The 288,358-nt window shown below is 42.8% G+C and overlaps 2 protein-coding genes across 2 annotated transcripts; both read left to right on the top strand.

Moving 5' to 3' along the window:
* Nucleotides 1–48,796: 48,796 nt before the first annotated feature.
* Nucleotides 48,797–50,088, top strand: LOC135697289 (RNA-binding protein squid-like). Its single transcript, XM_065216913.1, has 2 exons — nucleotides 48,797–48,956; nucleotides 49,019–50,088. The coding sequence occupies exon 2, from the start codon at nucleotides 49,093–49,095 to the stop codon at nucleotides 49,966–49,968; it is 876 nt and encodes a 291-aa protein (XP_065072985.1). The 5' UTR covers nucleotides 48,797–48,956; nucleotides 49,019–49,092; the 3' UTR covers nucleotides 49,969–50,088.
* Nucleotides 50,089–120,145: 70,057 nt separating this feature from the next.
* Nucleotides 120,146–285,427, top strand: Ser (Serrate). The gene is made up of 19 exons (XM_065216970.1): nucleotides 120,146–120,190; nucleotides 120,323–120,526; nucleotides 165,919–166,036; nucleotides 166,131–166,417; nucleotides 201,359–201,413; nucleotides 201,736–201,841; nucleotides 201,940–202,088; nucleotides 202,650–202,710; nucleotides 232,736–232,869; nucleotides 247,529–247,957; nucleotides 249,210–249,323; nucleotides 249,386–249,610; nucleotides 249,868–249,995; nucleotides 270,138–270,288; nucleotides 282,270–282,419; nucleotides 282,507–282,968; nucleotides 283,037–283,389; nucleotides 283,459–283,668; nucleotides 284,100–285,427. Exons 1-19 carry the CDS (start codon nucleotides 120,146–120,148, stop codon nucleotides 284,934–284,936), a joined length of 4,218 nt encoding a protein of 1,405 aa, XP_065073042.1. The 3' UTR covers nucleotides 284,937–285,427.
* Nucleotides 285,428–288,358: the final 2,931 nt, after the last annotated feature.

The following is a 288,358-nucleotide window of genomic DNA, read 5'->3' as shown; positions in this document are numbered from 1 at the left end:
TGAGTCATCTTTATTACACAGACGTTATTAATAATTAATCTTTTATTAAAAATTATAATCATAAGGAGCAAAAATACAATATTTTCAAAATCAAGCCCTGTGCCAAAATCGAACGGGTGGTGTAATGACAAACAAGGTTGCTTCGCCTAGTTTCGCTATAAAAAAAGTTTTTCAGAATTATGCATGCACACCCAGAGTGAGCGCTCATGAATCGTAAAATCTCTCATTGTGACACTCTGAATGCCAAATTTAGGTTATAAGTGTCAAACAAATACTTTACAACCTCTTCTATTTATTTATAAGTTCAAAATAATATCATAAAATCTAAAGATGTCATAGTTCCGAGAATCAATTTGTTTATATCGAAATCAGAGGACGCAACTGTTGGGACCCATGGACATCCCTAGCGCACGCAGCACAATCCATCGACCAGCTGAGCTCACTGTTCGCAGACCACCCTGTCGATGCTAAAGGAGAGCGTAAAACGTCAACATTTTGTTAGACAATGAGAATAGAAAAGGCGTGATTATAATTCGCTGTTTAAGTTAATAAGAGTAATTTTACCTGTATTTACGTGTCACGCATTTACTCATAATACGATGCTACGGTCACCTAGTCGTGCGGCCCGTAAAAGTGATGACGATTAAATCAGTTTTTCACAGAAAAGTGCGAGTGAAAAATTCCACCCCCGCGAGGAAAAGGCTTCGAAACGTGAGTATGAGTTCGCCGCCGAGATAAGATTTTGGCCAACCTGTGGCAAACGACGCACATCCACCAGCACCAGGACCAAATCTACTACCAACGGAAGGAAATCACCAGCATCAACTACCGCCACACCCAGAAAATCCGCTCCTTCGCCCTTCGCTGTTTCACAGTGGAACACAACCTCAAATCCAGCAGCAGCAGCAACAAATGCCCATGCAAGCTGACCCGGTGATGCTACAGATCCTGCACCAGTTATAGCATCAGCAATCAGTAATCAACCAGTTGCTTCTCCAGCAGCAGGAATCAGCACAGCGGCAGCAGCAGGCATTCTTCCAACATCAGGAGCGGGTAATCCGGTCATCTATGACAGTTTTCAACCAGCCACCAACGCATTCGTAGCAAATTCTCGACTCACTCGCCAACAACATAGTCGAGTTTTGGTACACGGCGAATGAGAACGACCCAAATTTGAGTTTAGTTCACTCATAATCGCCAAAAGTGCAGGAACTCAGCGATGAGTAAAATTTGTCTCATGGTTTCCTGTGGAAAACCTAAAAAATCTGCCGGAAAATGAGGAAATTGACGAAATTTTTATTCAGTCTCGCAGTAGTACCTATAGACTGAGTGAATCCCATCTTTACTTTTCTCAAATTCGGGATTTTTTCCCTGGAAAATCCTGGAAATACCTGGGAAAACATGAGGCAAATTTATTCATCGCTGAGTTCCTGCACTTTTGGCGATTATGAGTGAACTAAACTCAAATTTGGGTCGTTCTCATTCGCCGTGTACGAACCGGATAGTGGTGTGAAGTTCGCCGCTTGTTAAACGTGGTACCACAGACAAACAGACATAACACATTGAATATTTCTCACTGTAAAACATCGTCGCTAAAACATTACCGCCATCTGTTGAGTACACTGTGGTGGGTAGTACGCTGAACAGATGGCGGTAGTGTGTAAACGTCAAACGCAAGGGAATTGACTATGCGCGCCACAGGTGGCGGTACTACCAACTACGATACTTTTAAATTGACCGTTAAATGCTTGTTCGATGAACAACTTGAAAGAGTTATGTCTGTTTGTCTGTGGTGGTACGATGGACTGTTTTCGAGGGATGCCGTTCGCCTGAACGAAGGTACGCTTATTGCTTCGGAAACTTGAACCATCGGAACATGAACGGTATGTTAGCTACAGTACGAAACAGTGAATCAGGCACCAATTGTTGTGGTCCCGAAGGCGATCGATGCTATACGAATTAGCGGTGACTGTTCTGACGCCCTTCAGCCGCATCTTTATCCGCTCCCTCTACCACAGGACAGTTTTTCGAAGTTAGCTAATTGAAAAATCTTCAGCCAAATTGACTTGTCAGACCTGCTAGCAGTCAACACACATCGGCGCCTATACCGGTACGACCAATTGCTGCCAGAAGTGAAAGCAGCACCTGGAGCCTTTCAACAACTGGTGGATACGGTGCTCATCGAGCTCAAACGTACCTCAGGTTACATCGATGACGTAATAATTGGCGGAGTGGATGAAGCAGATCACCAACGAAACTTGCAAGCAGTTCTTCAGCGCATCCCAGAATGTGGCTTCACCATTAAAGCGGACAAGTGTTCTTTGGAGAAACGGCAGATTAAGTACCTCGGACATCTCATCGACGGGCAAGGACTGCGCCCGGATCCAAGCAATCTGGTACTTGCCAGCTCCTACGGATCTCTCCGGCGTTCGTTCGTTCCTTGGGGCGATACATTATTATGGAAAATTCGTCTCAGGAATGCGAACTTTGCGATATCCTCTCGACGAACTGTTGAAGGCCGGAAAGAAGTTTGATTGATCGTCGGAATGCCAGAAGTACTTTAAAAAAAAAAAAAAAAAACAGATGTCATCCAATCTTCTGTTGACGCACTACAATCCAGACCTGCCGATCGTCTTTTCGGCTGATGCGTCTTAAGTGGGGGTTGGAGCGCGCTGAGCCAAAAGATGCCTGATGGATCCGTCAAGGTACCACCGACTGAAAAAGGGTACGGCCAACAATCAATACGAAACTAACGATTTTAAATTGGCTCACCATTTTAGTAGCCTATTGGTCCCAAGCAAACGATTAACGTACCCCATTCTAGTTGAAATTCTAGTACTACACAATGTTTGTTTCGATTTGCTATGAAAGTTTGACAGATAAAATGAGGGGTTAGTGGATTTTCCTATGTTTCGAGGGGTGAATCGATTAGCTTGGGACCGAAGATAGTACCAGAGCTGAGCCAAAAAGTTGAGCTCGTTATTTCGGGCCCTTCTAGTCTTAGAGTTACCTCTATGGTACGGCCATCCGGACCTTGAAGGTCTCGATGTTGTACGGCCGCAGCTCTCTTTTTCAAACGGATCATGCTCCTCTTCTCCGCATCTTTGGGTCAAAAGCAGGAATATCCATCTACACGGCGAGTCAATTGCAGCGGTGGGCATTGCTCTACGACTTCAAGACCGAGTACGTCAGAACAGAGAAGTTCGGAAACACGGACGTTTATCGCCCGCCATACAGGACCAGATGAAGACTTCATCATGGCCAGTGTCATCCTCAGGAAGATTTGAGGTCAGTAGCTTCTAGTACTATCAAATCCGTTCCTTTCAGTTTGAGAACAGTACAGCGAGCCACCCAGACAGATTTGGTAATTGGCAATATCTACTGGTTCGTGCAGCAAGGTTGGCCGATGTTAAGGTCGGCCATTGCCGATCGAGGAGTTCAGAAGTTCTACGACCGTCAAGACTCGTTGTCGGTTGTCCAAGGCTGTGTGATGTTTGCGAAGCATCTTGCCATACCGATGCAATTTCGGGACCGCTACATAGAGGTCACCCCGGAGTTCAACGTATGAAGCTCGTAGCTATGTCTTCAATCGACGCCGACATTGCAGCGTTTGTCAAGAATTGCCATCAGTGCACATTCGTTGCGAAAAGTTCTCCAAGAGCACCACCCCAACCGTGGCAACTCGTACACATCACCTACTCTGGACCACTCGAAGGTGAGCACGTCCTACTAGTCGTCGACTCCTTCTCGAAGTGGATCGAAATCGTAAGGACCAAAAGCATCACCTCATCAGCAACGATTGCCATCCTCCGGAGTACTTTCGCACGTTTCGGAATGCCTAGCACTCTGGTTTGCGGCAACGGCGTGCAGTTCACGTGTGCCGAGTTCGCTTGCCTCTGCCTCGACAATGCTATCGACCATGTCACCACGGCACCCTATTATCCGCAATCCAATGTGCAGACTGAACGCTTCGTCGATACGTTCAAGCGCGCAATGCGGAAAGTTAGAGAGGGGAGAAGAGACCTACAGGTAGCTCTCAATACCTTTCTGCTAACCTGTCGTACCACACTGAATCATTCAGCTCTCGATGGGAAAGTGCCATCGGAAGTCATCTCCGGATGACCAATTCGGACGAGTCTGGAACTGTTGCGTCCCCCAGATGTTCGAGTAGAAGAAAACAATGATCAAGAAGGCAAGCTGCGATCGTTAAATAAGGTGGATCAGGTGTACGCTCAAGTCCACTCAAACCATACCTGTAGATGGGCTCTTGATGTGGTGCTAGAACGGATTGGAAGCACCATGTACAACGTTTGGGTTGAGGACAGACGTCTGTAGTGATCCCATATTAACCAATTACGAAACCGATCAAGCTAAGCCAGTACCGCAAGTCTGGCGGAAAACTACTACCTCTGGACGTTCTTGTGGGAGAATGGAACCTTCAATAGTCAATCGCCATGTGTCAATCCTGCACCTGCTACACCATCACAAAGCGAGTCTACACTTGGTGAACCATCAACACAATCAACCCCACTGGTAGATCCTATCGCAGACATGAGACGACAAGAACATGTATGGGAACCACGAACATCAGCCGATAGCCAAGAGATTTCCTCAACTTCGTCGGCAACGAACACATCTGTGTAGACTAGACTAGACTAGACTAGACTTCGTCGGCAACGAACACATCTGGTTCCAAAACAATGTCGTCAGAGTTCCAGAGCGCTTCCAAACGTAGTCCAGCGGTGCAGGTACCACGTCGCTCTTCGAGAGTTCGAGCCTCAGTGGTTCGATCCCAACCATCTATACTAAAAAGGGGAGATGTTGGGACCCATGGACATCCCTAGCGCATGCAGCACAATCCATCGACCAGCTGAGCTCACTGTTGGCAGATCAGTGCTAAAGAACAGCAACCACTAAGCTACCGAGGCTCGACTTGTCTTGTCGCCTCTTTGACAGCCTTTTCCATATAATTCCAATCACTCAAATGTTCAATTTCGGTATCTTTCCCAATTTTCACCCCAACTTCCTCTACATCTCTCACCCAACCAAGAGTGCACCCTGGATCACTGAATGCGCGTTCGCGAAGAATTCAATTCAAATCACTACCCACTACTGCCCGTTACGCCATGAAAATGCAGTGCATGCAGTTGCATACCCGCGAGTGCACAGCATCCATCACATCGATCACACGGGCGACCGTACGGGCAATCAGTTTTTCGATTGGGCTCTTGATTTTGGATTGGAATTCGATTGAATTCAAATTGGAAAAGAGAATGGGCGAATGGCCAGGGTACCATTCCCTTATAGACGGAGAGTTTAGGGCACTCCCGGTGCGGTATCCGGCCAGAATTGGCCATGATTGATGGTTGATTCATGGTGCGTCCGATGTCCGTCGTCCATAAGCGGAGTTCATCTCCGAGAGAGTCGTCACTCAATTAGGTCAACTCCAACGGGCAGGCGGAAATTGAGTTGAAATGGAATATTAAAATAGTTTCGGGGGCTTAAATTGAGCTGGGTAGTATTTTTTTTCTGCGTGCGAAATTGCGGCACCTGTTGTTGTGCCTGGACAGAAGGTGTCAACGCCAACTAGGATCGTGAGAGCTCTAATCGGGTGGTATAAATTTCAGCTCATGGCACAATCGTTCGACTTGATCACAGGTGGAATGTGAGCCCTACCTGTGCTTGAGTAAGAGACTGGCAGTCTGGTTTAGTCGATCCCGTCGAATATGTGCCCCGAGCGTGCATGAGAATGTAGTAACATAATTCTTGTCGTAAACTAGCCCGAGATAAGATTGAATGAAAAATGGTTCGGAATTGGAAATTAAGCCTAACACAATCGCTCGGCCACGGTAACTACTGGTGACCGGCCGCGGCTTGCTGTGCACATGAGTCAAGCAAAGCCAACTGCGACGGGTGACAGGGGGTCTCGTTGAAAAGACTAACTAAACGATGCTTGAGATTTTATCCTTGAAATGTGAAACCGCAGCTCGGTGTGTTGTTCAGCGTGCAGATAAAAGGCAAACATTGTCTGGTGTGGTGTTGCAAAATGGTTCGGGGTGTTGACCACCCGGGAGAAGGAGTTCCTCATCCTCCATTAGGGTCGAGCTAGAAAATATTGATTAGTCAAGGTTAGGTCTCGAAGGTGGTGAAGTGTCGGAATTATGCGGGGAAGCAACACATACGGTAAAGAAGTATACCCGGTAAACATTAATGATCGAGGGGGCAATAATGATTTCATTATTCAAATTCACGCTTTTTGTTTGTGGAAGGCAAACATATTCTTCGGAACACTGCCGCTGCCGCGTCGTAGTGGTTTGCAATTTTCGATGATCTTTGGCATTCATTAACGCGTTAATTTGGGTGCGGGTCCGAAAAATCGACGGCACTTGAGCCGAGTATGTGCACATGCGGTTCATTAGAGCAGCTCAAAGTAGTGCAACTTTTAAAAACTGTAAAGCGCGCAAGTGTTAACCTTTAGCTGATGGAGCGTAATTGCAACCATGCACACACACAGACGATCGCGTAGTAGGCCATGGATCGTTTTGTTATTAACGATTTGGTGTCCAGCGGCTACAAGGAGGCTATGATCGAAAGAATTCCGACCTGTAAAGTAAAATACATTTTCCCACCGATTTGTTGGATCAGGAGGGTCGGGGGAAAAAAATCTATTAAATTACCATTAAATATCGATTTCCTGAAGTTCCAGAACGCCTAACTTCCAGACGCCCATGGACAGGGAACTTTATTGCACCTCGTAAATAAATCGGTAATTAATGCCTGGTGATGTTCTTCGTTTTCTGCTCCTTCGGAGGTGGTTTGCATTGCTATAGTTTTTTTTGGGAAGTCCTGGTTGTAATACTGTCAATCAAGTCGTTGCGTCGTGCTTGTTGTTGGGGACCCAATGAGACAACTTCTACGTTTCTCTTTTTTATTTCTCCCATTCAGAGAGTCAATGTCAGCCAATAAAGCGTCAAGTTTTATTTTCTGACTTGTCGCTTCGCAAGTGTTAATTTCGATTTGTTTTTTCGTCTGATGGAAAACCAATAGGGTATATTCCAGCTTGATTTTTTGCCCAGGGCAGGTCAGCTAAAATCCAAGCTGACGAACCACTCTATGCCACGAAATAAAGTACTTAAAAAACAAGCCCACGGAGCAGGGGCGTCGATAAAAGTGAAGACGACTTCGACGATTCGATGTTAAGCCGAAACGACAAAATAATAATACAATAAATAAGCAATAAAGTTCGACTGAACGTCATCGCGCAGTAGCCCATGGGAAACCTTGTCAACCGGAGTCCAAGTGCAATGTGTTTAGTATTCTGACGGCGTGACCCCTTGCGTTCGGGAGAACTCTCAATGAAAATTCTGGCCAACTACGATCACAACAATGTCGTCCCGGTAAGAACGACGACAGTCTGTCAAGTCGTTTTCGGGCTTAATTTGCATCGGAATTATTTCTCACTTGCACTTCTTACCTTATTCCTTACACGCTGCCGTAGAATTGACGGGCGGCTGGTTGGTGAAGGAATTTCGAACACGAGCACGGCGGCGCATCATTATCGCGACAGTTGGATCATAAATTTTTGGTCGGACGATTTCCTGTCCCGTTGCGCGAACCGAGGGGTGGGAGATTGGTCGTGTGTTCGAGTACTCTTTTTTATGGGCTCTTTGATCGTGATGGATTCGATCACGAAGTGACTGTTTTGAGGGCAATTTGTGTATTTCTGGGGACAGAATTGTCATTTTGTTATTGAATTTTCAACTTTGATAGAATGTGATATCATCGGCATCGATCATCCGCTCGGGAAGTAGAGTTCCGGGGCGGTGTTTTCAAGGAAAACATGTTCAATGAGTTACTTCTCCGCTGCCATTAAATGAAGAAACGGCCAATACGCCACGATCCTGTAGTGGAAGATTGTTGTGAACAGAATTTTTTGGGATGCGGATGGAAAAATGATAAAGTCTTGTATTCCATATAATTGAAATTTTTCTAATATCCACTTTTAGGATGCAAATTTTTCGAAATTTTAATCACAGTCCAAAAGTTCAAAACTTTTACCAAAAGTTCTTGTCCTAAGATTTTTATCAGTTTCAAGCGCCCATGGTTTTGAACATTCGAGACTATTGCATTTTTTATAAGCTTTTTCTTAAATCGTACAAGAACATTTTGAGATATTTGGGTTTTTAACAAATTTTTAAATTTTTCCTTGACATTACCAATTTTTGATCAGAATGCCGTTTCCGTGCTACAATTTATTGAAAAATTTCAAGGCACATTTACAAGATCCAACTTGGGTGAATTTTAGCAAAAATGTGAATATTTGTCCTTAACAAACAATTACAAAAATTTTCGTTCAAAGCGAAGAAAGCCGATTCAAAATTGTTTTTTCGGTTATGCCTGGAATTGCTCCATATAGAACGCTGAAGTTTCCTAAGACCTCAAAAACTTCCAGAATTAAAAACAAAACTTTAAAACTCTTGTCCGTTCATAATTTCTGCGTATACAGCCACTCTTACATCTCCGGAATCTGCTATTTCCAGACATTCTTGGAATTTCCGGAACTCTAGGAATTTGGAACGAGTGCTGGAAATGTTCAAATTATCAATTCCGTGCAATGTATTTTTTCATCACCGTCAATAGAAGAGGAACTGTATCAAAGGAAGTTCTTCTATTGGCATATAAGCAGCGCCAGTGGTGTAGTGGTAAGCGTGATTGCCTCTCACCCCAAAGGGCCTGGGTTCAATCCCAGTCGGTGCCGCCGGGATTTTCAGAGGCATAAAATATCTGATCATGGCTTCCTTCGGGAAGGGAAGTAAAGTCGTTGGTCCCCGGTTCATGAGTTGATGGGTCGATAGGTAGGGTCCAGGTGTGGAGCTGCCTCTCTGGCGTCGGTAGCAGGAATGATTGATAAGTTTAACTAATCTAAAACCTTGTGGAACAAATTCAGAAGACTTGTAGGACAAGTTCAGAACCCTATGAGAACGTATAGAAGGCTTGTGGGAACATTCAAAATACTTGTAAGACAAATCCAGAGGACTTTTCGAGCAAGTCCAGAGGACTTTTGGAGCAAGTCCAGAGGACTTTTCGAGCAAGTCCAGAGGTCTTTTGGACCAAGTCCAGAGGACTTTTGCAAGTACAGAGGACTTTTGGAGCAAGACCAGAGAATTTTTGGAGCAAGTCTAGAGGACTTTTGGAGCAAGTCCAGAGGACTTTTGGAGCAAGTCCAGAGGACTTTTGGAGCAAGTCCAGAGGACTTTTTGAAAAAAACACCAGAGAACTTTTGGAGCAGGCCCAGAAGACTTAGGGTTCTATTTCAGATGATTTGTGAGACAAGTTCAGAAGACTTATGGGACTTGAAAATTAAAAGTCCAGAATAAATATGAGATAATTTCAGATGATTCGTGGGACAAGTCCGAAAGATTTGTAGGAACGTTCAAAAAACTTGTAAGACAAACCCAAAGAACATGTGGGATGCAGAGGTCTCGCGGGACAAAACGTGAATATTTATGGAACATATTCAGAAGACATGTAGGGAAAAGTCCAGAAGCCTTTTTGGGCAAGTCCAGAGGACTTTTGGAGCAAGTCCAGAGGACTTTTGGAACAAAACCAGAGGCTTTTTGGAGCAAGTCTAGAGGGCTTTTGGAACAAAACCAGATGACTTTTGGAGTAAATCCAGAGGACTTTTGGAGCAAGTTCAGATGATTTTTGCAGCAAATCCAGAAGACTTTTGCAAATCCAGAGGACTTTTGCAAATCCAGAGGACTTTTGCACGTCCAGAGGACTTTTGCAAGTCCAGAGGACTTTTGCAAGTCCAGAGGACTTTTGCAAGTCCAGAGGACTTTTGCAAGTCCAGAGGACTTTTGCAAGTCCAGAGGACTTTTGCAAGTCCAGAGAACTTTTAGAGAAAGTCCAGAGGACTTTTGGAGCAAGTCGAGAGGAATTGTGGAGCAAGTCCAGAGAACTTTTGAAGCAAGCCCATAGGACTTAGGGTTCTATTTCGGATGAGACAAGTTCAGTAGACTTTTGGGACTTGAAAATTTAAAGTCCAAGAAATATGGGATAATTTCAGATGATTCGTGAGACAAGTTCGAAAGATTTGTGAGAACGTTCAAAAGGCTTGTAAGACAAATCCAGAGGACATGTGGGGTGCAGAAGTCTCGCGGGACAAGACGTGAATATTTATGGAACATATTCAGAAGACTTGTAGGGAAAAGTCCAGAAGCCATTTTTGGCACGTCCAGAGGACTTTTGGAGCAAGTTCAGAGGACTTTTGGAGCAAGTCCAGAGGACTTTTGGAGCAAGTCCAGAGGACTTTTGTAGCAAGTCCAGAGGACTTTTGGAGCAAGTCCAGAGAACTTTTGGAGCATGTTCAGAGGTCTTTTGGAGCAAGTCCAGAGGACTGTTGCAAGTTCAAAGGACTTTTGGAGAAAGCCCAGAGGGCTTATGGAGTATTTTTTTCCTTTGGTTTGTTTTTTCCGTCGATCTTGTCTTCCGTGCTGAGCACCAATGCTACCGACGTGCAAGGTAGCTCCCACACCTGGACCCTACCTATCGACCAATCAACTCATGAACCGGGGACCAACGGCTTTACTTCCCATCCGAAGGAAGGCGTGATCAGAGATGTTTTGCCTCAGAACATCCCGGCGGCGCCGACTGGGATTGAACCCAGGCCTGCTGGAGTGAGAGGTAATTACGCTTACCGCTACACCACCGGCGCCGTTACTTATGGAGTAGGTTAGGTTATCTTTAGAGACTTTCAGCCAGAGGCTGGTTCATCTTTTCTTATGGAGTAAATCCAGAGGACTTTTGGAGCAAGTCCAGAGGACTTTTGGAGCAGGTCCAGAGGACTTTTCGAGCAAGTCCAGAAGGCTTTTGGAGCAAGTCCAGAGGCTTTTTGGAGCAAGTATAGAGGACTTTTGGAGGAAGCCCAGAGGACTTATGGAGTAAATCCAGAGGTCTTATGGAGTAAATCCAGAGGACTTTTGGAGCAAGCCCAAAGGACTTTTCGAGCAAGCTCAGAAAACTTTTAGAGCAAGCCCAAAGGACTTTTGGAGCAAGCTCAGAGGACTTTTGGAGCAAGTCCAGAAAACTTTTGGAGCAAGTCCAGAGGACTTTTGGAACAAGTCCAGAGGCTTTGTTGGGCACTTTTAGAGAACTTTTTGAGCAAGTCGAGAGGACTATCCGAGCAGGCCCAGTAGACATTTGTAGCAAGTCCATTAGATTGTTGTAGCAAGTACAGAGGACTTTTGGAGCAAGTCCAGAGGTTTTTTGAAGCAAGTTCAAAGGACTTTTGGAGCAAGCCCAGAGGACTTAGGGATCTATTTCAGATGATTTCAGAGACAAGTTCAGAAGACTTATGGGACTTGAATTTTAAAGTCCAGAGGAAATATAAGGTAAGGTCAGATGATTCTTTGGACAAGACCGACAGGTTTGTGGGAACAAATGGAGAGGTCATCTAAGGGAAGTTTGGGAGGTTTGTGGTGCACGTTCAGAAAATTTTCTGGACAAGCTTAACTTGTAGGACAAATCCAGAGGATTCCAGGGGCAAGTCCAGATGAATCGTAGGATATTGCCGCAAAATTTGTGGGACAGGTTCAGAAGACTTGTAGGACAAGTCCACAGCACTTGTGGAACCTAGTCCAAAATACTCGTGAGACAAGGACCGAAGATTTGTAGAGCATGTTCAGAAGACTTATAAGTACAAATCCAGTTGAGGGTCAAGCATAGAGGAATTTTGGAACAAGTCCAGAGGGCTTGTAGGGCATTTTCAGTGAAATGTTGGAGCTATGGACTTAAGTTCGGAAAATTTATGAGACAAGTTCAATATACTTGGCGGATAAGTCCAAAGTAACTGTGGGGAAGATCAAAGGACTCGTGGCACATGTCCAAAATACTACCAAACAGATTCCTTGTGAGACAAGTTTGAAGAATTTGTGGGCAGGTTCAGAAAACTTGTGGGATAACTTATAGGAAAAATCCAGAGGATTTGTGGATTAAATTCAAAATACTAATGAGGGCCAGTCCAGAGGATTTGTGAGGCAGCTCTAGAGGCCATGTGGGACAAATTAAGAAGGCTTGAGGATATATCCAGATGCACGTGGGGTTAGTCCAAAATGCTCGTGGGACAAGGTCTGAAGATTTGTGGAGCATATTCAGAAGACTTACAGGAACAAATCCAGATAAGGGGTAAGCATAGAGGAATTGTGTAACAAGGCCAGATAAATTTTGGAGAAATTCCTGAGAATCTATGGTACAATTTCAGAAGATTTGTTAGATGAATTCAAACGGCTTATGGGACAAGTCCACAAAATTTATAGAAAAGGTTCTGAAGATTAATGGGAAAAGTGTAATATGTAGAACAAATCCAGAGGTATTGTATAGTAAGTCCATAAGAATTGTGGGTCAAGACCCGTTCTTTTTCTTTTTCGCATCTCAAGTTTTATACTTATCGCATATTAGCGTATTGCGTGCTCTCAACTTAGGTTCAAGATGCACTTCCAGAGTTATGAATTGAGAGCTTTTGATGCCTGTACCGTTTTTGCATTATAATAATTGTGTGGCAAGTTCAATCGTACTCTAAAATATACGCCCAGGGAAGCCGAGACATTTTCCAATCCGAAAATTCTTAGACCGGACCGGGAATTCAACTACCAGCATGGTCATGCTTTGTAGCTGCACCTTTACCGGCTGAACTAAGGGAGACCCCAAGAAGGACAAGACCAGTATATTTGTGGATTAGGTTCAGAGGACTTGTCGGAACAATACCCGAGGACTTGAGTAGCAAATCCAGAGGAACAATTTTAGAAGACTTGTGGGAAATTCCTGAGGTCTTTTGGACGCATGTAAGTCCAGAGGATTCGTGTGATAAGTCCAGATGGTTTGCAGAGCAACTTCAGAAAACTTGTGGGGACAAGCCAAGAGTCCTTGTGAGGCAAGTTCAGAAGATTTGTGGGATAAGTTTAACTGGTTGTTCAAATCCAGAGGATTTGTGGGGCAAGTCCAGAAACCATGTGGAACAAATTCTGAAATTTTTTGGGGAATATCCAAGTCTAGGGAACTTGTGGGGCAATTCCAGAGGAATCGTGGAACAAGTCCAGTTGGCTTGCAGGGCATCTCAAGAGAACTTTTAGAGCAAGTCCAGGGGATTTTGGTTACGGAAACTTGTAGAACAAATCTAGAAGACTATGGGGTAAGTCCAAATGACTCGTGGAACAAGTTTAGAAGATTTGTAGAGTTCAGACGACTTAATGGGAGAAATCCAGACGCCTTGTGGGACAAGTTCAAAGAATTTGTGGGGCACGTCCAAAAGACTTGTGAGGACATGTTCAGAATACGTATGGTCCAGAGCACTAATGGGACATGTTGAGACTGCTTGTGGGATAAGTTTAAAGATTTTATAGGATTATAGATTTGTGAGGCACAGCGACACGTCTAGAGTCCCTAAGACCTGTGGAATTAATTCCGAATACTTGTGCCTCAAATTCAGAGGCCTTTTGGGGCAAGTCCAGAAAACTTGTGGGCCTAGCCCAGAGAATTTAAGGGGCAAGCCCCAGTCCGCATCGTGCTCTCTTGCCGTGCGGATCTATTTGCTTTTTGCTGAAGGAAGTGTTACTACTACCTAAAGCTACAACAAATTTAAACAGCACTTTTCAGTGCTCAACCTGTAAAAATTTTCTACCTTGTTCAACTCTTATTCCTCTTCGATCCTTGTTTGGACCCTACCCGAGGTAATCCTTCTTGGATATCGATTTGGAAAATTCCTCTTCGATCCTTCAGATTCTTATAGTAATCTGCTTGGAAGTCGATTTGGATAAAAATTTACTGCCGCCATGGCGCCTAAACGCAAAAGAAAGGGGCAAACTCTTGACCCCCCTTCTGATGAAATTAATTTGAGTAATCAATTTGATTTGCTCACGGATGATGAGAATGATCCATCATCCAAGAAAAATTCTAGTATACTTTCCCGGCTTAATGCCAAGAAGGAAAAGATTCCCCCTATTGTGATAACCACTACCGATTTCCATGCTTTTCGCATGGAACTTTTGAATTTCGTGAAAGTTAAGTTTTCACTACAAATTGGACGTCGGGGTGAATGCCGTGTATTGGCTGAAACCTTGGACGGATTTACATGTCTTCTCAAGTATCTTACTGAGAAGAAGCACAAATTTTTTACTTCCGACACCAAAACTGAACGTGTGTTCAAGGTTGTCATGAAAGGACTGCCCAGTGGTGAATCCCTGGATCAGATCAAAGATGAACTGGCAAAATTACTTGGAGTTGTGCCACTCCAAGTAATCAAAATGAAAATGAAATCCCGTCCTGGCGATTCGCGCAACGGGATTTCTAATGATTTTTATTTAGTTCACTTCAAGTCTAGTGAACTAAACAACCTTAAGGCCTTAGAAAAAGCTAGCCTTATGCTCCATGTCCGAGTGAAGTGGGAACACTTCAGGAAGACTGGAGGAAATTTCCAAAACCTCACCCAGTGCCGTAAGTGCCAGGGATGGGGTCACGGAACTAAAAATTGCTACATGCCAGCTAAATGCATGAATTGTGGTGATTCCTCTCACGCAAAGGACGACTGTCCTGTGAAGGAAGATCCTAAGAAATTTAAATGTTCAAATTGTGGTGAAAACCACAAATCCAATTTTTGGGAATGTAAGACTCGCAAAGTGATCCTACAATCTCGTTCTAACCGTCAGGTAGGAAACGCTCCACGTTTCCGACCAGGTACAAATTCCTCTGCTGTTAACAACGGTCTGCGAGGAACAAATTCTACATTCGTACCCGTAGGTACAAATATCACCCCTGCTTCAAATGTTTCATCTGTACCTACTCCCCTCGCTGCTAACAATGTTCAGCGAGTTAATGGAGCTACCTATGCTGCTATTGCAGCGGGTAGAAATCAAAATACTAACCAACGTTCTAATGGAAATTTTGACAATTTTGACTTAGGAAGCATTACTGCCCCCAAAATGGAATTTTTACAGAATTCATTAATTGACATGATTTCTGATATGCTTAAATCTAACTCCATGTTTGATGCTATTCAAACTGGAGTAAAATTTGCAAATAATATTGTCATGACTTTAAAATTCAGTAATGGATTTTAAAGCATTAAATATTGTAAATTGGAATGCTCGATCTCTTAAAGATAATGAAGACGAGCTATTTAACTTTTTAAGAGTTCATAACGTGCATATTGCCGTTATAACTGAAACGTTCCTTAAACCTGCCCATAAGGTTAAGAAGGACGCAATTTACTTGATTTATAGAAATGATCGTCTTGATGGACCCTGTGGTGGCGTTGCCATCATTATTCATAGACGAATCAAACATAAAATTCTTTCTTCATTTGAAACCAAAGTTTTTGAAACTTTGGGGGTTTCTGTTGAAACAAAATTTGGACAACTTACGTTTATAGCTGCCTATTTGCCATTCCAATGCGTAGGCCAGCAAAAGAATTTTCTCAAGGGTGACCTCCAGAAACTTACCCGTCATAGGTCTAAATTCTTCATTATTGGTGATTTTAATGCAAAACACCGCTCATGGAATAATGCTCAAAGCAATTCCAATGGTAATATTCTGTTTGATGATTGTTCTGCAGGTTATTACACTATTCAATATCCAAACAGCCCAACATGCTTTTCTTCTGCAAGAAATCCCTCAACTATTGATTTGGTCTTAACTGATTCATGTCAACTTTGTAGCCAATTGGTTACCCATGCTGACTTCGGTTCTGATCACCTTCCAGTAACTTTTGAAATATCCCAAGAAATAATTTGTAATCCCAACAGCTCTACTTTCAATTACCATAGAGCTGATTGGGAGCAGTATCGAACATTTATGGAATATAACTTCGATCCAAACATTCCTTTGCAAACCAAAGATGAAATTAATTATGCTCTTGAATCTCTGACTACTTCTATAGTTGAAGCAAGAGCTGCCTCAGTACCAAAATGCGAGGTTAAATTCGATTCAATTATAATAGACGATGATCTTCAGCTCTTGATCCGTCTTAAAAATGTCCGTATGAGACAATATCAAAGAACACGCGATCCTGCCATGAAAGTTATCTGGCGGGATTTGCAAAAACAAATTAAAAAGCGATTCTCTGCCCTGAGGAACAAAACTTTTGAAAATAATATTTCTAAATTAGACCCGAGTTCCAAACCCTTTTGGAAACTCACAAAAATTTTGAAAAAACCTCAAAAGCCTATTCCAGCGCTTAAAGAAGGTGGTAAAATTTTGATCACAAATTTGGAAAAAGCTCAGAAACTTGCTAAGCAATTCGAGAGTTCCCATAATTTCAGTTTGGGTCTTACTAGTCCTATTGAGAATCAGGTTGCTCGGGATTTTCTGAATATTTTCTCTCGGGAAAATATTTTTGATGATTCCTGGGGGACTGATTTGGACGAAGTAAGGTCTATAACTAAAAATTTTCAAAATATGAAAGCTCCAGGTGATGATGGAATTTTCTATATCCTCATCAAAAAACTCCCAGAGAGTACCTTGTCTTTCTTGGTAAAATTATTTAACAGATGTTTCCATTTGGCATACTTTCCTGATAAATGGAAAAATGCAAAAGTTGTTTCAATTTTGAAGCCGGATAAAAATCCAGCTGAAGCTTCTAGCTACCGCCCAATAAGTTTGCTTTCTTCAATAAGTAAACTTTTTGAAAAGATAATTTTGAATAGAATGATGCTTCACATCAATACGAACTCAATTTTTGCAGATGAGCAGTTTGGATTTCGCCATGGGCATTCAACTACTCATCAACTCTTAAGAGTTAACAATTTAATTCGTTCAAACAAATCGGAAGGCCACTCAACTGGAGTTGCTCTTCTAGACATAGAAAAAGCATTCGACAGTGTTTGGCATGAAGGTTTGATTGCTAAATTGAAAAAGTTTAATTTTCCACTTTATATTATGAAATTAGTTCAAAATTATTTAACTGACAGAACTCTTCAAGTAAATTATCAAAATTCCAAATCTAATCGACTACCTGTTAGGGCAGGAGTTCCTCAGGGTAGCATTCTTGGGCCTATATTGTATAACATTTTCACTTCGGACCTCCCTGATTTGCCTCAGGGTTGCCACAAATCTTTGTTCGCTGATGACACAGGCATTTCCGCTAAAGGAAGAAGTCTTCGTGTTATTTGCAGCAGACTGCAGAAAAGTTTAGATATTTTCTCTTCTTATTTACAAAAATGGAAGATTTCTCCCAACGCTTCCAAAACTCAACTTATAATGTTTCCACACAAGCCTAGAGCTTCGTTTTTGAAACCTAGTAGTAGTCACATAGTCACTATGAACGGAGTTCCAATTTCCTGGTCAAACCAAGTGAAATATCTTGGATTAATACTTGACCAAAAATTAACTTTTAAAGATCACATTGAGGGCATTCAAGCCAAATGTAACAAATATATTAAATGTTTGTATCCTCTTATAAACAGGAAATCCAAACTTTGCCTGACGAATAAACTTCTAATATTTAAATAAGTTTTTAGACCGGCCATGCTTTACGCTGTGCCAATATGGTCTAGTTGCTGCACTACCAGGAAAAAAGCACTTCAAAGGATTCAGAGGAAGGTTCTGAAGATGATTTTGAAGTTGCCTCCCTGGTACAGTACTACCGAAGTACATAGAATTTCGAATGTTGAGACTTTAGCACAAATGTCCAACAAAATAATTAATAATTTCAGGCAAAAATCGTTGCAATCCTCAATTGCAACGATTAATTCCCTTTATACTTAGATAAGATTTAGTTTTAGTTTTTAGTTTTAAGATATCAATTGTTATACTGACATGCAGGTTAAAAACCTGTTTAAAATACTGAATTGCCAAGACATGAACAATGTAAAAACACTTAGATATATATCATAACAATTAAGGCTGGTACGTTACTGCAGTAACTGGAGCACCTAGGTTAAAATGAAATGTAATTTATTTTGAATTTAGAACAAATAAAGAGTTAAAAAAAAAAAAAAAAAAGGGGCAAGCCCAGAGGACTTTTGTTACTATACAAGAGAATCATCGTTTTCCGAGACTAGCCCATCTCGAACGTATATTTTCTTGTTTGAGATGGACTTTTCACCCAGTGCAGATGACACTGATTGCATTGGAAGCCATCAATATTATTTAAGCAACAACCAAATATTCATATCATTTGTTTCGCATCAGAAATCGTTCCGATTCGAATAATTTAAACCGTCTGCTGCCTTCAGCCGTAAAATAACCGTAATCAGGCGTCGATTTCGTGATTTTGGTTCATTTTACCGGCCATATTATCTGCATCTGCACCAACCAACCACCGAGTTCAACCATCAGTCAGTGCAGTGGAGTGGAGATGCAACTCTGCAACAACTCGCCGTATATTAACAGTTTCACACACGCATCGGGAATTAATCAAGAAATCTTCGGCGAATTATGCACCCTTCCTCTCTATCCGCAGAAAACACAGACCTTTTAAGGCGTTGCAAATCGTTCTTCCTGCTTCTTCGGACTTTGTGCATGTCGTCGTCTTTGAGGACCGCCACACCAACAAGAATGAAAGTTGGAGTTTTGACACAGCAAAAAAAAAAAAGAACGGACGTAAAATTCAAATTACACACCAATTTCCCATGTCTGAATGGGAAATCGGGAGAGGTCGAATTGGATGGTCGAAATCCATCCAAGTAGCCCGCTATCATCATCATTCGTCATCTTCGACACCACCACCGACGACGACATAGCAGGCTTTGGCTTCTTCACTCTATCCCCTCGCTTCGGATCGTAATTCGGAAAATTATAGTTTGATGGAGTCCCTCTCGGTCCGTTGGTTGGTTGGTGCTACTGTTGATGGGCACTTTTTACTTTTTTTGTGACGACTAGGGGATAACTGTTCTTCCCTCTTGCCCAACGAGCAGTCGAGTCCGGGTCGGGAAAATTTGAATGAGTAGATTGGATTTTGGGTTGATTGTTTGCGTCAACGAAAAAAAAAAACCGAAATTGAAGTGTAGCGAATTTTCCCGTAAAAGCCCCAAATAACCGCTATCACGGCATTAGCTGCAGGTGACCCCTGCAGGTAACCCGACCCGGGCAGGGGTAATGATCGATAAGCGCCGGAAGTGAAGGGTGCCATTTGCTGGTTTATTGAGCCGGGCGAAATTTGAACTGTTTATTATTTTCGGCTCTGATCCAAAAGTTTGAACTTTGCCAAACGAAAAAAAAAATGCCAGCTGAACCTCCCGGCAGAACGCAAGACAAGAAGCAATCCTTTGTCTCGCCACCCAACCAGAGATCGGACCGGATTCCGCGTGGTAAATTTTATGGTTATTAGTTTACTGCCGACGGCGTGATTTTATGTGATGTGTAGGCTGCGATAGCATCCACCCGCCTGTTTATTGATCACAACAAAAAAATCTGTCTCAAATCAAAGGCCGGTCTTTGTTTTCAGTGGCTGCTGCGATAATTGCCATACATTGTAGCCAAACTGGCTCATTTGATTTACAGCATCAATTCGCGCGCGGTGGTCATCTGTTTCTAACCTTTAACAAAAATTACGCGGGAAACTTCCTCCGCCTCGGCAGGTCACGTTTTCCAATCTGCTTCATGCTTTTTTTTTTCTGCGCGAAATCTCCACATTTCTAATCCGAACACTATAATTAACAATTATCGCGCGCTGCAACTTTGCTTTGAGCCAGGCCGGAGTGGTGTCGGAGGCTCGTTCAAAATAGCTCATAATCGCAGCCTACTGCAGCCCAGAAGACGACTGCGGCCATCGAGTGAGCGGGGTGCGGTTTCCCACAGTAGGCTGCGAACGTAGTGCATATGGGCGCATGGAAGCACTCCCTCGCCTACTGCTAACTACCGAACTACAGGACTACCGACCGCTTCAGCAACAGGAGGAGGCCAGGGATATTCGTCTAATGACCGGTTGAAGCCGGTGGTGTTTAGCGAAAATGATAAATCTTGACGGTAATTTGATTTAAACGAGGCACCGATTGCAAAACGGTGATCGCCGAGTTCATCGTGTCGAAGCGGGACTGAGAATTCCTCCCATATAATTACTTTGGCCGGTGATGGGGATGATGGGGCCGTGGCGTGGCTGAAAGAGACACACTGCAAATGACTTTCTCTCATCCGAGCGTTTAGATTTAGACATGGAACAAAAGACCTAAGCTAGACAATCAGACTCTTTGTTCGCCGAAGATGACGACGCGCATGGGTAACTATAAATTGAAATAAAATATTGGCCCATAAAGCAATAAAAGTGTTGAAATTATAATTCTGGGCGGGAGCGAGGGACTTGAATATATGTAAAGAGGATGCCGACGGCAACGATGACGATTTGGTCCACAAAAAGCGGGCAGAAGATGGCAAAGAATTTGCGCGAAAGTTGCAAACATACACCAGATCTCTATTGATTTATGCAAATGATCGTGTGAGCAAGCGAGCGAGCGAGCGAGCAGAGCAATTCCCGATCCAAGTAGACCAGGCAAAGCAAGTAGACCCATCGCTTGGCAACGCGCGCGGGATTGGCGACGTCGTTGATGTCGCGGGGAGGAATTTTAATTAGCGCATCAACCAGTTTCAACTTTTTTTTTTTTTCGGTGGAACCGATGATGCTTGTTCATCTGAGAGTGTTTCTGTTTCTGGGGGTCTGTGATTTTTCGCAGTTTAATTGGCACCAGTGGACAGTTCGGGGCGGTGTGAGTCATTCAGTTCAACAGCTTCCGCTAGGGGATTGGATCGGTGGATTTCGGTTGGGATGGAGCATTAGAGCTTGAGGATCATTTTGGCTGGATTGGCAATTTTGCGGTAAGAAGAAGCTTGAATTCTGAAAATTCCTTTTTAAAGCATTTTGTTTCGATTTGATTGGGATTCGCTTTTTGGATTCGGGTAACATATTCCAAGATTGTTTCTTACTATAATCGGCTGAATTATTTTGTAGAATAACGGTAGCGGGAATAATTGAAAGGTAAATAAATCTCTTCAATTTGATTTAAAAGTCGTTAACACTTTCATTGATCTTGATACTACTAGGTGGGGTGAAAAGTAACCTCATTGACCGCCAGAATGCGCTGCTACTGCATAAAAGGTTATGGTTCCTTGTAGTCCGTTCATATTTAGGCAGACATGCTAAATTTCAGTGCGATACTGTTAGTTTAGTTTTGACAGCTGATTGTTGTTGACGTTGACGATTTTCGTTCTCTCATAAAACATTATTTTTTGAGAGGCAAAACGGCGAAGGAAACGAAAGACAAGTTGGATGAATATTATGGTGCTAATGCTCCGTCAGATTACACCGTCATATATTGGTTTCGAGAGTTTCGTGGTGGCCGCAACTCCACTACTGATCAAGTCCACCGCGGCAGGCCCTTCGATGCGGTTACAGAGGACAATGTCAAATAAATACATAAAATTGTGTTGGCTGACCGGAAAGTGAAGGTGTGCGAGCTAGCAGATACCGCAAAGATTAGTACTGTGCGCACACGCCATATTCTGGGCGAGATTCTGCATATGAAAAAGTGCACAAGCTCACTCCTGACCAAAAACACGACCGCGAGAGCATTTCTAAAGAGTGTTTGGACTTGCTGATGCGGAATCGGGTGGTCTTTTGGCGTCGATTGGTAACTGTTGATGAAACCTGGATCCATTATTACACCCCAGAGAACAGACGAGTCTAGGGGCAAGACAGCTCCTAATCATGAGCAATTTCTGAGTTGCCTTTGATGCACCTCGAGTAACTCACATTGCTCAGTAAGACAGATCACTGTCATTTCTAGATAGAGCTGAAATTAGGGCGTAACAGCCTTTGTAAACAATGACTTCTCTCGTTGATTTCTCAGATTCAAGGCATGCCTACACAAACCATCATATCTATCGGGTAGGAGAAGTCTTCCTCTACTCCATGGTGATGTCGATTTGCCAGAGAGAGCCTTGGCTTCCGAGAAATCATCGAGAGAAGTCATTGTTTACAAAAGTCAATGTTCGTCAGTCTTTTTGAGAGTTCCAAGACCGTTAGAATGATCTTTTGAGAGAACTTTTTGAAGTCTTGCAGTTTCAGGAGTGTTTTCTATGTTTTCACACATGTGTCTCCAATCTTTCCGCTTGGATCTTCTTATTTCTCTGTTATATTCAGTTAACGCCTCTTTATATTGAGACCAGTTTGAAGTAAATTTTGCACGGTTGAATAGTTTCCTAGCTTTTTTCCGTAATTTTTCTAATCTATCATTCCACCAGGAAACATCTCTATTAGTCGAGCGCTCCTTTGTAGGACAACTGGCATTGTAAGCCTGATTAAAGTCATTAGCAACTTTTTCTAGCTTTGTAATGCTATCAATATTATTGAAAATGGGTTCATGTTGACTCTTCATAATTGTGCTATATAGTTCCCAATTTGTTTTACGAGGATCTTTATAAACCTCCTTCAGTATATCATTAGCCTTAAATTCAAACATAATTTGTTTATGATCAGATAAAGAAATTTCGTCTGATACATGCCAATTTACTATTCGATCAGAAAGTATTGAACTACAAAGAGTAAGGTCCAAAACTTCTTCCCTTATCGCATTAACAAATGTCGGGGAGTTCCCTTTGTTACATATGTCAATATTATGTTGTGAAATGAAATCAAATAGACACTCACCCCTTTTGTTGATTCCGGAGCTGCTCCATATCGTATTATGGGCGTTTGCATCACATCCGATGATAAAAGCCTTATTTTGGTTTCTGCAATGAGAGACGAACGCTGCAACTTCTGGAGGAGGTGCATCTTCAATATCGCCAGGAAAATATGCGGATGCCACGTAGAGCATCGTTTTTCCTTTTGTAGTTGGCACCTCTAGTGAAACTGCAGCAATATCTCTATTGATGAATACTGTAGTTGGTGTAATTTTGGCATTAATATTGACAAGAATTGCAGCTCTTGGCATGAGCTGAGAATTGTCATATAATAACTTACACGGTTGTGTAGGCATTCCTAAGATCCTGCTTTTATAAGTCCAAGGCTCTTAAAGTAAGGCTACATCCAGTTTTCCTTTGATAAATGTTTTGCTGAGAATAGCTGAAGCTGCCTTTGCGTGATGAAGGTTTTCTTGTATAAACTTAATGCTTGTTCCAGTCATTTTTGTGAGCTCGATATATCTTGAAGGGCATTTCTAACTGCCTTTATTCTAGTTTCGGTCGATGTCCAAGACGATCATCTTTATTCAAACTCGAATTTGATTCGGAGCATAAGGCGGGCAACGCAGAATTTCCAATATTCTTTGTTCCACTACTTTCTTGAGGACACTCATGAGCATTGTGAAAACATCTATAAGATGCTTTATTGGAGACATTAGTGGCCTGCTTAGGAGTAGACGATTGTCTAACATCTCCTCTTCTAGCTGTGTCCAGCCTTGACTGTACCGAGGACTTCGCTTGAGATGCATTTCCTTTATCAGAATCGAGAGCAACCCTTTTCGGTGGATTGGTTTCGCTCGAGTTAGACTCGCTCAGCTCCGCATTTCTACGACGCTTGTTCGGATCAGAATATGGTACTTTAAAAGGCTTCGCAGCCAGTACCCGAGCCTCATCATGGCTATGACCATGAGAATCAAACGACCCGACAACACCACACACGGTGATTGAAACTGAATTCGATCAGCCGTTGTGGGCAGTAGAGTGATGCAAAATTTGAAATTTTCGCTTCACAGTACTTAAACGATTCCAAATCGGATCCTGACTAACCTCTCAAAATTTGAATCCATTTGGTGAGAAACTAAGATGGCACAAACCATTTGAAATTTGTATGGGAATTACTATGGTAAAACCAAGATTTTTGTTCATGTCTATCTAATAATTCACGATATCGGTCTGCTTCAAAAGCTTTCAATTTTACTTGTAGGAAATTTTCCCAGCTACAACTTTGCTCAAGACCACTTTTTGATTAAATGCAAGGATCGAAAGTAATCAATGGTTCAATGCGCTGATGTCTTATGATCTTGCTCAATCAACTGCTCAGCAGGCAACATTGGTGTTTCTGGGGCGTTGAATAGGACACAAAAATCATGGCTACTATGTCACACTGCAAAATACAGTGTTGCCTACAGAGCAGCTGCTTGATCATGTCATAAGTTTACCAATCTTTTAAATAATTAATACATTTTTCCTGTCTAGTTTTACATAGAAACGATCTTCAGCAAAGTTGTAGCTGAAAATTTTTTTAAAGCTGAAAGAAAATTTTCTATAAGAATGACCATCGAACTGTTCCGCAGCTCAATATGGAAAAAGACTAGAAGGCAATGAACAAAAAGTTGAGATTTCCCATAGTAATTTACATGTAAACTTCAACAGGCTTGTGCGAAGTCTGTTTCTAGGGGGCTAGGAAAGGTTGTTGATGAGTGGGGGGGGGGGATTAGGAAAGGTTGTTGATGAGTGGGGGGGGCATAGGAGAGGTTGTTGAGGGGGGGGGGGGAGATTGTTGTGAAGGGGGAGGGGGAGAGGTTGTTGTGAAAGGGGGAGGGGGTTTACTTACATTACATTTCCTCATTGTGGTCACGCCGTGATCCACCTTTAGCCGCTGATTTGTGACCAAGTGCCACGCCGTCCGAAGCGAAAATGAGCAAAAGCATGACAGCAGCGCTGTTTTATATCTTTTCAGGTTCAGAACCTGATAGGATTTCCCGCCGTTTTTTATGAATGGGGCGGAGCAAAAAGTTTCTTTTGTGCAGAATATGTAAAAAAGGATGGACTTTGGATGTTAATATAATTGCATATATAGAGGTACCAGATATGTTTTACAGTCAGTTGTTGGTAATTCATCGAGTGTATGTCTCCTATTAAGCAATATTTGTTTTGAAAATGTTGGCTCTGCATGTAAAAAAATAATTGTTCATGCATTATTAGGGTTTGCTTAAAATTTATTTCCCGAAAAAAAATGATCGTCAAAGTCCATGTATTTTTCGGGTTATTGTTAAGGGGGAGGGGGAGGGGGTTTTACATGCACGTTTTTTCAAGTCTCATTCCTCATTGTGGTGGACACGCCGTGATCCACCTTTAGCCGCTGACCTAGTCCTGCTTGGTGCAGGACCTAGAGGCATGAGAGCAGCGCTGATTTATATCTTTTCAGGTTCAAGCAAAATGATGTGCAACCAAGTGGTATTCGTTTATGATGACTGGGTTTGGGAAAAAGGCTTATTTCATGAAATCAGTGATAAAATTATCATTTGTACATTTTCAAAAGTTTAATTACAGAAAAATTGGAAAAATATTTATTTAAGCAGGTTCGTAATGTAATATCCTATCGATTGGCGTATTTAGATTTTAATTTCATCTATAAATGACAAAGTTACAAGCGTTCAAAACCTAACACTCCTTCACCACACATATTTTTTGATTTGCACCCCAGTATAGTCGACAAAGACGTAGTGCTACGTCAAAAACGATGGACGTCGATTAAATATTGAGGTACATTGAGTTACTCGCTGCAAAAAAGCAACTCAGAGTAAACCTGTCTCACCCCTTGGCACGAATGCTCCAAAGCGGCCGAGGGAGACTCGATGGGTCGGAAAGGTTATGGCGTCGGCTTTCTGGGATTGTCATAGCATACTATTCGTGAACTAGGGGAAATGACGGCTTCGGCATGCCAGACTATTTTCGGCAACCCAAATTGAAACACTATTTTCACTGGATTTTCTTACGAAAACACTTCGCTGAATGCATGCAAACGATTCTTTATGCTTTCAGCTTCAATTTGACTATATTTTTACCACTGAGAAAAAGCAATCTACCAGGGTTTTCTTGAAATGAAACACACGCTCTACAAATTGTAGCTGATTTCGAGTTGCCGATAATAGAACAGCAGATTTACATGCAGTTCAAATGGAACGGTTGCCGAAGAAAAACTGGTTGCCGACAATACTCACTCTCACTAGAGAAGATTGGAGCTTTGTAAAAACAGTTTTTGACAATTCTTTCGACTGAAATTGTTAGAGCGGCTGGCAGCAAAAGATTGTAAACAAACCAATACTGCATATGTGTGCGTTCCATAGAGAAAAAGGCTATAGAACGAAGGTCGCTGCTTAGGTTGCCGAGAATACGTAAATTCCCCTACATCGAAAAAGGAAAAACAATCAACAGCGAGTATTACGTGAGGAAATCATCGACGCCGCGGAGGAGTGTTTTGCAAACATTCCGGAAAATTACTTTTCGGACGGGATCATGAAGTTGGAAAATCACTGGAATAAGCGTATCGAGCTAAAAGGGGACTATAATTCATTCCCAAGAAGGTTACTTTTATCCCACCTAGTATTCACTCTGAGCTCTCGCTCTCTTAACGTAATGTCCCAGGTCCCCGGTTTAGAGTAACGGAGACGAAACGGGATGGGCTATTCACCAGCCTCTTTTGCGGCGACAGCTCGAGCTCCTTCTTTATTCCAGCTAAGCAACTGCTAGGCTACTTACAATAGAGATTTTCTCGTCTGACTGTATTGGTGCAACATGTGCGAGCGTGTTAGTGAAAATCCGAAGAAAATACAAAACATCTCCGGGTATTTTCTTAACGAGCATCACTCCATTGTTGTATCGCATGTGCTCCATTTTGCTGCTCCCCTTTCACTTTGTTGACTTCATGGTACTGGAAAAGATATAGATATGTAAATTATTAGCAATGCTGTGATATATTCGCAACGAGATTGCCTTTCAAAATGGTTTATCGGACCATTTACATTTAACACGATTTAAAGCATTTCAATGCAACATTAATTTTTTTGGCTAACAATTACCAAATTTTTCAATATGATATCTTAACTAAATTCCGTCATATCGTATCTTCAAGTGACCTTCTCAAGGGCCACATTTCATTCAGTGTTTGGAACTACATGTGGTGGAATATGAAACGCATCATTTAAAGTGAATTGCACATAACAATGACCAGTGTCATCACTTATTCACAAATGAAATCTGCCTTGACAAACCTGGTAGAATGCGCCCCAGCCCTCACTGAACCAACGAATTATATTTCCTCCGGAAAACCTTGCGAAAATCGGGAAATTCTGGATTCATCAGGAAATTTTATTTTTCCTAGAAAAACTTTATCTTCCTCGTTAGTTACTCTTGCTATTTCAACCAAAAATTCTGGAGTGGATTTATCTTCCGTATCAACATAAAGTCTGTGGCTTGAATTTGGTTTTTTAAGCTTCTGGTGAAAAGATAGTTTCTATAGATTTTAACTAAGCATTGTTACTCAGTAGGGAAAACAAGAATAACGAAAAACAAATCAAAGGAAAAAAATCGGAGAAATTTTCAAAACTTGGAACGAAAATAAATAATCAAGACTACGGACCAGTTGTAACCGTTTGTTACAAAACATGTTAGATTTTTAATTTGTGCATGGTTGTTAAATGTACGTCTCTTAAAGTTATTTGGTGTTGGATTGGTAGGGTTAGTAGTCGTTGTAAAAAAATGTTAATTTGTTAGTAGGATTAATTGTTTTTAAATTTGAAAATTGTATAAAACCGTACAACAGTACAGTGGGTATGAATATTCTACCAGTGGGTACAACAACATTCGGGTGAAACCATGAATTCAAAATGGGTGGAAAATAACGTCTCACGAGAAGAGCAATGGGATGGGAAAAGCGCGAAGGAAAACCGCCATTCCTCAATCAGTATCTGGCGTTCGTGTGCTTCGGATCGTTAAAACCAAGTGTCCTTAAAGTAATAAAAGTGAGTGGTGAATCGCGGGAATACCTATCTGTTCAATCAGGACCTTTTTGTGGTACCATTCGGTACAGCGCCATTTTGTGAACCAACCGACTAAGTCGGTCAGGAAGCACACGAGTCGGATTATTGGTCCTTAGTGGCTTTTAATCCTAACAGTAAAGGACATCATTTCGATTTGGCATTGCAAGGTCAAAATCGCCGCATTCCTTGGGCCAAGGCGGCTCTAAACGCAAAAGGAGGACCCCTCTCAGCAGAGTCACTCCGGCCTTGTCTGGACTCTGGTGATTCTCGTCAAAGAGGGTAGACGCCAGGAGACCGCAGATCGCCATCGAGTTAAGTCGATCTGTTGTTCCAACATCACCACCCTGTCAGGCTTGATTCACCCGACGTCAAGCTCGTCGTACGTAGGATCATCGGCGAGCGCTCGCACATCGGTAGAGTAGTCTTCGGCGGAGCAGAATCAACGGCAGCAGTTCAGTACCGGTACGTCAAACCCCTAAAAACCCACTGTACAGTGTACATCCATAAAATTCAATAGAACTACTATTAGAAATCCAATCCACACCTGCTATAGCTTTTATTAATAAATAATTAGTATCCACCCTTTGATTACTGTGTCACTTAAACTTTCCATAACTTTTAGTCAGGTGACAGTACTGCACATTAGAATCGCGAAGCCCCTCCAGATTACCCAGTAGTAAGCCGACCTTGAGACACAGCTCGAAAGGTTTCTTGCTACTGAGCGTTTTTACCGGGATACAGACAGTAGAGTTACACAGTGATGGCATAATCATTAGCAAATTGATATTTTTTCGCTCTCATACGCTCTCAATATCACACGTGATAATGAAGCAAAATATCCTGCTTGATATTGATTTTACTAGCTCCTCTGATATTGGGAGACTATTCACAACTAAAGTTGAAGCCGAGAGTTGAATAGTTGTAAAAATGATTCCGAGGAACCTCGTTTTCGTTAGAAACAGACGGTATAATAATGCTATCCCTTTTTTCTCTTCACTGATGACAGGCACGAAGCGACTGGTGCCATCCGTTATGGAATTTTCGGTAGCGTTCGGGTGTAAAGCATTAATCATGAAACTCAATCTCACCACAGTTTGGTGAGATTTGCAGCTGGTGAGTTTTGTTAGCTTGATATCACAGCTTGCAGTACCAACGCCAATTGCTGCTGTTTGATTTTTGTCTTCGAAAATCAAGCGTGATCTCGTTCTTGAATGGACCAATTAAGGGCCTTGAAAAAAAATCAAAGGACATGAACTTTAATTAATAAATTTGATAGGAATTTACAAGGATCTGTAGGAATAATTTCAAGTGAATTTCAGAGGATGATTTTTTGAAGCAAGTTAAATTTGTGGAATCCTTCAAATTAATTCTGAGGAATCCCATGTGAAACATAAGGAGAAGGTACTTCTGAGTAGGATTGAAAGTAAATTTACAAATGAATTCTGTGGAGCATTCCATGGCAATTTAAAAGAAAATTCAAAGACAGTTCTTACTAAAACTGCAAAGTAATTTTGAGGAAAAATTTTAAGGAATTTGTAAGGAGAACCTAAACTGAATTCTAAGGATAACTCCATAGTACTTGTAAGTAGAACAACACGAGAAGAAGGAGAATCTGAAAAAAAATCAATGGAAATTCTGAGGATGATTCGAAAAGTATTCATTTAGAAACAACTAATTTGACTCGTGACGGAATCCATCTTTGACATCTGTGTTGCTGAAATATTAAAAAATCAAATCTCATTCAAGAACAAGATAACGTTTGATTTTCGTAGTCAAAAATCAACAAGCAAGCAACTGCGGGTGATATTTCAAGCTGTGATATCGAAGCTTCACATATCAATCTAACAAAACTCACCGGCTACAATTCTAACCAAACCGTGGTAATCTTGAGTTTCATGATTTTTGCTTTACATCCGAACGCGCCCGAAAAATGCCATCACTGCTGGCAGCAGTAGCATCGGTGAAGAGTAAAGATGGATAGCAAACTACACGCTATTTTGAGGCTACTCATTTTTGAGTAAAAAACGCCTCAGTCCAACCAAAAGGGAAGTTACTCAAAAATGAGTAAACATGCGTTTACTCAAATTTGATTAAACGTACCTATGGCGGAAACTGGGTAACGGTTACTTAGATTATGACATTTATCAACTAAGTAAACGGTACCCATTTTGATAGAAACGGATGAATGCTTTATATATAAATTATTTCGTCCAGGAAGATTATTAAAAAAACATTATGGAATGATAATTAAGTACTTATTGATACCAACACCAACTAGCTGCTTAAAGCTTTCGCCATCCAAGCTATTACCAACCGGTGGAAGCTAACGATTTTAAATTGGCTCACACTGAACTAGCCTATCGGTCCCAAGTACATCCATTAACGTACCACAGCTGAGCCAAAAAGTTGAGCACGTTTCTTCGGGACCTTCTGGTCTTAAAGTTACCTTTATGCTATAACGTAGTTGCTTCATTTCACTGCTTCACTTCTAAAAACTAAGTTTAGACTCACTGCGCAAAAATCGCCTGTTCACAACTTCAAAGCGCGCCATTTTGAACTTAGGAAAAATTGATATCAGAACCATTTACCCAGAATCTGTGTAGCTTCCACTCATCGGAGCAAAACCAGTTTACTCATTTTTTGACAACTCCATACAGCATGCAAAAATGAGTGCGATCTACCCAGTCACTGAGTAGCCCCAAAATAGCGTGTAGGGCATATTATGCCCCAGAAAATCCAGGCAGCGCCGACTGGGATTGAACTCAGGCCCTTTTGCGGTGAGAGGTAGCCAGGCTTACCACTAAGCCACAGACGTCGCTCAATTTATTGATGATTTTGCCAACACTGTTTGACATAATGGATGAGACGAAAACAAACATGTCATGCAAAATTAAGTGCTCTGAGACTGAAAAGTCTGTTATGAGACTTAAGAGTATTTTAAGGAAGATTTGAGAAAATTTTCAAGGAGATGGTCAACGAAGTTTTGAGGTAAATTTCAAAGGAATACTATGCAGGATTTCAAAATTGTTCCCGTAATCAGCATTAGTGAACTCAAAGAAGAGATCCTATGGAATTTTGCAGTCCATTTCAAGGAAATCACGTTTACAAAAAACTATAAGGGACAGCTCTATGGGGTTGTACTCAATAAATTAATTGTATATAATAAATCTTAGTTGTTAACTGCAGCAGGAGCTAGTGTTTTGTGTAGGAATAGGAATTTGAGCGGGGTTCTCCCTGTTTATACTCTTTTGTATGACGCGCTTGACATAGATGGCCCACAGCGACTATTAGGGGCCTCATAGCCTAGTCAGTAAAGGCACGGTATTACTAAGCCAGAGGCGGTGGGTTCGATTCCCGGTCCGGTCGAGGGAATCTTTCGGGTTGGAAATTTTCTCGACTTCCCTGGGCATAGAGTATCATTGTGCTTGCCACACAATATACAAATTCATGCACTGGTATTGGCATCGAAAGCTCTCAATTAATAACTGTGGAAGTGCATTTAGAACACTAAGTTGAGAGCACGCAATAAGCTAATATGCGCTGAGCAATAAGCTTGAAATGCGAACAAGAAGAAGAAGCGACTCACGAAGACCTACTGATTCCGAACAATAGCGGTTCGGCTTCTTCCTCCTTCTGATCATGTGGGCTGCAGTTCGCTGCTTGCACGCAACCTTTCGTTATGTACTGGAGAACAATGTTGAACGCCACGCGCCGAAAGCACTCCTGCTGCTGATGCCGACGGCCGGACAACACCACACACGGTGATTGAAACTGAATTCGATCAGCCGTTGTGGGCAGCCTTGATAGCTAGCTGCATGCGGGGAGCCTTTCGTTCGGTAGTGGAGGACACCACCACTCACCACGCGGTGTTTGAATAAACATCGTATGGTGAGACCGGATGGAATTCAACGTTGAAATCTGTGTTAGGGAAATCGCTTGTCGCAGGCAATCGGTGATATTTTTGACTATTATAGCAACAGTTGCACATTCGTGCTATTTTCAATAGTGAAATTTTGAAAAATGACGAAGTCTTAAATTGAACAGATGCATAGAAATATTTCTGATCGATTGGTGTTAAAATTATTTAAATTGGTCCAGAGACAGCTGAGTTATTGACGTTCAAAATCTTTCATAATGTTGTTACATGTTCCATTTTCGGTTTCACAGACGTAGTCCCACGTCAAAATTATCTTTATAAACCTGGACATTTTCCGTTGAAGTCCTAGAAAACCTTGGATAACTAGGGAAATCTTATTTAGCAAAATGAGTAAACACCCTGTTCCTACTATGGCGTGATTTTTGCCATTGCGTTCCCGCAGTTGATTCCAGAAACTTATGCCATTGATTCACAAAATTTGAATGGATTCATAAGAATGAACTAACTGAAAGTAAACGAAAAGGTGAAGAACAAGGTAGATCGATCATTTAAAAGACATTGGGAGCCTGTGTAAACAAATCCAAGTTGCAAACGTTTGGAAATCTCCGTCGAGATCGTCTAGAATCTCTGTCGAAAAAGTTTGGAATCATCCACGGGAACGTCTGGATCGTCCATCGGGATCATCTGGAATCTCCTATTCCTGTACGGTACGTCTGTACAGCGATGTCACAAACAGGGATGCCAGGTAAAAACACCTTTACGAAATGTCTTAACATGTCTTCACCACTTCTATTCAGGAATGTGGGCGATGTGGATAAGATAACATCATTCGATTGTAGAACCATAGAGGTAACTCTAAGACCACTGGGTCCCGAAGAAAATCATTATTATTTTTGGCTCACTCAGTACCAGAACAACGGTCCCAAGCAGTCCCAAGCTATTTCACTCACCCCTGCATGTTCTGCATGAATCCACACACCCCTGATGTTATCTGTCAAACTTTCATAGCGAATCAAAACAAACATACACACTTAGAAATTTTTACAGAAACCTGTAAAATTTTACCGAAATCTCAACAGCTGAACGTTCGGTAAACAGTTTCGCAGATTTCCTGTAATTTTTCACAAATATCTGTGAATTTTTCACAGATATCTGTAAAAAATTACAGGGAAACTGTAAAATTGTTTACCGAACGTTCAGCTGTTGAGATTTCGGTAAAATTTTACAGATTTCGGTAAAATAATCTAAGTGTGTAGTGTAGTAATAGAATTTCAACTAGAATAGGGTACGTTAATCGTTTGCTTGGGACCAATAGGCTACTAAAGTGGTGAGCCAATTTAAAATCGTTAGTTTCGTATTGATTGTTGGTAGAACTTCGTTAAAGTTCAGGGAACTTCGTTAAAGTTCAGGGAACTTCGTTAAAGTTCAGGGAACTTCGTTAAAGTTCAGGGAACTTCGTTAAAGTTCAGGGAACTTCGTTAAAGTTCAGGGAACTTCGTTAAAGTTCAGGGAACTTCGTTAAAGTTCAGGGAACTTCGTTAAAGTTCAGGGAACTTCGTTAAAGTTCAGGGAACTTCGTTAAAGTTCAGGGAACTTCGTTAAAGTTCAGGGAACTTCGTTAAAGTTCAGGGAACTTCGTTAAAGTTCAGGGAACTTCGTTAAAGTTCAGAGAACTTCGTTAAAGTTCAGGGAACTTCGTTAAAGTTCAGGGAACTTCGTTAAAGTTCAGGGAACTTCGTTAAAGTTCAGGGAACTTCGTTAAAGTTCAGGGAACTTCGTTAAAGTTCAGGGAACTTCGTTAAAGTTCAGGGAACTTTGTTAAAGTTCAGGGAACTTCGTTAAAGTTCAGGGAACTTCGTTGAAGTTCAGGGAACTTCGTTAATGTTCAGGGAACTTCGTTGAAGCTCAGGGCACGTTGTAGAACTTCAAGAAACTTCGTAGATCTTCATGAAACTTTTAGAAACTACTAAGGAGTTCAGATTAACGGCGCCGGTGGTGTAGTGGTAAGCGTGATTACCTCTCACCCCAACAGGCCTGGGTTCAATCCCAGTCGGCGCCGCCAGGATGTTCTGAGGCATAACATCTCTGATCACGCCTTCCTTCGGATGGGAAGTAAAGCCGTTGGTCCCCGGTTCATGAGTTGATGGGTCGATAGGTAGGGTCCAGGTGTGGGAGCTGCCTTCCTGGCACGTCGGTAGCATTGGTGCTCAGCACGGAAAACAAGATCGACGGAAAAAACAAACCAAAGGAAAAAAAAAAAAAACTAAGGAGTTCAGAGCGCTGCATGGAGGTTCAGGATACTTTTTAAAAGTGCAGCCAATTTTGTAGAAGTTCAGCTTACTTTGTAGAAGCTCACTGAATTTTTTTAGAATTTCAGCAAACTTCGTCTAAATTCAGTGGCACTTTATAGTAATTTAGCGAATTTCGTAGAAATTCGTGGCACTTCATTGGTGTTCAGATAATTTTCTTTAACATCAGGGAACCTCGTAAAGCTTCAGGGTCATTGTAGTTTTTCAGGATTCATCGTAAAAATACAGCATACTTCGTAGAAATTCTGAGAAGATCGTTGAGCTTCTGATAACATTGTATCGCCGAAGGCTCTACTGTTTAGAGATCGCTTAAGAACTGAATAAAAGCAGCAATCTAAGCTTAACAACTCAACCACGGTTTCAAAGTTATCTGACAACAATACTGCCACCATTAAATCTGCTTCACTGCTCCCCGTTTCGTCGACGGATCTGTTCCACATTTTAACCCATCAGCGCACTCATCACAGCATGCCATGTTCTATCAATCGTGTATTAACCAGCCTACTGATCAAATGGATGCCCACATTCCGCACATCGAAAGCGAACAACTGCGGTCTCTGTTTGCAAACAGAGCCACTCTCAGGGAGTGGGCAGGAGGGGAAAATTAGTCAAAACAACAGGAAAGTGATTAGAAATCAGGTTCTCTTTTCTCTTCGAAGACCCACACACAATCATTTGGACCTACCACACGGCAGCTACCAAAAACACACCTATTTGGAAATGCAAACGAATCGAAAGATCTAGGGGAAACGGTAAACCCGAAAGAGATCGCAACAAAAATAGAGACGTGTAAAAATTAAAAACCAATAACATTAGGCGAATAATTTAAATAAAAATCCAATTTCTCGTGGTCGACACGCGGCGGGAGGGAACCGGGCCCCTGCCGCGAGTAATATGCGAACCAATCATCATTATCATCAAACTCGATCCCGGTTCGGTTTCCGTGCAGTGCAGTTCACCACCCGCAACTTTGTACGGCAGAACTGGTTGGCAGGATCACAGACAGGATTATCGCACGAATCCCGCGCTCTGAACATGCATTAGAAACGCGTGCGATCGTTGATCCCTGATTTTGTTTCCACCATATTTGGGTAGGAATCCATGCCGAATTGATGAGCGGCTCGAATCGGGTAGACCCGGATTGGACAAGAAATTATCGACTTAGTTCTGGCCGCGCCGTCTCGAATCGAAGATCATCAGCGGCCTAATGATCTATGCTATGTGTTCTATCGGAACGGGTCCTAGCTCATAGTTCGTATATTTCTGAAATCATAGAGCCAATTAATCATTTTCATCGTTTTCGGAGGAACCGGAGTTCGATTGGTCGGTTTTGACCGTTGCATAGTTTCTACAGGGGGGGAAAACAAACATCGCTACAGTCAGCAGTCTGGCTAGTCTAATTAAAAGACCGGAACCGGCAACCGAACAGCCGTCAGATGAATCAATCACGTGTCCAGGGTGACCTCAAAATGTCACAACAGTTGAGCTTCTCTTTCTTCGAATCCGACGATCGAGCGATCACTCACTCGATCATCAACCTGTGCTGCCATGATTCGTTTGTCCGTTCGTTCATAGTTTTCCCCATCTGCGAGCGACGAGAATGAGATGAGGAGAGCTGACCACCGCCGCCGCAGCCAGAGAGTTTCGAGCTTAATTAATTTTTTCCAATGCCTTCTATGATCAATGGCTCGCGGGAAGAACATCTGAGCATCTGTGATGGGACACATCACGATCGGATCCAAGTAGGCGCTGCGGTCAGAGGAGGGGGTTCCAATTATCTTCATTACTGCGATTTTTTCAACGCTCAATCTATCATTATTTTAATTTTCGAAACAATCATCGAAACCTCTCGGATGAGCGAGTTTTTGGCGGGTGGCAGAGTGCCCCTAGTTATGGGTTCTTTGATTAATTCAATTAGCATTAATCCTGGGTGCTGGCCGACTGCTCCGGAAGGACCGTGTGAAAAATGATGGCACTGAGGTCGATTCCCTACACTGACCGACCGACCGACGATAAGTTTCCCGGGAGCGGTCAGTTCTGCCCAATTTCTCAACAAGCGCGTGCGCTTCGAGCCTCCCCGGGAAATCAGATTATGATTTATGAGGCCTCAGTCAGTCCTCGGCGGTCCCAAGTCAAGAACCTACGGGTAGACTCTGCGGGAGCGATGAATCAATCAAGCGCAAAAAGGGTAGGCAAATGTTCGTTTCAGTCCAGCCAGGGGGTGCTCCAATCATTTTACAATCAATCAAAATGGGCGCTGATTGGAATCTCCGGAACTCTCTTTCTCTCCCTCGAGAGGAGCACGTTCGTGAGCCCACTGCTGTCATTTAGCATGGTAATTGCTCTAGTTGCACCCCAAAGGCCCGAGGCGCCGCGTGAGCGACTTATTGATTTGATTAAATAATCGTTTTTTTTGGTGTTTGTTGTCTTCGCTCTACCGTCATCGGTTGCTGGGGTGAATATCATGCCGAGTTCGATAATTGCGAACAAAACGGCCTGCTGTGATCCACGGCGAGCAATGGTCGGATGCGTTTTGGAAGCGATCTACTTCCCATGCTTACGCGGTCAATATGCCACATGCTGCGATGGTTTGTGGAATTATTTTCGGGCCGAAACGTGAAAGTTGACTCGAAAGGACTAAAGGAGGGGCTCTGATAGGTAAAATCTAGCAGCTAGGGTTTGTCGCTTACTGATGTCCAACATCTGACAGATCCTAATTATTTCATCATGTTGTGGTGGCTGTGAACCGGTACACATTCCATCACCTTGGACCACGTTCGACTCCACCTGGTGGTTTCATAACCACTGAGCAGAGCAGTGGAGTCGATTGATTTTCCTGGAACATTTTCAAAGTTATCTTCAATACGTTTTGTCAAACTGACAACACTGCTCCCGACGCAGCAGGATTGCAAATAATCTTCGAGTGTTTGATTTGTTGAACCTCATTACCTTGGGCTGTGGATCAAAGCAGGCTTCCGTTGCTAGGGGTGTTCAAAACGGTCGACTGCCATCGATAGAGTCTACTTGGAAGTGCTCTCTGAAGCACCTCGGCTGGTTAGGAGAACTTGCGTGACGCACACTTGGGCAACTTGGCAAGGCGCGCTGCAGGGGGACAAAGAACATCACAGTCACAGGTTGTTCGGTGGTTGGTTACCTACCTGCTGTAGTCCGCGTACTGATAGCGACAAACATGTGCATTTTTCATTTTACATTTCGTATAATTTATTTTTTACTCCGCACTTTGACATGCTTTTCTACCTTGTGCGGGGAATGTTTTCTGCGGCAGATAATAAAAATGCGCACAGTAATATATTAAATCTCAAAAACGTCACGTTTAAGTCAGCGGCTTTTCCTCTGCTGTCCACTGACAGACGACAGCCACAACTGAACTGAAACGGTGAGGGCAGCAAAAAACAAACCCCGATGTATGAGGGATTGCAGATAGCATAAATTGAATCGATTTCACCTCGTTTCGAACAACAATCAATTAGAATTCAATTAGAAGGTTGAGCAAATTACAGCCTTTTTCGCATTAAACGATCCAATTTATTAGGCTAACAAGACCCCAGGCTCGAAAGGAGAAAACTGGGTGACACCAATCAGCAACCTGTGCGCCGGCCGAGTGACGACGGGACGGTCCAGTTCGTCGTTATAACAGCAGAGCAAGCCATGAATTAAGACGCACAGTTTTGCACCGCTCCGTTGCTATAGGTAGGTAATCAGAAGTTATGAACAATAACCTGCTGTCTCCATCTCAGCAGAGCTCTTTTTGGTTTCCACGGCGACGAACCGTCCCGTCGTCCCCAAAAAGAGAAAGGGAGGTGTGAATGATTGCGCCCAAATTAGCGGGTATTATTTCAATCAATTTACCTTTCCCTTGCCTTGTTGTGGTGCCGCCTGGCGATTCGGAGCAGCAGCGGATGGGTTGGCCTTTTTGTTCGGATCCGGATTTTTTTGACAGTTATGAACGACGCTGCTCCGGGACTGTCAAAAAGCGAAGCAAGCTGTGCGTGGTTCTGGTCGAGTTGAGTTGTCAAGCTGTTTATTTCAATCTGGAAGGTATTTTTTTTTTGTCGTGGGTTGTTGCGTTTTGTTTACTGCTATGAATGCTTGCGGGACGAAAATAAAGGTTGTTTTTGTGAAAGGATTATGCCTCGGCAAATATTGGCTTTCTGGGTTAATAAATTCACTTTTCCCGGGGTAAAATTGCTTTCGCCTCGCACACAATGTTGCATGTTTGATTGCCTTTTACCGTTGTAAAAGGGTGGCCATGACAAGTTTAGGTCTTTTCTTTTGTTTTTCGCATGGCGGTGTTAATAATTTCCACAGTATTTTTTTTTATAGGGTAAATGATGGCTTCGGCAGCCATCGACTGTTTTCGGCAACGACAATTTAAACGTTAATTTCGATGTATTTTCTCACTAAAACACTTCGCAGAATGTATTTAAACGATTCCTTAGTCTTTCAACTTCCATCCTAATACATTTTTACGACTGAGCAAACCTGTTATGACAGGTGTTTCTGCAAAAGAAACATAAGCACATCAAAATACGGCTGATTTCGAGTTGCCGATAATAGAACAGCTGGTTTACACGCAGTTTAAACGGAAAGGTTGCCGAAGTAAAAGAGGCTGCCGACAATAGTCACACTCACCTGAGAAGTTTGGAGCGCCTTAAAAACGTTTTCAAACCGTTTTGGATAGTTTTGTTGATTGGAATGGATAGAATAGCTAGCAGCAGATGAATGTAAACAAACAGACACGTCATATGTGTGCGTGAAACTGAGAAAATGCTAATAGAAGTGCGGAAGCTGCTTAGATTGACGAGAATACGTAAATTCCCCTATAATGCAGTTTGGTAGACAACAAATCCTAGCGAACTCTCGGGAGCTTCATGAATTTACTATACTCGGCGGGAGTGATGACCGATATGGTTAAAGTTCCATTAAAAACAAAAACAACAACTATACTCTAAATAATAATAATAACGACTTGAACTGCAGATCTTTCGTAACTCCAGGAACTACTCCTGCCATATCATAGCATCGCTTGGATCTTCTGAGAACTTCTGATACTTTGCAACTCGTGGAACTTCAGGAACTTCGGAAGTATCTTAAAAATTTAGTTGCTCTGCGATCTCAAAAAGTCCAAAGTCCAAAAAATGAATCCAAGTCCAAGTCAGCCTTCTAAGTGTATACTATAGTTAGTGTTGAATAAATAATGAGTGGAATCATAGAGGTAACTCTAAGACTAGTAGTAACTCTGGTACTATCTTCCGTCCCAAGCTAATCGATTCACCCTTCGAAACATAGGAAAATCCACTAACCCCTCATTTTATCTGTCAAATTTCATAGCGAATCAAAACAAACATTGTGTAGTACTAGAATTTTGACTAGAATGGGGTACGTTAATCGTTTGCTTGGGACCAATAGGCTAGTCAAGTAGTGAGCCAATTTAAAATCGTTAGTTTCGTATTGATTGTTGGTAGAATTGAGTGAGCGTGAACCGTGATAGTCCGTATGTAAACGGAATCTCATTGGTTAGAGAATTTTGATAGGTTAGCAGGTATAAATATGAGGTATCTAAGCTCGTTGGTTGTTCAACGAGCTTAGGTACCTCATATTTATACCTGCTAACCATATGCGCATCTTAACGAGCTCATCGCGGATCTAGCGACGCTGGGCGTTAAAGCCGAATACAAGTTGGGCAGAGTCGGCACCAAGGTGGTGCTCCGTACCAAAGTGGAGTATGACTTGGTCGTCACCCACCTGAGGACTTCCAAGGAGGAATTCTTCACCCACGATATTCCCGGTGAGAAACCGTTCAAGGTCGTCATCAGGGGCCTACCTAACTTCGACCCGAAGTTTATCGAAGCTGAAATCAGGGACCGGTACAAGCTGGCCCCAAGAGCCGTCTATCGGATGACAAGAAGAGACGAGAATGTGAAGGCGTACCCGGATTGCCTTTTCCTGGTACACTTCCAGAAGGGAACGGTGACGCTCAACGCACTAAAAGCCATCCGCTCCATCAATTCCATCATCGTCCGCTGGGAGCCATACCGTGGTGGCAATCGCGATGTGACTCAGTGCCAACGGTGTCTGAACTTTGGACACGGCACCCGCAACTGCAACATTAAGCCACGCTGCGGAAATTGCGCTCAAGACCCCACCACTTCCGACTGCCCTGCGGATGGAGCCGCGGCGTTAAAATGCGCCAACTGTGGTGGTGCTCACCAAGGATCCAACAAGCAGTGCGTTAAACGCGAGGATTTCAAGCGCATCCGAAATCAGGCATCCACCAACAAGCAACCAGCACGAAGGAAGGATAAGGCCCCGGCTTTCAGGGCGGAGGACTTTCCGCCTCTTCATGATCAAGCGAATCCAAGGGTGCGATCCGCCCCCCTCAAGAAACATCTGGATCTTCTGCTGGAAAAAGCTCTACATCCCCCCCTGGATTCTGGAGACAACCAATAGCTCAAACAAATAATCCCGATCTGTTCTCAGCAGATGAATTGATGGAAATTTTCGTCAACATGACCGGTGTTCTACGTAAGTGCCGCAATAAGCCCGAACAGATCCAAGTGCTCGGTAAGTACATCATCCAGTATGGTGTCTAAACCGCTAACCATCGCTACCTGGAACGCTTGCTCTGTAAAAGCAAAACAGATTGAGCTTGCCGACTTCCTCGGCAAGCACAGCATCGACGTGGGCCTACTAACCGAGACCCATCTAAAGTTCGGCGACAGCTTCTGGTTGCCTGACCACAACATTATCCGGCTTGATCGCACCAGCTCCAGGGGGGGGGGGGGTTGTGTAGCGGTCATCGTCAAAAAGGGAATCAAGTTTTACACTCTGCCCCACATCCGCACTTCTATCATCGAGGCCATTAGTGTGTAGGTGGAATCACCAACTGGAAATGTCCGGTTTATCGCTATTTACTGCCCACGCCAGTGTACCGCAAGCAACGGATTAGGAATCCAATTCAAGAAGGACCTGACCGCCATCACCCGTACTAACTCCCGATTCATCGTTAAGCTTGGCGGAACTATCAGAGGAACCGGAACGGATGTCTATTGTTCGACCACGCACAACATGAACTATACACTGTGCAATTTCCGCACGAACCAACTTTCATCTATCCGGCGGGAAATCCCTCCACCCTGGACTTTTTCCTGTCAAACATCAGCCGAAGGCGCACAACGATCTCAGCTCCGACCACCAACCGGTGGTGACTGAAGTCGGTGTCAACGTGGTTCCTGCTAGAAGCTGCCTGCTAAAATACTATCACTATGTCAACTGGGTGCAGTACGGATGAATGGTGGACAGCAACATCGATGAAAATCCACTGCTCGACACCGTATGATGACATCGACCGGGCGTTGGAAGGACTCCAACAGGCCATATCGATGGCTGACGAGACATGCGTTCGACAAGTTCCTGTGAGGGGTAAGTTTGTTGCTATTGATTCCCACACCCGCCATTGACGAGTGCACGGATGGATTTGAGTTCACTCGCTCGACAAAAAGTGACACAACAGCGGGGCCCTGTTTACTAAAAATGAACACATGAATAATACTCGCGTAACATTTGAAACGGGCCTATCAACTTTTGTACACAAAACTTGTTAAACCCTTTTCGCGCGAACCGAATACGCCCACGCAAACTAACAACACCATCGGGTAGGAGAAATTCTTCCCTTCCTGATAGTTCTCTTGGTTTACGTAAGCATACTTCGGTTCTCGTGAAAAGGACCTCCCGCATAAGCGCGAACCATAAATTGACCTTACCTAAAATGGTTAAAATTGTTTATAATCCCTGCTAAACTTCAACTGAAATGGTTATGGAACTTTACATGAACGTTTAATGATAAAGTTTTAACCTTAAGTATTATAGTTTTTTGGAAGTGGACCTTACAAATAATGGGTTGTTAAGAACCATTACCATTCAAAATTCTTGTTTTCTCCATACATTTTCGGAAAGAAAACTATACTAAAACCTTTTAACTTATGGTTTTAGAACATTAGTGGTAATGGTTATGGTAACCAGTAAGGTCCATGAATGGTTTTGTAACATCGATCAACTTTATGTGGAATATATCGCGAATTGGTTGCCTGTAAACTACTGATTACCAATTCACGATATATTTCACGTAAAGTTGAGCGATAATACAAAACCATTAATGGACCTTACTGACTATCATAACCATAACCATTAATGTTCTCAAACCATAAGTAAAAACGTTCTAATATAGTTCTCTTTCCGAAAATGTATGGAGAAAACAAGAATTTGGAATGGTAATGGTTCTTAACAACCCATTATTTGTAAGGTCCGCTTCCATAAAACCATAATACATAAGGTTAAAACTTTATCACACAAACGTTCATGTAAAGTTCCATAACCATTTCAGTTGAAGTTTAGCAGGGATTATAAACAATTTATAACCATTATCGGTAAGGTCATGTGATGGTTCGCGTTTATGCGGGCTTGCAAGTTGTTTAGAAAAATTGATAATCCATTTTCAAATGTTATGCGAGCATTATTCATGTGTTCATTTTAAGTAAACAGGGCCCCGCTGTTGTGTCACTTTTTGTCGAGTGAGTGAACTCAAATCCATCCGTGCACTACACGCTAACTTGAAAGTACCCATTAATGAGTACAAATTCATCAATTTTATAGAAAAGTGGCTTAACTCATTTAATGAGTAAAACCGGCTTTACTCATTAATGAGTATTCAAGGATTACTTCAAAAAATGGGTACTTTTGACCCTTCATTTTTATTCTATACATGAGTAGAAAGTACCCATTTTATTGAAAATTTTGCTTCATGGGGCACCCTGTCATCATAGATGTAACCAAGAAATAAATTGTGAAAAAAAAACAGATTAAAAGGGATTGAAACTCTTTATATTGTACATATATTGATCATCAACGATTACAATTCAATTTTCTTGTTGAATTTATGACTAAATGGGCGGGAGACCTCTCCAGAGTTCCATCCACGTCCTCAAGACCGTAGCTGAAAAAATTCACCTGGCGGAAGCTTCTCCCTGAAATATGCATTGAAATGTTGTGCTGGACATTCCCACAACGGCCTCCACCATCCAATCACGATTTCGATGTGTCGGTTGCAGCTCATGCAGTTTTCTCAGCATGATCAGCAACAAATGAATGTTCTTCTTCGTGATGGATACTGCTATCGAATGGGTCCGGTTCCTTATGAATGTGAAATTCTTCGAAGATCTCAGCAAACCTGAAACGAAACACATTATTAGAACAATTTGTATGAATGTCGCACATTTATATAATCCCTACCTTGTAACAACTAGCTTTGTCGCTCTTTCCATAGTTGGAAAACTCGCGATAAATCCCGACCGCGTAAAATTTCCTCCTGATATGCGAAAATGGCGTCTCTTTTTTTGCATTGAAATATGAATGAATTTTTTACCCATTTTTATTTCAAGCCAATGTTCTCAAAAATGAATAAAAAGTAAACATTTTTCATTTTGTAAAAATACCCATTTTTTGACAGCTAAGAATAAATTTAAAAAATGAGTACAAGATACTCATTTAATGGGTACTTTCAAGTTAGCGTGTGTAGTCAATTATTGATTCGGTTAAGAAATGTGTCATTATTGGGTATTTTGCGGTTACCGTGTAAGACCAGGTTCGCGCGTTCTTTCGCATCATGAAACAAACAACCGTGCCTATCACGAATTCGTCAACACGTTGACATGTTTAAACGGGAACGATTGACTAAATTGAATGCAACTATTATCGATAGCCGATTATGATGTTTGTGTTAATTAAAAGTGGCTCTTCTTCTTCTTCTTCATTTCTTTATTTAACGACGGTCTCTGTTCCGCAATCTAGTGCCAATCACCGACGGACATCGATTGCCATCCATTGACGGCAATCGAATGTGCAGGAAGGCAGCTTCCACACCTGCGTAGGATATCGCACCCATTCAAACACACATAGGCCAGGACCAACGGCTTTACTTCTCTTTCGAAGGAAGACGTGACCAGAGATTTTTATGCCTCAGAAAAATCCCACCGACCTCGGCTGGGATTAGACCCAGACCCATTGGGGTGAGAAAGAAGTCACGCATACCACTACACCACCGGCGCCGGCAAAGGTGGCTCAAGAAGACAGCTTTGTATTCCGGGAGAGTAAGACGGAGTAGGTAAAATCAGACACAAAGCTATACAAACAACATCTTACATAGTGACTAAAGAGGATAAATTTATAAACAGACTACACGTTAAAATTGGATTAATCGATTATCTGTCAAAGTCATAGGAAATGTTATTCCAATCGAGCAGAATACCTATCAAATGTATAAGATGTCACCTCTTTACCCAATTCAGCCTCTTTTAATAGAAACTATGCCAATCTAGAAAGAGCTATAAAACCGACTGAAAACAAAACGAATAGATCAGTACACGATCCTTAACCTCACTTTTTGCCCCCTATCAGTTTTGCCTCTGAGTAAAGGGATGACAATGAATGACAATGAAAACAAACCACCAACTGCCAAAATCAGGAGGCTGGCAACCCCACATCAATCCTTTGCGTTTGACAGTAGGCAACATCACGGGCCTTATTTAAATTCGGCCCGCTTAACGTTTACATGGTGGAAAGGAACGGAAAATCGTTTTATAAGCTGTAAGACAAGAGCAGATGATAGCATCGAAAACATGGCTGCCAGTCAGGCCCCTGGCCAAAATTCACGGGTGAGAGAAGAGTGCGGCAAATCTTCGTGGACTGATCAGTTCAAAATAAGAAATCATCAGAGGCATGGTGGGTATATATTTCGACAGAGAGCATGCATAAGGGCGATTACGCGATGATCGATTCTCTTCGACGATTTTCTCTTTGCATTGCTACAGCTAAGCGAAACAATTTTCTAGAATTTGATCAATGCAGAGTAGTAACAGGTTGTATTGTCTATCAAAAGCAACAGCAAACGCACCGAGAAACGTTAAATCTAGCGAGTTATTAACAAAAGAGAAAATCGACGAAGAAAATCGATCATCGCGTATAGGCCCTTATGCATGCTCACTGTTGATTTATTTATTTCGTCAACCAAAGTAGACTAGTACCTACATATGAGAATACAGTTTTGTTTTCTTAAATTTATTTATTTATTTCGTCAACTTATAATTTTTTCTTTAATAAAAATTAAGCAGTGTCAGCTTTCCTATTTTTTATGAGTTATAATGCCTTATGGAGTAAAAATATTGTTTTAGTTTATGCCGAGACATTGTAAAATCAATGGTTTCGCAGTATTGATTGTAAGAGGCCATCATGCGGTTTAATGGCCCATATTTTGCATAATTTGTGCGATGATGTTTTATGGCAAATAAATTTCGATTTCGGAGTTGCCGAGTAGGTGCATGGAAATGCAACTGATGTGCGGTTTTAGAGCCAATTGTAAACAAACTCGGTCGCTGTCCCATACAAAAATCCAACAGTGCTAAATCATGAATTTGACACATTATAACACCTATATGTAGTCACCTTGATCAGAGGGACAGACCAGGGGCCTGACTTGCGGCCATGTTTTTGATGTTATCATCTGCTCTTGTCTTCCCTAATAAAAATTGTATGGTTAATTTGCTTAACGACGTGTTCTGGGTATCATCCAAACCATTTGTGGAATAGTTCAATGATTTGGGTTATCGTTCGTTTATGGTTATTTTTTATTAGGGTTACTGGTTATAAAACGATTTTTCGTTCGCAAACGATAACCCAGATTATAGAAATATTCCACAAATACAATTCGGCACCAGGGTTCTTGTGTGTCATTTATCTTGCAACTCTTGCCAGAATGTAGTATTTCACGTGCTAGCTGCGCGTACGCTGAGTAGATAGAAAGAAGATTTATCACGATTTTGAAGATTTCCTGCAAAAAGATGATGCGCGATGCAAGTAGATGCGAGAAATGAAAGAAGATTTTTCAAAGATTTATTCGCTAGTGTGAGATTTATTGAGCATATAAAATTGAGATTTAGATGTGTCGCCCACCTCGGACTGTATTCTCTCTGCCTATTGGTACTGCTTCTAGACTGAGTAAGATTTACGTCAATTTTCCTCATTTTCCGGTAGATTTTTGAGGTTTTCCACAGTTTTCTCATAAGGCAAATTTACTCATCGCTGAATTCCTGCACTTGTGACGATTATAAGTAAACTATACTCAAATTTGGGCCGTTCTCATTTGCCGTTTACATTGAAATGAAAGTGGCGGTCCGGCTAGGGTCCGGACAGTGAGCTTGCATAAGGGCGACTCCCCTCTTTTTTCTTACCGTGTAGCATCTAATACGACAAAGGAGCTGTTCATTAACTACGCAGACAGTTTTTTTGGATTATTGCACCCCCCCCTCCCCTTCCCGCTGCGTAGACAATTGTCTACACAAAAAAATTAAATTTTTTTATGGGCCGTGGATAATACCCAATCCACCCCCCCCCCCTAAGCTGTCTACGTAGTTTATGAACAGCCCCAAACACAACAAGAAACGGTTATGTGCTCAAGTTATTAACGAAAGAGAAAGTCGACGAAGAGAATCGATCAATGTTACTTAGGACCTAATGTAATGTTCAGCTTGAAATATCAAGAAAGAAGTAATAAATTGATTTTCATTGATTTCCAGTTCATAGTACACTGTAACTGGTGAGTACCCATTAATGGGTGAAAAAGTACCCATTTTGTGGTAGTGTATGGAGCTGTCAAAAAATGCGTAAATGAAAATTTCAAATAATGGGTACTTTTTCACCCATTTCCGAAAACTGTTCAGGGATCAAAAATGAGTACATTTTTACCCTATATTGGGTGAAAAATATCTTTGTTGCTCCGTAACGTTGCTGGTATACTTGGTGTGCCTTGTCGAGTGCCTTTGTTCCGTTTTAGTAAAAAAGTGATAAATATGTGAAAATCTTCCTTGGAGGAGTCTACAGACTTCGAAGCAGAACTAGCGGCTCCGATTATTCGATGTATCTCGGTAATAAATCCATTACATTAGATTTTGCTGTTGTTAGAAAGACGTTCATTTTTTTTTTTTGCAGGATGCTGAAACACCTTTACAAGAACAATTAATGAAGTATGTTGCCTGGAATGTCGATGCTAACGTTGATGTGGCGCCCCATCTGATTTTCAACGGCAACAATTACTTCATTTACGTTGACGCTCAACTCATCCACGGTGGAATTGACTCCATCCGCGCGCTGGACACTCTATTTAAAGTGTTCACTGTTTTCAACATTCGTCCGCCAGCAGAAGTGCAGAAAATTATTGATTTCATCGAGATCATGGGCCTTATTACGGGTGTCACTACACGGTGATAAGGAAGTGATACTCATAATAAGAGCCGTGATTGCCGTGCAAATCAAATGGTAATCACTTCACCGTGACGACAAGTGACAAGTTTTCACCGTGAAGTGACATCCGTAATAAGCCCCCATATGTTATGGAATCACAACGACCAGCACCCGTCAGATAGTCAATCGTTTGGTTTCATCGTTGTTTTCATAAATTTTATCAATGATGTTCAATAAAAACCAAGTTCAGTAATCTGTAGTTTCCATTTTATTGATTGATTTTAAAATTATTGCTAATTCTCAAATTTCAGATTAAGTCCCATCAATATATTTAAAAAGGGGTACTTTTTACCCAGTTACGGAAAACAATGCATTCTGGAAATGGGTAAAAAGTACCCCATGATTTGACGTATAAGCTCTTTACCCATTAGTGGGTAAAGACGTTTTACCCATTTTATGAGTTTACCTACTTTACCGCGAAATGGGCACTTTTTCACCCATTAATGGGTACTTTCCAGTTACAGTGAGCCCTAATAAAAATTGTATGGTTAATTTGCTTAACGACGTGTTCTGTGTATCATCCAAACCATTTGTGGAATAGTTCAATGATTAGGGTTATCGTTCGTTTATGGTTATTTTTTATTAGGGAGGTATATATAGGAAAGCGAAATTTGTGGTGTATTTTCCAACACGGTAAGAAAAAGTACCCAAAAGTAAGTTCTTTTCTTTCATCTCGGCACTATACACGCTAACTCGAAAGTACCCATTAATGGTTGAAAAAGACCCATTTTGAAGAAAAGTGGCTTAACTCATTAAATGAGTAAATTTTGTACCCATTAATGAGTATCTGTTACCCATTAATGAGTAATTGTTAATCATTAATGGGTAACAGATACTCATTAATGGGTAAAATTGTTTAATCATTAATGAGTTAAGCCACTTTTCTTCAAAATGGGTATTTTTTTACTCATTAATGAGTACTTTCAAGTTAGCGTGTAGTGCAGCGGGTCAAAGCAGTTTTCATTCGCTTGTGTGCAATTCGTATGGAATTTTCCACTCGCTTTACGAATAGTAAGTTAGTTGTACCCAAAAGTAGGTAAATATGATTATACTCAACGTTGGCTTCCCACACTTTACTACCCCTGTTGGGTAGTTTTGCTTCTCCTTTTTTGACAACATTAGAAGGGGAAAAGGAGACAAACTAGTCAAAAGTAGGTAAAAGTGGGTCCTTTTTTCTTACCGTTAACGTTTCCCTAATAAAAAATAACCATAAACGAACGATAACCCAAATCATTGAACTATTCCACAAATGGTTTGGATGATACCCAGAACACGTCGTTAAGCAAATTAACGATACAATTTTTATTAGGGTTACCCGATCCAGGTTGATCAAATACAGAATTGCGATAAGAGCACCCTGAATTAATGTAGCTTGCACATGGTGACCTCGTGTGGATTTTGTTCAGTGTAGGCCTTTTTGTTATGCGACGCGGCTTGTTGTTATGCTGTCTACTGTCAGTTAGAAGGCTCCCAGGTAGGCGTGTTAAAGTGCGGTGCGAAACAATTTTTTAGATTCTACCAGAGATCCGTTTTTTTCCCGTTTCAGTTAATGGATACCATCTCAACGCCTACTTTAGTTTTGTTTCCGTTAATTTACCGCGATTTCCTAAACGTAGAAAAGTGACTACCTCCTGTCTTGGTTGAAATACAACAGGACGCGGCATCATTCTACCTATCCAGATCGTAGCGGTTAGATTAGTGGTTTTTCTATTCTACCTACAGTCATTAAATAAACGCTTTCAATCCGACAGAAATCCTAGTTTACGGAGTGTAATCAACCGAACCACAAGAGTGGCTCAGTGAGAATTTCAACTATAGTCGAAAGATGGCCGAAATGCATGATCAGGACAATCAAATGGACACCAGTGGTAACGCCGGCCGGGACGACGATAGGAAGCTGTTCGTCGGTGGTCTCAGTAAGGAAACAGCTGAGCAGGATTTGCGCAATCACTTTGGTCAGTATGGCGAAATCGATAGCGTAAACGTCAAGACCGACCCTCAAACGGGCCGTTCCAGAGGTTTTGCGTTCATCATATTCCAATCGCCCGATTCGATCGAGAAGGTCGTTGCATTCGAGGACCATACCATCAACGGCAAGAAGGTTGATCCGAAGAAGGCCAAAGCCAGACAGGGTAAGATTTTCGTCGGAGGCCTAAGTCCGGAAACTAGCGACGAAGAGATCAAAACGTTCTTCGAACAGTTTGGCACTGTAGTGGAGATAGAGACGCCCTTCGATAAGATAAAGAACCAACGGAAGGGATTCTGCTTCATTACGTACGACTCGGAGGCGGTTGTAACGGAGCTGCTGAAGACTCCCAAACAGATCCTGGGTGGTAAGGAGGTCGACGTGAAGAGAGCGACAGCGAAGCCTGATATGCAGATGGGTGGACGTGGACCAATGCGTGGATCACCGCAGCGTGGAATGCGAGGTGGCCGAGGAGGCTTCGGTGGACCGAGAACCTACGGCCAAGGCTGGGGCGGCGGACAAGGATTCGGCGGAGGATACAACCAAGGTGGATTCGGAGGAGGATTCAGCGGTGGCTACGGTGGTGGCAACGGCGGATACGGTGGCGGTGGTGGCGGCGGTGGTGGTTGGGGTTATGACAACTACGACTATACAGGATACGGCACCGATGGCTTCCAGGGCGGCAAGCAGCGAGGTGGAGGCGGTAGCAGTCGCCAATATCAGAGGCCATACTGAGTCCCCTTAGTGGAATTGTGAACAATGTTCTCTTTCAGAATAAAGAAAATCAATCAAAAAAAAAAATCGTATTATGTAATTTGTAAGGTACTAGTTTTGAATAAAATGTAAACCGAAAAATCATGGCTTTGCATTTGTCGGTGGTGACTGTTGGAATTCCAAGGCTGCTCTGAGGTCACCATGACCTGATAAAAGTTGAAGATAACTGCTTCCAAATAGCCACGAAAAGCTAAGGGACAAAACCGAACACCAAATCCGGCGTGCGATAATGGTAGGGGTCGCACTGAATCATCTAAAAGTGCAAATCAAAACGGCGCTAATCAGCCGAATCGGTTTGCGAATCGCCTATTGTACTGTCTGAGTTGTCTTACACAAAAACGATGCTCGCGAGCGGCTCCAACACCTCCTCCGAACTACGGGTCTACAGGAGGGCTCGGGCTCGCGTCGCGTGAACTAGGTTGGCAGAAAAAGGTGCCCGTGGCTGTCTCTTCTATTTGCCTTCGGGTTCATTAGTGGTCGACTTTTGACCGTTTGAACTTTTTAATTTTCATTCTCTTGCTCCCCGCGCGCGATTTGCATGTTTGGGATTTTGTTTTGTGCTGCTGATCCAAGCGAATATAAAGCAAACCAAACAATCGAGGAGGCAAGGAAAACAAAACGGAGCAACCCTTGCGCGGTGAGTGTGTGCGGGAGTGTGCCTAATTGAGTTCGGTGGGTGCTCTCTGCTCTCGTCCCGAGGTAGGCGGCTTCCTTACGTAATTGTAAACAAGATTCCCCATGCAGCACCATTGGCAAAATCGAAAGTTGCGGTCACACCAGCCAGCCGAAATCGGTTCTGCGCGGATCAATTAAAGGCGTGAGAAAGTCTCACACCGGATTGACTTCATACATCATTAAATTCTGTACCGCCACTATGGCCTTCTCGGTCTGATAAACACAACGCGAGCGAGCAGCCGGCCTTGTTTGCCTCCTCCCACGCTCGATGTTGTATCCGTGTGGTGAGCAACCAAACGAACGAACGACATCCCAGAAGGCGGTGGCGGCGTTATGCGACATAACAACCAACCGACGACCTGTTGACAACGGCGATGATCAATGTTTTCGCGAGTTGAGGAAAATTGAGGCAAGGAAAAAATATTTATTGCCATTGTCAAATGATTGTGTGTTGCTCCGAGAGCTGTCTGTTTTGTCTATTGTCTTCCTGAGCCCCCTCGCCTCGTCCGCTCGCCGAAAGCGGAAGAGAGAAGAGGAAGCGAAGAAATCCGCAATCTGGGCCTGCTCCGTTTCCCGAAGATTGAGGAGGTTTTTCAATGCAAGGCTGGCTGGGATGGAAGGGAAGGAGACCAACTTATTCATACTTTTCAGCATATCTACCGACTTAATCTGTATTTATTGCTATTATGGCATCATTGATGTTTCATTATGTATTATTTATTGCTGTTTAGGTTAGGTATTTATTTCGCTTGACATTTCGAGCATGTAAGTCGATGGGTTACTGTGTGTGTGTGTTTTTGTGGTTGGATTCTGTTTGCTAGTTTGGTCTCAATTTGTTGTTAGCTTCTTGGCGAGACTTTGACACGATTAGGGAACTTTGAGATCTTAAGTTGTGTTTAGATTGTTGTTGTTCAAATCATATTCATCGGTGTTTTTCATGAGCTCTTCGCTGAGTGCAGTTTAAAAAAAAATCTCATGCAACGGAGTAGTAGTGACTCTCTCTCTGAGTTATTCTCAGTGGCCGTGCACATATCGCACAAAAACGTACGCACTTTCCTTACACTAGAAAAAATGCTCATTTCGTATTTATGTGTCCCACATGATAGTGTTTGTTTGTGCCGAGGTTTGTGCAATGTATTAGCCCGGGCGCCAACACTTTTTTGTATGTTTGTATATACAATCCAACTTCCACTGTCCGGCGGTGTTTTTATGGAAGAAAAATGTTGGCAATATAATCTATTATTATCTTATACTGATCCGATTGCAAAAAATTTTAGCCCAGAAGTTGAAAGGTGATAGCTCTGTTGAGATTCAGTAACCCATTTCACAATGCCTGGTCACTCACGTCCATTCCGAGGTTACTTTCACTTACAACAAGCCCCGCATACACGTAGTACCGATATAAAATGTGTATGTGTACACTTCCATCATCAAAGCAATTCCTGCTTTGTAGATGGCACGTTTTTAGTAGGATGCATTTCATATTTTTATATCTAGTTTTAATCAGTTAGATCTCACCGCTTATGTATTGTATCCTTGCTGCTGAATCTTTGTCATCTCGATTCTCGTTGAGTCCTGTTGAAAAATCGAGCCCAGGCGCCAATTCTTTATTTGTTCTAAATTCAAAATAAATTACATTTCATTTTAACCTAGGTGCTCCAGCTACAACAGTAACTTACCATCCTTAATATGTTAAGACACGCTTAGTTACCTCTATGATGCTAGTATTTGCCACACCTTCGCCACATCAGTGCGCGCCTGACATTATTTTATGCTGTTCATGCGCCACTGAAGCATTGAGCAAGCCACCACATTTCGAACTTATCAGTGATGCCAGTTCTTTTTCAGGTGTCGGAGGCGAACCAGCCTAAGGCTGAAAGCCTCCTAAATAAAGCTAAATTAATTAATTAATTCTTTTTCACGTCTAGTTAGTAGATGTCAGCTCTTGAAAATGATAAGTGGTCAAGGCATCCCACTCGAGACACATACCACATCTGACGAATACAACTTTCATCTGTTTTGTTTTTATTCAACATAACTGACGCGTTGACAGAACAAGGGAAAAGCAACTAGTGAAAAAATTACATGAACGATATTTTTTGAAGGATTTTCTTCTAAGTGCTATGCCTGTTTGTCTGTGATTATATTAATCAACCTGAAGACATGAGAACATCTTGAGAAGCTTTTGGAGATCTCTGGTCACCTGAAGGGGCCTTTGGAATATTTTCTGAGTCATAGCCCTCCCTGGCAAATCGACATCACCATCGAGGAGGGGATGACTTCCCCTACTCGATGGATATGTTGGTTTGGGGAGGCGTGCATTGAATTCCTAGAAATCAACGAGAGAAGGCATTGTTTACAAAGGCTGTTACGCCTTAATCTAGATGTTTGGTTTTTAATATAAACACAGTTTTCAAGCATTAAAAGATTCAAGGCAGACCAGGGATCGATTGGTCAAAGTGTTGTCGTTGAAGATTTTATGATGTGGTGGTGGTGTTATTTCAGGACAATACATGTTGGCACTCGACCAGAGATTTGAGAAGTTTTTGCTCTGTGAACATAAATAGCTTATCTCGCACAGTATGTAAAAGATCCCTCTCATCTTGTTGAACTAATTTTAGACATGAATAAATTCAACATAAATATTGAGGTATATCGTGACAAGTACAACTAGGTTCTAAAGTATCAATAACGTCTAACTATTCGTTTGTACCGGCAAGTGCAGTAGCAAGCGAGGTAGCAAGAACCTCCTCGAGCTGGGTCTCAGGATCTCAGGGGCTTATTACTTCGTAGTTCAAGGGTTTTCGTGGGCAAGATGTGCAGTGTACGGTCACCTGACTAGAGATTATTGCGGATTATGAACTGCAAGTTGTGGATTGGCGGGGAAACTATGGTTTTTATTGTGAAAAGATTGTCTATTTTTGATTTATAGGTTAGTTTTATTGCGCAACCTACTGTTTGTTTTTGTTGGGGTTTTCTTCGGTAGCAATAGTACCATAGAGGTAACTCTAAGACCAGAAGGTCCCGAAGAAACGAGCTCAACTTTTTGGCTCAGCTCTGGAACTATCTCGGTCCCGATTCACCCTTCGAAACATAGGAAAATCCACTAACCCCTCATTTTATCTGTCAAACTTTCATAGCGAATCAAAACAAACATTGTGTTGTACTGGAATTTATACTAGAGTGGGGTCGTTAGTCGATTTGCTTGGGACCAATAGGCTAGTAAAGTAGTGAGCCAATTTAAAATCGTTAGTTTCGTATTGATTGTTGCTAGGACGATATTGGAGTGACCGTGTCAAAAGGGGAATGCTCCTTTTCGGTTAGAGGTAACCTCCCCGAGTTTCAAACTGCCTTCGTGATCAGTCGAACCAGAGGTTGGAATTGGTCCTTGACTGTTACGCGAAGTGAAGCTTGATCTAAGGTCTGATTGGGCCTGACCAGTCCAAAATGGAGGTATCTGGTGTATAACACACGAACGCCTGATACCTGTAACCGTTCTGTTACTAACCTTCAATTCGATGTTTTCTTAATTGCACCATAGACGTAACTCTAAGACCAGAAGGTCCCGAAGAAACGAGCTCAACTTTTTGGCTCAGCTCTGGTACTATCTTCGGTCCCAAGCTAATCGATGCACCCCTCGAAACATAGGAAAATCCACGAACCCCTCATTTTATCTGTCAAACTTTCATAGCGAATCAAAACAAACATTGTGTTGTACTGGAATTTATACTAGAATGGGGTTCGTTAATCGATTTGCTTGGGACCAATAGGCTAGTCAAGTAGTGAGCCAATTTAAAATCGTTAGTTTCGTATTGATTGTTGATTGCACCGTGTGATCGATCCTTCAGGTAAATTTAAACTATAGTGATGAAACCCACTGGGAAGACGACACGGCCATGCTTAACTGCCTATTGTTGAATAAGGCGTGCATGGCCACAACAAAATGGTGACCCGGAGTCACGGGGTGATGGGGTGAAGGGTCCTACGATGCTCAGCAAACAGGCATCGTTCACTTTTAAACAGGCGAGCGCGTAGACCACACAGCAAAAAAATAATTTTGATATCACGTCAAAGTGGATGCACTACAATCATGTCGAAAATATGGTGTAATATTACTTGCTAAAAAGGACAAAATTATCATTAATACAATGCATGAACTGACATTACGCTGCTTTTACTGCATTTGTTTATTTATGTCGTCATAAAAATTACATGAAATTTTCGACATGATTGTAGTGCATCCACTTTGATGTGATATCAAAATTATTTTTTTGCTGTGCAGAAGTGATTAGCTAGAGGAGTAAAATTAATACCTAGGGAATCTCATAGTTTCATGCTACAGATTCGTTGTCGGGCAGAACATTAGTTACATACAGTATGAGGCAATGGCGGCTTATCAAGGGTTTTCAGGACATCTACGCCGTTCCTCTTCTCATCAACCCACTTCATGGATTGGGAGTTTGTTGTCCCTTTTTTAGATTCTACCACCCAGGATATTGTCCTTTTTTCCAAATCAATTGTTATACACATTCTGCTTCTACCAACTGGCTTGCATACAACACCCATACAGTCGAAATTTATGTCTCTGAAAGATTGCAGATGATAGATTGTAGATTATAAGTTTTCTTTTTTAATTGATACTTATGTCATGTTCTTTAATATAAACTTCAATTTTCTAAAGTTATTATCAATTTATTCGGATCAACTTATTCTTCTCAACTCCGCATCATGGCGGTTTCTCAATCACTCTCTCTCCAATGGGGGTTGGTCAAATACAATGTAACAAAGGTCATCAATAAACTACGTAATACAACATCCTCCCCACTAAAAGTTAATTCAAACAATAATCTTGGAATTTACTTGGTAGTTTAATATTTCTGCGTGGTCGGCCGTATTCAGTTGTAGCAACAATCAATACGAAACTAACGATTTTAAATTGGCTCAGCACTTTAGTAGCCTATTGGTCCCAAGCAAACGATTAACGTACCCTATTCTAGTTGAAATTCTATTACTACACTATGTTTGTTTTGATTCGCTATGAAAGTTTGACAGATAAAATCAGGGGTGTGTGGATTCATGCAGAACATGCAGGGGTGAGTGAAATAGCTTGGGACTGCTTGGGACCGTTGTTCTGGTACTGAGTGAGCCAAAAATAATAATGATTTTCTTCGGGACCCAGTGGTCTTAGAGTTATACCACAGACAGACATACAAATTAGTACCGTTGTACTCCTTTAATCAAGTACCTCAAAACGTACAATTTGTGGTACTAGCTTAAAGCAGTACAACGGTAGTACAACAGTGAACTTTGTATGTCTGTACAAGGTATTACCTCTATGGTTGTAGCAACCGGTGTTGCTCCTTTTGCTGCATGGGCATTTCGTAGTGGTGACATTTCTCGCGCAACACGAGAAAAGGGCCTATCCTCGTTGATCGATTCTCTTCATCGACTTTCTCTTCGGTTCACCACGGCAACACAAACGAATTTCTCGCTAAGCTCGCAGCACAGTTCGACACAATATGATGTTAGCTTGCGCCTGAAACAACACACTCAATGAGAAATTCATTTGCAGCCGGGTTATTCACGAAAGAGAAAATCGATGAAGAGAATCGATCAACGAGGATAGGCCCTTTTCTCGTGTTGCGCGAGATTTCCTCGACATTTCGATCGACTTTAGGCTGCAAGGTAGACTGGGAACTCTGCTCGAAAGTGCACGAACTTTCGTGCGGCTGATCCGGTTGATTTCTCCTACCTGTCAAATTTCCTTGTTTACGTTTATCCAGTTCATCAGTATTCTCCAAAGCATCTGAAGAATTTGATGACCGAAGAATTGGAGTTGTGATCGGTTCTTTACGTGACTTTACATGTACCAAATCTCTGCGATAGTTGGCTCCTTTTGCGTTTACCAGGTAAGACCTTTCATTAAGCTTCTCGGTGATGATTCCTGGAGTCCAAACTTTGTTAGTTTCGGGATGAATCTGCACATAAACTGGTGAACCCACTTCGAGTTGAGGCAGCTGTCGTGTCTTCTTATCGTAGTAATACTTTATTTTTCTCCTGTTTTTTTCAATAGCATCCGGAACGTTTTCGACGACTCGTGGCAGAAGGTTTGTTGCTGCTGTAGGAATTCCGCATCGTGTGTTTCTAGAAAACAACCGCGCCGCCGGAGTGGTCCCAATTTTGTTCGTGATGTTACGCCAGTGTAGCAAAGAGTACCAAAAATCGTTGCCAACCTCCTGAGATTTCTGAAGAAGACGTTTGGCAATCTTGACGGCTGCTTCGGATTTGCCGTTAGCTTGCTGGTGATGTGGCGCTGATGTAGAGTGGCAAAAGTCCCACTCCTGTGCAAACAGTTTCCACTCCTGGTTGACAAAGTTCGTACCATTGTCGCTTACTACGATTTGTGGGCTTCCATGGCGTGCGAAATTCTTCTTGCATACTGCTATCGCTGATTGCGGTGTTAAATCGTTCAGCAGATCCACCTCGAAGAAATCGGAGTAGTGGTCCACCGTGACCAAAAACGATCGCTTTCTGCCTTGATAGTCTGCAAAGAAAACATCCATTGATACTAATTGGAATGGATAAACTGGTATTGGATGACTTTGCATAGGTGGTTTCTGTTGTGAGCTCCCGAATTTAGCGCATACGACGCATTCCTTCACAGTGTCTTTGATCTGAGCACTCATTCCTGGCCAAAAGATGTTGGCTCTAGCCAGCTTTAATGTCGCTTCTACTCCATTGTGACTGATGTGCGTTTTGTCGATCATCTTACGACGCAATACCTGGGGAATCAGGATTCTGTCGTTTCGAAAAATCATTCCAGTTTGAACGGTAAGTTCATTCTTGTATTTGAAAAAAATTCTCACAGAATCTGGAACGTCATCAATTGAACTAGGCCAACCTAGTTGAATATACTCGATGATTTGCTGTAGTGTAGAGTCCTTAGTGGTTTCGTCGATGATTTCATTCAGCCTATCGTCTGATACTTGTAGAAAATTTTTCAGGTGTATGTCTTCCAGGTCTTTCATAATCTTGAAAATGTTGAATTTATTATAGTTCCCTTCTTCTAGATGTGCGTCATCATAAGGAGCTCGTGAAATTGCGTCAGCAACTACGTTTTCCTTTCCAGTTACAAATTCTATCTCCAAGTTGTATCTTTGAAGGTTCAGGAGCATGTGTTGCAACCGGCGGGGAGCTGACAGTAAGGGTTTCTTGAAAATATTCACCAGTGGCTTGTGATCCGTCCTGACGGTGGTTTTTTTGTTGCCGACGATCAGCTGATCGAATCTAAGACAGGCGAACAGAATGGCAAGTAGCTCCTTCTCAATCTGCGCGTAATTTTTTTCTGTAGAAGTGAGTGTTCTTGAAGCATATCCAACAATGCCGTTTTTTTGAAAGACTGCCGCTCCAAGTCCGTAACAGCTCGCGTCGCATTCGATAATCAATGGTTGTGCCACATCGTAGTATCGCAATGTGCGGATGTCTGATACCATCGTTTTCACCCGGAGAAATTCTTCATCCTCAAGAGAAGTCCAATGCCAAGGTTCTTTTTCCGACAAAAGTCGCCTCAAATTGACGAAGTTGGTGCTCAAGTTGCTAATAAATCGGCTAAGATAATTCACCATTCCAATAAAACGGTGAAGTTCCTTACGATTTGTTGGAGTCGGATAATTTTTTATTGTGTTGATCTTTGTATCATCGGCCTTCAACCCTTCGGTGGTCAAGACATGACCAAAGAATTTTACTGAGGTTTGGCACAAATTCAACTTGGACTTGTTCAACTTCACATTATATTCTTTCAACCTTACTAGAAGGGTCTCCAATGATCGATTGTGGTTCTCCAAAGCCTCTTTGAGCGTATCACCCGTGCCAACTATCAGCAAATCGTCTGCTATTCCTTCAACACCTTCTAAATCCTGAATGATCTCTTGGAGCTTCATTTGAAAGATTTCTGGAGCAGCGCAATGCCGAAAGGCATACGAACCCACCGATATCGCCCAAAGGGGGTCCAAAATGTGGTCAATTTGCTGCTTGCGGTGTCCAGCTCAACATGCCAGAAACCTTTTTTCGTATCTACAGTAGAAAAAACTTTGGCCTTACCTAGTACCGGAAGAAGTTCGTCAACCGTATTGAACTGTAAATTTGGACGTTTCAACGCTTTATTCAACGGTATCGGGTCCAAACAAATCCGTATTGGGTCATTTTCCTTATTGCCACGACGAACCAAAACGATGTTGCTGACCCAATCCGTATGTGCAGTTTCCTTCACTATCAAACCTTCCTTCTGCAACTTTTCTAGCTCATGTTTCAGCTTCGGACGTAACGCAATCGGAACTCGGCGTGGTTGTTGCATTGAAGGTTTCACGTTTTCGTCGATCTCCAACGTCACCATTCCGGGAAATCTACCGTAACCTTCAAAAATGTCACTGTGTTTCTTCACTATGGTTTCGGCTTTCACACGATATATGTTCAAAAGGTTATGGTTATTGTCCAGACTCGACTTACGAACGTGAACTGAATGGCAGAACTTTATCAAACCGAGTGTACGCGAAGCTTTCAACGACAACAACGGACGATGATCGTTTTCCACAACTTGAAGAACCAACAAATACTTTCGTCCCTTCCTCTTCACCGGAAGCTTCACTTGTCCCAGTACGGATATCGAACTACCTCCAAAAGCGCGCAGTTTAACGTTACTTGGTTCAACGATTGGATTAACACTTCCTGTCAACTTAATTAACCAGTTGTAGCCAATTAGTGTTGCGTTAGCTCCTGTATCGATCTCACAGGTCACCTTCTTCCATTCATCACCAATCTTGATCTCAAGAGAGGCAAGGGCACTGTTTTCGACATCGGATTTTCCACTTCCACTAACTTTACCAATCTGTACTTCACGTTCACTTTCTTCGTACTCACTTCCTGATTCTTCAACTTCCGATGAACTTGAGTCGTCATTAGACATATTGTCACAGTCCTTCACTTCTTTCACACGTTTTCTTTCATTCTTTTCCATCCTTCGTCCTCCGAGTTTGCACACTTTTCCAAAATGATTTCTTCCGCCGCATCGATTGCATTTCTTCCCGAATGCCGGACATGCTCCTTTGATAAATTCGTGTCGATCCCCACAGAATTTACACTGCATACGATTCTTACTCTTCTTGTTAATCTTCTTCACCTCCGTATTTGTTTCCAGCTGGTTACAGCGTTGCTCGGTTATTTCTTCGATACGACACATATCAATGGCCTTGTCCGTCGTCAAATCCTGCATTGTGAGCATTTTTGTTCGCAAATGCACCCATTTGTTGCTCGTTACTATTTTGTATGTAACGAGGTCCGATTCTAATGCTGCAAATTTGCAATTCTTTGCCAGGCTCTTCAACCGCGTAGCAAAATCGTCGATTGACTCGGTGGATATCTGATTTGCTGAAAAGAAATCCAACCTGTCGACGAATAGATTCCTGGCACGAACCACTTTTGCCTTGATTGCCCTTAGTGCATCTTCCGGGTTGTTTTGTTGGTCTTGCGTCAGTTCGAAGTTAAAATATTTCTTCAAAGCTGCCTCGCCGATAACGGACAACAAAAAGCTCACAATTTTGCCGTTGTCCGCCGGGGGCCATTTGTCCATTCCAACTGCCTTGGAATAGTTATTCCAGTTAGCCAAAAAGAAGTTGTAATTCTCCTCCATGTCCCCTTCCAGTGCTAATGGAGGAGGAAGTGGTACAGACGGATTAATGTTGTTTTGTTGCGGGATGTGCGTTTTGTTCATCCCTTTTACGATTTCTTCCATCCATTTGTTTTGTTGGGTTATGAACTTTGCGAATTGTTCCGCATCCATTTTGTTTCACTTTTATTTTTTTTTTTTGAAAATTTTCCTCGACCAAAGAAATATGGTTGCCGCGGACCTCGTTTATATGTTCACACACGAGTGAAAGAGACCACTATAGTTCTCCACGAACGAACTTCCGCGAGATGATTCTTTAGACGGAAAACTGAAAAATAACTGTTCTCGATGTAGATGACGAGAATTCCATTAACTAGTCACGACACTTCTGACACCATGTCATGTTCTTTAATATAAACTTCAATTTTCTAAAGTAATTATCAATTTATTCGGATCAACTTATTCTTCTCAACTCCGCATCATGGCGGTTTCTCAATCACTCTCTCTCCAATGGGGGTTGGTCAAATACAATGTAACAAAGGTCATCAATAAACTACGTAATACAACAACTTACATCGAGGTTCATCATTGAAAACTGGAAAGCAAGTCAAATTACTTTGCTTGACAGCATCGGTATCAACATTGTTTTCAATATAACAATCAGGTTGCTATGTGAATGAACAACGCGGGTTACTCAGAGCTACTCCAAATTAATTCCGATTTTACTCATGATCGAAAGCTGTCTTACCCCCCAGCAAAAGATGGGCGAAGAAAACAAAATACAATTTGGCAGCAGGGATTTGTATTCTAATTATCTTGCAATCCTTGCTAAAACTTAGCATTTCACATGACTTTTACTTTTGATTCGATTTACGTGTAAATTAATAATTGATTGCATCGCAATATTTTGCTCATTTTTTGGTGCCATTAATTAACCAACTAAGATCAATTAATCAATAGAGCTAGAATATTGCTTTTGATTCCAAAAACTAGTTGAATTTGAGAAGCACACGAAACATAAAGGTGATTGAATTTCTGTTCGATTGCAAACTCTCAAATTTAATCTAGTAAGAATAAGAAATCCTCGGAAAATAATCTAATGGGAATGTTCGTTTGGCTCAGATTTTGACTCCTTCTAGTATTTCTAGTGCATTCATGAAATCAGTGCCAACATTTCAAAGGGGCGTAGTTGCTTTAGTAAACAATTACTTTAGCCGTCAATTTCTCGCGAATGAAATCTTACCTCTCCAAAATTACAATGCTAGTTGGTAGAGGAAACATTCCTCTACCTGCTGGTGTCATTATTTTTCATTAGTGAGCTTTTATTCGCGAGAAATCAACGGCTAAAGCCATTGTTTACAAATGCAATTACGCCCCAGTGAAATGTTGGCACTGAAATTCTGTGAAGATTCATGGATTTCCATGAAGTTCTATAATATACGATGAAATTCTCAGAACTACTATGATGTTCTCCAATCTTTTATGAAATACCTCTCACTTAAAAAAAATATTTAAACTAAAATGATTCTGCCTGAAACTTTTTTAAAATACAATTTCCATACAGTTTACTGTTTGCTATAAAGTTCTCCGATTTTATTGTGAAGCTCTTTATTATTTCAATGAAGTTCTCCGAACTTCTATCAAATATTCTCAAACTTCTCACAAATTCCCAAAATCTCTGTAAAATTTCCAAATTTCTATTGAATTGTCTCAACTTCTATGAAGTTCTCTGTATTCTTATGTATTATGGTTTTTTGGAAGTGGACCTGACGAATAATGGTTTGTTGAGAACCATTACCATTCCAAATTCTTGTTTTCTCCATGCATTTTCGGAAAGAGAACTATATTTGAACCTTTAGCAGGGCTTATAAACAAATTTTAGCAATTTGTGGCTTTACTGGTGTGAACCACTTGGTTCTACGTGTGATGGTGGGCAGGTAATCTCGTACCCACTGCTTCCAGAACCCGTCCGCCATAAGCTGGGCCTGTTTGTAACAGTTCCTCAGTAGCACCGGACTGTCATCGTAGGGAACCCACGACCTTACGACCGGATATGAACCAGCGTCTGGCTGAAAATCTCCTTAATAAAGACAACAAACCAACCACGACCTTACGCCATTCGCTGCTCCCAGCAGGAAGTGGTTGGGAATTAGTACGGTCAATTCATAATGACTGGAATATCTGTCAGCGGTCGTGAGTTGATGATGTTCTCGATCTCTATCAACACATTCTGCAGCATTTCATCGGTAGGTAGCCTGCTAGGTTGTAACTTCGCCAGGTTCTGTTTAACAGTCCGGATCAGTCTGTCCCACGCTCCCCCCATATGTGGCGATAGGGGTGGAATGAAAGTCCACTGGGTACGACTCGTGGAGAACTCATTCGCCAGTCGGTCTTGTTTGAGTTGCTGCACAGCCGTCTTTAGTTCCTTGCTGGTACCTTGAAAGTTGGTGTAGAGCCCAGCAGGAACACCACTTCTAGCAATGACGCTCCGGATTGCCATTAGGCACGAGTTGGTGGTCAGTGTATGTGAGCGATCTGCAAGTGGATTGCGTGTGGGGTCAGACAGGTCACGAGACTAATATTGGACCGAAATAATCCACCCCCATGTAGGTGACAGGACGGCTGAATGCATTCATGCGTGACATCGGCGGATGTGGTTTCGCTAGGTCGGTCTTGCATTGCTGGCAGTCGTTTCGGACAGCGTTGTAGGTTGCTTTCAGCCGAAGAATGCGGTGGCGTTGCAGGAGCTCGTTGACAATCGTTGCGTGGTTATGATGGTTTAGTCGCTGATGGGGGTTAGTCGAGACACTTGATGGTGCCGAGGAAGAATGATGGGTTCAGCAGAATTTTGATAGATGAATACGCAAGCCTTCGTTCGGCCTCGGAGTCGAGCAACTTCGTTTTCGTCCAGGAAAGCACTACCGAAGAGCGGGTGTTCCGTCATTGGCGACATTCCGTTGCCAGCGTGTTGATCTCGTCCAGATAACCTTCCAGCTGTGCTAGGCGGAACAAGTAGTTTTCAGCTCTAGCTGCACAAGTAACGTTTGCATTTAAAAAAAATTGACAAAAATTGTCGATTTTTCATGGGTTTACCTTCACCCGCACTGACAAAACTACCCATGCAGCATCAATTATAGTAACCCATGAGTCAGCCGGAAAAAAATGACAGCTCTATCAGTCGAACTCTAACCGTGATGGCAAAAGCAGTGAAGCAACTCCGTTCAGAAGTGTGCGCTTTCAAAGAATGGCACCCCACCGCGTCGAAAACGGACATCGTGTGGCACTTTGTGGACACCGGATACGCCCGTTCCGGCATCTACAACATCTTGAACATACATGTCAGGAAGCGAAAGTCACGTCCTCTGGTTTCGGAGCTGCAGGCAATGACGCAGCGGCAGCGGCTGAATAAGATGGTCAACTCGTTTTTCCCAGCGAATGGCGACGTGGCGGTGGTGATGGACGACGAGACCTATCTCACCCTGGATGGCAACAACTGGCAGGGCACTTCGTATTTTACTTCCCCCACGAAGGAAGTGAGCTCCGAGGTGAAGTTCATTTCACACACTGTAACCCTCGTCTAGGGTGACAATTAATAACCCACCCTTTTAACGTGTTTGCCATGAGCGTGTGCCTTGTCTGTTATGATTTGTTTTTGTTTTGGTCGCACGCTCGGCAACATACTCACCACTGCTTTATTTGTAAATATTTTAATTTGTTATTTTCATCGTAGATTTTATTCGTGTAGGCATGTTTTTAGGATTAGAACATAGTGTAAAAATTATCGTTTAAAATTGTCTCGCGTGTAGAATGAAGTTAGGTCCCGTTTCTCCTCCCGCTGCAAAATAAGGCGAAAAACATAACCAGCACAACATTCGAGCGCGGTTGCAGGAGAACGATGGCGGTTGTTGTATTGTCGGTGATTGCCAAGTAGTACATGGAAGAAAGTTACGAGCCACGGTTGGAAGTCGACGCGGTTTTTGCCCGGTCCGTTTCAGTAAAAACGAGAGTTGGAGTGCCGTTTTCGTGGCGTGTGTCAGCTGGAGGGATAATTCCCAGCATCGTCGCGTGAAAGTGTCGTCGTTTCCTGGAAAAGTGCCGTGGTTCGTGAGCTTAAGTGAAGGGTGTCGGATCGCCGCCAAGGGAAGCTAAATTTCAAGGATTTTTCCGCTTCCCGGCTAAACCCCAAGGATCCCCGAACACCCACCGTCCTCACTGCGGTGGCTCAGCCAGTAGAGCCAGTCTCGCCACCGCAGTTAAGAGCCAAGGAGGGACGAAGCAGGCAGAACCGAAGGAGCGTTCGCCTGGGTAGTGCACTGCGGTGACTACCGGGACCATCTACGGCGAGTAGTTGGTCCGGTGATTCGTCACCATCGTCGCCGAGGGGGTTCCGATAAAGGAGCCTTGCTCATCCCCCCCGCTAAACGCCAAGGACCGCTGCAAGGCAGCTAACGTGAAGAAGTACGATCTGCAACCGTCGCCGCTATCGTCGAAGGGCCCCATCGAGTGACACCGAGGACAACGAGGAGAAAAGGGAAAGGTTAGAGGATAATAGACGTCTTAAATTGTATTTTTCTTTTTCTTTTCGTATCAATCCATCCAAATCCGAACGTCTTTGGGGGAAGTACTCTGCTCGTAGCCGCCCCGCCGGGGTAAATCGGGCCAGCTATAGGCTGGCAAGTAAGCCGCAACTTACAACACCAAGTTCCCCAAGAAGGTGCTGCTGTGACTGACAATCAGCGAGAAGGGGATGTCAAAGCCGCTCTTCTTTCGCTCCGGACTGGCCGTGAACGGGGAAATTTATAGTACGAAATGCCTGCCGGAAGTTGCGTCGTTCATCAAGAAGTACCATAAGGGCGAAGGCGCGGTGTTCTGGCCGGATCTGGCGTCGGCCCACTACTCGAAGCGATCGTTGATGGAGATGGAGCGGCTGAATATCGATGTGGTACCCAAGTCGGCGAACCCGCCCAACGTCCCCCAGCTGCGTCCCATCGAGAATTTCTGGGCCAACCTGAAGCGTAAGATCTACTCCAACAATTTTGTCGCGAAAACTGAGGAGGAATTGATAAATAAAACGAAGAAAGAACTCAAAAACATGCCTACACGCATGTTTTCGACCACCATGGCGAATGTTCCGGTTAACTGCTGGAAGGCCGCTCGCAAGGGCGTAGATTGTTTTTGCAAGTAAGCTTAAATAATTACCTTCCATGGGAAATTTATCAAAAGAAATTATCTGTCTTAGCTTTTTTTTATTACCATCCGAAAAAAGTCCATTTTTTTAATGCAAACGTTAGTTGTCGATGTATCGGAGGACGTACGTTGTGCGACGAAGGAGAGGAATCCAACCAGAGAAGTGATAACTGGCTTTGTTGTTGATTCATGGACTGGGCGCAGCTCTTCGTCGGTAGTCCTTTCGAACCCTGGTGAGACAGGCCACTCCCGTTGTTCTTGCCAAAGAAATTCTGGCCCCCTAAACAAGCGGCTGTCTGTAGATAAATCTGGAGTTCGTGCCCACTTCGTTCCATCGTCGGCAACGTTCTGATTCGGTGGAACCAACTGCCATTCACAAATCTCCGTCGACTCTAGGATCTCACTGATCCGGAAGGCGACGCATTGGCTGTATCGTCGATGGTCAGATCCTAACCAGCAGAGCAAATCCTTGGAGTCCGTCCAGAAATACCGGGGCCAATTACGGACGTCACTACACGGTGAAAACTTGTCACTTGTCGTCACGCTGAAGTGATTCCGATTTGATTTGTACGACAATCACGGCTCTTATTCTGATTATCATGACACCCATAATAAGGTCCACCGCCTCGAGACACCGTGATGGACAGAGACGACAGTATAGTGTCTGCAAGCCGAACACCAAGAAGAACCGCTTGTAGCTCAGATCGCGGGATTAACAGGAACTTCAGTGGAGCGACTCTAGTTTTGGCTCCCGCCAAGGCACATTCAATCGTGTATCCCTCAGTGAATAGAAGATAAATGACCGCTGCAAACCCATTTTCACTGGCACACAATCGGTTTAGTGGTTCAAAAGCTATAATTAACAAATGAATGAAATAAATCTAGATAGAGCTGGAATTACGGCGAAACAGCCTTTGTAAACAATTACTTCTATCGATGATTTCTAGGAACTCAAGGCACGCCCACGCAGACCAACATATCCATCGGATAGGGGAAGTCTTTCTCCACCTGATGAGGATGTTGGTTTGCGTGGGTGAGCCTTGAATTTCTAGGAATCATCGATAGAAGTCATTGTTTACAAAAGCTGTTAGGCCCTAATTCCAGCTCTATCTAGAAATGCTTATTTTTCGGACCGCTCGATAAGGTACAAAATTACCAATTGTTACACAAGTATAAGATTCACTTTTTTCTATATAATGAGATTTCAATGCTTCTTTCAAATTGGTTTTAAATTAAAAAAAAAAAATAATGTTAACAACTTGTTATTGTAGCTAAATGTGGATAATTCTGGCATGATTTAAAATTCTGATTAAAAGGTAGTGCGTGGATTTAAAAAAAATACATTTTTTTTTAAATTTCTGCGACCCACCTGAAGGCAGCCCACGAACCATCCGTTGTGGTTAGTCAATTTTCACTATTCTTATACCTGCGGGTTGTCATGGTAACCTGTGATTTTTTAAATAGTGTGAATTTTACATTATAACCGTTACACTAATAGTGTAAATTTTACATTATTAACTCTATTAACTTTACATGGTCCTGACAATTCAATATTCAAATCTGCTCATTTGCATCCGGCTCTCAACCGATATTCGATTATCCGCCGTGTTGTTTTAGGTAAATTTGACAAATTCGCCAAAATTATTCCACAACCAGGGGCTTAAGAAAGCTTCGTTCCTATTGCCTCCCCAAAATGTCTACCCGTGAAATCATAGCCCATAAAGCTCGTAAAAATCAAATCCATTCATAATGGCGTTGTCATCCCATCGGATTTCGAAATATGATTGCGCCATTAGAGCCATCATCGTTCGCCATTTAATGGCATTGTTGTTATTATTATTTCGAATTTCAGAGCTTTGCAGCCCATTATTCAAATGAAGAAATAACTCATAAATTTAATAGCCCAAAGTGGTAATAATCTCGTCATCATTTATGCCACACGACAACAACGGCGACGACGACGGCGATCCTAGTGAGCCGTGTCCCGCGATTTGACGTATTCCATCGCCACCGCCTACTACACTGCTGCTGCGGATTCTCAGTGCTGGGACTACCTGATGGGGGTCACATTGGCAATAATTTTTGCGTTAATGTCTTCATCCCAGCCGACGACCCCTCACTCAACACTTAGTTCATCATCCTGAAGTAGGTCGAGATCCGTTCGCGATCGGTGTGAGAAACTTCGACGATCGCGTCTTCCGATGTCAATCACTGATTAGCAACTTTTAATTGATCGCGCTCCCCCTTCCGAGCTCTAAGTGGATTCCATCGTAAATTTGTCGTTTTCCGATGGATGCGGCGAGTGTGCATGTGGCGGACTGTTTTATTTTCCAAATGTGATTTACGGGTCAAACGAGAGAGAAAGTAATCATTTATGTAAAGCAGTCCGTCAAACGCGCAGGCCTGAAGCTGCACCGACAACGGGCCGAACTTTGTTTGGTTTTATATATTTTCCCTCTAATTTCCTAATTTTATTACCCTTTTATCGAAAGAAACGCTACGCGCTGCTCCTCGTGTGTGAGTAACATTTTTACGAGTTTGAGCATCGTGTGTGCCTTTTCCAAATTTCGGGCCTACCCAGGTTAGGTTGACCTCTCTGATGGATTGCTTTGTGTCGGTTCGCGGCGGTAGGTCATCTCGCTCGAAATGTCATTCCGCAGAACTTGATTGGCCTCCTTTTCCTCTCTAAATCAGTTTATTAGATATTACAAATTTCGAAAAGTGACCTTTGTCATATCCCCCAGGTGATATGTGGAATATGTTCCATGTTTTGGGTTGTCAACCTTTTCAAGACACACTATAGTGATATGATAGCTGGTGTGCGCAGGCTGTCATCCTTTTGACACAATACAGTTTGCCGTCCGTGCTGCATACAAATCGTCTGTCGGTTGGTCGGCCGGTCGTGATCGAATCCGCCGGCTCTCACATACCCGACTTTTGCTAATTAGCTCTTTCGACTATTTTACGACCGAATCGTTTTGTAGTTTTTGCCGTCCCGCACTGCTCCGCTGCACATATTTGCATAAGCGGAATTCGAATTCGTGTAACGTGCTACTGTTGTGGGCACTTTTCCGCTCCACTGCCTGCCGTCTGCCACCGAGGGGCGAACCATACTTGGACGTGGTGTAATCCGTGATTTTACCCACCGCTCATCATGCTACCGTAAACGGCCATAAATAGCGCCCCTTTCATTACTCACCTTGTTCGGATTCGGACGAAGTGCTCGCGGGGCTCGTTGAAACTCAGCAACCGGGAGTACATATATTTTACCATGGTTACAAATAGCTCACACTCGGCAGTCCGGGAAAAAAACGGAAAACACAAAACACAACACAGTAAGCATGGCGTTTGACGTCGTTGCGTTCCATTTTCTCATCCTCCTTCCGTCCCTCCACCAAAGCGCTCTTGTGCTAATTTATCACTAAAAGTGACTAAACAATAGAATTGTCGATGAAATTATGGGCTCTGATTTGCCGAAGCGATTACCGGAGGAGCAACAACTCGACCGAAAAAGGAATAATTGCTTGAGACCTCCTGTGGCGGTGGAGGTGCGGGTGATTGCGCGATATCTCGCTGCGGAGGTCGTCTGATGACAGAAATTTAGATCATTATGTAAAACTGATTGGAAGAGGAATATGGTACGCGTTTTGGGGCCAATTGAAACATTCGCCTTCTTCGACGGGCCGCTCCTGATTATCATCCTTTGTCTCATAGTCAAATCAATCTCCAAGCAACCAAAAGTTCGAATAAAAGCCCTTTTTTGGCTTAATCAGCTAATCGAAGGATTAGGAAGAGAATTCTATTCAGCTTACTTTTTAAGTAATTAACCGAACTTCCAAGTTCACATTCGATGTTTATTCTTCTAACAGAATGCTGTTTCACTTTTAAAGAACACTTGAAAGTTCACAAAAGGTTCGTTTAACCGTTGGAGAGAATGCTATTCAGCTCAAAAAGAAAACTTGAATAAAATTAACAAACAAAAAAGAAATCATATACCTATACCTTTTATTTTGCTGCTTACCACGTTCCCTTCTAATTTATTATGAACTGCTGCGTCGTCGGAAGATAAATGTTTGAAATATGGTCAAATATATAATTTAAATTACATGTTTTTAAATTACTTGCCGCAAGTCTCGAACTCGAGTCTTCCTCTTTGAAACCGAGATACATACCACTGTTCTGTGTGAACGAAGTGGAATATCATATGATTTGGCTCGATGTGTTGATTTCATTCATAAAATGGTTTTCAGAGTAGCCAAATCTACTTTCAAGTTCCGTAAGAACTATTTTTGAACTTCAAAGTCTCTGATTAGTTCATGTAGAACCTTATCTGAACATTAAAGTTGCTAAAAAGTTCCTACGGAACTTATTGTCAACTTGCACCGTTTGACATTTGACAGCTTGTTTTGTTTTCCGCAGATGTTTTCAGTAACATTGAAAAGTATTTAACAATTTGACTTAATTGTAGTAAATTTACCTGTGTTGAGACTTGTTTTATTCAGAAAATCATCAAGGTATGGTAGTGGAACGCAAACCTGAAATTTAATAAAATAATATATTTTTTACTTACAAAAATTATAGTAGAAATATTGAACGCTCGAGTATGTAAGGAGCTTTCGGTCGTTCCAGGTCAATGGCTGCGAAAATCAAAAAGTGAACACATTTTGTTCTGGCCAAACGCAAACAGTGTCGCAGAACAAGATAAATTGATCCGTGACGAAAAAAGCTGTCCAAAAATGTCATGGCTGAAGTTCGGATATACGGTGAGACGAAATCCTATATCTTCTTTCACTGAAGGGAAGTGTTTGATGGAGGAATTATCCGGAAAATCATCATCTGACGTCAGTCAGCTAATCCAAAGTAAGAGAAAACAGAAAATTTGCGAAAACGATATCTTTCAGAAAATGCTTGTTCCGGAAAACAAACCCGTCTCCCCAGCAACACAAGCAACCACTCCACCGACCCCTATCATCATCATCAAAGTAAGAGAAAGTGTTCGGGATGAAATCCTCCCTCAAGTAACAACACCAACCCCACCACCACCACCCACTGCATTTGAGACAATCTCTGAAGGAAATGTCCAGACCATTCAGTATGTAACACAACAGTACCTTCACCACCACCCACTGCGTCAATTTCTGAAGACAATATCCAGACCGTTCAATATGTGACGTACGAAACTATCCAAAAAACGGATGCGTTGACGGAACCAGGTTTCCCTATCGGGATCTGTACTTGGATTTCCCATCAGGATCCGTACTTGGATTCCGCATCGGGATCCGTACTTGGATTCACCATCAGGATCCGTTTACGGAGTCCTCTTCGGGATCCGTTTATGGAATCCCCATCGGGATTCGTTTACGGAATCCCAATCGAGATCCGTCATCAGGTTTCCATCGGGATCCACTTTCACTTCATCCTAACTTTTAGTTAACTTTAACAATTTAACTTAATCTTAACCTTCATTAACCTTTTCACCCTTTTGGGATGTGGCTTCGTATTTTCTCCCGAGATCCGGCTTCAGTCTATGCATTTTCCTAAAAAAAAATAATTAAACAACAATTAATTCACATTTACTTACCAAACAGCCTTTCCTTTTTCTGGAATATTATTATTTTCACTCCTTCTCCGACAAAAACAAACTTTGGCGCGCTTTTCTTGTTCTGCTGTCAAACAAAATAGCAACCCATCTCGGGTTGCAATTCATTCTTGAAATTTGAAGACCTGCTACTACCTGGGAGTGCGTTCACGGTAAAGTTTTCATTTTGCACACCCATTTAGCACCCCACGATGGGAGTCGTTACAACCCATGGGTTGATAAAATGGGTATTAAATCCCGTTTAGCGCCCCGTTAGGACAAGTTAGAACAAGAACTTTTTGTATTGTTTTACAAATGTATTACTTCCAACGATCAAGTAAATCTTATGACAATGATCCGTCATTAAGAACCAAAACAACAGTTATGATTTGACGGATCGCTTTTTCTTGTTATTCTTCTTCATCATCTCCTTTCTCCGAAACGCAGTAGTAGCAACAATCAATACGAAACTAGCGATTTTAAATTGGCTCACTACTTGACCAGCCTATTGGGCCCAAGCAAATCGATTAACGTTCCCCATTCTAGTATAAATTCCAGTACTACACTATATTTGTTTTGATTCGCTATGAAAGATTGACAGATAAAATGAGGGGTTCGTGGATTTTCCTACGTTTCGAGGGGTGCATCGATTAGCTTGGGACCAACAATCAATACGAAACTAACGATTTGAAATTGGCTCACTACTTGACTAGCCTATTGGTCCCAAGCAAATCGATTAACGTACCCCATTCTAGTCAAAATTCTAGTGCTACACAATGTTTGTTTTGATTCGCTATGAAAGTTTGACAGATAAAATGAGGGGTTAGTCAAATTTCCTATGTTTCGAGGGGTGAATCGATTAACTTGGGACCGAAGATAGTACCAGAGCTGAGCCAAAAAGTTGAGCTCGTTTCTTCAAGACCTTCTGGTCTTAGAGTTACCTCTATGTTGGGACCGAAGATAGTACCAGAGCTGAGTCAAAAAGTTGAGCTCGTTTCTTCGGGAGCTTCTGGTCTTAAAGTTACCTCTGGTAGTGAAAAAGAAACGCACCGGTTAAGTGGACCTTACACGATTGCTATTGACAATAATTGTATCATAGAGGTAACTCTAAGAGAAGAAGGTCCCGAAGAAACGTGCTGAACTTTTTGGCTCAGCTCTGGTACTATCTTCGGTCCCAAGCTAATCGATACACCCCTCGAAACATAGGAAAATCCATGAGCCTCATTTTATCGGTCGAACTTTCATAGCGAATCAAAACAAACATAGTGTAGTACTAGAATTTCAACTATAATTGGGTACGTTAATCGATTTGCTTGGGACCAATAGGCTAGTCAAGTAGTGATCCCAGGAGTGAGCCAATTTTAAATCGTAAGTTTCGTATTGATTGTTGATTGTATTGTCAATGCATTCTATATTGACGTCAATAAATCGGTATTGACAATATTTATGTGTTCACATCATCAATATTATTGTCAATAATTCCCCTTCGCGTCAATATATTGATACGTGTGGGGTTCGCTTTAAAATAGATCATGTTGGCTTGTCATTTATTTTTTGATCTTCGTATTAAATCGTATTCGCATTGACGGCATTGGCTCTTCACACACAGAGTGATATGGAATATTTGAATGAGGAACAGTCTTCCATATTTCATTCAGTTGTTTATGGGATTTTCCACACGGTAAAAAAACATTACGTCCATGTAAAGTAATTTGTTGTTAAATATGCACTACTTGCCAAACATTGCAATTCGATGTGCAAATCCCTTGGAAGAGATCATATCAAAGCACGATGAAATCAACAGCACATCACTTCATTTTAAATTGTATTGCACATCGTTGTTGATGATTTGTGCTTTGAACTCGAAATGTCAAACATACCCAACACACAATATGAGTTGATCAACTGCTGAATAAGCTATATTTTAGCTGAAGAAGCTTGGTTTTGCCTGAATAAGCTCTTATTCAACATTCAATGTTTGTTGGGTAGTGATATTAACAATCTTTTACTTAAAGTTTAAATAATTTATGTTTGGATTTAGATTTTGCTGAAAATGGGTTTAAATAAATATAGCCTTGTTCATACTGAAAGCGCGTACTCAACATCAAAACAACAAAATATATTATCTGTTTCTTCACACTTAGAAATTACTATTTTTACACGAGACGTAATTCAGCTTTGACGTAAATCATAGAACGTAAACCAACATGGCATGTAAAATTAAGTGTCCTGAAACTGAAACATATGCAACTCGACGAAAAGTGCGTTTTATTGAATTGATTTTCTCGTCCTTTTCAACTGATTATTATGTCAAAAGGGCCGCTTGCATGTGTCGGTCTCAAGGCACTGAAATTTAGATGTCTTTTTCATAGTGTGTTTGGTAAAAAAAACACGCCGAAAACGACGCAGAAATCCTCGCCATAGGAATTTGTATGGCGATGATTTCTGCGTCGTTTTCGGCGTGTTTTGTTACCAAAGAAACAGATAATATCATCATAGAGGTAACTCTAAGACAAGTAGGTCCTGGAAAAACGTGCTCCACTTTTTGGCTCAGCTCTGGTACCAACAATCAATACGAAACTAACGATTTTAAATTGGCTCACTACTTGACTAGCCGATTGGTCCCAAGCAAATCGATTAACGTACCCCATTCTAGTATAAATTCCAGTACTACACTATGTTTGTTTTGATTCGCTATGAAAGTTTGACAGATAAAATGAGGGGTTCGTGGATTTTCCTATGTTTCGAGGGGTGCATCGATTAGCTTGGGACCGAAGATAGTACCAGAGCTGAGCCAAAAAGTTGAGCTCGTTTCTTCGGGACCTTCTGGTCTTAGAGTTACCACTATGGTTATAGAGGTTGGTCCTGGTTCGATGCAGTGGGTCGGTTATGGTTGGTTCTTGTCAGTGAGTTAGGTCAGATGTTTCGGTTGAAGGGTCATTAGCCAAGGCGTTTCTAATGTTCGTCGGGATCCCATTAAGATCCCTAATTCCATGGAAACCTGGGCAATTCACTAAGAGGTGCTCTACCGTCATCGTTGTGTTGCAAATATCACAGAGTTTTCGGAACGAAGTCGCACTTCCCATATTGTGGGTCGTCCGAATATGTCCTGAGTGGAGACGAGAAATAATTAGTTGGTCATGACGGTTTGGGAAATCTTGCCACTTGCTGGCCCACTGCTGGGCCCAAGCATTCCGAAGTTTGAACTTCATCCAAGTCTTGATATCAGGTCCTGGAACGGTTTTAGTAGCGAGCCTTCCAGATCGACCCGTAGCCGCAAGATGGTCTGCTTCACAATTCCCCCGGATGTCGCAGTGCCCGGGGATCCATAGCAAGGTAGTGATCGACGGAGCTTCCAGTTGGATCCCTTGGATCCAAGGATGTCTGGATGTCTGGGATTCCAAAGCTGTTAGAACACTTGCAGAGTCCGAAAGGATACAGAGCGGTTTGCTGGCGTGCATGGTAAAGGCGTGGAAGATTGACGTACTTTCCGCAGAGACACAGAGCACTGGTTTAGGAGTCGAAATAAAAGACTAGCAGCGGGATCTGCAATTCCAAGGCCGACTATTCCTAAGGTCTTAGAGCCATCTGTAGTTCAGTCACGTATGCGTGCATTTCTCGCGAGTTGTTACCAGCCTGGAATCATCTAGTCAACGTGAAGGTTTGGTTCTGCCCATCCTTTGGTTCCGGTCCAATGTAGTCTCGACACTGGGGGGAGCTCCTGATGGGTTAGGGTCTTAAGAGCTCTGTTCCCCTCTCTGAGGAGACAGACTTCTTCGTTCCCAGCAGTCTTATCCAAAAAGCTTATTTTTCTGCTTACCAGGGTCTCGGCAACTTGGTACCGGAAAGGCAGGACACCGAATTCAACACATGTCGAGTCCGCAGAAGTGGACGGTAGGAGCCCAGCTGCAGTACGGATGGCTTGATTATAAGTGGGACCTAGCCGCGCAATGAAGAAGTCACTAGCCGTACAGAAAATCTCACATCCGTAGAAGATTTTACTATTGACGATGGCTGTTGCTACCCTAAGCATAATGTTCCTGTTGTTACTACGATGAGGGCTGGAAAGTGTCCGCAACAAGCTAAGTCTTGTGCGGCAGCTGTTCCGTACATTGTCAAAATGAGGAGCGAAGCTTAACGTCCGGTCCAAGAGCATCCCAAGTATTGTGACCGTGTTACGGAAAGGTATTGTGGTACCATTACACTTAATGGCTGATGGTAATGGACGGTGTGAGGATCGGCAGATGTGTCGGTTGAGAGCACGAATCCTACCTGGGGCGCCCATCTTTGTGTAGCCGATACAGCTGCCTGAAGTTTCCTATGTAGGGCTTTGAACTATTTTAAGGTGTTTCACTGTGAAATCCTTCTTCGTTACCACTTCGAAACTTTAAGTGCACAAATATCAGCTTCTACGATACGTACCACAATGAAACTATTACCACAAACGAAGTGACAGACGGAGCGGCTCGAAAACTTTGGTGACTAACCTGCTATTGTAATTTTTCAGTGTACCACATGGCAACACCACTACTACTGGATTGTACCACATGGCAACACTACTACCAACAATCAGATAAAATGAGGGGTTATTGGTTTTTTCCTATGTTTCGAGGGGTTAATCGATTAGCTTGGGACCGAAGAGAGTACCAGAGCTGAGCCAGAAGGTTGAGCACGTTATTTCGGGACCTTCTAGTCTTAGAGTTACCTCTATGATACTACTGGATTGAACTAGCATTTTCACCAAATGTACTAGAATGTTTTGGTTCTATCTCTTTCACTCTACTCAAAATTGAAATGCATAAAAAAATGACAAAATAATACACTCTTTGCACACTGTCAAAGAATCATTGTACACAAAATCAACTTTGTGCAAAACCAAAACAAAAATACTATCCCATCTGGTGGATGATGGCAATTCTATTACAGCGAACCACATTATTTTAATTGATTTCTTCGCCAGTTAGTCGTCTGTCACTTCGTTTGTGCTATTACTCCCCGTTTGCTGTACTGCAGCATACATGAAGTAGCATTTTCAGGTGAAATGGGGCATTAATGTGTTTAATTTAAAATTCGAAGTGGAAGTGCATGTATAGCCTACGTGGTGGCCATTTCTCGCGTCACTTTTCAAATAGACCAATGTAACATATCCACCATTTTGAGAAAATCGAAGTTGAAGTTCGACAGATTATTATTTTAACCGTTTAAAAACAATACATTTTGCAATACTATTTTTAATGTAGTTAGTGTATAATAACGTTGAAAATTCAGAAGAAACGGTAAAATCACAATTTTAATTTGAATTTCATGCTACAACATAGAAAAAACCACATAGGACGTTTTCACAAGTCGAGTTGTACATCGGACATGTTACATTGGACGATTTTTTTCACTGACACAATCAATCAGTGTTACATTGGACGTTTTGTCTACATGATACTAGATTCCCTTTCACAGATTTCAGAGTATAGTACCTAACTTTAGATAGGCACCGCCTTTGGAAAATGAGCACCAATCATATTAGGCAGTCCGAATGACTGAAGTAACAATCATGTACCCATCATTTCAAACTGTACATTGGACAATTTTTGATCAATGATTAGTTTAAATAAATGAAAGTAAATTAAGATTGATGTTTTTGTATCACATACAATGATAGAAGAGCAATAGTTTGTATAGCTTAACTCGATTTGTTTACATTTGTTACATTGGTCTATTTGAAAAGCGACGCGAGATTTGTGAACTCTCTACAAGGAATCACCTTAAAGAAGTACGTTTATATTGGCAAAAATTGCTATTTTAGCATCCCTTGGTGGGACTTTGTATGGAAGCGAGCTGTCAATTGGTTAGTTTAGTGTCAAACGGTTGAAGTTATGATTTTGCTTTAAATTTTGATTTAAAAATCGAGATTTTCATCTGTGGTCTATGTGTTCGATAAAAAATATCATTGTGCCCTGAAAACGATAATTTTTTCAAAATTAAGAAATCTATTTGCAGAAATCAATCATGTCAGCGTTCATTTTGAAACCTGTTTAAATGTGTTGGGCAACCTTTGGGGCAAGACAGCTTTTGATCATGAGTTAAATCGGAGTTAATTTTGAGTAACTCTGAGTAACTCGCGTTGCTCAACATAAAATACACATAGCAACCGATAATGTCAAGCAAAGCAACAACATTTTAAACGGTGCGCTTGCAATGCTTTACTGGGAAGACCTTTCAGCAATGAAAGGGCAATTGCACGTGTTTGAAAGGAACTACAAGCTGTCCCCTCAAAATCGATGGAAGATTTTTTTGGTGACCTTACGGAACAGTCAGAGCTGTCTTGCTTTACTGCCATGCCGATGACGTTCTATTACAGGGGGATTTTGTACAATCTCTAGGAGGGTTCCAGTCAATCGCAAAGGGGATTTATGACAGTTTCAGTCAGTGTTGGAAAAGTTCGCGATATTTCACGAAGTTCACCAAGGGAAAAGTTCGCGATTTATAGTGAGTTTTCGCGAACTTTTCCATCACTGGACTCTCAGTAGAGATTCCGAGCAAGCCTAGGGGGAATTTCAGACAATCCCAGTTCGGTTTTCCAACAATATTAAAGGTAACTTCAGAAAATCCAAAGAAGGAATATGAACTATCCCAGCGAGGATTCTGAACAATCACAGGAAGAATTTCACTCAATATTGAGGGGGATTCATGACTGTCCAGGGGGGATTCCATATAATCCAGTCAATCCAAAGGTAGATTCTGGACAATTCCAGTATTAAAAAATGGTATGTGATGGTTCCTACATCCTTTTGACGATCGCTCATTGACAAACTTCATATAAGTTTCAGAATAGAATCAACTACGAGGGGGGCGACTCTATCTAAGATGCAGGAATGTTTTTGCTTTGCTGTTGTGAGATGCACTCGCGCTTAATAGATAGAAATACGATTGATTATGATTCTTAAGATTTCCTGAAAAAAGGTGGAGAGCGATGCGAGAAGGTGGGCTTAGATGTAAGAGATGAAAAAAGATTGTTCGTAGATTGATTCACTAGTGTAAGATTTTTCGACCATTCAAAATCGAGATTTAGATGTGTCGCACCCCTCGATCAACTATGAAGTTGGCCAGAACTAACCTATTTGGACCTGGGATGAACCAAAAAATAAAAGACTGCATTCAACAATGCTCCTTTTGTGTTAAATATTGATAAACGCAACAACCCCAGACGATGAAAATTCAACCTGCTCCTGTTCAACCTTTTTCAACTCGTGTCTATTGATGTCTTTTTGCAGGAGTATCAGGGAAAACAACGAACGCTTCTGGAGAGAGTTGACCCTAACTCTGACATTTTCTACCTAAATATTCTCAGAGATTTAAACCCCTCTTCCTTAATGAATGCTGGTAAATAAAATGTTGCTTATCACAAAAGAGTTTCCTCATTTCAGGCATGTAGTGCAACAACATATGAAACCTGTTTGACCGATTTTGTGAGATTGAGTATTAATTTTCATGAGCTAAATTAATCTCCTGAAAACATTTGGCCAAATTCTTACTTCCTTAGTCTTGAAATCATACCATCTAGTGTTTCCTACGGTTGGGGTTGAAACAGTTGACGTTTTTTACTACACTCGCTTCGTTGTCGAGTATCGTTGTCGTTGTGTTTGTATTCGAACACTCATGCTCTACCGTCGTCTCTCTCACACAACACGAGCGGTAGAATAACATTCGAGCTAAAAGAAAATTATCAAAATAGCTCTCATATAACATGTGTGATTTCGTTGTAATTCCTCAATTTGGTGTAAATCAAACCATTTATGATCAGAAATATTATTAATAGGACATCATTGCTTGCTATTTTCAGAATTCACACAAGCACACCATCAGCAGCTCTTATTATGAGAAAAACTAAAATACATACATTCGTGACGGGTCTTCGGCGACAGTGTCGTATGACAGAGCCTGTCATACAACATTTTAGTTTGGTACTGTACTATGATAGCTTGTTTCGCAAGTGTCGGAGGCAAAGGCAGTCAATTATCACAGAAAATGTGTCGACTACCGTGACCGCTTACAAGACTGTTCCTACCCTGGGAATTTACCAGAATTATCATTTCCCGGTTCCCAGAAAACTAGTTTGACTTCTTGAGAAGCAGTTTATTTGTACGAAAACCATGTTAAACATATGTTATATTAAAAGTGACCACACAACTTTTGGGAAAAATTGATAGAAATTTCCGGAGAAAGTATGACGAATCTTTAGTGCGAAGTCAGGAAAGCTTCCTGGCGAAGAATCTTTCAAACGAAATCGGTAGACGCTTCTAACACAATCTGTGGGAAACTCCCAGACGAAGTTAGAAGAGACTTCCATGCAAATTTGGGCAGCCGGATAAAACTTTCAGAATAATTCAGAAAAGTTTTCCGTGGGAAGTCCGGATGAAATGGGAAAAAGTTTCCACTTCCAGCGGTAGGACTTCTGATTGTAATCTGATACTGTTGGAATGAAAAGATGATGAAACTTCCGTTGTACAATGGACGGAATTTTCGGGAGAATGTGGAAATTTCTTCCAGGGCAAGTTTAAAAAAAACTTCCAGGAGATGTTGGAAGAAACTTTCGTGCAAAGTCAGACGAAACCTCCCAGAGAAATCATAAGAATCTTTCCGAAGAAGCTGGTTGAAATCTTCAAGGGGAAGTTGCAAGAAACTTCCAGAAATTGTCGGAAAAATTTTCCGGGGAAATTCTGACGAAGTTCAAGTTTTAATAAATAACTACCGAAAATATTTCCCGATTTCCGGGAAGAATCTTCAGCTATTTTAAGATTCCCGGGTAATTATAAATTGCTGGGATATGGAAACACTAACATCACCATATCACCAAAAACTTCAAAGACATTACACTTTAGCCATCCATCCTAGAAAGCAAAAAAGACCTAAACATCCCTTGGCTTGGACAAACGCTGTCAAACGGGGATTGTTCGAACATTATTTGATGAAAAATATTAGACTACTTTGTTTGTTTTTGAGTAAATATTGAGAAACTCAAATTTACTCACTGCAAATATATTAACTCTGAGTACAGTTGTCTTACCCCTAGGGGCAACCGGGAAAAAAACCAACCGTTGACCGTTCGGCCTAATGATCCAACATCTTGTGGCGGTACGATTTTGTAACTTCATTCGTCTTCTGATATGAAAATTTCTCAAAATATTCTTCAGGTTTTCTTTACCAATATTTATACTCGAGTACTTTTGGCGAATATTTTTCCTCTAGGAAATCATTGAGCTAATGCTAATGATTAACTTAATCCAAATTAGTAATCAATATCTACGGTCTAAAACCGTCCCGCACGCTTCACTCTCTTCGTCGTCCATTTTCCAAATCGAAGCAATCCACCTGCTTTTTCCCGCCGTGGCCGACAACGGGTTGGATTTGTGCAATGTCAGCACTCACTTGAACTGTTTCCATGCGCGCGGTGTTTAAATGAATCCCAGCAAGCCGCGTAAGTGCACCTATATGAATAAGTTTATACACTCACTTTTTTTTGCGTTACGAATAAACCGAGATTGCCGGAGTACGGGAGGGGAAAGAGGTGACGAGGGGTCCTCCAGGGATCGCAGCAAACCGCCCAGGAGGAACATTTTTACATGCATTTACTGTCTCGTTTGCTCGCGATTTTCGCGTTATTGCTCGTTGTCCGTCGACGTCGTCGTCGCGGATTAGTAGCAGCAGCAGCAGGAGGGGGGGGGGGGGGGGGGAAATGCAGTTAGTCTTATAAATGTAGCTGCATTAACGTTTAAATTTACATTCGTGAGCATTGCTTGCCCGAGGGGCTTTTTCGGGTTCGCTCATCGCCCCGCGGGAGAAAACCAACCGGAGAGTGTTGCGAGCCAAGTCCAATTTGAAAAGTGCTCGTTATAAAATTATTATTATTAACTGCTGGTAAAAGGACATTAATGGCTTCATACCGGTGGAATTAATTTGCATACATTTGTCTGATCATCCAATTTGCTACCACTATATGCAAGCATGCACGAGCCCTGTGGCAGCTGCATTCTTTTGACAAACCAAGCAAGAATCGTTCGTGGCTCTCCATAACCCATCAAACAAACTTTGACATCGGACGGTAATAAAAGTTAGGCACGGAAGATCATCGTAAAAGACGTTAGGAATAGAAGCCGGAGGGGAGTTTGTTGCACCTGACTCGATGGCAGTAGGCTGGGCGTTGCTGCTAGGCCTACTTGACCTAATAAAGGCTAAATATCGCGCTGCTCGGGTTGTCCGAAATGATCAAAGCAATCCGAGTCACTCCCCCCTCTACCCACTTGTCGACGATCGACGTTGAGGAATTGATTAATTTGCATTTTACACTTCAATTTAGCAAAGTACACACGCTCACTCGACTCGGTTTTGGGGCTTTGATTGATTGATTTGAGAAATGTCCATTTCCTTTCTCTGTCTCCGAGCAGTCGGCGATTGTGACTGCGAGCGCGGACAGCTCAAACTCAGTCAGCAGCGTATGTCGGTGGCGGGGTGGTCGCCCGAGGGGTCACAAAATTACCGATTGTAACGGTGGTTCGTGGCGTGTAAATTTCAATTTCCATCCGGACCAAGTCGGAGCATTCGAAAAATTGCCCCGACGAATTTGAAAACATTTTTTTTTCCTGTATTAGATCGAGGTTCTGTTCTGAGGCTGGAGGAGAGCGAATGTGTCGAGTCATGGTCACAAGTTCGGGGCCATTCTTGAGCGACCAATGGCGGGACCTGCAAGTCATGTACACAAAGGAGTCTAATAGGTACGCCGGTAATAAGTAGCTTCTAAGGGTGGGCTGGTGAGGAAGGGGTTCGGGGGCCATAGTCAATAGCTATTGATTTTCTTGTACTTGTCCGTGTTCGGGCTTCTTGCGTTCTTCTGCCGGGATGACGGCGGATGCGACGCATGTTTTAATTGGGAAAATTAGTCGGACAATACGGTTGCTTCGGAGGAGCGGAGTGCGCGATTGGCCTGTGGGAATAATTCATGGCTTGCTCTCTGTGAGTTAGTTGGGGCGAGTGTGAGTGAGCGGACCAGGAATTCGTTCAAAACAAAGCAGGCCGTGTGCGTTTCGGTTTTAGTTGGTTGAACTCGCGATTCGTTTGACTTGACCAACGCGTGCTAAAAACTTCACCCAATTCACACGAGCTGCGCAGCACCGCTGCAATCGGAAACCGCCGCGTCCGCCAACATTTGCATAATATTTCAATATTTCATTATAATATTTCATCGCGCTTGCTTTCGGTTCCTCACAACAAACCCATTATTCCTCCCATGGGAGTCCGGTCCGTATTCTATGTCACTGCTGCCGACTTCTCACTCACCATATATTTCGACCACATATGGATACACAACTTTATTTACGATCCCCACCCGACTCCAAAAAAAAAAAACTGCTTCCTATAACGGAATCTAGGATTCTAATACACGATCGCGGGCAGTGTTGGTAGAAATGTGATTTATAAACCAATATTTCGCACCTCAAGCTGGCGCACACGGAGGCAGGCACAATCACGGGGGGTGCCGTTTAATGTAACAGGTTTCGTGAAAACTGGCAGTAGGTCATCTTTGATTGTATTTATGATGAGCAGCAGCCATCGCACGAAGTAGGCGTTGTCTTTTCGTTGGGGGGAAACAACCGTTCTGCTAATGGTGCACTAATCATTGCCTATTTTTATGCAGTATGGCAATGGAAGCATGCACAGAAATCATTTTCCCTTTGGACTCAGCAGGAATTGCAAATGACTTTCCCTTCGTTATTTGCGCAGTTTGCCGAGCGGTTGTGGTCAATATTTTTAAACATATTTATTGCACAGGTTGTAACGGGCATCGTGTTCCAATATGGTGTGGAGCCGACCTGTTAACAAGACTTTTCGAAATCAGTAACTAATCTTACATCATCACCAAGACTGTAAAGTTGTACCACATTTTGCGCGCGCATGTAAACCAATAAGCGGATGAGACTGAAGAAGATCGACTGACGACGGGGACAGCCGTGCGGTATCGATCGGTTTCCCAACGCTGCGCAAGTGCCATTAAGATGATCGAAATGGTTCATTTAGTTGAACAAGTCCTACTTGGATGGAATGTGTTCGTTATTTTCCCATGGTCCAGGCAACCCGTAAGAGATATCACTCGAAGGGGGGAAAAAAGAAGCCTACTTAGAACCGATTCCATCTCTAATTTCGACTGAAATACGTCAAAATTCACGTGCAATTTTCCTGTTAACCTATGTCGTGACTATCACTCGCCTGCCGACTCGGATCTGGCGCGCACGGACATAGAATAGCAAATAGCACACACACACACAGACGAAATCAGTTTAATAACCTGCCATATAAGGCCGGCAGGGGGCGCCTTATTCTACTGGAGCGCAGCCTGCGGGTCATTATCCGCGCGACCTTTTCAATCCTCTCCCGAGTGAGTTCTCCATGCGCCCGATTCGCCCGTTTAAATCTAATTAACCGGAAAAATTTGCCATTCATCAGTCCGATTTCATATTGTAATGCCCGTAACACACCGACTAGGACGAGGACGACGATGGAGCGGATCGAGAATCGGCGGAATTTAACCTTCATTAGGCACGCTGCAACTCGGCTCTTGTCGGAGGCATCACTTTTCGGGATGGATTTATCTCCGACGACAGATCAAAATGGTCTCATTTAACTGACAATCACTGCGCTCGGGCGCGTACGGAAACATATTGGGTGCCATCCGAGAAGAGCTACCTAGAAAGAACTCTCGTCCTGCTGCAATCAGTCCTAAATTGCACCAAAGAGCTTAATTATGTGAATATTGCACACGATGCACCACCAACAGCAGCAGTTTCCACAAAGTAGCAAAGCACGCCGCACCACCGCAGCACCGATCTTGTCAAGTGTCTCGTGGTGTTCCTAACGGTAGATCCGTCCAGGGCTATGCATAGTTTTGCGAACGGACGTTCCCCGGGTGCCATCCCAGATGCAAAACGAATGCCACAGCACGAGGAGAGATGGTTTTGCTGCTTGACGACTGTTTGCGCTCCCATCCCGGTCTTTCGGTCCAGAAACGCAGTCAGTATGGTCGTGGATGCAGGGCGGTATGCAGCGGGTCCCCTTCATTGAACGTCACACGGTAAATCCAAAACAGTGACGATTCTAACACCGATTGACATTTGTATTTACAATTTACAATGCACAGTGGTTCAGCATGAAAGTAAAGATGCACGTTCTTTATCAAAGTTGTAGCTGAGATGATTTTTAGCTACCGTATGCGTCATAATATTTGCACCATTGAGCAATGTCAAAATTAAAAAAAAAATCTCAAAAATTTCGTTTTCGAGTTTTTTTTTATTTATTCAAAGGGGGGATGTTTCTCAGAGTCTTAAACTATGTTAATCATCGATCGATTTTCCACTTGCTGCAATTACGGCCTCCACACGCTTCCGGAATGCACGGTAATGTAGTCTGAGGCTTGCTGTACTCGGGTGGCGTTTAGAACAGGCATTGGCCTTCATGACGCGCCATATTGAGTAATCCAGCGGATTAAGATCGGGGCTGGATGATGGCCACATTCCTTCGCCCGGAACGGAAGATGTTCCTGCAACCACTTCTGAGTGCGGTTCGAGGTGAAATACAACATTTGGCTTCGAACCGTACTGTTCTTTGATCCACGGAAGAACATACTTACTTAAAATCCCGATGTAGACCTCCGTGTTGACCTTGTCGCCTTCTGGAATGAACACCGGGTCCATTTTTTTGCCATCGGAAGCCACCAATCCAAACATCATAACGCTAGCAGGATGCTTGGTCAGATACACGTTCTTGTGTTCGTCAGCCACGTCTTTTACCGGAAGAGAACTAATACACCGGTCGGTTCTGGAATTTGATACGGGATCGACGGTAAACACGCTCTCGTCGGTGAACAGGATTACCGGGTTTTTTCGCTTAAGGAAGTTCAAGATTTTCTTGCATCGTTCGACTCGTAGCTCCCGGATGCGGTTTTTTCCGTGCCCTCAACTTCGCATCGTAATCTTCCTTTACGATCTTCCGTGCCGTAAAGTCACTGATCCCGTGTTCCTTTGCCATTTTCCTTATTGAACGCACTGGATTCACCCGAATCTTCCTTTTGATAGCAGTGATAACGGACGACCTGTGGCCACCTTTGCGGATAGTTGTCCTTTCTTTTCTCGGTCTAAAACGCTTTTGACGGTCCACCGGGACACTCTCACGGCGACCGAAATGTCTTTTTGCGACATTTGCGCGTGGGACAAATCACGAATACGCTGCCACTTCGTCATGGTGCAACTGTCAAACTAAGTAAATCATTTTCTTTTATACACAGCCTACTACGGTATGAGCTATGGGTTACGTGCATGCATTGTATGCACAGGTGAAACGGGAACGTTATCATTTCTCAAATTGCTACAAAAAAACACCCATAGTCAAGTCAGAAAAAAATACTCTCAAATGAGAACAAATGACCAGTTACAATTGTCTCACATCTCATATAAATGCAGAGAAAAATCAAGGCCTACCTACATTCATTCCATCGCAAGGCAATAAATTTCACGGATGTTCGGGATCTTCCTGTGGGTATTTGGTGGTCACTTTGAAGTAATGACTGGGTAATGTATATCAAAAATCACAATTTTACTACATTCCATATATGTAGATGCAGAAAAAAATCAAGGCCTACTTTGATCAAATTTACGAAGCAATTCATTTTAAGTATTTTCCGAAACTTTCGGATTGCCATCTGATGACCATTTGTAGCCAATGACCAGCTAATCCCAAGTAATAATCTAAATTCTTGGAAGATCTATTCTTATTTTATCATTGTTTTATCACAGACAAACAGACGTAACTCTTAGAAAAAGTTTTTCTTGAAAACATAGTATCTCAAAACATAGGACCTCAGTAACGACATCTCTCGGGCTTCTCGCGGAAAACAAGCTTGCTCGCTCAATCGTAAACAATATTGCATAAAATTTCTATAGAATGTATAGAAACGTCAAAGTGATCCGATGCCAGCGCTGCGGCGAGTAGTTCGCGGAACTTATAATATTCAAATCAACCGTTAAATGCGTGAACGAAGATACACAATGAAGTGTTACGTCTGTTTGTCTGTGGTTTTATCATAGCATCCCTTGCAGCCTGTGGTTGCATTACGGTGTTGTGTACTTGTCATAAAATCAAGCCGTCAAGTCGTCTCTAAAACTGTTTTATGACTACTAAATTAAAATTCAGCCTTCATAGTTTTAACGGTAGCTGTAAGGTGGTTCTGTATCATGTCGATAGCCTAATGGAAGCCCCCAAGCCACCTGAAACAGTCGTGCCCATTCCTGCATCCTGCCAACCGAGTCGTCCCGGGCCTGTTAGGGTAGGGGAGGGGGTCTTCCAACCGGAATTATCAGGCAAGTACTTTCCACTATCGACTTATGCTTCGCCTGATGTACCTTCGACTTATAGCACTGTGACTTCTGTTTGTTCAAACACCAATGACGAGATCGAAACCGAGACTGCTAATACTGCATCAACTACTTCATCGATACAAACCAACTACACTTCGACACCGAGACGCCCGCTATACAGCATCATGGAAGCCCCCGATCCTCCCGACATGGTCCAGTTTGCATCCCGTATCAACTTAGTATCCTGCCATCAGAGTCTCGGTCCCGTTGTCGGGAGTGGAGAGGGGGTCTTCCAAACAGTGAACACCGGCAAGTACTCAAGCTTAACAACCTGCTCGCTCCCTGATGATCATTCACTTTCTAGTGCACCCGATTACCAGCGTTGCGTGACCTCGTTCGACGACTGTGGGGGCAGTAGTGGAACCCCATCAAGACATCGATTTCTGTCGGTTTATTACCAAAACGTCAGAGGTCTACGAACGAAAACATCTGACTTGAAGTTAGGATTATCCAGCTGCGATTACGATGTGGTCGTTCTCACCGAAACGTGGCTCCGGCCCGATATAATCGATGCGGAGCTAACATCGGATTACTCGCTGTTTCGATGTGATCGTAGTGAATCAACAAGCAACTTGTCGAGAGGCGGGGGTGTGCTCGTTGCAGTAAAATTGAGTCTGCACTGTACCGAGGTATCTTTAACCGACTGTAGACAGCTTGAGCAAGTCGCTGTGTGCGTGAAACTACCAAACCGGTCTCTGCACATTTTCGGAATTTACCTTCGTCCGAATTCTGATCCTGCGTTATATTCCACCCACTCTTCCGCTGTTCAGTATGTTGCTGATCGATCGGCGGCCAGCGACATAGTCTTACTTCTTGGGGATTACAATCTCCCTCAGCTGCAATGGACCTTCGATGAAGATGTCAATGGATACCTGCCTGCGAATGCCTCCAGCGAACAAGAACTCGTACTAACCGAATCCATTTCTACATGTGGTTTGGTTCAACTAAACTCAATCTCAAACCCGAATGGCAGGCTACTCAATCTGGCTTTTACGAACGCTCCTGACGATTTTGAAATATCGCATCCTGTTTTACCACTCTTGCCTATCGATCCTCACCATCCGCCGTTAGAACTTCAAGTTGATGTACATAGATGTGTGCACGTTCCAGCAAACGCTCAGTCGGACTCTATTGATCTGGATCTTAGGCGCTGCGACTTCGAATCTCTCAATGCAGAATTTTCATCGGTTGACTGGGAGCAGCTTCTTCAGGGGCACTCTGTCGATGATATTGTTCTTCTGTTTTACGACAAGCTTTACGAAATTCTCCACTTGAAGGTCTCTCGACGCCGCCCTGCTATTAGTGGAGCCAACAGGAAGCCCTGGTGGTCCATTGAGTTAAGAAACCTGCGCAACAGACTGCGTAAAGCACGTAAACGATTCTTCGCTAACAAAACCATTGAAAACCGAGAATCGCATCACCTTGTGGAACTGTCCTACAAAGAGCTCGTAGCATCAAGCTACCATGAATACATGCAGAGGCTGCAATCGAATTTGAAACAAAACCCATCAATGTTCTGGAGGTTCGTGAAGCAACAAAGGGCAAGCAATCGTGTTCCGGACAATGTCAAGTATGGTGACGCTTTGGCCTGCTCTTCTGAAGAGGCAGCTAATCTTTTTTCGACCTTCTTTCAAAGTGTGTTTAATGCGGAGTCGCCCCAACCTCACCCGGGTTGTTTTCAAAATGTGCCATCCCATGATATCCACCTTCCTTTTTTCAATTTTTCTCGTGAGGAAGTGTTGAGAGCGTTAGCCAAACTAGATGCGTCGAAAGGAGCCGGAGTCGACGGTTTAACTCCAACACTGCTGAAGAATTGCGCCGAGTCTATAGTTAAACCTTTGACGATACTGTTCAATCGATCGTTAAATGAAAAAACATTCCCAGGTTTATGGAAAACTGCCAAAATGATTCCCATCCACAAATCGGGTAGCGTGCGGCACGTTGAAAATTACCGCGGGATCTCGATTCTCTGTTGCCTGGGAAAGCTCTTTGAATCCTTGGTCCACGAGGTCTTACTGTCTGCAGCAAAACCGATAATTTCGGAATACCAGCATGGATTCGTTCCCCATCGCTCTGCAACAACCAACTTATTATGCTACACCAACGTTTTGTTTCGTGAGATTGAAAGCCGGAATCAAGTGGACTCTGTATACATTGATTTTTCGAAAGCATTTGATACTGTTCCGCATAGCTATGCCGTGGAAAAGCTGAGACATATGGGTTTTCCCGATTGGATAGCCGACTGGCTAATGTCTTACCTGACTGGTAGGAAAGCATTCGTCCAGGTGAACTCAGCACGATCCAGGACCTTCTACATTCCATCTGGAGTTCCACAAGGGAGTGTGTTAGGTCCATTGATCTTTGTGCTCTTCATCAATGACTTGTGCCTGCAAATATCTTCTGGAAAGTTGTTTTTTGCCGACGACCTCAAAATCTTCAGAGTCATCAAGTCTGTTTTGGACTGTGTTGCTCTGCAGATTGACATCGATGCCCTTTCACGATGGTGCAAGGAAAATGGAATGTGCGTGAACATCAATAAGTGCAAGGTGATCACTTTTAGCCGTTGTTGGATTCCCATCAATCATCTTTACAATATTGACACTGCTCCGCTGGAACGTGTGCAGTCTATCCGTGATTTAGGAGTTATCATGGATTGTAAGCTTCGATTCAACGAACATATATCCACCGTTACTGCCAAAGCCTTCTCCGTTCTTGGGTTCATTCGCCGCAATGCATCTCAATTCACCGACGTGCACACATTAAAAGCCTTGTTCTGTGCTTTAGTGCGAAGTATCCTGGAATATGCTGCTCCCATTTGGGCACCGTACCATACATCTCAGGTGATCCGCATCGAACGTGTGCAGAAATCATTCATTCGCTTTGCTCTTCGGCACCTACCGTGGAATGATCCTGTCCATCTACCTGCATATCCAGAACGATGTCAACTAATTGATCTGGAACTGCTATCGGCAAGACGGCTGAAATTGCAGCGGCTGGTTATATTCGATATCGTCCAGAATAACGTCGACTGTTCGGATCTTCTCCTGCAAGTATCACTGAACGTTCCACAGCGTCAGCTGCGGTACTCAGCACTTATCGCAGTTCCCGCACATAGAACATGTTATGGTCATAACAACCCGCTCAGTTCTTGCCTCAGAGCTTTCAACAATGTTAGTGATTTGTTTGATTTTAATGTGTCCAAAAATTGTTTTAAAAATAGGATTAAAAACATAGCATAAGTTAAACTAGTCTGTATGACACTGTCGAAGACGAAGAACAAATAAACATCAAATAAACATCACTACTTATAACTGCAGAATAAAACCAAAACAAACCATACAGGTCTCGCTGCGGTTATTCGTGCTGCTGGTAGTTCCGACATTAACTGTTGTAGTCGTTTCGGACGAGCTCGGAAGCAAATGGTACACTGGTGGAAGATGTTTCGGGCCAGGTTCCTGGCCTCAGTAATCCGATAACGGAGGCGAAGAAGGGTCAGTTGTAACTGAGAAGCGGCGTGCAAATGATTCTCGTGGAAGTTACGAACCAGCAGAACAGACAACGGATGCGCAGATGGAAGGATGATTTGAGGTTTACTGCCGTAGGTTTGCTGCGATCGATTTAGACGACCCCCAATACGGATGAGATTTTCCGTATCGAGCATTGGCTGGAACCATTTCAGGCGAGACTTTCCGGAGACGGGCTGTTGTCGCTGAAGGGATTAGTAGTAAAATTCTTCTTTATTTCGATTTGTAATGTGGTTTACAATTGCTAATACAGGGCAAGAGGTTAGCCAGAAGGGCTCTTCATCTTTGGTGAACTTTTTGATTTTGTGTTGTACATGTTGTGTTTTACTGTGTAATGTTTTTCAATTTTCTTCTTGTGAAGTATGTTGTTTGAATGTTTTAATTTGTTATTCTACCTACTTAACCTGACTTAACCTAACGTGCCAGATCCCTGACGATCTGTTGATCGGATCGCCTACAGCAATCTCTGAACCTTGCGATGGAGCCAGCTCTCCGTAACTCCAGTGTCTGAAGACCAGCCAGGCGGTGGACCTCAGAATTTCTAGTCCACGGGGGACTGTTGAGGATCATCCTAAGGATCTTGTTTTGGATTCTTTGGAGTTTGAGGCGATGGCATTTGGCGCAACTCTCCCAGATTGGCATCCCGTATTCTATTAAGGGAAGGATGATTTGTTTTTAGACGGCAAGCTTATTTTTAAGGGACAGGGTAGACCTCCTGTTGATGAGTGGATACAACGATCTTATCAAGATGTTGCACTTGGTTTTGGTTTTGTCAACGTTCTTCCTTGAAAAGAAGCTTGCTGTCTAGTGTTAGCCCGAGGTACATGACCTCTTTGGACCATTCCACCACTGTGCCGTTCAGGCAGATCTTGTTATTCTCCGACGGAACAAGTCTATGATATTTAGAGTGTGGCAAGATAATGACCTGGGTCTTTGCCGCGTTGATACGGATCTTCCAGCTGTTGAAATATTCAGACAGGACGTCCAGGCCTCTCTGAAGTTTGGCAGTCAGAGCTCCGATGACCCTACCCTTGTAGACGATGGATGTGTCATCTGCGAACAGAGACAACGATTCACCATCAGGGAGAGCCGGCATATCGGAGGTGAACAGGTTGAATAGAATGGGGCGGGCCAAGGATGCTTCCTTGTGGAACCCCGGCACCGATGTTGAAAGCATCCGATGTGATGGTATTCAGAGAGACTCGGAACGTCCTATCCGATAGATAGTTGTTTATTATCTTCACTAGGAAGCTGCAATTTGAACACCAGGCCATCATGCCAGACATTGTCGAACGCTTTTTCAACGTCCAACAACGCCATGGCAGAGGTTTTCGAAACAGACTTGTTCCGTCTGAGAGTGTTTGTTACTCGAGTCAGCTGGTGGACGGTCGAATGACCTTTCCGAAAACCAAACAGATGTTAGGAGCCGGTGGTAGACTGCTCTTTCGAACAGTTTTGATAACCCTGCAAGAAGACTGATTGGTCGATAACTTGAAGGAGAGGACGGATCCTTCCCAGGTTTCCGGATGGGTATGACTTTAGCTAACTTCCAACACAAGGAGTAGTAGCCAAGTTTGAGACACTGATTAAAAATTCAGTGCCAGATGGTTGTAGAATCTGGAACTCAAGTGTTTGAGTTCCAGATTCAGGATGTTGTCGAAACCTGGAGCCTTCATGTTTTTAGATGATTTGATATAGGCCAACAGTTCGTCAGCCGTAATCTCGGATTCCTCTGGAAAAATGTTAGGATTCTGAAGAAGATTGGTTGCATTTTCAGCAACCTCAGATTCATGAGGGCTGACTATGTTTTGTCCGAGATTTTGGAAGCTCTTTAGGAGTTATCAGATGAACCACTGGGTCGCCGGTACGATCCAGTGGGGTCAGTGGTGGAATGGGCCTAGGCTTGTTTTAAAGAATTTTTGTTAGTTTCCAGAAGGGCTTAGCACCATCTGGGAGAGAGCGGATCTTACTAGCAAAATCGTTATTTCTGAGATCCACCATCCTGGCCTGAATGATCTTTGTTAATCGATTACAATTGGTCTTCAAGTTAGGCAGGCCAGTACGCTGGTACTGCCAACGAATGGTGTTACGGAGTCTAATGAGATCTTTGGTAGGGCTGTCAAGGTTCAGAGTGTTACTCACCTGTCTAGATACTGGCACGTGTTGTTCCCTGGCCCGGGAGATCGCCTCCTCGATGGTTTGTGGACACCGGTCAACATCTTCGGACGTCCCCGGTTGGACATCGTAGTCAATGGTTGTGTCGACGCAGTGTTGATATTGCGCCCAGTTGACTCGATGGTAGTTGCGCCGGGAAGCTTCGAATCGGTTTACCGAGGATCCAACTTCGGCCACCACCGGCTCATAGTGGTCCGAGCTCAGCTTCTGGAATGCCACAGGTTGCGAGACGTTGTGTCCCATGTTGGTTACAAAGATGTCGATGGTCGCATGGACCCCAGACCGACTCAACCGGGTGGGAGAGTCCGGGGCCAAGATGGTATAGTGGCCCTCTTGCAGGTCCTCCTTGAGGATGGTGCCGTTTTTATTGCTCCGACCGTTGCCCCAAGCTTGGTGTTTTGCGTTCAGGTCGCCAGCGATGATAAAGTTCCCGTCTCCGGGTGAGTTTGATGATGTCTTTCCGGAGGGCCACTGACGACCCGTCCCTGATGTTGGTTTGCTTGGGGCAGTAGGCCACGATGATGGTGATTGGGCCAAGTGATGTGCTCACCTCCACTCCGATGGCTTCAATTGTTTTCAGCTGGAAGTTTGGTAGCAGCCGGCAACTGATGTTCCGTCTTGCAGCGATGGGCACTCCTCCACCTCCAGAGCAGATGCGATCAAGTCTGACGAGCCGGAAGTCTCGGTGATGATAGTAATGTCGACCTCCTTGGTGTTGTAACCAGTTGGTTACAATCCGTGGATTTTCTTCTGTATGAGTTATTGTTGGTTGGGAAAATTCACGTTTTGTTAAACCTAAAGCAGTAGACACGCAAGAACGAGAGGGTTTGTGCCGCTGCAAAGAACAAAAACGTTACTGAAGGGAAAAAACTATTATACAACATTTCGCACAAAAATGGTTGTGCGAAAAGAGGGAGAATGATAATGATTGGAGATATTGGAGAGGTCATCTTTCAGTGGAAGGTTGACCACAAACAAACAGGCGTCCGTGTGCAAAAGACCGGTATTTTTAAGTGCAGTGCCATTTAGTGTACCCCTCCCCCCCTTCTGGAGTTTCTGGAATGTTGGACTGCCTCCGTTCAGGTAAATAGGCTTAAATTATTGTTATCAGCCAACCTGACTGGAAATATTACCCTACAATAGGACCTCGTACCGTAAATAAAACGGTCTTACACGGCTTGGCTCGTAAGTCAAGATGGCTTCCGAGCCTAATAGTAAATGATCCTCGATCGTCCGTCAGAGACGATTCCCTCAGGCCGGTGGCCTTAATTACCAAGGAGGGTCCCGTCTCGGCTCGACCAAGGTGGCCATGACACGGTCAGCCGATGCCATCAACGACGGAAGACGCCTGCCAGCCAAACAATCCAGCAACGCCTGCTGAGCCGTATGTAGCTGATGAACGCCACCAGATCCGCCATTCTCCCAAAGCTGCAACATTGTCTGCAGCCCGCGCCGCAAGTTTCCGGCCACACGGTAGTGCAGGAGCAGCCGTGTGGGACGCCGTAGGAGATCCCGCTGCAGCAGTGAGTACAGTGCTACGCCACATATATGTGAAAACCCACACCCACACGCCACAGAGTAGGGCAATAAATGTTTTAGAAAATGTGAATATTCCTGTTTTTTCAGGGGTCTCATGCTACTGAGCTAGTTACCCGGGAGTGTCTGGTCATGCCATAGTCACAGTGTTGAGGAAATCGAGTAGCTCTCTATGCTTGTTCGTCAGTGAGCAAGCGTTCCAATTTGCAATTTTTATAGCTTCACGGTCCATGCTTGGTGACGAGTGACAAGGCAGCATGAAGCTGTTCAGATCGAGTCTTGCAGGCAGGGTGCCTTCCATTCATTTTGACTAAAAAAATGTTTTAGGAAATTATGGAATAATACGATATTATGATGGTATTTTGTATGTGTAAGGAACAAGACAAATTTTTAAAGTTTGTGTTTGACACATAAAACCTGCAAATTTAGCTTTGACAGAGCCACAATGAGCGATTTTCTGATCGCCTCTTCGCGAAGAGTGAAGAGTGAAGAGTGGGTGAGATAAATAACAAAATCGCTTATTGCGACTCTCATGCAGCAACATTGGCTGGTATTATGTGTCAAACACAAACTACACAATCTTTTCTTGTTGCTTACTCAAACAAAATATTATTATAATATCTTATTGTTCCATAATTGTATAAAACATTTTTTTAGCCAAAATGAATGGAAGGAACCCTGCTTGCAGGTGCGCAGAATGACGATCACCTCTGCAACCAGCGTTACTAGTTCCTCTGATGTTAACGGAGATTCGTCAACTGAGTCACCTGAGGCCACACGGGCATACGATAGTCCATGCGCCGAGGCAGAAGCTTGATTTGCCAGAGCTGCAGCAGCAGTGAGGCGATGCTGAGCTGAGGGGGCAGCTCGTTGACTGTCGATGAGAGGTAGCGGTGGAAGATTTGGGACCAGACGACGAGGATGGATTGCCGGGTATTGTTCGTCCGTGATGGCTGGTGGTGCACGTTTATTTCGATGCCGATCTGGCTGGTTGCTAGTAGCCACCTTCTTCCTCATGGTGATGAATTCCGTTCGCTTGGGGCAGTCCCGAGTAGTGGCACGGTGAGTTCCGCCGCAATTCACGCACATTGGGTCGGTGTCATCAGCTTGACCACAGGTCGCCGTCGAGTGGACCATAGTACACTTGTCGCAGCGTGGTTTCATATGACAGTTCTTCGTGCCATGGCCGAAGGAGAGGCAACTTGTGCATTGGGTCACATCACGGTGTTGCGGCTTGTAGTATTCCCAGTCGATAATGACCTGAAACAGGTCACGCATGTTGCTCTTGAGCGCAGCAAGGGTGGTGGATCGTGATGTGGATCAGAAACAGTTGATCACGATAGTTGGTATCGGGCATAGGCCGTCGATTCATTGGGTGGACTGCCTCTGGTTTCAATCCGAGCCTAACCAGTTCATCTTTTACGGTAGCCGCTTCGTACGACGGCAGACCTCGTAAAACAACCTTCAATGGTTTCATCGAAGGCAAATCGTGAGTGTAAAACTCCACTGTGCTGTTCTTCAGCAGGTCACCGACCGACTTGTACTGCTGTAGGCTGGAGCACCTGATCTTTGTTCCAACGCTTCAGATTTTGAATCGCGGGAACAATTTGCGTTTTGCCAGCTCATCCCTAAGCTGGGCTTCTTTTTCGCAATTTCAGCGGCGTCACCACCGCCATTTTCTACTCCGAGCACCGAGAATTGGTTGCTCTGTAGCAGCCGATTTGCTGCGTCATCCGAAGCAGCGCTGGGATCTGTTTAGGCCTTCTTGCTAGGGCCCTCCGATGCAGGAGCAGTAGTACGCTTGCGTACCATGCTTTGTTTATTGGCAAGAGCAATTAGACTTGCCAATGCGCCTGTCGATGACGGCACTTTAACGACGCGAACGTAGCAATAAAACGAACTAGAAGAAACTCGATAGCGAAGCGAACGAACGAACGAACTAAACTGCAAGACAGTCTTCTTTAGGTTTTTATATTGACTGCATCATCGGAAGTCATTGATGACACGACGTGATAACACATCATCGGTTTCGGTTCAGTGCATGATCCAATCTGCCTAGGTGGTGAAATTCGTCGATGTAGCCATGATGTAAAGGACAGGTACGGTGAATTGGCTCCTCACGCATGCTGTGCGAACACTCACGATCGATCCGTCATTCTCTGTACTCTCGATAGTCTTACCATGTAAGCACGTGATTACAAATGATAATCCGTTGTAATATTTATCCCAAACGAATCTTACATCAAATCTGAATCAAATGATGTGAAAAGATTTGAAATCTATCCATAAATGGCCAAGTTATACGCGTTTAAAACCTGACGCTATTTCGTTACTCAATGTTTTTGATTTGCACCACAGTATAGTCCTCAAAAAACCATTTGAGGACCACCCTAATTATAAAAATGGCCAAAAGAAGAGCATTTTTAGGCTGAAAAAGTTTACAGAAGACACAAACCCTCTAAAACTTAATACAAGAGCATTGAATTTCCATCTTGCACTTGAGTGAACGGGTGGTACCCAAGTAAGCATAGGCACGTTATTTTACCTTTTTGGCTATATTCAGGCCTCATCAGAAATTACAAACACTGGTATATCCAAAAAGGCGAAATAATGTGCGTTCGGTTACTTGGGTAGTTCGTTAATTATAAGAGATATCTTTTCTCGACAAAATGTGGAGTTTGAAACCTGGCTACGCCCTTGATCTTGGGATTCTAATCCAGTTACATCTGAGTATCTGACAATTCTTTTGAAGTTAACAATTATTAGTTAATGTTTTTACGTATATTAAGGTGCCAATGAAAACAGTAATCTTGAATTTTACAAACGGACCTCGAACAAAATGTTTATTAAATGGATCATATCCGAAATGTATGGGTCAAAGCTCGGGTCAAAGCGGTCAAAGTTTGATATTTTTGCTATTTTAGAAATACGGAAATCAGCATGACAATGTTTATTATCGTGCCTCGTCACTGGGTCAGTGACTTCCTGACCGATGCCGTGCATTAGCTTTAACAATCAGGGTAGCTTGAAGAGACTGAACTTGGAATACAAACATTCGAAAAGTTGGCATTTTTCATAAGCTATTTAAAAAACTATTTTTAGTTTATTTCTCCCAAAAAGATATAATTTTTTTCTATAACTTTGTCTCAGACGTCATTTACATTTGTTTAAATTCAAGGAAATTTTAGAAGATCCAAAATGGCCGTATTTTAGCAAAAATGTGAATCATTGCCCATAACAAACAATTATGCAAAGTTTCATACAAATCGGAGGACGATTCAAAAATTTATTTCTTTTTGCTATTTTGCCGGGAACTGCTCTATAAGAGGATTAAAGGCCCAAGCGCATTGACAGCGGAAGCGGAACGGCAGCGGCAGCAAAAAAGCCCGATCTGAGTAAGCCTACTTGTCGGATTGAAAACTAGTTAGAACCAATTTGACTTCGGTAAGCCGTTTCCGTTCCGCTTCCGCCCACATTGCGTTTGGGCCTTAAGGATCCATAAAAATGTGCAATTTGAGAAAGATCAAAATTAAACCGTAATCATTTTCGTACAACCCCATATTCCCCTATCCTAACGATCTAGATTTAGCATTTTCCAAATGTTTTTCCTTACTTCGGTTCATTCTCAGTGGCATCTCCCTTTGGTGCATACCACCCTTCACGGATGTGCAACATGCGATTCTCCCGTTTCCAGTTCGTGGCTGAACGCAGACAAAACGTCTTGATCGGCTTCTTTCAACTTGGCGTTCACTCGTCGTGATGATGTCGGCCGAATGATGATAGTTCTTCTCCAGCTCCCATCGTCCCCTGTTGCGTTTGCCAGGGCTCTCTGTCATTCCGATATTCCGATTCAAATGGAATCGGCTCTCGATCCGATCCGAAGAAGTATGAATCAGGGAGTACTTCAATGCATAAAGAGAGTACTTACCAGAAATTTATTATTCCAATTCATTTGATTTAAATTTCATATTTATAACTAGTTTAACCACTTCTAATACTGCTCCCGGCGAAGAAGGGGCCACCGCCGCATCGCTTCGCTCCGGGAGAGTAGGAAGCGATCCCCATTTCTGTACATCTGAAGACACACTGGGAAAGGATCCCTCCGGTCGGCTGATTGGCTCACGACTTCTGGCGGTCTCCATTTGGCGTGTGATTCTTCTAGCGGAGGAGCAAAGCGGTCCGGTGCTACTTAGCATGTTGCTTTATGCGGGTTGCAGTGACAGCCCCCAGGGAACTGGATAGCCGCTAGAGACGATTTAATGAGACTGAAAATTATGGAATTAGAAGCAGGAGTAGTAATTATGATTCACATTTTTCTCTCGCTCCATCTAAGTAGGCTTTGCCGTGGTGTGATGTGCGGCTACTTGGATGCAGTTGGATGGAAAATGAGTAGGTTCGATGGGATCGCTTCTCATACAATGTCTGCAGTGTGTGGGGAAATTTGTCAGTTAATCAACCGTTCACATGGCTTATTAGATGACATGGAGCATTTCACGCACCTGACTCCGAAAAGGGAACGCCGAAAAGGCGCAAAAACTTTCAAGTCATTCCGCACAATGAAGAAGCATCCTTCCTGCCCTGCCGACCGCAGGGCTTGTATGATCATTATGAGTACATATGCAGGGAGTGCACGGGAGATCCTTGTGTCTTTTGGCTCCCGGGGCGTGTTTTTTAAACTCTCTTCGGGCTGGTATAATAATTGAGTCTTCTTTCTCCCCGGGGCTTTTTTCTTTGATCTGGAAAGTTTCGTGTGATCCGGCGATCGACGTGTTTTTTTTTTTTGGTAGCATCATCATTATCGTTCAAATTTCCGAGTCCTCCTCATGAGAAAATTAGTTTCTTTTGTGGCTTATCGTTGCTCTTTTTTTTTCCACTGTGGTCGTGGTGTCGGTGATGTATAGGGTTATTTTTCCAATTCATTCCCTGACGACCCGACTGACTGCTCCTTCTATTATCCGAAGAAGCTCTTCAGGTTTTTGTTCTGACGAGATGGGAGTAGATAGGAAGAAAATTAAAATTCGAAACGCTTATTACGATTAATTGGGAAGATTTCAGGGTCTGGAATCTAACCTTGGCTTGCTTGCTCGGTTCCGGGGCCATCGTTTGACATCGGCTTCAAAGCACCGCTCATCAACATTCAGATCACTCCGAAGTGGAACGATCCTAGGAAAATTGCAACCTCTTCAACTCTTTCGTCGTCATCGTCGTCATTACAATCGCAGTTTGCCGCGCCGCCACTAGTCGCATCAGTAGTTGTAGTAGGCGGGTTCCATCTCACTGCTTCGCTCAGTGGCCAGAACGCGGGGAAATGTAACCTGGAACAAAACTGCCGTTCAAAAGGGCAAAATCGGTTTATGAAAGTAATTGCATATTTGCTCATATTTTGCTTCGTTTCTTCATTCCGCTTCGCTCGTTACATTTTAATCTAGATAAAGAACCATTGAGGCGTGCTGGCCAGGGTCCTCAGGCCGTCTTGCCGCCGCGCAGAGAACCGTTTTGCGAGGTGCGAAAACTGCTTCCTCTCTCCGCGCGCGAGCGAGAGACAGAGGAAAAATCAATTTCAGCCTGCTTCGATCCTTGACTAATTTCCAATCGTAAACCCTGATTCGGCGCGGGGCCACCACAGGAACCCATCCGATCGTAGCACGAAAACACTTTACCGCCTACTTGGATTCCGTGTGCGGTCCCTCGCCGGCAGCAGGACCTTATGGATGGACTTCGCTCCTCATGCCATTATTTATTACAGCAATCCGAATCGAGCGCGGGAGAGAGAGAGAGAGAGAGAAAATAGCGAGATATAAAATTTACGATTTCATTAAATTTTAATTAACTTTTTTCCACGGTCCTGAGTCGAGAGCCCTCTGCCGGAGGACTGTCGAATTACAACCGATGACAGTTTGATTTTTTCCACCCGAACTCAACTCCGTTTGGAGCCAACCTGTAAATTACTCAAATTATCGATTCTTCTTCGATGGTGGCGATTGGAAATTACCAGTACATGGCTTTCGCGTGGTTTGTTCGAGGTAATTAGATTTTCTCCAGCAACACGATTCCTGAATCATGCCATTAAATGGCACTTTGCGGGCCCTGGTCTTGGGGAGCTTTGGGTTCCAATTCTGATTTTTTTTTCTTTTTTTCTGGAGTTAATAGAATTGCCTTGAAGTTCTTTCAATGTTTTGAAAATTACCCTGATGCTTACGGAACTTTTCATTAAATCTTTGTACTTCCCTGAACTTCTCAGGACTTCCCTAAAGTTCCCCCAATTTCCTTGATAATCATGAATCTTCTCTGAAGCCCAGATTTGTTTTAAATTCTGGGTAGCTCCTGCTAACATCAAATCCCTATCAAGAGCGCTCAATATTGCAACAGAAGAATGTATAACTGCATGTACACATCATTCAGTTCCCACTTATCGACCCTGCAAATCGGCTCGCCATAAAACATAAAATACTAACCACTGTTCTATACCGTCATAATCGTTTCATTGACTTAGCACATAAATAACAAACGGAAAAGGGGGCAACCGAGAGCCCTACGATCTTCTGGCTGGATCTAGCTTCGTACCACTATTAAAATGTTGTCATGGAGTGGTACGAAGCCAACGGGGTCACTTTCGTACCCAAGGACATGAACCCCCCAACGCACCGGGTCACTAAGGTCCATCGAAAAATACTGGGCTATTATGAAGCAGGCACTACGGAAGCATCCCAAAGAGGTTAAATCTGAGGAAGACATGAAGAAAAATTGGGTTTCCGTACAGAAGAAGCTGCAGCCAGATGTTGTACAGAACTTAATGAGTGGAGTTAAACGTAAAACTTTGTGCATGCATCACTCAACACTCTACAAAGTGTGTGTGGTTCTCCCATTTACTTCGCACACTCTTTTCCAACAATGAACTAGATAGTTCATTGTTCTTTGTTTGTAACAACATTCACTTAATTCTATGTCTAGTAGGAGTTGGGCCGAATACTCGCGGCTTACTCGAGGTAAGAGAGGTACATTGTCGAAGGATAAGATCAGGGGGGGAGCTTGGGGGTAAGGTTTCGTTGTCTCATCAGAGCGTTGTCACCAGTATGAACGGTAGTGCGGTTCTAGTTTCGTCTGGAGTTCGATCGGCTATGGTGACCATGGAAAACATGTTGCCGCCATATTGGATTCCAAAATAGCGTCTGGAATCTATATCTGGCCTCTACACGTCGTCCATTTTCGGAAATTCCCACATTGTAGTGTATTTGACAGTTTTTCTTAAACTGATGGCCGCCATCTTGGATTCCAAAATGGCATCTTGCGTCGATTTCCGGCCTCTACACGTCGTTCCCTCTCTGGAAATACCCGTATTATAGGGTATTTGACAGTTTTTCTTGACCCTATGGCCGCCATCTTGGATTCCAAAATGACGTCTGGCATCGATTTCCGGCCTCTACACGTCGTCCCCTTTCCAAAAATATCCATATTGTAGGCTATTTGACAGTTTTTCTTGAACCTATGGCCGCCATCTTGGATTCCAAAATGGCATCTGACATCGATTTCCAGCCTCTACACGTCATCCCTTTTCCGGTTCCTGTTCTCACATTGCACAGCAACATCTTATATGGACAAGCTTTGGAGACATAACATATTAAGAAAGTTCATGTGTACACTAGCGCCGCGTAGTGTGAGGGTTCTGAAATAATATGACGATCATCCGAAAGGACTTAGTCATCTGAACAACTTTGCTGAAGACAGTAACCTTCTATAAGGCCAGGTTCTCGAGATAAAGCTTATACAGGAAATTTACTTGCTCACTAGCGCCGCGTAGTGAGCGTGTTCTGAAATAATATGACCATCATCCGAAAGGACTTAGTGACCGAAACAAATTTTCTCAAGACAGTAACCTTCTATATGGCCAGGTTCTCGAGATACAGCTTATACAGGAAATTCACTTGCACACTAGCGCCGCGTAGTGAGCGTGTTCTGAAATAATATGACCATCATCCGAAAGGACTTAGTGACCTAAACAACTTTTCTCAAAACAGTAACCTTCTATATGGCCAGGTTCTCGAGATACAGCTTATACAGGAAATTCACTTGCACACTAGCGCCGCGTAGTGAGCGTGTTCTGAACTAATATGACCATCATCCGAAAGGACTTGCTCACCTGCACAACTTTGCTTAAAACAGCAACTTTCTATATGACCAGGCTCTCGAGATACAGTTTATATAGGAATTGCACATGCACACTAGCGCTGCGTAGTGAGAGAGTTCTGAACTAATATGGCCACCATCCACAAGGACTTGATCACCTGCACAACTTTGCTTAAAACAGCAACTTTCTATATGACCAGGCTCTCGAGATACAGTTTATAAAGGAATTGCAAATGCACACTAGCGCTGCGTAGTGAGAGAGTTCTGAACTAATATGGCCACCATCCGAAAGGACTTGGTCACCTGAACAACTTTGCTCAAGACAGTAACTTTCTATATGGCCAGGATCACGAAATATTCTATGTTGGAAATATGATCCATATATTATAGCGCCCGTCATAAGTAACATAAAAGTGAAGCGCCTCTAGCGGCGTAGTTCTCAATTTAACCCGAATCCAATGGCACAGGCTGGTTGGTACAGCAACTTTGTCGAAGACAGTATAGCTTTATGTATTGAAACAAATGAGATAATCCACTACAGCCCCCATTAGTGAAAATCCCATAAGCTGTGGGTATCCTTATTCGCGGATAGCCCGGCAATAAGGATCCGGCAATAAGAGATACCGGCAATACGGAATCCGGCAATAAGGATTCCTGACTGTAACTAGGTAATTTTCTACAGTGTTTTTTTCCGTGATGCAATTTGATGTGGGACACCCTTTATTGAGAACAAAGGGAGGGAAATTCTGGGGAATATTAAGAAAAAATCCTAAAGTTTTCGAAGTTTCCCTGAAGTTCTCGACTTCTTTTTAAGTTCTCATACCTAATCTATAGTTTGCCAATATTCATAAAGTAATCCTTAAGATCCCTTAATTTCCTGAAGTTCCTAAAAATGCCTGGAAGTTCACTTAACTTCCATAACTCTTTCTATTCTTTCGTAAATTTCTTTAGACTTTGGAAGTTCTTCAAGTCCTTTGGACTTCCCTGAACTTCTAAACACTTGTCTGAAGTCTTCATTATTTCTAAAAAGTACCACAAATGTCTTAAAGTTAATGGAACTGCCTTGATGATCTGTAATATTCCTACATGTTACTGAAATTTTCTTGATGTTTTCGAAAGTTTGATGCTCGTGGAACTTTATTAAAAACCTGTTCCTGAAGTATCCTCAATTTCCATAATGTTCATGAGCTTTACTGAATCTTCCATAATTTTTGTGGTATTCTCAGAACTAGTATTGTGGAACTTCTGTTCCTGAAGTTCTCTAAGCCTCTGTAAAATATATACAATTTCACTGTAGTTAATAAAATTGCTCTTAGGTTCATTACAAACTTCTCTAAAGCTCTCAAAACTTCCCAAAACTTCCGCGAACCAAAGTACGCCCCCGCAAACCAATACCACTTTCGGAAAAGTTAAAATCCGATGATGTTGTTGGTTTGCGTGAGCGTACTTTGGTTCGCGTGTAAAGGGCCATAGAAAGTTTGTTAACAAATGCTTTTGTGCCGTTATCAAATGTTATGCCTGATTTCCTCTCAAAACCGCCAAGCGCACTCTACAGTGATGGTGAGCCTATTCTATATATAAATATATTTTGAATATGCGTAAAGTTTCAAATCAAAACAAACAGTGTCATTTCTAGATCAACAATCGAATAGGTCTCAACTCCATTTTGTAAACAAACCGTGTAAGGTCATTTCACGATGAACAATCCAAATGATCCTATCTGCTTTGATCGATTCTCTTCATCGACTTTCTTTCTTTTCTTTTGTTTGCTATGCAAACAGATTTTACGTAATTCGCCTTTTTAATAGACACTAAACGATCGATTCAACCTCTGGTGATGAAAAGGAAAACGTCAAAAAGAGTGTTGTGAGCAGAAATTTCTACCGTTGGACAGGAAACGGAACACTTTTTTACCTTTCCTGATAAATTAATTTATCAGAGATGCTCCAAAACTTGATCTACAGTTGAAACATTTAATTCTGTAACGTTTTGGCAAAGATCCTGCTGGTGTTCAGGAATATTTTTGTTGAGAAAAATGGAAAATTAGAAAAGTGCCTTAGTGGTTATGCTCTTCCGGATTTCTTGTGTGTGAATAGTTCAGGTACAAATCAGTTCAGATCTGTGGAAAATCGTTCAATAAGACAATTACCGATGGAAATTGGCAAGATATTGAATGAAAAATGCTTTAATTTGCGTTGTGAAAAATAGTTATTCTGATGTAAACAAACAGTTTGGTTGACGTTTCTTCTCGAACTCACGTGGCGCACTCTACGTTGGTGGTGCATTAAAAAGGCCTATTCTAGCACATAGTTTGATAAAGGAGGTTCTTACCGAGCAACCAAAACGTCAAATACAACAGGGAAAGCTTTTGCAGCTGAGTTATTGACGAAAGAGAAAGTCGATGAAGAGAATCGATCAATGTAGATTCGTCTATTTGCAGTGTGACGCAAGAATTCTCCTCTAGCCGATTGTGTTTAAGGTTTGCGAATGTAGGATTCGGTTCACGAGAAAATTGTTTGTTTACAAAATCGAGTTGAGGCCTTTTCAATTGTTGGTTTTGATTTTAGGAATGATTTTCTATTGGTTTCCATAAGAATAATTTCGGAGCTATTCGATTCGAATGCCATTAGTTTTGAATTCGCTGCTCTGCCCCTCTGTAGTGGCCAAGAAAAAACAACTTCTGACGCGGAAGGTTCATTGAGTATCATCCACGAGCCATCCACCGAAAACCTGTCGTCAAGGAACCACGTTGTCGTTGTTACGTCCCCCGTTCAAAACGCTAATCTTAAACACCACAATTACATTAGCTATATTTTCTCCCCATCCGCGAGTTATCGGGTTGCTGCGATTTACGACCGACACGACCGACAGGACCCAGCTTGCTGAGACGTCGTCACTCGAGTCGTCATCTTATCTATTGTGCCATTTTACAACTAAATATTGTTTCTCCCTTCATACATTAATATTCTGTGGAGATCCTCACGTGGAGGGGGAGGGGGGGGGGAGCACGTCTCGAGATGAGGACAAACGGACACGTCGAAATGCATGAATGAAAGTATCGCGCGGGTTCTGATAAAACATCCGAGATTGGGTCGCTTTGGCAGGACTGAGAATGCGCTTCCGCGACGAATTCCTGCTTCGGTTCTTCGGTTCGTGGTCGTTCGTCGGTTGGTCGGTCGGTCGGTCGGGAAAGAAATGGAGTGAAATGTTCGTAACACAACACGATTCATATCGGATTTTCATCACGATTCACGTGTTACATGTGGTGAATATTTTATTTTTTTCTTACGGAGTCGTAGAAGCAGAATCGATGGAGGAAAAATCGGGAAGGATGCATGTTGCACCGTCGTTCTTCTGAGGTGCATCCGAAGCAGAAGCAGTGGTAATGCAGCGGTCGAAATTCGGGATCCGTTCAGAGGAGGAAAAAGATTCACGTCTGGCTGTTAGCTGGTTGTGTATTTTTTTTTTCGCCAGTCAGATTGCTTCGTTTGGGTTCCGAAGCTCTGTTATTGTGTTATGCACTTGTCTTATCTTCTTCTGTCTCTCAAAACGAGAAGGGAAACATACACGCGAACGACGAACCCAGGAGGCCTGGAGAAGCTCGACTTGTTGACGTTTGTGGTGAGGAGCGCGGCGTGGTCTCATCTAAAATGCAGTGCGCGCTTCTTTTCCTTCGCTCGAAATCACGGAAATGTGGAAATTTAGCTGAAATCGTTGACTGGTTTTTCGTTTGTTTTTGCTGACGTTTGGGGAGGCAGGAACCGGCGCCAATATGTGACGAAGCCGGTCGGTGGGGAGTGTACAGTTATCGGTGGCCGAGGTCAACACGAACTCGGTACGCGGATGGTGTCGGAAATTGCCCATCGCGATTATTCTGCGCTAGAACGTGCTTCCAGGTGCGAGATAGAGTCGGTGTGAATTTTTGGACCAGATTAGAACCCACAAAGTAGACCCTGGGAAAGCAATGCCTTTGACCTCGGTGGGGGGAAACAGAGTTCTGCTCGTCGCAGTAGGCTTCAATTAAGTTCTACCGGTGCGATGACAGTTTCAGTAGACCGGATGCAGTTGCCAGTTTTTATTCCTGCTGTTTTTTTTTATTCAGCTGGTTCTTGTTTGACGTTGTAAGTTCTTACGTCTTTTTTTTACAGCGTGGAATGCACTCGCTGATAAGTGCAGGGTTATTTTTTACTTGCTTTCCGATATATTCGCGATCGGAGTTCGATTGCAATCTACTCATGCTGCAGAGAGTCTCTTTGCTTCTTCGCAGAACCTGTGCAAAGGAGAGAATCCTAGCGACGCGAGGACGTATTAATTATTTATCATATCTTATTATTACTGCTTTTATCTTGCCCAGTTAATGCTATGGCTTGAGAGAGTGGATCAAGGCCGGTGTAATGATGGTTAATTAATGGGCTTCATTTAATCGACTTATCGAGAGTTTCCGAAGGCTAGAAATGCAATCTAGCGTCGAGAACTGAGTACCATTTGGTTTCGGTAGATTTTGGCTTGTTTAGCTTCGATCTAAGAAACTCACACACACCCAAAAATGCAAACAGCCTCCGCTGGCCTTGAACAGTAGCGTGTCCTTTCCGACACACTCACTTTCGCTCCGAGCTAAACCATCCATTCACATCCAAGTAGGCGCAGTCATGATATTTGCATATCCTTTCGTGAGACTCGCGAACACCCGAGCAAGCATGGCTACCTCGATGATGACGGACTTTCATTCAGCTCCTCGTCGATTTCATTCACAGAGCTTCGACTCCAGCTCCCAACAACGCCTAATAACCGTTCATTTCTGGGCAACTGTTTTTGATTAGTCCGCCTGGGGGGAGAAACCCTTTGCGTGATCTCTAATCGCTCTCGATATCCATCGCTTCCAGACACCACACCGGGTACCAAAAGTCAGTGGAACATCCTCTCCGTCTGTCTGGGCGTGGATCCTGCCCGGCCGGCAGCCAGACGGAAGAAAATTACTCCACTGCTGCCGCATCTTGGGTGAGTATTTTTTTTTTGCGTTATCCTAATCCCTTGGCAAAAGGTCGTAAAACGAAATCAACTCTTTCTTCAGACACAATAAACGCTCGTTCAAGCTCACCGGGAAACGAAAAAGCTCACTACTCTTCGTCTTTCGTCGAGCGCTGGAAGAACAGTTTTATCGTTATATGAGTTTACGAGGTTATACGCGTGATTTTTATGGCGGCAACGAGTCACAAAAATTTAGCATCAATCTATCTAGGGGAATCTATTGCCCACGGGATGGATGGGGAGGAGGGGGACGTGTAGGATGGGGGTTTCACTCATCTCTGAGTGGGTTTCAAGTCTATTTTTCCTCCGATTTGAGCTGCTAATTGCTGCTCTCCGTGGGCGATAGTGACGCTCTCTGTGTTTTAGGCTTTGGCAAAGTTAATAAATCACACCGAGCTAATTTTATTGGGTGTGCTTGATGGAACCTACGCCCGGTGCGGCCTCTCCCCGGCGCGCCGTGGAAATGTCAACCACGATTGTGACACACAAAAACGGAATGATGAAACCTTAGTATTAGCTTTCAAAAGGCTGAATCACAGCTTGCTACTGCGCGATGTCACTCATTGAGAGGGCGGTCGACAGCTCTCAAGCCATATGTCATACAAGAACAATTGGAACAGGAAATTTCCACCGCAAATATCGTTTACATCTGCGCACTTGTCTGTCACTGCTGGTCCAACCGAATCCACCCTCATTAAAAACTATTTCTCGCCGCGTTCCGAGGATTCATAATCCGGAAAACGGTAGCACGCGGAAAATTCGGAACATGTGCAATCGAGCTCGTCATTCATTACCGGATGAGCCGAAAGAAAAACACTAACAAAAGAGCACTTGATTACGAAGAGCCCGGAACATTATTCATATTCTTTTGTGCTTCCCCCTACCCTCTTCCGTCATACCATTTCCCAATTGACGAAAATTGAAACCGTATGCAGCTAATAAAAATGTTTGCCCATAATCCTTGTGGCAAGAGATCAAACTCCTCGGTCATTTAGGGTTACTTAGGGTGAGAGCAGCAACGGGAGCAACATCGGCGAACAAATATTTATGTTTCTAGGTCATATCCGATCCGAGCTGTAGTAGGCTTGATCAGAATCCTTTTTCGGTTCGTTCTCTCTTCTTCCGTCTTACTGCGTTCGTCGTCCCCTCCGGCAAAATGTGCAACCACCATCTGCAGCAGCAAGAGCAAGTGCCTATATCTACCACATGAGTGAGTAGGTATGTATCAATGTTGTGCAATGAGAATCGAGCGTGAGAAGGAATAATGCGCGAAGCATAGGAGGCGATGACCGTTCGTTCTTGGCATCGGTCTTTTGCGTTTTTGTGCGCGGATTGCTGATACTCGTTGCCCCGGGAGACGAAGGGTGAGTGACAATGCACCGAGTGGAAGTGTTGCCATTGTTGGGTTTAGGTTGCGCTTTGAGCTGTTGGTATGTTACAGGCAAGTGACAATATGTGGATTGTGTTTATTCAGAATGAAAAGCTTCAAATTTGTGTGAGAGATTGAACCTAGAAATTGCTTTACAAATATTGAGCTTGGAAACAAAAATTGAGTTCCAGGGAAATTAAGCTAGATCTCAGATTAAGACAATTTTTGAAGATTCACGAAGATTCATCTTCAAGATTTTTAGGCTTGGATTAGCATGTAGATATTGTCTTAATGAATCTGAAACCATCATGAATATTCAAGATCCTAGATAGCAAAAATAAAACAGGATTCAGGCTCATGGAAAACATCCAAGTCTCTTGGAAATTTCAGAATTTTAACACTATGACAAATGCTCCACAATATCCAACCCAAATGGCTGGATCTCGACAATGCAACGATCAATCGTTATGATTCAGCCACCATTCGAAAGGTATATCTAATTTCGAACGGAACAGACAAGGATTGGAACTATGATTGGCCAGTCAGAACGGGAAAACCTGTGAGAGGTGGCCCTGTGGAAATTGAGATTCACCGGAAAAATGGTAAATTCCTGAAATCAGACCTGGAGAGCCACGATATTGCATTCAATCATGAGCGTAGATGAAACATTTGCCATCAATTTTGCTACCACGTGGTGAAAAAAAAAAAGGTTCACTGGATATCCGGATTCTGATTTCACAACTACCTGAAATGAAATTTGGTTCATCAGATGATGTATAGAACGTATTTTATGAGCCAATTTATACCGTGAATAGTGTGAATACCTCATCAGCAAATCCAAAATCCTCTATTGAAAGCTTCAAAAAATCGCCGAGTGCTCTTGATGATTTCAAAACCTGTAATTGAAGTGCACAGGATCTCGATATTCTGAGTAATTAAATTCTTTTTTCTCCGTCTGTCAAGACTCATAAATCATTACATGCAGTTCTGTGACTCTGAATGTGATTGGATCCAATGATAAAATCTGCCATTAAATCACTTATTCACACCAAAAGTTGATTGAATTAGTTGTTAACGGCAGAGCCTTGCTCAAACAGTCTAGATTTCTTAAAACGACTGCTCTTGAAGAGTTTCTGAAGATTCCACCTTCAGGTTCTACAGTTCATTTCTTTAAATTTACCACACAATTTCTATTCTCGTTCGATACTAGTTGCCAACAGAGATGGCAGTAAATTTTTCGATACTCCAAAACGCGACGACTTGAAACAAAATTAAGAAATGCCTTGAATCAGGGATGAGCATGGAGGAAGCTTGGAGACAAGTTTTTGCTAACGCTGTTTCTGGGACTACAAACACTGCTAAGCGATGACGATCAAGGTAGCAGTGGAGAAAAGTCGAATCTTTGTCCAAAAGTGCGCACTGGATTATCCAATACTGGGGATCAGGCGAATTCAAAGAAGGAGGCTGACCAGAGCGAAGGAAAAGCTGATGGAACTGGAGGAGCTTCAGAACCTTCCAAAGGTTCATCAGCTGATTCTAACTCAGGTGGTCGCTCCTTCAAGAATGTCGCAAGTCTAGTTATGATTGGAATAATCGTAATAGACTACCCGAAACAATAAATGAACACAGCACAACTCGATGATGTACAGGATGCTCTGCTCTTAAAAAATGAGGAGAATATGAAATCAAGTTCCTGCAAGTGAACATCCATAATGCAAAAGGTGCTTCTGCTGTATTTAGTCGGTGGTTCAAAAAGGAGGAGCTGGACATGGTGCTTATTCAAGAGCCATCGTCCAATAGAGAAAAAAATACAAGGAATTGAAATAAACGCATGTACGTTATACTATGACGTGTTTTATTTACAATTAAATTCATAAATGTGTTCCCCGCCAAAGAATGTACACCCATGAAGAGTTACACTTGTCATACAAAAATCAATGAGTTCCCATTACGTTCAGCCAATTAATTCCATTCGACCCGAATACGTTAAAGTCCGGGGTTAGAATCCGAACCGTTCTCTCTTATAAAAGAGTCACCGAAATCATATTTGAGCAAGATAGTATATTGAAATTGCATGATAAGGAAAGAGATGGAGCATTGAACGTTTTCAGAGAAAGATGATGAGTCGTTGAATTACTTCGGTAATTTGACGTACTTCCGGCCACGATGACCGTTGAAGTTACACCTATCTGAGGGTTTTGGGAACTTCTACTCGTTGACTTTGACTTGAACCGTGGAAGAGGCGGGAGTGATTTAAAATGTGTATGTGTACTCTTCCATCATCAAAGCAATTCCTACTTTGTAGATGCATAAAGATGCATTTTATATTTTTATATCTAGTTGTAATCAGTTGGATCTCACCGCTTATGTATTGTGTCCTTGCTGCTGAATCTTTGTCATCTCGATTCTCGTTGAGTCCTGTTGAATAATAGGCATCTGTAGCGGAATACTCTTCTCTCTCTTTCTCTATCACTTTTCGATGTTTTTCGTATCTCTTATTGAATATTGTAACCGTTATCAATTGATTAATGACAATGCCAGCACTATCTATCCCGGTTATTGTTCGGGGGGGTGTGAGGTTCGGCAGAACGCCAACAACAAAAACGTAAAATTTTCTTCCGGAAGCGGAGGCGTAGCACTGAACACGCGAAAAGAAAAACCCACCGAACCACAAACCAGCTAGCACGACGCTACAGCAACAATTCTGTTTGAATAAGTTCTTGTCCAGGAGTATTCACAATATTGTTCAGAATCTTCATTTATTCACATTAATGAAAACGAATTTCTTTTTGCATCGGAACCAGCCAAAAAGCACGCGAAAAACACAAAATTTGTGACAGCAAATTTAAAACCAACCGTGCTCGGGCAGAGCCTACTGCGCACCGTACCGTGAGTAAACGAAATTCATGCAAATCTTCACACACATGAGCTCGAAGACAAGTAACAGGATAGGCTACTAATCGCTAGAACCAGTTCAGAAAACCGCACACCCGATTAGGGAGAGCTAGCAAACAAACAAACATATGGGGAAGGAACAAGTACTATGAACAAACCTAGGTTAGGAACTGTAATAAATTATATAATAATTTCCGTTATTTGCCCCTGCAATAAATGTTGTTTTTTGTAAAATTTAAGCTTTCCCTGTATTGTTAACTTTGGCTAACTAGATTTTTACATTTGGCATCGTTCTACTTTTGCGTTATTTTATACACTGCCGTAAAAAGTCCTTTCGCAGTTTCAGCTGCTTCTCACTCGGAAGACTCTGATTACAATGCTCAAGTCACTGAGCTTGGTTTATCAGGTAATTGCACGAACAGTATATGTCCTGCCAAAGCGGGAAATGATCACTACACATCCGTACATAGTCCCTCGACAATTTCAGTCATTCTCCACCATGATGACTCTAATGACAAACGTAACGCATCCAGGATTCAGGGAGCTGAAATATTGCTGTATTACTAAAACGTTGGAGGCATGAATACAACTGTAGCTGAGTACAAATTGGCCTGCTCGGATGCTTGTTACGATATGTACACCTTCACCGAAACTTGGTTGAACAGCAACACACTTTCTAAGCAAATATTGAGTTCGGATTTTACGGCCCATCGCACTGATCGTTCTCTAGCTACTAGCCCCGAAGCACAGGAGTTGAACTTTGGATCAGAAAGTGGCTACACTTGTCATTTGCGAACACTAGCGCACCTAGCGGTAGAAGGCAAAAAAAAAACACCGACTCAAGCGACTGAAGTCATCCAAACGAAATTTTATAAACTTCGAACGGATGCATCGAAGAGAAAGTACAACCTCGTTAACAAACAGTATAAGCGGCCCAACAAACAGCTTTATCAAGCCCATCAGCGCCATCTACAAACTAAACTCAAAGCAAATCCCAAGAGCTTCTAGAATCATGTGAACGATCAACGGAAGGAATCGGGCTTACCTTCTACAATGTACAATGTACATGTCACAATTCAGCAGTGTCTTCGTCAAAGAAAATTTACCTAAGGAGCACATCGTAGCCGCCGTAAGTGATGTTCCCGTACTTTCTACTGTTGGGCCGCATCCGCCTATCTCGACTAATGATGTTCGTAGAGTAGGCCTTCGTTTGAGCACTGGCCCTGACGGAATCCCTTCCGCGGTTATTAAGAACTGTATTGGAGTGCTGGCCGCACTTTTAGCATCCATCCACAAATCTCGTTCAATACACATCATCAATCATACGTGAGATGGAAAAAGGTCATGGAGGTGGATGCTATATACACCTATCTTTCTGGTGCTTTTGATAAAATCAATCACGAGATTGTAGTGGCCAAACTAGAGTGACTTGGCTTTCACGGTTCCCTTCTTGATTGGCTTCGCTCATATCTCACCGGTCGACATGTGTCAGTGAAGATTGGAGATCATTTTTCTCAACCGTTCGCTGTTTCTTCTGGTGTACCTCAAGGCAGTCATCTGGGACCGTTCATATTTTTATTGTATCTGAATGACGCTCATTTTTCAATCCGTTGCCTGAAGCTGTCTTATGTTGACGATTTCAAACTATACTTGGTCATCAAAGATCGAAGTGATGCATTGTGTCTTCAGCAGCAACTGGAAGGTTTTTGCTGTTTGGTGTGACAACCTTCTGCGTTTAGAGATCCTAGGAAAACAAGCTAGGATCAATATGCACAGTGCTTATTGAAAATGACGTAAAGATTGATTCAATCCAACAATTGGAATCATTTTCTCAAAAGGTAAACGAAAGAATTATAAATTCCTACAACAGTAGCTGCCCTATCAAACGATCGTTCTCTAACACGGATGTGCCGTGGTGGAATTCGAAATTGGAACGCCTTCGGAAAGTTTCACGTAAGATGTTCAATAAGGCGAAACTCACTTCTGATTGGACGCAATATAAGAAAACCCTATCTGAATATAATAATGAAATATGGAAATCTAATAGGCGGCCTTGGGTTCAAATGTATGAAAATATAATCATCCTATATTCGTGATATTACAGAAAACTCTTGCGAAAGGCCATACGATTGAACTTGGTAATCCTAAATGTCATGATGGAGGTTTTACCAAATCTCCCTCTGAAACTTTAAATTTAATGATGGAAACACATTTTCCAGATTCGGTATTGTGTGTGAAATCGGCTAATTCTGATTCTGTTGGTGAAAGATGTTCTATGGAGACCTTTCCAGTATCTCAGAGAAAACAGAAAACACTACACTAGGTATAGCTGACCCAATGCTAATTCCGTCTCTAACTAAGATTGTTAAGGCAAGTTTAAGATTAAACTAAATTCCATCAAAATGGAGATTGGTAAGAGTTATATTCATACCGAAAAATGGGAGGCGTGATAAAATGCAGCCCAAAGCATTAAGGCTCATTAGTTTCTCATAAATTTTACTAAAAACTGTGGAAAAGGTGTTGAAAGACTTCATCACTTCAACTTACATGTTAACACATTCATTATCTAATTTCCAGTTTGTGTATCAATCTGGAAAATCAGCAGATACTGCTCTCCATTAATTAATGACTAAAATCGAAAAATTACTTTCAGTTAAAGAAATCGCACTTTATTCTTTCTTGGATATTGAGGGAGCTTTTGACAACGCATCCTATTCTTCTATGGTTAACGCTATGAAGAAAAAGAACTTCGACACGAACTTCGTCAACTGGATTCATACCAAGGGGTTAGTCACTCAGCACAATGTGCCGAAAATAGATTCGGAACAGTTAGGGCACATTTATTACCGGCACATTTTTGTATGTACCAGATTATAATTAAAATAAACTGGTAGCACTGCCTGGATTACCATTGACAACGGTTATTGAAGTTGCGTGTACGTAAACAAACGTGGATCGAATTATTTTCGATCGAATTTTGTTTTTGCAAGCATACGGTATTTATTAATTAAAATTGGTCATTCCAATAAATATGTGGTAAGTAATTGACTAAAAATAGTATCATTCAAATAATATTCAATTCTGTGTCTCCATCGGCTTAAGATTTTTTTTCTGAAGTTAGCTGGAGTAAGCTGGAGGAAGTGTTCGGTACAATAAACTTCCACCTAAAAAATATCCTCATGATTCCAAATCTGTGCAGTTAGTCTCTTGGGAGGCTGACAAGCGACAACAATAAAAGCATGTAGGAGGACATGCGCGGTATGGTTGATTGCCTGAGAGAAGAAGCAAGCTTGTGCTGTCGGATGATACATTGTCGTATCTACGCACATATGATTAGAAATAACATACAATAAGCCATCGCAGTTAGGGAAGTTTTCTTTGTCTACTACTGAGTAATGCATACTTCTTCAATCGAAAAAAAAAAACTCCATTACCGATTGGCTCGGAAGCACTTCCTAAATTCTCAAAATCCTCCAAAATTCTCAAAATCCTCGCTAACCACTCGTTCTTCCACATTTGGATATGCCCAGAATGCCCTCGACAGGGCCAAATACCCATTCGATCTAAGGGGCTGTTCACATTCCCCTTGGACAAGTACTGAGAAGTTTAATACATACACTGATCGCTGTCAATGTGGCAGCCCCCTATTAAATTTAACGTTACCCCCGGCATGTTTTATCCTCTCCAACTCACTGGTATTTTTTCGGATTGTGATCGATCAAAAGTGCATCGAGTTTCCCGTTCATGCACGCAATCGGCTGCGAATCCTAGCATTCACACAATACAATTTATCGTTCATTACAATAACGGCAACTGCCGTCGATCCGGCTATCCGATCATTCAGCATAGCCTCGTCAATGTCCAAAAAGACACGTTGCAGAGCCATCTTCACAGCGTCCCCGTACTCCGACCGTTTCGTCACAAACGTGTGCAAGTGCTTGCCAGGCATACTGGACACCAACGTAACCATCGTACACGGCGAAAAAGGCCATGCGCAGATCACCCTGTAGAGAGAAATCCCGATTGCTTTTGTTGTCTCCGCCGTTCCTTTACAGAGGCTTTGTGTGCTGCAGCTATATGAAGAAATTCGTAAGAAAATCTAGATAAAAATTCACGGATAAGCTTATCAGAGCCAATAATCAGATTGATCAAACCGTACGTACGTACGATTATAGAAAAAAAGAACGTTTCACTTCCTTGACTAGATTCAAGGCCGACTTAGTAAATAAACAGCTGTCAGAATCATCCTTACAGAAGCACTGTTGCCAGATATACCAGATCAATTTGTACTTGACCACTCATACACTTCAAATACATAAAGGCACAAATCAGGGCACAAATATACTCGTTCGGCACGGTACCAGCACAATGCGGCACACTGTAAACAGCGTTAATACAAAAACAGGTGTGCCGAGTGACTGACCCCTTGATTCATACTATGATTGCAAAAAGACAAATCACTTCTGGGCAGGGTAGCTCATCTATAACAGTAAAGGCAACGAAAGGTTGTCCTCAAGAAGGAGTCCTCTCACCACTAATGTGGTCTTTAGTTGTAGATGATCTTCTGAAAAGCCTAGAGGCGAAAGGTTTCGAAGTTGTGGGCTTTGTGGATGATATAGAATGCAACAGGCTGTAAAGCTTACACCAATGTTGGTGTATAAACGAAAGCCTAAAAATTAAAAGTAGTAATCGTTCCTTTAACTAGAAAGAGGAAGTTCGAGCTTCGAGGAGAACAGATGCATCTTAATTAACAGGTCAAATACCTTGGAGTTATATTGGATGCCAAGTTGAATTGAAATGCTCAGATTGATTATGTGATCAACAAAGCAACCAGTGCCCTGTGGTTGTGCTCCAAAACTGTAGGTAGAAAATGGGGTTTTGAAACCAAAAATGACAATATGGATTTACACATTAGTAATCCGTCCAAAAGTAAAGGCCCAAACGCAATGTGGGCGGAAGCGGAACGGAAACGGAAAGTTTGACAGTTGTCACAAATGACATCAAGATGCCTAACCGAAGTCGATTTGGTTCTAACTAGTTTTCAATCCGACAAGTAGGCTTACTCAGATCGGGCTTTTCCGCTGCCGCTGCCGTTCCGCTTCCGCTGTCATTGCGCTTGGGCCTTAACTAATGCTTCGTTAGTGTGGTGGCCAAAAACGAAAGAGGCTACCTCATAGAGGAAGCAACGTCTAGCATGTATTGTTATAACAGGTGCGATGCGCAGTACCCCATCAAAAGCGTTAGATGCAATCCTCAAGGCCGGCGCACAATGCATACGTTTTCGGGTATTTTGACAGATAATGCATGGGCTAACTGTCAAAAAACCTGAAAACGTATCCATTGTGCGCCGGTCTTCAATCTACTGCCCTTGCATGAAATCGTGCAACTAGAAGCGAAAAAAGTGCTCTAAGGCTCAAAAGGTCTAAAAAAAAGTCATGCCAGGTGATCAGGTTGATTACCTAAGCATTTTACAATAATTCCAAAGAGGATCAGTGATGAGTATTAATGGAGACTGGATGAAACCAGAGGACTATGACACTCCCTTGAACGTATGTGAAACGTTGCATTCGGATTGAGAAGTCGGTGGTCAAGGCTCAATCAAATGTTCATCAAAGATTATCTGTGAATGTAGTCGCATGTTGCGACAGACGATCTCGCAAAATTAGGTTTCAATTCACAGTTTATTGGCCCATAACAATACTGTGGAATATCTAACGGTACGGTAAAAAAGAAATTCAAACGCTCGGAAGAACAAAGGGTGATGGCCAACTGGATGGCCGTCACAAAGTACAACCAGTCGAAAAGATGTATAACTACAAATGTAACACATGCCAAAAAGCTCTTGGAGCTCAATAAACGAGCTCTTAGTATATACACTAGCCTAGTCCGAGTAGACATGATTTGAAGAACATTGGTAGAGTTCAGAGCGATATCTGCCGTTTCTGTAGCATAGAACGTGAAACCTCGGAACATCTGCTCTGCAGCTGCGGTGCATTACACAGGCATAGATCTATATTTCTTGGTAGTGTTATATTACAATCTAGTGGAATTTGGTCTGCTAATCCTGGAAAGGTAGTTGGTTTCATTAATATCTGACTGGGAATGGCCGTTAAATGGTGGTCAGCTTGCATGATACGAACAGTAAACAGGGGTACCACAAGAGTTAAAATAATGGACGCAGTGGTTCAACTCCTCGAAAAAAAAAACTACAAGAGACAGCCCTATGGGGTTGTACGCAATGGTGACGTAGGACTACGTGGTCTTATATGATAAATCTTACTTGTTAACTGCAGCAGGAGCGTGTGTTTTGATAGATGGCCCACATCGACTCACGAAGAGCTACTGATTCCGATCAATAGCGGTGCGGCTTCTTCCTCCTTCCAGGGATGCTCATGTGGGCTGCAGCTCGCTGCATGCAGGCAGCCTTTCGTTGTGTACTAGAGAACAATGTTCAACGCCACGCGCCGAAAGCACTGGTGCTGCTGATGCCGACGACTGGACACCACCACACACGGTGATTGAAACTGAATCCAATCAGCGGTTGAGGCCAGCCTGGGTAGCTCGCTGCTTGCGGGGGAGCCTTTCGTTGGGTACTGGAGAACACCACCACTCACCACGTGGTGAGACCGGATGGCATTCAACTTTGAAATCTGTGTTAGGGAAATCGTTTTCGCAGGTAATTTGTGATAATTTTAATTATCAAAGCAACAGTTGCACATTCATGCAATTTTCAAAAGTGACATTTTGAAAAATGAGGAAGTCTGAAATTTAACAGATGCGTAGAAATATATCTGATCGATTGGTGATAAAATTATTGAAATTGGTCCAGGGGCAGCTGAGATATTAACGATCAAAATCTTTCATAATTTTGTTACATGTTCCATTTTTGGTTTTCACAAAGAAATCACAGACGTAGTCCTACGCAAAAAAACATAAACAAAATATCCGTATTTTAATTCAGGATTGACTCTTAACTAACTTGTTTTGCTGACGGGACTACGTTGTTTCCTTTCGAAAAAAGTAAGTAAAAGTGGCAAATCAATGAGCAAGTGGATGCCAAGTGTTTAAAAGGTGATTCAATGAACCAGACACTTGATTAGTGGATAATTAGCTGAGCAAGTCATTGCATTCCCCCCGAGCGATACTTTGTGTGGCAAACGTTACGATCTATGGCACCACTGTCTGCACCTTTGCAAAGAAAATCCCTTCGCCCGATCAGCGAGCAGCGCAAAGGATCAACGAGAAACGTGACTCGCTGAGAGGCATTCACACGCTCAGTCAGTCAGCAGCACAGCAATCCAGTTCCATTCACAGGTCTCGGCGTTCCACTCAGGGCACGGCCAGCTGAGATCCTGTGCAGCGTATTTTCCACTTGGCGCGCGAGGATGACTCGATTGCGCAATGCTCTTTCCACTCTCATTCGTCCATTCACTCACACGGCTCGAGTCCCCCCGGGGCAGTGGCGCTCTTTCTCTCACTCACCTGCGGCTTTCGCTCCCGACCAGTGTCGCAAAAATGGATTTTATGCTTCTGAGCGACGAGCGCGCATCTCAACATGTGTGGCGCGCGTGGTCTGGTGAGCCTCGGAGCATAGTTCCCTCTCAGCATAAACGGCTCCGCCCCTTGGCGATCTCAGCGTGCCATGCGCGCAACATGTACCCTACTCTCATTCACTCAATCAAGCGCAGACCCAGGCACTCCCGGCATGGCCGGGTTCGGAACAGAGCCAGCAGCATTGCCGCGGGTCGTTTGGAGAAACAGTTCACGTTTCAACGCTGTTCGGTCTGTATCGCGCGTGTCTATGCTCCGCGGCGTTATTTTCTGTGGTTCGCAAGATCCCAAGCAACATCCTGCTGCCAGTGTGCTACTGCAGTAGTAGCAGCAGCAGCAACAGCAACAGCAGAGTGACCCTATAGTTAAAGAACGATCCTCGCGCGGGTGACGTGTCTGTCTTTTGAGTGAGCGGGAGCGTGTGTGACAATAATCGTAATCATAATCATAGCAGGCTAATTTATTGGATATCTTCCGACTTGTTGTGTGTATTGTTGTTTTGTGCTCGGTCGCGGCATGCTGGATGGATGATACGCGCACGAGCGAGGGAGAGTGCAACGGCGACGTTTCTTATCTCGTGATTTCCGTTATTGTTGCGGCTCCCAGGCAATCAGCCCGCCAGATCCCGAGTCGGGTCGTCGTGTGTGCAAGCGAATTAAATTGTTACTCTTTTTCATCGGGCGAGCAGTGAGAAGATAGCAAGAAGGAAGAAAAGTGCCGTCGGCGATTCTGCTGCAGGTACAGCGCAGGTGATCGCATTTTGGATTGTCCTCCGCATGGAATCGCCGAAAGAAGAGTGCGCCCGTAATGACTAGTGATAAGTGATTGTCTGCCTGCCAAGTGTCTCCCGTAATTACAGTGATTTTGTGAGTTGATTGGAAAAATCAATTGAGCGAAAAAAGTGAGGTTCGGGGTAAAAGCAAAAGTTCCCATAAAAGTGTAACCGCCACCGGGAAGAGGCGAGCAGCCGAAAATGATAATAAATTCTGTGAAACCGCTCATTAGTGGGGAAGTGACGACAGTCTCCTGACAAGTGGCGTACGATCGCGCAAGTGATTTGAAGCTTTCGGAGGCGGAATCAACAAGTGCGCGGCGCAGAATTTTTGAATTGAAAAATCTGGAAATGTTTCACGTTCCCACCACCACCACCACCGCCATCATCACCATTGTGCTTGTCGTAGCCGTATCATCGTCATCGTCATCATCACCATCATCATCATCATCATCGTCGCCAATCGTTGTAATTTAGTGCGAAGAAAAGAAACCCCATGAATCGGAACCAGTGCAGCAAGAAGAGGCGGAAGAATTTTTCAGAAGAATGCGGCACAGTAGTATAATCAGAAGCAGAAGAAAAACGGGTGTTTAATAAGAGAACAAGTGATGAATATAATTTGGTCCGGAACGGCGAACTCGATTGGCACTTTGGTAGGTCTCGGAAGCAAAGGAAGAAGAAGAACAAGTGGAAAAAGTGGTAGCGGAACTCATTACCACGACGACGACAACAACAGCAGTCGCCTGCTGCAACGACTGGATTTAGATCAGGCGGAAGTAGTGTAGGAGGCGAGCAGGAGGCAACTGCTTACTCTATACTTACTTATTGTCATTAAGGAGAAGAAGTCGGGGAAAGAGTGTGCACGTGTGTGCGTGTGTGTGTGCGTGAGTGTGTACACTTGGCTGAGGATGATAAAGATGGCCATCGGTAGCCGCCGCCTGCACACGTGGACCAGCGTCTTCGTCGTACTAACGTCTGTGATCTCAATGGTGAGTTTTACAAGGGGTCACTTTTTAAAACGAGGATCAAGTTTAGGAAATTTCCAGCTTTGCATATTTAATGAGGGAATTATCGCGAATTTCCGTCCAGCGGCTACCGTAGAGTTCAAAGTTCTACCGGCAGTATTTAAATGAGTTGAATACTGAAAAAAAACTTAGTGTACATTGACGAAGTATTGAAGTATTTTTCAGGGGGCGGGACACCTTTGCTGAATTATTATTTTTATATTGTCGTTTCATTGACTGAGACGCAAAAACAAAAGTATCCGTAGAACAAACATTATTCTGCACAAAAAGCATTCTCTTTTGAATGTATTAGTTTTTGAGACACCGATTTCATAAATATGCAATTTGCAATGGGTAAAATGGGTATATGTTCAAGTATTTTTGTTTTGGAGTGTGTACGCATATCAGCTTGTATTGATAGTAGGATTTGAAATTTCATTCGTTTGCGATTTCAAGCAGCCATGGGCGTGAAAATGGAGCATGTCATAAATCTGTATAAAATCGTGTGTTATCTCTTAGAAGCTGAAATCTCTTCAAAAGAATGAAAAATCCGTTCAATATCAGAGCTTAGCCGCATCGGCAGGACTCAAAAAGTGCTGGAGCTGTGATTAATTTTCGTGACAAATGTCAGTTAAAAGGGAGAGAGATTTGATTTAAAGTATGCTAAGTTGAAGGATATAAATAGTATTTTATCTGGAATTTACTGATATCAAAAATTCATACAAGCGTTCAATCGTTATGACCATTTCTAAAAGTGACAGTTATCCCAATCACCCTGTACGGTTGATATACAAGTAGTATAAAAGTCCCCAAGTAACATTGCAAGTTTTATTGAGGTTTTACAGCATTCTACAAGTCTAAATAGTGGTCTACAGAGCCCTTATAAATCAAAATTGTTATATGGGGTGGTAGTCCAATATTAACCTTATAAAGAAAATATATTAAAGGTTATTTGGTAATCTAACTAAAATACTCGAAAGCCTTTCGCTCTCTCTTGGAGTTGACTCCTTCTTTAAAACATGAGCAGTTCTTTGACAGATGAAAGCCGATGATAATGTAACATTTCTATTTCAGATCTATTTCAATCCTTCTTCATAATATAAGCATTTTTACCCATACAAATACATAGTAGCACAATATAAAATGTATTTATTTTGCACTTCACAACACTGCAAGCTTTCGGTAAATACGAAATCTCTGTCGTATCTGTCGTATTGCATATTTTGTGAAAGCACTGGATGCGAATCCCGTTCAGATGGAAGCAACGTAGCGGATTTCGGAGAAGAAGGTATTTTTTTACTTCTAGCATAGCCACTGAACTCAAAATCCTGCATGATAAATACTAGAATTGGATTAAAAATTCCTAGAAAAACTCAAAATAAAATGAAAAAGTACGTCTTACCCCGGGGGTGCGTTATGTACTGTTCTCCCCTACACTTCGCAACGCTGCAAGTTTTCGATAAACACGATCGTTATCGTTTTTGAATCGATGAATGTTCAGTAATCAATCAATTGAATCAATCGAATCAAATTTGAAATCTTTGACCTTTTGTCCATCCTAACTTTAGGCTTTATAACCTTAATCAGTGCTTAATGGTAAATTTTGTGCTGGTTATTTACTAATTTTTAATTTGTGCGCCTCCGCTTAACTCAAATCTATGCGCTCCTTTTAGGGGTTGTAATTTACCTTTAATTAAAACTAGGGTACGGGTAAAACTTGTCTGCAATCAGCTCGTCATAAAACTTAAAAGGGTATTGGCTTTCAGTGAACGGTGGATCAAAACGCAACGACGTTTTGTGTAAGACGTTTCAGGGAATCTAATATTGGGCCATCACAAAATGCATTACGATCTAAAACTAAATCCAGCCCTGACGAAGATCCCAACCCAAGGATCGAAACGTTGGTGATGATAAAACTGTAATCAGCACTTTATCTTTAAAATTGAAAATCCCTATCAAAATTATTAACTCTCCAAAGCCTTTAAACTTCCTCGAAAATCTGTACTTTTCTGAGGTTTGCGATGCTTTACTGAAGTGGTTGGAAATGCCCTTAAGATCTCTGAACTCCAATAAAGTTCTCTAAACTTACCTGAATTTTTCAGAAATTTTTAAAAGTTCCCACGAATTTCATGAAGCAAGTTGAACTGCCCTAAAGTTATTTGATTTAAAGATAGATTTCCTACAAATTTTCTGAAGTTTTCTAAACCATGACAGGTCATGGAACTTCCCTTAAAATCTCTTAACGTCCCTGAACTTCTATGGACATGCCTGAAGTTTTTGTTCCTTTATGATAGAGTTCTTTAATTTTTCAAGAAGTTCTCGAAACTTCTTTAACGTTCGAAAAATTTCCCTGATATTTATGGAAGTTTCCTTAAGAGCTGATCTCACAATGTTCCTTTATCATTTGATTTATTTCTTCATTAAAGCTCCTGAAATCGATCAATGGACCAGCTCCAAGGTCCAAGACCAGAGTAATAATAATGAAACCACTAAAAAATTTCAGAACTTGCCTGTTATTCTTTGCATTTCCCCGAAGATCTCGAAACTGAAGAGACGAACCAGCCTAAGGCTGGGAGTCAGTGTTGGAAAAGTTCACCAAAACTCATTATGACTCGCGAACTTTTCCCTTGGTGAACTTCGTGAAATATCGCGATCTTTTCCAACGCTGCTGAGAGTCTAACCGATAAAGAAACTAACGAAAGTAAATTGAACACCTTGCGGTTATCTGATATTTCCTGATTAAAAAAAAATATCCTGCGGCTCTCCCAATTCTTCTGAGGGTTTTGATACTGTCCTGAAATTAAAGAAACTGTCCTAAACAAAATTATCTTCCCTTTGGGCTGCTGTATAGTTTCCAAAACATTTTTGAAGTTTTCTTAACTTCTAAAGAGTTCTGAACTTCTTAAAGTTCCTCGAAATTTTTCTGAAATTTATTGAGATGACTTGAATTTATCGAAACTAACCTTTACACTTCTATAAACGATTTCAAAAGTCTGGAATTTCCTGAAGCTATTGGGACTGCCCTTTGCGATCTCCGAGCTTTTTTGAAGCTTCTCTGAGCTTCTTGGAATTTCTTAAAAGTATCCCCACTTTTCCTCAAGTTCTTTACCTCAAGTTCTCTGGATATCCCTGAAGTTTTTAGACCTTTTAAAAGTTTCGCTAACGCTCATTGAACCACTTATAAGTTTTGGAAACTTCTCTGATGTGCCTGAATTTCTTAAGAAGTTATCAGAACTTCCCTAATGATACAGCAGCTTGTTCATGAAACTTCCCAGAACATCTTTAAAGTACCTACAAAATTCGTTTTCTGCACTTCCCTGATTCTTGAAGCTTCTGTGACATTTTCGAATTTTTGATTAAGTTCTCTAACTTTACCCGATGCTCTCTGGACCATTTGTAATATTTTAAGCTTCTAGAAGGTTCTTGCTGTTTTCCTGAATTCATTAGAATTACCTGAAAATGCCTTAAATTTACCTGAACTACTTCCCTTAAGTTCCCGCAACTTCCCTAATTTTCCTGGAACTTTCCCTACGATCACGTATCAATCATTTAAACTCAACTGAAGTTTTGGCAAATACTGTAAAGTTCTTGCAATATCCCTAAATTGCGTGGAACAGCCACGAAGCTCTTTGATCTTCACTAATGATCTCGATTTGTTTCTGAAATCTATGGAACCTAACCCGAAGGATCTTAAAACTTCCCTTGAATTTTTGACGTTTTTGTATCTCTAGGAGCAACTCTGAAGTTTTCGAATCTTCCTTGAAATTCTTGGAATTTTGGAGAAGTTCTCAGAACTTCTTGATGTTATTTTTTTTGATGTTTTCAAAATTTTCCTGAAGTTCTCAGAAGTTTTGGAGTTTCGAAGCTTTTAAGACTTCGTTCTTGGAATATCTGTAAAGTTCCTGTAATTCTTTAAAGTTAATCAAACGGCCCCGAAGTTATCAAATTTTTTCTAGACATTTTCGGAACTTCTCTAAAGATTTCCCAATATTTTGGATGTTCATGGAACTGTTCTGAAGTTGTCAGAACTTTCGCGAAGCTTTCTTACCTTTCCTAGGTATTCCTAAGTACATGAAGTTTCCTGGTGTCTCTCAATGTTCTAGTAAAGTTTCAAAATTGGTTTTGAGGTTTTAATGGACTTGTCATGAAGCTCTCTGATCTGCATCAAATTACACGAAACTTTATTAATGTCATGAAACTGCACTAAAACTCTCGGACATTACCCTTAAAGTCATTTAAACTTATCCAAAGTTCTGGACTTTCCTGTCAGCTTTTGGCCTTTCTATCTTTCGTCTTTCGACCTTTTGCCTTTCGACTTTTTGTCTTTGTAACTTTTGTCTTTCAATCTTTTGTCTTTCGACCTTTTATCTTTCGACCGTTTGTCTTTCAACCTTTTGTCTTTCGACCTTTTGTCTGTCGACCTTTTGTTTTTCGACCATTTGTCTTTCGACCTTTCGTCTTTCGATCTTTTGTCTGTCGACCTTTTGTCTTTCAACATTTTGTCTTTCAACCTTGTGACTTTCGACCTTTTGTGCTTTCGACATTTTGTCCCTTTCGACTTTTTGTCTTCCGACCTTTCGTCTTTCGATCTTTTGTCTTTCGACAAATTGTATTTCGACCATTTGTATTTCGACCTTTTGTCTTTAGACCTTTTGTCTTTCGACCTTTTGTCTTTAGACCTTTTGTCTTTAGACCTTTTGTCTTTAGACCTTTTGTCTTTAGACCTTTTGTCTTTAGACCTTTTGTCTTTAGACCTTTTGTCTTTCGAACTTTTATCTTTTGACCTTACGTCTCTCGACCTTTTGTCTTTCGACCTTTTGTCTTAAGACCTATTGTCTTTCGGCCTCGTGTCTCTCGACTTTTTGTCTTTCAACCTTTCATATTTCGACCTTTTGTCTTTCGACCTTTCATCTTTCAACCTTTCGTCTTTCGATCTTTTGTCTTTCAACCTATTGACTTTCAACATTTTGCTTTCAACCTTTTGTCTGTCGACCTTTTGTCTCTCGACTTTTTGTCTTTGGATCTTTCATCTTTCGATATTTTGTCTTTCGACCTATTGTCTTTCAACCTTTTGTCTTTCAACCTTTTGTCTTTCAACCTTTTGTATTTCAACATTTTGTCTTTCGACATTTTGTTCTTTCGAAATTGTGTCCCTTGCGACCTTTTGTCTCTTTCGACTTTTTGTCTGTCGACCTTTTGTCTGTCAACCTTTTGTCTTTCGATCTTTTGTCTTTCGATCTTTTGTCTTTCGACCTGTTGACTTTCAACCTTTTGCTTTCAACCTTTTGTCTGTCGACCTTTTGTCTCTCGACCTTTTGTCTCTCGACCTTTTGTTTCTCGACCTTTTGTCTCTCGACCTTTTGTCTCTCGACCTTTTGTCTCTCGACCTTTTGTCTCTCGACCTTTTGTCTCTCGACCTTTTGTCTCTCGACCTTTTGTCTCTCGACCTTTTGTCTCTCGACCTTTTGTCTCTCGACCTTTTGTCTCTCGACCTTTTGTCTCTCGACCTTTTGTCTCTCGACCTTTTGTCTCTCGACCTTTTGTCTCTCGACCTTTTGTCTCTCGACCTTTTGTCTCTCGACCTTTTGTCTCTCGACCTTTTGTCTCTCGACCTTTTGTCTCTCGACCTTTTGTCTCTCGACCTTTTGTCTCTCGACCTTTTGTCTCTCGACCTTTTGTCTCTCGACCTTTTGTCTCTCGACCTTTTGTCTCTCGACCTTTTGTCTCTCGACCTTTTGTCTCTCGACCTCTTGTCTCTCGACCTTTTGTCTCTGGACCTTTTGTCTCTCGACCTTTTGTCTCTCGACCTTTTGTCTCTCGACCTTTTGTCTCTCGACCTTTTGTCTCTCGACCTTTTGTCTCTCGACCTTTTGTCTCTCGACCTTTTGTCTCTCGACCTTTTGTCTCTCGACCTTTTGTCTCTCGACCTTTTGTCTCTCGACCTTTTGTCTCTCGACCTTTTGTCTCTCGACCTTTTGTCTCTCGACCTTTTGTCTCTCGACCTTTTGTCCTTTTGACCTTTTGTCTCTCGACCTTTTGTCTCTCGACCTTTTGTCTCTCGACCTTTTGTCTCTCGACCTTTTGTCTCTCGACCTTTTGTCTCTCGACCTTTTGTCTCTCGACCTTTTGTCCTTTCGACCTTTTGTCCTTTCGACCTTTTGTCTCTCGACCTTTTGTCTCTCGACCTTTTGTCTCTCGACCTTTTGTCTCTCGACCTTTTGTCTCTCGACCTTTTGTCTCTCGACCTTTTGTCTCTCGACCTTTTGTCTCTCGACCTTTTGTCTCTCGACCTTTTGTCTCTCGACCTTTTGTCTCTCGACCTTTTGTCTCTCGACCTTTTGTCTCTCGACCTTTTGTCTCTCGACCTTTTGTCTCTCGACCTTTCATCTTTCGATATTTTGTCTTTCGACCTATTGTCTTCAACCTTTTGTCTTTCAACCTTTTGTCTTTCAACCTTTTGTCTTTCGACCTTTTGTTCTTTCGACATTTTGTTCCTTTCGACCTTTTGTCCTTTCCACCTTTTGTCCCTAAACCAATTATTTGAGGTACTGTGATTAAAATGTGCATATAGGACTTTCAGTTTTAAAAATATATACTTTGAACTTTGGAAAATTTGTGAGTTTTAGGATTTATATTTTTATTCTTTTATACATGATCAGTTCTTTCGAAAAAATTTCATTTACTAAGATCAGGAGATTGATCAAATTTTTTTCAACGGGTTTTCCTTCTTTTATACGTGAGCAGTGCTTTAATACAATTTACTCTTCTTTAATTACACCCATTCTTAAAAAAAAACAGTTCAGATTTGAGATTTCGACCTTTTGTCCTCATCTAGATTTTTTGAATTTCCTACATTTTATTCTAGATTTTACTAAAGTTTTCGTTGATTTCTGAAAGTTGATGGAACTGTTATAAAGATCTCTAATCTTCAATAAAGTTCTCAAGACTTCCCTGAATTTATCAGAACTTTCTAAAAGTTCCACCAATTTTCCAGAAGTTAATTGAACTACCTTGAAATAATTTGGTCAATCTGCGTGAATCTCATCAAACTTCCTTAAAAATCTCTAAAATTCAATCAGCTTCTCTGGACTTGTCTGGCGTCCTTCACGAAGTTCACTAAATTTACAAGAAATTCTCGGAATTTCTCTAACGTTCCAACTATTTTCTTGATATTCATGGAACTTCTTTGAAGACCCCACAGTTTTCCAGAAATGTTTGAAACATTTAAGAATTTTTCTGGATTTTCCAGAAATTCCAGAACGTTTTATAGTTGCTCAAAACTTTCCCGAAGCTCATTGTGCTGTTCTAAATTTAAAGAATTTAACATTTACAGATTTTAGTACTACTTAGTATCCTGTCCTAAAAAGTACAGATCCTTAAACTGCCCCGAAAATTCAAATTTAAGATCTTAATATCTCTGGAGATCTTTAGATCTAGAATTCTTGAAACTTTCCACAATTTTCTAAAAATTCTGCCGACTTGTCAGATAATTTCTTGACACCTCCGAAGTTTTCTGAATGCCGCTGCGGTCATAGAACTTCTTAAAAGTTTCTGAAGTTGCCTTGAAGTCGAAGATGATATACCCAACACTTTACAGAAGTTTCCTTGTTATACCGCAGTCGGTCCATGAAACTTCCCCGAAATCCTCGGGATTTTCTTTCATTCCTCGGAACTTTTTGTACAATTTTTGTGACCCCTCTTGAAGTTCTCTAATCTTTCCTGAAGTTCTCGCTACTCTTCTGATGGTGTTTCTGGAATTGCCCGGAAATTAACGAAACTATTCTAAAGATCTCTAAGCATCCAGACGTTTCCTGAGTCTCCGTGAATTTCGCACAACTTCAGTGAAGTTTCCGAACGTTTTCCTCAAGTTCTTTGGAATTCTCCGAAGAATTTGCTTGTTTTTTTTTTTTTCCTAAATAATAGTTTGTGATTCAAGTCAGAACTCACTTGAAATTCTCGTCCAAATTCCATTCCTGGAATGTTGCTAACATTTAGTTGAAATCCTCTTTAGGATACCCTAAGTATTCTCCGGAAATTTCATTGGAAATATGATTTGGATTCCTTTTCAATGCTCCTAGAAATTTCTTGAAATTGTCATCAGAAATTTGGAATTCGTCTCAAAATTATCATCAGAATTTCCTCGAAAATAATTCCTAAGGATTTAACCTCAGCAGTTCCTTTGAATTTTCATTCAAATATGCTTTGAATCCTATTCAAGCTTACCTGAGGATTCTACTCAGAATTAACTTTGGATTCTCTTTTCACTTGGTTCACAGTTCCTCAGAACTACCTGGAAAGTAATGCTTAGATTTCACTAGCAGTTTATTTAAATTCTTCGCAAAATTCCATTTTCAAAATTTCCGTGAAATTCGCTGGAGTTCCTTGAAAATTCTCATGCAATTCATTCAGCAGAATTCAAGTCTCGAAATTGTAGAAACAAATGTAAACAATGACTGTAAGAGCAAATTTTTCGAGAATCAAAACACACCCACGTAAAATCATAAATTCTAGTCATAGATCACTAAATTGCAGCTTATTATGCATTTTTCCTGATCAATCGAAGGCATTAGATCCTTAGCATATCAGCATATATATTATTTCCAATCATGAGACCCTTAAAAACCACCAGCTTCGAACTAATTTCCCCAATCGACAATCGCTTCCAAGCAACGACCGACGACCCTATCAAATGTCATGGCCAGCTGTTTATCGAATTAAAATATATAAAAAAAAAATGATCCTAAACCACGCTCACTCCCCAGTCAGTAGCACCTCACCTGCTGGGGCGAAGTTCATCATCGTTTCCATGGAAGCAAATGATCGTGTGTTATTTTTCGGCTTTTTTTTTTTGCAGAAGCCTGCTGCGATGTTTTGCAACTATCAGCAGTAGCAGCAAAAACCCGGCAATTTATTCGAGTCTGCCTCATTTAACGATGATTGAAACGTGGTTTCGATTCAATCCGCTATCGATTTGTGAATATCAATCAATGAATGAGCGGTAGCAAATGAGCGAGAGGGAAAATGGAGCTGATTAGGAGTGACCACGATGGCGACGACGAACTCGCCGCGTGAATGGAATGACGGGTCGATACGGCGGCGGTGCTGGAGTGTGAGGTGTAATGAGTACTGGCCCGTGGAAAAAATAAAAAAATTGGGGGGCTCTTGTTTTCTTTGATGGCTTCAATTGTGTGTGATGTGGAGCCTTTTGTTTCTCTTTTCAGCTCTGTTTTTTTTTTGACTATTACTGCCTAAGTGAGCTGCAAAATGTAGCCTAAAGTGACGGGGTGGTGAACGTCTTTCTCGTTAGCAGTAAGCACCCCGTTAGGCGTTGTTAGCGGGGTAATGCAATGGTGGGTTGTAAACCTTTCGGTGATTTGGCGGAGAAAGGTGGTGTGATTTGATGAGCAATTTTGGAGCTATAAAATCGCTTAATAGATGGGTTGATTATAGGCTCTTTTCTGGGGGTGCTAAGCGGTAATTGATTATCAACCGATGGGTTTCGATAGGCTTCAAATTCAAAGCTAAACAATGGAGCTTGATAATGATAGCGGGCGCTGAGCCCACGGGGTTATTCGGGCTACTTTGATTCGTTTCATATGAAGGTATCACGAACGGATTAGGAAACAACCGAATCGAATTCCGATGTTTACAAGCGCGGTCATAAATCGAACCATGACTGCGGTCTTCCTCCCTTTTTTCTTATCTTGCTTCGGTGTTGAGGTGGTAGCATTCTTCCCAAGCGGCTCGAGAATTTTGTTTTCTATTATTTTTTAATAAAATCAAAACCAGAATTAACAAATTATGAAGCCAAAAGCCGCGGAAAAAGGAAGTCGCTACACAACAAAACCCCAAAAGGCGAAGAAGAATGTTGAAACGAAACGGTGCGCATACCAAGAGTAAAAAAAAACAGAGAAACCGATCGAAGCATGCGGTAAAACGGGGGGAGGGGGTGAAGATTCTCAAGCCCCTCGATTGAATCATCCGTAAGTGCGAGAGTGTGTGTGTTTGTGCACAAGGAACAACACGATCCAAGCAAGCCAATAATAGCCGCTCCAAGAGTGCGCTCATATAAAGATGATTTTATTAAAAAATCTCAGCTCGGCTGATCAGAAAATTTGTTGAATCATTACGTGCTCGTTCACCCTCGCAGTGCATCCCCTCTTCACCCTGTCCCCATTATCTCCATCGCATACACACACACACACACACACATACCAGTGGGCAGACTGTGAACTGACTTCCACCCGAAAATCGATCTCTGTTTCCTCTCGGGCTCATTCGGGTCCCACCGCGGCTCCACCAAAAAGCCCATCTTGCACACAGACATAACCCCAAAAACGAACTACACAGAGAAGGAAACGGAAAAAAACACGCAGCAGCCGCGCAGAGCATTACCGCAGAGCGCAGACAACAGAAATCTTTTCCTTTACCTTCAATTTTATCTTAATTAGAATCTTCGTTTTTGCCTCTCTTTCTCTGCGCCGTTTTTTACAAAAACGAAAAAAACAAAACTGGACGTGCCAGAGAGAGAGAGAGTCTTTAGGGGCCCCAAACAACGAACCCATCCATGGATTGCTTTGTGCCCGGTCGTATTGTGGATGCTGCACCAAAACGTTTCCAATTCCGCTCCCCCCCCCCTCCATTTGCCCTCCGCCGCTTCAATTTCCATCAGCAGGGGCAGGCTAAGGTCTGCTGATTTCATTATCATCTCCTCAAACAACACAAACACGCAGCAGAAAATTAAACATCCATGGGGACCAGAAAAAGAAAAGAAGTTGGCAAACGGCAGACAAAAAAAAAAAAAAAAGAGCAGAAACTGGACGGTGCACAAATCCGGCACTCAACGTCGTCGTCGTCGGTGGCGAGCGATATATGGTGCTGGAACAACCACGGAGGAACAGTTCGGCAGATAAAAATTAATCCAGTTAAAATTGATGGCAGATTGAAATGAAACTCATTAAAAATGGCTCTCCGCGGTTTGTCCGCCAGGGATCGTAAAACGCGGGAGTTTATGAAGAGTTGGGGTTGTGTGTGTGTGTGTGTGAGTGTGTGACTGCGAAAGTGCATCCCCAGTTCAAGTGGCAGCGTAGCAACCCGCTGGGATTATAACTGTTTATCCAGGCGGTCGTTGGTTGCCAGGAGCGACGGCGACGCTGGGTGCCTGACCTAATTTCGATGTCACGTCACGAGGTGATAGTCCAAGTAGGCAGTGATTTTCGGGGCGGGTTTTATTATGTGATTCTGATGTGTGCATTAACAACAACAGCAACAGCAAGTGAATGCGCTCCGATTTTTGCACTGCATTGCACAGTTAGGCCGTTCGCTGCATGAAAAGGCTTTCACTTTTGCAAATGGGTGCACATTTAGGGTGCATTTCGAGGGTGGTAGATTGAGTCATTTTTTCGATGTTTATTTTCGAACTGAAGTAGAGCGCACTGGATGGCCTGGTCATTAAGGCCGGTGAGTTTTGAGTCGTTTTCGCACCGCAGCAGGAGACACGGTGGGATTTGCGAATACACTATAGGAGATTGTCCCGATGACAATGAGCGCGGATCAGAACTACTTTCGCTGATTAAGGTGAGTAGTAAAGGTTTCTTGAAGTGGGTCTTTAAATTTTTTTGAGTGCAAGCTTATGACTGAAAGGAACGGGAAAATTGGTTTCGTAATCAATTCCGTTGAGTTTTATGCAGAAAACAATTTAAGTTTAAATATGTTTTACTGTTTATTTACGCTTAAGTAAGTTATTAAAATACGTTCAACTCACTCGGTCGATGGGAGTAACTCAGCAACAGAGCCGAATTCAGCTCAAAATTGCAAAAAAGTGGGGTTACACAGTGAGTAAAATTTTCCTCATATTTCCGGCAAAAAACTGCTTGAATCAACAAAAATTTTACTCAGTCTATGAGTATGACTGGCAATTTTCTTCACATTCAAGATGTTTTCTTTGAAAAATCGAGGAAAGTTTTATTCATTCACTGAGTAATCCAAGGGGTGGGTCATCTTTTTTGTCAGTGTGCCGTAGGTGTGCCGATTGTGCCAGGATGGGTATTTTACAAACAATCGCACCTTGCTTTATGTGCGATTGTTTGTAAAATACCCATCCCGGCACCCGGTATTTCTGAAAAGTCACAACTTGAATGTTTTGGTTTGAAATTGCAAGGATAAATGTAATTGAGGATGACGCGGGAAGTGGCGGATGTGCGAAATTTCGGTGTTTTGGGTTCGTAGGATAATAAAAGTCCTGTTTTTTTTTTGGGTTTTATAATGCCCTCAAAGGCAGACCAGAAACCTAGCCTTTCGTGATGTGAAAAGCAACGATCTATCAGCGACCGGAAAGAGTTAGAACCGGTGGAGAACATCGTTGGAGACCGACTATAGAAGATGATGAATACACTTCTGTAGTTTGTTTTGTGTGATTTGTAGTATTATGTACTAATAGGGTCTGATTGACTGTCTCTTTCTGTTGAGCCCACTCTAGAACCTATTTCGTATTTAGATCTACACTACCCGTCATAAGTGACGACTCGCGTGGAAAAGTATTGCAACACTCGTTTGAATATTGCATCACCCCCAAAAAAGTTTAGCATCACCCAAGAAAAGTTTATGTTTTCACTAAAATTTTAACAAATTCACTGTATCACTGTTAAATTATTGTAGTAAACATTCAGAAAGCCAGAATTAGACTATGAAAGTGTTGTAGAAAGTGATGGCTCCCGGTAGAGAAGTTAGATCACAGAGAACAGACATGGAGGCTCGAACAAAATTTCTCTAAAAACTTGTGTAAAGATTCCTATTTGACTTAAGCGCCACTAACGGCGACTTCCCCACTTAAAATCCCTCATTGACAACATGATGGCGCTGGCGTTGCACAAATTACAATAGAAACTAAGTGCTAGTAGCGCCAAGTGGCAATTTTCAACAGAAAATGTATCGATACTAGCGCCAAATTGGTCGAAAGTGGAAAATTTATAGAGAAAATCAGGAGATGCTAACACCACGTAACGGCGACGTTCCCACTTATTTTACACAAGTTTCTGACCAAGCTTGAACGTCTGTTCTCTGTGGTTAGATATCACTATGGATAGTACTGAATCATTTCGAGCTAGAAATCATTTCAAATTTATTGATCTAGTAGATAAGTTTGAAATCACTATGAAAAATAGTAAACCATTGAATATATATAACCCGCTATAAGAATAATATCGCTACACTGAGAATCAGACCTGAATCTCTTGAAGTCGTTCCGATTCTATACACAAAAGTTTTGTATGATTTGAATTTGAAGTGAATCAGACCTGTACAGTTTGGAATCACTTGGATTTGATGTGAATCAGAGTGGAAAGCTTTGAATCACTTTAAATGAAAAGTGATTTCAAACTTTTCAGGTCTGATTCACATTCAATTCAAGTGATTTCAAACTTTTCAGCTCTGATTCACATCAAATTTAAGGGATTTCAAACTTTTCAGGTCTGATTCACATCAAATTCAAGTGATTTCAAACTTTTCAGGTCTGATTCACATCAAATTCAAGTGATTTCAAACTTTTCAGGTCTGATTCACTTCCAATTCAAGTGATTTCAAACTTTTCAGTTCTGATTCACTTCAAATTCAAATCATACCAAACTTTTGTGTATAGAATCGCAACGACTTCACGAGATTCTAAACTTTCCAGGTCTGATTCTCCGTGGAGCGATATTATTCTTATGGCGGGTAAAATATGTTTAATGATTTACTGTTTTTTATAGTAATTTCAAACTTATCTACTAAGGATCAATAAATTTGAAATGATTTCTAGCTCGAAATGATTCAGTACTATCCATAGTGATATCTAACTTCTTTACCGGGAGCCATCACTTTCTGCAAAACTTTCCTAGTCTAATTAAGAGCTTTCTGAATGTTTACCACAATAATTTAACAGTGATACAGTGAATTTGTTCAAATTTTAGTGAAAATATAAACTTTTCTTGGGTGATGCAATATTCAAATGAGTGTTGCAATACTTTTCCACGCGAGTCGTCACTAATGACGGGTAGTGTATAAGTGAACTGCTGGTCTGAGTTCATCTGGTACATTCAATTAGAGGATGTTCCTGAATATACAGTCAAACAGAACGTAATGTTGTGAACAACTTCAATGACAGTTGTCCACCAGTGTTCCCATTTTATTTACAACAATCCAACGCCTACGAGATTGTGCCGAAGGTATGCCGATAAATGTGCCCAAGCTGTGCCGAATCTAATTTCGGCACAATGTGCTGAGTGACTTACCCCTTGGAGTAATTCCACTTTTTGCAATTTTGATTAAAATTTGCCTCAATTTTGAGCTACTTTCTTATCCGTGCATTTTTATATTTTTTTTCTTGCCGCTGGCGCAGCGAGGGTGGGTTGTTTTCAAAGCGCTTTCAGATTTTTTTTATACAAAATGTGAGTCGTTTTACATATGTATAGAATGAATCAAGTTGAGCGATGTTTGTACAACTTTTCACTCAATCTCTCGATAGCCAAAACATTTGTTGAAGATTTCCCAATGAAAATTGTCTGGATTAGCCTCTTAATGCAGGGGAAATTATTTTTCTTCATCGAAAAGATTTTGGAAAACCAATTTTTTTGACGTAGGACTAAACTGGCTTGCAAGTATTCAACCCATTGGTCCTTTTCAGGACCACAAATAACAGAGTTAAGTAAAGAGTTCAAGTAAGAGTTTTTATCCAAGACCTATCGTCTATGGAGTATTTTAAAAACAGAACTCTCAAATTTCTTCCGAATTTCAACCTATCGATCTTTTTTTCAGTGATAACAATTTAAGAAATCAATTAAATATTTACTATACTTTTGCTGTGACATCAAAACAACCTTTCGTAATCGTACGTCAAATCTACGGTCGTGTCTTGGATACATCCATCCTCTTATTTTTTTCCTTTGATTTGTTTTCCGTCCATCTATTCAGACTGTCTACTCAATTTGCTGAATAAAATTCTCGGAGATTTCGAGATTTTTCCAAGATTTCAACGGAAAATTTACAGGTTTTTGAACATTTTGTTTAATGTGAATTCTTTGAAATGGTCCTCAGAATTATCTTGTTTGAGTTCTCTAAAGATTATTACAAGAACAAACTTGAAAATCTCCATAGTATTCCTTTGAAATTTACCTCAATACATCGTTGGAAGTTTCCTTGAAGCTTTCCTCAATTATTCTTTGAAATACTCTGAACAGTAGTTTTCCAACCATCCTCAGAATTTTCATTGAATCATTTTTAGAATTCCCATTAAATTCTCCTTCGCCTCTTGGAATACTACTTTCAAGTAGCTTGGAGTTCTCCATAGAATTTACTGTCAGTTCTTCTACAAATCCCTGAAAAAAGTCACCTCATAATTACTTAGCAGTTTTGGTCAGAACTCTCTTTGAATTTTTCAAATGGAATTACCTTGGAATGTTCCACAGAATTCTCTTGGAAATTTACATTGAATCCTACTCAGTTGGAGTTCTTCAGAACAAATTTGAAAAGAATCCACAGATTTTACATTCCTAGAAAAATCATCCTCTGACATTTTCCTCTGAATTTCTTTGAAATTATTCCTAGAGAACATTGGAAATTCCTATCAAATTCATGCTTCATGAGCTTTAATAAGCTTTGAAACTTTTGCATGGCGCTTAATTAATTTGAAATCTTGGTTCTTGGAGTGTCTTCAACATTATCCATTTCCCCTATCAGATATTTTTCAGTTCATTTTTGAATTGCGAAAACTAAAATGTTAGTACTTGTTGCTCAGTGTTGAGTAAAATGTATTCTCACTTTTGAGAAAGTCCCATTTTAACGAAAATTATTAAAATCCTATTCAAAATTTGATTTGTATTTTAGCTGACTGAATGGTGCCACATTTTGCCAGATATTCACCAGCTAGGCAGCATCAATTTGGATATGAATTTCATAAAACTTTACTCGAGATCTCAAAAATCTTGAATTTTCTGCAAGTAATGTTTTACAGGGTTTTTGAATTGCGGAACTGTTCGTGAACTGTGTGGAAAAATCAAACGTTAAACAATTTATCCCAAACTTGTACAGAATTAGTTATGTTAACCCCATTTATTGAAAGAAAAAAACCGTTCCTTTGAATTGTTACCGATTTTTTCAGCAATTAAAACACCCAGTAAAAAATCACCGACTCCTGTAAAATAATCTGAGTACAGTTATGAATTTACTTGCTATTCCGATTTTGCTCCACCCAAGTCAATGGATTTAAAATCAGGTCCTGATAATTCTCCTAAAATTTGAGCTCATTTGGTTGCGATCTCTTTACAGCACTGACGTTTATTCATAAATCACTATGGAGTGAACTTTTCGTTCTCCTCATTCTAGCTTGCCATCTGTTTTTAGAAACTGTTCATAAATGGTTAGTTTAGCTCAAAATTTACTCGCTACGGAGCGTTAGTTAGAACTAAGTTGAGCTTCCAAAACATGTTTTCTCATAGTTCTTGTTAGAAATGTTCAATCATAAGAATTCTTTGGGGAATTTATCTCCATGACGCTTATGAAATTTTCTTCGGAAAACTCTTGGAATTAGCTTTATCCCTTTTTATATAATTTTCTTTAATATTCCCTTGGAGCCTTTGATATAATTGTTCAAATTGGAATCAATGTTTACTCTCCTGCATTATTCCTGAAAGCAGTCAAAATTTCAAAAGAGACGTGAGTGTCACTTGTATCCAACCTACGATTTATACCGTAAACGCTGATGCTACGTTAACGCTAAATCAGATTTGTTTCTTAATATGAGATAAAGCGAATTTCGGTTGAAGGAATGAATATTATTATATTCGAGTTTTAGGAAAGACGTGTTGATCGAAAATCTATAACAAATCCTTCTCAAGCGTAGTAGTTATCGTCTTCAGTGAGGTCACCGCCGGGATCGAATTCTAGTAACAGCAAGTTGAACAGGAACTTGGTCGTAATTTTTTGTCAAATGAGTAGCTCGGTGGCCTTGTGGTGACCGGTTTTGCTTACGGAGCAGAAAATCATGGGTTCAATCCCAAGGTCCTTCTGATTATATAGCTATACTTTAAATCGGCTTTCTTCAATAATATGATACAAAGCGTAATCAAATTCAGTTGAAGGGAGGGGTACGTAAAAGAAATAATATTTCAGTTTTAGAAAAGACGTGTTGATCGGAAATCCATGTCGAATCCTTCTCAAGAGCAATTGTTGTCTTCGTCGGTCAGGTTACCATCGGGTTCAAAATTTAGTAACAAGTTTAACGGAAACTTGATCGTAATTGTTTTGTGATATTAGGAGCTCGGTAGCGTAGTAGTGACCGATTTTACTTACTGAGTGGAAGACGGTGAGTTCAAACCCATGATCCATCAGGACATCAATTCAGCATACCGTTTACCAAAACGACTCCTGCTGCAATCCCAACACTTTTATCCAACATCCCAGTGATATCTCATGGAAGTGCAGAGGTGTTCTTGGCTTTCATCAATGTGGCCGGCGCTGGCATTGCCTAGGTTTAGATCATCAGTATTTACTCATTGAGGGTGATTGCTAGTTCCAAGCAACGTCTAATGGATCTCTGTGTACTTACAGCTGATCTGGCAATAACAGAGTTGCATCCTCCGATGGTCAATCGTGCTCATGCTCGTAATTGTCTTTAATATCCCCTTGGAATAATTCTTAGAATCCCTTCATAAACCCTTTGGAATGTCCATGGAATTTTCTGCTCAGAAGTATCTTGTAATTTTCCTACTAATTCTCCTGTTAATTCCCAACGAGTTCACCTCGGCATTTCCTCAGTATTCTTCCAAAATTCGCTTGGAATTCTATAACATACTATAGATCCTTGGAATGCTCTCAGTAGTAAATTTCTTTGGAGAAAGGAAGACATCGTAATCGATCCACTGAGTTGTAGTGCACCTTAGAATTCTTTAGGAACCTATCAGATTTACTTTAAATTGTTATTGGAACTCCGTTGATACTCTTGTCAGCACTTTGAGAATTTTTGACAGAATTCCTCTGGATTTATGGATGGATTTCAATTACTTTTACAATACCAAACATTTGGTATAAAAGATTATAGTTGCATAGTTATGCAAGTAGATTGGCATTGTAAGTCTCTCCTTACAATGCCAATCTAAAAGCATAAATTGAGGTACCGCCTGATAGTTTTAGTGCTTGGTACTGAAATTTGTAATTCGTGACACTTTTCGCACCATAGAAACACCGCGTTTTCTTATGCAAAATCGATGGATGTGCGTTCACAAAACGCACAAAATCTTTTGAAAAAAAAATGCAATATTTAATGGATGTACCGAGAATTGATTAGAGGGATTTGAAGCTAAATATTCTGATTGATTACGAAATTTCGCATAAAATAGGTGCAAAATTGTTCGCCCCGTTTTTGTGTGTACTTTTTTAAGCGTTCTGAACTTCTAAAGCATTTCCTTTGGAATCATTTTCCTTCATAGAGATTGTTTGAGATTTCTTCTAAAATAAGTTTAAGATTCTCTCTGGGAGTCATTAAAAATGTAACTACTGCAGTATAGAAATTCTCTGCAGATCAATCCAAAAAAAAAAAAAAACATTAAATTCACCTTCGATTTACCCGCTTTAGCTTCCTTCCATAATTCTATTTAAAATTCTCTTGATTTCTCGTTAGAATTGTCAAGCAATTTACCTCAGAATTGTCTTGAAATTTTGATCAGAGTTGAAATTCCCTTCTAAATTCTTCTAAAATTTTGCTTAGAAATTTCCTTATTATTCTCTTGAAATTAGCTTCGTGATGCATTTGAAATTCTCTTTAAATTATTCCTTAGCAATTGCACCCTCAAAATTCGATTCCCTTGGTATTTTTCACGGATCCTGGAATTATCACATTCGACTTGGAATTTTCCACATAGCTACTCTGAATCTGAACTCACACAAGTGACTTGGTGTGAAAGTCTAAAGTTCTTTCTAAAACTCCCTTTAATTTTCTAGGAAATAGCTTGGTGTTATCCCTGACATTCATCTTAAAATCTAAAATCGTCTCAAAATTCCTTCGAAATGAAGAATGAATACTGAAATCTCAAAGCTACAACCATTTCTTTCGAAAACTGACGACGCTGAGCTAAGCGTCACATTCGATCTATTGACTAGTATGGTGGATGCTAAAACCGTCAATGCCATAACACACACTACATCTGCCCAAAGATGCGACTTGTACAATTCAAGATCTGTAGAACTCAATGATGTTGACAAAATGTAGAACAAACCTATCGATACCAACTTCTTTGAACTGGCTCTAAGCAGCCTACATTGCTGGATACGATGTTTTGATTGCCTATTGCACATCGCTTATAGACTCAGCTTCTGCAAATGAGTGAAAACATCTCATATCGAACAGTTCAGACGCACAAAAAAAAAAAGATGAATTCCTCAACAATCTGGGACTACACATCGACAAGCCGCTTTCTGGACTTGGCACGAGCAATAATGGCAGTACGGCTAGGCTATTTTTTGCCAATCCAGAAGTGTCTTCGGAGCTGATCGAAGAAGGCCGCGCTGCGAAAATGACGTGTTTTTGTTTTGCTGCGTCGTTTTCGTTCTAGTGAAAATGTTATAAATTTACAATTTCATTTTTAAAAAGTGTTAATTTGAAAGTACAGAAGTGATGTTGAAAAGTGCATTAAGTGAAAATTTTCAAATTCCTATCCGTTGCATGTGGAGCCGGCCGGCTGTTCTAACCTACGTGTAGCTACGCTCAGTTTATTTACCTTTTCGTTCCTCTGTCCTCGATAGGAAATATCCATCTAATTCAAGACGATTATTTCAAAGCTTACTAAATACGTGTCAATCAAGTATTGCAGTACTGCTTGATTGGAAGTTTCACTACATTATCAATGGTGTATATTTGCATCGATAATGGATTGCAGTAGGGCTTATCATGTGGGAAAATAGCTTCGGAATGCTTGCGTTCTTGAAATGGGCTATTGAAGCTGCGGTAGGGCTGTCACCTTCTAACTCCCGGGTTCAAGCTTCTTTGCATTCATAAGAAATTATCCATAATTCCACTGCCAGACAGTGGGAGTTAGGCCAAGGGTGAATCTTCATTCTAATCTAAGATTCCATACTATTAATAACCTTTGGCACATCAGAATGAATTGTGCATATGTTTAGGATGAACAAGCATTTTCAGGCGCAAAGGAGCAACAGGATCGAGCTGATAACGTTTCATAATTAAAAAATCTGAAGACTGTTTTGCCGTGACATTTATGAGACTGTTTTGAATAATATGTTTAGGTAATGGGCAGCAGCAACGGACAGATGAACTACTTACAGCTTATATTTATTAAATGCTTGATATAACGATTGCCAGCACCGCCGGCTGGACGTATGCTATGGCTTACCCTCCCTACAAATAAAAATACACCCTTCCCGTATCACTTATGAGGGGTCGTAGAGTTCACTGCATCTCTCTTAAGTAAGTGTTGGACTAAAATTCCTCCCCTTTCCCCACCAGATGCAAGGAGGTGGCCAGGACAGCTCTGGTCTGTTGGAGGAAGACACATCCTTTATCTAAGAGGTAGTAATTAATCACAAATTACTATCTAACAGCAACGGATGAAGGTGGGTCTCCTTCTTAACAACAGTTTGGTGCTCGTACCACCTACGACTTTGTGCAGCCTGGTTTATGATATGCTATGCTATGCTATCCAGAAGTGTCTTCAGAGCTTACCGGAATTGACATGGACTTAATTCTACGTTTTCGGACATTACTTAGTGCAGCTTCTAGCGGCGAAGGTATTGATGTGGGAAAATTCAAGACATATGCCAAAAACTGTACATACATTAATGATTCATCTACTGATCTTCGATTCCCATCGGTAAGCTTTCAGAGAAAACCCAAGAAACCATGAATAAGGGGATTAGAAGAATTCGAGAAAGAAATTATTGGAAAGGATCCCGTGAAAGGACAATGAGTGACATATTTCATGGATTGTTATGAAGTAATGAAATTGGGTTGTTAGCGGAATGCTAAATAAAACAGCAAAAAGGGTTATCTTCCATTTAATTCCACTTAATTTTGGTATCCATGACAGATACGTATTTCGACTACAATGTGCAGTCTTCATCAGTGTCATTCCCACTAAAATTAGTGGGAATGACACTGATGAAGACTGCACATTGTAGTCGAAATACGTATCTGTCATGGATACCAAAATTAAGTGGAATTAAATGGAAGATAACCCTTTTTGCTGTTTTATGGATTGTTAGTTGCACCAGATCCGGCACTATCTTGTTTCCGGCACAACAATCCAATACCAAAAAGTGATTTCCCAACAGAAGTGCAGGATTTGTTAGTCTCCGATGAAGATGATGATTAGGTGAAATTGAGAATTTTACTGTATTTCACAATATAACGAATAAAGATTTTGTTTTTGAACAGACCAATATTTTCATCAAATTCTTTTTACGTTAAACCAAAAGGATAATCCTTGAAAAACACAATGATAAAAAAATTCACCAAACTCCTTTTTATCAATTCTAGGCTTTAAAATTACTAAAACCATGCTCCTCCATGTCATTTTCTAAAAAAAAAAAATGTGTTTAGCCCCTTGGGGATATGAGGGGCAGCCGATGTCAAAATATTTGAAAAGTAGAATAAATTTCCCCTCGAATTTGATCTTTTTGAACTGTTTCAGCAGATTGCACAGTATGCGTTTGTGAACAGAAGGTGATGTTTGTACTATTTAACACAACACATAAGCATTTTTATCATTGTTTGGAAAAAGATATGTTGAGTGTAAAAATAAGTTCTTTTAATTTCCTTCAAAATGAGACTTGTTGCGCTCAAATCGGTTCTAAATTCGAAAAATAACGATCATTTGAAATGAGGCCTAAAATTTTGGTTTTCCTACATGAAAATCATCAAAAAGAGCTGACCCTCCGGTGGCAAGTGCTGTCAAAAACTTATAACATGTCCAATTACCACGAAATTTTGAGGAAACGTTATTCAATGTATGAGAAAGCTAATAAAAATATAAAATATTGCTGCTGGTACCTTGAGCGATCCGCTCACCACGTTGACCGACGCGAACACGAGTGGAGGTGGAGTGGAGTACAGATTCAGGCAGAATGATGCGCAACCAAGTACTCGATTATGACGACTGCGTTAGGGAAAACTTTTTTTCAGCAATACAGTCATACAATTATCAATGGGAAAAGTATTTATTTCAGCATATACGTAGCGTTATTTCCTACCGATTGGTGTATTTGGATTTTAATTTCATCTATAAATGACAGTGTTATAAGCGTTCAAAACCTAACACCTTCTCGTGACGGTCGTAATTTTAGATTTTCGATTAACCCCCTGTACCTTCCCGTAAGACGTAGTCTACGTCAAAATGTGGCAACACTGCTGGTCGGCCTGTCATTTTTTAGGATGATCGCATAAAACTGAGCGAAGATTTCTCAGCTGGAAAAAGCGCTCATATTAATCGAGTCGCCATGTGCTGGCAAGTTGAAATTAACTCGACAGCACCTTGGTTCACTCGTTTATGAGCAATATTTCCTGCTGGGAAAGAGTCTGTGGATGATCACTCGGCTATGTTTGTGATGGTAATGTGGTGTTAACATCTGTGCGGATTGGCTAGCGCTAGTGTACTAGCACTGTACAGAAAAGTAGCCAGCATAATGTAAACAGGGCATCAGCGTTAGCTAGTGAACTAGCATAAGTGTAAACAGCCCATAAGGGAGCTGTCAGCAATTTCTCTACAGTTTTAAATATGCTCAATACTGTTGGTTTAGACCTCTACTTAATAAAACAAATAAAGTCGAAACTCAAGTCTCAATTCTTGAAATCACTTCTCTTGTAGCAATAAGTGACGAACCTTGCATCGAAATTAGCTTAAGAACAAGGTTGATACAATCCACAAATGACCGCAAATGTTACAACGCAAATCAGCCATTGTGGACTCTATCAATCTTGTCCATAATGGAAAAAATACCTATCTCAAAGTGACGAATCATCTAATAAATTCGAAGGGTGATTAACACTGTTTAAAAGTGATTTTTGACTCGTTCATAATGTAGATCCTCATTGGACTTGCATACTACGAACTGTCATTGGCGCGCCAAGCCTACTGCGATTGCAACAGCCTACGAACATGACGCGACGATGACACCACTCGATCGCGGCGCGGCGGCTCAACATAAATATTTCGCAGCCCATTCTCGCCTCGTCATTCTTTTATTCAAATAAAACACAAAAGTTTCACCAACAACCAAACCCCCACACTCGATCCCGTATCGATGATGATGGCTTTCGTCAGTGTCGGTGGCGGCGGCTGCGGCGGCGGCGTGGCAGCGATTGTTATTAAGATATAAAATTTCATTTAATTAGATACGATTTAGTATCGTGGTAGGCCCCGTGAGTCGTCGCCGTCGTCACTGGATCGAATGTCGTCGAAAAGATGGCGACACTGACGGCTGGTTGGCTTTCGGTGATGCATTGCTATCGAAAAGATATGCTAACTAGATTTCGCTGTTCGCGCAAGTTTTTTTTTTCTTCTTCTTTCGATTTGTTTGAGTGGGTGGTGCAAGATTGGATCGCGCCAGACCCCTTTAGATATGCAAAGTAGCGGCAGTTCTGTTTCCCGTTGACCTTTGCTAACCTCGCCCGCCGCTGGTGGGGAAATTCCAATCGTTCACACTTTCTTTCCACACGGTCGGAACCGGATAATAAATGGCAAAGATTAGCTCTTATCTATCCGAGTGGAAAATCAGCTGCTGAAGTCTCTTATCCGGAGCGGTGCCGAGCTGCCGTCGATTTAGCACTGGGTTGCGTCTTCCAGTTAGTGTATGATTAAAATAAAACAGGAAACGATGTGATAAACGTTTGTGCTTCTTCGAGTAAAAAGTGTGTGTGTGTATGGCCTCCTTAGTCAACTGACAAATTATGTCTAATCACACACCCAGAGCTCCACCGGGGTGGTAAACCGAGGGACCCGCTTTAAATCCACATCAGTATACGGTGCAGATTTTTGATTTATCGCTTGCTATTACGGTGAAAATAATAATAAAAAAAAAAAACGAAGAAGCAGCAATCCCAAAGGGGATTATTGAAGATGTGTATACACATTATTGCGCTTAGCCACCGACCAGCAAAACAGGTGGATGAATCTTCGCCGCCGCCGCCGCCGCAGCTACAGCCGCTGGCTGTGGGTCGTAAATTTAATCCGCAATACACGCCGCGTACGGCCGATGCGAGCGAGTGTGCGTGTACATACAACCTAGAGCATCATCGTTTTGCTTACTTCAAGCCGGTTTTTGCTGCACGGCTGCGATAGGCGGCCGAACGGACTTAACTGTTCCGGGGTGATCCAGAGGTTAGACGCTTCCAGGCCCTGAGAAAATGTGCGGTGGGTCATCGGGGAATGAATCCGGATCACGTAGTGGGATTCTGACCTTCTTCTTTGACCACGCGGCTCAATGGAGTTTATAAACAAATATGGAATTGAATCGGAATCGGAGTTGACAACAGCGACAAACCTTTCTCCTGCCTCTGATGATGACAGCCCAAGTTGCGGATCAAACAAAGTAGACATTGAACGATGGGTATACATAGCGCAAAAAGCATGACAGATTTATGCATGCAAAAACAACAGCAACAACAACCGCAGGGGAACGACACTTGCTGTATAGAGGCATAATATGCACCGCTCGATCGAAACTGGTTTGTCATCTGACGATGATCCGACGAGGACGAGAAGAGCAAAACAAACCACAACCGCTGACGTTTAATTGTTGTTCCTTCTTTCCTGTGCATAGTCGTCACATATGTCGTCGTCGTCGTCGCTATCGGAGATACTGCCGTCGTCATCTCCCTTTTATGAGACGAACTAGAACAGAAATTGATAGCGGCTGGCGTGGTGGGTGCGACAGGAGCGGGGAAATAACAGGTTTATCCGCTCAACCCCTTCGTCCCTTCCACCTTCCAGAGCCGAGGAGATGATCGATTCAGCATTTTTTCTCACGTGCTGTGAGGAGTTCGATCGGTAGATCGTTTAATTCGAGCGAAGGTTTGACGAGAGACCGATGGTGATCTGACAGCTACACAGATAGCGCCACAATCGCGCGCAGCTGTTTGTCGCCCGCCATGTTCGAGTAGGTCGTCGTTGTCATGGTGACGATGGGAAAAGAGACCCACTTTTACGACTGCTGCGATTCGATCGATTGATGGTTCTTTATTTTTATTTTCTGAATTTACTCGTGTTGCGATCGAATTTTGTCGCCTTTAACCTCTGTTTGGAAGGAATGGGTTTCGAAAGAACTTTATCGCCTTCAATAAATTCAGACCACGGGCAATTAATTTCGAACTGTTCGGGGGCCGGAGAACTGAATCACGAGGAATCAATTGACAGGTTGTTGATCTTCTAGCAGGGCAGGGGGAGTTGTAGTTCCGAGAACCCACGGCCAGCCAAGTCGATCGATAATGCTTTGATTGTGTGTCCGACCGTCGATCGCACTCGCTTGCTTGCTCCATTCGTGTGAACGTGTGGGAAAGACCCCCGGATGATTAGTATTCCGTGCTGGTGTCTGGTGTGTGGTGCGCCGGTTCGCGGACAGACCCCGTCTCATTAGAGCTGCAATTCAAGTTCAATAGGAAAAATGTCTCGCGCGATACGACACATCTCTCAACACACAATGTCATTTGCATTTAAATTGTTACTTCACACTTGCACCTAGGAATTGGTAAGCAGTAGCCTGGACACGATTTCCCAATCCGAACGAGTGGATTTACTTATTTTTTCGGTCATAAATTTTCATTGCCCGCCACCGTTTGCAGCGCCCTCTTTTTCTGTGTGTACATGGTAATTGACGGAAATTGAGCATGTCTGGAAGTGGCGAGGCGATTTAAATTCTGGCACACCTGATTTGAATAATTTGAACAGGCGACCGGTTTCAGGAATGGGGCTTTCGTTTCAAAATGTACTCTAAATAATTTCGTGAGGTCCAAACGCGCCGTAGATTTAGCACTGGGTCACATCCATTCGTCAAATCGTTGCAGCAACGGTCAACGTTTCCGGCCTTGGGACCAATGCCTCGTGGCAATTTCTCACGACCGTTTCGCGCTCCGCCTGTGGCACCTGCTCAACTTGCGAAAATACCATCTTGATGATTCGACAGAAGTCATCGCTCAAGATCATTATCGCACCTGGTCGATACCGCCGCGCTGCCGTCATCGTGTGAAAATTGGTGGTCTCATATATGACAAACCTCTCCGAATTGATGGGACGGGCTTTTAGCACCGTCGCAACCGTCGAAGCCCCCCTGGTCACAAAGTTTGTGTTAATTCGACGAAAATTGAATTAAATGAATCATAAATTCCCGGTCGTCCCGGCGGCCGCCGACCGGATTCGTCCGGTTCGTCCAATTTACCCAATTAAGTCGCCTGCTTCGATGTCCAAATATTGATCATTCCTCTCGATTCTATCGATCGATCCATTTGATTTCGAAGCAGATCGTCGTAGAGAATAATTTCCTAATTAGCGATCGCAGTGGCTGCGAGAAACTCCAATCGGATGTTAGTGGACGATCAACTCACTCGGGGCGGCACTCGGATCGGCAACAATGACACAAACGGCAGCTGCTCAATGGGAGCGAGAGAAACAAGAGTATCGAAATTTCCAATTAAAAGCGGACCACCGAGAAGAGATTGGTTCGAACGCAGACAGTCAAGAATTTCCTGGAAAAGGTGACATCACCACCCCACCGGTAACGAGACGGCGGTGCTCGCCGTCCGTGGGATGCGTTGTTGTGTGTGTGTGTGTGCGGGTGCGGATGCGGGTGCAAGCGCGGGGAGATGCAAAACATAAAATGCGACAGTCCAAGCAACCGGAGGATCGTAAAACAGCTCAATTAATTGTGTGGGGTGCTTTGGTGTGGTTTTCGGTGACGGGTGGGATCGATTTTTCACCGGGGTGGCTGTGGAATGTCGTTTTTTGGGAATTCATTTTAGGGCTTTTTTGGGGTATCAGTCAGTTACGTCAGTTTGAAAATTTTCTCGACTTCTTAGGGACATAGTGCTTGCCACACGATATTAAAATTCATGCATTGGTTGGCATCAGGGTTACCAGGTATCCTGATATTTTGTCTTCATCCTGATAAAATGATAATGGCCTTATTTTTGATGGTGAGAAAACCTGATTTATCTTTATTTTAAATAATCCAGCCCAGTGTCGACTTTTCCCTTGATTTAAAAACTTTCCTCACAACACCCTGAACCATAATCAACATAGTGATTAATTCTGACTTCATTCGTAAAGGCCCAAGCGCAATGACAGCGGTAGCGGAAAAGCCCAATCTGAGTAAGCCTACTTGTAGCATTGAAAACTATTTAGAACCAAATCGATTTCGATTAGGCATCCTCAGCTAAAAACGCTCCCACATGAGAAATCTCGAGACACTTGCCAAATCTTTTATCTTAAATCATTTTCTACGCCCTTGATCTCTTAATTTATCAGAGTCCCAAAACCATGGAAAGTTTTCCATGCCGGCAATTGTCTAGGGATCCTAAGTCCTAATTTGTTTATAGATGCGATTATAAAATATTTTCAAAGCTACAACCCCTCTACAATCAAAGATCTACAAGTTCAAGATGCTGTAATGTCTTCAATATAGGGGGACAGAAATTTTAAGAAATCCCGGAGTGTTGAAAATTGTTCCAATGAATTGTCTAAGTTCATTGTGGCACTTTTCGAAATTCGGGCTAACGACCCATTCGGCCTGATTGCATTCAGCCTAGTGGCTTTACCCCATACAATACTATACACGTCTGTAATTTCTAAATGGGGGTACACTTTGTGAAACCAAAAATGGAACATGTAACGAAATTATGATAGATTTTGAACGTTAATAACTCAGCTGCCCCTGGACTAATTTCAATAATTTTATCACCAATCGATCAGAAATATTTCTACGCATCGATAACAATGCTTCCGACTGTTGATTTTCAACAAAAATATTGAAAAAGTGGTAAATGTCAAGCATTGTAAAATCCACCAATTACGAACATGCATATGCTGCTTCCCCAACACAGTCATCAGAGAATCTTCGCCAACACAGTCATCAGAGAGTCGTTAGTAGACGAAACAAGACGAAGTGGCATTCACCTCCGATCTTCGGGCGTGTGCGAATAGGGAGGATGCAATTGCGTAACATTTTGCACACTCATCGCCATATTCAGAACCACACGCCCCCAACGACCACACAAAATGCTCTCCAGAGTTGTAATCTTGTAACCAAACTTGGAAGCAGTGATTTTGATCGATTCTCTTCATCGACTTTCTGTTTCGTTAGTAACTCGACGGCAAACACATTCATTGCCACGTTTGTTGTTCTGGATGATAGAAGAGCATAGCAGAAATAGTGCGAAATAGGTTAGTGAAGCCATGGTCATCAAAAGAGGAAATCGATGGCGAGAATTGACTTTCGCCCCTCTGCTTGAGAGAAGGAGTTTAACGAGAAAAAACTTAAAAAGGGGAGGAGCTTTAGCTTAGTGGACAGTGATATTCTGCGGCCTTCCAACCTGTTGCAGACACCAGTTCAATCCCTGTACAGCAGCAGACGGGCTGAGACTCTCGCAAGTGCCCAATCATTTAACCGAATAATATGGGATTGTCCGGTCTGATTTCCTGATCCAGCTGCCTACACGTTATCATCATCTTCCAAAGGCTTTAAGCCTTTTCAGGGCTACCAAGATTTTCCAAAAGAGTTAAATATCTGAACATATCCCAACTAAAATTCATATCAAAAGGTTGTTTTTTTTTCAGGGAAATCATACTCATACTAAAGAGTATAAATAGAGAGAACCCCGCTCAAATTCCTATTCCTAAACAAACGCAAGCTCCTGCTGCAGTTAACAAATAAGATTTATTATGTAAGACTACGTAGTCCTACGTCACCATTGCGTACAACCCCATAGGGCTGTTCCTGGTAGTTTTTTTTTTATATTGGAGTAGATAGTATCCAATGAATATTGGAGGAGCCAGCAAAAAACAGTTAATAGAAAATAACCGGGAAAAGCCCATGAATTTGGATGCCAAATGGGATAAAAATATACTTCGTCCTCTCTCCGGGCAAAAATAAGATTCTGAACCTTGGAATGTTTGCAAATTCTAGACTGATTTAGTCACTTTGACGAATTAGGAGCTTTAAGAAAGAATTCTAGGGTTAATAGCAACGTATTTCAGAATTGGCTCCTATCAGGACTCCGTGGTAAATGCGAAAAAGAAAATCAAGATGATTGTGAGAAGAGCTCCTAGTGAAATTTAAGGAGAGTTTTGAGCAGAATTCGTATGTGGTTCCGGGTAGAATTTAATGGCGGGAATTCGAGAAGAACTTTTGTTGAATTTCTTAAAAAATTCAAGGACACACTCCATGGCAATTTTGAGGATAATTTCTAGTGGATAGTAAGGAAAATTCCAAGGGAATTCTGAGAAAAGTTTCACTGAATTCGAATAATTTTACGAGTCCAAAGGAATTAATCATGCTTCTACGTTAAATTTCCTTCAGATGTCACTGCTGTTCTTAATGGTGACATCTACAGGGAATTACGCATACACTTAGTTCCGTTAATTGTTAACAGAGGGCTATGTATGCAATTAGATTAACATCCGAAATCCCTCCTTTCTTACATATTCGACGACAAAAATGCTTGCCACGCTCCGCCTTTGGATGGGAAATCTAATTGCGTAAATAACGATTGCAAAATTTGTTCAGGGCTAGGTACTATATTTTGAAGTCTGTGAAAGGGAAGTAACATATCGTGTGGCGTCAATATACATGGCATGTTGAGAGATAGAGCTCACGAGAGAAAATTTTCGATCTTGAATTTGAAGTGTTTGGCTCTCTTGGGACTGGTAGTAAAGCTGATAAAAAACTACAAGGGACAGCCCTATGGTGACGTAGGACTACGTTGCCTTATAATAAATCTTATTTGTTAACTGCAACATGAGCTTGTATTTTGTGAAGGAATAGGAATTTGAGTGGGGTTCTCTCTGTTTATACTCTTTAGTATGACGCGCTTGACATAAATGGTCCACAGCTACTCACGAAGAGCTACTGATTCCGATCAATAACGGTGCGGCTGCTTCCTCCTTCTATGGATTCTCATGTGGGCAGCAGCTCGCTGCTAGCAGGCAGTCTTTTGTTGTGTACTGGAGAACACTACCACTCACCACGTGGTGTTTTAATAAACGTGAGACCGGATGGAATTCAACTTTGAAATCTGTGTTAGGGAAATCGCTTTTCGCAGGAAATCGGTGTTAATTTCAATAATCAATTTCAATTTCACATTCGTGCAATTTTCAATAGTGAAATTTTGAACAATGATAAAGTCTTAAATTTATCAAATGCGTAGAAATATTTCTGATCGATTGGTGATAAAATTATTGGAATTGATCCAGGGACAGCGGAGTTATTAACGTTTAAAATCTTTCATAATTTTGTTACATGTTCCATTTTCGGTTTTCACAAAGTGTACCCCCATATAGAAATCACAGACGTAGTCCTACGTCAAAATGTATGGGAAAATACTGTTTTTATTTAACTGTAGCTTGTTTAACAATAATATCCGAGAAAAACTGAACGACAAAGTCCCTGATTTATGTATTTAGGTTGTCGTTCAATTTTAGTACCTGAATATGCAACGAAAGCGAATTATTCCCATAGTACCAAAAGCATTCGCTGTAGAGAAGAATTCCAAGAGAATTATCAGAAGAATTCAGAGGTTTACTCCACGATAAATCTGCGCAGAATGTCATGACATTTAAGGGGTGAATTGAATTCAGTGCATAATTAACTAAAATTTTGAAAAACATCGTAGGATGAACTCCAAACATTTTATGGAGTATTTTGGGGAGAATGTTGCTTCTGTTATATAGAAAAGAGCTGAGAAGTATCCGAGAGCATAATTTAAAAAATCCTGTCATGAGTTTGGAGGGAATTACAAAGGTACATCCACTGGTAAATTTTAGCTTTCTTTTTTTCTTTAATGTTCTGCAAATAAAATCAAAATGCAATTGGTTTAAAAAAAATCATAGAAAAATATTATACCTAAAACACTTTTCCAAGTTCACCACAGAAAAAGAAAAAAGAAAAAAAAGCCCTCGAAAATTTAGAGTTGGATGTAGGAAATGCTATGCCCCACCTATTCATAAAACGGCGAAAAATCATGTTAGGGGTGGGGCTTCGAAAGAATTTGTTGTGCCGAGTATGCATAAAAGAAGGGACTTCGGATGTTAATCTAAATGCCCACCTGACATGTTTTGCAGTGTCAGGTACTCTATTTTGTAGTCTGTGAAAGGGATTTCTAGGCTTATTAACTGCACTGTAACAGTTAAAAAAAAATATGTGAAATTACCGAAAGCAGTGCTATCTGATGGAAAGTCAATACAGAAGCTTGACTAAATGGTTAATTCAATCGTCAAACTGGGCTTTATAGATCTTGCCTGTTTGTACGACTCCTTCAAAGTTCTTGCATCTTACTTCTGTCTCCACCGAAGCAACATAGCAAGCTTTAATTCTACAAGTCTAAATCATGCTCTACAGAACCCTCACAAAACCAAAATTGTAACTAGGGGCAGGGCTTAATGCAGTCAGCCGGTCAATCAGACCGTATACCGTTGAATTGATTTCAACTGCCCCGGCGTCCAACCAATGCAATAGCCGTTCGGTAATCGATTTAGCCACACCAAAGTCGTTCACCATGACGTAATGGAGCCGGCTCGTCTTGAAGCGCATTTCTCACCTCTCACCAACCAGACCGGGACCGACTTCTGCGGAACCTTTCGCCGTCGTGTGTGGCAATCCGAACCAATTCTCAGCTCCATCATCATCATCATCATCAGCAGCGCCCATCGTAGTAGTCCCTGCCGTTTAATCCGCTCGATCGGCTTACTTTTGCTTTATTGACTCTTGAAAAATCACACATACTTAAAGCGCATATACCTGTAAGTTAATTAATAATAAATAAATAACTGTTTGTTTATTTAAATTACGTTACCGTCTCGCGCTCGATGCTGAATGTACCTCCGTATACGTTTGGTCCCGACGGGCTAAGGCGCAAAAACCGGTTCCTGGCTTCTTTCTCCCTGTCACTTTGCCGCTGCCGGTGCCGTCGCCACCGTCGCATGGCCATGGGACCTGCTGCAACGACGGACGGTGGGAATTTTTGTGCGCGCGACACACCACCACCTCGCCCGACACGTCCGATCAAGTTTTCGCTCTCACACCCAAGCAGCACGATCGACGGCGCGGCGGTTGCACTTGTACCTTTGGTTTGCGGGGCTGCTACAAACCCAATTTGCATACATATATCGAGGGATTAAATCATTGCCCGGCTTACTGCGATCGAGCAAATTTCGGAGGAACGGAATCGCCCGCAGAAATCGCAGTAACCCAGTTTTGGTTTTTTTCCGGATGCGAAAAATTCGCAGTGGGCTGATGCGATGCGATGCCATGGTGACGCCCAATCGTAAAACAAAAAGCCGCTGTAAACCGTTCTTCACATCATAAATCGGTGCGCGATTCAGTTTTAATTAGCGCTGTGAATAAATTTGACGGCTGGCAGTTTGACGCAATTTTGTAATCGCCAGCAGGCGGTTTTATGATGGCTCAGCAATTTCCGGGGCAGATTTATGAACACGCGCGCCCCTTGCGCTGGCCGCGGCGGTAGCCAAGACCGGATTCCCACGGACTCCTCTCGGCGATCCGGAACGGTTTATGGGGTGATGACAGGGTTTATATTTCATTCAGTAGCGCTACTTCCATCCGATGTGGGATGAGCCTGCTAAAAATAGCGCCACTGCGAGTAGGAGCACGTGCTGATAAGGATGCGATTCTTGCGGGTTTTTTTTTCTTGCGGCAAAGAACCGCTTATCAGACCGAACAATTTCAATTCACAAACTTTAGTGGAAGACTTTTTGGACGTTGACAGAGAACGAATCACTTTCGCAGCCGTTGATGGTCGAAAAGTCACACCTACACGTCACAACCAAACGCATTACAACGACTTACATTGTAGTGCGGCTTTTATTACCTCGGGCACAATAAATTCCTCAACCAGACTGTGATTTTCACAGTTTTATCTCATCTTTGTGTTTTGTTTTCGTTCGCTTGACCTCCCGTTACCAAGAGCGACGACGACGACAACTCTATCGCGCCGCTTGTGCCCAGCCTACTGCGATCATCCACTGCAAGCGAACGCAAAATGAAATTACCTACCGACGATTGGTCGGGGAAGCGGGAATGTACTTACCCGGTCTGGTCCGGGTGGTCAGTCATTTCCCACAATGGCAATTAAAGTGAATCGAAGGAGCGAAAATTAAGAACTGGTCGCACTGTGCGCGAAAGCCTCTCCTCATAATGCGACAATAAAGTAAAGCAAGCGTTAAATTACTTCTCTCCTCGTGCGTCTGTCTGTCAGTCGTTCGGTTCGGTTTCCAGTCCAGCCCAGACGGACTGCAGCAGGTCCATATTCTCCGCACAGACATTCTCGAAGAAGGGAACTTGCTTCCTGCACCGTGTCTTCATCGTCGGAAGAAGTCCCGCAGTGTCACACAAATTATAAATTCTCCTGGAAATGAGCTATGTATGGCCATTTGGAGAATGAAAGAGGGACTCAATTGTTGCGCAATGATGCGCGACCAAACGGTTCCACCGTTCCACCATCACCATCGGCGGGAGGACGGGTTCATAAGTGTGTGAATATAACACACAGGTATCACATTCCTCGGACCCCTCGGTGGTGACTGGTCTGGTCGTAGTCGTTGTTGTCATGGTCGCCATGTGCTGAGACCTGCAATCTCAGAGCAGTCCTAACATGTTCGGGCGAAGCAGAACATAAACATTGGACATATACGAACATGGATGCAACGCGAGATGAGGGTAGAGGGAAAGAATACGCCCTTTTCGCCTTGAGCGCTCGATCGAGTTACCCACTCGCTGCGGGTCCGAATTTTTAGCAACTTTTTCGTTAATCTACGCGCGTCGAGGTGCTTGAGGGGGACGACAATAAAAGAGATTTGTGTAATCGCTCTTTGAGCAGCGGAGTCGGGTTTCACGAGTGCGATTTTCGTTGTCTCGTGACGAAGGCGGCCGTCACCCGTCTCCCTCGTGTGGATGGGTTGGGGTGGGGTGGATCGGATTTCGTCCAACTTTTTTATTGCACTGTCGACGACGACGGTCACAATTCGAGGTGAGAAAGAGTTTCGAGAATCCCGGCCGGCGAGGTATCTAATTGGAGATTTATGACACAGTTTTTCCCCAATTTCAGAGCTTTCTAGCTTTAGAACACCACCGCGCGCGAACAGCATCATCCAAGTAGGCTGCCGGGGGATTGTCATCGCAATCGTAAACATTATTGGGACGATAGAGCAATAAAATCCATCAATCGTGCAGGCGAGGGAATAAGGCATCATTAGAAAGTGTGGGTGTGAGCGGGCGGTGCGCTGCTACAAGACGTTTTGGCATTTTTAGAGAGCTCGTCACACATCAATCACCCGGTGAGGAGAGGGAGGGGGTAGCAACATTAGTGGGAGTTAAGGAATTTGGAGATTTGGATGGAGCTTCAGCTGAGATTGATGGGTGTGATAAGAAAGCGCACAGCATCTCTCAACATTGATACATCATTAAGTGAGGGTTGCATGAGAGGGAACGGAGTTGATTTCCATCTCTGGTGACAGAGTTTTGAACAACCGTTAGCTTTTTTGCATAGGTATCCTATTTTCAATTACTAGGTGCCGTGGTCTACTCAAAAACAAAATCCAGAGCTGTGGCGTCGGAGTTAAATTGACTGATTCCGACTCATCTGAGTTGAAAATCACCGATTCCGACATCGATTCCTCGACTTCGAGTTTAGCAGAATTCATTGAAATTCAAACAAAGTGAATGTGTTAAGTTTCCAAATAAATCAGTCCAGATATTTTCGAAGCGATACACTGAAGTGTAAAATTTACCACATACTTCTTACTAATGGGTTTAAAATTAATTCGATAAATTACGCTATATTTTTCTCTCTAAATAACCGTTGTTTAGTGTAGTGGCGTCGCATGTTAATTAAAATCGTCACTTATTACAACCAATGTTGAGAGTAAAAAAATTTACTTTAAAAACCCTCATCAAATCACAGCCTGATTTGGTGAAAAATTTGTGTTAGAAAGCTTCATTAAAAATCCGTGCGTAAAGTCTGACAAGAATAGTTTCGAACAGACAGAAACGTTAACCGTCTGATGAATGTTGACGGAATCACAAATATTTTAATTTAGCGGCGCCGGTGGTGTAGTGGTAAGCGTGATTATCTCTTACCTCAGCAGGCCTGGGTTCAATCCCAGTCGGCGCCGCCGGGATTTTCTTTGGCATTAAATCTCTGATCACGCCAGAAGGGAAGTAAAGCCGTTAGTCCCCGGTTCATGAGTTGATGGGTCCAGGTCCAGGTGTGGGAGCTGCCTCTCTGGCGTCGGTAGCATTGGTGCTCCGCACGGAAAACAAGATTGAAGGAAAACGAATCAAGGAAAAAAAAATATACATTTTTTATTTTTTCCAAAATTTTCCAGCTCTCGACATTTTTTTTTCAAAGGCTAGGAATTTGAAAAAATCTTTGATACCCGGTAGCTTTAGTATTAGTAAAACATCGAGAAATCATGTCGCAGAATCTTGAGTTCCCTTTTAAATCCATTAAATTGCATTCTATTTTGTTCTTAGTAATAATTATCGGATTATTAATTTCGGAAACAAATTTTAAGGTCCGAGTTTTAGAAGAAAAAATATGTCCATGATCATAACATGTTTTCTATGTTTCAGGAGCATTTAAATTGTTCAAGGACTGTGAACTTTCATTCTAAATGTTCAAAAAAATACAAAAAATATTTCAGACCGGACAATTTTCTCAATTTGTTAGTCTTAGAGATCTCGAATCGTTGCAATAAATAAAAATAGTCCAAACTGTAAAATATATCCCTAATTTTACACGATCGAGATGTTAAGTCCTAGACGCATTCCATCTGAAAAAATTTGCTCATTCCAAAATAATGAGATCTTTTCTAAGATTGTGATCTAGAAAAGTTTTCTAGATCCCAGAGTTATGATTTTTTTCTATGTATAAGAGAGGAACGAAAGAAGATTCTTGGGAGGAATGGAGCAAAGCAAAACTAGTCCGTTATAGCGACAGCAAAGAAGAGTTTAATAAATTATTAAAATACTCATGGCTAACTTAGATGTACATTTAATTCTTGACTACAATTCTTCACATTACTAAATGCATCGCTTCATGTATATCCGAGGGGCGATCAACTTCATAAATCTACTGAAATCTTCGGAAAATACACAAAAAAATGCGTCAATGTGTACACGTTGAAACTAAAACACTCGAAAAATACATTTCATAATGAATTGAATACACTTTAATACAAAAATACACCAAACTTAAAATAACAAGAATACGAAAAAATACAAAATACACCTTTTGAAGTCGGGTAGATGAATCGAAGACAGCCCCTCGTCTAAATCCTAGATCTTTAAAATAGACTGTCTTAAAATTGTCATTTTTTTTAATCCTCGAATTTGAACATTTTTCTCTGTGCCGCAATTTTGCGATCTACCGTACCAGCTCCATATTTGACGTGGTTTCTAATGGTGACGCAGTTGTCGACACAGTCAAGCAGGACCAGGCTTACTGAAACTCTTCAAACTCACTGGAGGTTTTAAAACACTCTTGTCCTGCGAGTTTAGCCAGCCCATCATCTCGAATGAGTGGCGGCAGGAATATGGAAGAAGTAAACAAGAACTCCTCGAGAGAGAGGGAGAGTGAACTTCAGCGAGAGGATGATTTGACATGAGGTGCGCTTTTCGAGACTCCGGATGACTTTTTTGCTCGACGCAAGAAGCTCAGAGTTCACCCGGAGTGAGAGTAAGAGCGTGTGATAGAAAACATGATCATGAATGGCAGCTAACCTCACTCTCATTTTATCCCCCTTCGCTCACAAGCTCTGAAGCTCAGCGGAATGATTTGGCTGTAGGCATTCTACTCTTCAGAAAAATGCTACGCTCGGCTCATTCCAAACTCGCGAGTGAGGCTCTATCAAGCCTGAGCAGGACAACTCGTAACAACGAACAAGTTTTACTAACGATACAAATATGACTGCTCTCTTCAATGTCTTGATGTGGAATAACGCTAGGAAAATGATTCAACTGTTCAAGACAGCAATCCAATTACTACTTTGATAACACCCTCTCTCGCTTGGATACTCCTAGCTTCGTCCTTAGTTCCTCGAATTGGCCAGCGTCCAAAGGCTTTGTGAACAAGTCATCTACCAACAATTTTACAGAGGTGACAAATGATGCTATCAATATGCTTCACTCTCTTGCTCTCCACATTCTTAGGCTCTGAACCATTTGGTGGATTATTTTAACTTTTGGTTAAAATTTGACAGATGGAAAGTTATCGATTAACCCTGCTATCCGAGCGTGGTTACTTCTGACAGACAAGAAGTTAAATTTTGACAACCTTGGCTAAGTTCTTCTCAAAAACCGGTCGATCGATAGCACAGGGATTTTCGAACATAGAAAATAACTTTCGAAATGTCACTTTTAACCACGAGTTAAATTTAACTCGGCAAATGGTTCACAGCCTTAGCCGGCATGCATCCACGATTGTCTTTATATATGACTATCGGCTCAATCTTCTTTTCACCCAAATCGCCTAGAACACCAGTCAGTCATTGCCGGCGCCGGTGGTGTAGTGGTAAGCGTGACTGCTTTCTCACTCCAATGGGTCTGGGTTCAATCCCAGTCGAGGTCATACAAATCTCTGGTCACGTCTTCCTTCGCAAGGTAAGTAAAGTCGTTGGTCCCGGCCCATGTATGTTGAAAGGGTGCGATATCCTACGCAGGTGTGGAAGCTGCCTTCCTGCACATTCAATTGCCGTCAATGGATGGCAATCGATGTCCGTCGGTGATTGGCACTAGATTGCGGAATAGAGTCCGATGTTAAATAAAGGAATGATCAGTCAGACAAATAGCATCCAATGCTGCAACACCTAATGGCACATACTCTGCTTTACTTGATGAAGTGGCCACCATCGTTTGGTTTATACTGGACCAGTCAATAGTCGATCCAAACACCTGGAAGACAGATCCGCTCAATGGCTTCCTGTCCTCGGTATCGGTAGCCCAGTCTGCATCAGCGAATCCAACTAGTGGTTGGAACGTGAGTGTTATCCAGTGCTACTGCCCGGGTTGTGCTTGGAATCTGCCCAAGTATCCGCCAGGATAGCAAATGTCTGATCGCGTGAATACTATCACATATATCAGGCTTCCCAGTAGTTCACGATACGGTACTTCAATAGCTTCGGAAACATGACGATCAAGCTGCAATTCTTTCTCCATTGGGGTCCTTGAAGGGTTGCATTCCAACACGTGACTAGCTTCTTGAAACAGCATCTTCTTTCTTCTTCTTCTTCCTCGCATTTCAAGCTTATTGCGTATGGCATATTAGCTTATTGCGTGCTCTCAACTTAGTGTTCTAGATGCACTTCCACAGTTATTAGTTGAGAGCTTTCGATGCCTGTACCATTTTTGCATTAGTATAATTGTGTGGCAAGTCCAATCATACTTCTATGCCCAGGGAAGTCGAGAAATTTTCCAACCCGAAAAATTCCTAGACCGAACCGGGAATCGAACCCAGCCACCTCCAGCATGGTCTTGCTTTGTAGCTGCGCCTTTACCGACTGAGCTAAGGGAGGTCCCTGAAACAGCATCTTGTCGGTTATATTTTATCTTCATACCAAGGAAATGGCTTAGCTCTCTACAGTCGGTCATGGCGAACATTAGGGACAGGTCGTTTTTTTAAATTTGATGATTTTTGACAGCTTCATTCCAGCTATGAGATAGTACGATGAAAATAGCATCTTTCCCGCCGTTTTCTCATCCATTTGGTGGAAATGGAACACCGACAGCCAACGCAATACGGATTGTCGTTAGCTTCGCAACAGGTGCATAAGTTTCGTTGTAGTCCAAACCGGCTTTCCTTTGACGACCAATCTTGATTTAAAGCGCACAGGATTTCCTTCTTCATCTTCTTTTATACGGAAGATCCACTTCGACTGCAAGGGTTTGACACCGGTTGGACACGGCACCAGTTGGCCTTCAGGGATTTTTGTTCTCCATCAACTGCATCCTACCACATTTTCGATCATTCCGCGCCCTGATTTCACCGTAGGACTCCGGGGAATCTCGTGGAAATTTTAAAAGTCGATAAACTTACCTGGGAGCAAGCATGGGCAATTCATTTATTCGCGCGAGCACCACAGAAACAAAATAGACATCCTCACCCACAAACAGATTGCTGAACGAGTGTAAATTTTTCTAGCCAAGTGACTCGACAGGTAGACTTTGAACTTCCAGCAGTAGAAGAAATGAAGGATAAATTGAAAGGCAGTCGAATAATTTTCACTACCGAGGGAGAACCAGATTGAATGCGTAAAATCCGAATGCTAACGATTTAAATGACCGAGTTAGATATGTTTTGGCTTAGCGATTTTAATCAGTAGAATTGGCCCCAGCAGTTTTACAGTATTTGCGTGAGTGCAAGAGTATAACATACACACTTATTTAGAAAAAAAATCGTGTAAATTTAGGTGCTCTGAGACTGACATACACTTACCTTACCTTACCAATCAGACTAAGGCCTTGTTGTTCTCTGCTGTCCGAAGAAGTCGTCTCCACTCTACTCGATCCATGGCCACATTTCGCCAGCCTCGTAGTCTGCGAAGGGTCCGCAGGTCGCCTTCTACTTGGTCGATTCACCTTGCCCGCTGCGCGCCTCTTCTTCTTGTTCCTGTTGAGTCACTTTCTAGAACCATTTTCGCTGGGTTGTCGTGCGGCATTCTTACGACGTGCCCAGCCCACCGTAGTCGCCTAAGTTTTGCAATGTGGAATTGCAAAGAGCTCGCGTTATTCTAAGTATTCTTTATCCTATTTTACACAAAATGACCCGACCTTTTTGCAATCTGAAATGATGCGTCGAAAAAAAAAAACTTGGTTTGATTTTTTCGAAAATGCATCAAAGTAAATTGAACCGTTAACATGTTATAAATCATGGATCAAAAACGGACAAATGAAATCATGTTGTATATAAGCGAAGACAACATATCAAGAAGACTGGCAACTCTTCCATTTTCTCATACAAACGCTATGAGACAGGTACGCTCAAAGGTAAATGCTTTGAACGAATTTGATAGCAAAGATTACATCCTCAAAAGGAAGGTTTGAGTATTTGCTCATTTTTCCATGTATTGCTTCCACCTTCACTCAAGCGCAGCGCTATTGTATCTGTCGCTTTGATTCCGGCAAAATTTCCAGTCTTCTTGATATGATGTCGTTGATATAAGGTTAGCAATTTTCATCAAATACAATTGAGTCATGCAATACCGGATTATAAATGTAAGTTAACAAGTTCCTGCCAAAAAGGATTAATACTTCACAAACAACAATACACCGGGTTTAAAACAAGATGTTTTCGAAGCAATTAATATATAACATATTTACAACTGGAATTTGTTTCATTATTCATAAACGATGTTGCAAGTGTTACTTAGGCCTCTAAAGGAAGTCAAGACCGTGCTTCATAATAAGTCGGTCCTGAACAGCTTCCAGAAGAGGCATCTAAACAAGTCTCGGTGCAGCCTCCAGAAGAGATCAAAAATGGCTTATAGATGAAGCTTAGAACGGTCTTCAGAAGAGGTCAAGATCGATCTTCCAAAGAAGCCTAGAACAGACCTCAGAAAAGATCTTGAGCGGCCTCCATAATAAATCTAACGTGTAATTTGGAAAAGATCTATAGCAGAGAAAAAAAACAGTCTTCAGAAAATGCTATGAGACGCTTCCGGTAGAGGCCTACAGTAGCTTTTTGAAGGGCCTCAGAACGGCCTACAGAAGAAACCAAGAATTTTATTCAGAACAGGTCTAGAAGATGCTCCAAATGGTCAACAAAAAAAGTTTTTTCCGGCCTCTACAAACTAAGACAAAATCATGTAAATTTAGGTGCTCTGAGACTGACATATACGAGCGTCAATTTTGATGCAAAATTCAGCTCAATCAATCGTACTTCGTGTACTAATGAACTTTTCAGTTTTGGAGCACTTAATATTACACGACATGTAAAATTTGTTATTTCTAAGTGTGTAGGAGAAGCGTTCAGAACAAACCAATAACTCCTTCCAGAATTAATCCTACAAGCAGAAGAAGAAAAATCTAGAAGGGACTGTATTGAGAGTTTTCGACGTTTCCAGTCACTACTTCACTATCGTCAGGAATTGATCTAATCAGAGTTGAGGCAATGCAACGTTTTTACACCTTCTCAACGACTCCTCGTTCCCAGCTATTCCTCCTTGCCTCGTTCACGACTCGGATCGGTTTCACTTCCTGGAACCACTTCGACTGTCGTGAGATGACTGGAATATAGTCTTTTATCCACCGATTCCAAAAGCGGTGAAGCATGACTTGAACGTGGTTCCAATTCGAACAATGTAATATCTAACGGAGCGACGGTTGGTTGACATACTTCGTTGGAGCTTAGAAGTAAGAAGTGGTTCGGGATAAGTGCTTCACTTTCCTTCGAATCCAGCGGAAGTCAGGTAAGAGGACGAGTGTTTACCATCGACTCTGCTTCCGCCAACGCCGTGATGAAGGTTTCTTCGTTTGGATTCCTTGGCATCTCCATGGCGGCCAAACCAGCCTTCACCGAACGCACCAATCTTTCCCAGATGCCGCCCATATGCGGAGCATACGGAGGATTCAGCTTCCACTGCGTTGCTGCATTCGTGAACGTTGCGGCCAATTCATGATTTCTTGCTGCAGTTCCTTCCGAGCTCCTTGGAAATTTGTTCCCTGATCCGAATAGATCTCGAGAGGTGCACCACGCCGAGCGATGAATCTTCGCACGGCTAACTTGCATGATTCCGTAGACAAAGTGAACGCAACCTCCAAATGAACTGCCACCCAGCGTTTCACGGTACCACGCCCAAATCTGACAGTAATTGGTCCAAAATAGTCCAAACCAGTAAAGGTGAACGGCCTGACGTATGGAGTTAGACGTGCTTCCGGAAGTTGGCTCATACGGGAAGACCGCGGAATCGTCTTGCGCACTTAGCACCTGCAACACTCCTTTACCACCTTTCATACCGCAGCTCTGAGCTCGGACACATGGAACTGTTGCCTGATCTCGTTTACGATCGTCTGCCCGAATTTTCGAAGAAAGCTGTCGATGATCAATGCGATCACGTAGTGGGTTTTGGGTAAAATTCCAGGATACTTTGCTTCGAAGGTCAGCCAGGGAGCAGCACCGATCCTTCCATCCTTTCGGATTACGCCATCAGTCATCCGACGAGTGGACACAACTTGTAGATCCGGCTACTCTTCGCCACTGCCTTACATTGGATTAGTGGGACTTTTTTGTTGGATTCCAATGAGGCATACTCATCGGCGAATACTTCACGTTGAATCACTCTCAGCACCGTATGTTCAGTTTCCCGTGGCTCTTCGCTGCTCAGAATCTCGGGATTCGGCAGCTTGTTCTTCTTCCTCAAGCAGATGTCTCGGAATCGCCGCACGTACCCTACAGTCCTAAGCAATCTTTACCATTTCGAGAATCGGTCAAACCCAATTGTTTCACTTACTACTGCTGTGCGATGGATGTTGACTGCCCGTGTCTCCTCAGAAGTTGTACATTCCATTTCCTGTTCTGGCCGCTCTAGCTCATCCTTGTAAAGGAATTCCGAGCCTCTGAGGCACCTAATATTTACGGTAGCATTCGGGCCGTTTCCCCACTTCGTGGCTTCGTTCGACACGTGCCACCTCGTAGGCACCTTTCTCCATTTGGATACGTCAGTAATTTACAGAATGTCACCGACCCTAAAGGCTACAAATTGATGAAACTTCCGTTGAACAGATCGAAGCCAAGCCAGGAAAGTTTCCTGGTGATCGGAAGGGTGTGGCTGGCAATGATGGTTCTCATCAGCCTTGCACCGATGACAGCAGCTTGCAGCTCTAGTCTCGGTACAGAGAGTTGCTTGAGTGGTGTAACCTTGGTTTTGGACGCTACCAGACTGCATCGGATAGTTCCACGATCGACAATCCGGATGTAGGCAGATAGACTTGCATCCACAAAAACGTGTAGCTCCAGAGTCTCGAAGGCTTCTGGACCATATCCCGGGAAATAGCAGCGTTCTATTCGCAGATGTCTCAGATCTTGGAGTGCTAGAACCCACCGTTGCCACAATGGGAAAATTTCTCATCCCATCCTCTACCCGATCTCCACACATCTTGCACCAACACTTTGCCGTGGATTACGAAGTTTGCCACCAGCCCAAGTGGGTCGAATACGGTCATGACTAGGCTGAGAAGTTCCCTTTTGGTAGGATAGGATATTCCATTCAACAACCTCTCGAGGTCACTTCGAAAGTGTATCGCAAAGGAAAATAAGTCTTCTTGGGGTAGCCAGATCATGCCCAAAACTCGTTCTGAGCCGCTACCTTTCCCCATGACGAAGTTCTTCGTCGATTCGGTTGGTTCTTCACCAATCTTCTTGAGTACTTCTGCAGTACTAGACAGCTAATTCGAAGTTTGAAAGAGCCGAAAATCCCCAAGACAGTCATTTATGAGGCCAAGAAAAGCCTCCAAAAAGACCTACGGTGGCTAGCAGAAGATGCTCAGAGTGACGAAACTTATAAAATGGCCTCTGTAATAGGTCCTGAGCAGTTTCAGTATAGAGAGGCTTCTAGAAGTAGCCCAGAATGGCCTTCAGAAATATTCCATGAAGAAGGCAGTTTCCACAAGTGACAAGCTTCGAGCATTAGCTTCGAGAAGAAGCCTAGTGCGAGTTTTAGCTGGTTGCCTAAAATGCGCATTTTTCAAAACAAAACTGTTATAATCTGAAATTTTCCGGTTGAAGCATGACGTTATCATTGAAAGCCACTGGCCATACATTATATAATTTAGTTTATTTCTCGATGTGACGGCATTAAAGTCATACAATTCGCCTAATGTAGCATTGTTGTTACGTATATCACACATTCTAATATGATAATTCGATTGTTCAATATTATTTTCTGCCAAAACAGAAAAACACTTATCGCATCGCGGAGCTAATAAATTCCGTTCCAATTTTCTTTCCCCCAAAACCCATCGATCACGTTTTCGTCTCTCACTGACTAAATATTACGCAACACCCCGTTTCCATAACGAGACGTCAAGAGACGTTCGCATCTCAAAGTTCGTCCTCAATTGGTCTTATCCTGAAGCGCCCTCTAATCCATCTGCCAGGCACGGGGTCGCATCCATCGAAGCAATCCAGTTTCCATTCCATTCCGAGCCATTAAAATTGCAAATGCCTACTGCGCGCTTGCATGGATCTTCGCACCGTTCGAACCGTGAGAGTAAACAAATGTAAAAATCTAAATCTTCGAATCCAAATCAGCTGCCCAAATTGGGTTAGCCGCCGACCCCCGCCTGCAAAAAAAAACCCATCATCATCGAGAGCGCAACGAGAGGGAAACAATATCCGAAACTGAAAGCGAAAACCACTCATGTTACTTATTTGAATAATGAAATCATCACACCTCATCATTACTGTTGCGCTCACCGCGGTTCAATTCTCAGATTCTTCGGTTCGTCTGTCAGAAGTGTGTATGGGAAGATTTTTCGTTTTCTTGTGTGGCGGTTCGAATCCGCGCAAAGGCTCTTAACCTTGACTAATTGATACTTGTGGTGAGCGTCGTCGTCGTCGTCGTCTGACTACTGAATTATATGCACCTTCAGGGCAGCTGTGCCGAAAATAAAATAATAACCGTAGCAGGCCTGGGACAAGCAGAGACAAAAGCATGCAATCATCCGGGTCCCGAAAGGGGCGTAAGTTTTTGGCTCGCGCTCGGGGACCGTGAAAACCACGATGTCGCCAAATCACAGGGTTCGATCGATCGCAGCAGCCGTCTGTCGCTGAGATGACACAAATTTCCCCAATTGCCATGGTGACGAAACAATGAGAAAACAAGCAAACAAGCATAGTTGATTAAGGTTAATGCCCGTAATTATTGGCTAATTAATTGCGGTGTAATAAATAACGATTTCTGCCTTTTGAATTGGTAGGAGTTTTCAGCGATACCAATCTTTATCGTCGTCTCATAAATAATCACCACTTTCTGCTGCGCGTTTGTTCCCGAATGCGGAAGAAATGCGGTAATCGTCTTAGGTGGAGATAAAAAATTAAAACCATTTTTTGTTTTGTTTCACTGAACTGTCTTTCCCCTTTCTTTCACGTCACTAATCGTTATCGTTTTCTTTGTTTTCAGGTTTCCTCGTCGGGCTTCTTCGAGATGCAAATTCTGGAGATAGCCAACACCAATAGCCATCTACTGTCCGGATATTGCTGCGGTCTGCCGGTGGAGAAGCAGCGAACACAAACGACCGGTAATCCAAGAGCCCCCCCCCCCCCCTTTGAACCCACCTCTGCGGTTTGTCATTCTAACCTCATTTTTTTTTCTGCGTCGTTTACCCGATATAGGATGTCCGGCATGTGCAACGGCGTTCAGGCTGTGTCTGAAGGAGTACCAGGGCACGACATCCAGTGGCCAGCAGCTGAAGGCAGCAGCGGCGGCTGCGGCTGCTGCTGCTGCCGCCCAGCAGCAACCAGGGGAAGCCCTTTTGGCAGACGAACCGCAAACGGCGTCGTCGGCCATGTACGGGTGTGCATTCGGCAACGCCAGCACACCGACGCTGGGTGGTTCGAGCTTCGTCCTGTCCGACTCGGAAGTCGGCCGCGTCACGCTGCCCTTCACGTTCCGGTGGACGGTGAGTCATTGCTGCTTTGTTATTGTTGTTGTCGTAGTAGGCCGAATAGGGGAGGGCGCCGAAAACATCAGGAATTTTGGGGGTTCGTCGCTTGCAGTTTTGTGGCCCGGAGGGGGCGTTGCTGTCTCTTATAATATTTTTACGTTTATCGGCATTTTAATAGCTCATTGATGATTAAGTTGGATCATCTTAGCAAAGCCATCAGCATAGCAACATTGTTAACCGTGAAATTTCCACTTGAGCTCACAATAAACAAACTAAGCATCCAATCGGGTTCGTTCCACCAGCCCGAGCACGTCATCTCGTGCAGCAAGCGATTGTTCTCAGCTCACCCGACAGATGTTGTTCTGCACCAGTCCACTCTCTTCCAACACCGGGCATCCCACGGGGAAAAGCGCTGAAAAATTGTGTGAATCAAACTTTTCGTGTAAAGAGGCCTTCTTCGTGTTCTCTCGCACTGCCATGGCAACCCCACGGTTTGCTGTTAAGCCTGGTGCTTTCGTGCTGCTGCCCTGCACCACCAGCAGGAATAAAGAGATGAAATATAAAATATAGTTGCATAAAACTGCATCCAACAACGCCACACCGTCCCTGGGCTTCTTTCGGTTTTGTTCTTCTGCTGGTGCGGGAAACGATGCGATCATCTTCGCCTCGACAACGGCGACGGGATTGGAAAATTAGTTCGCGCTGTTGCTTAGGAACGGAACGACGGCTGCTGCCATGATAACAGCCATGCGATGCAGTTTTAATTCACTTTGGTGGTGGACGATGCAGAAATTAATAAGGCCACCACTCACCTTACTTTCGATTGCATGTTGGCAGCTCAGCTCAGCCCAGCCGCCCGTTCGTTCGCTCGCTGATGAGCCGAAATTGATTGCGCCCTCCGTCGACTCTGCTTGGGTGACTTTACCGAAGTAGGCGAATTAATTTTGCCATTTTTCCCTTTGGGTTTGCGAAATCGAGTTGTTGTTGCTGTTGGGTGAACTCTCAAAAGTTCAAGCCCATTTAGCTGGGGCTGATAGGATGGCGTAGTTGGCTGTGTTTGGGGGGTTTTGAAATTTGTTTCGCTAGAGCGGCAAGGGGTCACCCTGCAACGATCCTAGGGGTCAGCTCTGTTGGTTTTGTGATGGATGCGATTGGACACAACCGGGGTGAAGCGTGATCTCTTTTTGGCGAAAGTTTTCAGTAAGTCTTTGAAGTGGTTTGGGATGGTGGGAATATTGTTGCTTCGAGGGGGGATTTGATACTATGCGGACCATCGAGCTTAGAGCACCCAAGTAACATTTTGACTTTTATGAAATACTACACTCATTAAGACCAGAACCTGCCTAGTTGGTCTATCCTGGAGAAGGTTCGATGCTTTTTAAACTTGATTTACTGCAAACAAATTGTATGACGAACGCATTGCGAACATTTTTTTTACATTAAATTTATTTTTATTCAGTTGTTTTGTTTTACCATAGTTTTACATTGTAAGTGATCAACATTTGTTTTTCATTCTTTACTAAAATTACTGAAAGCAATTGGCTAATTTTTGCTAATTCAAGCATAACTTTTCGAAAGGACGTATGTAACATTTGACAGCAAATGAGAAAAATGGGGTAGCAATATTCAGACTATATTATTAAATCCTATTTAAAAGTTTTTGATATTTTTCACGATCTGTTGCTGCCAAAAGTTACATACAGGATTGTAGTTTATGATTTTTATGAAAAATGCTGGGTTTTTGCATACATTAACAGCAATTTTGATTAAATTAAAAGATACACCCTTTTGGTTCTGAACTTCCCACATACACCTTGATTGATTCGTCGTTATAATACCTAGGTTGTTATATACACCTTGTGAGATGCGTCGATTTGACAGATCGTTTTACACTTGCGTCAGATCAGATACACCAGTTTTTATTTGGAAGCAGAAATACGTCGGTCTGCTAACTCTCACAAAGAAATTCGTCATTTTGAGGAACGGAGAAGGAGATCCTTAGTCAAGAGCAGGTTATCTGGAACAAGAGGATAACTGAGGATTAAAATAACGGGATCCAGTAACAGGTAGTAAGAAGTCCCGGACAAGACGATTTTCCTGTCACCTCAGAAAGTCCTGTCAGAAACAAACATGCAGAGCCAAAACGGGTTTCCTTCCGCTGCTGGATGCGGAACAGCGAGCGCTGGTGTACGTGGATTCGAAGCTGTTTGAGACGGCAGCCACGAAGACAACGACCGGCGAGACGAAAGATTTTTTGGCGACCAGCATCTTGGCGTGCGCACCGGTTCGAATTATACCTTTCAGGTTAGTCTAATGGAAATTATGCTGAACCACCATGGTCATGATGATGACAATTCTCGCGCAACACGAGAAAAGGGCCTATCATTGTTGATCGATTCTCTTAATCGATTTTCTCTTTCGCGAATAACCCGACTGCAAATGAATTTTCCATTGAGTGTGTTGTTTTAGGCGCAAGCTAACATCATCTGCTGCCGAACTGTGCTGCGAGCTCAGCGAGAAATTCGTTTATTTAGCCGTGGTAAACCAAAGAGAAAGTCGATGAAGAGAATCGATCAACGAGGATAGGCCCTTTTCAAATGTTACGCGAGAATTATCATGGTTGAAATATTATCTGTTTCATTGGAAGCAAAATGCACCGAAATTGTCACCATAGGAATTCCTATCACGACGGGTTGGGCGCGTTTTGCGTTCAATGAAACGGATGATGTTGAATAGATTTGAACTGCTAATGGAAATTTTCTCCGCAGTAAAAGTCAACCAACGTGGTTCTGATGGTGGAACAATAGGTCGCAGACGCACCCTCTTTTGGCAGGCACCAAGTTTTTGAGGAACGCTTGATAATATTCCTTTTGACGGACGAAAGGAAGTAGTCCTCGAAGGTCCGAAAGCTTTGCATCCGGCAATAGCAGAGGTTCGATGTTCAACGGCTTCAAGTTAACTGCTTTGATATTGATCGCTGACTGGAACAGTCGAATAGTTTCAAAATTTTCTTGTGTCGGTTCATATTTGAAGAAGACTTCTCCTGGGGAATCCGTGGTGTATTTAAAAACCATGATCAGAATTCTGGGGACGAGAAGCATTGTGTATGTTCAGATCCTGTTCTGGGGGCACTTCATTTGCCGACGAGTTTAGCGAAACGGTTTCAACTTCTTCGTAGTACCCGACGCTGGGTAATTGGGCCATAATCGCCGAAGAAACAGCAATCTGTTGTGACCATGGTTGTGGATCGTCAAGCTGAGTGGCTGCGTCTAAAAAAATATTTTCAACTATGTTTTTATCATGAATATTAATAAAAACATACCTAGCAGCAGCTGAATTGCATCAAAATCCATTTTGAATCTATTCGGAAGCAGCAGGACGCAACTGCTGATTCAAATTTTCGATTTTCGTTTACACATGTGACGTTTCACTGTTAGCGTATCTGCGGTTTGCGTGTTATTTTCAATTTTTGAAAGTTGCGTCATATTGACGGCAATAGGGTGTATCTAAACTTTTTTTAAACATTGAAAGAAGAACACATAGGGCGGTAATTAAATTTATTTTTTCTTCAATGATTAAGTTTTTAAACTTTGTTTCGCAATTACTATAGAGTAAAGCATGAAATTTACAACCGGATAGAGGGAAAAACTCGATTTGTTTGTTTTTGCGACTTACGTCCTTTTGAAAAGTTATGCTTGAATTGGTATTTATCATTTTACAGTGTGAACATTTGTTCTATTTTAAATTTTTGAATTATAAATTTCCTATCTAACTACATTAAATCCTAACTAAACCTACTATTTACAAAGTTATGGGTAAAGATTTCTATTTTTATCGTACTCTGAATTTAGAGTCCTAGTTTGGTGCCAACTGGCGAGCGCAGTCATTCTCTGGTCGATTTGATCGAGATTTGCCAGCCGATGAACGTCCGCTATCCGTGTGTGCGGAGGCAGATTCAGAATCATCTTCAGGAACTTGTTCTGCAGGACTTGGAGCTTCTTCCGATGTGTTTTAGTACAACCCTTCCATACCGGAGACCCATACTCCAGCATAGGTGCAACAATCTGCCTGTAGACAGCCAGCTTGTGGACGGTGGATACTTTCGAGCGACGGTTGATGATCGGATACAGACGTTTCAGCATTATGGTGCCTTTTTTGACTCGGTCTTCCACGAGCGACCGGAAGAGGGACTTACTGTCGAGAATCAGGCCAAGGTAGCGTACCTCGGGTGACCACTCAGTTTCAGCGTTCAGAACCTTTATCTTTGATGACGGTTTGAGCCGGTCGGTGTTGCTATGCGGAAACACAATGGTTAACGTTTTGGCCGCGTTCACACATATCTTCCAGTCGGTGAGATATATGATGTAGGCATCCAATCCGTTTTGGAGCTTCGATACGAGAGTGTCCCTTGTAGCTGATTGCCGAATCGTCAGCAAACAGCGACAGTGTTCCACCTTGCGGCAGTGTCGGTATGTCCGATGTGTACAGATTGGACAATATGGGCCCCAGGATGCTTCCTTGAGGGACAACAACGGGTACATCATACGGTTCCGAGAGAGCACTGCCTACGCATACTTGAGACGTCCTGCCGTCGAGGTAGTCCGAGAAGATCTTCACCAGGTAGCTGGGGAAACGAAATTGCAGAAGCTTGTGCACCGTTATCGAATGCTTTTTCGATGTCCAGTATCGCCATGACCGTTGTCTTCAAGACCGACTTCGCCTGATTGATGAGGTTTGAGACCCGCTTGAGTTGGTCCACCGTCGAGTGACCTCGTTGCTAAGCGAGGAAAGCAAACTGATCGGACGATAGCTTGACGGGTTGGTAGGATCCTTTCCCGGCTTCGGTATCGGTACCACCTTGGACCGCTTCCAGGTAGCTGGGAAGTGTCCGAGCTACAGACAGCTATTGATGACGTTCACCAGAAGAGCATGTGCTTTCGGTCCCAAATTCTTCAGGACAATGTTGAAGAGTCCGTCGAAACCCGGTGCCTTCATGTTCTTCGTCGACTTGATGGTGTTCACCAGCTCATCAAGTGTGATTTTCCGGTCCGCCGGAAGCACGCTCTCAAGCACCGGACCCTCCATCGGGCTGACAATATCTCGACCCAGATTATGCGAAGCCATAAAATGTTGAGAAATGGAGTTCGCCTTTTGGGTGGCTGTTATGTGAACCTCATTATCAAGTTTAAGAGGCGGCATGGGCTTTGGTTTGTTTTAAAGCACTTTTGTTAAACGCCAGAAGGGCCTAGAGTAATTTGGTAAACTACTAAGGTCTTTTGCAAAATGCCTGTCCCTAAGTTTTTCCACCCTAATGGCAATAATTTAGTTTAATGTGTTATATAAAACTTTCCTACTAACGTTTTGCATTCTTTGGAACTGCCTCCTAACACAATTCCTAAGAGATACGCTTGGTCTCATCATCAAGGTTGGTAAACTTACATGTCACCGGGGTTGTCGGGATGAACCGTTGTTCCGCTTCGCCTATGGAGAGCGCTTGCAGCACGCCGTCGATTTCTTCCGTCGTCGTTAACGCAGGATTTTCGACCACTCTATCCTCCATAAATCGCTAGAGTTGAGGCCAGTTCGCTCGATGATAGTTTCGCCTACGATGCTGCTGACGTTGGTTGATGGTTTGATTCATCTCGAAAACCACCGGTAGGTGGTCGGATGACAGATCGGTAATGGCACGGGGCTCAGAGCAACCATCCGCCATGTTGGTGAGAACGATGTCGAGGGTGGATCCGACACCGCCTGCAGGATAGGATAAACTTACCCTTCCGACGAGTCAACTTCTGGATGTCATTATTGAGATGATCGATTGTTCCATCCGACTCCTTACATTGGGCAGGACAGTAGATGGCAATGAGTGTGATGAGACCATCCGGTGACGCATTGAGAACCATTTGAAAACTGTATTTAAGCTACAATAAAAGCTATTTGGCAAAAGCCAAAAAAGCACTCATTTAAATCCGAATGGTTTTACGGAATGCTGTATATGAATTGAATGACTATAACCTTTATAAAACCATCATGAATCAGAGTGAATGTCAAATGGCTGCTGAATTTTTAATTGGGGAGGGAGGTCGGGTGTTCTTGGGAAAAGTCTTCCAACCAATTCAAACAAGTATTGTCAGGCCTTCAACATTTTCTGAACAATTAATCGAATCATATAAATGTGAGGGTCCAGAATAGGGTTTATCGACGTTCAGTAAATATATTATCGATTTCATAATTTATATCCATGAATCTTGAATCTACACGTGTACGTGATCTTGAATAATTGTCTGAATTAATTGAATCATTGTTTTGGAACTTCCTACACAGATACAAACGTTTAATGTTGAGCTATAGTTGGCATAAACAATGAAATTGATTACAAGCTTGTATACAATATTGCTGATTTATGCAGGGATGTCAGATTTGAAGACATCTCTTCATTTTGAATACATTTTAAATTTTAAGAAGACATTTTTATCCCACAGATATTTTGAAGACATTTGTGTTTTGAGAAGATTTGAATGATCGCAGTAGGCCACGCTTGAAAGCTGACGTGTTTTTCTTTTGCTGCGTATTTTTCGTCAGCGAATTAAACATTTTTTGCTTTAAATTTTTCAATTTGTGTACTCAAATTTAGTTTCAAGTGTTCATAAAGTTATCATTTAGTGATATATCGTGTTTTGCCTGTGTTTGCCTTGAGTGACTCGGTTGACATTGAATCTAACCTCCAAAATCTACGATGCAGCATCAGTTTCATTGTTCGGTGTTGGTTTTCATTGAACGTGTAGTTCTGTTCAATTGAGAGATTCGTCACCATGGACGAGTTTGAACCCGGGCCGGTTGGTGTAGTAACCTAGGAACGTGCTGATAATTTGTCCGTCGCGAGTTTTAATGGTGATTCGTTGCCGTTAATCAGTAAGTTTTCCGCTTGCAAAAGTGCTCGGCTGCTGGTCTCTCGCCGGTGTCGGAGATTACGACTAAACTGAAAAATGTCTCGCTGGATACGCCCAAGACTGGACGGGTGGTAGCTGGTGGCCGCGAAAGGTTCCTGGAGAATGTACTAGACGCGAACCTACTCCAAGATGACATTGACAATGCAAGAAAATTTGTGTAACTATTACGACAGTTTGAAGTAACTGTTAGGACAAAGGTGAATCACGAAATGAGATGCAAAACGTAGAGAAAACTGCGGAACCCATGAATTGGAGGAGCGAATCAACACGATGAGACCAGTCCAAATACTTTTTATCATTAAAAAAAAAAAACAAAGACGTGCCAGGATTCAAAAGAACATTTTGAAACTGCAAGTGTGTGTGTAATGCTAATATCCAATTGATAGAGGTAATACATACATGCGGGGCTTATTGTAAGTGAAAGTAACCTCGGAATGGGCGTGACTCTCCAGACATTTGAATTGTGTTTTGTTAAGATTTTTGAAGACATGTTGAAATTGAAGAATTGCAATTGAAGCCATTTTCTAATTTTAAGCAGTAAAAGGTGATGGTTTTTGCTATAGAAATGAAGATTTTGACTTTTTATTTGAAGCTCCTTTTTGAAATTGTTGTTTATGAATAATGTAATCAAGTCTTGAAATAAAAATTCACTAGACTTTACCGAAATTTTCTGATTTTCTGATTGCCTGATCAATCTGCCGTCTGTGAATAGTATTTAAGAGACACCAATTGATTTTTTTTTAAAGAGTTTCAAAATAATACTTGTTCAACCTAAAGTCTTGACCCCAGAAGAATTTAGTGAAATCTTCGATCAACTGTAAATCCTTCTAATAATTTCTGACCATCCTGCCATCTTTACAAAATTTCTGAGTGGCGCCATTTGAATGTTTGAACAGATGAAGATCTTCAGATCTTCATCTTGATTAACCTGAAGTCTTGTACCTTATTGCCGTTTTTTTATCAGCTGCATATCTTTGAATAAAGAAATTTTTCGCTTAATAAGATAAAATATGGTTAACCAGCAATCGTGGGAGAACAGCTGAGTAACGCAATTTGAATTGTTTTGAGCAGTTGATGATCTTCAGGATAAAACTGTCGTGACTGGACCGAGGTTTCCAGCCTCGATCACGGTTCCACGAATCTGCCGCTCAGCTGGTGGTCCGATATAGTAACCGGACCGAGGTTTCCAGCCTCAGTAAAGGTTCCACGAATCTGCTGCTCCCTCTGTTGGTCCGCTAGTGCCGCTATCCCTTCTGCTGGTGGTTCTTTGCTGGTCGTCCGCTCTCTCCACAGTCTGTCATAAGAATGCCGTCAACGAGCTTAGGTACCTCATATTTATACCTCTAGCTGTATCAACATTTCTGAACCGATCGGATTCCGTTTACATACGGTCTATCACGCTTCACGCTCACTCGATTCTACTCATTTCTATTCCACACTAGCTCTATCTACTGCATTCTTCCCTTTTCCTACTCTCCTTATTTGAGGATCGGGGGCAATTTATCAACCCTCTCGGGGCATTTTATCAACCCTCTCGGGGCATTTTATCAACCCTCTCGGGGCATTTTATCAACCCTCTCGAGGGACTGTCTTCTACCTTCTCGGATGAATTTCTTCTACCTTCTCGGAGGAATTTCTTCTACCTTCTCGAAGGAATTTCTTCTACTTTCTCGGAGGAATTTCTTCTACCTTCTCGGAGGAATGTCTACGACCTTTTCGGAGGAATTTCTTCTACCTTTTCTGAAGAATGTCTACTATCCTCTCGGAGGAATGTCTACTACCCTCTCGGAGGAATTTCTTCTACTTTCTCGGAGGAATTTCTTCTACCTTCTCGGAGGAATGTCTACGACCTTTTCGGAGGAATTTCTTCTACCTTGTCGGAGGAATTTCTTCTACCTTTTCTGAAGAATGTCTACTATCCTCTCGGAGGAATGTCTACTACCCTCTCGGAGGAATTTCTTCTACTTTCTCGGAGGAATTTCTTCTACCTTCTCGGAGGAATTTCTTCTACCTTCTCGGAGGAATTTCATCTACCTTCTCTGAGGAATGTCTACTACCCTCTCGGAGAAATGTCTACTACCCTCTCGAAAGAATGTCTACTACCTTCTCGGAGGAATATCTTCTACCTTGTCGGAGAAATTTCTTCTACCCTCTCGGAGGAATTTCTTCTACCCTCTCGGAGGAATTTCTTCTACCTTCTCGGAGGAATGTCTACGACCTTCTCGGAGGAATTTCTTTTACCTTCTCGGAGGAATTTCTTCTACCCTCTCGGAGGAATTTCTTCTACCTTCTCGGAGAAATTTCTTCTACCTTCTCGGATAAATTTTTTCCACCTTCTCGGATGAATTTCTTCTACCTTCTCAGAGGAATATCTTCTACCTTCTCGGAGAAATTTCTTCTACCCTCTCGGAGGAATTTCTTCTACCTTCTTGGAGGAATGTCTACTACCCTCTCGGAGAAATGTCTACTACCCTCTCGAAAGAATGTCTACTACCTTCTCGGAGGAATATCTTCTACCTTGTCGGAGAAATTTCTTCTACCCTCTCGGAGGAATTTTTTCTACCTTCTCGGAGGAATTTCTTCTACCTTCTCGGAGGAATTTCTTCTACCTTCTCGGAGGAATTCATTCTACCTTCTCAGAGAAATTTCTTTTACCCTCTTGGAGGAATTTCTTCTACCTTCTCGGAGGAATTTCATCTACCCTCTCGGAGGAATTTTTTCTACCTTCTCGGAGGAATTTCTTCTACCTTCTCGGAGGAATTTCTTCTACCTTCTCGGAGGAATTTCTTCTACTCTTCCGGAGGAATTTCTGCGACCTTCTCGGAGGAATTTCTTCTACCTTCTCGGAGGAATTTCTTCTACCTTCTCGGAGGAATTTCTTCTACTCTCTCGGAGGAATCACCATTTGGTGAGACCGGATGGGATTCAACTTTGAAATCTATGTTAGGGAAATCGCTTTTCGCAGGCAATCTGTTATAATTTTAACTATCATAGCAACAGTTGCTCATTCGTGCATTTTTCAATGGTGACATTTTTAAAATGAAAGTCCTCTAATTTACCCAGATGCGTAGGAATATTTCTGATTGATTGGTGATAAAAATTTTGAAATTGGTCCAGGGGCAGCTGAGTTATTAACGTTCAAAATCTTTCATAATTTTGTTACATGTTCCATTTTCGGTTTTCACAAAGTGTACCCCCATATAGAAATCATAGACGTAGTCCTACGATTCCTTTTCGCTTCAAAAGGGTCTCCCTTAGCAGCTGAACTTGTGGGAAGTTGTGTCAACTTATGCGAAGCTCTTTGAACTTCTAAGATTTTTCCATAGCACATTCAGAGCTTCTCAAACTTTTAGGATGTTCACTGGATTTATGCCGAAGTTTTTTTTTTGACTTGTACGAGTTTCCTATAATTTAATACAATGTTTCCAAAACATATACAATATTCTCTTTGCTTCTAGCACATGTCAATAACTTCAACAAAGTTCCCTGAACATCCTCAAAATTTCCTTTTTGTTTTCAAGGTCTCTTAATTCTCTAAGATGTTTAGGGAAAGTATTAACTACTCCGAACTTCATAAAAAACCCTCATGCTTTTCTAGGTATATTCCTGGAAATCTTGGAAATTGGAGTTTTTAAAAATTTGCTGATCTTTACGATTTTTTTTATTTTCTTCAAATTTCCTGTACTTCTAAAAAGTTCGTTGGGCTTTAACAATGTTTGCCGATCTTCTGCGAAGTTTCTTGAAATTTTACATAATTATATACACTTCTATGAAGTTTTATGAAGTTCCTACGCAATTCTCCTTTTACAAAGTTTGCTGATCTGCTACGAAGCTCGCTGCATTTCTACAAAGTTCACTGCTCTTCTACGTTTCTCGATGATTTTATGCAAAGTTCGGGAACATGTACGGAATTCCAAAAAAAAAATTCCAAGTTCAATGAAGTGGCCTGAAAGTTAAACAATGTCCCAAAAAGGTTCCCTGTAATTAAACAGTGTTTCCTTATGTTCTACGAAGTTCCCGGAACTTGTAAATAGTTTCCTTTTCTAAAGGGTCCAGAATTTTTCAAAGTTCCCTGATTTTCGACAAACTTATCAGTAACTCTACGAAGTTCCCATAATTTAAACGAAGTTTCCCTACTTTCTAAGAAGTTCTACCAAGCTCCCTAAATTTAAGGAAAAAGCCCTGCACTTTAACGAACTCCTCCGAATTTCTACAAATCTCGTTAAATTTCTCTAATGTTCGCAATACTTCTACTAAGTTCACTGAACTTCTACAATTTTGTTTGCACTTCTATGAAGATCACTGAAGTTCTACCATAGAGGTAACTCTAAGACCAGAAGGTCCCGAAGAAACGTGCTCAACTTTTTGGCTCAGCTCGGGTACTCTCTTCGGTCCCAAGCTAATCGATGCACCCCTCGAAACATAGGAGAATCCACGAACCCCTCATGTTATCTGTCAAACTTTCATAGCTAATCAAATAAAACATAGTGTAGTACTAGAATTTCGACTAGCATGGGGAACGTTACTCGATTTGCTTGGGACCAATAGGCTAGTCAAGTAGTAAGCCAATTTAAAATCGTTAATTTCCACCGGTTATACGCCACGTTCTCGAGATACAGTTTATATAGGAAGTTCACATGCACACTAGTGCTACGTAGTGAGAGAGTTCTGAACTAGTATGAACACCATACAAAAGGACATGATCACCTGAACAACTTTGCTCAAGACAGTAACCTTCTATATGGCCAGGATTTTGATATACAGCTTATATAGCAAGCTCATATGCACACTAGCGCTGCATAGTGAGAGAGTTCTGAACTAATATGGCCACAATCCGAAAGGACTTGGTCACTTGAACAACTTTGCTCAAGACAGTAACTTTCTATATGGCCAGGATCACGAAATATTCTATGTTGGACCTATGATCCGGGCGCTATACATAAGTAACATAAAAGTGTCCCAATTAAACCTGAATCCAATGACACAGGCTTGTTGGTCTATCCCAGTACAACAACATTGTCGAAGACAGTATAGCTCTATATATTGAAACAAATGAGATTAGTGAAAATCCCATGAGCTGTGGGTATCCTTATTTGCGGTTCCTTATTCACGCCCCTGTTACCCGGGCAATAAGGACTCCTGACTGTAATTTCATGTTTTTTGGTGGTCCTTCGAAAATGTCAAACAGCAGAATTGCAACCAGCAAGTGTAGAACTAAAAGCGGTGCGATGATCGTTTTCATAGCTATGACGACGACTGAATTAAGGAACTTAGAAACAGAGGGGTGGAAGTCAATTCTCTTCGTCGATTTCCTCTTTTGATGACCATGGTTTCACTAACCTATTTCGCACTATTTCTGCTATGCTTTTCTATCATCCAGAACAACAAACGTATGTTTGCCGTCGAGTTATTAACGAAACAGCAAGTCGATGAAGAGAATCGATCAAAATCACTTGCACCCCTGCTTCCAGGTTTGGTTACAAGATTACAACTCTGGAGAGCATTTTGTGTGGTCGTTGGGGGTGTGTGGTTCTGAATATGGCGATGAGTGTGCAAAATGTAACGCAATTGCATCCTCCCTATTCGCACACACCCGAAGATTGGAGGCGAATGCCACTTCGTCTTGTTTCGTCTACTAACGACTCTCTGATGACTGTGTTGGGGAAGCAGCATATGCATGTACGTAATTGGTGGATTTGTTAGTTATTTCGACGTTTTTGACAATGCTTGACATTTACCACTTTTTCAATAATTTCTTTTTGAAAATTGTTATCGATGCGTAGAAATATTTCTGATCGATTGGTGATACAATTATTGAAATTGGTCCAGGGGCAGCTGAGTTATTAACGTTCAAAATCTTTCATAATTTCGTTACATGTTCCATTTTTGGTGTAGCCCATATGGAAATCACAGACGTAGTCCTACGTCAAAAATGTTGAGCGGTATTACTTAAGTTTAAAATTGAGTGCGCTGAAAAAGGAATTTCAAGTTAAATCTGCATCAATCCATCCATTACGGATAGTGATCTACCACTATATTTTTTTCATTAATCATGAAAGTCAGCCTACTTCGATGGGTAAAAACCCCTCTAAAACCCTCCAAACGCTCATAAAATTGACAGATTGCATCGTAAAATCGAGCACACAAATGGCCGACAAAGTATGTCAGCGAGTTGCCCAAAAATAAACACAACAGTGGTAGAAATTGGCTTCTCTGCCCAAAAACATCCACCGAAAACCGAACTTGGGGCGATTGCGTTGAAAGCCCAAATTGCCGCTGATGAGATGACCTATGAGTGAAGACGAGTCACGAACCGGTTCATCTCTATGTTTATTTTTTTTTGCGATCGTTTTCGCGCTTTCGGGCTCATCCCTCGAGCAGCGATTAATCATCTGTTGGTGGTTCTTTCTCCTTATACCTAACCTATCCGGTGTGTGGATATTTATTTACAATCGCTCACAAATGTCATTCTCCCTTTCAAGCGGGCCAAACACACGAACGGATGGGATTTTTATTATAATTTTCTCCCAAATATAGTCGAATTTTAAGCTTTCGTCATAAAATTATACACGCATTTATCTGCATAATTGGATTCCGATTTTATCGCACCCGCACGGAGGATGACAGCTCAAATTTGTACACCCAGTGTCTGGAGACATCGCTGACGGGCCCGAGAAGGCCATGCAAATTTCAAAATGGCAATCCACTCGATCGCATAGAGAAAGTGATTTAAGGATGCAGCTGGGAATTTTTTCCCTACTTCTTCTTCTTGCTTTTATCATGTTGATTCGAATATTAAAGCATGCGACATATTCCCATGGCAACGGCGTAATCGAGCGGCTTCGATTGCGACAGCTGTCACTCTTCTCTCCCCAGTCAGTGCTGACTTTCAAGCCGATCGAACGCGCTCACCGTTAGGCATAGAGGCCGGCCGACAGATCGCAGCGAGGTAATTGACTTCAATTACCCATTAGCAAACTCTCCCGAGAAAAGCCGATCAATTAGAAATATTTCGTCATCGTGTACCGACCGGGGTTTTGCGATCGGAGAATTTTAATGAGCATTTTTCCCACTTTCGCGTTGTTTCGGGAACATGGGGACAGGGAATTTGAAATATTTTCGTTTTTTTCGGACCCGGGTGAGCCTTGTTGAATGGTTGTTTCCCTCGCCTTTCTGATTCATTCAGCCAGCTCAGGAGTGATTGAAACTGCCATCCTAGTAGCCTCGAGACGACACAGGATGTCGGTCGTCGTAAGACCGGAAAAATTTGACCCTCACCATCGGAAACCGAAAAACAACGCAAGGCCTGCTCCGATCGCCAGGAGCAAAATGAGGAGGCGGAGGAGGAGGAGTAGGTCGAAAAAATGAATTCATTTGTATTTCGCCTGCTGAGGAATTTTAATGAGACGAAAAGTTTTTTCCCGTTCTTCCTTTGGACGTTCTTTCTCCGTCGTCGGCTGGCAGTAGGCATGGGAATCTTCTCCTTACAAAACGCGCGCGTGAAAGGATAAACCGGGTGGTGTACACGGATCCGACAAAAAGCTGCATTTGTTTCGGTGGTTTAAGTACATAAATATGCACGCAGAGACGCAGAATGTGGACCGAGAACGAAAGCCAAGCCACCACCACCGCATTTTTTGTTTTCGTCTGTTTTTTTTCGGAAGGTGGGGATAAGTGAAGCGAAAATAAAATCTGCTTCCTTGCAGCATGGGCCGGGGTCAGAGGCAGTTTTTTAAACACCCATTATATGGAAATGAAGTTGCAATTTGCAAAACGGCCCTCTGAGAGCGGGAAGCAAGACGACCACGACCGGCCGTTAAAAAGCCGTATCAATATCAATAAAAATCTTATTAAAAACTATTTGGGGACCCATTGTTTTCGCTTCGGGTTTGAGAACAAGTGCAACAATAAAAATGCAATCCGGGCCCAAGGGCCATTCAACGACAATGGAAATGAATTGTTAAAAGGCGTGAATTTAGCGCGATCTTGTCTCAGTTGGCTGGAAAAGGGCTTTGCGGTTTGTTTTCGGTCGTGGGAAGCTTGATTGATGTACGTTTGTTATTTTGACAGTTATGAAAGGGCGGATGTGTGTTCTGTGGAGAACCTTGTTAAGGTTCCCAGATAATTACCCGGAGAATTTCCACCGAGAGGTTCTTCAGTGTACCGTAAGGCCTTTCGTCACCGCGCGACCGCTCCAGAAAATCCTTTCGTACGTCAGTCAATCCGTCACACACAGTCAGTCGTCGTCGTCGTCGTCGATTGCCAATTCGTCGACAGACGATGGACAGACAGACCGACAGACCGGGTTGCTACGATTGAATACCTCGGCGAGTCAACAAACAGACAAGCGGGGCTATTGGATTTGGCGACCCCCTCGTCTAATTAAAGTTGAACCAAAACTAACAGCTGAATGCGATTCGATAAAAATCGGGTGACAGCTCCCTTCTCGGTCAGCGGGAGCGCGGTGGGGTTCCGAAAAATTTAAATTAAACCAGGAGTGGTGATTGACGTGTGAGATATGAGGAAACCTCGACGAGTCGACGAGTCGACAACGACGACGACGACGACCGACCATAAACGGAGCAAGCGTTGATCGCTTGCTTCACTCTGGCCTGCTTGCTGAACTTGTTATCGCTAGCGAGCGCGCGCGTGTGTGTGTGTGTTGATTGATTTCTGTCGGTTGCTGTGGGGGAACCCTACAAGTGTCGCGTCTCGTTCGGCCGTCCGTCTGTCCGTCGATAATGGAACAATCATCGTGTACGGCACATCGATTTATGTAGCATTTTTTCGCGCACAGCCGACCTGGAAAGCAATTATCATTTTTCTCTTCCTTCGGCCGTCCATTCGTATGAGCGCTGATCGGTTCGTGATTTCATTTCTAAGACTGCTCCGTTGGGCTCGCGCGTACCTACCGAAGAAAGTTCATCTTTAATTTATCTCTGGTGGTTTACATTCTTTCAGCGGCGGCTCCTTACACAACATGACCGACGACGACGACGACGGCGGCGGCGGGATGGCGTCTGGTGGCTCGCAATTATATCTCGCTGATGTGATAAAATTATACTTTTCCTCATCGGTGCACTTCTAATTCGAGTTTCTGCGGTGGCTCGCGGACAATTATACCCATCCACGTAGCCAGACGAGCGCGAGGTGAGGCGAGTGTAGACTGCTGCACTGCAACTGCAACGCCTGCAACAGATGTAATAATACCTGAATCGAGACTCGATCAAATGCATCATGCTTCACCCCCCGCCCCTCCTTAGGAATCGCTTATCGTGGGACCCCCCATCGGGATCGATTGCAACGGCTTCAGCAGAAGCACCATAAACCGGGCTGACCAGACCCCCGTGCCCCTCTCAAAGCCACAAACATCTCATATTCTTACAGCTCGCTTGCATCGCGGCAACACACGCGGCAATAAATTTTGTATTTTTGTGAAAATCATTTTATGTGTGTACTCGCGAACTCGCGCGCCGCTCATAGTAGGCCAAAGCAGGCGAAAGAAAGCGATCAGCAAGCGACGACGACGACGACTACGACGACGACGACGGCGAAGACGTCGCGACTCACAGAGGTTACTTTATACATTTGTAAAATATCGATTTTCTTTCCTTCCGCTCTCGCTCGATGACGATGGCGCGGTGGCTGCGGTGCGACCTGAACCTGAATCGATGATTTATCCAAAGCATCTCCCTTATTTCCGTCCTCACCCCTCCCAGTCCGCGATCGCATTTACCTCGTTCGTGACGACTTCTGCTGCCCGAGAGTTTTGAGATTGCGATCATCGCGCGCACTCGCGGTCCATTTTGTAAAAATCATAAATAATGGAAGATATAATGCAATGTAATAGGCATCGCAGCAAGCGGGTGGAAGAAGGGCGTCGTGCGGATTTTTTGCTTTTCTTTTCGGTTCTGTAGCTTCCATAGTTTGGTGGGGGGAATGAGGGGGGGGGGAGAGGGTAACCAAAGCAACCAACCATGGCATACTCTTACGGTCGGGCGTACGTTGAGGGGATAATGTTATTGATCTAAAAGTGGCTCTTTAATATTGGTTTCTCGGTGAAGTGGATTTTCGTGATTCAGTTATTACAGTTCTCGACTTGCCTCGGTTTACTGGTGCGAGGGGAGGTGCGGTTTTGGAATTTTGCGGTATTCGAAAGAGATATTTGTTGAAAGGAAATGAAATTTTGTTTACAAGAATTTACTGCAACGAAATGGTATTTTGGGGGAAAGGTTCGTCGCTCGATTTTCATATTTGAGCGTTAAAGTCTTTTGTATAGAAAATGGGAAAACGGTTCTACTGCTACATTGTGTGACGCAGTAATGGCTCGTTGGTGTGGATTTCAATAAAACTCGATCAATTATTCGGTGTTTCGATGTAAACAAACCAGCCTTTTGATGTGTTGTGGAAGTTCTGCCTTGAACGTGTCTAATGTGCTCTATTGGAATTACGCGTGAAGTACCATGCGTCACCTTTATTCCATTTACAGGTTTTTATCTGCCCAACATTGGTGCCAGAATTGCCATTTGCCCGATTTGTCGATATTTGTACCGATTTTAGAAATTGATACAGATATACAGATAAGGTTCCTCAGAATACCGATTTTGAGATTTTTAATAATAAAATTGATTTCCCACGCTCAAATGTCAGAGAAAACTATTGTAAGAGACTTTTATCTTTTTGAATATGTCACATATTTTTATTTATCTGTTTAGTTAATCTGTTTATTTAATCTGTCCTTCCAATTTTCCCCAAGAAGTTTCTTCCACCTTACCCCGTCACTTATTTTCCGATTCCACCGGAAAAATTATTTCGACTTCCCACGAAAGCTTCTTCTGGCTTCGCCCTAAAGGTTCTTTCGTCTTCACTTCTCACTTCACCTTTTACGCCTCCATCATTTCGTTCCTCTCTTCTTTGTTTTTAGTGTTTATTTGGTAGGCTCAATTCCCTTTAAAGCTCTACGGTGCCAAGGGAGTAATTCAGTTCCAAAATCTTCTATCCCGCCTACAGCGTTTCGAATTTTGCTTGATCCGCAAACCGTTTCTGCCATTGCAAGAAGTAAGTCAGTGACTGCTGGGCTTCATTTTCGCATGCATATCCAGTCTCCGGGCATCATGCGTCCATTTTCACCACCTCTTTATCCAGCACCTCTATCACTTTCACTCAGGGCCATGCATTTTCGAAACAAAGAAAAGAAAATGAACTCTCCACCGAATCCCTTCATTTCGAGCAATATCATTTTCGTGTAAGTCATTGTGTTTCTTGTTATCGAGTCACGATGAACATTGCTCTTTTCAAACATGACTTGAATTTCGCTTGTTTCGCTCGTCAAGTGCTTCAGTTCATTTCATTTGAGCAAAGACTTGTTTCAATTGACGCAATGAATGACTCGAAAACTGCTTCCTTCGTTTTTTTTTCACTTTCACTTCAATTCGGGCTCATTTGACTTGTCACGCATCGCGTCGTCAAGCATCAAAATATAGTATCCGCACGATATCGGTTGCCGATAGAGATGGCATCCGGATTATATATGGTAATAATATATTATTTTATGTTAAACGAAAATTATACTTACGAGGCCATTCTGGACTCCAAAATGGCGGCCATCGGGTTTCAGAAAAAGTGTCAAATACCCTACAATGGAATATTTTCGGAGCGGGGATGGCACGTAGATGCTGAAAATCGATATCCAACGCCATTTTGGAATTCAAAATAGTGACAATTGGTTTTCGGAAGTGTCAAATACCTTAAGATATGGATATTTTAGGAATGGGAAAAATGCGTAGATGTCAAAAATCGATATCCGACACTATGTTAGACTCCAATATGGCGGCCATTGGGTTTCAGAAAAAAGTGTCAAATACTTAATCTTACACGTGACGGAATCCATCTTTGACATAAAGGATGAGACGTAAACAAACATGTCATGTAAAAGTAAGTGCTCCGAGACTGAAAAGTTCGAAAGTACGTTTGATTGAGCCGAATTTCGCGTCTATTATGACTCAATTTTATGTCAAAATTGACGCTCGTATATGTCAGTCTCAGAGCACCTAAATTTACTTCAATTTTTTTAAGTGTGTATTGTTATTCTCGGAACGGGGACAACGCGTAGATGCCGAAAATCGGTATCAGATACCATTTTAAAATCCAATATGGTGGCCACCAGGGTTCAGAAAGCGTCAAATACCCTACAATATGGGTACTGGAACTGGAACAACGTGTAGATGCTGAAAATCGATATCCGACGCTATGTTGGAATCTAAAATGGCGGCCATCGGATTTCATAAAAGTGTCAAATACCCTAATATCAGGGTCTTTTTTCCGATTCCCACGACGCGTAGATGCTGAAAATCGATATTCGATGCCATTTGCAGGCCATTTGACCCTCCTTCTGAAATTGGAAGCCACTATCTTGAATTTCAAGATGGCGTTGGACATCGATTTCTGGCTTCTAGAATAAACCCACATTGATCGGTATTTAACAGTATTTCACAGTTTTTCTGAACCAAAGCCGCCATTTTGGATTTAAAGACGGCGTGACATCAATTTTCGGCATCTACGTCTCATCCCCATTCTGAAAACAACCATATATTAGGGTATTTGACACTTTTCCGCAAATTGAAAGTCGCCGTCTTGGATTTCAAAATGGCGTCGGATATCGATTTCCGGCCTCTAGACGCCACCCCGATTCCAAAAATACCTTATTGATGGGTATTTGACAATATTTCCCATTTGTTTTGAAATCGGAAGCCGCCATCTTGGATTTCTAAATGGCGTCGCATATCGATTTTCGATCTGTAGACTTCATACTGATTACAATTATATCGATATTGATGTGTATTTGACTGTATTTCCACTTTTTATTAAGCCGGAAGCCGCCATCTTCGATTTCAAAATGGTGTCTGATATCGATTTTCATCTTCTAGACATCATCCCGATTCCAAAAATACCTTTATTGATCTGATTTTGATAGTATTTCCTACTTATTATTAAACTGGAAGTTGCCACCTTGGATTTAAAAATGGCGTCGAATATAAATTTTCGATCTCTAGAAAATACCCATATTGATGGGTAAACAAACCACGCGACAATGATAAATTTGACATCCACATCATAAAAAACTACAAGGGACAGCCCTATGGGGTTGTACGCAATGGTGACGTAGGATAACGTGGTCTTATATAATAGGTAATTTTTTTTTAACTGCAGCAGAAGCTTGGGTTTTGTGTAGGAATAGGATCTTGAGCGGGGTTCTCTCTGTTTATACTCTTTATTATGACGCGCTTGACATAGATGGCCCAGGGCGACTCACGAAGAGCTACTGATTCCGATCAATAGCGGTGCGGCTTCTTCTTACTTCTATGGATGCTCATGTGGGCTGCAGTTTGCTGCTTGCAGGCAGCCTTTCGTTGTGTATTGGAGAAAACCACCACTCACCGGTGATTGAATAAACACCGTTTGGTGAAACCGGATGGAACTCAACTTTGAAATCTGTGTTAGGGAAATCATTTTTCGCAGGCAATCGGTGATCATTTTAGATATCAAAGCAACAGTTGCAACTTCGTGCAATTTTCAACAGTGACACTTTGAAAAATGATAAAGTCTTAAATTTAACAGATGCGTACAAATATTTCTGATCGATTGGTCATAAAATTGTTGAAATTGGTTCAGAGGCAGCTGAGTAATTAACGTTCAAAGTCTTTCATAATTTTGTTACATATTCCATTTTTGGTTTTCACAAAGTGTACCCCCATGTAGAAATCACAGACGTAGTCCTACGTCAAAACTGCGCGAATTTGGATCGAACAGCTTCGCTTCAATGCAAAATTAAGTTCATTTGACAATGAAAGAAGAAATGAACACGATTCAAGCCAAAACAAACAGCATGAAAACTGATCGAAAGTGGTTCTGTTGATGTAGACGAGGATCTCCTCCAAGAGAAGACAGAATGACTTTCAAAATTGAAAGTGATGGTTTACAGCTTCATCGTCACTTGATGATTTTCGATTGAAAGTGACTTTGTGGGGCCCTGCTTTCACTATTGTCATGCGGTTTCTGACCAAAAGAGAAGTTCCAGAATTCGATCGGAAGCACCGTTTCCGTGCTACAATATTTTGAAAAATTTCAAAGTCATCATTTTGAAAAATATACATGATCCGAAATGGCCAAATTTTAGTACAAATGTGAATCATTGCCCATAACAAACATGCATGCAAATTGGAGACGGTTGAGCTTTTCCAATTCGTCATTCGTACTGCTATCTGCACCGGTCTGTTTTTCGTTCTGTTAATATTGTTCCGTTTGGTGCAGGAATTCATTCGGTCTTGCATGCGGAGCATTTATTTTTATTCCCGTCATAGCATATATTCGCCTTTCGTTTGAGCAAAATAATGCGAGTAGAGAATTTTCTTTTTCATGTCCATTAGACTGATGCAAAATTTGACTTTTTCGCTCCACAGTGCTTAAATGGTTTCAAATCAGGTCCTGATTAGCCTCCCAAAGTTACAACTCATTTGGTTAGAAACATACTTCGCACAAGCCATTTGAAGTTTACTTGTGAATTACTATGGGAAATCTCAACTTTTTGTTCATTGCCTTCTAGTCTTTTTCCATATTGAGCTGCAAAATAGTTCGATAGCCAGTCTTATAGATAATTTTCTCAACTACAAGCTCAGCTGAAGATGGTTTCTATGTAGAACGAGACAGGAAAAAGTTATTAATTATTTAAGAGGTTGGTAAACTTATGACTTGATCAAGCAGCTGCTCTGTTGGCAACACTGTATTTTGCAGTGTGACATAGTAGCCATGATTTTTGTGTCCTTTTCAACGCCCCAGAAACACCAATGTTGCCTGCTGAGCAGTTGGTTAAGCATGATCATAAGACATCAGCGCATTGAATCATTGATAACTTTCGATCCTTGCATTTAATCAAAAAGTGGTATTCAGCAAAGTTGTAGCTGGAAAAATTTCCTACAAGTATAGTTGAAAGCTTTTGAAGCAGACCGATATGGTGAATTATTAGATAGACATGGACAAAAATCTTGGTTTTACCATAGTAATTTCCATACAAACTTCAAATGGTTTGTGCCATCTCAGTCTCTCACCAAATGGGTTCAAATTTTGAGAGGTTAGTCAGGATCCGATTTGGAATCGTTTAAGTATCGTGGAGCGAAAATTTCAAATTTTGCATCACTTTAATGTCCATGTGTACACCTCGTACACCTGTGATAATGTTGAGGCCCAACTGTGCAGGGAATTTGCATACGCACTTCTACCGGGCGAAAGACACCCTTAAACGGTACATTTCCCCGACCGGCGATGATGAAGATGAGAACAGCAGCTCTACAATGGGTTCCGTCGATAGCTACAAATCAACAGCCGGTTCCAACAGGGATCTCCGGGAAGCGATGCAGATGCTATTGGAAACCCAACGTCATTGAGCGGCGGAAGAAATGTAAGCAGTGGTAGTATGGAACCTGCAGGAGAAGAACAGGTGCTGAATCATGCACCCTTCGTGAACGTACGGCTTCCTGCGACTGATGTGCCAACTTTCGATGGTGATCGGAAAAACTGGAGATCCTTTGAGGATATTTTCAGTCAAACAATCCAGGCAAGGCTAGGATTCGGTCAAAATGTAATACCTGGTGTCATACCTTGAGGGTAGTGCAAAGCAGTTTGTGAGTTCCTTTCCGATTTCGGATGCCAACTACCAAGGAAGCTGTTTTTGCTCTTTTGCGTGAGTTTGTGGACCAACCAGTGGTCACCACTGCAACATCCGGAAATCTTCGTAAGCTCGTAAGTATTTCTGATGATGTGGTGCGTCAATTGAATGCGCTTGTAGAGGAATATAACACACGCGATCCGTGGCTCATCCATATCCTGGACATGGAATCGATTTTCTGAAGCTTCTGCACAACCGGTGCGATGCGCTGGAATCTTACACGGCGTTCGCGAAGAAGACAACAACGGAAGTCTCCAAGAAGGAAGCCATGAAGAAATCAGTTATCGAGAAGAAAATTCAGTCGCTCTATTCAGCTGCAGCAGAAGAAAAGTGCGCGAAATGCTCCAAGGAGCATCCGTTATCCTAATGTGATGAGTTCAAGAAAATGCACACTCAAAGCAACCGTGAACTAGTGAAGAAAGCGAAGTTGTGCTACAACTGTCAACGATCCTCGCCCACAGCGAAGTTTTGCCTGTAAGCAGCGACATCACACACTGTTGTGTGAATCGAAGAAAAAGCAGTGCATAACAATGATACGGAACAACAACAAGTGAGTGAAGCTGTCATTAACTCGATGGTGGCACAGGTTCCTGTGGAAGCGCAGCAGAAGGCCAACTGCTGTCATCCGTGTGCAGGGATCCGATGGCGAGCTCTGCTTCGTTCAAATGGAAAGGTATTAGTCTCCGGACTGGGACAGCTATCAGCAGGAACAACTCGTGGTCTTGTGAAGCTAGTGATTGCCAACGCGGTTCGTTGACACAACTTTTTTACAGACAAGTGCCTACGTCATGGGGAAGCACACATTGACACTACTTACTTAGTACAGTCTCCTGGACAAGCAGATACACGAAAACCTTTCTGATCCGGCATATCAGCGGCCGGGACCGCTTGACATAATCTTAAAGTCAGATGTCTTTCTCGTTCTACTCAAGCCAGGGCAAGTCAAGGACAACGGTGGTGTTCTCGTGGCGCAGAACACGATCTTTGGGTGGATTGTATTGGGGAATCAAGCCATCTACTCGTCAAGTATTCAAGCCAACGTTTCGATAGTCAATCTTCATGCAGATGTAGACGTTAACCGCACCTTGCGGATGTTTTGGGAGCAGGAGGAGGCTCCGAAGCTACCACAGCTTACCCCTCTGAACAAGCAGCCAACGAGCTCTAGGTCTACTCTCACACGGGACAAAAATGGGCGCTTTATCGTGCGACTACCGTTCGAAGATTCGAAGCCAGCGCTGGTCAAGTCTCTCACTACGGCGTTCAATCGATTGCAATCAATGGAGAGACGTTTTCGGAAGGACAAGGATTTTCATAAGCTGTACTTGGAGTTCATCAGTGAATGCCGTTGTCAAGACCGAGGGCACGACTACGAAACTTAGGGTGGTCTTCGACGCCTCGTGTGCGTCGTTGACCTGCGTGTCGCTCAACGACAGACTCCTGGCGGCACCCAACGTCAACCAGGATCTTTTCTCGGTGTTTCTACGTTTCCTAACCCACCCGGTGGCGTTTTCAGCGGACGTAGATAAGATGTATCGCCAGGTAATGGTACACCCGGCGGATCGTGTTTCGTGAATCTGAGGATCAACCAATCAAACACTATCGGCTGTGCACCGGAACCAAGTGCCGCTCCGTACTTAGCGATCGAAACTATGAAGCAAGCAGCCCGTGAGTACAATCAAGTGTACCCAGAAGCCGCTCAGAGGATTGAGCTCGACACCTACGTCGGCGATTGTCTGTCAGGTGCGCAGAGCGTTCAGCTAGCAAGGAAACTAAAGGAGCAGGTTGGGGAGATATTGGGGTCCGCTGGCTACCACCTGCGGAAATGGACCACGAATTGCTTGGAATTACTACAGGAAGCGCCGGAGGACGATCAAGCACCGGTCGATGTGAAGCTAACAGAGCAACCAAACGCAGTCAAGGCACTCGGCATTCGGTGGTTTCTCATGGAGGACTCATTCTCGTTCAAGGCTAGCCTCAATTTGAACAACGTGAACACCAAGCGACAATTACTTTCGGATGCCTACAAGTTGTTCGATCCTTTTGGATGGTTGTTACCCGTGACCGTCAAGATCAAGGTTCTATTCGAGCAAATATGACTATGCGATCTCTCGTGGGACGATCGGCTACCTCCAACAGTCAAACCAGCGTGGATTGAGATCAAGGAAACACTACACCAGGTCGGAACTGGCTCCCATCAAACAAGTGTCCCTGCCAAGGTTGGAGCTGAACGCAGCAGTTTTATTAGCAACACTGATTAAACCGATAATGCAAGCACTAAACCACTTGGAAGTGGAGCCTTGGGCATGACTTGGTGATTGAATAAACACCGTTTGGTGAGACCGGATGGAACTCAACTTTGAAGTCTGTGTTAGGGGAATCGCTTTTCGCAGGCAATCGGTGCTAATTTTAACTATCAATACAACAGTTACACATTCGTGCAACTTTCAATAGTGACATATTGAAAAATGATAAAGTCTTAAATTCAACAGATGCGTAGAAATATTTCTGATCGATTGGTAACAACAATTATTGAAATTGGTCCAGGGGCAGCTGAGTTATTAACGATCAAAATCTTTCATAATTTTGTTGCATTTTCCATTTTCGGTTTTCACAAAGTGTATCCCCGTTTATAAATCACAGCCGTAGTCCTACGTCAAAAAAAAAAATTCTTCTCGTCGATGATAAAAACCCATCGACGCAGCTAGGACCCTCTCGATCTGCCACATTCCCGAACAAAGCCTACCTTGCGACCCCTTTTTCATCAAACGAACTTTTGATTAAAAGCTTCCACTTAAATAGGAAAACATTCCGCCGCACACTCACTTCAGTTTCCACTTGTTACAATTTCAACTCCTTCTCCGCACTCACCTTACGGGAGATGCCTCTCGAGCGAAATGTAAACAAACTGAAGTTCTACCATCGCGCGAGCTCACTTGCCAGCAACTCCCGAAATATGAAAGGAAAATGATTCTCATTCTTCCCCATTTTTCAGCACAATCAGTCAGTCAGTGCTGAGAACATGAGAGCACGCCAAGTGGGAGGCTTAACTCAACAGCACTTCAGTTTTAGAGTGTGTGTGTGTGTGTTTGTGATTTTTAAACTTGATCCCATTCCGGGAAATTAAATCGTGGGAAATCACCGTGAATTGGCTTGCATTTTGGCATAATACAGGAAAACCTAGCCTACTGTGATTTGACGTGTCACTGTCAAAATAGCGAGGGGTGATTCACTGCCGCGCACCGCCTTCTATGAAGTAACGGAAATCCGACCGCGACCCAACACAAGAAGCCAATTGTGAGTGATGATGAATAATGAATTAAACGTACTTAATCGAGCATTCACATTTTTCATCGTAGTTTTTTTTTCGGGCCTGTGGCCCAAAAGCCCCACCGAATGCGGCGTGTGAACTCGCTCTATAATGATCCGAGTGAATTGAATCTTACGGTCATAATTTCGCACCATCATCGTCGTCGTCGTCGTCGTCGACAGCGACGTCGATTCGGACACCCCGGCTGAAACGAGTCATTTCTTCAAATGGAGGGCATTTTGTGAGGGAATTGTTATTGTTACACTTTCAATGGAACTCTGACTGACAGGGCTGGGCACCGCGCGCCGCCACCGCCGGTGTATGAATAACAAATGAGGTAGCCGTGGGCTTCTGGATTCCGGCTTTTATTCCATTTCGGATGTTTTGAGGGTCACTGACTGCGCGCGATCAGGACCGGGAAAGCCATTTTGGTTCTAACCTATATATTTTTCTCAGGCCACGTCAATCTCCTGGACCGGACCGACCGGGTAGGCAGTAATATCTCGGCAACACGATCTCCGTAGCGTGAATTAATTGAAGTGAAATCTAAACCTCAAATGATCTGTCAAAGGAGAAGGAATCCTACGGGTGTTAATGCTCCGGGAGAGTGCTCGGGCTTTTAAATAAATCAACAAATTGACGAACAAGCGAGCGATAAAAATCTTCTCCTTTCAATTCTTCCAACTGTCTGACGGACGGCGACGGCGACGACTACGACGACGACGACGGACGTACAAGCAGGGTTGGGACGGATCGAGCGGACACAGCTTATGATCATAAAAATTCATTCATAATTTTCTGAATACACTCGGCGAGAGATGGCACCGTCGCCAGCCAGCGGAAGGGGTCAATCGTTGGAGCCGCACTTGGAGCTGTCATTTTCGTTACACACAGCAGCCCTGCGCGCGCGCGGAAAATGGCGATTAGCACGTCGTGTCGCCCCCCCTTGTTGCCGTCCGGGGGCGCAGCAGGCTGGGGGCCAATAAATTTAATAGTTTTGACGAGGTTATCGTTAATTTTTACCCATTTTTGCGTCTCCCCGTGTGTCTATTTTTTTTTCGGGTCGCACGTGTGTCGATGTCCCTTGATGACGGAATGAAGAGAGACAGCTCGAGACGTCCGTTGTTGTCGTTGTCCATCTTGCGTGTCTGTGTATGCTTTTATGTCTTGTTTTGTGATCTCTTAATATGTTTCCACCTTCCCAAGCAAGCCATGAAGACGGCTGGCATGACGAGGGCCTCTTCTGTTACATGACAGCGAATTTACATTTTTTTTTTCTTCTACGGGCTCACGCGCGCAGGGTTCGGAAAAGAATGTAATTCGATTTGAATATAATATCTACCTGGCGGTGGTGGCACGGCAACCGAAAGCAGGAGCTGTTGGCCCCGGGAATGGTTTTATTATGATTGAATTAAATAGTTGATTACAGTAACACAATAATACACTGCCGTCTTCGTCAAGTCAAGATGATTCACAGTCCACCCTGTAAAACAAAATAGGCCAATGCTATGACAGGTCGGTTTCCTTAGCAACAGAAGGTAGACGTTCGAATGCATCCGATTTCCGAACATCCGCCTTCAGGTCGCTTAGTTTCACAGATCTGGACTTCCTCTCGAGAAAGGGAAATCGCGACCGGATGCACTTGAGACCCCACGCAAGTGGTGCTCCAGCCCGAGATGGCCCCTTAATTCATCCTCTCCTTCGAAACTAGCCCGGCTAAAAACATCCCATATTTCACTCACGAAAGCAATTGACTTTCGCCTTAAAACCATCTCACTTTTGGTTACACACGCGCTCACGTAAATTCCCATGGTCCGTCGTACTGCTCCAGCTTCAGGAACTGCTTCATGGCAGCAGCAGCAACGGCAGCAACAGCAATTAGGTGCGGGATTGATGCTGGGCTAATTATTGGCACTATTTCCGCCACTTTATTGCGCTCCTGTAGTGTGCTCTGTGGCGTGCTTAGTCTGGCTTAAGTACGCGATCGAACGCCCCGTAAAGATTCACATTTTTATTGCACCACCAGTTCCATTGCCATTTTTCATATCCCACCCGCAACCGCCGCCTGCTCTGCCCCATGGGAGTCAAAACAGAAAAATGGTAATTGCGAAAAAAGTAAAACACCAGCAGCCGCCAACTGCATATAAAACGTAGCTTAATACCTCGCCTGTATGCATAAATGAGCGAAGAAATCATCAAGCGAAAAATATGGCAGGGCAGAAGGAAAACAAGAAGCAGCCGCATATTAAGATGCCAGTGGCGGCTCGAAACACTCTCCCATCGCACCATTTGACACTGACAATCGTAGTAGGCGACGACGGATTCGGTCGGTGCTGCGGTCGTTGGTGCCGCGGAGTGATATTTATTTGAAAAATGATAGTTTCCAACCCCCGCGTTTCCTCGCCGGATGCGCACCGCCGATCATTGCTTCATTTCGCGCAAAATTAACAGTGTTTCCAGAGCAATTACAAGCGATTCACGACTTTTGGCTCGTTTATTATTGGTTGAAGTTCCCCCGCACACACAAACGCCTTCAGCTCAATTCCGGACCGCGGCCCCGGGAGGTTATGAATATTCATCTCGCATTTCTCCAACTCGTCGCTGCAGCAGTCGCTACTAGGTTCCCTTGGCAACGTCTGCCCCAATCAATCCGGACTGATGCGCAGCAGGCTGCTGCGGAAATTTCCCTCCAAAGCTCAACGCCTCCCTAAGTTCATGGTACACGATCTGCTGCAGTTTGCATGCAAATCCTCCGTACATCATCTAACTGCACGGCGGCGGCTTCTGCCCATCATCGTCTTCGCCGAGGTATCGCGTGTTGGCTCCGAAAAAAAAAATACATAAATGGAAAACGGCAGCCTACTCTGATCGCTGCATTGCAGTAATCAACCATCGAGGTACACGCTCTCGCTCTCAGGTGGCGTGCATACAGAATTTTGATATGAGGCGATCAAGGAAGGACGTATTAATTACGGAAATTCAATAGAAAATATGATACTCTTACACTCTCCTGGTCAGGATCGGGGCAACAGTCTAATGTCGAAGGAGTGAAAAAAAAAATGAAAATTGCCCGAAAGTGATCCTCCTGTTGCTGCTGATGATGATGCACATCAGGTCGAAACGATCGAGATCAAGATCACGAACGATCGATTGCTGGTGTTGCTGCTGCTGATGCTCGACTGACGAGCAGATGCCGCCATCGCCGCCGCCGCCGTCGATGAGTCAGTTGGTGCACAAGGAGTAACAGCAGCTGAACATGCCTCATCACTCATTCCGGTGTGCGGAGGTGCAGCGTGGTGAATACGTAATGATCCTTACCGGATCGTGAGAACTTTGCGCACTCTCTTCTCGTTCCTGTACGCATCTCCATCGCCGTCGTCGTCATCGTCGTCGTCTTCGTCGTCGTCGTCCATCTGGTGGTGGTGGGACGAAGAATAATTGGTTAATTTGTGTGCGGTGGTCTACTGCGATTTCGGCAGACCGGAACGGTACAAATGTTGACTTTAACGATCGCTAGAGTACGACTCCGATTGCATGAATATTTATCGAGCGCGACACGGTGGGGTCAGAGGTTGGATCGGAACTCGTGACCGGCTCGCTAGGTGTCTTGTATTCCAGCCTTGCACACAGGACGAAGCCGCTAATTAAATTTAAGGGAAACATTGTCGGGAAGAAGCGCATTAATTAAAATTCCTACTCTCCCTACTGGCAGCAGTGTGACATTTGCATAAGCCAATAGGGAACCGCCGCACAAAACGCAGCAAATCTTATCGCCACTTGCCGATCTTCGTCGGATTGCGGTTTGTGCGCGCTCGAAGATTTTTGGATGGGATCTGCTTAATTTTTGGTGCATAAATTACCCCGCGCTGGCGCGCGCTTTATTGTGGATAAATTTCACGTTGCGAAAAAGAAGACGACAAACGGGTTCTGGTTTCCATCAGAGCAGGCACTGGATGGTTTGGCTGCGGGAGGCACAAGGACAAAGGAGCACTTTCTTTGACAAATTGTTTGGTGATTTTCTTTTGATTGTTGTCTTGATTAAAATTTGACTAACTTTGAGTTTGAAAAATACAATTAATTCAATTCACTGTGGTCCGAAATGGGAAAATTAGAAACGTCATTTAATCCACTAAAAGTGTGTTTATGTTACTTCATACGTGAAGATTGAAATTTTCAGAGTTGATTGGAAATGCTATCTAACATGAAGCTTTAGTGTGATAATTTATTAGGTGGAGAATGATCTTAGAAGAGGGTAGGTAGATAGTTCCGTTCGATTACGGCAGTATGAACATTGAATAGAAGTTGAAAATGACCGAAGGGCCATTCGAATCATATGGAAAATTCGGTAGATTTGTTCTTATTAGCTGGTGCCAGCGGAAAGGTTGCTTCAGAGTAATCCGTTATCGGCACTCCTCGAAGAAGCAGATGTAGCTCCAGTTGAGAAACGGGAAAAAGTTCCCCCACTGTTCACCTCGACGAAGGAACTCGCGTTGCTCAGGAATGAGCTGGCTGTTCAAGCTGTGCAGCACGGGGATCAAAATCTTGTGCTCAACGCTGGCGGACTACAACGCTGTTGGCACTTTTCTTGAGCTGAACCGGGTTGAGTTCTACACTCACGACGTGTTCACGCCCAAACGCGAACGACAGTCAGTGCCCGTCGTAAGCCCCACCCATTTGTTAAATTTCTCTCAACCAACGATCGAGCAAGGCGAAAACCAGAAGATGAAGAAGAAGCAGCACGATAGTATAAAAGCAGCGCAGCTAGTGGCATTAGTATTAGTATGGTTTTAGATGTCAAACTGTATACAACAAGAGGAAAATAAATAATTGAAGCGATCCTAGTTTTTTTACAACATCCTCTGATCCGGCATTGTGTTCAACTGAGGAGGAGCAGTACAGCGTTTTTAAATACAGTCCACCGCTGGTTGAGTGCTTGCTGTCGACGGGCTTGCGGAATCCCAACCGTCCTTATCAGGACAAGAAGAGTTTTTCGTTATCCCAAGCGCCTGAGCAGAACACTCATTTTACAAAGACTTCCTGTTTGAGCGGCACCCTTTCCCTTCCTGTCTTCTCAGGACACAATTAGTTTTGCCGCAAGAGAACTAGGAAGTCCCACCATTCCCATCATTGGAGTCTGGTACGGCTCCGACACGACGTCCCTGGAAGAAAACCACTGAAAATAGTGATCCGTGGTCTTCCAAATCTCCCTGTTGCGGAGATTAAAGCGGAATTGGAGCACCTTCATCGGCAACCAATCAACATTTTTCCCATTGCGAGACGTGGCTGCTCTGCGGCAGATTCGCGCGCTGTTCAACATCGTGATTCAGTGGGAGCAGTATCGCCCTCGGCACCGTCACGTGACACAGTGCACTAACTGTCTGGCATTTGGGCACGGTACGAAGAATTGTCACATGAAAGCTCGTTGTGGCAAATGTGCTGGGGCTCACAATACTACCGCCTGCAAGAAGGAAGAAGAAGCTGAACCTAAGTGCGTGAACTGTGATTCCAACCATCTGGGCGAGCCAAGCGAGCGGCCTTCATCCAGATCCGTCAACAGGCTTCCACGAGGAACCAACCTGGTCGACACCACAATAATCGTGCTCCTATTGTCAACATGGACACGTTTCCAGTACTTCAGGCTCGTCGTATGGTCCCGAACCTAGCACCGCTTTCACTAAACCAGCGCCCCCCGTTGCGAATCCAACGTCAGATCAAGCGGGTCCCAGCCACCGTTCATTTCAGCATCGCCTCACTGCCGCTGCGGCCCAGCCGAGCCATGGCTCTACTGCCCCGGGATTATCGTACGCCCGTGCTGTGTCAGGTGAGACAGAAGAAAATTCTCCACTCACAAGCGACGAACTAGTGACCCTCGTGACTGAGGTGATCATAATCTTACGCACCACCAAGACACTACCTGAACAAATTCGTGCAGTTATGACCTTCGTGCAAAAGTATGGACCGTGAAGTCATTAAAATAGCCAACTGGAACGCTTGCTCGCTCAAGAGCAAAATCATTGAGTTCGTTTCGTCATCACCGAAACACACCTGAAGTCGGAGATAAATGTTCAACTCCCCGATTATCGGCTCGTAAGACTAGACCGGACCAGCTCCTGCGGAGGAGGAGTGGCTATCGCATTAAGGAGAAATATTGGCTGTCGACTGCTACCGAGTTTCCAGCTGACGATGATCGAAGCGGTGGGTGTGGAAGTCTCCACTTCTGTCGGCACTATTACCATCATTGTGGCCTACTGTCCCAAACAAGCCACCATCAGGGACGGGTCGGCAGCAGACCTGCGGAGAGACATCATCAGACTGACTCGACGCCGATGATGTACTTCTCATCGCTGGCGACCTGAACGCCAAACACCAGGCTTGGAGCAACAGTCGACGCTACCAAAACGGCTAAATCCTGAACGACGACCTGCAAGAGGCTCACCCGCTTGAGCCGGTCTGGCGTACACTTCGCCATCGACATCTTCGTCAGCAATGTGGGAGGCAACATCTCGCAACCTGTGACCCACCAGGAGCTAAGTTCAGACCACTATCCGGTGGTGGCCGATGTGGGCTCATCCATCAACCGATTTCAAGCTTCCCGACGCAACTACCATCGCGTCAGATGGGATCAGTTCCAACACTGTAACGACTCCACTTTCTACTACGGTGTTGTTCCGGAGACGCCCGAAGACGTTGACCGGTGTCTGCATTCCATCGAGGAGGCGATATCCCGGGCCAGGGAACAACACGTGCCAGTATCCAGGCAGATGAGCAATACTCTGAACCTTGACAAATCTACCAAAGACCTTATAAGACTCCGTAACACCATCCGAAGGCAGTACCAACGCTCTGGTCTACCTGTCCTTAAGACCCACTGTAATCGCCTGACAAAAACCATCCAAGCCAGGATGGTGGACCTCAGAAGTCAGGTCTTTGCTAACAGGATCCGCTCTCTCCCAGATTGTGCAAAGCCCTTTTGGACACTAACCAAAATTCTTAAAAATAAGCCAAGACCCATTCCACCACTGACCCCACTGGATAGTCCCGGCGACCCAGTGGTTCATCTGATAACTCCTGAAGAGAAGGCTGCCGCGATAGGTCAACACTTTGTCAGCTCTCATAATCTCGGACAAAACATCGTCAGCCCTCACGAAGCTGAGGTTGCTGAAAACGCAACCAGCCTCCATCAGATTCCCAATATTTTTTTCCGAGGAATCCGAGATTAAGGCTGACGAACTGTTGGCCTATATCAAATCATCTAAAAACATGAAGGCCCTAAAAAATTCGGAATTTAGGGACACTCACTGAGTAAAGTTTTACATGAGTAAAAATTTTACTCAGTCCATGAGAAACCGTGTTTTTTCGAATTTTAGTGAGTCATATTGAAGATCAGCCACCGGTAAATTTTAAACTTCTAAAAAATATCGTAACATATCTTGATAATTTGAAACCTTTTAAATCCTCAAAATCCTAAAAATATTTTTTTATCACAAAATTGAGGTGAAAAGGTTTTTTTTTATCTAGACAGCTGCATTTAAAATAAAATGCCGTAGCTTTTCCAGTAACATCAATTTCTGCTGATATACACTTTCTTACCATATTTAGCTGTTTATAAATAGCCGGGAAAAATATGTTGAGCAACCGAGAAAAACCTGCAAAAACCCGGGAATTCATTTCATAAATTCAGGAGCGGGACGTTTCGCCGAATGGGTAATTTCACCGAAGGTCATTTTGCCGAATGGGTCATTTCGCCGAAGAGCAAGCCATTTTCTACGGTTTTGAACTTTTCTCAAAGCTCAGTATATGAAATCAGTGTCGAAAAAAGAAAAAGAAGGTTGGATTTTTTCAACCTGGCAGGCAAGATTTTAATGTAATGCTTCCTTCTTTTGAATATGGAAGTTCTTTAGAGTTGCACTGCATTATCAATGTTTTACATTTTTAGAAATGTTTCCTTTTTTTGAACATGATTGTTTTCTAAATGATGAATATTGAATTGATTTATTGGAATGCTTCCAATGAATCATTTGGCGAAACGTCTTTCGGCGAAATGACACAGCCCCCTTAAATTCAGAGGGCACCCTGAACTCGCTTATTTTTAGCTATTATCTGGTAGAACTAGAAGTAATCTGAACAGATTTTCAATCAAATAATTGACCTTACATTCTAAGGTTTTCTCATGACTCTTTCAATATGATGCTGGACCTGGAATTGAAGTTCTTGAAATTCTATAAACTGAGAACCAAAGATCTGTTTTTGATTGATTATTGATTGCTATTGATGGACCTTAGAAATCGTCTAGATCATCCCGTTGACATCTCTTGACTATCCATGCCTTTGTTGAACTCTCCGTACTTGGCCTGACCCTTAACCTGTGGATTTGACTTTAATAACCTCTGGAACTGCCTTGTGATGCCTCTTGGACTATGGGAAAGGATAATACTTGTACGGACTAATCGAAAATCTCCTACTTATCTTTAATTCCTCTGGATATTGATTACTTTGGAGCACATCATCATCGGCAAATTGCCAAGAACCTGACATAAACCATCGAGAAACCTTGAACAATTCCCGTTTTCACGACCTCGAATTTTTCAACACCGACGCCACCACGCAAAACCAAAGTAGGCCATCGCGATTAAACGACCTGCGATGTTTTCCTTCCGTGGTTATCGCTGAGTGAGAACACACAAAATTAGGGGTTTCCCCGGGCAACCGTTGCTGGATCGCATTTCGGCCGTTGTCTCATTAATTCACCCACGCGGGAGCACGACGTGGGTGGCTCTCGACTAGTGATCCCGCGGGAACATGGCAGCATGTTCCTCCCTGATTAGATATCATGCCTCCGGAGTTCCGAAACAATGGGAAATTAATTAAATACCTAACGCGCCACCGAGCCGTGCTAGGCTTCTATTGAGTTTTAATTAATTGCTCTTGTTTCTAAACGGTGTGTTCTTTTTCTTCTCTCTCCGTCCGTTTTCTTCCAGAAATCGTTCACGCTCATTCTGCAAGCCCTGGACACGTTCAACGAGTCCTATCCAAGTAAGTATGACGATCAGCAGGCAGCAACGGCAGTGGCGGCAGGGGTGTGAAAAAACACATGCTCTCATTTCATCCAACATGGAGTTTTCGAGTCGCGAAAAATCGCACCACCATCGATTTCGTGAGCTGTAATTCGTCATTTTCCTCGCGGCGAGCGCGTTTCCCACCGCGCGTTAACAGCAAAATTAGCATAACGATCTTGTTACAGCACTGCCGCCGCCACTGCTCTAATTTGTATGCTCCTGCTAAAGAGGCGATCACCTCCCGTTAATCGAAAAAAAAAAAAACATGGACGCTAATTAAAATTTTCCCTCATCCACAGTAACGGATCGGTTGATCGAGGAGACCTCGTTTTCCGGTGTCATTCTGCCCTCGCACGAATGGAATACATTAGATCACACGGGGAAGAACGCCCGGATCACGTATCGGTAAGTTCTGGAGTTCATGGCTTGCTTTGGCCAGTGTTTTTATTTTTTTCGGATAAATTTATTGTTTTGAATTTTCTGTTCCTTTCTTCACGATGCAGGGTCCGAGTGCAGTGCGCAGACAACTACTACAACACGACCTGTACGACGTTCTGCCGGCCCCGGAACGACCAGTTTGGGCACTATACCTGCGGCGAGCAGGGCAACAAGGTGTGCCTACCGGGCTGGCAGGGCGCCAACTGTGAGAAAGGTAAGCATAAGGTCCATTTCATAACAACAACAACAACAACAACAACAACCAGAAACTGACGCGGCTGTCCGATAAAGTAATCGCATGCGGTGATCGATTAGCCGCCGTCGTAGCAAACAGCAGTAGGCTTTGGCTCGTCACAAATCAAAAATCTAGAGACGCGCGCTTGATTCCGAATGTGTGTGTGTGTGTGTGTGTGACTTATGACGAGAGAAAGCCGCGTTGCGCCGTCGCCTTATGTAAAATCGAGAAACGAAAGCGCCATGCCTAATGTCCCACGATTTGATTGAGCCTCCGCCGATCGCTGTTGTTTTCCTTTTATTTCTCTAATTCCCTAATTTTATTGCATCTTATCGCGGAGACATTTTGATGGCGATGGGGTGATTTGTTTTTTTTTTGCGTAAGCGCTATTTCGTTGTCTCTTCTTCGAATATGGCGTCGGGGGGGTCAGAGGTTCACCCGCCGAGCTGACCTCGATCGATTGTCGATGACGACGATCCCTCTGAATTCGAAAAAATTAAAACTAACACGACTTTCTCTTTTGTTATTTTTTTTTAACAGCAATCTGCAAGCCAGGATGCGACCAGATACACGGCAAATGTGACCAACCCGGGGGATGCGAGTAAGTACAGCCATTATCTAAATTTAATTAGCCTCCCCCACCCCACCCCTCGCTTCTTCCGAAACAATTGCAACGTGACAACAAGCATTAGAAAAATCGCTACACAACAAACAAACGGGGAATCGAATCGAAGCAACTCCGCCTCGCTCTGCTGAATCCCAACCAATCGCAGTTGGCCACGGTTGCCATTGGAGCTGCTGCAGCGAACCAAAAAAAAAAACCCCAGTAGCCGGAAAACTCCAGACAATCGCGCTTCGGTCGTGTCGTGATCTGGAGCGCTATTGGGAAATATTTGTCCACCGCCTGCTTCGCGATTCGCCTTACCGTCTTCTAATTAGCTCTTTCTTCTATTTTACGACCCCGCGACGAAAAACCGCCTCACGTTGCACATATTTGCATCTGTTTTCCCGTTTTTCTCTCGAATGTAGTTCGCTCGTGTAGTTTCGATTTAAGTTCGCACAAAGCGGCAACGGCGGCGGCGGCTTCCGTGTCGTGGACGTACCTTACCAATAATATTTGAGCGAACTATTCCAAGAGCGAGCCAATCCGTGACTTGGAGGCCCCTCCTCCTCCATGAGCGCGCGCAACCCGCGATGATGAGAGGACGAACCCGTTAAATGGTTTTTCCTAGAGTAGCTCCCTGTGAGGGAAAGGGGGGGGGGGGGGACTGAGTAGGGGGAAGAACACCATAAATTACAACCACTTTTCCTTCTGTTTGTGCTTATGTTTTTTTTCTCTCTGTGGTTTTCGAACGCCGCCGTGTACAACATACAAACAGTACATATATTAGTAGAAACAAATAGCATTGTAAAATTACATGGCGTTTGATGTTTTGGGTTTTCTAGGGTTAGCGGAGGTGCGGGGAGTGGAGTTTGAAGAAGAATGAGAGTAATTTATCACGACTCTCAAATGGTCACAGTTGTAGACAATGGAGGTTTTCGTGTGGTGCGGTTTTTGTTTGAAAACACACACAGAAGTCATGGCATTCTGTGGTAGGATTTTGCTTTAGTGAGCAAATTATGGTATGTCGTAGAAAATGGGCCGTTTTTTAAAGAATTTCTATGAGAAAATAATGGTCTACATAAAACGTGATTTTTGTTTATATTTCACGATGGAAAACTTTGAGATTAGAGGCAGTCAGATAAGTTGAGGCAATATTCAAATTGTGTTGAATAAAGCAACCCTAAAATGCAGAAATCGCCGGTCGAAGCAAGCTTGGAAAATCATTTTGCAAAAAATGCTTTACTGGTGGTTGGTAAGGGCAACTTCAGCGGTGGTATATTTTTAGATTTAAAACAGCGATTCAGTTTCACCATTGCAGTCATAATTCGCTCGTTGGCAGCGGTTTTCAGCGACCGCTCTGTAGTTTTTCATGTTGAACAGTTCACTAGATTATTTCGAAGTGTCAATGGAAATTTCAAGACTAGTTTGACACAATTTTCTAACGGGATAGCTGATTTTGAGCTGGGACGTCACCCAATTTCAAAAACTGTACGGTTGATAAAAATCAGTCGGCTTTCTTTTGGCATTTTCGGACCGATTAACTTGAATTCTTCCCTTTTTGTCGGGACAATTCTGACTAAATGGGCTTCCCACACCAAGAAGTTATTCGTATGAAATTTACACAGAGAGTGATCATTTTGATCAGAAGTGTCGCCATTTTGAAAATTATACAAGATTCAAAACGGCCGAATTTTAGCAAAAATATGAATCATTCCTTATAACAAAATAATTATGCCAAATTTCATGGAAATTGGAGAACGTCAAATTTTTCCGATTCATCATTTCTAGATAGAGCTGGAATTAGGGCGTAACAGCTTTTGTAAACAATGACTTCTCTCGATGATTTCTATGAATTCAAGGCACGCCCACGTAAATCAACATAACCATTGGATAGGGGAGGTCTTCCCCTATCCGATGGTGATGTTGATTTGCGTTGGCGAGCCTTGACTTTCTAGAAATCATCGAAAGAAATAATTTTTTACAAAAGTTGTTACGAAAAGTTGTTACGAACTAATTTCAACTCTATCTAGAATTAGCGTGAACTACTTTTTTATCCATTCGAACTTTTGTTAACGTTTGGAATTTAATTCGACGTTTTGTCCTTCGACCTTTTATACATTTCGACATTTTGTCTCATTAAATTTCAATGGACATTACACTGAAAAAAGTTTTCACTTAGTTTCGCACACAGTATTTTTCCAAAAACAAAAACAATAATTTTTACCTGAATATCACATAGCATTAGAAATTCTATATGAGATATCATATAGATTTCATTGGCCACATAACGTTTATGTGATTTAGTGGTGCAATTTCCAATTATTGGATCACATGAAAGTTATGTGAAATTCACATGGATATTTTCCACTGGTTATGTGATTTATTTTATGAGTGTATGTCCATTCGACCTATTGTCAATTCGAACTTTTGTGCTTCGATCTTTTGTTCTTCGACCTTTTGTACTTCGACCTTTTGTACTTCGACCTTTTGTACTACATCCGTCCGGGATAAGTCAAAACTATCTTCAGAACAAAATCTGAGGATACCTCCGATTTAAATTGGTGGTTTAGACTATTAACTTCTTTATTGGTCGATCAGCAAAACATATAAGAGGAACAAACTGTTGAATGCCATGAGACAACGAAACCTTTTTTCCAAGCTTCTCCCCTGATTCTTTCCTCAAAACTCAAACCTCGAGTTAACCGCAAGTAATTGATCCCATCCATACTAGACGTAGACTTAGGCAAAACTTGTAAGTTACAAAGATGAATTATTGGCTCCGTGAAGCTAGCGCTATTAAGCCTTCAAAATAAACGAATTAGATTAAAAAAGTGTTATATATATGTACATCTTAAATTTATGTAATTATCTATATGTTCACCAGATTATATAATATCCAGATTCCAGGGAATTCCCGGGTAGAGCCATAAGCTGTAACACAATTTTTAGGTATCCAAAAAATGCCGGCGCCGGTGGTGTAGTGGTAAGCGTGACTGCTTTCTAACACCCCAGTGGGTCTGGGTTCAATCCCAGCCGAGGTCGGTGGGATTTTTCTGAGGCATAAAAATCTCTGGTCACGTCTTCCTTCGGAAGGGAAGTAAAGCCGTTGGTCCCGGCCCATGTATGTTGTGAATGGGTGAGATATCCTACGCAGGTGTGGAAGCTGCCTTCCTGCACATTCGGTTGCCGTCAATGGATGGCAATCGATGTCCGTCGGTGATTGGCACTAGATTGCGGAACAGAGACCGACGTTAAATAAAGGAAAAAAAAAAAAAAAGGTATCCAAAAATGGCCGGGAAATAGAAATACAGTGAACTCTCCTTTACTCGATCTCTCGCTTACTCAATATTCACCCTGACTCGATACAATTTTCTAAAACTTGCCATCATAACTCGTTATTCTCCCTCACTCGATGGTCCTTTTAGTATCGAGTTAGGAAGAATTGAAATTCTCCTCAGATCTACCTTCAAATTCTTCGCACAACTCCCTTGGAATTATTCTCAACTTTCACCAGGAATCAGAAGGTCCTCTGGATAACCTTGAAGTAATCATTTCTTTTGATTCCACAATCGTCTTGAATTCTCTTCACAACTAAAATGGAATTCTTGTCCGAACCAGTCTTGTAAGGGGTAGTCGACACATTTTCTGTGATAATTGACTGCCTTTGCCTCCGACACTTGCAAAACAAGCTACACAGCAAAAAAAAGTTGTTGAATATTACATCGAAACCGCTGCAACCAGGTCAATCCATCGGTTGTGTAATATCACATTGTACGATGTACATCGATTTTGCGAACAAAATTACATCCATTGATATAATATTGTATCTGCTTTTTGCTATTACATCATGATTTCATACATCAGCTTGAATTACGTTGATCGATATTACATTTTTTTTGCTGTGTATCACAGTACAGTACCAAACTAAAATGTCATATGCCAGGCTCTGTCATACGACACTGTCGCCGAAGACCGTCACGAATGTATGCATTTTAGTTTGTCTCATAATAAGATGTGAATTCTGAAAATAGCAAGCAATGATGTCCTAGGAATTACAACGAAATCACACGTGTCATATGATAGTTATTTGATAATTTGCTTTAAGCTCGAATGCTATTCTACAGTTCGTGTTGTGAGATAGAAACGACGGTAGAGCATGAGTGTACGAATACAAACAGACTGTCACGTACGAGAACGAAGCGAGTGTAGTAAAAAACGTCAACCGTTTCAACCCCTGGTCAGAACCATCTTTGTTTACTCAAACAAATAATGTAGGTATAGTAAAGTCTCCACAAGTCGATGTCCACTAACTCGATACCAAGTTATGAAACCATAGTGAAAATGAATTTCATGGCTTCTGCAATAGTGCTTGAATCGCTTGTTGTCTGGAACTACTCCATAGGAAATTTCCTACAGAACAGTTCCAGGTAAAAAGCGTATAAAAATTGAATTTTTGAATCAACTTTCTCCGATTTGTATCAAATTTTGCGCACCCGAGCACATTTCCGTCAAAATAGGTTGCAGCAACTTGTTTATGACTGATATAAGTTGTATAGAAGTTGCCACAACCGATTTGTGACAAGCGTGCTACTAGGGCAATTGTTTGTTATGGGCAATATTAATTCCCATGCTTGCTAAAGTTTGGCCATTTTGAACCTTGTTATTTGTCATTGAGATTTTTCAAAAAATTGAAGCACGGAAATGGTATTTCTGATCGAAATGGCGCCGGAGAATGTTTGTTGAGAAAATAGTGTCTTTCGAGGAACACAAAGAAATAACCAAATTTCTAAATTTGGTCCATTCCGAAATTTTCTCGATTTTGACATTTGTTCGATTTTTACATTTTGTCGAATTAGACATTTTGTCGGATTCAACATTTTTTCGAAATCGTCATTTTTTTCGGAATCGATATTTTGTTCATTGAGGCATTATGTCGATTCAAACAGTTTGTCCATTTAAATATTTTGTCAACGTCGACATTCTGTCAGTTTCGACCTTTTGTCGATTTAGACATTTTTAAATTTCGTCATTTTGTCGATATTTACATTTTTCGGATTTTGAATTTTTGCTGAATTTGACATTTTGTGAAATTTGACTTTTGGACGATTTTGCTATTTTGTCGATTTCAACGTTTTGTCGATTAAGACATTTTGTCCATCTCAATAAAATTTTGACGTTTTGCCGATTTTGAAATATGATCGATTTTGACATGTGGTCTATTTTGACATTTATTCGGTTTCGACATTCTGTCGGATTCGACTTTTTTCTGATTCTTCATTTTGTAAATTTTGACGTTTTGTTTGTTTTGATTTCGAAGTTTTGCCGGATTTGAAATTTTACCGGATTCAACATTTTTTTAGGAATTAGCATTTTGTCGATTTCTATATTTTGTCAACGTCGACATTCTGTCAATTCGACCTTTTGTCGATTTAGACATTTTTAGATTTCGTCACTTTGTCGATATTTACATTTTTCGGATTTTAAAATTTTGTTGAATTTGACATTTGGTCGAATTTGAAATTTTGACGATTTTGATATTTTGTCGATTTCGACGTTTTGTCGATTTAGACAATTTTGTCCATATCAAAAAAATTTGACTTTGGTATTTTGTCGATTTTGAAATTTGATCGATTTCGACATTTTGTCTATTTTGACATGTATTCGGTATCGACATTTTGTCGGATTCGACATTTTGTCGGATTCGACATTTTTTCGGATTCTTGACGTTTCGTCGATTTCGAAATTGAGGCATTTTGTCGATATTTGCATTTTGATGATTTTGATATTTAATCTATTTCGAAATTTTATCGGATTCAACATTTCGAAATTAAAAACCGGAATTGGTATTTTGTCGATTTCGATATTTTGTCAACGTCGACATTCTGTCAATTTCGACCTTTTGTCGATTTAGACATTTTTAGATTTAGTCATTTTGTCGATATTTACATTTTTTGGATTTTTAAATGTTGTTGAATTTGACATTTGGTCGAATTTGACATTCAGACGATTTTGTTATTTTGTCGATTTGGACAATTTTGTCCATTTCAAAAAAAATTTGACTTCGGTATTTTGTTGATTTTGAAATTTGGTGGATTTCGACATTTAGTCTATTTTGACATTTATTCGGTTTCGACATTTTGTCGGATTCGACATTTTTTCGGATTCTTCATGTTGTCAATTTTGACGTTTCGTCAATTTCGAAATTGTGGCATTTTGTCGATATTTGCATTTTGGTGATTTTGAAATTTTGTCGATTTCAAAGTTATGTCGGATTCGGCATTTTGTCGGATTCGTAAGTTAATCGGATTCGACATTTTTTTCGGAATCGGTATTTTGTTCATTTAGACATTTTGTCGATTTCAACAGTTTGTCCATTTCGATATTTTGTCAACGTTGACATTCTGTCAGTTTCGACATTTTGTCGATTAAGACATTTTTTTGATTTCGTCATTTTCTCGATATTTAAATTTTTCGAATTTTGACATTTGAATTTGACATTTTGACGATATTGCTATTTTGTCGATTTCAACGTTATGTCGATTTCGACGTTTTGTCGATTAAAACATTTTGTCCATTTCATAAAAAAAAAAATGACTTCGGTATTTTTTCGATTTCGAAATTTTATCGATTTTGAAATTTGGTCGAGTTCGACATTTCGTCTATTTTTATATTTATTCGGTTTCGACATTTTGTCTGATTCGACATTTTTTCAGATTCTTCATTTTGTCAATTTTGACATTTAGTCGATTTCAAAATTTTGGCATTTTGCCGATATTTGCATTTTGGTGATTTTGACATTTGGTAGATTTCGAAGTTTTGTCGGATTCGGCATTTTGTTGGATTCGATTTTTTTTCGGAATCGACATTTTGTTCATTTAGACATTTTGTCGATCTCGACAGTTTGTCAATTTCTATATTTTTTCAACGCCGACATTCTGTCAATTTGGACATTTTTTTTCGATTTCGTCATTTTGTCGATATTTACATTTTTCGGATTTTTAAATTTTGTTGAATTTGACATTTGGTCGAATTTGACATTTTGTCGATTTTGCTATTTTGTCGATTTCGACGTTTTGTCAATTTCAAATTTTTTTTTGACTTCGGTATTTTGTTTATTTTGATATTTTGTCGATTTTGACATTTATTGGGTTTCGAAATTTTGTCGGATTCGACATTTTTTCGGATTCTTCATTTTGTCAATTGTCGATTTCGAAATTATGGCATTTTGTCGATTTTTGCATTTTGATGATTTTGACATTTTGTCAATTTCTAAGTTTTGTCGGATTCGGCATTTTTTTCGGAATTGGTATTTTGTTCATTAAGACATTTTGTCGATTTCGACAGTTTGGCAATTTCGATATTTTGGCAACGTTGCCATTCTGTCAAGTTCGACATTTTGTCGATTAAGACATTTTTTTGATTTCGTCATTTTGCCGATATTTAAATTTTTCGGATTTTGAAATTTGAATGCGACATTTTGACGATTTTGCTATTTACGTTATGTCGATAAAGACATTTTGTCCATTTAAAAAAAAAATGACTTCGGTATTTTTTCGATTTCGAAATTGTATCGATTTTCAAATTTCGTCGATTTAGACATTTGGTCTATTTTGACATTCATTCGGTTTCGACATTTTGTCGGATTCAACTTTTTTTTCGGAATCTTCATTTTGTCAATTTTGACGATTTGTCGATTTCCAAATTTTGGCATTTTGTCGATATTTACATTTAGGTGATTTTGAAATTTTATTGATTTCGAAATTTATTTTTCGTAATTGACAGTTTGTCGATTTCGACAGTTTGTCAATTTCAATATTTTGTCAACGTCAACATTCTGTCAATCACAACAATTTGTTGATTTAAACATTTCTGACATTTGGTCGATTTCTACATTTTGTCTATTTTGATATTTATTCGGTTTCGACATTTTGTCAGATTCGATTTTTTTCGGATTCTTCATTTTATCAATTTTGACGTTTCGTCGATTTCAATTTTGGCATATTGTCGATATTTACAATTTGGTGATTTTGACATTTTGTCGATTTCAAAGTTTTGTCGGATTCGGCATTTTGTCGGATTCGAAATTGTTATTTCATTCGACATTTTTTTTTGGAATTGACATTTTGTCGATTTCGACAGTTTTTCAATTCCGATATTTTGTCATCGTTGACATTCTGTCAATTTCAACATTTTGTCAATTTTTACATTTTTTCGATTTCGTCATTTTGTCGATATTTACATGTTTTGGATTTTGAATTTTTTTTGAATTTGACATTTGGTCGAATTTGACATTTTGACGATTTTGCTATTTTGTCGATTTCGTCGTTTTGTCGATTAAGAAAAATTGACCTAGGTATTTTGTCGGTTGTGACATTTATTCGTATTCGATATTTTCTGGATTCTCCATTTTGTCAATTTTGACGTTTTTTCGGATTCAAAATTATTTGGATTCCGACATTTTTTCTATTTCGACATTTTTTCTATTTCGAAATTTTAAAGATTTTGAAATTTTGTCAATTTTGTCATTTTGTCGATATTTATATTTTGCTGATTTTGACATTTGGGCGATTTCGAAGTTTTGTCGAATTTGACAGTTTGTCGAATTTGTCATTTTGACGATTTAAAAATTTAGTCGATTTCGACTTTTTGTCGATTTTGACATTTTGTTGATTTCGACATTTTGTCGATTTCGAAGTTTTGTCGATTTAAACAATTTGTCAATTTTTGTATTTTGTTGAATTTGACATTGTATCAATTTCAAAATTTTGTCGATTTCACCTTTTTGTCGATTTTATCATTTTGTAAATTTCGACATTTTGTCAATTTCGACCCTTACCCGATGTGAATAATATTATAACTTGTTTAGAAAGTGTTGAGAAGATATGTGAGGACATGTTTTCGATCTTGTTGAACTTTTGACGTAGGACTACGTCTGTGATTTCTATATGGGGTTACACTTTGTGAAAACCAAAAATGGAACATGTAACAAAATTATGAAAGATTTTGAACGTTTATAACTCAGCTGCCCCTGAACCAATTTCAATAATTTAATCACCAATCGATCAGAAATATTTCTACGCATCTGTTAATAATTATCACCGACGGCCTGTGAAAAGCGATTTCCCTAACACAGATTTCAAAGTTGAATTCCATCCGGTCTCACCAAACGGTGTTTATTCAATCATTGCGTGGTGAGTGGTGGTGTTCTCCAGTACACAGCGAAAGGCTGCCTGCAAACAGCGAGCTGCAGCCCACATGAGCATCCACAGAAGGAGGAAGAAACCGCACCACTATTGATCGGAATCAGTAGCTCTTCGTGAGTCGCTGTGGGTCATCTATGTCGAGCGCGTCATACTAAAGAGAGAACCCCGCTCAAATTCCTATTCCTATACAAAATACAAGCTCCTGTTGCAGTTAACAAATAACATTTATTATATAAGACTACGTAGTCCTACGTCACCATTTCGTACAACCCCATTGGGCTTGTCCCTTGTAGTTTTTTTTTTTGATAAACACACATAAAAACAAACAGTTCATAGAAGAACATTTCTTTGAACTTAGCTCACGACAGTAAATGCCAGCCTTTGTCTTTTTTTTTAATTAGGAATGTTTGATTTTCTCATAAAATTTCAGTTGAAGTTTTCCGATTTTACCGGAAATCACGTACAAAGAAAATTCATACACCACTCTGAAATGGTCACACTGAAAGATAAATAGTATTCAAGTATCATTAAAAAAAATCATTACCCTGACAATTAATTTTTCCTGATTTTTCTTGAGATTTTCCTCCGTCGTGAAAATTTTCGTTGTTCAGATTATATTTTTCAAGGATTGCTGCGATAATTTCTTTGTCATTTTACTACAAAACATTCTTTCTACGATGCTTGGTTCATGAGTTATAAATTTTCAAAGTAAGTGATTTCTGTGAAAATCTGGAAACTTCAACTTAAATTTTCCAGGATATTATTCCCCCCGAATTTTTTGATTTTTTTTTTTCGTTTGTATAACCATAAACTCTACCTGTGGGCAAAATTTCATAAAATCCCGAGACCCTTCGGCCCATTTAGTCCGATAGAAAAAATCTCTTTCACTCAATTACCACCCGAGTGCCGCCAAGTGGTGAAACTTCGTTTGATTAACCAATTAAGTTGACTTTAGAGTGTAATCTTGAAATCACACTCACCACTGATCGAAGCAACCTTCCATCATGGCACACTATTCAACCGCCCCACAAAAGGCTATCAATCAGTATCCACAGTGTCCCCTGGCAACCATCAACTGTGCAACCGCATGCCAAACCGTTCGCTTGCCTGAGATTGACGTGAGTTTATGAACCAAAATCCACACAGCGCCAACAACTTTCCGACGATCGCCGCCGCCGCCGCCGCCGTCGCTGTCGTCAGTCATTTGGGGTGTGAAAGTATTTCGATTCCCAATTCGCTCGTCTACTCCCGGTGGAGTGCCTAACGGTCGGAGTCTAATCAAAGTGACACGCTGCATCGCTTCCTAATGAACTGAGAGAACGCACGGAGAGAAATAGTTCGAGTTTCCAATTCATTAAATTAATTAATTATGTCGTAAAAGGACCGGGAATTCGCTACCGAGCCGCTAAACTGCAATGGGCTGCGTGCTTTTGATCCATGGCAAGCGATAATTATGACGATGACGACGCCGGCGATTGTGATCTACGAACACACATTCACACGTATCCCGTCGTCGTCTTCGGCTGTGGTGATTTTGGCGTAAAAGTGACAGCTCTGCTCCAAATTGCTTGCGGAGATGTCAATTAAGATCCCGAAGTGGAGTGACACCTTTTGCTTTCGCGGGCGCGCGCCTTAATCGAGGTAGATGGGAAAATTTTGACCATCTTCCTCTGTCAAGGCTTGCTGTGCTGTAGCGCGCGTTGCCGATTGATGAGTGAGCAACGGCTACCAGTATGGCATTAATTGAATTATCTTCGGTCGCAAATCGTGGCCTGCTGTGTCGAGTAGCGTCGCGAGACCAACAATGTTCTTGTAATGTCCGCAGCACGCCAGCAGCAGCCGATGTAATAATAATGACTGTCTTGAAACCTTTTCGCGTTTCGATCCACCGTCGCTGGCTGCTGCAACACCAATTGAGCGATGTAATGTACTTTTATAACATTTTGTACCTTCGCGCACCTCCGCTGCAAGTTGGCAATGGGAGTTCGACACGGGAAAAGAGAGTACAAATATAAACATATCATTACTTATTATTAGCTGCTTCGTTTTCCATTTCTCGCGCGGATGTTAATGGTTTTTCCTTCGAATGGTGCAAGTCTCGCGAGTAGCAAGAAATTACCTTCAAGATTGCGCGCACGAGAAACAAAGAGGTGAACTTAATTATCAAGCGAGCAGACGATGACTACGGCGACCAAGACCGGGATCCACCAGGGCTGGACCTCATAATGAGCCGAGTCACGTTCGGCGAGGTGCGCGAGCGGAAAAATATGGAAATACAAAATTATTCACTCGTGTGTTTGTGATAAGGTTTGGATTTTGTTTTTGCCCAGGGAATCCTGTTTTTGCCACTTGGAACGGGAAGGAAGAGGTAGTAAAAAAGTTGCACTATTAATTAAATCGAGACGAGGGAAGAAGGAGGAGGCCTTGACTTCTTCTGGGATGAGAAAATTGAACGTGCCTACTTTGTTGAACCGTGTGGTGAGCGATGGGAGTTTCGATTAACCATATCCGGAAAATGTGATCAGCGGTCAAGAATTTTTCCCTTGACCAGCAGCGTGGTGTTTGCCGGGCACTTAACGGTACATGAACACGGATAAGCGGCGCGCGATGATGGCCGGTACGGAACGGGAGAAAATGAGAGAAGAAAGCATTGAAATGATTGCTTCCTAATAAAATTTAATACAGCTATTAAAAGTATTAGGGAAAATTCAAACAGGCTTAATCCGAGTGGCAGGCGGATCATCGGGGAATGGGGGAAAATGACTCGTAAAATTATGAGATAACAGCGAGATTTCTTTTCTTTCTCGGAGCTCATCGAAAAGTGGGCATTAAAGTAGGCTTTGGACATCTTTATTAGACGAGGGAGGCCTACTTTGCGCGAGGGCATCATCAAAGTGTGCTGGGTGTGTGTGACTGTTGGCGCCTACTTTGTTGTTGTAGGTGGACCGTTGGCTTTGAACGGTCGATCCTTGATAGTTGTCGCTGATTTCCGTGGGTGGGAGGACAGAGGAAATGGAATTATAAATTGCGAACCCTTGTCCCATTATGCAGTTCCACGACTGTGCCCCGACGTGGACCTGACAAACGCCTCGACAAGGCTTTTCTCGATTTAGAGAAACAGTTAGAGAGCGCGCGTCCCAGCCTCATCACGTTTTCGTTGATGTTTAGCTTATGACCAGTTGTGAACTTTGTTCCAAAAAGCAAAACAAGCACCAACTCGGTTCCGGAACGTTTCGTGGTGGTGATTTCTTCTATTCCCCGCCCTCGGATCCCGCCTCCTACAAGGAGTACAAGTAGTAGGCAGCGGACGGGACAACGTTTTGTATAGAATCTTAATTAATCGAACAATTTAAATTGCCTTCCGATGGTGATGGTATGGATGGAGACCTACTTCAATTGAAACCGAAACAACACAGAAATCGAGTTGCAACAACCATATTTCATTTGTTCACCTCGTTGTTTGCTTCCCCGCTTTCGTCTGCTGCCTAGCAAACCGCAGCAGAAGCTCAGATGCTGTGGCCGTTCGTTCGGTGGGGTTCGGTAAGGGTCCCGACCAATCTTTAAATTGCGATCTCCTGCTTTGCACCTTCCCCCGCCAGGCCCCAAGCCAACAAACAAACGGGACAGAGAAGAGAGTACAGAGAGTCACAATTAAAATCACGCAGTTAATTAAAAGAAACACCAAATAGGCTACAGGCTATCTGTTCGCCTGAATCGCCCGACCGAAATGGAAGCGAGAAAATTGATCGTGTTACAGGCACAAACCAGCACCAAATACCTTAATTATTTTATCTGCCTCGGAGCTCTTCTGGGGCCATCCCGGGGTTTCGCTCTTGCTTTGCTCATCCTTAACACTTTCATGCGACCGGGGAGGTGACTTATGGCGACACCCTGCGCGACCCTTCGCTGCGCCATCGTCGTGAGGTCATGTGAAAGGGCCCCCAGATCCGCATCAGACCGGCTTAGGAAACTAATTGCGAACCAAATTTTGACAACGCAGGGCCTACTTCGATTGTCTCTTTGTTTTCAAAACAAACATAGCAAGCGAATGATAGATGATTGGGTGGTAGGTACCTACAAACCAACACAGTTTACTACGATCGGCTGCATTGGAAGACGTGGCGAAATTTGCATCTTCTCCGTTAACCGACGACAGCGCAGTTGGAGCTAATGGTTGATAGACACGGCTTTAACTATTTTAATTGTCTTCAGAAGAATTCTCTTCTCACTTTGGCATGTCGTCGTCGTCTTCATCGTCCTTCGCCTACTGTGTGTTAACAGGTACCGAGCACGGAAACAACGGCACCATACGTATCTATTTATTCGTAGAGCTGTGTATTTCTACGAATTAATGAGGTGGAAAACGTGTCCGATGTTCTTTCCGTTGGCGCATTTGCAGGTCGTCGTGGCTTGCTTTTCTTTTGTTTTGATCTCTTGCCTTCACGTGCCGTACATATTTGCATAGAGACAGGAACTATGTATGCCTTATTGTTCCACTTCGGCTACTGTTCCTACCCGGCCGAGCAGGAAGAGAACGGGAGGCAGAATACCTGGAACAAGTCCAAGAAATGATCGGAAAAAATTAATTACGTTAAATTGGCTGGATTCTGACACGTCACAGCCCATGCCGAAGCCAGCGTAACATTGTTTTAATTCGATTTCGTTCGTCTCCCCAATTTCGAGCTACTCACTTGAACCGACCCCAGTCATCAGCAAGAGTCCGAACAGAAAACCTCGGCTGCCTCATCTACCTAATCTTCCCCCTTCTTCCACCGACCAGCGCGTCCTACTGTTTATCATTAGTTAAGGTCATTATCGTTGTGTTTTGTGCTTTTGGGCTTCTCTCTGTCTCTCTGTGTGCTATTATTTTGATTTTAAGACCGTGCTTCTCACACTCTTTTTGTTATTGTTGTTGTTGTTGTTGTTGTTGCTGCGTTTCGTCGAGAGTTCGGCGGCATGGCATGTTCAACAAGAACGAAAAAAATCCGGTAGAACCTGTTTTCGGCTACCCCGGTCCCCGTCCCTGATCCCGGATAATCCAGCCTGCGAACCTGCAAAAGACACAGCCCATCCATGCACACACACACACACACGCACACACGGCCACAGAGGGAGAGTAAAAATAAAAGTTCCTATCTAATAGATTTGATTACTCCTATGTAATTTACCATTAATTTTCAATTAGTTACTGCGGTGAGCTTCGAAAAATGAAACATCCGAAGGGTGGTAGGCCTTGAAACTTCCCGTTCGATCGAAAATTCCGTTGCCCGTGGAGGGCTGAAGGAAGGCTGGAGTTAAAGCAAGCGATGGATTTTTTTTTTCTTTGACAGCGAATGGGGAAAACTCACGCACTTCACTCATTCACTCACTCACTCATCATGTTTGCACTGAACTGTTTACCGAAAGGTATTTTTCACAAGCAAACTTGACAGCTTTGCGCTGACCGACCGCACGTGTAAACAGTTTGCTTTCTTTCACGCTGGCCACTTTAGTGTGGAGGATGGCTTTTGTTTCAATGTTTTCCTTCGTTTTGTATGTTTTGTTGCTTTTTGTGCGGTCAAAGGTAAACAGTTCGGCCGAGGCCTACTGCGAGCTTGGCTACTCTAACGGAGTGACCGCTGTGCGATCACGGTTAGAGGGAAGCTTTGAAACAAGCTGGCGGTGGCCGCTGTTTTTCGTCATTCTCTGGTTTGTTATCTTTTAGTGATCTGCGCTGAGTTTTGTCGATATTGACAGCCTTATTTTTTGACATTATCAGTGGAAGAATTGACTCTCACGAGAGTCTCACCTAAACCTTCCTTAAAATTTCATACAGATTTTGTCAGTGACAAAGATTCACCTGATAGCAAAAAGTATAATTTTGTGCATTCTCGTTCACATTATTGCAGTTGATGACGTGTGATACATGTTTACTTTGGCGGCTTAAATTTGACACTTCGAAAATAAATTAAGATGTTCGGAAATCCCTCTGTTGTTGATCGGAGGCGATTTCGAGAAGGTGTCGAACCTCAGAGCAAAAATAGAGAAAAGTAAAATTCCACCTTCACTCAGTTTTCAATACCATGGTCTCTTCTCCGCTTCGACTTTCCTCTTGAAAACTGAAGACTGCTGTTCGAATGGCCTCTTCAATGTGCAAACAATCTGAGGAAACCACATTTTGTTCCTCTTTCAGAAACTTTTCAGCTTGATTGAATCCGCCAATGCGATGAGTCGAGAGGAATGCATGCTTCTTATTTGGTTTGTATCGCAATGCTTCATCAAGCGTCGCCTTTGGATCCCAGAGTCCGTGGTTCGAACCCCGGTTGTAACTTTTCCTATTTGTCTTTTGGTACTTCACTGGGAGTAAATTCAAAAGCTTGGAGCAAAGTAACTTTTATCTAAGCGCACCACTCTTTCTCCGTTTCGTTTTGTAGTTGCCTCAATGTGAATGTGTGTTTTCATAAAGCTGTACAATCGTTCTCCTGAATGTGATGAGCTGTAAAGTTTACTCTTTATGCTCAATGTGTGAAGAAATAAGAAGCCTGATCCAAGGAGACTGTTCCCGTGAATTTGACCAGAAATCAGGTTTTACAATTCCATGGAAGCAGCTAAAAAAGGCATGCTAAATATTTATTTTCCCTGATAACAGAGTTCACGGACCAGGAAACCTATTTTCTATTTAGATCTATCAGTAAATTAAGAGAAATATCCAGTGGAAGCAGATGGAACCTTTTTGGAGAGGTTTTAATGAACTTCCATAGAATTACCTGAAAAAAACTTCCGGAGAAAGTTGATAGAAGCATCCGGTGGAAGCTGACAGAACCTGTCGGCTTATCAACATCCAGAAAAAGGAAAGTGAAAGACACTTTCAGAGCAAGTACTGGAAGAAGTCAGAAAGAGTTTCCAGAATAAATCGCAAGAATCTTCCGGTAGCAGTCAGAAGAAAATTCTGGAGGATGCCTGAAAAAAAAAACCAGAAGTGCTTCTGGGGGAAATCGAAAGAAACCTCCAAGAGAAGTTGGATGAATCTTCCAATGGAAGTCGTTAGAAACATCATTATGACACTGGAAGCTGCCTCCACAGAAAGATGGAAGAATTTCTGGCAAAAATTGAAAGAGTCTTCTTGGAATAATGAGACAACTCTGAAAAATCTTTCAATTGAAATCGGAAGAAACTTCCGGAGATTGTTAGAAGAGGCATCTGAAAGAAAGTCACAAGAACCGGAGATTTGAAAGAAAATTCTTTCATCTGAATTTTGAGACTACTACACACAGATCACAGACAAACAGACGTAACTCTTTGAAAAAGTTTTTCTTGAAAACATAGTATCTCAAAACATATGACCTCAGTAACGACATCTCTCGGGCTTCTCGCGGAAAACAAGCTTGCTCGCTAGCTCGCAAACAATATTGCATAAAAGTTCTATATAATGTATAGAAGCGTCAAAGTAATCCGATGCCAGCGCTGCGGCGAGTAGTTCGCGGAACTGATAATATTCAAATCAACCGTTAAATGCATGAACGAAGATACACAATGAAGTGATACGTCTGTTTGTCTGTGCACAGATATTCATCGAGGGATTTTGAACAAGCAATTTCTTATTCTATATTCATCATATAATATCAATAAGCGCTCATGCTGACTCAAATGAAGCACAGTCAACTCCCTCGTACTTGATTTTAAAGGAACCATCGAGTTAGGGAGGCCATCGAGTTGCGGAGGTAAATTTTGGAAATTACTATGGAAAACGTAGTCGAACTATCGAGTTAGGGAGAGATCGAGTAAGGATGTTCTTGGAATTTGATTATTATTTCTAAGGACCATTCCAAGGGAGTTGAAACAAAATCTTTGAGAAAGACCTCATCAGACACCTGAGACAATTTTGAGTAGAATTTCAAGAAAATCCTGAATAAGATTCAAAGTGTATTTTAATGAAAGCTCATTGAAATTTCTGAAGATTATTCCATGAGCAGAACTCCTGAGAACCCCAAAGGAAAATTCCAAGGGAAATCTTAGGATAATTTCAAGACATTCATGTGTGAGTTTATGCACCTTTCAGATGCCTCCGGAAAAATGTGTAACGACAAATTGGCAATGTTTGAAAAATGATTGCTCATTTTATGAATAGATTTTAAATCTATGGTACCAAATAAATCTCTAAAGTATGTAGATTCAAATAGATTTGAAATTCATCAATAAATGGCTGAGCTATGATTTTTCAAACATTGTAAGTTTGCCGTAAAACATTTTACCGGAGGCATCGTGTTCGGAGCGTTAAACTGTCCTAAAAATGCTTCCCTGAAGTTCACTAAACTTATGTGAAGAACTCAAAAAAAAAAAAAATTCCCTAACATCTCTGAAGTTTCATTAAAAATTTGGTATTTTTAAACTGAAAATTTGGGAACTTCTCAAAATTTACCGCTAACTTTCTGAAATTCATGGAAGTTTCCTGGAGTCCAAGAATTTTTGGAGCTAACGAAACTCTTTTTGAAATGTTCCCATGAAACATTAGTGAAGTTCTGATCGGATCTTTCCTAAAGTTCCATGGACTTCTGTGAAGTTCTCAAAGTTTTTCTGAACGTCAAAGGGACTTCTGTAAAGCTACTTTTGAAGTTTTTTCTTAAATGTATTTACTTCCCGGAAATTTTTGAAACTATTTTTAAGTACCCTTAATTTTTCTGGAATCTAACCGATATAATTCATATAGATGTAAGATTTTCTACTGGCCTTAAGTTATCGACACTAATTCATAACTTTTCCAATTGTCTAGACTTTCCTGATGTTATTAAAACTGTCCAAACAATTTCTGAATTTAATTCATTTTCCGCAATTTTCCTAAAGTTTTGTAAACTTCATAAACGCTCATGGAACTTTGCCATGAATTACTAATCTTCCCTGAACTTCTCTGGACATCCCTGATGTTTTCTATGATTATCTGAGTTTCCCTTAACTTTCATAATTCCCGCTTATGAAGTTTTTATCACCCACGAAACTTTTAGAAAGTCCTTCATTTAATGGGATTGTATGCACTCGGGACTTTGCTCAATGCCATGAAACTATCTAAAAGTTTCTTTGAAGATCTCTGGAATTTCTTGAAGGTATCGCATTTTTTATATTAATTAATGGAACCGCCTTGAAGTTCTCGAATCAACTTAGTTAAATGTTTGCCAATGTTTGAAGTTCTTGAAATCCCCATAATAATCTTCAATATTTCTTAAAACAATCCCACATTGTTCTGATATTAACATAACTTCAGTTACGTTCTAGAAATTGTCTCGGAGCTTTGTGGAACATTCCGGAATTTCCCTGAATTTTTAGAAACTTCTGAATGCTTTCTGCAATTTCCTTGAAATTATTACAACTGCCCTTTGGTTATCTGATCCATCTAGTTCAGAGAAGCTTACCTGAAGCTCACTATTCTACAATATTTTGGTCCGGTTCTTATATAAATGGAACTCTCCTAAACTCTTTTAAACTTTTCCGAAGTTTTCTGTTTGTTGGAACAGTTTGAGCAGATTGCACAAAGGTTCACGTATCTACGGGGACTTCCTGTGGCAAGCAGTTGATCGTTACGCTTAAAAAGAGGGATAGAAAAGAGTACGAACCAGTTGCTGCAAAAACCAAACTTGGCTGGACGCTTTACGGTAATGTTGAAGGTCCAGACGTACCCCAAGAGTATCGTCATCTTCATATCTGCGCGCGATCTCCAGATCAAGAATTTCACGATTTGGTCAAGGGGTTCTTCAAGGTGGAAAGCATTGGAATATCAGCAGTACCTGCAATCGAATCAGAAGACAATCAACGAGCTCGTCAAATTCTCAAGGAAACAACAGTTCGCACACCATCAGGAAGGTTCGAAACGGGCCTCTTATGGAAGTACGATTACATAGAGTTTCCTGATAGTCGGTCTATGGCCGAGCAACGTATGAAATGCCTGGAGAAACAACTATCGAAGATGCCAGAGGTGTACAACAACGTTAAGCAGCAGAGCATGGACTTTCAAGCGAAAGGGTACGCACACAAATTGACGGAAGAGGAGGCGGTCAATAGTGACCCTAGGAGGACTTGGTGCCTACCATTGGGTGTAATTTTAAACCCGAATAAACCAGGGAAAATTCGCATCGTATGGGACGCAGCGGCGATGGTCGAAGGAGTTTCACTGAATTCTATGCTGTAAACGGGGCCAGACCTTTTGACACCACTTCTGTCCGTTTTGTATCGTTTCCGCCAACGAGAGGTAGCAATATCGGGAGACATACGGGAAATGTTCATGCAGATGTTAATGCGTTCCCGAGATCGACAGTCTCTGCAATTCGTATTCCGTAACGAACCAGAAGAGCAGGTGGAAGTTTACGTGATGGACGTGGCAATATTCGGAGCAACTTGCTCTCCATGCTCCGCTCAATACGTAAAAAACTTAAACGCTGAAGAGTGGAAAATGCAGTACCCCAGAGCTGCCGTGGATACCGAGGAAGAAGCGGTTCAGCTGATAAAGAGGTAAAAGCCGTTCATGCGAAAGCCGGATTTGATATTCGGAAGTGGTTATCCAATTCGAAAGATGTCGTTCAGCAGATAGGGGATCCAATTCCTCAGAACTCGAAAAGCTTTATAGCCGACAAGACCACAAATTCCGAAAGAATCCTCGGAATGGTATGGCTGCCGGAACAAGACCTTTTTTCATTCAACATTAACTTCCGGAACGAAATTCTACCGTTGCTAGATGGTACGAGGATTCCAACGAAGCGAGAAACTCTCCGTGTAGTCATGAGTATTTTTGACCCACTCGGATTGGTAGCGGCGTTCGTTGTACATGGAAAGTGTATTGTCCAGGATATTTGGAAAACCAAAACGAGTTGGGATGAGCAGATTCCTGAACAGATCTACGATCGTTGACAACGGTGGGTGAACATACTTCATAAAATCAACACAGTGACAATCTCTCGGTGCTACTTTCCTGGTTATGAGCGAGTGAGACGGCTTACGCTGCCGTCACTTACTTTCGCATCGTTGATCGTGAAGGCGTACGGTGTGCTCTAATTTCTTCGAAGACAAAAGTAGCACCACTGAAAACCTTGTCAGTACCACGGCTAGAACTACAAGCTGCGGTGATAGGGTCCCGATTGATGAAGTAAGTTGTTGAAGGTCATACGCTGCCAATACGTCGCCGAGTGATGTGGAGTGATTTAACAACAGTGCTCTCCTGGATACAGTCGGATCAAAGAAAATACGGACAGTTCGTTGCTGTTCGAATCAGTGAAATACTATCGGAAACTAACCTAGGCGATTGGAGACACGTACCGTCAACCCTCAACGTAGCGGATGAAGCCACTAAGTGGGGCAAAGGACCTCGCTTCGAAGACGACAGCAGATGGTTTCGGGGACCAGGATTCTTGTACGAAGAAGAAGCATTGTGGCCATCCAAGTCGTTACCTAGTCCTGATACCACGGAGGAAATACGACCAATTTATGCACACCATCGTGAAGCACCAAAACCACTGTTTGCTTACAATAGGTTTTCAAGAATAGAGAGTCTACAAAGAAGCGTATCATTTGCTCTACGGTTTGTCGCTAAATGCCGGAAAAAGATTCTCTCCATTGGCTCTCTGACTCTCCAAGTTTTTGGTCCACGGTTGTCCTCGGTTGTCCTTGTATAGGGTGATTGGTTCAATGTTCAGCTCACTGAGATCGCCTAGAACACCGACTAGCGATATTGCTTCCGATGCTGCAGCACTCAACGCTACATATTCAGCTTTGCTTGAAGAAGTTGCAACTGTTGTTTGCTTCTCGCTTGACCACGCAACAGTGCATCCGAAAACACGGAAAACAAATCCACTTACTGATTCCCAGTCTGAATCAGCAAACCCGATGAGTGGTGCCGCTTGATTGTCTCGAGTAAACGTCAAGCAACACTCCATCGATCCCTTAAAGTATCGTATAACCCGTTTCAGAGCTGTCCAATGTTGTTGTCCAGGTTGAAGTTGGAATCTTCCCAGATATCCGATAAGAAAGCAAATTTCCGGCCTTGTGGACATCATCACGTACATCAGGCTTCCCAATTATTCACGGTACGGTTCTTGAACACCTTCGGCCACTTGACGATCCAACTTCAATCCTTTCTCCATTGGCGATCTTTTCCAGGCTGGTTTCTTGAGACAGCATCATTCTACCATTTTGTTGATCGTACCGTATCTTCATCCCAAGAAAGTGAGTCAACTCTCCACAATCGGTCATTTCAAACATCGCCGACAGTTCGCGTTTCAGCTTCATTATGATAGTCAGCTGCATACCTGCTATCAGGAGATCATCGACATACAGCACGATGAAAACAACGTCTTTCCCCCTCTTTTCGATACGGGTGTATAGAGATTAGTGACGTTTAACGCACGCACACTAGCGGGGGCAACGCCGTGTAAAGTTGTTTATTATTTTCCTCTGGCTAACCTAAAAAATGTATGAAAGTAGATCTGTCAAAATGAGTTTGACATCGGTTTGTTATGTATTTTCCTCGGATATTCACTAACACGCTCTCACATATCGCAGCAATACAACCGGACGTGAAAATCTCTAAAGGCTATAGTTCTAGATAGAGCTGGAATTAGGGCGTAACAGCTTTTGTAAACAATGACTTCTCTCGATGATTTCCAGAAACTCAAGGCTCACCCAATCAAATCAGTATCATCATCAGGTATGGTAAGTCTTCCCCTACCCGATTCCTATGTTGGTTTGCGTTGGCGCGCCTTGAATTCCTAGAAATCATCGAGATAAACCATTGTTTACAAAAACTGTTAGGCCCTAATTCCAGCTCTATCTAGAGTTGTGCTTGGAACGTATTTAACCTAGCTTCAGCAGCGCTTGGTTGAATTATTCGTTCCAACAACGAGGAGACTGCTTCAGACCATGCAACGATTTCTGTAGCTGGCACACCCGCCCAGGGTCTGCCTTGACGCCATCCAGAACAGCCATGAAGATTCTCTCTTGCAGCTCACCATGAAGGAACGCCGTCTTGACGTCCATCTGATGGAACTGGAAACCCCTTTGGTACGCCTACGGCCAGCACAATTCGAATCGTCGTCAACTTTGCAACGGGCGCATATGTTTCATTGTAGTCCAGGCCAGCCTTCTGCAAGAAACCTTTGACTACCAGTCTTGCCTTGCATCGCACATGGTTTCCTTCTTCATCCTCTTTCACGCGAAAGACCCACATCGACTGCAAGGGCTTGACACCGGCAGGGCATTCCACCGTCGTCCACACCTTATTCTCCTCAAGAGATTTTAACTCGTCTCTAACTGCGGTCATCCCGAGCTGTCGATCTTCTCGATCTTCGACTTCGGTTCCGGTACCTGGAAGAGTTGTTACCAGCAGATCTTGCTCTAAACCCGGTAAAGAAGTCAAGTAGTTTACCTGGGAGTGTCAGACTCTTAATAGTCATCACCTCTATGCCCCAGGGTTTTCGGATGGAGCTTCTTCGGTTGGTTCTTCATCCAGATCAACGGTGCTTTGCGTATCCGGATCGACTTCATCTTCGGTTTCGCGTTCGATAACAGCTACTGCTTCTTGTTCGGCCGACGAATTGTCCCCCTCTGGCGGATACAGCATGGGAATCACTAAGGGAGCCTTCATTTGTGTATGGTAAAGAAGCTTCATCGAACTTGATGTCACGAGAGATGAATGCTTTTCTTGCTTTTCTGTTCCATAAGCGGTAGCCATTTGGAGCATAGCCAATCATGACCGCCTCCCGACTCTTGTTGTCCAACTTCTTCCTCAGCTGGGTTGGAACCCACGAAAACGTTTTACATCCAAAGATACTCAGCTTGGAGAGATCAGGTTTCGCACCTGTCCAGTGCTCAGCAGGTGTACGATTATCCGACAGAGCAGCAGTAGGAAACCGGTTCAACAAGTACGTTCCAGTAAGTGCTGCCTCCTACCACATGAATTTTTGGCATTGAATTCCCTTTCGTTTGTAGTACGCTTCTGTTCTCCGGAACAATACTCACGTCCCTGGTCGACAGTTAGCTTGCAAATTCGTTTTTCAAATTGGGTGGTTACCATGGCTTCATACTCTTGAAAATGTACGAAGACTTCGGACTTTCTCTTCATCAGGTAGATGGACGTAAAATGGCTGTAATCATCTATAAAAGAGACGAAATATCTCGATCCATCCCAAGCCGGCGGATCGATTGGTCCGCACACATCCGAATGTATCCGCTTAAGCAATCGACTGGCTCACGCTCACGAGTTCCGTTGAAGGGTTCTCTGCACTGCTATCCAAGCACACATGTGTCACAGAATCCAATTGAATCAACTTTTGGGCTAAGACCTTCCACCATATTGTGTCGAACTAACGTATTCATCGTGGTCTGACTGGCGTGACCTAAACGACGATGCCAGAGATTGCTGACCTCCGCTGCGCAGAGATTTGCTGTAGGTCCTACCACGTCCAGATCTAACTCCAACTCGTAGAGATTTCCTCGAAACTGTGCCACACCGATCGCCGCATAACCTTGCTTCATCAGCGCCTGATGTTTTCCGCCGCGGCTTGTGAACAACACGTCAATCCCGGCTTGGGTCATCTTCTTGACAGAAAGGTACGAAAATTACATTTCTCATCTAGAACAGAATACCGTTTTTGGAAATCCCCTTGACTTCGCCTTCCTATTTCCCAACAATCGACACACCATCTTTGGCCACATCAATAACGAAAGGTTGTTTGAGCTTCCGGACCGACTGCATGCAATCTAAACTGTTAACCAGATGGTCACTACATCCGGAGTCCACGTAGAAGATGGTTCGCTTGTTCTGCACCTTCGGATGCTTCTGGTTCACCATGAACCGAACTGCTTTGCTTCCAACCGCTGCGTTGACGTTACCATCGGTCTTCTTGACACGACAATCTTTCATCATGTAGCCAGTTTTTGCCACATCGATGACGCTGCTGCCTTGTCTTCGCTCGAATCTTCCATCCTATCAGACCGCTTGGATTCTTCAGCCAGTAACCGCTGTTTCACAGTCTCCAATGTGAGGTCGTTCTCGTTGATATTCTCTAGAGCCGTTACAAGGGAGTCGTAGCTATCGGAAAGGGTGAGAAATAATTGCGATATCAGGTCGTTCTCTTCGAGCTTCGCGCCTGCTGATTCGAGTTGGCGTATGATATCGTCGAACTGTTGAAAATGATGCCGCATCGAAGTTCCTTCTTTCATACGGAGCCTGGCCAACTGCTTCCGCAACAGGGTCTGACTTGCTACAGACTTCTTCGCATATGTATCTTCTAGTGCCTTCCACATTTCTCGAGCAGTCTCCTTGTCCCGTACTATGCCTAGACATTCAGCAGAGAGGAATCCAACTAGCAAGGACTTCGCTTTCCAATCTGTCTGCAAACACTTCGCCCTTCCCTGGTCCGATTCACCGGGAACTGGCTTGGTTAATACGTCCGAAACTTCTGCCGCATCCAGGTACAGTTGAACTCGAAACCGCCAATTGTCGAAGTTCGTTCCATTCAACTGCGGAATTCCGGAGCCTTCCTTCGTAGGTGTGTGTGTGTGTGTGTGTGTGTGTGTGTATGTGTGTGTGTGTGTGTGTGTGTGTGTGTGTGTGTGTGTGTGTGTGTGTGTGTGTGTGTGTGTGTGTGTGTGTGTGAGTGTGTATGTGTGTGTGTGTGTGTGTGTGTGTGTGTGTGTGTGTGTGTGTGTGTGTGTGTGTGTGTGTGTGTGTGTGTGTGTGTGTGTGTGTGTGTGTGTGTGTGTGTGTGTGTGTGTTTTTTTTTTTTTTTTTTTTTTATAGTAAGGTTTAGGAAAGCTTCAAGAAGCCTGGCCTGTAGTGAAGGTGGCACGGTGTGGTATCCACTAGTTGCCTAGTGCAGCTCCACTAAAACCCATTCCTTACTCTCTCCTCTGCCTGGATCCCCCCGGGACCACTGTGAAGCGACTACTTCGGGGGGTGGCTGTGCTCATGCACTTGTCGTACTCTCAGTGCTAGCTGGCGTTGCTAGATCGCTGCTCTTCTCTCCATTTACGCTGCAGCTCTGACATAATCTGTGTGACTGCCCTGCTGACGGCATTCCAAGAGTCCTCCTCTCGACACATTTCATCAACGACATTCTCCACGTTAAGGACGGGCATCTCCGTTCGCACTGCCTCGAACCTTGGACAGTCAAAGACCACATGCTCCGGCGTTTCATCGACGTTGCCACACTCCGGACAGAGGGGTGACGCTGCGTGTCCGAACCGATGCAGGTATTTCCTGAAGCAGCCGTGGCCCGACAGGAACTGCGTTAGGTGGAAATTGACTTCTCCGTGTTTTCTGTTCACCCAGGTCGAAAGAATCGGTATTAGTCTATGTGTCCATCTACCGTTCTCCGTCGTGTTCCACTCCTGTTGCCACTTAGCCAATGACTCCACTCTTCCAACTTTCCGTACTCTTCCGGCTTCTCTCTGCCTGTAGCACTCACTGTCCTCCGCCAGGGTGATGCCGATAGGGATCATACCGGCGATAACGCATACTGCTTCCGACGAGATGGTTCTGTACGCACTCACGACTCGCATGGCCATGAACCGGAACGTACTGCTCAGTTTCCTTTGGTTCTGCTTCGTTTCCAGCGCTGGAACCCAGGCTGGACCTCCATATCTCAGTATCGATGATGACACGCTGGCCAGAAGACGCCTCTTGCTACTGCTGGGACCAGCGTTGTTCGGCATGATTCTAGCTATCGCGTTGATGGCCTTCGAAGCCTTCTCACAGGCATATTCGACGTGGCTGTTGAAGTTTAGCCGGTCATCGATCATCACTCCCAGGTATTTTAACACACGCTTCGAGGTTATGGTGTGCTCCCCGACGGTGATTTCCGCCCGCTGTACCGCTTTACAGTTACTGACCAATAACACTTCCGTTTTGTGGTGGGCTATTTGCAGCTTCGCTCCTTTCATCCAGTTACCAATCATGTCGATTGCCTCGGTTGACAACACTTCCACCTCTTCCAGCGTCTCGCCTGTTACCGTCAAGACGACGTCGTCCGCAAAGCCAACGATCTCAACTCCTTTGGGCAGTTTCAGCGTTAGCACGCCGTTGTACATCCCGTTCCAGAGCGTTGGACCAAGGATGGAGCCTTGGTGTGTGTGTGTGTGTGTGTGTGTGTGTGTGTGTGTGTGTGTGTGTGTGTGTGTGTGTGTGTGTGTGTGTGTGTGTGTGTGTGTGTGTGTGTGTGTGTGTGTGTGTGTGTGTGTGTGTGTGTGTGTGTGTGTGTGTGTGTGTGTGTGTGTGTGTGTGTGTGTGTGTGTGTGTGTGTGTGTGTGTGTGTGTGTGTGTGTGTCTATGTGTGTGTGTGTGTGTGTGTGTGTGTGTGTGTGTGTGTGTGTGTGTGTGTGTGTGTGTGTGTGTGTGTGTGTGTGTGTGTGTGTGTGTGTGTGTGTGTGTGTGTGTGTGTGTGTGTTTATGTGTGTGTGTGTGTGTGTGTGTGTGTGTGTGTGCGTGTACAATCTAGCCCCCGAAAATCTAACCGCTCGAAACTGCACCCGCACTATAGGTTAATCATCCTGTCGCAAAAAAGCCATGCAGGAGACGGATTCTTCATCGCCTTTAACTGGTTTAGCGCATTGGTCACAGGCGGAAGTCATGCTGACTCAGTTTCCAAAAGTGATTTAGAAACAGCGGTGGAGATGCTCTAATACGCAAAGAGGAATTGGATTCTCAAGAGCGCCCAATGCTAGACAGTATAAATTCAAAACAACCCAAAATTAAGTTCTTTTCACTCATCTCCCATGTTCCGTACAATAAGCCAAATTTGGGTAAACCGGCTCAAAGTAGTTTGCATTTAAGCACGGCAAAAAAAATTACCCATCGCTAAGTTATTTTCAATTTTTTCTACCCAAAATTAAGTTCAATTAACTCAAATTTGGGTATATCGCATATTACTCAATTTTGGCTTCTTGTACGGAACTAGACGGTTGAGTCGAATCTTTGGTTCTATTTTTGACAACAATAGCGAGAGGAAATGAAACGGACAGAGGTCAAATAACTCAAATTTGAGTTTAAAAAACCCAAGCGGTGGGTAGTTTTGATTTTCTGTGTACACTACAATATGTCTGATTGGATAACTTTTTCACTGTTTTCACAACACAAAATATGCTCTAATTAGACGATTATCGCAACGAACTGCACTTTCCACTAACAACCAGTACAATATTACAGGTATACCGAACGGAAAAAAACGAATAACGATAGCCCGTGTGATAAAAAATCGACAAATTTAGCAGCGCACAATCACGACGATGTGAATAACAACAACTGTCAAATGTTCCTCTCCCTGGGCCTTCCTTCCTTCGCCGAACCCATAACCTGAAGGAACTACGTGGACAGGACGGGGCAATAATGAACCGGCCGAGACTTAACGAACAAAAGAATGTTTTATTAAAGCAAACTTGAATTCCTCACATCGAGCTCTTGAATTGGAATGACAGCGAAAAATAACAGGAGTGACCAGGTCAGGTAATCCAACGACTACTTTGATTTCAGTTTTAAACTCCTCCAAAAGTCTGGACTTACCTGCAGTTACGGGAACTGCCCTTCAGATTTCTGAAATTCGCCAAATCTCTAGATATAGCTTTTCGGTGGTACTTGGAACTTCTTAAAAATTTACACAGTTTTTCTGAAATGCTCTCCACATATCTGAATTTCTTTTGACTTAAGTTAAAATCTCTGAATATTCCTGAAATTGCAAGAACTTCTTACAAGTTCCTGCAGCTTTTTGAAGCTAGTGGAACCGCCTTGAAGTGTGTAATGCTTCCATGAAGTTGAAGTTTACCGAACGTTCAGCTGCTGTGATTTCGGTAAAATTTCACAGATTTCGGTAAAATAATCTTAGTGTGTATAATACGATGAAAATAGCATCTTTCCCGCCGTCTTCTCATCAATTTGGTGGAAATGGAACCTTTTTTGAACATCGACAGCCAATACACAGCTGAGTTGTTTGATCATTTAGCAGAGAATTACTCATAATCAGCTGTAGTGTGAACGCCGATCTCGTTGCAATGCTGCAATGCAAGTTATTTTTATATCAATCCATACATTTTGATTTCGCCCTAATCATTTCAAACGACTTTCAAACCGCATCAAAAATTTACCCGCGAGACACTTTGACATTCAGCATGACAAAGGGCTACCCATCGAACACGGAGTAGCTCGGCTGAACCTGAACCAAACCTAACGACGATCTTCGGAAACCACGGAAACAGTCACAACCATAACAACAAACAACGGAAGAGAGGAGCCATAAATTTAGTCCCCGTCTTTAGGTTACCCTATACCTACCATCCGCGCACGAGACAATAACTTCCAACAATTGTGAAATAAATTTATGGTTTATCAAATTGTCATCAAATTACTACCATTTCTTGTTTCGTCGTTTGCTACCTACCGAAATAAAACGAATCTCAACGAAATAGGAAAAGAGTCCCATCGCTGGGGATGGAATGCACTGCAACTATCGCCGGCTCGGCGCATCAGCGGCCACGCTGAGGTAGAATTAATAATAAATAAACACTTAATCATACATAATTGAACGAGTAAAACATTGTTAAAAAAATTTAATTCTGCAATAAATCTCCGACCGCAGCAGCAGCAGCAGCTCAGCGCGGTTCACATCGGGCGGTGTCGGTGTGTGTGTGGTGAGGAGAAAACGAGAATCCAAGCAGGCCGCTGCGAGCGAGCGGGATAACGAGATGCCAACGGGAAAAGCAAACATTGGTTTATTGTTATTGTTGGTGTTGTTTTGTTTATGCTGGGGATTTCATTCGCTCAATCGCTCGCTACCCGCGTGATGATAGTCTTGAATGGGTTAATTGGATTTTTTGGATTTGCGTGACTTAGAAAAAAAAATAAGAAGAAGGTTACCTTTCTTCCGTTATTGTGTGCGAGTAAACAGAGCTTCTTTTGTTGTCGTTGTCATTGAATTTGACATTTCCTTCGACCGTATTCGATCTATCCCGCCGAGGGGGGGAAGAAATAGTTTTATGACGGTGGTATCTCGAATAGTATCACAACAAATCCGGGGAAAAAAAGAGCGACGGTTGCTGCGATGATCTCGCGCGCTGGTCAATATTTGACAAGTCATTACCGCGGGCGTTTCTTTTGTTTCGTTTGCGCAGCACCTCCCTGACAGCTCCGATGCTGCTTGGTCGGCGGTTTCGGTAAACAATAGCGGCTAAGCGTTCTTTCATTGTCTTGTTGTGCGCGCGCCGTGTGGCTTTTTTCCGCAGTGTGATAGGGATAGGATGAAGGCTAAAATTTGAATAAATTCTTCCCACGCTACGAAACTGGATCCCGTTCGCCGAATTGGCCTTGCGCATTCCGCGGATGGCCAGACTTCTGCCGAATTCCGGTAAATCAATGCTGGAGGATTTCTAATATCCAGTACACCCTCTAATTAACCACAAGGTTCTTGGTCGTAATGGTAGCGATCGGAAATTCCCAACCAACCAATTGAAGCAGGCGGCGAACCTTCGAATCTCCAAAACAAGAAGATTGTCGTACCGTGCCCACTGCGATGTTGTTGACTTTTTTTGTAGTGGGCTGTGAGCAGAAGCCCCCTTCCGAGGATCGTCGACAAACAAATATGGCGGCTAAATTCGTTTGTAGTGCACATAACCAAAAAAACAGTGATACTCGAGCGTGCATGAGGGGTGCTTCACCTTGTTGTCTCACTCTCACTGTGTCACGTGATCGAGCATAAGGCGTCAAAACACACTTGACTTTCTCGAGAGTGCCCCCTCTTGACAGTTTTTTTGTGTCATAGCTTAATGGTATCGTTGATTTGTCTGCTAATTCTTTTCTTTTTGTTTTTTTTTTTCAGATGCCGCCCCGGATGGCGGGGGCCTCTTTGCAACGAGTGTATGGTCTACCCGGGCTGTCGCCATGGCTACTGCAACGGTAGCGCCTGGCAGTGCATCTGTGATACCAACTGGGGTGGAATCCTGTGCGATCAAGGTACGTCATGACTTTCAAAATGTCTCCAATCTGACAAAAACACAGTTAATGCATCAATTAAGTCACAACCGCAACCGGTGGCGGTAGTAAAAAAAATCGAAGCCGATTGCTAATTAACAGATTAATAAGATTCAATTTTGGCATAATAAAAAGATAAATTACAGTTTAAAGCATTTCACCGCGAGCAGCGCGGTTTTGCATTCTCTTTTCTTTTTGCGGTTCGCCTTCTCTGATTTCCAGTCGGCTGGTGCTGCATAATTTATTAATCGCAAACTCATTAAGCTAAAAAATTGGATCAATTTCGATTGCTTTTCTGTTTTTGTTTTTTTTTTTTTTTTTTTTTGGTGAATGGTGCAGTGCACTGCCGCCTACTGCGATTGCTTCTGCTGCACGTTGTCGGTCAACAATTAAATCCAGCGATAGGCGGCGCTGCTTACCCTTCCCAAGCTGTCAGTTTCTCCCGTCTCTCGAGCAGATACGTGTGTGTGTGTGTGTGTGTGTGTGTGTGTGTGTGGCAGAGGCAATTACCGCTATTATTTCCCTGAAAAAGACAAGATGTGAGCATGCGGTAAAACAAAGGAGGGAAATTGAGCGATTAAGCAGCAGTCGCTTAATTTCGATAAATCGATTAATGAGTCTCCTTTGAAAATGGGCTTGGCAAGGTTTATCGTTTAATTTTCTCCAAGTCGAAATTAACCGAAAAGTCGGTGCTGCAGAACCGAAAGTAAAAGGGAGAACGAGAAAGGCAAATAAAATTTGATACAGATTGCAGAATAAAAACGACGCTGGAATAAAAGGAAAGGGATTTATGGCGGCGCGGAGTTGTAACTTTAACCCTACCGCGCGCTGATGGTTCTTTTGTGAGTTTTGTCATCGCATGTCAACCGCAGTCGTCAGAGTCGACCTGGGCCGGTATCGATTACAAGATGAATAAATCACACCAGCGCGCCAGTGCATTTTCCTTCATTGCCATTTTACCCCGGCATCCGCATTGTCAGCAAGAATGGGTGTAAGAGATACACGGCCTCCTGCGAGCGTCTGTCCGAGCTGTCATTCTGGGTGATGACTTTCCACATGCGCCTGCAGGCAGGCAGTTAGGGTTACAACAGCCCTGCGAACGAGCACAATAAAACAGTAAATTTCATCATGCAGCCATTAATCGGTGGCCGTAATAAAAGTCTGTCTATTGCGGCGAGAGATTTGTATCGATTGATCGCCTTTTACCCCATTTTGATTCATATAACACTCGTGAGCGGGCGAGCAAGGCGAGTGAGGAAGACGAAGGAAATTAACTGATTACTGTGGATCATCATCGAAGCAAGCCATGCAGTTCCGATCCGATCACATCACCATGGTAACGTGCAACGATTGGAACGGGGGGATGGGTAGGGCTTTTGATTGTTATTATAAATTTTGGTGTGTAACGATCCGATATGGTCTTGCGCATCCGGTGAAATTTAATGGGATCGTATGGTTTTTTTTTGTTGCTTCGGTCCTTGGTGCTTGGCTAGTGTGGCTTTAATCCGGGGGTGGTGAGGTTAATTGTTGGACCTCCTGAATGCTCTGAATGGGTAGATTGGCTTTTCTTTTTTTTTCTGTTTTACTGCGCGGTCTGAAAGCGGATCGAGGTATTCCGGTCCTTGGTCCAATGTTGTTCAACGGAAGACTGCATGTTGAGGTTATGAACTCATATTTCGCCGGTCAAACACAGAAGGTGGTACTCCATTCTGCAACTCATAGGAAACGATTTTTGGCTTTTGCCACTTTTAGTCTCTGCAACAAGTTTTAACTTCTGTTTTTACAACGTTTATGAAACCAATATCGGATTTTGCAACTTATTAGGGATTTTATTGGATAGGATAATTTGTTATTCTATTCTCAGTCTGCTGTTGAAACGACGATTTCTTACGTTCCCGACGTTTTAGCCGTAGGGTTTTGGCTTTTATCAAGGATAACTATTTTCGGCTTGTTAAACTTTTAAGGATCGATGTTTTACTTTTCCAGCTTATTAAGAACGATTTACGGTTTCTCGAACTTTTATTAAATTATATTTTTACACAATTGCTTAAACCACTTAAGGGAGTCTTATAACCCGTTCACATTACAGCCTATATCACGTAATATAGGCTGTCTTGCAATCCCAAGTTACAATTTTGATTTTATGAGGGTTCTGGAGACCATAATTTAGGCTTGTAGCATGCTTTAAAACCACTATAAAACCTTAAATGTTACTTGGAATGAGCACTCATACATAGGATTTCCAGTGAAAACTAGATGTATGAGTGCTCATTGCAAGACAGCGTATATCACGTGATATACGCTGTAATGTGAACGGGGTATTAACAGATGATTGTAAATCAAACACCCTTTGAACAGTTTCTGTAGCAAAAACACTTCTAGACCCGTATCGAGAATCGTGGGTTTTTAGGTGATATCTTGCTAAGTTCACAGATTGCCGTTTTGACGGTTGAATTGCCCCGTTTATAGAGTTTCGCGAATCTCGAACACTACACTGAGGCAAATAAACATATGAATTCCATAAGAACGACTTACAGTGTATCTCAAAATTTAGCGTACACATGTCCTCAAATTTTAGAAAAATCAGTTTTAAAAGAACAATTTAAAGAGATCAGTTTCTGAATTTCTGGCTGCTGAATCATCATAAATTTATCAATTAATGGTACAGTGTTGGGCTTATTTGGTTGCGTTTATTTTAGTCTTGATAAAGGTCATTCATATTCCACTAATTTTACTAAAATTCGTCCACTAGGTAAAAAGTTGAAAATCGTGCGTTTTATTAAAATAAATCTAACTTCGTACAGGTTATTAAGGTTATAAAGTCCAAAACTAAAACGATAAATCAATAAACTTCTGTTCAACCACCAGCCAAGATTTAAAAAATATATCTATTCAGAATATTTCAAAAAATGTTCCACTAGGGTGTACGCTCAATTACGATGCGATACAATGTATGATTTTTCGCCACATTATGGAAATTATAACTATGACCAATGAAACACAATTCATTAGTCAAAACAATGAAATTCATCTGTTTTATAAAATTGAGCAGATTGGATTCAAACCTTGAGTGGTTAGATAATTGAGCCCGTGATTTGCACTCACGTCTATCAACGCTTGGGAAATCGAATAGGCTAAAGACGTATGTGATAATCATTCGTAAGTCGTGTTTATGGAATTCATAAGTGTTTTATGAAATCAAAATTGTCCATGTTCATAACCCAAGTAACAATTTTGGTTTTATGAGGGTTCTGTAGACCATGATTTTGACTTGTAGCATGCTTTAAACCCACCATAAAACTTACAATGTTACTTGGCAAGTCATGCCTTTCGGAATATTTAAGCTTATTTGCCTCCTCAAAAGGTGCTATTTGCGTTGATCGATTCTCTCCATGGACTTTCTCTTTAGGTTAATAACTCAGCTGCAAAACTATTCCCTGTTGTATTTGACGTTTTGAACGCTAGATAAGAACGTCCCAAGTAACATTGCAAGCTTTATAGAGGTTTTATAGCATTCTACAAGTCTAATTCATGGTCGATAGAACACCCTCATTGACGGAGTTGACCAATGATGCCAGGAATGTAAAATATTTTTTTCTATTTTAATTTGGATTTTATTCGGAGTTTCTACCGCAGCTTAGAAGCTTGTACATCATTTTGGTTAAACCCAACAAAAAAAAAAAACATAAACAAACAACAATATCCATCGCTTAAAACACGTAGTGCACTCAATTTTTCAACTTTCCTTTCGCAAACATAAACAATTAACAACGCCACTGACGTCTACATTGATTCCGGCATCACTGCCAGCCAGATTGATGCGATCCCTCTGTCCTTTTCATTCCACGATTGCTACTGTCAAATTGACCCGTCAGAAACTGGTTCGGACAGCAAATTGGCTTGAAATCGCTACCCGATTGTCAAGTCCCGTCCCAGATTAAACCATGTGGTAAAAATAGCGCGAAATGTGTTTGCATAGCAGTGGTTATCAAAAGAGCAAGTCGATGAAGAGAATCGATGGAAGCAGTTAGGACCTTTTGAAATGTTCTACGAGATTCGTGATTTTAAAATCATAATGAAATCCATCAGAAATAAGACCTCCGTTCACGCAGAGACCCCACAAGGAATGTTGCTTGAAAGTCGTCTTTTCCCAAGTGACAATTTGGGTTCTGTGAGGGTTCTGTAGACCATGATTTAGACTTGTAGAATGCTTTAAAACCTCAATAAAACTTGCAATGATACTTGGGTGTGTATAGAACGACGCTGAAAGTACATTTAAAGATAAATGTTATCAAATACAGTGGAGGACTTACGGTGCATTCTTAAGCAGTAAAGGCCCAAACGGAATGTGGGCGGAAGCGGAACGAAACCGGATAGTTTGACAGTTGTCACAAACGACATCAAACCGTCTAACCGAAGTCGAACTAGTTTTCAATCCGACAAGTAGGCTTATCGACTCATCAACTCATGAACCGGGGACCAACGGCTTTACTTCCCTTGCGAAGGAAGACGTGATCAGAGATGGTATGCCTCAGAACATCCCGGCGACGCCGACTTGGATTTAACCCAGGCCTACTGGGGTGAGAGGCAATCACGCTTATCACTACACCACCGGTACCGCTGTGGGTTATAGATATACAGATAGATATTATAGAAGACCTACAGTCTCGAAGAGACCCTTCACAGACCTCCTACAGAGACCCTTCACAGTAAGCAGGGCTTCAAAAAAAAAAATTACCATAATCTAGAGACGCTGCAGTTTCTGGGAGAAAGACTCCTAGAAGAATTCTTTACCCTTATAGGGAAATCTGCTTCATAAGCAATTCAAAATACGCTTCCAACAGATTCTCCGGAAAATCTTACTTTGATGCCTGTTGTTTGGTCATAGGGCGAATCATCTTAATTAAAAAAATCATACAAATTCTGAATGAGCTTCAGTGAAGACCTCTTCATGGGCTTAACAAACTTTTTAGAACCTTAACCTAAGAGAATCTCGTTTGAAAAAACGACGGATAAATCCATTGTAACCCTCTAGTGGTTCTCAAACTTTTTGACGTAGGACTATGTCTGTGATTTCTATGTGGGGGTACACTGTGTGAAAACCGAAAATGGAACATGTAACAAAATTATGAAATATTTCGAACGTTAATAACTCAGCTGCCCCTGGACCAATTTCAATAATTTTATCATCAATCGATTAGAAATAGTTCTACGCATCTGTTTAGATTAAGACTTTATTATTTTTCAAAATGTCACTTTTGAAAACTGCACGAATGTGCAACTGCTGCTATGATTGCCTGCGATTACCCTAACACAGATTTCAAAGTTGAATTCCATCCGGTCTCACCAAGTAGCAAGTAGTGAACTGCAGCCCACATGAGCATCCATAGAAGGAGGGCGAAGTCGTACAGCTATTGATCGGAATCAGTAGCCCTTTATGAGTCGCTGTGGGCCATCTATGCCAAGCGCGTCATACTAAAGAGTGTAAACAGAGAAAACCCCGCTCAAATTCCTATTCCTACACAAAACACAAGCTCCTGCTGCAGTTAACAAATAACATTTATTATATAAGACCACGTAGTCCTACGTCACCATTGCGTACAACCCCATTGGTCTGTCCCTGGTAGTATTTCGATTGCGAGCCACTATGACACATTTCATTAGCTCGTGACCCACCAATATTGGTTACAGATGTTGTGACCTTAAAATCTCCAAAATGGCATTCAAATGCAACACCTTCAGTCTGCAGTATCATGCTCAAAAACGCGATAAAATCAAGAGCAACACGTGAAAAGAGCCTATGTGCAAAATGTAAACAATGTCTTTAAATATTGATTTATCACGAATCAAAGTCCACCAATGAAACACCAAAAATAACAATAACTAGACTAGCCTAATTTCAGAAAACTGCAACAACTTAATAGAAGGTCTGAGAAATTTAGCGTAGAAAAAATTGTGAAATTTTAAAACTCTTTCGAGCAAACACGGCAACTTCAGGAGAGCTTCAAAAACTGCGGGAAGTTCCGTAAACAACCGAAATGTTCTGAACTTTGGGGAAGTTTATAGATCTTTAAAGAAAATGTCCCAGAACTTCAAGTCAGTTTCCTGAACTTCTGAAAAATGCCGTGAAGAAAATCAGCATCGACAGTTTTATTAACTTCAAGTAAATTGCAGAAACGTTTCAAGAACGTCCAGAAAACTTCAGCTATGTTTCCAGACTTTTTGGAATGGTCAGAGAACTTCGGGAAAGTTTTGAGAACTTTAGGGCAGTTCCATGAACATCCGTAAAATTGTGGGAACTTTAGGGAAATTTCGAAAATTTCATAGCCCTGAAGTTTGATTAATTTCAGAAATGCAGGAACTTTTCAGATGTTCCAAGAACAAAGTCCAGAGAACTTTAAAAAAGCTGGGAGTTCTATGAATGTCAGAAAAATTGCGGGAACTTTAGTAAAGTTCCGAGATATTCAGGAATATCTATAACATCCGGAAAATTGCGAGAGCCTTCCAAAAGTTGTTCATGGAAATTGCAAGAATTTCAATAAAGTTCCTGAAACATCAAGGTAGTTCCGAGAACTTAAAGAATCTTAAGAATTAAGTTAAGTTTTCTTTATTATGGAGGCTTTCAGCCTGAGGCTGGTTCGCCTCCGCTATCTTAAGAATTACAAAGATGTTTCGAGATATTTTAGGGTTGGTTGCAACAGCTTCTGAGCAGTTACACATATTTCAGGAAAATTTTGAGTGAAGATCAAATAGCTTCAGGGCAATCCTATGGCAGAAACTTTACAGAAGTTGCCTAAACTCATGTTGAGTTAAAAGTTCTTAGGGGATGTTACGTATACTGTGGTTGTTAGAACTTTAGGGCAGCTTCATGGATATAAGAAAAATTGCGGCAATTTCAAGGATGTTCCGAGAATTTCTGGTAAATTTCGAAAATTTTCGGTCAGTTCCATTAAATTCAGTAAAATAGCGAGAAACTTTAAGAAGATCCAACAACTAAAGATGTTCCAATAAAGGTCAGGTCTAACGTTTAGAGAACTTGTGAACAAGTCAGATACTACACAGATGTTTCGAGAAGTTCACGGAAGTGCAGAAAACAGAGATGCTAAGGGTAGCTTCAATAATTTCAGGCGAAGATAACATATCAAGAAGACTGGCAACTTTGCCTGAATCCGAGCGACCGACACAGTAGCGCTGTGCTCGAGTGAAGGTGGAAGCAACGCATAGAAAAATGAGCAAATGCACAATCCTTCCTTCTGAGGATAGAACCTTTGCTATCCCATTCGTTCGGAGCATTTACCTTTGAGCGGCAGATGACGCGATTGTGCCTGTCTCATGCCGGTCGTTTGAGAAAATGGAAGAGTTGCTAGTCTTCTTGATATGTTGTCTTCGTTTCAGGACAATCACAGGCACATCATTAGAAGAGTAGAGAGAACTTCTTCTTCTTCTTCTTATTCGCATTTCAAGCTTATTGCTTAGCGCATATTAGCTTATTGCGTGCTCTCAACTTAGTGTTCTAAATGCACTTCCAAAGTTATTAATTGAGAGCTTTTGATGCCAATACCAATGCATGAATTTGTAGATTGTGTGGCAAGCACAATGATACTCTATGCCCAGAGAAGTTGAGAAAATTTCCAACCCGAAAGATTCCCTCGACCGAACCCGCCGCCTCCGGCTTGGTAATACCGTGCCTTTACCGACTAGGCTATGAGGCCCCATGAGAGAGAACTTCAGGGTAGTCCAAAAAAAGTGAAAGGAAATACCGAGTATTTTGTAGACGTTTCATGAAAACACTGTGGTATAATAAGGGAAGTTCCAAGATATTCTGTAACATTTTGGACACTTTAGGGAAGCTTCGAGAACTTCAAAGCTCAAGGGAAAATGCAGACAGAACTATTGAAAAGCTATAAGAACTTCAGTGAAAATTCAAATTCAAACTTTTATTCAAGTTCAGAGAAATCCGGAGATCTTGTGGAAAACCTGGTGTAGGAAAAAGCAAAAAAGTCCTCGCCCACAAAGTTTAGGGTAGAGTAATTCCAATCAGAAAAACTAGGTATATATAGAGCTTCAGGGAAGCTCAGAGATCGTATGAACAGTCCCATGAAATTGATACAAGTAGAGACTTTCTGGAAAGTTCAAAGATTGTTAGAGGCTCAGCTTCATGAACTTCAGAAAAATTTCGAGACACTTCAAGAAGTTCCGGAAATTTCAAGGACGCCCAGAGAAATCCTGAGAAATTTAGAAAACTTCAGACATACAGTGAACTCCTCACAACTCGATATTGAAGGCATGCTATCACAGTAGCCATGAAATTTGTTTTTACTATGGTTCTATAAATCGATATCAAGACAGTGGACATCGAGTTGTGGAGAGTTGACTGTGTATAGATTTTCAGGATAGCTTAAACATATTTTGGACAGTTCACTACCAGGTACTTCAGGAGATTGCGGAAACTTCAGGGTAGCTTCAAAACCATCAGGGAAGGTCAAAAATCCTCTGGGCAGTCTCAATTTACTTCATGAAAAATTTGCAGGCCCAGTACAGAAGCCCTGGGAATTTTTCAAAATCTTCAGAGATGTTACCAGATCTTGGAGGAAGTCCAAAGACCTTCAGGGAAGTTGAGAGATTTTTTAGACAGTTTAATTATTTCCAGGAACTTTTTGAGTACTTCTAGAAAGATCAGAGAACTTCAGAGCAGTTCCATTAAAAAATTGCAGGAATTTTCTAGAAATTCCGATGGATTTGTGACATTTCCGAAAGTTTCAGGAATGCTTAAAAAATTCCAGAAAAATTGCGAAGCGCTCAGAAAAAAATCCATGAATACCAAGAAAATGGCTGGAACGTTCGAGAACTTGAGAGAACTTGAGAGAACTTCTTGAATAAAATCATTTCAGCTGCAAAGTAGATAGAGCTGCGCTGAAGGAACGAAAACTTCAGGCAAGTCCTGTGACGCTCAAGAAAGTTTAGATATTTTAAGGCTATTTGCAGAGCGTCAAGGAAGTTTCAAAAACTTCAGTGAAATTACGGGAACTTCCGCGTGAATCAAAGAACTTCAAGGCAATGCAATTAATTTCTGGAAAAGTGAGATAAATTAGAAATAGCTCTGAGAAGTTAAACTTTTTTTTTTCCTAATTTTTGTGATTTTTAGCCGTCAAATGTAGGCCAAAATGACGTTACTGCATAATAAAGTGCCTTTTAGGCCAACATTGTTTATTTTTAGGTTGAAAGAACAGCCTCTTGCATTCAGAGGTATGCTAACAAGACCACTCTAGGTCCAAAAAGCAACTTTACAGGGCAAAATGGAACTTTTTATGACCAAAATGGTGGTCAAATTGGTTATTCTACGGTTATTTTTAGGCCAAAGTTGTTCTAAGAGTTCATGCATAAATGACGTAGCATTTGTAGGGACTCGGAAGTTGTGACCTGCCATGTATTAGGTATAGCAAAATACGCTACGGGGTGGAGTGTCTATGATTGGTAAAATATATGCTCCGTCATTTATGGATGGTCCCTTATGTTAGCTACCGGTGGCTTTCAGAAGGTTATTCTCTATCCAAAATGGCTACTTCAGGCTTTTTAAGGCCTAAAGTTGACCGAAACTGGAGACAGCCCCGGTGTAATAGTTAACATCAATACCACTCACGCTTAAGTCACGAGCTCAGATCTCATCCCCGGATAAGTCACAAATGACCCAAGAGTTATAAGGTGACCAAAAAATTAAAGGTTGACCGAAATGGCCTTCCTTTGGCTATAAGTGTCACTTATAATCTGGAATCTAACCCGATAATCTTGAACAATTTTCCAATACCAGAATCTTGGCATTTGTTCTCAACCTTCTGAACTTCTGAATATTGACAATTTATGTTAAGGATCTTGAATTTCTGTACACGAAATTAAAAATTTGACTGAACTATTTCTTTGGAAGTTATCTCAGGATATGTTTGCAAATTTCTCAAGGATTTTCTTAGGATAATTTCAAAATTTTATCTGAATTACTTTTACCATCAGGCGTACCCTTAATAATAGAATGATTTTGTCCAATATTTTCCATGAAAGTTCCAAAATTCTGTGCAACCCTAAAAATCTTGAAATTCACTCTACATTTATCTTTGAATTCTTATAAATTCTCGCACAAATGTGCTTAAATTTGTCTTAATTTTATTCTTAACATTCACTTGAAATATTCCACAAAATCTCTTGGAATGGCATTTAGAAGTATTTTCCCAAAATTTTGCTTGAAGCTAACTCCGGAATTCCATAAAAGTTTCATCCGAATTAGATTCCCGAATTTCCTTGCAGTTCTCTTCAGAATTTATCTTTGATAATTTAATCGATCAACATTTAAAAAAATGTTCAGCCGCAGGTCATCATTAGGTGAAGTTTCGGGATTGTAGTCATATCATCATTAACAGTCATTCTACCGAACCTGCAAAATACGTGGCGTTGATGTGAACGGATTTACTTTTCGACAACGTAGTCAGAGAAGTTAAGTTTGCCTTACGATTAATTCACTGTGCATTGAATCCTGTTTCGAATTCTCTTTAATTGCTCCTTGCAATTCCTTCCGACTTGATTTACAGTTCTCATGAATTTTACTCATAATCCCATTAATAGTCTCTTTAGAACTACCTTAGAAATCACCTGTAGTTCTCCATAAAAATTTCTTTAAATACTTCTCTAAATTGCCTGAAATTTCAAGTCGAATTCTGTTGAAAATGCCCCCAGAATTCCTCTACATGGCATCTTCATCTTAAATTCACTAGCCAATGCTTTGAAGTGTCAGAATCCTAAATTTGTGTTCTAGTCCAACAACCATAATTCTTTTTTTTAATCTGAGATCTTTAAAGTAAGCAAACAATTTCACATAGTTCAGGTTTTATGTCGCGAGACCGTCGCACTAAGGTGGCACTTATCCCGTCATCAGGGGCAGGAAATAAAACGCGCACGTAACTATAAATACTAATTTATTACGGCACTACTAAAAACAGTCACGCGACACAAAACAATCTAAAAACATTCTAACTTGCTTGACAACATAATGTTATTGTTTTGCTCTTGCTGTTGCTTCACACGAGTGGCAGCTATGTTGATGCCGTCGGTGAGGCCTGCGATAAAGATAGGGCAACTGGCAGTGTTGCCAAATCCATTTTCGTTGTCTGCAACATCTCCCCTCTTAATAGCGCTGGTAGGGGTCAAACCATCGAGGCTGCCTTCGAAGACGGGAAGAGCGCCGAAGTAGAACTTCTACCGGTTCGGTTTCAGCTGCTAACTCGAACTCAGTTGATGTTGCTGTCGTAGAAGACATTGACGACATCGATGTACTCGTGGTCGCTGGTGAACTACATCTCGGTGACGGCGGCAATGATTGAGGCGTCATCGGATTCGTAGTTGATGAAGAGCTAGAGGCTTGCGATGATGATGATTGGACGGGCTCGTCCGGTGCAAGCGACGACGGTGACTGAGGTAGGTTTCAGGCAGACATCAGGACGTTCAACGGAAATGAACTGTGTGAGCTCACGGCTTGTCTGACTGGTAACTTGGCATTCGAACTCGTGGAATTTCGACTACGCAACTGGTTGACGTGCGAGCGCAGCATCCGAGCATCGGTCCACACGTTATACATTACGTTACCGATTCGCTCGAGAACTATGCCAGATACCCATTTCCAGGTGTTTTTGGTGGTGTAGACCTTGGCGTAGACAGCATCGTCGCGGTTGAACGATCGTCGCTTCTGTTCTTTCTGCTCTTCTGGAACTGCCATGGGCGCGGGAGGCGGGCGTAACAACTCAAGGCTGGTTCGGATTTTACGGCCGAACATAGCCTCTGACGGCGTCTTGTTTTCTGGTACAGAGTGATTTGGCGTGCTCCTGTACGTGAGGAGAAACGTATCGATTGCTTCATCCATTGTTCCTCTTCCCTCTCGGATCTTCTTGACGGCCCTTTTGAATGTATCCACGAAACGCTCTGCTTGTCCGTTTGATTGTGGATGGAACGGGACTGTCGTGAGGTGCTCGATGCCGTTCGTAACACAGAATTTGCCAAACTCTGCGGTGGTGAATTGTGTTCCGTTGTCCGAGACCAGTGTAACCGGCATCCCCAGTCGAGCGAAGAGTCCACGCAAGATGGCAATTGTGGATATCGATGTAATGCTGCGCGTTTTGACAATCTCAGGCCATTTGGAGTAAGAGTCGACGACGATTAAGAAGTAGTCACCATCGATTGGTCCGGCGTAATCGATGTGAACGCGTTGCCATGGGTCAACTGTTTTCGGCCACGGCATCGGTGTAGCATGAGGAGGAGACTTCGCAACGGACGCACACTGCGCACAGGCCTTGACGTAACCAACGATGTCTTCGTCGAGTGACGGCCAGTACACGTAGCTCCTGGCAATCGCTTTCATCCGCTGCATACCCGGATGGCCTCGATGAAGATGGTCCAAGCATCGTTTTTGGTGTTTCGATGGAATGACGAGTCGTTCGGCAAACAGAATGCACCCATCCACTACGGTGAAGGATTCCAGTCTGGCGTGGAATCGTTTGATCTCCGGTTCGACTTGCTTAGATTGCGGCCAGCCGTTTTGGATGTACCGGTAGACCTTGCGTAGAAGTGGATCGGCCTGGGTGCTTTGCGCGGCGACTCTGAAATTAAGGGGAAGAACATTAAGTGAATCCGCGGCTACTGACCTGACATCTTCCTCCAGTGTAACGCTAGCGATGATATAATCCTCTTCTGGCTTCGCATGTTGGCTAATTAGTCGGGACAGTAGGTCGGCATGGCCGAACTTCTCAGTCGGAACGTACTCGATGTCAAAGTCGTACAGAAGTAACGTGAGGGCAAAACGTTGCAACCGATTAGCCGTATACACCGGGATACCTTTCTTGGAGCCGAAGATTCGAACCAATGGAGCGTGGTCGGTTTGAAGGCGGAAGCGCCGACCAAAGATCATTTTGTGAAACTTCGTAACTGCGAAGATGATAGCTAGACCTTCTCTATCAGGCTGACTATAGTTCTGCTCCGCCTTGGTGAGTGCTCTCGAGGCGTGCTGCACCACCTTGATGGAGCCATCGGAGAATTTATGGCTGATTGTGGCCCCGAGACCGACTGATGAAGCATCGGCGGACACGATGATCTCCTTCTTCGGATCGAAGTGTGTAAGCAGTAGGTCCGAAGTAAGAATCTGCTTGAATCGGTCGAACGCCTGTTGACACTCCGTATTCCAATCAAACTTCGATTCTGTTTTGAGGAGGTTATCAAGGGGATAGCGGAGCGCTCGCATATTAGACACGAACTTGCCATAATAGTTAATCGCGCCAAGGAAGGAGCGTACACCAGATACGTCGGAAGGAGGAGGAAGCTTGCTAATCGCTTCAACTTTTGCTGGATCCAGTCGAAGTCCGCTAGCGTCGATGATGTGTCCAAGATAACGAATTTGTCGCTTTCCAAATGAACACTTCTCAGCTCTGATCGTAAATCCGAAGTCTTGAATTCGCTGAAGAACGGCTCGGAGATTGCGGCCGTGCTCTTGCTGGTTTTCACCGCCCACAACAACGTCATCAAGATAACTGGATGTTCCTGGTAGATCAGCTAGCATCGTGTCGATGAGTTGCTGGAAAACTCCAGGAGCAATTTTCACACCCGGCGGAAGGCGGTTGTAGAGGTAGAGTCCACGGTGCGTGTTGATAGTAAGTAGACTCCGAAATTTTTCATCGACCGGTACCTGCAGGAAAGCGTCCGAAAGATCAATCTGACTGAACACTTGGCAGTTCGCTAGCTTGGCAAATATATCTTCCAGTAGAGGCAACGGATACTGGTTCGATTGAAGAGTGGAGTTCAAGCCTGTCGAGTAATCTCCGCAGATCCTAATTGCCCCATTCGCCTTGCGCACGACAACTATAGGAGCAGCCCATTCCGAGTAATCGATTGGCGAAATGATCTTCAGCTTCTCCAATCTATCCAACTCCTGGTTAACGGCATCGTAAATTGCATATCTTAGTCCGAGAATTCAAATGTTATTCCGTAGATTGCGTAGTTTCTTTAAATTGCTGAATTGCATCAGTTGCTAAAAATCAGTCATGTCGGTATTCCATTTTTACCATATTTAGCTGTTTCTATGAAACCCGGGAATTTAACAAACTTCAACTTCACTTGCAACGATTCTCACAAAAATAAACGCAATTTTCACCATTCCGATCATCTAATCCAAGCAGCCATAAATTTCGATTTACTCATCTGCTTTTCATAACACAGAACGGATCCGATTACAAAAAACAAACAGTTGCGCATCGCCTACTGCCACCGCAGATGACGACGCACGGCGACGACGACGCTCGCTCGCTCGCGCGCACTTGTTTTCGAATCTGTTGCCAATTTTCCCATATGCCTACTATGCCAGCAATGTTTAGTTTTTTTTTTAATTCAATTAAAACCGGGAAGGGTGCGCAATGAATGAACCCCTCGATTAACCCGAGGGTTCTCATGCGCGCGCAAGAGTGCCCTCTTCACCGGCGATACCCCCTTCAGATAATGGTAATTGCACGTGTCTGACTAGTTTTTCGTGCGCCCGTTTTGCTTTGTTATTAAAAAAAATATGAACAAGTGTCTTCCACCACCATTCACCAACTGTTTCCCACTCTGTTGCTTTCAGATCTCAACTACTGCGGAACGCACGAGCCGTGCATGCACGGAGGAACCTGTGAGAACACGGCACCGGACCAGTACCGGTGCACCTGTGCCGAGGGTCTGTCCGGGATGCGGTGCGAAGTTGTCGAGCATCCGTGTGCTCCGCAGCCCTGCCGGAACGGTGGCACTTGTACCCTCACCGGAAGTGGACAAGGTTCTGGGCGCGGAGGGTCGGACGACAAGATGGAAGCGACCACCACTCCGATCATCGTCCGGGGGATGCGGGGGATGAGCTCGATGGGAAAGCCGTACGGAAGGAGCAGTTTAGCGGGTGGGGCTGGACCGGGCGGAGGTGACTCTTCGTCCAGTAAGGAGCTATTGTTGCTGCCGCAGCCGATCAAAGATTTCATCTGTACCTGCGCGCCCGGATGGACCGGGCCGACCTGCGAGATAAGTGAGTATTCAGAATCGGGGGGGACCATTAATTATCTATGCGTCGTTGTTCGGCGGTCGGATTTTCTCACTTTTTGTCTCCTACTCCACCATCATCGGTCGTCGTAGGCGAGCGAGGTGAGCCCGAAAAGTTAACTGTAAGCTAATTATTCCAAATTATTAGTTCCAACAAGACCGGTCTAACGGAGGGGAGGTGTCCCTGGAGGGGAGCCATCAACTTTTAGGCACACACGCTTATTATTTAATCGTTTTTGATTATTGTTTAAACATTACTGACTTCCTCCATTGTTGGGGCATGGCGGGATGAAGCATAGATAAATTCTTTAACGAACGAACATCTTTTTCTCGCTCGGTACGTGATGGAAGAATAAAGTGGATTTATTAGAGATTTCACGGCTTACTTTGGCTTCGGTTGGTCGCCTTGCTCTTTCCTACTTTTGCTGCTTCTCATGGACTGCCTGTTTTGTGAGTGATTAGCTCGCGGGAGCAGCGAGCAGTTCAGTCCAACGAAGTAGGCGACGGTTGTGGAAAGGAAAACGAGTAATAATTGTGAACTTTCTTTCACCAAATCTAATCGAATCTTTTGAAGCGAAAGGGTGAACAGCATCGAGCTCTGACGGTCATGACGACGATGACGACGACGACGACGACGACGAGGTAAAAGGTGTGGGAGATTCTTGGAAATTGGAATCCAATACGATGCGTGGAATGTGGGGAAATATGTTTCTCCGAGTTTGTTTGTGCTTCTGACAGTTTGTATTTGTCAGCGCAATGAATAGTTGTCAACGGGTTTTGAAAAATGGATTTTTCTCCGCCTTCCGCCTGACCAGCTTCAATTTGTTCTGCTAATCTTCCATAACAAATAAACAATAGAGTGCCCAAAACTGAGGCTCATCACCTGGGGATGTAATTCTATAAAGAACCGGCGCGGATTATGCCGCCTTTGCACTTGGTTCAAAATGCGATAAATCGAACTCAGCAAGCTTCGACATGGTGGTTGCTTTGATCGCGTTTGAGTCAGAATTAACCACAACCAAATTGATAACCGTGACGAACCACGGCAACAACGAACGGCTAGAACTAGAACTATCGGGCGTAATTATCCGGTTAGCTACGGTCATCGTCCGCAAGCTAGAAGCGTTCTTTTGGCCTGGCGCCATTCCGTGGTAGATTCGGCGGGAGATTCAGAGATCAATCATCTGTCACAACAGTGAATTGTGGATGCTGATGTTTGGAATTCTTTTCCGTTTTAGATATCGACGAATGTGCGGAAGGGCCTTGTCAGAACGGGGGCACCTGTATTGACATGGTCGGGAAGTTTCGCTGCGAATGTCCACCCCAGTGGACGGGAGAAACGTGCAATATCGGTGAGTTGCTTCATTTACATGTCAAGCGTTGAGTCTCAATAGAAAACCCTTTCTTTGATTAGACGTAGACGAATGCGAAACAAACGTTGCCTCCGGGCTGGGACCCTGCATCAACGCCGAATCCTGTCGGAATCTGCCCGGGTCGTTTCAGTGCAGCTGTCTGGAGGGTTGGGGCGGTCCGACCTGCGCCCAGAATCTGGACGACTGCGTGGGCAGATGCAAAAACGGTGCCACCTGTATCGATCTGGTCAACGACTATCACTGCGCCTGCAGCGTTGGCTACACGGGTAAGTTCCTCGTAACCGATTAATCAATCAATCAATCAAATCCACGCGTGTTACCTGCTGAAAGAAACACCCCTAACCGTCGTCGTCGTCGTCGTCGTCGTCGTCATTGTCGTCGTCATCGTCGATTGGACCCTTAATTGATACGCACGACTGGCACAGCTTTCTTCGATGCCGGCGACCTCACGCAATCACGAATCGAAGTAGGCCAATCCTAACCTTAGTTTTATCTCAATCTTCTTCCTTCTCCAACAACACAGGTCGTGACTGCAGTACCGATATCAACGAGTGCGCAAACTTCCCCTGCCGCAACGGGGGCGAATGCGTCGATCTGATCGGCAACTTCAAGTGCATCTGCCCGCTCGGCTACTCCGGAACGTTGTGTGAGGTAAGTCCCCGGAGCATTTCTATCTTTTTTTCTGTCGTTCCAACTCATTCGTTATTCAAATATTGTCCGCCTGTAGAAAAAAAAAAGCCCATTTAGAGGGTTCAAACAACGCTCTGACGTTAATGTATTATTAACAGTTATTAATAATTCCGTCGGTTTTCCACCTCTCTCAATATCGAACCGTGTGTGTGTGTGTGTGTGTGTATTTAGAGATGTCTAATCTTTTCATTGGGACAGTTGTGTTTGCGTGTGTGTGTGAGTGTGGCTGGAGGAATCCCCAGCGTGACCATCAATCTAAATAAATTCACTCCGAAGTTTTCGATTCTGTTTTCGGTTTGTTCGAATTTAAAGTTGGACTGCTGCTGCAGCAGCAGTTAATCGGTTCACAATGAGCTGAAAAGCGATTGTAGAGCTGTGCGTGCTGACATCTAAATAAGCTCGAGGCCTGTGAGCGATGCGAGCTATTTTTCCTGAGTCGCTGCTGGGGCTTGGATGCACGACGGGGGTAGGTTCGTCCATTCAACCACGCGCCGCGTTGAAGTCTCTTGTGGGTTGGCTGGACGGGGAACAGTGGTGCTGGCTGGTGCTGGTGCGATATTGCAGATGGTTTTGGGGCTTAGATGGGATGTCAAAACTAGTATTCCATTGTTTACATTGGCAAATGCTTTACAATTCAGCACAGAATGATGAACATTTGTTTTGTGTGGTCAGGATTGGTAGCACATAATTCCATTAACCTCTTAGGAGATCTAATTCTATTTTTCAATTAAGAAAGCATTGCAGTTCAGTTGATAGTTCTTTGGTTAATTACACGTTCAAACTGTAGCTGACATTACTTAATATAGGCTGTATTGATATGAATACTAGGGTGCTTACTTTTTGCAAATATGGCAGCCACCCTCCAGTTTGATTCATAACCTTCAAATCCCAAGTAATAATTCAACTGCCTTTTGGCTTTCACTCTGATTTATTGTGGTTTGTTTTATAACGGCAATGCATTTGTTTGTAGTTTAAAACAGTGTTTAATATTGCAAAACATTCTTGACTAGTAGTTCAGCTCTTTTCTGTTTTAAAAATCTTTGAAAGTTTGGCGATAAAGTCAAAAAGTGGTTCTGAAAATGAATTTAATGTAGTAACTCCTATCCCTTCCTCCCGCGGCGCCGGCTGGCGTACGATTAACCTTAGGGAAGATCGGGTAACCAACCCCGATGGGAGCTTTGGTCGTATGCTGACAGGGAAGGGGGAGTTGCATCCTTTTCGGAGGATGTGGCTTACAAAACCCGAGCGTCTATTCTCCATGTTAGGGGCGGCTCAAACAGCGTCTAACTGGCATCCAGCGGCTGAATACGAAATGCTTCTCCCCGAAAGCTATACCCAAGATGGCAGTCCCATCGTGGCGGATAGGAAACCTTAGGCCAACCACCTAATGTCTCCGAAACCTTCAAATTGTTACAGAAACCTATAGTGAAAGATTACGAACTGATTTTATGGCAACGACTTTTAGCGCTAAACAACGGACAAGAATTGGAACATGGAATGTACTGACGCTAGCCCAACAGGGTAAACTGGCACACCTCGCCAGTGAGGCCCACGTGGGACTTAGTGAAGTCCGCTGGCCGAACTTTGGAGAACACAAGCTGCCTTCGGGACAGGTACTTTTATATTCTGGTATGCGAGGTGAAAACGCTCCGCGACATCGCGGAGTTGGCTTTCTGCTTAGCGCCCAAGCACAGGCTGCGCTCATCAAGTGGGAACCTATCAATGAGAGAATAATCGTTGTCAGATTCAGAACACCGGTCCGAAACCTTACCATAATCCAATGTTATGCGCCAACCGATGCTGCCAAATTGAAGGACAGTCAACTGAATGCTATCGTGGAAAAGACTCCAAGAGGTGATATCAAGATCTACACAGGCGACCTCAATGCGAAGATCGGCTCCGACAACTCGGACTATGAGCGCATTATGGGACGCCATGGTCTCGGAGATATGAGCGAGAACGGCGAGCTGCTTGCAGAGTTTTGTGGCAACAACGGCTTAAAGTCACATGGGTCTCCCGTGATGGATATACAGAGAACCAAATCGACCACATCTGCATCAGTCGAAAATGGAGACGGAGCCTTCTTGATGTTCGGAATAAACGCAGCACTGACATCGCGTCTGACCATCATCTCCTGATTGGTGAGATCCGCCTACGCATTGCGCGGGTCCAACGGCGGGAGGAGAGACTCGGGCGGCGATTAAACTCACGCCGACTGGAAGACCCAGCAGTGAAGAGATCGTTCGTCGAAGAACTCGAGGCTCGCGCAGCTAATATTCTGGAAGGTGGCAGCGTAGAAGAACAGTGGACGAGCATCAAGAATGCCTTTATTGAAACAAGTGAGAACAACCTGGGAGAGCTGCGCACTCAGAGAAAGGAGTGCATCACTGATGAAACCTGGAGGAAGATCGAGGAGCGAAGAGAAGCAAAAGCCGCGATAGAGCGAGTAAGGACCCGAGGAGCCAAGAACGAGGCCCGTCAGCGGTATTCGGCCCTAGAGAGGGAAGTTAAGCACTCCTGTATACGGGACAAGCGAGCGTGGGTGGACTGATGAAGGGGAGAAAGCCGCAGCAACTGGCGATATCCGCCTCCTCTATGATGTTTCACGACGCCTGAGCGGGGCAAGGATGAACCCAAGGATGCCTGTGAAAGACGCGACTGGACAGTTGCTAACCGACCCCACTGACCAGTTGAAACGTTGGTTTGAGCACTTTGAACAACTTCTCGAAGTTTCAACGGTCAACCAACCATCAACATCTCGGCATGATCCGCCAAGGGTGAGGCGCGTTACTCGCGCCAACACTGAAGCTCCATCATTGCAGTGGATAGAAGCAGCCATCCGAAGTATGAAGTCCAACAAAGCCCCGGGGGTCAATCGCATATCAGCAGAGATGCTCAAAGCTGACCCCATGCTATCCTCACAAATGTTGCATCAACTATTCGTCAATATCTGGGACACCACGACTTTTCCGGCCGACTGGATGCAGGGCGTCTTGGTCAAAGTCCCCAAGAAAGGGGATACAACTGTATGCGACAACTGGCGAGGCATCATGTTACTGTGTATTGTTCTGTGTAAAGTTATCCTCAACCGGATACAGGAGAAGATCGACGGAACTCTCCGACGACAGCAGGCAGGATTCCGTGCTGGAAGATCCTGTGTGGACCATATTGTCATGCTCCGCATCATCTTGGAGCAGGTTAATGAGTTCCAAGAGTCCCTGTACTTGGTATGGACTACGAAAAAGCTTTCGACCGACTAAACCATGAAAACTTGTGGGGCGCTCTGAGACGCAAGGGAGTCCCTGATAAGATCGTCAACCTCATCGAAGCGCAGTACGAGGCTTTCTCATGCAGAGTGTTGCACAACGGAGCTTTGTCTGACCCGATTCGGGTAATCGCGGGTGTGAGGCAAGGATGTATATTATCTCCGCTACTGTTCCTACTGTTGACCGAGTACCGAACCGTGGGTTGATGTGGCATCCTATTACCATGGAGCATCTCAACGACTTCGATTTGGCTGATGATGTTGCGTTATTAGCACAACGGAGCTCTGACATGCAGAGTAAGCTTGACGACCTTGTGGAACGCTCCTCTGAAGCAGGTCTAACCATCAACGTCAACAAGACCAAATCGTTGGATGTCAACACGGAAAACCGTTCCAATTTCACGGCAGCTGGGCAGGCAGTGGAGAAAGTCGAAAACTTCCAATATCTTGGCAGCCAGATAACGTCGGACGGCGGCACAAAGAGTGACATAGGGGCACGGATTAAGAAGGCGAGGGCTGCTTTTGCCAGTTTGCGAAATGTATGGAGAGCGAATCAGATCAGTCAACGCACCAAAATCTGAATTTTTAACTCGAACGTGAATTCTGTGCTGTTATACGCCAGTGAAACATGGTGTGTATCAGCGGAGAACACTCAGAAGCTGCAGGTGTTTATCAACCGATGCCTGCGGTGCATAATTCGTGTCTGGTGGCCCCACAATTGGATCTCAAATTCCGAGCTTCATCGTTTGTGCCATCAGAAGCCGATAGAGACAGAAATTCGTGAACGGAAGTGGAGGTGGGTCGGCCACACACTACGACGGAACGGAAACGAAATCTGTAAGCAAGCGCTGGATTGGAATCCGGCAGAACATCGCAGCAGAGGCAGATCCCAACGCTCGTAGCGGCGGAGCCTAAACAGTGAAATTAAGAACGTTGACCTAAATTTGACTTGGGCACAGGTCAAGGCCAAAGCTAGTAATCGCCCAGGATGGAAATCTACATTAATCATTAAACATCTTTTTGTGATCCTGAAGTCTTCTAGTCTCCAAAATGTCCTGGAGTTAAGATTGTAATGTCCTGTTGGCTCAATGCGGTTTGATGCGCAAATTTCCGAGCCCTTAAAAGTTATATGATGCCATGCGCGCCTTAGAATGATTTCAATAAGATATTCAATGTCCTCCAAACCATTCTAGAGCTAATATCTTGAAGTTATATACACACTTGGATTTTTTAGGTCAAGATAGACACTACCGAGCAGCTCGGAATTTCATTTTACTGGATCTTAGTAAAAAACTTTCTGTGATTCAGCTAACTAACGGGAATTATGCCGAGATCTCCGCTAACAAACATAAATTTAGCTGAATCTCGGCAAGTTTTTCCCTAAGTTCCAGCAAAATAAAATGCCGAGCTGCTCGGTGGGCAAAAAAATCTAAGTGTGTAGGCTCAATATAGCTTCAAAATTGTCCTGAAAATCCATATGAAGTCCCAAAAGTTCATGGAATGATTTCAATAAGATACTTGTTGCCCTTCAAAGTTCAGATCTTGGAGATCTACAGGCTCAATGAAGTCTCGAACAATCTTCTGAAATTCTGGTTGAGTCCGGGAAGCTCAAGTGAGCCTTTTGTACTATGTTCATCACCGACTTTGTTCAATAAGATGTTCAATGCACTCCAAAGTATTCTGGAGTTAAGATCTTGAAGATTAAATAAAGGGTGTCCACGATGAAATTGCCACACACAAAATTGATTCGCAAAATTCGAGTTTTCATCCGATTGCCATCAAATTTTCAGGGATTGAGAAATAACTATTAAACTTCATTTTACCATTTTACTCGTATTTTATTTACAGTCCATACGCAAATGCCCGCACCTTGGCCTTAACCCCGGCCATAAGATTCTGCACAACCTGTGAATCAACCGTTTTTTGCATGTAAACCCATACTTTCTTCAGTTCCTCGACTGTCTTCACTACCTTAGGTCGTTTAAGAAGGTGCTGCTTCATAATCGCCCAGTACTTCTCGATGGGGCGGAGCTCCGGAGTGTTGGGAGGGTTGAACATTTTCGGCACGAAATTGACCTTATTGTCCGCATACCACTTCAGCACGTCCTTGGAGTAGTGGCATGAGGCCAAATCCGGCCAGAAGATTATTGGGACGTTGTGGGCCTTCAGGAGAGGAAGCAGCCGCTTCTGGAGGCACTCTTTTATGTACACCTGTCCGTTCATCGTGTCCTGGGTCACGAAAGGTGCACTCCGCTTCCCGCACGTGCAGAAGGCTTGCCAAACCAGGAATTTCTTCGCAAATTTGGACATCTTCTGAGTGCGGACATGCTCCGGAACGCTGAACTTATCCTTGGCCGTGAAAAACAGGTTGCCGGGGATCTGTTTGAAGTCGGCCTTCACATATGTTTCGTCGTCCATGATGCAGCATTCAACTTTCGTCACCATGTTGAGGTACAACTTCCTGGCACGGGTTTTGGCGGACTTGTTCTGCTTCTCGTCGTGATTAGGGGCCTTTTGTACCTTGAACGTTCGAAGCCCAGCCTTAGTTTTGGCCTTCTGGACAAAACTTCGGCTTAGGTGCAGCTTCTTAGCCACATCCCTAACGGAGGCGTTCGGATTTCGGTTGAAGGCCCCAACTACGCGGTTGTGATTTTTGGTGTTGAACGGAATACTTTTTCCTTCACTTCTGGGCTTCCGATCAGTGGTCAACCGTTCCTCGAACCGCTTAATCACTCGCGACACCGTGGAATTCGCGATTCCCAACGTTTTAGCGATGGAACGATGCGAGAAATCCTTGTTCTCGTGATGAATCCGCAAGATTTTATCACGCACGAGCTGTTCTTTCGACTCCATTTCCGCGAGTTTTGATCACAGGACTTTAAAACTTGCAGGATGTAAATAATGCACTATGAACTAAATCCACCCAAATTTTTATTAAATTCTACCCAACGGTTAAAAAGTTAGAGCAATTTCATAATGTGGCAATTTCATCGTGGACACCCTTTAGGCTCAGTGAAGTCTTGAACAAGTTCCTAAGAGATTTTAAGGGTTCGTGAAGTTCAAGAGAGCCTTCTGTCTGGTTTTTCAATGTGAGATTTCAGACCAAAAGGACGGTTGTGCAAGTACGCGCAGCTAAATTTGATTTCAACTCTTTCTAGGCATCCTACCCAAGTAACCAACAAGCCCGTTAATCGCCCTTTTTGGTATATAAGGCTGCTATACGACTAATATAAAGTTCGGAACCCCTATATTTACCTTATATCCCAAAAAGGGCGATTATCGGGTAGTTAGCGGGCTTGGTGGTTACTTGGGTAAGATCCTGAGATCTATTCAATTTAAAGAAAAGTGCCTGACTGTACTACCTGCATCTCGATAAGTATATGCAGGGTGACCAGTAAATCGGGAAATCGGGAAAACCTGGGAAAAGCCGAAAATTTCGATGGTACATCGTGAAAAGATTTTGGATTTTGAAAAAAAAAAATCAAGATCCTTGGACTGTATCCAGGATAAGAATGGATTTTAGAATACTTCCAATGGAGTTTTGGAAAGAACTCTAAGAGATATTTCATTAGAACTTCAAGTCGAAGAGTTCAAAATAAAATGTTTCAGTAGCTCTGTGGAAAATTCCATGACAAATGTGAAGAGGATTCCAAGATCCGTGAAAAATTCCAAGGGAATCGATTTCTGAGGGTACAATTTCAAAGGAATTTAACGAAGAGTTTCAAGTGAATTCCGAGGATAATTCCAAAGGTGGCACCTCGAAAAGAGCTTTCATGGAACTTTAATGAAAATTGAACGTGAATTTTTAGAAGTGTTTAGAGGAGATCTAGAAGATAATTCTGAGCAAAATTTTATTACAATTCTGAGGAGAATTTCATGGGAACTCGAAGGAGAAATCATGCGAATAAAGTAATAAGGTACTTCAGAAAAAAATCAGCTTTTAAATTCGGAGAGAATCTAAGGATCTGCAAAGCATTTCTGGACTTTTATAAAGAAATTTTCAAGGGATTCCAAAAGAGAATCTCACATTTGGTTTAGAAGGCTTCTGAAAAGAACTATGTGAATGGAAATGATTCTAATGAGATCTCAGTTAAATTTAATCCTGAGCATTCGGCTGTGCCAATCGCGACAATTAATTGCCGCGCTGGTGAAGTGCATAACTACATGATCTTATGGCCAAACGAAGGATATTTCCAAGTGTATTTTCAATGGAATTCGTTCGTTTGAGCTGTGTTTTGGTTTTTCGCTGTTGTCAGTTCCGTCGGAAGTTTAGTGAGATCATAGTTAGCTGTGCTCGAAGAGAATGGAAAAATTTCAGCCGTCAATTTTAGGCCCCGGCTTTTCGTGTTTTGTGAAGTTGACACGTCGAAAATAAATTAAGATGTCCGAAAATTCCTTTGTTGTTGATCGGCCGATTTTCGAGAAAGCGTCTGTCACAGTTGATTCCTAATCTGTCAGAAACAAGTCTGCAGGATTAGAAGATTTATTTGAAAATTTTCCATCTGTCACTTTTAAGTGAAAATTCACCAAATGGAACACAGCCTAAGGAGTGTTCCTTTAGCCAGATTTCGTTTGCTCTAATTGCCGGCCTTAATGATTGTTCTTTCCGGCTATTTGTGATTCTTACGAGTGGGTTGTCATCGTTGACCATTCCTGCTAGAATCTTCTGGTCGATCAACTGATTGGCCACACACATTTTTTAGTTCGCTTGTATTCATCACTGCATGCAATCACCGACACCAAGAATAGGCAATGGAGATCACATTAACGAAAAATCGTTCATGGATCGATGTGGTGAGAGTCCATTCAAACTTATTTTTTAAATTATTTTCCTTATATGATAATCCTTATAATAATCGTCGGAGGTCCTACTAATGCGATATGTTGTGTGTCATCGTCGTTGGCAGTAGCATTCGTATATTTAAAATTAACAATCCAACCAATCAATGTTGTTCGTTACATACCAAGCGAAAACTTAATCGTATGTTGTCGTAGGCGTTGTGGTTTTGAGGTGCTCGATGACCCTGGAGGGATCGTTTTTGCTTACTGAGCAGATAATCACGGGTGTAATCCTAAGCTCTTCCACCACAGAAGAAATTGCCATAGCCTAACTAAACTGAATATTCTCTTTCGAGAGTTGGCTGTCGAGAGGTTAAATGAGCAACACGTGAACAACATATGCTTTTAGTCGTATCGCCAGCTTGAAGCGAATCCTGACCTAATTTCTTACCCAATTCTCCAGCTCCGTAGCACTTATGAGGGTGTTGCTAAGTTCCTTCGCTATCCCTAGTTACAGATGGGTGTGGCTGGGAACAACGACAGTCATGCTTTTGATATTCTTGTTTAAATTGAAATCCCAGCATTATTCCTGAAAGCAGTCTGACTGAGAATTCCAAAAGAAACTAGGTAGTGTCACTAGTATCCAATCTACGAGGTATACCGTAACAATGCTGACGCTAACGCTAAATCGGATTGGTTCCTTAATATGAGATAAAGCGAATTTCGGTTGGAGAAACGATCACTTAAAAGAAATAATATTCGAGTTTTAGTCGAACGTCGTATTGATCGGAAATCTATAGCAAATACTTCGTAATGCCTTGTTCAGACTGGAGAGTTATAACATGTTATAACGGTTGTCAAATTATTGCAACACAGAAACCACCATCAAGATAGCGCTATAACATGTTATAACTCTGTAGTCTGAACGTACTATAAGAGTAGTTGTTATCGTCTTCAGTGAGGTCGCGGCCGAGATCGAAATCTAGTAACAGCAAGTTGAACAGGACCTTAGTCGTAATTGTCTTGTAAAATAAAGAGCTCGGTGGTCTTGTCGCGACCGATTTTACTTAATGAGCTGAAAATCATGTTTTCAATCTCATCCTCTTTCACATTATAGAGTTTTACTTCTAATAAGCTTTCTTTAGAATATGATATAACGCGTAATGAAATTCGGTTGAAGGGACGGATGCGTAAAAAGAGTAATATTTGAGTTTTGGAAAAGACGTGTTGATCTAAAATTCATATCAAATTCTTCTCAAGAGCAGTTATTGCCGTCGTCGATGAGGATCGAAACCTAGTAACAACAAGTTGAACGGTAACTTGATCGTAATTGTTTTGTGAAATAAGGAGCTCAGTGGTTTAGTGGCAAACGATTTTGCTTACTGAGCAGAAGATCGTGGATTCAAACCCAAGCTCCTTCCCGATATTGCATCGTTAGGACACCAGTTCTGCATATCGTTCACCAAAATGAATCCTGCTGCAATTCCTACTCTTTTATCCAACATAACAGTAATTTCTCGTGAAAGTGCAGAGATGTTCTCGGCTTTCATTAAAGCGAGTATTACGTCAACATATTCCTACCCAAGTCCTGGTATTGCCTAGCTTTAGATCACCAGTATTTACATATTGTGGATGATTGCTAGTCCCAAGCTATGTCTATTAGTTCTCTGTGAAATTACAGCTGATCTGGCAATAACGGCGTTGCATCCTCAGGCGGTCAATCATGCTCATACTGATGCTAATTTGTATGACTTTCTTGTTTTCTGACACATAACATATTCTCCGTATTTTGGAAAATTGTTAAAATCCCTAGATCAGAAACTTTGGAATGAGCAGAAAAGCATAACTCTATCATATTCGCTTATATTTGTATCTCTTTGGGATACAGAATTATTTCATAACCTTCTTCAACGATTTCTTGATATTCTAAGAGAGATTGTGATGATTCCAAAATTACATGTTTGCACACGTTTTGTTATTTTGATTACTTTTATGAGTGAAAGCAGAGCTCTTCCAATTGTGTGGTTTATTTGAAGGACAGTTTGATAATGGAACAGAAAAATGAAAAGTCAAATAAGCAGGACTACTGAGATGGAATTAAACGATTGCTTCTGGCTTCCAGGTTCCTTCGATATCATCCCCTCTCAAGCTTGTAGCCCTAGACTCATCCGTAGTTCTTGAAAGCGTCCAGAGTCCAATGGCTTGGTGAATATGTCAGCTAATTGTTCGGGAGTTAGTTATTCGCCATTCCAATATAGCCTCTGTTGTCCTCGAATATGGTGACAGGTGTTTTCGGATCCTTGGCCTTCATATCTTCAAGTACTCCAGATAACCACAGGGATTCTGCAGTAGCGGCGCTCAGAGCTACATACTCGGATTCACTTGACGAAATAGCAACTGTAGTTTGCTTCTTGCTGATCCAAACACCTTAAAGACGTATCCCGTGACTGCTTTTCGCTCTTAATTGTCGGCCGCCCAGTCAGCATCAGTAAATCCAGATACCCTACTGGAAAACAGATGTCCGGCCGAACGCACAGCATAATATACATTAAACTGCCTAGTAGCTCCGTGTAGGGTTCTTCAGTTGGCGTCCCCTCTCGTTGCAATTGCAGTCCCTTCTCCGTTGGTGACTTAGCTGGATTGCATTCAGTCAGTCCAAAACGCTCCAAGACTCTTGCCACGTGCGCCTCTTGCGAAAGTTGAAGAACTCCTGTTTGCCGATCGTATGCTATCTTCATTCCCAGAAAGTGGATTCCAATTTCCTCCCTGCGATTAGCAAATCGTCCACATAGAGTACAACGTACAGCTCGTCTCCTTCTTCGCATCGTGTGTATAGGCAGTAGTCATGGCGGAACCGCTTGAAACCCATCTTGACTAGTTCACTGTTGAATTTTTCATTCCAGCATCATGGAGATTGCTTCAATCCATACAATGATTTCAGCAACTTGCAGGTCATATTTGATGGAGCCCGGACGCCTTCAGGAATATCCATATAGATATCCTACTTCAAATCTCCATGCAAGAAGGCAGTTTTAACGTCCATCTGATGGAAATGGAACTGGTTGTGGACGCCTACAGCTAGCACAGCCCGGTGCATATGTATCCTCGAAGTCAACTCCATAACGCTGCAGGTAGCTCTTCGCTACTAGTCGGGCTTCATATCGAGCGGCCTGGCCATCTTCGTCTTCCTTCACACGGATTTGGATTTGAGAGGTTTCACGCCACGTGGACAGGGCGTCATCTTCCACACACCGTTCGCCTACATGGATCGCAATTCGTCATCAACAGCCTCCAGCCATTTCATACGATCGCAGCGGGCTTCGATGTCACTGTAGCATTGAGGAGCATCTGTGGAATACGAGCCAGCAGAAGTTGCTCCGTAACCGGTGAAGAAATTTAACAACCTACCGGGAAGTTTGCGGTCTTGTTCGCTGCGGCTCACCTTCGCTTGTCCTTCAGCGCTCCGGTATCATCCGCCTCCAAAACGTCTGCATCATCAGCAATCGGAGTATTCTCACGTGACATCGGCCTCTCTTCAGGTGACGGTTCCATTGAATCACGAACAACTTCCCCCTTTTCAGGATTAGCTTTGTAGGGAAAGCAGGTTTCATGAAACTTCACGTCACGAGCAGTCATAATTCTTCTTGACTTCTTGTCCCACAGTCGGTAGCCGTTTGGTGCATATCCGACTATGACGGTTTCATGACTCTTGGCATCTAATTTCTTTCGATGTTGGCTGGGAATCCAAGCGAACGCCTTGCATCCGAAAATTCGAAGTATTTCTAGACTTGGCTTCTGACCGTACCAGCATTCAGCTGGTGTCATACTTCTCGGCAGGGCTACAGTAGGACTTCTGTTCACCAGGTACACGGCAGTAATGACAGCTTCTGACCATATCTTTTTCGGGACTTGAGAATCGATTAACATCGTGCGGACCTTCTCAACAATGGTTCGGTTGAACCTCTCCGCAACGCCGTTTTGTTGAGGCGTGTAAGCAACGGTTGGTTCGATTTGGATACCTTTCTGTGAGTAAAAACGCTTTTGGTTGTTAGAAAGATACTCACGGCCTTGATCTATTGTTAGTTTCGAGATCTTCGTTACCATTATTATTGCTTCGTAGTCGCGGAATCGATCAAACACCTCCGATTTCCTCGTCATCAGGACCAGCATTGCAAAATGGGTATGGTCGTCAATGAAGGAAACAAAATATTTCGAACCATCCCACGCAGTAGGTTCGATTGGTCCGCATACGTCCGAATGAATTCTTTCCAACGGCCTTGTTGCTCTCGGGCATGTGCCGTTGAATGGTTCACGACATTGTTTCCCTTGCACGCACGCATCACAGAACGCCAGCTTGTCTGCTCTGAAATCAGCACCATCCACAAGATTGTTACTTATGATCGCTTTCATTCCCTGTTGACTCAGGTGTCCAAGCCTTCGGTGCCACAAATTGGCCGCTTCAGTTTGACACATATTTGCCGAAGACACTGGAATGTCTACCTCGATCTCGTACAGGTTACCTCTCAAGTTCGCAGTAGCAATGACTTCGTTGTTTTTCTTGAGAACCGCAACGGAACCGCAGAAAATTACCACAACGCCTGCCTTCACCAACAGGTTGTCGCGAAGCTCGGGGACATAGAGAACATCCTTCATGTTCAACGACGTGTTCTTGTTACTGCTTCCGACGATGGTTCCAACCGTTTTTGACACCAGTGTATCTCCGTCCTTCGCTACTTGAATCACAATGGGTTGCTTCATCTTGCGAATTTGCGAGAATACTACCAAATCATTCACTAGGTGGTCGCTTGAACCCGAATCGAGCTTGAATACCACCTTCCACTTGGTGCATTTTCAATCTTGCGACCTGCAATGAAACTTACTGCATTCCGTTGATCTGCCGAATTAGCTTCACCGCTTTTCTGCCGACAGTCCTTCTTCAAATGCCGAACATCAGCCGCCATTTCATCTAGCTTGGGACGCACGTCATAAAGCAGTATGGAAGCCCTGGACCCACCTAGCTCAGCTGCGCCCACTACTGGTTCCAGTCCTGGTCAGTTCACACGCCCCCACCATCTAAGTCGTCCCGGCCCTGAGTCTAGTGCTGGGGACAGGGCTTTCCAAGCTGCCATCCACGGCAAGTACCCTTATTCTTTCGACGTTGCTCTGCCTGATGCTGCCTCCACTTCCAGATTGCAGCCCGCTGTTCCATGCGTCCCAGCATCTCAAATTCTGCTATACTACCAGAACGTCGGTGGCATGAACAGCTCACTCGCCGAATACCAGCTAGCATGCAGCGACGCATGCTACGATATATACGCCTTCTCGGAAACTTGGCTGAATAACAACACTTTGTCAAAGCAGTTGTTTAACGATACATATTCCGTCTACCGTCAAGATCGATCAACCCTCAACAGCAACAAGACCTCCGGTGGTGGAGTCCTTCTGGCCATTCGCTCCTGCTTCGTATCTCGCTTACTGAAACCTCCTGAAGATTCGACGGTTGAGCATCTGTGGGTTGCAATTTCAACTCTAAGTGGTACAATCTATATCTGCGTGATATACGTTCCTCCCGACCGCGTTAACAACCACAGCCTGATTGAGAAGCATGCACTTTCGCTGGATTGGATTGTCTCTCAAATGGATGCCAGGGACAGCATCGTCATCTTGGGCGATTTCAACCTTGGCACTGTATCGTGGCTTAGCGATGCTCACGGCTTCTTCTTTCCTGACAATTCCCGTTCATCGTTCAGACCGGCTTCTCTCTTGACGCGTATTCAACCGCAAGGCTTCAGCAAGTGAATGGCGTTCTGAATGCAAACAACCGTTTGCTCGATCTGTGCTTTGTCGGGGAGGATTTGGGACAAAGCTGCTCTGTTACCCATGCTCCGGCACCGCTCGTCAAAAACTGCAGACATCATTCACCTCTACTGTTGACGCTTGCAATCGATCCTGAGAAACGCTTCCAAGACCACGCCGAAACCGTCTTCTACAACTTTCACAAAGGAGAATTCGAGCGAATGAATAACTTTCTCGCTAATGTGGATTGGAATGCGACACTAGACTCCGGGGATGCGAATCTGGCTGCCTCGACCATGTGTGGTATCATATTCTACGCTATCGATCAGTTTGTGCCTAAAAAACTACGGTGTAAACCTGCCAAACCCGCCTGGTCGAACTCTGATCTTAAGCATCTGAAAAAGGTGAAAAGGGCTGCACTGAGGAAACACAGTAAATATCACACAGATTCTACGAAGGCTAATTACGTCCGCGCCAACAACGAGTACAGAGATCTCAATGCAAGCTTGTACAACGCACATCAGTCTCACTTGCAGAGTCGTCTCAAAGCTAATCCTAAGGAATTCTGGCGATATGTGAACGAGCAACGGAAAGAAACGGGATTGCCGTCCAATATGACTGATGGCGTTACTGATGCCAACTCCGTCGCAGATATCGCCAATATGTTTCGCACACAATTCAGCAGCGTTTTTTCAGACGAAGTTCTTGATGCTCAGGAAATTGCTGCTGCCACGAGTAATGTCCCTCGTACGTCGGTGTTTGGTTCTCCATTCACCATCCACAGCGACATGGTGATTTCAGCCGGGAAACAGATGAAAACATCAACAGGATCTGGTCCAGATGGCATTCCCTCATTAGTACTGAAACGTTGCTTAGACACTCTTTCAGAGCCCTTAGCTAAGATCTTAAACTTGTCAATGACCTCCGGAGTTTTTCCAGAATGTTGGAAGGATTCGTTTGTTTTCCCTGTTCACAAAAAAGGATGCAAGCAGACTGTCGCCAATTACCGCGGAATAGCTGCATTGAGTGCTATCTCCAAACTATTCGAGCTAATTGTCCTGGAAAAGTTGGTTCAAGACTGCTCGTACAGTATCTCTCAGGATCAACACGGCTTCATGCCTAAGCGCTCGACGACGACTAATCTAACTGTTTTTACATCGTTCATTATTCGTGAGATTGAACGTGGCCATCAAGTTGACGCCATATACACCGACCTCTCTGCAGCTTTCGATAGAGTGAACCATGAAATTACCATCTCTAAATATGACAAAATGGGTGTTCATGGGAGTCTACTTACCTGGCTTCGCTCCTATCTGACTGGCAGATCTATGTCTGTTAAGATCGGTGACTACGCTTCTCCACCCTTCATTGTTACATCTGGTGTTCCTCAAGGCAGCCACCTGGGGCCATTGCTTTTCCTGTTGTATATGAACGACGTGAACTTGATCCTCAAATGCCTTAAACTCTCATACGCCGACGACATGAAGCTCTACTACGTAATAAAAGGGCCTCAAGACGCTCATTTCCTCCACCAAGAACTTGAAGTCTTTGATGATTGGTGCCGGATAAACAGGATGTCTTTAAATGTGTCCAAGTGCTCGGTCATCTCCTTTGGCCGTAAACGGGCGATGCATTTCCACGATTACACCTTAAGAGGAATAAGCTTGAAACACGAATCGACTGTCAAGGACTTGGGAGTCATGCTCGATTGCAAATTAACGTTCAAGGATCACATTGCTTATGTTGTATCTAAAGCTTCATCGCAGCTAGGATTTTTATTCCGTTTCGCCAAAAGCTTCAAGGACGTGTATTGCCTGAAGGCTTTATACTGTTCCCTGGTTCGACCTATACTGGAATACTCTGCCGTTGTTTGGTCACCATTCTATCAGAATGCCATCCACAGAATTGAAGCTGTTCAGCGAAAATTTATTCGCTTTGCGTTGCGACACCTTCGTTGGCGCGACCCGCGTAACTTGCCGAGCTATGAAAGTCGCTGTAACCTCATCGACCTGGAGCTCTTGGAAGGAAGGCGTAATGTGGCGAAGGCCTGTTTCGTTGCGGATCTTCTGCAAGGGAACGTCGACTGCTCCACACTTCTCAGTCTTCTTGACATCAACACTCAACGACGGGACTTCCGGCTGCATGCGTTCTTCAACAACCGGCGTTCGAGGACCAACTATGGCGTACACGAACCAATGTTGAGTATGTGCCGCGTTTTCAATAGTTGTTATTATGTGTTCGATTTTAATGTGTCCCGCGAGAAAAATAAGCGTAGCTTTAAGAGATGTTTGCGTTAATTTTGTGTTTGAAACAGTTTTGATGTTTAGATATAGAAAATTGTCATTAGGGTAACTATTTTATCTGTTGACAAGTAGAAATAAATAAATAAATAAATGGTCACGTTTTCCACAATTGTGACACTTGCCTTGGAACTTCGTAGACTTGCGTTTCTTCTCTCCAGAAAATGCCGCAGCCTTGATCTCACCTGAGTCTTCATGACGTTCGGTTCTTTTCAGCTCTTGCGCCAATAAGCGTTGTTTCACGATCTCCAAACTCAACTCTTCCTCAGGAATATTTTCCAAGGCCGTCACCAAGGGATCATACGCATTCGGTAGAGTCTGGAACACTGAAATGACCAAATCAGCTTCCTCGACCTGCGGCCCAGCGGTTTTCAGCTGCCGGATCAAGTCTTCGAACACCAGCAAGTGCGCTCTCATCGAATCACCATCTCTCAACTTCAGACGATTCAACTGCTTCTCACCAGGTTTTGAGTGCTAATTAACCGCTTCGCAAAGGTGTTCTCGAGCGCCTTCCACATGTCTTTGGCCGTCTTCTTCTCGCAGACGAGCGCCAGACATTCATTCGCCAGGAAGCTGACAATAAATGACTTGGTCTTCCTACTGCCGGTGCTTCTTCCGTTAAAGTGTTCTATAATTACTCTAAAATGAATTCCTGAAACCCTCCTGCAGATTCAAATCCATCGCTTTCTGAGGCAAAGCTACACACTTAGAGAAATTCATATAAATTTAGGTGCTCTTAGACTGACATATACGAGCGTCAATGTTGACATAAAATTGAGTCATAATAGACGCGAAATTCAGCTCAATCAAACATACTTTTGGTCGAGTAACGAACTTTTCAGTCTCGCAGCACTTAATTTTACGTGACATGTTTATTTACGTCTCATCCTTTATGTCAAAGGTGGATTCCGTCACGTGGAAAATTAGGTATTTCTAAGTGTGTATATGTTTTTAATGGCAATCAATATATCCTTTCTCGCTCTCTCATACCCGCCCATAGCCATTTTGTGATAACTTTTCACACCGTCGTCGGCAGTCGATTCGTTTGTTCCGCATCTGCCGACGACGGATGGCCGCGTTGTCATCATTCACTCACGCCCGCCGCCCGCGCCGGTCCGGAAAGGCGCGAATACAAAGTGACACCTATTTGTCACCTATTTCAAAACTGCCGCGCTCTTTTGTTGGCTGCATCCCGTTTAGCATAAAGCAAAACGCGGCGGAAAAATAAAAATCACGCAATTATAGCGCTTATTATCATGCAAAAACGTGGCTTGGTCAGAAAGCGGCTCCGCTCATATAACGAAACACCCGACATCACTCATCTCAGGAGGCCCTGGAAGACCGCAACGATCGACGACTGCTTGACAAAGAAAAACCCGACTTGCGAGGGCGTTTTGTTCCGGTGACAGAGCCAACAGCTTTTGTAGGCCATCGTCTCTCGTCTTGATCCCATCTAACGACTATGATCTTGCTGCATCTTCTTTCATCACGATGGCGTGGGCGTCGCTCATTCGAAAGTGTCTCCTCCGCTTCGGTTTGGGGGTGATTTATCACCCAGCATAATTTGACAATGATCCCCGTTCGATTGGGTTTCACATTCCTCGTGGAATGTAGGCCAAACATGGCCACCGGTGACCAAAAGTTCAAACGAATAAATTCTTAACTACAACAACTCGATATGTACTAATCCCCACACGCAACTGCAGTTCTCATCGTAGCAGGTTCTGATTGCGGTGCAAAACATGTGCACAGTGTCGAGTTCTCGCGTTGCATTACACGGCGCAAAACAAGTGCCGTTCCCCTCGAGCCCCGCGAAAGATGATAAAAATGCGAACAATATATTAAATCTTGAAACGTCACTCCAGTCAACATTTCAAATGGTTTGAACTCTGCATGCATACTCGGCACTCGGACCTGGCTTCCACACAAAACGGCAGCAGCAGCAGCAGCGCCCTCATGTTAAGTGCCTTTTACTACCGCTGCAGCAGCAACCGTCAGTTAAGTTTGTCCGTTTGTCCATCCACGACGGCCTGCTTTGCGTTGCCCCGGTAACTCCACCAACAACTGACTGACGACTGGTCACAGGTGAAATGAGTGCAAAGCCAAACTGGTTTTCCTGTTTATTTTTCTCTAAATGCGAATTAATATCCCGGCTCATAACCTCTCTTTTTTTTTCGCTGCTGCAAGCACACAAACTTGTGCGCTTGCAGGTTGGTACAGACAAATCCTTGTGGCTTTCGCACGTTTAAACTGATATTTATATTCATGAGATTTTCTCTCCTTGGAAACGGAGCAATCTGCGCAATCTCGGACAAAGAACAACAATCCAGGCTTGCTTTGATGCACAGGTTCCTTTCACCTTCGTTGTTCTGATTGCCGAAAAAATTAAATGACTCCGCGTCTGCTGCTTCCTCTTTCCAAGTGTCGGTTCTGCGGGGTCGAAAGATTTAATCTCATTTCGACGACCTCGCTGAAAGTGATCCCACCTCCTCGGGAGAATGGCAATGACACAGGGCGGCCTTTCTCCCCGGGTCCCATTAATTAGTCATAATTTATGGGCTCCGCTGTGACATCCTTTTTCCGACGCTGTTATTATGTTTGCCGTGCAATTTCCCGACCAGTTCCTCTTCAACATGGCCATGGTTGAGTTCCCAAAATAGCTCTCTGCCGTCTGACTCACCGTCGGTCGGTGACAATCGCCATTGATTATTCCCCATCCATCAGTCTGCTGACCAAAGCCTTTCTAATTCCTCCAAGCCCACTAGCTTTGCTCAAGCATCGGGTAAACAAATTTCGCCAGTGTCAAATTTCGTCACCCCACTCAGTCCGGGATGCATCCACTCTCAAAAGCTCACTATTTATCACTCTCTCAACTCTCAGACAAAAAAATAAAGAGGGGAAGCAACATTTCGCCCAAAATTTACGATATGACCGAAGGAGCTGTCCGACAACCGGATTAGTAGGCTGTTTTCTCCATTTTCTCTAATATGCTCGTTGACTATTCGCCGCCTACTGCCAGCAACCCCCACCCGTCGAGGAATCACTGGTTCGACGGGGGCGCCTACTTAGTTCCCATTTCTCCCCCCTGCTCCCCCATGTGGATAGAAAAGTATAGCTAAAGGTAAATTAAATTTTTATGTTAATTATTTCGCTGCCGTTGTCCCGCCGGACTAGCTTTTGTTTTGCTATCATCATCAGCGTTTCCCAATATTAGCCCTCTCGTACGGTACAGGTCTCATAATGTTATGCGCGGGACTGTCGCATTAGTAACGGACTTTCCGTTTCTCCGCGCTTGCTGCGGTTCGGCGATTAAGAAGTTGGGATCGCCGACTGACTGACAACTGCGTGAATTCCTAGAAGCGAGCGACGAGGATTATGAGCATTATCATAACAATGTCACGTCTTGCTCTCGGCTTAGGAAAGCTCGGAAGCCGTCCGGCTGCCGGTCGTCGTCGTGACGGTCGCAGGTCCATTTTATCGCGCATGTCAACTTGGCGCGATTGATAAAGCTATTGAATCGAAAAATTTTACGTCATATTTTTCGAGGTTGAATTGTGGGGTTCTGATGACGACGGGCAGCGCTAATAAGATTAGACCCGTCGTTCGATGCAGGGACCTCCGCTCGTCAGCGACAGTCGTGTCGTAAAGCGTGAGAACAAGCGTTGTGACACTTGTTGTTGGTGGTGGTGGTCGGATTCGGACAACTTTCTTTCTTGTTTGGTTTTCGAACGAACCGAGGTGTCAAAATATGAAGCGCAGTCATGTTTAAGCAGGCTGGGAAATCCGGCAATCCGCTTCGGGCGCGTCAGATTTGGTTTTAATTGAGGCTGGTCGAAGTAGGCCCTGTCATGCGGGTGATTGTCAGCGATACGGTTCGGGACGAATGGGATCAAAGCGGGCGCAAAAGTGAGAAATTTTGATCGAGTGTTGATTTTTTTTGTTCTGCTTTTTATCCACTTTCAGGAAGCGAAAGACCACTGCACTTCGTCACCGTGCATCGAAGGACGCTGTCTGAACACTCCCGGCGGTTACTACTGCCATTGTCCGCCGGGCCGAGCTGGCAAGCATTGCGAGTTCCTTCGGATGCCATGCGATTCTTCACCCTGCTCTAACGGTAAGTACCTGTACCCTACATTCGCATTTGCTGTCGTCATTGACGCTGAAGTTTGGTTCTATATTTGGTATCGCGCGGAGCGAAGGCTTCGTGAAACTGGGACAGTGTCGAAAAGGGCAAGACAAGTCACCTTCTGGGACTTGGGAATCGTTCCCCGGAGAACGATCCGAACGTGTAAATTGAATTTGACCCAATCGAAATCGATGACGCCGTAAATGAGGTCAAACAAGGGTTTGCCAGCCACAACCATCGCAATCAATGTTGGTTATGACGGCCAGGGAGCGAGCGAACGAGCGAGCGAACGAACGTTCAAATCCAATCTAGCTCACTTGGATGGGGCGAGATCAAGAGTGCGATCCATCGCATCGGGCGTGTGTATCTATTTGAACCCCCCGTCACAGCAGGGATCGTAAAATGGTTTGAAATCCTTTCGCTACACGGAACGGGCACCGGGCAACATATTTATTACTTTTTCTTCCAGCTCGGTGCTCCACCGCACTCTCAATTATCGAGTCGATTTCGAAAACGAAAACACAATTAGAGTTGACTCCCCGGGAGGCACACAGGCGAGATCTATCCGATGATGAGGTCTCGTTCTCTCACTCGCCGTGGGTTCCGTCTGTTCGTTGTCATGTTCGACTGTCTTGGCAGGGAACAAATTACAACTCATGTTCTAGTCAACGATACCCGGCTAGGGTACCTATCATAGCGGATCATCGCTCACTCACACTCAAGTTCTGGTGCGCTGTCGCAGAGTTGTGTTCCACCTTTCAGCGTCATCACTTGATTAAGAGATAGATCGATACGAATCCACTCCCGGAAGAGCCCACGACCGGTATCGATCCTATAGCAAAGCAAGCGATAGTGTGCACAGCTGGACCCCTCGCAAAGTGAAAGTCTTCTTCTGGCGGAGGCCTACTTAGTTCGGCCAGCTGAAAATGAAATGCGATGGCGATCATTCTCGGCCGTGATCGACAGCTGCTCCCAGATCCCGCAGTAATGATCGCGCGCCTCATTGTTTTCAATGGAGGCAACATTTGGAATTCCAGAAGTGCGGGCGGTGCGCGCGAGATTGATTGTATAATATTAAGTTGTATGTCAAAACTGCCAATTTGCTGGACCGTGGTCACGGATCGATTTCCCATAAAGGACAGCCAATGTGGCGGTGTTGCGCGGTTCCACTCACAACGATGATGATGAGGTGTGACAGCTGCTGCTGCTGCTGTTGGGTTCCGTACGATCAAACGGGGACGAACTACATTGATTGGGTGGTTCGCATGTGGGAAAATAACCTATCAAGGAGGAAGGGCTTTGAAGTAGAATAAATTGAGTCTTTCTGAATTGGCGTTTGCAGAAGGGAAAGGGTTCTGCCGAAGCGATCCAAGTTGGCAGACGGGAAATGAAATTAAACCGGAGGTTTCTAGCAAACGGGGCTTCCAGGAGCGGGATGGCAGCTGGCTTATTTAGTTTGAATGAGAATGTTGCATTTTTTTAGGTTTTTCTATTTATCAGTTGGGCAATAATGGTGCATGGTCTATGTTTGAAGGCGACTTTTATAAAAAGTGAAAATGTGTCTAAAATTTTATTCCGAAGGATCATCGAGGGACCTGTAGTTTAAAAAATTGTGTGGCGTAAAATATTTCATCGGTGAAAATTTAATTTAGCGTACAAATCAAGGGGTCAGTCACTCGGCACATCTTTTTTTTTTTTTTTTTTCTTTATTATAGAGATTTTTAAAACACATCTGCTTTTGTATTAACGCTGTTTATAATGTGCCGCATTGTGCCGGTACTGTGCCGAACGACTATCTTTTTGCCCTGTTTTATGCTTTTTTTTTACTCTTTATTTGTTCCAAATTCAAAATAAATTACATTTCATTTTAACCTAGGTGCTCCAGTTACTACAGTAACTTACCAGCCTTAATTGTTATGATATATAGCTAAGTGTTTTTACATTGTTCCTGTCTTGGAAATTCAGTATTTTAAACAGGTTTTTTAAACCTGCATGTCAGTATAACAATTGATATCTTAAAACTAAAAACTAAAACTAAATAATATCTAAGTATAAAGATAATTAATCGTTGCAATTGAGGATTGCAACGATTTTTGCCTGAAATTATTTATTATTTTGTTGGACATTTGTTCTAAAGTCTCAAAATTCGAAATTCTATGTACTTCGGTAGTACTGTACCAGGGAGGCAACTTCAAAATCATTTTCAGAACTTTGTTCTGAATCCTTTGAAGTGCTTTTTTCCTGGTAGTACAACAACAAGACCATATTGGCACAGCGTAAAGCATGGCCGGTCTAAAAACTTGTTTAAATATTAGAAGTTTATTCGTCAGGCAAAGTCAGGCACGAACGGAAGCTTGACGTAGGACCGCTAGTGGACAGAATATGTGAAGAGCATTAAGTTCTTTTAATTGATCAAATATCTATTATCTCAACTCTTTCCGTTTTTGAATTGTAGGCGTACCAAATTTATAGTAATCTTTTTCAAAGAGAAAGTTGATTACGAGAATCAATCAAAATCAATTGCACCCCTACTTCCAAGTTTGTGTGGTCGTTGGGGGCTTGTGGTTCTAGATGTGGACAAACAAGCACAGATAAATTCTATTCCAACTCTTTACTAATGTAAGCTTGATGGCCCTGAAAAGGGCCGTTTTATTGAAGAGGACATCATGGCCACTTACGCTTGGCGTGTTTAGTGTAGGTGACAGTATCACGGACCTCATTTTCCAGGAACACCTTCCTTGAACACACCTCGTAGATCAGACCGAAGATATGTCATACACCGCCACGGTGAGCCAGACGACGGATGGTGGTTATCTCGAAGAATTTGCGGTGACGATTGGCACCTCCTTTGCCACGACCAGTCAATTGTTGCTCGTTAGGTTATAGAAAAGTGGACTAACCACCTTCCTACTGCTGCTATTGCTGACCACGCCATCCGAAGCGAAAATGAGCTGATACCAGTAGTAGTAGTAAAATTTACGTTTATTTTCTGGGTTTTATGTTTCAACATTTGATTTAACATTTCAATTGGTTAGCCTTTGGCTCTTCATCTTTGTTCTAGTTAATTGGTTATTCTAATGTGATGATTGCGTTTAGCGCTAATTTACAGGATACCCTTTGTGGGATTGTTTTGGGTTGAATTTAAAAATTTGATAACCTACCTACTTGAGCACCTAACTACTTATACTAGGTTGCCAAATCACGCATGATCTGGTGGTTTTATCGCAGACAGGCGACTCTGAACCTTTCCAGCGTGCAAGTCTTTCGCTCCTCGAGTGTTTGAAGACCGGCCAGGTGGTGAATCTCAGAATTACGAGTTCGCGGTGGACTGTTAAGGATCATTCTGAGGATCTTGTTTTGGATCCTCTGAAGCTTTAAGTGGTGGCACTTAGCACAACTCTCCCAGATTGGCATACCATACTCAATAGCCAGCAGAATGATTTGCTTGTGGACAGCAAGCTTGTTTTTGAGGGACAGGGTGGACTTCCTGTTTATCAGAGGGTAGAGCGACCTGATCAAGATGTTACACTTGGTGGATGTCTTGTCCACATGGGATCGGAATAGCAATTTGCTATCGAGGGTGAGACCAAGGTAGACTACTTCACTCGACCATTCAATGGGAGTGCTATCAAGATGGATAGGCGGAACAAGCCGAGGTGAATTCGAGTGTGGAAACAGAATGGTTTGTGTTTTAGCTGCATTGATACAAATCTTCCAGCTCTTAAAATAGTCGGACAAAACATCCAGGCCTGATTGTAGTTTACTCGCCAGAGCACGGATCACTCGACCCTTATAGATGATGGAGGTGTCATCTGCGAACATAGACAGGATACCACCACCCGGCAGGGGAGGAACGTCTGACGTGGAAATGTTGAATAGGATAGGCCCAACCAGGCTACCTTGAGGGACCCCTGCATCAACGTTGAACGTATCAGAGGAGACATTGTTCAAGTAGACCTGGAATGATCTGCCCGACAAGTAGTTTTTGATGATCTTCACGAGGTAGATCGGAAAGTTGTATCGATGCAGCTTGTACACTAGACCATCATGCCAGACATTGTCGAACGCCTTCTCGACGTCCAACAATGCCATGGCAGATGTATTGGAAACGGACTTGTTCCGCTTGATGATGTTAGTAACCCGTGCGAGTTGGTGGATGGTAGAGTGGCCTTTCCTAAACCCGAATTGCTCTTTGAGAAAGATGTTATTATCATTTGAAAACACCAGCAGACGGCTGAGTATCAATTTTTCGAATAGCTTCGAGATGGAGGACAAGAGGCTGATGGGGCGATAGCTTTTGGCACTGGTAGGGTCTTTGCCAGGTTTGTGAATTGGAATAACTTTGGCTAACTTCCAGCATGCAGGGAAGTAGCCAAGCATTAAACACTTGTTGAAGACCACTGCAAGGTGCTTGAAGAAGTCAACACTCAAGTTTTTCAGCTCGAGGTTGACCACTCCATCGACACCAGCGGCCTTCATGTTCTTTGTTGATTTAATCGCTGCTATCACCTCATCAGCCGATATTCTACTTTCGTCAGGGACAACTACGGGGGTGGCAGCGACACTAGCCATTGCCTGTGATACTGCAGGCTCGTGCACCCAACCGGTGGATGTAAGATTCGCTTACAATTATGTGGGATTCATCATCAGAGGATGTAAGTGTAGACCGCATGAACCGAGGATGCGATATACCTAGCTGCGGTCCAATGCAAGACAATTGGAGACCGAAAAATGTAGAGTGTATTAGTGAGGTAAATTAGTTATGTCGAAAAAAATAGGAATCAGATTGCTGACTGGACTCGAACCACGAACGTTGCGATTATCAGACCTGTGCTTTCTCCAATGCTCTCTCCATGCTTCTGAATATGGTTAGCCTAAAAGCAAACATGAAGCGCTCATTTTCTCGCATGCTCGACTTCGTATGCTTTTTCTGCTGGAGAGATTCGAGACAAGTGTGTGCGTCGTTCTACAATGTTCTACAATGTGCGTCGTTCTACAAGCTTACTGGTATAGTCGAAAGCGTAGAAAGAACACGAAATGAAAAAGTCAAAAAACCATTACATCGCCTGTAAGGTCAACTTCTAACATTCGCTGCGATGTTCATGAACAGAGGATGATAGGAAACGGAACTAACATTCATTGTAATAGATTTTTGGTTTGCGTGTGGGGACTCACCATGGCGTGGCCAAGGTTATGTGAATTTTCAAAGTGTTGTCCAAGAGCATTGGCCTTTTCAAATGGGGTTATTAGTAAAGATGGGTCCGAATTTTGGTTAGGAGAGGAAAGGGGAGGAATGGGCCTCGGCTTATTTTTCAAAATCTTTGCCATTTTCCAGAATGGCTTAGCACAATCTGGGAGAGAGCGAATCTTGTTTGCAAAATCGATATTTCTGAGATCCACCATCCTGGCTTGGACGATTTTGTTCAAACGGTTGCAATTGGTCTTCAGGTTAGGCAGCCCAGTACGCTGGTACTGCCTACGAATCGTGTTGCGGAGTCTAATGAGGTCTTTAGTAGGCCTGTCAAGGTTCAGAGTATTACTCACCTGTCTGGATACTGGCACATGTAGCTCCCTGGCCCGGGAAATTGCTTGATCGATGGAGCGCAGACACCGGTCAACATCTTCGGACGATTCCGGTTGGACATCGTAGTCTACAGCGGTGTCGACGCAATGTTGGAACTGACCCCAGTCAACACGATGATAGTTGCGCCGGAAAGCTTCAAATCGATTTACGGAGGATCCCACCTCAGTCACCACCGGGTAGTAGTCCGAGCTGAGTTCCTGATAGGTGATAGGTTGAGCGATGTTGTTGCCCATGTTGCTGATGAAGATATCGATGGTAGCGTGAACAGCGGACCGACTCAACCGGGTGGGAGTTTCCGGACTCAAGATGTTGTACTGCGCTTCCTGCAGGTCGTTGTTCAGGATGGTGCCGTTTTGATTGCGCCGATTGTTGCCCCAAGCTTGAGGTTTGGCGTTCAGGTCGCCAGCGATGATAAAGTTTTCCCGTCGTCGTGTTAGCTTGATAATATCTCGTCGCAGATCTGCTGCCGATCCGTCCCTGATGTTGACTTGTTTGGGGCAGTAAGCCGCGACGATGGTGATGGGGCCGATAGGAGTAGAAACTTCCACCCCTACGGCTTCGATGATCTTCAGCTGAAAGCTGGGCATCAGTCGACAGCAGATGTTTCTCCTTATTGCAATAGCCACTCCTCCTCCTCCAGAGTTGGTTCGATCTAGCCTCACGAGCCGGAAATCGGGAAGGTAGACGTTTGTTTCAGGCTTCAGGTGGGTTTCAGTTATGATGGCAATGTCGATGTTTCGTTCATTGAGAAACTCAACAAACTCGATGTTTTTGCTCTTCAAGGAGCAAGCGTTCCAATTTACGATCTTGATGGCTTCACGGTCCATACTTAGTGACAAGGGACAGGGCAGCATGAAGCTGTTCAGATCGAGTCTTGCAGGTGCGCAAGATGATGATGACCTCGGCCACGAGCGTCACAAGTTCCTCCGAGGTGAACGGAGAATCGTCGACAGGCTCACCTGAGACAACACCAGCGTATGATAAACCAGGGGCGGTGGAGGGACCTGGCATTGGCTGGGCAGCAGCAGCAGCGAGACGATGCTGGACTGTTCGATTGTTAGGAATACTCACATGCTTGACTTGTTGGTTGTTGAGCGGAAGTGGTTCTAAGTTCGGAACATGTCGACGGGGCTGGAGAGCTGGGTACTGGACTTCCGTGCGTGCAGGAGGCGAACGATGATTACGGAGGCGACCGGGCTGGTTATTGATCGTAGCCTTCCGACGGATATTGATGAACTCCACTCGCTTGGGACATCCGCGATTGGAGGCTTGGTGGTTACCACCGCAGTTGACACACGTTGGCTCGATGTCATCATCTTGCTCACAGGACGCAGTCGAGTGAGTTCCAGCACACTTGCCGCAGATAGTCTTCATATGGCAGTTTTTGGCGCCATGGCCGTAGGAGAGGCAGTTCATACACTGCGTAACATCACGATGTTGGGATTTGTAATGCTCCCAACTGATGATGACCTGAAACAGGTCCCGGATTTTGGATCTCAGAGCCGCTAGACTGGTGGATCTCTTCGTGAAGTGCACCAGGAACAACTGGTCACGGAAGCTGGTGTTGTGGTTGGAACGCCGGTTTATTGGGAACACCGCCTCAGGTTTGAGCCCAAGCCGCTCCAGCTCGGATTTAACCACAGCCGCCTCGAACGACGGTAATCCACGCAATACCAGCTTCAGTGGCTTGCTCGATGGCAGATCGTGCGTGAAGAAGTCAACGTTGTTTTCCTTTAGGAAACATCCTGTTTGATTGTACTCCTCCAGGCTGGAGCACATGATTTTGGTGCCGATGCTGCAAAGCTTGAAGCGAGGCAGCAGCTTGTGTTTTGCCAGTTCGGCACGCAGCTTGGCAACATCCTTCTCCGGCGTGAAAAGCGGGGGAATCCGCTCTCTTGCAGCGATGGGAACGACGTCACCATCGCCATTTTCTTCGGGGAGCACCGCAAACTGGTTGGCTTGCAGTACTCGTTTTCCGGCGTCATCCTGCGACGCGCTGTGCTGGATTACCACCTTCTTTGAAGGGCCCGCTGCTGAATCATTGGTACGTTTACGCACCATTTGTTTCGTGTTGGCAAGTTGCAGTAAACTTGCCAGAACGCGCGAAGGTGGCGACGCTTCCACGGCGCAAAGCGACAGCACAAACCGAATCGAAGCGAGAACTCGAGCGAAGCTGATACCAGACAGCAGCGCTGCTTTATATCTTTTTAGGTTAAAGCAGAATGATGTGCAACCAAGTGGTATAAAAGCTACAAAGACTCCTCCCTTTATGAGTAGTTTGCTATCAAGTAGCGACCCTAATAAAAAATAACCATAAACGAACGATAACCCAAATCATTGAACTATTCCACAAATGGTTTGGATGATACCCAGAACACGTCGTTAAGCAAATTAACCATACAATTTTTATTAGGGGATACTGCCTATTTTCTTTTTGCGTACACGGCGAATGAGAACGACCCAAATTTGGGTTTAGTTCACTCATAATGGCCAAAAGTGTAGGAGCTCAGCGATGAGTAAATTTGTCTCATGGTTTCCTGTAGAAAACTTAAAAAAATCTCCAAATCCAAACCCTTTACTCACAAAGCGAAGGCCACCCACACAAACCAACACCATCATCGGATAGGGGAAACTTCTACCTACACGATGATGGTATTGGTTTGTGTGAGCGGCCTTCGATTTGTGAGCAATGGGCTTTGGAACGGTTTGTTTACAAATGCTGATGGGCCCTTTTCTATTGTTGATCCAGAAATGTTTCCTGCCGTCTTCGTCAAATTAGGGTATACGTCCCTAACCTCGGTCTAATATGCAGCCATAGATTACGTTTTTAATCATAACTCATCAATTAATTTACCTGCAAACGATATTCTACTGCTAAATGGTATGCTTAGATATGCTTATCATGTCGTTTGCTATCAGGAACCGCAAAAAGTTGAAAAACTTACTTTTTTTAAGACAAAAACTCACCAGGGAAATGTATGTAATATCGGTCTATTGTCCCCAAATTGGGTCTATTTATGGATGCAACTTCGTCCTATCTTGTTTGATCCTCAAAAAAACGCTCTTGGTAACGTTTTCTGATGTATTTTTTTTTATCACTATCACTGTTAACTTAATGCTCTTCATTCCTCAAAACATTTCTTAGAGAAAATTTTACGAAAACTACATTAAATCACTCAAGTTAAAAATTAAAAATTAAAAATTTCGCTTATCGTCTTTTGACCGCAGAATATCTAAATCAAAACATTGTGATGTTCATTATACAGATTTGGCAGAAAAAATCTCCCTTCCTGTTCGTTCCTTATCATCCAAATGCAAACCACATTGTTGACGTTACTCTTATTGCTATATGCTGTCAAATGAATTTCATGGGCCAAAGTTAGGAACATAGAAAAGAAATGTGTCCCTAAAGTTGGGTCCATGATTTACTTGTGAAAACGTTGTTAAACAATTAAAATAAACATAAAATATTCAAACAGTAACTGTGAGTTTTACGTCTAGTGTGTATTATCAGGTAATTCCATTCAATAAATGCCATAATCAGGCCATTTGATGATCGTCAGTGCAACCTTCCCATCTTAACCTTAGAAGTCATGGCGGCTAAAAACTCCGAACAGAGTGATATTCTCAACCAGTTTTATTACTTACGAGAGCTGAAAATGTATTGAAATGTTGTGATATAAATTGATTTGTGTGTGGTACACATTTATCAATCATCAGTGATCAATATTTTCCTTATTTTTTGTGTAATATTCCTTAATTAATTATTTATTTGCGTGATAGGCCGAATGAAAGGACTAGACCCACATTACATACCGTAACCCTATGTGCTAGATTGTTGCTTCTTTCATCGAAAATATCCGGCCGTGGCGATTCAAAGTTGATCAAGGTTGATCAAAATAATTTGTACCCCTGCTTCCAGTTTAATTACACGAGCATTTTGTGTGATCGTTGGTTCTGAATATGGACAAACAGGCAGATGGATTCTATTCCTACTCTTTACTGTAATAAGCTTGGTGGCCCTGAAAAGAGCCGTTTTTTTTGCCAAGATGATTTAACCTCCGAAACCAAACAGAGTGCGTCTCTGTCACTTCAAAAACGTAAATAGATAACATCCATGGCCGCTTACGCTTGGCGTGTTTAGTGTAGGTGACAGCATCACGGATCTCATTTTTCAGGAACATCTCGTAAATCAAACCGGAGATACGTCAGACACCGCCACGGCGAGCCAGACAACGGATGGTGGTTATCTTGAAGAATTTGCGTTTGGTTCTGAATATGGCGATGAGTGTGCAAAATATTACGCAATTCCATCCTCCCTATTCGCACACGCCCGAGGATCGGAGGCGAATGCCACTTCGACTTGTTTCGTCTACTTACTACTCTCTGACGACTGTGCTGGGGAAGCAGCATATGCATTTAGGTAATTGGTGGATTTGTTAGTTAATTCGACGCTTTTGGACAATGCTGGAAATTTACCTGTTTTTCAATAGTTTCTTGTTGAAAATCAACCTTCGGAAGTATTGTTATCGATGCGTAGCCATATTTCTGATCGATTGGTGATAAAATTATTGAAATTGGACCAGGGGCAGCTGAGTTATTAACGTTCAAAATCTTTCTTAATTTGTTACATGTTCCATTTTCGGTTTTCACAAAGTGTACCCCCATATAGAAATCAAAGACGTAGTCCTACGTCAAAAAAAAACGCTAGTGTCATGGTAATTCCTAAGAGAATTCATAAATTTTTATTGAGAATTTCCGATAGGGTTTCAAATATTTGAATTCACAGGGAATTTCGGAGTAGCGTACCAGAATATTCTGAAGAAATTTCCAAGGAAATTTAAAGAAGAGTTTGAAGTGGATTCCTAGAAAATTCCTAGAGATTCTCTGAAGGGAACTTTGAGAAGAATTCCAATGAAATTCTCAGGAAAGGTTCCTTGCAGTTCTGAAGTAAATTCCATTGAAATTCTGGGAGAATACTTTCCAACTCGAAAATCGCAAACGAAGAAGTTTCTGCAGAATATAATCGATTTTCTTTCAAAATAATAAAAAAAAACCGAGCCCCACTCTGATTAAATGAATCAACAACTTTCAAAGCTGCCAAAGAACTGCGCCACATGGATTGCGCCTGCAGCTCGTCATAACTCATCCACGTAACCACGGAAACCAAACCAACAACGGCCAAGTGCGAGCGAGGGGTATGCAAATGCTTATTTTCCCATTACCTTTTTCCCACCTCCTTCCAAACACATTCACATTTCGCTTACCGCACCAAATCACTCACCGATCTAGTTAGCACCGAAAATGGATTGCTTGGATATCGCCCTGCTCGCTTACTCCGTTTGGTGGTGGTATTCAAATAATCGCTCCCAGATCTACCCATCGGAGAGCGCGGGGCCGTGTAAACCTAATGACATTAAGGTTATTATTCTTGCTGCTTTTATTTTCGACGCTCCAACCAGTGATAAATCGCTTACAACTTATTTATGCTGCGGGGAAAAAGAACAGCAAATTTATATTTGTCATGTCTCATTATTACTCACCACCTCTCTCGGTTCGGACCCACTCGGGGGGAGAAGAAAGAAGCAACTTTGTAAGCACTCTTTTCACACCGTGGCCGTCATTGAAACGCAACAGACGTCGGCAGCTGGGTTGAGAACTTTTCCAGCAAGGTGGAGGATGAGGGGCCCAACAGAAATTACCTTATTTATTCAAGTAAATTGAAAAATTAAACACTTTTCTATTTAACGATGTTTGATTTGAACACAGAGACTGGAGAATGATGGGATGTGTGAGGGACCGCTGATTGAGGGGAAAACAAAAGAATGACTCTTCGCGTTCATCGCTTCAATGTGTGCTGTGGGTAAATACCGAGAGGAGTACGGTAAAAAGAATGGTAAAGAAATTGTTTGTAATTATTGTTGAAGGAAGAATTTTTCTGAAGACCATTCTTCTGGAGATTGGGTTGAGAGTTGGCTAGAGCAGAGACAAATCGTCCCATCGGCGCGTGATAAAAACGTGATAAAGTAATCGCGTCGGAAGCCATCGTCGTAATTACATTGTTTGAACAAGCTTTTTCCTCCCACCGGGCTTAATTACACGAAAAACAGCCTCCCTAGAATTTGCTGCGCTGTGCGAAAAACGACTCACTTTTATAATGAAGCAATTTAACAATTAATCAACGCCGCACTCACAATTAGTAGACCTGGGCTCTGGACACTGTTTTGACTGAGTTTGGCAGGGTTGTCATGGCAACGTGATACCTAAAAGAGGCAATAAAGGCATTCATAGAACCAGACATGAGATGACAAATTATTATTGCTAAATTATCCACCGTTTTCTCACCGCTTCCGTCTGTCTGTTGTCTGTCTGTCCCCATTTGCAGATGGCTGTACAATGCCGTTGACGAACGAAACCTCGACCGGCCCCTCGACTGCGCTGACCCCGTGCAGCGGCCGTGGGAAATGCGAATCCAGTGTACTGGGGTCGAGCTGCGTCTGTCAGACCGGTTTCACTGGGCCCTTCTGCCAGCACAGTAAGTTTTTTGCTTAGAACCTTTTTCCACAAAATTTGGTCCGATTCTAACCTCAACTTTCCGCTTTTTCTCGTCTCACCTACTTAGATGTCAACGAATGTTTTTCGAACCCCTGTAAGAACAGTGGGATCTGCATCGATGGCGAAGCGGATTACACGTGCGAGTGTCCCCCCGGATGGACCGGGAAGAACTGCGGGGACCGAGCGGTTCAGTGTCTTCCGGGACAGTGCCTGAATGCGGGCTCGTGCATCTTGTCACCGATTTCCGGAATATCGCAGTGCCGGTGTACGCTCGGTTGGGGAGGACCGTTCTGCAACGAACCGGTCGATCAGTGCCAGGGTCAACCCTGTCACAACGGAGGCACCTGTGAGTCTGGACCCGGGTGGTTCCGCTGCCTGTGTGCAAGGGGCTTCTCCGGTCCGGACTGTCGGATCAACGTGAATGAGTGTTCGCCGCAACCCTGTCTCGGTGGCGCTACCTGCAAGGATGGGATCGGTGGATTCACGTGTATCTGTCCCGTCGGAAGGAGGGGCGTCCGGTGCGAAATTCGTAAGTATACTTAAACGGGGGACATTTTGAGAAGGTCATTACAAATTGTTTATTTATTTTCGAAACAGTGCTGTCGGACCCCTCGTCGGTTTGCTCGAACACGACGACCAACTCGCCGTACGATCCCTTGGTAACGAGCGACCCGACGCCGCCTGCCACGATCGACGAGAGCAACTGCAACTCGTGCGTTTGCGTCAATGGGAAGCCGCGCTGTTCGAATATGTGGTGCGGCCTGCGGAACTGTTTGAACAAGAACTTCTCGAGCAATGCGTGTGAAAGTCATCAGGTTTGTGTCCCCGCCGCGCAGGAAAGTTGCCTGGCGCCACCGTGCAACCCGCGGGGAGACTGTCGGACCTTTGAACCGTCCCGGAGGGTTGCTCCTCCGCGAATTCCGGCGCCGATCGACTGTTGGCCCAATCAGGTAAGATCCTCTTGTTCAGAAAAACTTGTTGAGTGGTGGAAAGACTTATTGGGGAATTTCGTTTACCAGGCTACCCTCGGAACGCACTGTGCGCGGATTTCGATCCTGCTGGAACTGAACCGACTTTCCCGAGGCACCTCCGTCGATGGAATGTGCCACATCCTGCGGTTACAGCTGGGCGAGAAGCTCATCAAGAGCCCCTCGGTTGACGTTTCCGTGTTCGTAGTGCTGATGTGCGATCTCAAAACGGGAACGAATGACACGATCGAAGTGACCCTGGTAAGTAGCGATCCTAGACATCCCTAGTCGCTTTGGTAGTAGTCGATTGTTGAATTGAAATGAGTTGCGCGTTTCTTTCGGTTCAATCAGCTCGCATTTATTTGATTTGATTTGAAAGAAAAATCAGCACAATTTCGATATTTTTCCTTTGGTCTATTTGATCTTGCTCATTCAAGCTTTTTACTTTTCGTCCATTCGGCCATTGGTTCCTTAACATTTCATTTGACCTTTTGTCCTTGAAGATCCTCAAAACCACATATAAACAGTAAAGTACATGAAATAGTAATTGAACAATACTAATAAATACAAGACCTATTCCATGAATTAAATGAGAGCTAATCGATTACCATCGACTATTTTCCGACATCCCTTAGCCCCAAACAACATTTGCAGTGTTCTAATCGTCTTCCTTTCCTTCCCCTCCAAAACAGTCAACGCCGACCGACAGCAGCATCGGTGCCAGTCCGCTGACGGAGGCCGTTCGCCTTCTAGCGGAGATCCTCTCCCGCCAGCAGGGCGTTCAGAACGAGTCCTTTCAGTCGGACATTGCCGAGGCGGCTCCGTTGACTTCAATTCTCGAGGTCAAGGTGGAAACGGCGCTGATCAACGAAACCACCACCGGATCGAACTACCTGATCGCGGTGGGCTTCGGTATTGCCATAGTGGCCCTCTGCGTGGGTGCCTTCGTAGCGCTGATCTGGCGGCAAAAGCTCCAAACCCACAGCGGCTCCGGAACGAATCTCACCCCTCACATGGACTTGTCCCGAAGTCACGAGGAAGAGAAGAGCAACAACTTGCAGAACGAGGAGAACTTCCGGAGGTACGCAAACCCCCTGAAGGGCAGTGCCAGTTCGCTGCGAGGTGCCATGGAACTGAGTCTCAACCCGGCGCCGGAGATCAACCAGATCGCCGGTCCGAGTACCGTTCATCGATCGCAGCAGCTCTACCCGAGCTGCGGGAACGATGGCGAGTTCGAGAAGGATCCGGAAAAGCAGAAGGCTGCCAACCGGAACTCGCACATCCTGCTGCACAAAACGCAGAACTCCGACATCACCAAGAACATTGTCAGCTCGATCGAGAGCCAACACAAAGACTTTGGCAAGCGAAGCATCAACGAGCACACGGCTTCGAGTGCGGTGGCAGCAGTGCCTCCTCCCAGTGCCCAAACTCCAGCGGGAATCGTGGTGAGTAGCGTAGCAACGGCCCCGAGTAGTACGGCGGTGCCTACTGCGATGATCGATTCCGATGTTCTCACTGTACATGTGTAAGTGTGCGATGCTTCCACGCCGCGCCAGTTAGGTTAGGTCGATTTTCTCTCAATTCGCTGAGCTAGACTTCCAGTTGAGCAATACTGGAAAAAAAAGTGAGATTCTCATTTTGTTTCGAATAGGATTTTTATTTTCTTTTAAATTTAAAAGTATTTATTTGCCTTCCCTCTCATACACACACAAAAAAACCGTAGTAGACTTCTTTGTTGACATTGCTTGCATCGTGTAAATATAGCGAATATGATGATACATAAAACTGTACGAATGAGGAGAATGCAATTTCCGTACTTTGAAAAGCGAATTTTTTTCGTGAAAGGAAAAAATGACACGACAGTGTACAGTTAAATGTAATGTGATATTAAATAAGAAGAAGCAATATTTCTTTAGATGACGAACGAACGAACGAGAGAGCGCGAGAGAACTGAAGAGCGAGAAATCACAATTTATTTATGATCGTCGATAGAGAGACGCAGTGTTCTTTCACCGGCAAACAAAATCAACGAACAGATTTTGCTTTTTTGCGTGTGAAATCAAATTAAAAAAAAAAAAAGTGACGAAACACCGCGCCATCTGTAAAGAGAAACGGTAAAAAAAACGGACATTCAAACGATAAATCATCGCACCCACACACACAAACACTAATTTAATGTAGCGTTAGAATCTCAAACAACATCAGCAACAACAACAACAACAACAGTGGAAAAGTGGAAGTGAAGTTTAAACTAAATAAAATAGTTCCTTGTTTAGTTACGGTCGTTTTTATAAGCTTTGATAGTTATTAGAAGAAGAAAAACTTGTACAGGAAAAAGTAGAAAAAGAAAGTTTACATGTTCTCCCGTAGCCAGAGATTTTTTTTTTCGTCAATATAGTTTACAACCGTACTCAAGTTGGTTAGTTTAGGTTAGTTAGGAGAGAAGAATGAGAGATCGAGTAAATAACGACAACGAAGCGAATTGTAGATAGTTGATCACGGATGATTGGTTTTATCTGTGATGCAATCAAATGTATTTTTTTCTTTACTAAAACTAGAGGACTTTTATCACTCTAAGGGACAAACAATAGCTGAACGAATTTGGTCGAGTACGGAAACTCTCACAAACGCAAGCGACTTTCGTGTGTAAATAGCCTGTAAAAAGATGCATTTGTCTTAAGAGCTAGAATATTTTTTTTTATTTGTTTAAATGTAAGCAAATCTAGAGCAATCTGAACAAAATACGGAAGGAAAGCGAAACTGATTGTAATATTTTTTTTATCGTCCAGTTTTTTAATTCCCCCGCACAGTACATGGTACTTAAAAGGAAGCCTCATTCCAGAAAAAATCCCTGAATCGTGAAGAAAAAAGAGAGCAATAAAAGATTTTTATATTTCTTAAAAAAAAAACACACTCCGAGTTGTTTTTCTTTTCGCCCAGCAGTCCCAGTCAGTTGTGCAGCGTTTGTGCATGTCTTAAATGGTGGTGGTCGTTTCGCTGATTGCGGTTGCCGTTTTTTGTGCCTCGTCTCCCTTATGGCTTCATGTTGGTGTGCAATTTTTTGCCTTCATTCCGTCTTTCTCTCGGCATAACTGCCGTTTTTACCCTTCGCTTGGCGTTTCTCGGAATCGGCAGCAACCTGTTTGGCGCTTTATGCACTGGTAAGTTGTGTTCTGTGTTGGACAGTTGTGTGGACTTGCTGGAAAGATGATGGTGCGAGAAAGAAATTGACCGTAGTCAAGAGGCAAACTGTTCCCTTTTTTTATATCGGAAAACAAATGAGCAATAAGTGATATTGGCAATCAAATACAATTAAAACAAGTGGAACTGGGGGAAAAGTAATTGTTGCTTGTGATAACCTTTCACATACGATTTCTTTATGCATTTCCGGGACACCTTTGGACTACTGAAAATTTATATTTGTCTTCATCGAAAATTTTGACTTCAATTCATTGGCACGTAATGCGGGTAGATCACCTCTTCGTGGTGCGTTACGGTGTAAGATCTACCATTACCACATCAAAATGTGCTCCTAAGCCTTTCTTGTTGGCGGTTAGGATACTTGTTTTTGAATGAATTTTCCGGATATATGAGACTGGTATCAATAAAAGTTTTGGGTCAGGGTTCTGGTGCATGGTTAAATATCAGTATCATAACTCGTTTTTGACACTAAGGACATCTATTTTGATTGATAACCAGTAACGCTGGTATCGCAATTAGGCAACAAATTCTTGATTTGACTTTGTGTAGTCCAATTCAAAAAATTGGCATGTTCAGACGAAATATCTTTGTTATATTCCATAAATGTTCGATATTGCTCCCAATCAGCTCTATGGTAATTGAAAGTAGAGCTGTTGGGATTAGAAAATATTTCTTGGGATATTTAAAAAGCTACGGGAAGGTGATCAGAACCGAAGTCAGCATAAGTAACCAATTGGCTATAATATGAATATGTAAAGACCAATACGATAGTTGACGGATTTCTTGCTGAAGAAAAGCATGTTGTGTTTGAACAATTATCAAACAGAATATTACAATTTGAATTGACTTGAGTATTATTCCACGAGCGGTGTTTTGCATTAAAATCACCAATTATGGAGAATTTAGACATATGCGTGATAATGTTTGCACCATTGAGCAATGTCAAAATTAAATAATTCTTAAAGAGTCCGCATCGTGCTCTCTTGCCGTGCGGATCTATTTGCTTTTTGCTTAAGGAAGTGTTACTACTACCTAAAGCTACAATAAATTTAAACAGCACTTTTCAGTGCTCAACCTGTAAAAATTTTCTACCTTGTTCAACTCCTCTTATTCCTTCTACGATCCTTGTTTGGACCCTACCCGAGGTAATCCTTCTTGGATATCGATTTGGAAAATTCCTCTTCGATCCTTCAGATTCTTATAGTAATCTGCTTGGAAGTCGATTTAGATAAAAATTTACTGCCGCCATGGCACCTAAACGCAAAAGAAAGGGGCAAACTCTTGACCCCCCTTCTGATGAAATTAATTTGAGTAATCAATTTGATTTGCTCACGGATGATGAGAATGATCCATCATCCAAGAAAAATTCTAGTAAACTTTCCCGGCTTAATGCCAAGAAGGAAAAGATTCCCCCTATTGTGATAACCACTTCCGATTTCCATGCTCTTCGCATGGAACTTTTGAATTTCGTGAAAGTTAAGTTTTCACTACAAATTGGACGTCGAGGTGAATGCCGTGTATTGGCTGAAACCTTGGACGGATTTAAATGTCTTCTCAAGTATCTTACTGAGAAGAAGCACAATTTTTTTACTTACGACACCAAAACTGAACGTGTGTTCAAGGTTGTCATGAAAGGACTGCCCAGTGGTGAATCCCTGGATCAGATCAAAGATGAACTGGCAAAATTACTTGGAGTTGTGCCACTCCAAGTAATCAAAATGAAAATGAAATCCCGTCCTGGCGATTCGCG

Source organism: Ochlerotatus camptorhynchus, unplaced genomic scaffold, assembly GCF_037179485.1.
Source record: "Ochlerotatus camptorhynchus isolate MF236.1 unplaced genomic scaffold, CSIRO-AGI_Acam_v1.1 ptg000070l, whole genome shotgun sequence".
NCBI lineage: Eukaryota > Metazoa > Arthropoda > Insecta > Diptera > Culicidae > Ochlerotatus > Ochlerotatus camptorhynchus.
Note: the sequence above shows the minus strand (reverse complement) of the source record. Positions and strands in the feature narration are given on the sequence as shown.

What these genes read in the sequence shown, in the direction of transcription:
- Ser (XM_065216970.1), top strand. Translation starts at nt 120,146, where the DNA reads ATGAATATAATTTGGTCCGGAACGGCGAACTCGATTGGCACTTTG. An exon ending in CCTTCACGTTCCGGTGGACG is followed by an intron (nt 166,418 to 201,358) that starts GTGAGTCATTGC and finishes GTTTTCTTCCAG; the next exon opens with AAATCGTTCACGCTCATTCT. An exon ending in TTCTTCACCCTGCTCTAACG is followed by an intron (nt 270,289 to 282,269) that starts GTAAGTACCTGT and finishes CCCCATTTGCAG; the next exon opens with ATGGCTGTACAATGCCGTTG.
- LOC135697289 (XM_065216913.1), top strand. Translation starts at nt 49,093, where the DNA reads ATGGCCGAAATGCATGATCAGGACAATCAAATGGACACCAGTGGTAAC.